The 288,358-nt window shown below is 41.1% G+C and overlaps 3 protein-coding genes across 4 annotated transcripts; 2 read left to right on the forward strand and 1 right to left on the reverse strand.

Moving 5' to 3' along the window:
* The first annotated feature begins 60,044 nt into the window (after window positions 1–60,044).
* Window positions 60,045–61,028, forward strand: mc4r (melanocortin 4 receptor). Its single transcript, XM_041065750.1, has one exon. It carries the CDS (start codon window positions 60,045–60,047, stop codon window positions 61,026–61,028), a length of 984 nt encoding a protein of 327 aa, XP_040921684.1.
* Window positions 61,029–84,192: 23,164 nt separating this feature from the next.
* drosha (drosha ribonuclease III) lies at window positions 84,193–160,519 on the forward strand. The gene is made up of 32 exons (XM_041065625.1): window positions 84,193–84,240; window positions 84,959–85,814; window positions 85,897–85,965; window positions 86,281–86,575; window positions 87,848–87,989; window positions 89,117–89,277; window positions 90,540–90,620; window positions 91,897–91,983; window positions 92,230–92,316; window positions 94,559–94,630; window positions 94,981–95,062; window positions 95,630–95,704; window positions 96,860–97,029; window positions 99,551–99,675; window positions 103,131–103,230; window positions 107,349–107,456; window positions 110,449–110,556; window positions 115,693–115,831; window positions 115,964–116,024; window positions 116,381–116,440; window positions 118,647–118,746; window positions 120,792–120,894; window positions 127,428–127,498; window positions 134,614–134,658; window positions 138,131–138,288; window positions 143,452–143,557; window positions 144,902–145,043; window positions 147,426–147,508; window positions 149,114–149,217; window positions 151,657–151,749; window positions 152,707–152,753; window positions 159,840–160,519. Exons 2-32 carry the CDS (start codon window positions 84,961–84,963, stop codon window positions 159,968–159,970), a joined length of 4,059 nt encoding a protein of 1,352 aa, XP_040921559.1. The 5' UTR covers window positions 84,193–84,240; window positions 84,959–84,960; the 3' UTR covers window positions 159,971–160,519.
* Window positions 160,520–161,079: 560 nt separating this feature from the next.
* LOC121200376 (cadherin-6-like) lies at window positions 161,080–240,284 on the reverse strand. Of its 2 annotated transcripts, XM_041065643.1 has the most exons (12): window positions 240,152–240,284; window positions 220,671–221,053; window positions 211,655–211,949; window positions 208,810–208,929; window positions 205,380–205,547; window positions 203,067–203,254; window positions 200,119–200,372; window positions 195,875–196,011; window positions 167,389–167,510; window positions 166,035–166,152; window positions 165,573–165,824; window positions 161,080–164,536 (listed from the first exon to the last, which is right to left on the reverse strand). In XM_041065643.1, the coding sequence occupies exons 2-12, from the start codon at window positions 220,905–220,907 to the stop codon at window positions 164,034–164,036; spliced, it is 2,394 nt and encodes a 797-aa protein (XP_040921577.1). In that variant the 5' UTR covers window positions 220,908–221,053; window positions 240,152–240,284; the 3' UTR covers window positions 161,080–164,033. The 2 variants fall into 2 exon arrangements, with proteins under 2 accessions (XP_040921577.1, XP_040921579.1); XM_041065645.1 differs by lacking the exons at window positions 200,119–200,372; window positions 203,067–203,254; window positions 205,380–205,547; ... (2 more) ...; window positions 220,671–221,053; window positions 240,152–240,284 and adding an exon at window positions 198,477–198,536.
* Between the last annotated feature and the right edge of the window lie 48,074 nt (window positions 240,285–288,358).

Genomic DNA, 288,358 nt, shown 5'->3' on the forward strand with positions numbered 1-288,358 from the left:
CCTCCTTGCCTTTTCCTAACCCCCCCCCGTTTCCCTTCCCACTCAAGTGTTTGCCCAACATCCTTTAATTCGAGGTGTTTTGTGACTGTCTCAGCTGTGGTGAGGGACAGCTCTGCCCCGCTTTAGAAAGCTCTCCAGGATCCCATGAATACCCATGTTTATGCTCTTTAAAAAGATCCACAAGCTGCAGCAGCTTCAGCACATCGTCTGCAGAGAGAGCAGTCCTCTCCTCTCGTCGGCGGGCAAAGTGTCTCAGAGAGCAAACACATCAAACAAAACATCACAGCATGCGGACTAACAGGCTTGGTTTTTGCCGTGTGCCTGCTGACATATTTTCATTATTCATCAGTCATGATTGGTAATTGGATTTGAAATGATTTTTATTGTTCGATCTGAGGGAAAAAAAAAAAAAAAGTGTTGTTTGAATTTACAGCCACCCATCTAAATCTGATTTGCATTCACCAAATGATGACACTCAGTGATAAAAAAAAAAAAATACAAAAGAATAGACGCTGATTGTGACCAAACAGCAAACACAGAATCATCCAGTGTCTTCTTGTTAGCCTTTATTTATCTGAGAAATAGAAGCTGCTGATTCCAGAAGTGTTCCTGAAGTAGATATCTTTAAAATGACACCCTTAGGTTTCTTCACCATAGAATCAGAAAAAGTTACCTTGCTCCTCAAGTTTTTCTATCTATCTATCTATCTATCTATCTATCTATCTATCTATCTATCTATCTATCTATCTATGTATCTATCTATCTATCTATCTATCTATCTATCTATCTATCTATCAGTACACAGTTTACCGCTAGACCCAGCAGTAGACTGTCCATTCACTTTGCATTGTGTTTTTGACGCTGTGCTGCAATAAGAGCTGCAACAAGGCGTCTCCAGGGATGGTGAAAGCATTTCACGTAAACTTTGAACCGACAACGTCGCGCTCACACCTCTCAGCAGGCGTCTGTAATCTGCTGTCCCCCCCTGCAGTGTTGTGTCGATTGTGGTCGACACAGAAAAGTAATTGCAGGGCATCATCTCACACAATAGCTGGGCAGTCTGCTGAGACTGCGTCCTGAGTCTCAGAGAGGTTTATTGCCTCTCTCTCAGTTCACTGAGGTCTTATGTGAAGCCGCAAAACAAAGTCCTCTTGATAATTACAGTCACTGTCATTTGTTTGTTGGTCCTCTTGTGATTTATCTCCTCTGAATGCTTTTGATTCATCATTGCTCCAAAACATTAGATTAATTCCCTGCTTTGGCAAGCAGCCTGCCAATTACTTTTAGGGTCAACCGTAATCAGCACAACACTCTTGTGCTATTGTGGAGATTAGATGCGAAGCGTATCATTAAACAGGACAATAGAGAGGCTGGCTGAATGACCAAATCAGGGCGACTCTCCTGGAGGATCGGTTTTAATAAACTGAAGTCAAGGTCATGCAGAAAGTTTCTGTAAGTCTGGCCTGGAGGTTTTCCTGCGGCACTAACGGCTTCATAACTGGAGGTTGGGTTATTATGAGTCCAGAGCAGCTGAAATCCGACAATAACTTTGTTTGATTTTGACAAGCCCAGTCTGTCCGGGCTCACGCAGAGTGAAGCGGTCCAAGGGCTCAGCAACTTATGAGAGTTCTGATGCTGGCAAATGCTAATGGGAGATTTGGAGGAGAACTGAGAAAATGAACTGGAAGTCACTTTTACCATCAACTTCCATGAATTCATTCTTAACTCGGTTAAAGCTCACCAATTAACTTTTCTTTTTTTTAAATTTTGCTGTTTTATTGGGGTTTATGAGCCAGTAACTTCCTCCAATCTTCACCAGTTTCCTGGCAAGAAAGCAAATAAACGTATTTCCCAAATGATTAAGCTATTCTTTTAAGTCCATTAAATCATTAGGTTCAAGGTTCAGAGTGAATGAATGAGACCAGGTGGTGAGTAACCACTTGCCTTCATGTGTGTGACAGCCATCGTTGCCCTATCACGTACTGTGGGCAGCTTAGGCTGCGTTGTCCTTTGCAGTCAAGATTTGAGAACTCCTGTTGTTTGGTCCCAGGTTCAGTCCACAGCTCAGAGGTTTTCCTGCTGTTGAAGAGCAGAAGGAGGATCACTGCTCAATCTGAAGGATTTTATTTTGTATTGCTCGTCGGTGGAAAGTCTTAATGTCACATGATTCATGTTTGAACTGGACGTTATGACTGATGAACACAAGGCTGACCTGAGTCCAGTTCACTGTTGTCAGTCAAGAGATAAAATCATAGACGTTTGTTGGACCAAAATCAGTCATTACATGAGTGTGCATGACATAAATAATCACAATAATAAAACCTACTGGAAATAGAGAGCGAACATAAAATATTTCACTGTGCTATAAGTTAGAAAGTAGGATTTTATAATGCAGCTCACCCTGGTTTCAGTGCAGAGGAGAAGTTCATCTCAGGTTTACAAAGTTCACTCACTGCCAGCTCTCTGCCGAGTTTCCACGTCTCGTTATCCGAGTCTCTCCATTCACCGTTTCACCCTAAAGCTCATGTGTCTGACAGGATGCACTACACACGCATCCACCAGCCCGACCTCCACATCTTACTGTGAATGGGCACACTACAGTACACCTCCGCACTGAACACTGGCATCATCCATTAAATCAGTTAATATGTTCTATGAAAAAAGATGGGTTTTCATTTTGCTAATTAAAAAAAATCAATTAATAAAACCTAAATTTAATTTGTTTGAATGTCAGTGTTTTAGTTCTTTAAAATGAGGGAACTGAAGAGGATTTTCATTCAAGAAGTAATTTCAGTGTTGCATCCATCCATCCATCCATCCATCCATCCATCCATCCATCCATCCATCCATCCATCCAGCCATCCATCCATCCATCCATCCAGCCATGTGTGGGCCCCTGACTCCCTGTGCCCAGTTCACTAAACCATCCATGAATACAGTGCTTGAGTAATTGTCCTTAGTTATTTTTTTTACCACTGGTATTGTAAACTGAGCCATAGCTGCAGTACTGGGCATTGACCTGGTTAGTATATATATGTGCTCCCAGGCTTAGCAAACAGAAATTATAAAGTAAAGAGCACTATCAGTACAAAACATAATGTGGAATGTAAATGAAATGCCTCACATATTCTGTTCCCCGAGGAAAAACTTCCTCAACCCAGGACTTTATCTGAGTATATTTCTTACCCTGCCACCTCATCAGACTCAACCAAATTTATTATTTTTTCTATCAGTGAAGCCTTTTTTTCATTCAGTGGGGGGGAAAAAAAGAAAATCAATGCAGGCCTCAGCAGCGAAACTCTGTTAGGATTGGCTGGACATTCACCTCTCATCAGTATTCCATAATCATTCACCGAGTCGGACCAAGCATGGGCTTCTTTAATTGTCCCTCTGCAGGCAAGAGAGTTTAAAAAGAAGAAGAAAAACACTACATTCACAGAGCTGTCAAGAAGAGCAGAGAGTAAATACAGCCAGCCATCACCCTGGCTCCGAACACACCCCATTATTTATGGCCTTGCAGATGCCCTTGCCTGGGATTGCTTCTTTTGCAGCCCTCTCTCGCCTACTCTCGATCACTGAGTAAAGTCATGATCCAGCTGGGGTTTTTACTGGAGCCGCTGGCCTCAAAACATGCTAACCCAGGGCGTAGTATTTCAAGCTGACATGTCGCCCCCGGTGCCGTAATAAGGGGCTCTGTAGTGCCAGGCAGCTGGTGCCAGAGCTGGTCCTTCATCTCGACACACTCAGCATTTGAATACGTGCTTTAAGCAAACATCTATCCAGCACAATTTTGAAATTCAAATGCATGAAAACACCTGGTCTTTGGCAGTCGTCAATTATAATTCAGCCAGAGGCTCATTAGTAAAATTACTTCTCTTAAAAGAGATGAAAGGACATTTTCATAATAAAACCATCATGTTTCAAACACAGGAGCTCATTGAGCCGCAGAGCAGATCGAGTTCACACCAGGTGAAAATGTTTCTGTGCAAAAAAACACAGATTTGAACTTATATATAGAATCAGAATTAGTTCAGAGAGATCGTCTGAAAACAGCAGAACCTTTTGGTTTGTCTCAGCTCTGTTCATTGACCTCCTGTCATACTCCACCTGTCCACCAGATGTCCCCAGACTTTCTCCCTGTTTCCACCTGCTCACCTGTTTTCCATTTCCTATCACTGGAGCCCCACCCCTTGCCTAGCTACACACCTGTTCCTCATTTCCCTCATGTGCTCCCCGGTGGACTCCTGCTCCTGCTACCTGTATGTACTTACCTGTTGTCTGTATCTATCTGCATTTTTGCCTGTCTGTCCATCTGTCTCCTACCAGCAGTTGTGCCATTTTTCACAAATATTAACAGGAAGAACTCAAAGAAACTGCCAACAAAAAAAAAAAAAAAAAAAAAAAAAAAAATTAAAGTCAACTAATCTTTTCACTATGAAATCAAAATGTTTTTATTCACCAGAGGGGAATAGGGTAAGCTCAAGGTAACTTTGCAAGTCAGTCTCTACAGTCAGAAGTTGTTATAACTTTTTCTCAGTCTTTGTCTTTGTAAATACCCAAAAAATCATTAATAAGGTGGCAAGTGAAAGGTGATGATAGCAATTTTGCATGTTTTAAAGGTCTGCTGGACCTTTTTTCAGCTTCTACCTTTTACAAGAGAGCACGCAAAGATACTTAAAGTTTTTTTTGGTAATTTTTTGGCAAGAAAATCTTTTATTCCTCAGAGTAATAAAAGCCTTCGCTGTGTTTTTAGCTGACATTTGCCTCATGCGATAACTGAGTTTTTTAGAGTGTTCCAGCAAAGACGTGAATCTTTGTGTATTCACTGTTCAGGCATCGAATCCTTTTGGGAGACTCAATTAATAGATTATAAAAGGCAGGTGCACTAGAAATGTCAGCCAGTTAAGGCTGCAGAAAATACGGTAAAAATACACAGACGGTGTTAAAATCGGTAAACAAGTGCCTGAATCAAGAACTATGAGGCAAAAAAACTGTGAACATAAGAGAATTTACAAGAGAGGTTTGGTTTCTAGTAGATGAAGTTGTGCAACAACCTTTAACTTATGCTGCAAGATCATTTCCAGAAAAGAATTTAAACCAGAGCAGAGCTTTAAAGAGCTGTAGGGGAATCGTTTGCCATTTAGTTCAAGGTTGATACCACTATCCTGTGTGTGAAGTATGAAGCTATAGCCAGAGTAGTGCCCTGCCCTTTCCAATAGGCAGTTGCTGTGAATAGATGGACATATGAAGCTGTGGTCAGAAAGAAACACTTGTCACATTTGATATTTCACTGGGGAATAAGATTAGGTTCAGTGTTTGTGTGCAAAAACCATAAAAGTGCATTTAAGCACTACGCTTAAGGCAAATAGTACTTTCAAGCACACAGCAGTGCTGATTATTGATCGTATTGGTGTTGATGTTAATCCTTACACTTTTTCTTTTTTGCCTTTAATGTTCTGTTAAAGCTCAGATGTTACTGGCGTCAGCAGCGTGAGCATTTGTAGAGTACTTTTGCACATTGGGGATATTGTTTTTGTCAGTGTCAATGAATCGTGTTGTTGTGGGATCTGCTCTGATTTCACTGATGTAATTAAAATTTAGTTTAACATGATTTTTAACCAAATGTCACAAAAACTGGCAAAGAAAAATCTGAATTTTTATTTATTTATTTATTTATCACAGCTGGTGGCGCTATTTTACAGTTAGGTGCCATTAAATTGGGGTGCAACAAGACGACGTTATTAAAAGACATAAAGGAAATACATAATCTGTATTAATTTGAGGATCATTGCTCCACACAGATCGGAAGTTTTTGTCGGCCACTGTTTTTAATCTCGGAAGCAGAAACTTAAGCAAGTTTAAATCACATGCTTCATGCATGTCAAGATTTATTTGCCAAGTCTGTTTCCATTGCACTTTATTGCATTTAGTTTTTATTGCTACACCAGCAAAGACGCATTTAGATCTTGTCTGTCCCATTATTCTTTTCTTTCGAGTCTTTACTGAGTGCAAAACCAATACAGATAAAACAAACAACTTTACTGTATCAGTTTAGTTGAGTTGAAGTTCACTCTTTTTTTCTTCCTGAGATGACTGCAATTGAAACTTGAACAATGTGAGGAATAATTGCCCACTTCAAGGTGCACACTCTTCCCTCCTCGTCTTGAGGAGATAGGAGCCTTCTCAAATGTAGAAGGAAGACAAGGGGTAATTAACAAAGATGGTGGAGGCTGGGGACAAACACCTCTTGCATAGCCAATGAACATCAAGCCTGACATCTTCGGTGAGCTGGGTGTGATTCTCAGAAAGGGGCTCTGCATGTAATTGGAGTTGAGAGGGTCACATGGTGGCACTGCAGCGTTGGACAGTACTTATCAAGATCCGATTTTAGTAAAGATAAAGATGTTAGAGCACTATCATGCATGGCTTTCAGTCTCCCAGGTTTATTAACTGTGCAGACTGCATGTGTGGAAGGATCACACGTTAATCGTGTAAAATTGACCGTCGTTAGAAATTGTCGGTGGTAGAAGAAGAAATCGGATCAGTTCATGTTCTTTCCATTTAAAATCCAAATCTTCAAAGTAACTATAGCTGTTAAATAAATGTAGTGGAGTAAATACACGTGAACGGTCATGTAAAATAATAATTTAAAAAAAAAAAAGGAAAGTTCACTGAGGTCGTGTGTAAGATTACAAACATCACTGAGATGGAGGAGGTATTCACAGCCTTTGAAGTACTTGAGGTAGAAGTAGAAATACTGCAGTGCAGTCAGGAAAACCATCGGGTGATACAGCGAGATCCTCACAGTAAAAAGCAAACATTAAATGTGTATGATGTCATACTGACACAGCCTGAAGCTACTGCAGCCTGTTTCTGAACTTCCCAACAGAACACAATTGAGCATGGCTCTACCGCTAACTCAGTTAAGAGCTCATGCTTCTGAACACTCATTGTTTGGGGAAAAAAAAAAAAGAAAAATAAATCTAAAAGCATATGTTTGACCTATCAGAGTCTGATGTAAAGCTAAAATTAATCCCAAACTAGTTAGTGTGAGGATCCCAAAAGCTTGTTGCATCCTGTCGTCATCTGATGCAAAGACAGAGTCTTATTCTCCTGTGAGATGAACAGCACTTGATATCAGAAAGCCTGTGATTTTGGGACAATTCAGAGCAATTTCCTACAAAGCAGAGAGACCTGGTTTTTGAAATGACATTGTGAATCTACTGAAGGCAGCAGGATATACTCCTAGGAGGGAATTTGCTGTGAGGTATTTATTTCCTGTACTTTTTTGGCTTGCAGACATACTTTTGTCTTTTGACTCATGTGGTCTTCTTCTCCATGTCCTGAATTTGCTGCTTTCTGTGGTAAATACGTTCATTTGTCGGAATATGACAAGTGTCTTTCATTAATTCTTTTTCATCTACTAATTCCCCTTGTTCCCTGGCTGATTTCCAGCAGGGTGAAATGGGTTGACAGAGTCATTTTGCTAAGTGAGAGTAATTTCAACGGACTTAAAAAAAAAAAAAAAAGACGTGTGCTCTTCATTCTCTCCTGCATCCTTCTTCTCTGGTGTTATTGAAAGGCAGAGTGGTTGGAGATGGATGTGACAACAGCTTAAATGAGTATCTTCAGTGTTTGGTGATCGCTGCAAGAAGTAACAGACTGGTATTTGGCGTTTTATCATTCTGTAATGATGTTAGTGAAATACAATAACATGAGAATGAATTTGAGAGTATACTCCAGACTACTTGAATGATTTATTTGCTGTGGTTCTATTTTTGTCTTCAGGACTTTGTGTTATTTAATGCACAAGTTATAGAGGCACTTGGACCTGTCTCATAGGAATATTAATTACACCCCTCGTAAAGCGTTATAAAAATAACTCAACGTCCTTAAAATAATGTGGACCGTACAGCCGAAGAGCCTTGCCAAGAAAGGTGCGTCTAAAATATAACTGTGCCTGAGACTCGGACTGTGCTGCTGAAGCGCTGTGGTCCTGAACCGTTTTCATGATCAGTTTCATTTTGTTTTGCTGCTGTTAGAAAGTTCCCTAAATCGATTTCTTCATCATCAGAGATGCGTACCACTTTGGAAAGTTAAAAACACACCAGAGACGTAATCTGCTGAAAATAAATACCGGTGGCACATCACATAAACACACAAAGTCACTCGTTTTAAAAGCAATACAGAGCCTCTGTGTGCTCCAGCCTCCCACTTTAACCTATTAAAGGTGAATACATGTGAATAGTCAAACAGTAAAACTCAGTCTATGTCAGATTTACTCCGACAGTTGGTTAAGGTGACTTCAAAAGGCATATTCCACTTAACATTTCTGCTTTAGAGGCAAAAAGTTTCCTGTCACAGATTCTTTTTAGAGCATTTCATAGAGCCTGTTATCGGATGTTGATCTGTGATGCAGTGCGCTCTGATCTGAGGGAAGTGGAGGTGTGCATGTATCGTGACAAAATGCATCCTCCACAGAAACTGTGCTGCACGTTGACCAGAGCATGCACGCGAGCAGCCCCTTTCATAGTGACTGCCGCACTAAAAGGCTTAATGGCATGACAGCTAAGACCACCAAGAGCGAGCTAAAAGTCATTTTGATGTCTGATTTTTTTTTTTTTTCTCTTTAGTGTGGTCATGTTCTGTGGCGGCCCACCACGGGAGAGAGGAGGAAACAGCCGCAGACCCAGTGATTTTACAGCGAGATCCTGAAAGCAGTCAGCTCATAACATCCATGAGGTAAACGTAACTCAGCCTTCAGCTTTTCTTTGCTCTTTATCCCAAAACTTTGCTTGGACGCCAGATTGATTCACCAATCTGTAGGTAGGAAGACTAACGTCCTTTAACCACCTGTGCATGCATCACACTCTACACTATGTGGCCATAAGTATGTGGAAAACCTTGTGCTGGGAGCCCTTTGGGGTTTAGTGTCACGCTCAACGATACTTTGACCCCACCATTAATGGCTGACCCCGGCTACCACCTGAGCTGCAGCCTTCCCTGCAGAATCCAGGTTCCAGAGTCTGGTGGAAAGCCTGAAACCAGAGGAGTGTAGTGCTGTTATAGCAGCAGATAGTGATTTTGGAATGAGACCGTAAACAGTCAGACACAAGTGTAATATCTGGAGATCCACATACTTTTGGCCAGGGTAACTAATTAGCATCCATCACCTCAGTATAAGTTACATAAGCTACAGCACAAGTTAAAAGTAGAAAAAAAAAAAAAGGAATATTCTGACAGAGATACAAACTCCTGCATAAGCGGAGCAGAGCAGGATGTTCACTGACGCGCTCTTTTGCCAGTGTTAACTTTTCATTTTGGACATAAATGGGGGAAAACTGGTCTCGATCCGCTGAATTGTTTTCTTTCTTTCTGTTCATCACACCGCTGATCCGATTTTGAGGAAACCAAAGGGAATAATGCAGCTCCTCAGGACATTAGACCATATTTAAAACTGCAGATTAGGGAGCCACTACAGTTAAACATTAAAACAAAGTTTATGTGTCTTCCTCAGAGCTCATATGGGAACTGAAAGATAAAGTGTTTACTGCTGTTTTGTTATCATTACCACAGTCTACAGTACTGCACAGTATGAATTAACCAACTTACGGTATGCTCGTACATCCAAAGCAGCTGCATTCCTATGCTGTTCAAAATTTATCAACAGCAGCAATAAAAAAGAGGAAGGAGAAAACAAAAATCAGCACAAACAATTAAACTCATACCAGATGACATCATGAAATATGTTTACAATTCATTTTCTTAATTCCCAGACTCCCTGATTTTAAGTGGTGTAACATTTAATCACGTGTGTAATCAATAATACTGATCCTCTCATCTGGCCACAAATAAATTCATGTGACTTTCTGCTTGAGTGCAGCTATAAAGGAATTAAAATAATGAAACTTCTATCCTGCTTGGCCCCATATTCTTATTATCAATTGATCACACTGTCTGAGCCACCTCTCTGCACACGTGGGGTGAAATTAAATTGGGCTTCTCCCTGGAAGGAGAAAAGAAAAAAAAAAAACAAAACAACTGAAACTGGTTGGCCAATTTTGTAGTTGGCTTGAATCAAGATTGCCCATTTGATCCATGGCAAGGTTTCAAAACAGCTTATCTCTCGAGCCATTGTAATTTACAGAGCTTTGATTACTGGAATTGAGAGGACACAGGCTGCCACTAAAGCCTGATTTCTGCCTCAAACTCACTTGAGACCGAGTTCGACTTTCACCTGCTCTGAATGCTCATTTTCCTCCTGGTTCTTCAGTGTGCAGTCTCATCTGAAGGTGACTGGCTCGTCAGGCAGCCTCGCAGTTTAGGGAGCAACTTTATTAGCATTAATTTTTAGTCACACTTCTGGTTTCTGTTATTCTTGCGGCGCTGTAGCAGAACACATGTGAGAGGTTGCCATAAATTCTCCATCTGAATACTGAGAGGCTTTTATTTCTGATTTTACATGTTTTATACATGTAACACAAGTCTTGGAGTAGTGGGTTCATTTACATGGCAAATTTAACAGTTAACTGTTCATCTAATTTACCATGTGAGCTGTAGTATTGGTAATTCATACCCCTGAACTCTGTTGTTTCTACTCATCCTTTGTTTGTTCATGTCGGTCACTAAAGCTTGAAACTCTGATAACGTAGAGAGTTGAACCTGATGCTTTTTCTGCTGTGAACTGTGGCGTTCCTCTCTCCCTCGCTCTGTGCCATGAAGTCATATCTCGTCTGAGTACCTTGATTCTCAGCGGGCCACAGGATTCATCTCTTTTTTTAACTCGCCAGTCCTTATCGCCACCTCGCTGCAGCCGCCTGCCTCCCGCTCGCCGCTTACCCACTGTTTCTTCTGTCATGTCCACGCTCCACTGGTCCGTTTGTTTCATTACATCCCTCAGCCATGTTGAGCCCCTCGGTTGCCCACTGCCAAATGATATCTGCCATAAGACACACAACACAGGTTTCAATCAGTTGCCTTTTTGGCAACCAGATGTCATTATTTTTGTGTTTCAGCGTCTTCTGTTGTATTCGTGGACCTACTTTGACACTTGTGTGAAATGGTGCGACAGGTGTTGAGTGATCCCTGTCACTCTGAAGCAGGGAAATATCACAGACATTGTGTAAGATAACAGCTGCTCTGCTGACTGAATCCAATGTTCCTAATTGCTCTCACAGAATAATGTATCTTAATGGCTTTAATGCAAGCTCGCTCTGCTTGTGACAGTGAGTTGGGGTGATTTATGCTCTCAGTGCAGGGTTTTTTCTTTAGCTCCTGTTGATTATGGTATATCTTGCACATGAAAAGAGAAAATGACAAGAAAGCCCTGTGTCTCATAATAGCATTTTCCTATCTGCTTGGTTAATGGACATCTCTTCCCAGCCTGAATAATTGATGAGCTTCAAAGGAGATGGATAATAGACTTGGTTGTGGTTGCTCTTGGAGACCTAGACCCATAAAGCAGTCTTTAAATTCAGAGATAATTCTGCAGTGTGGAGCTTTTTGTTGTTTAAAGGTGTGAAAGTTTATGAAGCAGCATTTAAGTCTCATCTCCAGGTATCAGCTCTGCTACACACTACCTTAAAAGGAAAAGCTGTCTACCTACAGTTTAAAAAAAAAAAGGAGTTCAGCTTCATATTTTGCCAAATTTCCTAAAAGCTTTTCCTTTAGACTGCCTCAGTTTGTCCCTCTCAGAAAATGCGATTACATTTGCGTCACAGAGCCAAACGTCCAGTTTTCCTAAAATAAATACCTGATGGTCTTTGAAAAACTCAGAAGGCCATTTAACAACACTTACTCTGTTCTGAAGCTATTCAAAACAGAGTCCTAGGTCCAGAGTCCTCAAAGACTCTTTTAACCCTCTGGGTGAAAAAAACACATATTCTGTCTGTTGCACAATAACAAAAGTTTTTAAACTGTTTCTCAAGCTGCTGCTCTGTTTCCTAATCCAGGTTTGCTCTCTTTATATTATACATCAAAATATTGATGTATTATGTTGTATGAAAATAAGAAGTACCAGAGAGAAACATCAGTATACATTTAGTTAATTAGAACATTATGATATAACATTTTTAGTTTGGTTCAAGTAAAATCTTTGCATTAGGAAAAAACTGGCTCATCTCAATAAAAGGGTTAAATATTTATTTCATGGTGCAGTGTGTGGAATTTGTTTTCATTAAGATGGTTGGAAGGGGTCTCAGGAAATAGCTTCAGAACAGTGGTATGAAAACAACTTCATTTTTCACTGAGTTTTTTGAGTTTTTTTGAAAATCAGATGCTCTGTGACTTGAGTGTGATCATAACACAAGAGAGGAACAAAGTGGGGCTGCCCTAAAACCAGAGCTTTTAATGTGACCACTTAAAGTACGAAACACAAAATGTTAGTTAGAAAGGTGAAGACTCTGTTGTGTATGTTTCTCTGAAAGGTGCTTAAAAACGCAGCCGTAAAAAAGCAGGAGTGTTCTCTGAGATTTGTCACCGTTACAAGCCCCCAGCTATTTCACCCACCAGAGCCACAGACAGCACCTGCAGCAGCATGATGTGTCTATAGGTACCTGTTGAAACCCAGGCCACGTAATGAGTGGTTACACAACACAGTGGGGCCAGAGAAGCATGGCAGCTTGAGATGCATGCTTTATTTCACACAGCAATTGTAAGTAATTGTAGTGGTAGGTTGATGCTATTGTCCTGTTCTCTGTGTTTGAGGGAACACGACCAGCTTTGTCTCTGTAGATGAAACAACTGTTTTCAGGAGAAACGCAGTTATTACTCAGAGTATTTTTAGATCTTTTCCAACCAGATTTCATTGATGAAATCCTGAAATAAGACATGATGAATTTATTTCATTTTCTTTTTTTTTTGTCCTTACAAAAAAAAAAAAGATCATTTTGGAATGAAAGCCAGATACAACACTGCAAAACCAATTTAATTAGAAGTAATACGTTGGAGGAAGCAAGAAGTAGCAACCATGAACTCTTATGAACAGGAGACAAAGTCAGGATGTAGAAATATGATCTGCAACAACTGAAAATTGCTCCTCAGCAGCGCAACAAGGGGAGATTTCTTTGCTGCGTTGCTAAAAGGTAATTTCTGTGAAATAAACTGGGAACTGTTATTGTTGAAAGAGGCACCATTAAATCCTTTCAATCATATCATCTTGCAGTTCTGTCAACTATGTAGAGAATAATGGTTTTTATAGGCTACATAAAATTGCTCCCTCCCCGATAAGCTTTGAAATCTCTTCTCTCACACGTAGGTTGAAAGAGGGTGAATTTTTAAAAAGTGCCATGCCAGCTGCCTTTATTCAGGTAATTAATGCTTTCACTTTTTGCTGATGAGCTCCCTCGGTCACATGCGGGAGGCCATTGTGAGGGAAAGCGCTCTGTGCACAAAAACAAAACACGCTGCCAGTTACATTCGTTTCTCGCCCGTTTCAGATCTGTGCCTTCGCTCCTCTCTCCCTGCTGTCTGAATGTGCAGCCCTGAAGTCTGTTTTTAAACCCTCTTCTCTTCAGAGATGCTCTGAATAAATAAATATATATATACAAATATTGTTTATCAAATGAACACCAGCTGAGTCCTATGCAGCTGACACAACACTGGAAAACACTGTCTTTAGATCAGTTACCAAATCAGATGGTGCATTTGAGAGTCTAACCTGATCCTGAAAGACAGGAGAAAGGCCTCAGATGTACAATGTTGGCATTACTGCAAGACAGTTTGGATAAATAGCCAGAAAAACGCTGTAGCATGTGTTTGACATCTTTGTGTGACACACGACACAAATTAGTCAACAAAGTTGAGTAAGTTTCCTCAAAGCCCCGTGAAAGAGACGAACAGTGGACCTGCGAGCACTGCTGTAGCTACCACTGCTGCTAAGGTCCAACAAGCTACTTTTCTTTGTTTGCTTTGGTGCATGACTTAACCGAGATCAATGAGACATTCTCATCATGCAACTTATATTTGTTTACATTTTGGCAATTTGGCACCATTAGCAGTATGCTGAATTTGTTATGAGCAGTTCCTGTTTGCAGTCTACCCATGGATGTACAGACAACTGTCACTGGATTACTCTGATCCTGAAGAAAACTTAAAAACATGATGATTCTCAGGCAAGTTCTGGACTGGTTGTGAGGGGCAATTTTTTTCCCAGTGATTTTTATGGTGTATTTATGGATGTATGTTCATGAAGGGCATCGGGGATAACGGCATCCTCAGAAAGTCACACTGAATCTAAAACTCCGTGTTTCATGTCTGTGTGGGCAGAACTGACTGAGGTACGGCTCAGAGAGGGGTTTCGATTGTTGACACAAATCGCTGAGGGATTTAAAAGTACCTTCGTTGCCTCCATGTGCCGCGAGTCACAGTCACTGCTGTGGCTTCAAATGCTGAACTTGCAGTTGTTTTTAGATGTACGTGTCTCTGTCAGCTCAGGCAGCAGCTTTGCCTCATGTCTGTAAAATCATAATAGAATAGGATTTATAGAATAGTTTTTTTATTTATTCGATATTTTAATAATACTTACACTCTGCTTATTGTTTTCAGCCTGAAACTATTATTGAAGCATGCTTAACATTTAAATCCAATTTCAATTCAAATATTCTGACAAGGTAACGGAATCATTATCACAGTTTACTGTGATATTATTAGCTAGCATTTGACTTTATGTGTTTTATTGCAGTAGCTGAATCAAAACACCTTCTCTGCCCATAGAGATTTAATGTCAGGGAGTTAGTTTCAACAGAGAAAATAAATCAAGAAGTTAAAAAGAATTAGATTAAATGTGCATTTAAGTATAGATAGAAACCACCTGCTCTGTAGCTGTAACATATTCCCGCGGTTTAAGATTCGCATTGGGTACAGCACTGCCTGAGAAGTTATGTCTGGCCGAGCGTGGCTGTCTGTTTAAAAAAATGATGGAAGAATGGGATGTGATCATACAAGCAAAGGAGGATGTCTGATTTAAAACAATGCGCCCCACAGCAGCCGCGGCATGATAAACTCTGAATCGATTGTGACACGATTATGCGTTTATTTGCATTTAGATAGTTTTATCTGCTCTGCAAAGTTGATTCCAATGCGTTCGGCTTGTCTCCCCAATAAGAACATTAAAGGACATTTCCACATCTCGTGAAAGAGTAAGATAAGGATTTTATGCAGAATTATGCAAAGATATAGCAGGTGCTGTAGGATTACCATACGAGTGCGTGGTGCATGATGCAAATTAAAACCCGACTCTGAGGCATCGGCAGCCATTAGAGGTGAGCTTTTAACAAGATGCCACGTTCTCTCAGGTCACTGCTGCAGAGATGCTGAAAGTGTCATTGCTTGCTGCTAACAATTAGCTTTGTCTGTTCCAAAACAGCTCAGCGACCGTTCCCACTGAGGCAGCCACCGAGGGCTAAGCGATACGATCACGCAAAAACATCAGCTATATGATCTGCCGGAAAAACAAGCCCATTTATCTGCCTCACTCTGCTCCTCCTCACCTCGGGGTTTGTCCCTCTCTTCCCTTCCTTCCGCCTCATTAATGGTGTCAGAGTATGGATAACAGTGTGATTATTCCTGCCTGGCCAGACTGCTCTTTAGCGCCTGGATGTGTCATATCTTAAATGACTCTTGATTGCGGGGATTTAGCCTGAAGGGAACTAAAAGCACATCGCCTGTGTGATTTTTTATTATCATGTCAGGGAAGAGGGAGGAAGAAAGGCCCCATGCTATTCATCAGGGGCATTCAGATAAAACGTATTTAACCACAAAAGAGGGGAGAGAGGAGCCAGGCAAATAAGGATGGGGGTAAAAATTTCTCCTGCCTTGTCAGACTTAAGTAGCCTATTACATGATGGTGAGGCTTTCATCTATTACTTCAAGGAGGTAGAGAAGATAATCACTACTGTTATTCCCCATCTGATGTGCCCCTAGCCACCTATTACCGGGTGGCCTGCAGCCCTCTCTCCTGAATACAGAGAGAGGAAGCTCTGTTTGTGGCAAAATCTTCACTCAACGAGGAGGGAGTGGACAAGTTTTAATCCAAAGAAAGGAAAAGGCAAATGTGTTTGTTCCCTGTGAGGATTTTGTCACGAGAGCTTCCTCCTGTGCAAAATGTAAAATTAAAAATGACAACAGGAGCGACCCAGCTGTCACCCGAATTCTCCCAAACACCTCCGGACTGCCTCATCATCTTCCATCATCGCTTATTCACCTGTATAGATGTTAATTAGGTTAACGAGAGCGGGGCTGTCCTCGCCGTCATCCAGCAACGCTGTTTGTCCCCTATCTCCGGCTCCAGTCTCGTTCCAAAGACATTGAGATATGAGAAAAGGATCATTTATTGGGTCATTAGTTCTAGTAATCAGCTCTCTAATTACAGGCCATTACAGTTGGGTGTCTGATGTATCTCCTCTCCCCAGGACCTTGGACATGATGCACTCTGACACTTTGTCTCCCGCAAACAAGCAGCTGCCCTGTGGCTGAACATCGGAGGCGTTGCCCTCTGGATGAGGTCTGTTTTCAGACAAATGATTCTCAGTGTGCATTCACGCCAACTGTGTTTGAAGTGCTTTTATTTATTTTTTTCCTTTTTATAGAAAGGGTCCATTCGATTGAGAGCTTTCAATTCAAGCTTTGAACTAAAATGACCACAGTAGATCTGAGAATGGAAGTCTCAGTCCCACTTCCAGCTGAACTGTGGACGCGGTTACTGGGAAAGAGAACACAGTGGCACACAGGTGGGCAAAGTGTTGAACTGCTTTTAAAGTGGCATGGCATGTTCCAGCCCATTTACTACATACAAAGTACTTACTGAGTGTGGAGTTTCATTCCTGGCCCTTGGATCAGTTTAACTCCAATCTCGAAAATCAAAATGCAAAGCCTGCGTGTGCAGTTTTAAACTTTATGATGCGATTTTTCTACTGTTCTAAGCATCCATTAATTTCTGCTCATCTCTGTAAGGTATGACTTCCCTGTACCATTTCTGTCCAGTTGTCAGACTGAAAGGGGCAACTGCTGCCGCTGTGGTTTGCCCTCAGGTGCCCCTGAAATACCCTCTGGTGATCTGCTTTCCTGTGGCCTTATAGAGCAGAAATGTGCCCCAACAATAACCACTGATTTTCACACCTTAGGAAGAATGTGCACAGTGCTATAAGAATGTAATATAAGGTGTTAAGAGTATAAGGAAGTGAGACTTGACATCTAAAGATGTCAGGGCTGTCAGGACTCTGAAGGCTCGTCAGACTATCATCTTTTAAATCTCTTCTTAAAGGAGACTTTTATCCAAAGGTTTTTTTTTTTAATCACCTTTAACGGAATTAAATTTTCTGCCATTTGATTTTTTTTCTTTACTGATATCCAGACTGTTTCCGGTGGTTACAAATTACGCCCATGCACATGTATTAGAATTATACTTTGATCAGTGAGGACTTTCTCATGGCAGCAGATCTGGAGATCTGGAGATGCCCCGAGTGGGAGATCAACACACCTATAACCGGTACGATTATCAAAGTTTGTGAGTTCTGTAAAGGAGTGCAGAGAAGTCCATCATACTTAACTGAAGTTCCAAGGAGTGGAATTTAATCGGATTCCTTTTGGCTACCCCCTGCTGACAAAATCTCTAACCTAGTGGAGGTGACAGGTGATCAAAACTCCAATGAGAGACTTTCTTGGGAGTCTGTTTCTAAACTTTTTTCAGAAGTCCTGATTCACCTATAACGGCAGCTTCAAGTTAAATGCACAATTTTGCATTGTAATTTAGGTGAAGGTAAACTATGAGTGTGGTGGAGCTTCCGTCTAAAATCAGATTTATTGGCAGAATTGGAATATACTATTCAAAATTCTGTTTTTATTAGTGTATAATCACCTGAAACTAAGAATCTTTGTGTTTTCGTTAGCTTGCAGTGAGTGGTCCTCTTCCTCAAAGCCTGCCATGTTTCTACAGCAGCGCAGATTGGACAAAGCGAACACTGGCCCCAGAGAGAGCCTTTTGCTTTTTTATGTTATCTGAAGGCCACCGTAGATTTTTCCTCATGCTTGGAAAGGGAGGGGCATTAATGAGGGCAGATTCTTCTTTTTATACAGAACGTTTCAAAAATGCTAATAAAACTGAATATTAGACGAAAAAAAAGACCTGGGGATCAAGATATTCAAGTAAAAGTGAGAAGTGTAAAGGTTAGAACTTCAACAAGACTGAAATTCATTAACAGATGAATTATATGTCATTGTTCCTTTGTTTGACATAGCTCACACAGTATCTGATGAAACTGAGGAAACAGTTGGTAGGTCATGTGCAGAGACAGATTGTCTGACTGTTGGTTTTGTTCACTTTTTTCCAGTACGGGTTTATACAGCAGATGGTGGTGCTTTCTATAAGGAATGGATTTTAGAAATGAAAAGTAGGATATTGTTGTTTATATACGCATTGGGCCATCAGACGCTCATACTGCAAACCTAAGTCCACAGCAGGAGTCTCTTTTCACACAATTCAATTTCATGTGACACTGCTGGACTCGTCCAGCGTCTCCGCCATGTTCATACATGCCAGAAAGAGACCAGATGGGTTCTAGGTGAGCCGCTCTGACTCAGAGGCTGACAGACGCTCTTATCGTCCCAGCGATCCTATTACAATTAGAGGAGGATACTCAACAATGTCAATATAATTAATTCAATTATTAAAAAGCCTGAGGCGCAGTCGGAAGGATATGAAAATGACAAAGACTTGCAGAATGAAGGGTGTGCTGCACAAGGCTCTGCATGAGCTCCGGGGTGTTTTCTTTTTAAATCCAGTGATATTTTGAAAGTTTCCCACAGGTTGATTGTTTTTTAAATGCCAAGAGAGAAGTCGTCTCGGGGGATCAGACGGCCAAGGAGGAGTTTTCACTTTGAATTCATAATTACACCAGTGTGCACTTGGGTTTGACGACATGGGTTTTTTTTTAAGGCCTGTACCCATATTATTTTTTATTAAAAACTCCATGTATTCACTGTCTTTCTTACATAACACAAAGCATTTCATGCAAAGACTCCCCTACATTAGAGATACATTTCCTTTGTCATCTCTCAGAGATTTTGCTGCACAGCTTAAAACAAGTAATCCTTTATTATCTCTGTTTATATTGTATTGTGGGCAATGTTGCATATCAATTAGCAAGGCTGCTTCGTGGCAATATATTGGATTTATACACTTTTGCGATGCAGTCTCGCATTTAATGGAGAACCTTGATTTGTCGTGTTTTCAGTGCATGTTAATGGATTACACCAAACACTCACATCTGCTTATTTTATCAACACATTGTCGCAGCAAAACCTGAACTGAACTCAACTTTTTATGTCAAGAAAAATGGACGATATCTTTCTTCAGGATTTTGTTGTTGTTTTGATAGAAGGATGTTCACAGAGGTCACAAAGGTCTGGTTCTGTCTTCAGGACACTGTGCTCTCGAGGTTGTGGCTCCTGGACTTTGGAGGTGTCTTTCTTTAAACTGGATTATTTTTCTCCCGCTCTGTGTTTGTGTTTGCAGTGTTTCACCTGTGTCACTCTGTGACGATGCCTCTTGAAAGATCTTATAAAAATAAACATGACTTGTCATTAGCAAAGGAAAGTGTTGATTAGTTCCGGAAAAGCAGTGAAAACTGTCTCAGTTTCATCATTGTCACAGAAGTTTGGGTTTCACTGTTCTCACTTTTCAAGCTGTGCTTGTTTAGATACGAACACATGCCATGAATGAAAAGAAATATCCCACTCCACTTACTTGTGGAGATGGGTAGTCAGTGATGTCATTTTCTTGCAAGAATCTCAACAAAAATAAGCTAGTGTAAAGAATGTGGCCGTGATGTGGGTGTTCAAATCTCAGCGTTTCTTACTGTAGCTCACGTCTCTTTTCCAAATCGAGTCATTTACGAAGAATACGGGACTGGTGCCAGGGCACGGCATCAAAAGTGTCATTCAACGAGGAAATAAAGAAGGAATCGATGCTGCCTGGGAGAACATTCACATACATATTCAACATGTTTAGTGCGGAAATCTGCGTATTGATCAGACTGCCTGACCTCCTCAGTTCCCCCGGGCTCTGTTTGCAGCTTATGCTTTGCAATAAGGGCAATCAAAACAGGGCTTCGCTCCCTGTGAAACGCTTCCTTTTTCTTCCCCATGGCAAATCAAACTCCCACCAGCTTAACAAAGAGACCCTCCGAAGCACGAGCATCACCACCTTTGTGTTCAGGGCCCTATTCGACAGGGGTGGTGCCAAATCAGGTCACAGAGGAGAGACTGTGCATTCAGGGGGAATAATGGAAATGATCGCACTTTCTACGTGCACAGCAACTGCTGACAAAAGCTGGAAAAAATATTCCACCCCCTCTGCATTCAGATAAAAAAGGATAAAATGCTCCAGAAATCACTGTAAACCAAGATGTTTACCCGTGAATTATTGTTTGCATTATCTGACGGTAAATATGTGCTTGAGCTAAGGAAAGATGACAAAGGTGGCAATCTCTGATTCATGCATAATCTGTGCCTCTGTGGCTGTGCATCGCATGCACCCTCATCTAAAGGAGAGCATGGAAAATATAATGTTCCAGGGTATTAACACAAACGCATTTATGCTGCTTAAATCTTCTCTCAGAAACTGCTTATTGTAAACAACCGCAGCCAGTGGGAAGGTAAACGCTCAGTGTGGCTGTCTTGCAGTTTTAACGTTTTTGAGATGATGCGTTTGCAGTTGAGGGCGAGACGCAAAACCCGTTCTCGCCACAGAGGCACTGAGTAATGTTTCGGCGGGTTTGTGGTATTGATCAGTTTGACTGTGTCTGATTTGGTGGTAGAGTAGCCGGGAGCAGCAGGAAGCATCATCAGGAGTCATTGTTTCGCTGAGAGATGTGCTTATTTCTCACCTGCCTTTGTTATGCATTTATTATTTACTGTGGCTAAATACTGTAATTGTATTACTTAGACAAGGTTGACAATATTTTGTTTTTTCCTTGTCAACAAATCCCATGAAAGGATCGACAGCACAAGCATTGTGTGTGTATCTAAAGCCTGATGTCTTCCATTATTGTCCAAAAACTCTGAAAAACACTGCATTTTATTTTGACTCAGTCCCACACACACCGTCCTACTGCCCCAAATGCTCAGTAAAGCACCAAATGTGGATTATTCCGCCATGAAAGATAGTCCCTGACAAATCTGCTTTCCACTCCTCCTCACTTTTCTTAAATATGTTATATAATAATATTTATGAGCTGTTTTTTTAAAACATCAGTAGGAACAAATCGACTTGAGGCTGCGTACCACAGACAGGAGCTGGACTTCTTCTCGTTAAAAAAAGATTTTAGAAAAGTTTAACATGAACAAGTCAAGTAAGCAAAAGAGGAAACAACAGAAAAACCAAAAGTCAGCGGTAAACATGTTACACGGTCTCCTCCTGGGCCAGCGTTTAAAACCAACGCTGGCTGGAACTCTCTTTGCGTGGGCCTGTGTTGTGTGCATACAGTTACACACTACTTGTACATTTGTATGTATAAATATAAACTTGCTGCCCAAATTAACATAATGGTTGAGTTCTTGAGGTCAGCAGCGTCTCAGGAGACACCAGGACCTCAGTGTGTTCTGCTGATGTCAAAGTTCACTTGTTTTTCCTTTATTTGCCCTCTTCTGCCACCCCTCTCACCACGCAAGTGGTCCACCAGTCCTCACTGAAAATTTATAGAAAATGTATTACTGCTCATCACACCCTGTTCAGCTTCAGCCTGAGAGTCTAGACTTGATTCAAAAGGAGAAGGAAATGAACAGAATTCAGCAAAAACCTGTCTTTATAGCGATTCCTCTGAAAAGGACGCTGAATCGCCTTTTCTGTGTTTTCTTTTAGATGCAATTTTAACTTTTTTTTTTTTTTCTATGTCTCTGCAAAGCACTTGGAATTGCCTTGTATCTGAATGCTGCCATGTACATAAACTTGCCTGGCCTTGCCTTATGCCTGACCTTCATTGGCGATCAGGGGTTGGTTTTCTGAGATTTCCCAGAAATTGATCAAGCAGACACAATCTGTGTTGACCGAGACCTGAGGATTTCATGTGCACTGACTGAAAAAGAGGGAGGAAAGCTCACTGGTAAAGTGCTCACTCTTACGCAGAATGAGAAGACTGATTTAAACTGAACATAAAACTGTGAAGGTTTCAGAATCAATGACATATCATCCCTATCTAGTGTCAATAACTGACGGCAGAAGAAAAACTTGCTCTGCTTCTCTGGAAACGTTCTCTGTGACAGTGAGGATGAGAGATTATCGAGGCCTGAGCCAAGTACAGTGTGTAATAGCAAGAGTTGGATCTGTAGACCAAGTCTAGAATGGGTCCAATCTCTTTTATAGATAAAAAGCTTGAGAGAAAGTTAAACAGAAGTTAAACAGAAACGGTGTCAAAGGTTCATAAAATACTGTAAACATGTTCTTAAATAAATAAAATTACTCTTAAAGTTCAAAGTCAAATTCCATCACATCAAAGTCTGAAGTCTAGATGCTTTGCTTAAAAAAAAATTCAAGCTTTGTCACATTTCTCTTCTCATTTACAAAGCATTGTTCTACATTTTACCGCCCTGGGACTCTCCTGGAAAACAAGAGACTTTTCTAAATCTGGAGAGTGTCAGTAAACGCTCCGTGTGGAGTTCAGATATTTCATGGCCTTATTCACTAATTAAGTCAGGGGATTGTGAAATGAATCACTGGTGTCTTGTAGCTGCTGTCTCTGTACTAAAGAGCGAGCTGAGCTGTAAAATAATGCCGCTCTTCAGTAGCCGGTCTTCATCCTGACTCTCTCCGATGGTCACCAGCTCTGAGTACTGAATGATGGAAAAGGATCGAGGACACAATCAGCTGAGATGAGGTTTCTCTGCAGGGTGGCTACCCTCTCTCTCCACGACTCCTGGAGGAGCTCGGTGATCTGAAAGGACCTCAGGCTGAAGCTGCTGCTCCATGTCGAGAGGAGCATGTTGAAGTGGCTTAGGATCCTGGTAAGGATTGTGTTTGGGTGTCTGAGTCAGTGATCTGAGGGCAGAGTGCAGGACAGAGGGACGATATATCCCAGCTGGCATTGAAGCAAATAGAGATCCCCAGGAGGAAATACTTGGCTAAATGTATGTTCTTCATTAAATGTTTTTAAATAGCCATCAGAGACCATAGAGCAAGTGTGACCCCAGAATTAAAAACATTACTGCCACAAAAAGATTGATTTTTCCAACACCTGCTTCCTCAAGTCAAGATTCTTAGAACAAAACCAGCCACAGTCCAAAGACACTTGTCTCCTATGAACACAACAAGGTCACTTGAGCTTGGTAAGTCTCTGTGCAGCCCCTTCATTTGTTATTCTAAACAGGCTGTCATTTGGCTATTTAGCACTTGTGATGATGAATAATGGGTTTTTGGTGACTAACGTTTCTATTGGTCACAACTGGAAGGAAAGGAATAAAATTGTGTAATGCGATAAAAAAATGCATTAATACTAGTTTAAGTTTTCATTTCATTTGTTTATTTGGCTGAAGAGTTTCATCTCAGCTGTAAAAGCTTCAGAAGTGGTTCTCAGATCACCGCCACAGATCAAAGTTTCACGTCCCTGTGGGCTGCCGTGGCTTTGTTTCCTCTCCGTGTTTTCACCTATCAGACATGTTAAGAGATCTTCTTTTTTGGCAGATGCAGGAAAACTTGTCGGTCTTCGAAGCTGAAGCGAAACGAGCGGAGTCGCCGCACCTTGAGGGTTTTCACGTCATCAACTTGTATATATATCCGTGTAAAACCTCTTCTGGTTTTAGCTTGACTTGGGGCTTTGCATGATGTGTTTGGTCTAACACCCATCCCCTGTCTCTCCTTGATAGGGCCGGTCAGGGCGGTGGAGCCGTGGCTTACCTGGGTGGATTGCCTTGGATAGCAGCCTAATCATCTGGCCCCTAGTCAGACACCAGCTGGGCCAAAGCTACGACAGCACAACAGATGGGCCCTCAAAGGACCCACCAAATCTGCAATCCTACAGGAAGATGAAGAGGAGGATGGGTGGGGGGGTAAAAGAGACAGGAACTAATTTCTCTCATCTTCCGATTTCACGCAAATGAGTGCAAGGGATGTGCATAACGAGCTGGCATCCAGCTTTGGCGAGGTAAGCGGAGATCTGAGTCATGAACACCACTGAGGCATTCACAGAGGACTGAAACAAACATCGCTCCCTCTCATGTGGAAGCTCTCAATTAACGACAAGGAACTTTAAATGATTTAAGGGAATAGAGTGGACTTCAGCGTCTGGTAAACAGTCTTGATGTTGTTTGCTCGGTGAGTCTGGAAGTTACCTTTGTCCGTCAACAAAGTAGCCCATAAGAAAAGTTCCATTCACATCCTGGATAACGAGAGGGCTCCACACATTACAGTTAAAAGGAAACAGGTGGAGGCTGTGAGTGGTGGAGCTGCTGAGCTTTGTATTCCTGACAAACATTAGGGCTTTACGTGCTGATAATCACGTCAGTGGAAAATCTTTGGAAATACTTCTGCACCATCATTCGGAGTCAATAACCATTAAAATGGTAACACTCATTCAAGGCTGATCAAATGCCCTGTTGTAAATAATATATTATTTTGTTTGTATTTGTGCACTTTTTGATTTATCTCTCCCCTCGTGGCGATATCGTCTTGCCAGTTGCTATTTCCAGCTAGGTCAGGAGCAAACTTTCCCCCTCAACTTTTAAGTCCACATGAATGAGAACTCTTTGAAGTGTAGATAGACAGGTGGACAGACAGACAGACAGGTGGACAGACATGCACATACAGTCAATACTGCACACACACTCCTTCAGAGGGCACACAAAATGCACACTCTGACAAACAACAAACAGCACGCACACTGAGACGCTCACACACAAACGTGCACATGCAGCTATCATAATGACTCCCAGTGTGTGTCTGTTCTCTGTATTTATCAGCCTGCCGCCTGCTGACTAAGCCCGGCTCTGGACGGCCAACCTCTGTCTCTCCCCCGCAGACGGATGCAGCTGCCGGCTGCTCAGAGCCACAGTGGGAGTTTCCCCAGGAAGCTGCGCGACGGGGGCGCCGAGCCGGGCCGAGCGATTAACACCGCGGATACGCTGAGCCTCTCCGGCGTGTTGACCATCATTTGCCTCTCCTGGTAGTTGATGCTGATGTGGGCCTGGTGAGAGGAAGCCTTCTCTGAATGCCCGGCCCTGCTGCTAAAAGACGTCATTCTGCTGCTAAATTATAGGCTTGTTTTGCTCGTGGGCTGTGGATTTTTTTGTCACGAGAACCCAGGAGAGACGATCATGTCCCGATCACACACCAGAAATCACACACACACACACACACACACACACACACATTAAAAAAACAATGTGAAGAGAGCTCCTATTTTTCCTCCCACATTCAAATAATGAAGCCTAGCAATGATTTGCATATATCAACTTTTTTTTTTTTGCTAAGCATGCTTGTACATCTGCTCAGAATTAGTCATTATTTTCTTCCCATAATTTGGCAGGGGTTGTCCTAACATGCTGCAAACTGGCTGTAAACTCCACAAGGCTAATATCCACACAAACAGCTCAATAAAAAAAAACCAAGCCTCCAAATACTTTCATCAAAAACTGAGCACATGCATAAGCTCAGCTCTGGAGCTCTCTTTTGTTTGCAGCATTTATTTTCATAGCATGCTTATTTTTTAATATTATTATTTATCATTATCATTTTTTGCAGCAGTGACATTGATGATCTGAAGATAAAATTAGAAGTGGAGTCAGTCCATAGGGGAGCATCCAGCAGTGTGAATGGTAATGATGATGGTTATGAGAACCTGGTATACAGTGATGGGAGAGAGCAGATGACTCACCCAGATGGTAGAGAAACTATAATCGCTCTGTCTCAGAGTCAAAGCTGCCATCTTGGTTCGCTCATTGCTTTCATTTCCTCTGCAACGCCTTCCTCGTGGAGCAATAGCGGCGTAATGCTCAGTGCAGGACCCCCTCTGAGTTGTCCATGATTAGGCATGTTAGCCTGGCAACAACGTGCTTGATTGCGATTACCTTCTGTGTTTTCTAATTTAGTCTCAGCTTGTGGTGTTGCTAAGTTTGAGTGCGTAAAAAATCAAAAACACACTTTGAGAAGTTAGTGCTGAAAAGCAGATGAACTGCCAGAGTGCTGAGTTTAATCCCTCTCTGATAACAGGCCACAAAATCAGTCATTAGCCACCACGTGTGCATAGCTCCAACTCCTATTGTCTTTGTCTCATTTAATGCTTGTCACGTGTGAAATGAACTATCAGGCCACCAAGAGCACTTATGATAAAAAATGACGGGCAAAATCCTGAAATATGGCACTTTATGGGAGCCAGAGCCTACTTTTACAAGGTTAATGAACTCTCACTAACTTTAATAGTCTGTTTTCCGACTCATGCATCTTCATAAAGCGCCCTTCCCCAAAGTCTGCAGGCGAGGGGTGCCATTTCAAACAGCTGTGCCAGGCGTACTCCTGCAAAATGAAAGGAGCTTCATGATGAATCGCATTCCACCTTCCAGTTTCTTCATTTTTTCCATTGTTCACCTCTCCTGGCAAACCGTCAGTGGATTACCTTCATTTCCCCTGATGCCTTGAGGTAAGGGAATGAAGAGAAAGTGCACAGAGAACAAGGGACTTCTGTAAGTTCCTAATCACCTGGACCAGTGGAGGGGTAGGGGGGAGGGGGGGGGGGGGGGGGGGGGGGGGGGCAGGGGAGGTGGCATCCCAAGAGTGGTATTAACAAGCAAGCAGAGCGAGCAGCCAAGGTGAGAGCTCGAGGCCTGCTCGCAGCTCTGCAGGCACAGAAAGACTTCCTTACTTCACGTGCATGTGAGTGTGTTGCTTGTCTGGGATTTGAACTGAACTGACACACATCCTTTGCACACTGTTAAAACATGGACGGCTTGTCAGCGCTGTCTCTCGCTGTCTTTGCAATGTCTTCTTGTGTCTCTTTTTTGTCGTTTTTTGTCTCTGTGGTCGTTTTACGTCTATGGTTTTGTGTCTCTGTAGTAATATTGCTTCTTTTTGAAAGACAAAGTCTCTGTGGTCAATTTACAACTTGTTGTCATTGTGCTTCTCATTGGTAATTTGCTGCCTGTTTGTGGCCATTGTTAATCTCTTTGTGGCTATTTTGCATCCCTATTTTGCCATTTTCTGTCCTGTGTGGTAGTTTTGCGTTGCCTTGTCGTTGTTTGGCATCCCTCTGAGTCACCTTGCATCTCTTTGTAGCTGTTTCGTGCCTCTTTGCTGTAGTTTTATTGACTTTCCATCAAGAAATGTTAACAGTCACTTCAAACAGAAGCTACAGGCCTGCTCAGTAATCCTTCTATGTACAACACTCATGTCACAAACCTTTATGAGAAGTAGCATTCGCTCACAAACAAACACTCCGCTGTACACGAGAACTTTAGTCACACACACACAAGCACTAAAATAAAAGGTATTTCAAAACAATACATCTCTGGAGAGGTGAGGCAAAGATTAATCAGTTTATTTCGGGCTTCGCTGTAGAGCGATGTATATGGAAAAGGACTTGAGAGCTGGCAGGTTGCTCTGCTCTTACTGCTACTACCCTTTCTCTCCTGACACCCAACTAAGCAGTGACACCGGGTGACATTTAAAACACATGTGACAGCAACAACATTTCAAATGTTGCGACTCTGGAAGGAAAGAAGGGATCTGGGCTAGAGGAGCTGGAGGTGAGGGGGGAAACTGGTAGCTGCACGGTGGATCCATATTTTTTGGAAGGTCTTGTAAACAGTGTCTCAGGGGCTTCATGCATAAATGGAGCTGAAAGGAAATGAGACTATTTAAGGTGCCACTTTGTGTTAGAGGTGTTTTACTGTAGCGTGCAGAATTTGCTGTGAGCCCAGCAGACCTTTTCTTCACCCACACCTACACACAGGTAAGCCACCAACCGTGGCAACAATTAGCTGTGTCAGAAATGACAAATTTAATTGTAGCCCCTTATTTACTTTGTACCACCATGGTGAAGGAAAGGGGGTGTGATGTACTCAGCAAATCCGAACTTTGTGAATAAGAGCAGATCAGAAAATTCAGTCCTTTTAAACAGACATTTCGACAGGGCTTATTTCTTGTCACATGCTGCTCATTTCTGCCCTTTAATTACACCTGGAACGTGAAATGAGACTCTGACAGAGCAATGCAAAGGAGAAGATTTCCGTTTTTCCAGCAAAGTTTAAAAATTCCCCTCACATTCAGACACATTCAAAGCATAGTTCCGTCTGAACTATGTCACATTTATACATATATTTATTTATTTATTTACTAAAAATACTCCCACTCCTCACTCCTCAGTGTCAGCATGTCTTATAGCTGTATGTTTATAGCAGATCTGCCACATGGAATCTGGAGATATTTCCATGGCTTGTTTCAGCACATGCTGATGTCAGATTGCTGAAGGGCTGATGTGACAGTCAGAGGACGGCTGCAGGAATGTGACTGCGAGGCTTACTTTGGTGTGACTTTTGAGTGTGAACTGATAGTTTAGGCCAGTTGACCCTGAACTAATTCCATTTTAGGATCAGTATTACGTCCGGGGCTCATACTGAATCAAAGATACAACCATTTTTGTGACAGTTTACAAAGGTTTTTTTCTCTGCAGAACAATGCATCGAGTAAAGTCCTTCCTCCATGTGCTAAACTCACTTTACCATCTGTTCTACATTACGCTAAGTTAGTTAAAACCATAGCAATACAGTAGGTTTTATCTGTTTATGATATATTATTATTTAATTCAAATATAAATCTGTGAAGAAACAGCTGTTAAATAATTGTAGTGGAGTAAATAGCCCAATATTTCCCTACAAAATCAAGTAGGGTAGAAGAAGAAGGTCACTTAAATTGGAAACAAGTACCTCAAACTGGTATTTAAGAAAAGTACTTGTGCAAATGTATTATGAACATCCTATATCCTCCTAATTTTCATGAAATGGAAATATTTCCCAAAATAATTCTGTCACTCTCTGGGCAGACCGCTTTACATCAGAGAGGCCAGATGTTTAGGGTAAGCAGGCCTGGTTCATTCTGGAGAGTCAGCGACATGTGTGTGGTGTGTTGGTGTTAGGAGTCCTGGACCTGAGCTGGAATAACACTGGCTGGGTGGTCTCTAAGGTTTAGGCAGAGCCACGTATCGTTGAGACAAGACAGTGAAGCGCCTTCCTGTTCAGTCGCTGTACAAACTGTACCTTTGGTGAACCTCAGTGATGGTCCGTCTACAGCTGCAGCCTGTTTGTCCATCTCTGTGCATCTTTACATTAAAGACAAAGGGACACAAAATGAAACCGAAGCAAAAGGAAACACTGTTGAATCTGGTATCACGTACAAATCTGTGAATTCTCACTGAAGCTTTGTGCTGTTTGTTTATTTACTTTCCATGTCAGTAGGGGGTGTGTGAAGATCAGAGCTTTAACCGCAACATGGGGAAACCACGAGCAGTGGTGACAAAAAACTAAGAACAACAACAGAACAAACGAAGCAGTGAGACGGCTGAGGGAATACGAGGGTTTAGTAACAGAGGTGTAAACAAAGGCAATGAGCTGAAAAAAAAATAGAGACAATTTTAAATACACAGATATGACCAGTAAAAAGATCTTTGCCATCTACCTCGCAAAAATACAAAGGAGGGTTAAAGTCACGTTCAAGCAGGTCATGTCAAGTCGAGTCTTTTCAAAGCAAGTCTCAAGTCCGTGAGGATGAGTCCAAGTCATTGTCCTTTTTCAGTTAAGTCACCTCTTAAGTCAAATCTATTCTTCATTTGCAATTTGAATGAATTTCAGGTCTCTGAAGGCTTTTTGAACATTTTTAGCACAATTTGTTTGAATAACTTGTCAAAGTAATTTCAATGCAGAGGCTTAATACTTGCTTAATGCTTCTGCATTCAGCTCGTGTCTGGTTAAATCTCAGAGAAGTCAAATCCAAGTCAACTTTCAAGTCCTCATTTTTCTGAGTTAAGTCTGACTGGAGTTAAAGCCTTGGGTCAGCTCTGGCAGTTGTTTTCTCTGTGCATGACTATGTCAAGCTATATGTTCAAACCTGCCAAAATGTTGTATTTTTTTTTCCTTTGACATGCACAGACAGCAGCCTTAATAAAGGGGCTTTTTTTTTTTTTTTCCCAGATATGAGTGTGGCATGGGGGTGTCTGAGGTTAACTCAGCTGATCTGATCGACCGTGGTGAAAGCTGAGGCTGACCTCATTGATCATGAGCCTGACAGCACGTTGGTGTGGGATCATCCCTCCAGAACACCTACACTCCTTCAAATCGTTCTCCCTCCTCGTTGCCCGGTGCAGGAAAAACAACTGTGGGCGCACAAATGTGTGTAGAAACCTGAAGGTCACGCACACACTGAATATGATGAAGTGAGTTTCTCTGAGTCTCTCTATAGGTCTCCTACTTCTCAGTTTCATGTCGCTACCCGCCAGCCTTTCCCTAGTTACCTCTTTTAACTTCTATTTTGCACTGTCTCTCCGCTTCAGTGTTCTTTATTCTCACTCTCCCTCTCTCAGTCTCTCTCTCCCCCTCTCCTTTATTCCACTTCTGTCCATGGTTTAAGATGTCATTGAGAAACCTTGAGATAGATGAGGTCTTCACAGAGAGGCAGCCATCAGCTCAGCTCCACAATAGAGTTAAAAATGGTATAAATCAGAGAATATGATCAGGAATGACAGCGCTGTTTGCCTTGGAAAGACCATAAACCCTGATGCAATAATGTTTGCAGGGAGAATGGCAGAAGTTGTCATAAAATCAAACATATGCTCACTATGGGTGCTGCGAGTGTGTGAAATTGAATAACCTGCATCATGTGACAAAGCAGTCTTAAAAAACAAAATTGAATCTTTTTTTCCCTCGCTTCATGGGATCCATTTAAATGCAATCAGTGGAAAGTTAAAAAAAAAAAAAGGCATTTCTGTTTGGCTGAAATATGTTTCTCATTAAAGATGTCAGTGGGAAAAGCAGGGATGTTGACGCTTTAATCGCCTTGCTTTCAAATACACCGTAATGGGACTTGAAACAGCTGTGTCTCAGAGGGGAAAAAAAATCTGTTAGTGCGTCATGTGGTCAAGTATCATCGAGACCCTCTGGAAATGTTCAAGTTGTGGTGAAGGAAAAAGTGGATTATTTTAATTCAAGTGGGCGTAGGGGGATGGAGGGGAGGAGAATTTTCCCCTCTGAAGATTTAAAAATAAACGCCAGCCCTCCTCTCCCCCCCCCTCCCTTTTATCTTGTGAGACCACATGCAAGCCTGCAGTTCTTCCCTTTTTAAATTACAGCTGTGGGTTTGTGGCAGGTTAATTCAGAGCAGCAACTGAGGAAGCAGCAGAATAAGAGAAGCTAAAAACCACCAAGAACTCCACCTACACCCTCCAGCTTCACTGAGCCCACTGAAGGTGTACAACCTCACAAATCAAGTCCACGTTCTGGGGCTGTGGTGCCACATCCAACTCCCTACTCAGCTGTTTTTTTTTCTTCTCTGTCTGAGGATTCGGTTAAACATTTGGATAATTACACAATCTTTATTTGATCTGCACTGTAATCACTCAGTACATTAACCGCTTATTCTTTTCTTACTAACTTCATTTTAACTTTCTCTTCATTTCTCTCCCCACATTCTATTATCACAGGAATCTGAATGGTGTGTAAGGACCTTGTTTGCTGTAAACTGCGGTGATCACCGTCTTCTTTCAGAAAGAAACGAAACGTTTGCAATATGTGGCGACATAAAATCAATAAACTGATCAGCTTCTTTAAAAACAAGTGTCATTGCATGAAGTGTGTGATTACATTAATCTAAAATTGCCCAACCAGTCTAGCAACAGTCTTGCTTAAATAAACCCTGCACACAACCGGCCCAGCACCAACAGGCAGACAGATGCTGTGTTTCAGTGCTTTTACGCCTCTTAGTGTAACTTTGAGGTTAGTTTTTGATTGACATGCTGTGTCGTTTATCATATGCATGATTTTCATTTCTCATTATTATAACACATTAACTATAACAACTTTAGAAGGTGATAATATATCAGGGCTCTGTGTCTGTGAGATTGTTGTGGCGTTCTTCTGCCCTCTGGTGGCCATTTGAAGTAGCAGATGTTTGCTAACACGTTAGCCATTAGAACTTAAAAAGCTCATTAAAAAGTCTTTTTTTTTCTGTGTTCTAGTGTCCAAAAATGTGATTTTTAACCTTTGGGTTAAATTGGCTGTACTTTTCCCTGAGTTCACTGAATGATTTCAGTTTGTCGTATTAAACTCAGACACGGATAAAGTCCACCCCGGACTTTCACGTGGCCACTTGGACAGAAAAGCCACTGCAGGAACTAGAGGTAGGACATCCAAGCATATTATAACCTGTCAGACTGAAGAAAGGTGAGGCAGCGAGGGAGAGCGCTGGAGATGTCTTCCCATAATGCACTTCCTGGGAACCTGCCAGAGCTGCTAATTCGATACATACTGAGCGCTGAATACTTTGCTGTCTGTTTCTGATTAAAATAAAGCCACTGAGCAGGGAACAGTGATGGAGGCACTTTGCGCTGCAGGTTGGGTGAAAAGATTAACACTGTTCCTATTATTACCTGCATAAATATGAGCACGCATCAATAATTCATCCTAATGGCTCAATGTGTGCGATTAGATGTCGGCTTCTCATCCTTTCAAGGATTTGCATTTACTACTTTTTCTGCTGCTTCACATGAATTTGATTTGTACTGCGGCAGGTAAAAAGACAGATGTGTTTTGTGTGTGTGTGTGCATGTGTGTGTGTGTGTGTGTTTGCAGTGCACACATACTCCCTTGACCAGATCCCATTAGCCTCTAGCTATTTATTTACAGCAGCAGAAAGATACCGATACCAGGAGAAAACATCAAAACATCAAAATAGGGCAGAGAAGTCTTGTGTTTATGTGTGTTGCTTATTTTTGTGGTGATTTCAGGCCTCGCTATTGATCTCAGCACCAATGGCCGACTTCTGGAACTCTTTTGCACGTTTGAAAAGTTCTCGCTTGTCTTTCCAGGTTTTTCTTCTTTGTGTATTCATCTGGCGAGCAGCGCAGTCATGTTGCTTCTTGGGAAGTCATGGGATACCTCTGGAAAAAATAAATAACGCTGCAGGGGAAGGGAGTGAGATGAACTGTGAAGGAGAAGCCCACTTTGTGAAAAGTAGAACAGCACAGGCACTGTCTCTAACGCTTCCTTTTGACATCAGAACGGAGACCTTGTGACATTTTGGGTTGATGTTATTTACACTTGACAACTATGGTGCCATTGATGGTTTGCAACAAATAAACAGAAACTAGAACGACTTCTACTGTGTTTCGGAAAAAAATGAGTAAAGGCCATGCCTGATTTCTGATCTGAGACCAGTCAGTGAAAACATAAGCAGGAAGTGACTTAAACTGTTAAAAAAACTAAAATGAAAAATTGTTAAACTAGATAATAATGTAATGACCTAGATGTCTGACTCATTCTGCTGCCTTAAAGCTTTTCTTGCAACTAGAGGGCAGAAGAACTTTACAACAACCAGACAGACACACATCACTGATATACTATCACTTTAAGTCACTTTTATTTTTATTTTTTGGTCAATTTAAGATAAAAAAAAAAAACCCTGATAAACTGGTTTTAAGTATGAGGTCAATTTGAAATATGAAATATGGTTGAATTGTTCAAATTAAATTCAAATTCACTTTGCTCACTTGTTGTGTCTTCCCTGATTGTAAATAGAAGTAGTCACTATCAAGTCACATCCATCTTTCCCACAACTCCATTAATGGAGGATATCGCTCCTCTGCTTTACATTCTTCCCCCCGCTGGTGTCTGCACACTGTTGGAGATATGAGGCCTCATTTCCCTCTCTTCAGAAAAAGCCATTTGCCGCCATTCATCCCTCAGCCGTATGGAAAACCAACTTCAATAGATCAAGATAATCCATAACAGTGAATATGAATCACTAATTTGTTTGGAAGTTTCTATTTGATCGTTATTTCATTGTGCCCTAGTTGAGTGTTTTCGTGTGACTGCACATTACTTTACACTCGGCTCACTGTCAATCACCTGACGCCCGCAGGAAACAAAGAAAGTGTCTGCTGGGAAATATTCTGTCAATTAATCCACCAAGTGTAGTGCGCAGATATCCCAAAATATAAAAGTACACCTTCATGTCCACACAGAAAAAGAAAAAGTAAGTAAGGAAAAGCACTGTGGTGTTTTTTTGTTTTTTTTTTCAGAGAGAAATAAGATGCTGAGAGGTTTTGAGGGACATTGGCTTAAATATGTAATAACAGATTCTGGGGGTGAACCATCCTTTTAAAAACAGAAGGCAGAAAACTGGCAAAGCAGAAGCTCTGCAGAAAGTTTGTCGTGCAATGCCAAGAGAGCGAGGGCTTGGCTGAGGCCTTGGAGGAGCGCTTGGATGAGGGCAGCTGCAGCTGGTGGGGTCTGAGGTCGCGAGCAGATGTCCTTCACAACCTCCACCGCCGGGCTGTTACTCTTTTGTCGGAGTTCTCATTTCAAACTGCCAAATTTCTCTCAGACTCTCTCAAGCAACATGGGAACCCGCAAAATAAAAAAAATTTAAATAAAAAATGTAAGCATTTCCAAAAGGGAAATGCTTTTGGGGCTGACTTGATGGCTTCCCCACTCAAGCAACAAATGAAGAGTTCATTTTAGATGTGCTGTATGACACACAGTGGATGCACCACTCAAAAAGAAAAAAGCTGCATGGCTCACTGTACTTTTCCACCTCGGGGATTAACTTTACATCATCCATCTTTCTCCCTCTGTCCACAGACTCGTACACGTCAAAGCAGTCAGCGTTATTTGTTTAGGAGGCAATATTTTACCTCACAACGGGGTCCTGAAAATCTCTTTTCAGTCCCTGGATCACTGCAGAAAGGCAAAGATGCTGTTAAGAAGTTTTTAACTCATTTGGATTTTATTGCTTTTATCTATTATTAGCAGTTCTCTGACCTTGTGAAGTTAGTTTTAAGCACTCGTGAGCTCAAAGAAACCTAAACTCAAGCCCACAATTTGAAATTAAAACAGACATTTTTCTAAACTTCCTTTATATGTGAAGTTCTTCAAAGTTATTTTTTAATATTAATGGCATGTTTGAGAAATGGTTTCAGACGCCGCACATCTCGAAGGCCACACGTAACTCACCTTTCACATCTGTTACAGGAGCCGTGCCGGTTTAGTTCTTTGAAATTCCAAAGCAACCTTTGATATCATAGGAAATTTTGAGTCCTTTGAGAATTAAGCTTGTATCTTTTCCTGTCGTTTCCTGTAACATACATTTTCCTCGACGCTTCTACAGATTTCTTACGTCTCTCTTTTATATATTTATATTTATATCTATACTTATATATAGACATCAAGTCCACACAAGGGTCTGATGACTTCAGATTTACCTGCTTAAATCAATACAGGAGCAATGCAACTGTGGGACACCACAAAACTGTGCAACTGCTTTTGTGTTATTTAATTTAATTAACAGACAGACATATTTTTTTCAACATCTAATATTAATCTTTAATAACACGGCGTTAGTCACACTGTTTTAATTCTCATGTATTGTGAAGAGGGACATTGTATGTGAGCAGCAGCCAGGTGGAACTTTTGGCAGGGGAACTCTTTCGCCCAGGTTCGTCCAAGGGGGGAACTTCCGCCCACACCCCAGAATCAACCTGGACCACGCACAGGTAACTCCACCTTTTTCTTGCTGCTCACCTTTTTTCTGTATTCTACAGGTAAAATGTGCCAGTTTCTGTTGGTTAGAGCTTTGCTTCACGTGGTCAGTCGTTACAGGGACACCTGAATGTTATTTGAGCATTTTATCGAACTTTAAGAACTGAAGATTCCCGCCAGAGTCGAAGCCGCAGGTTCGAAGCCGTTCGGTTTGCAGACGCTGCGCTGCGGGTCTGTTTCACCCTCTGCCTTGTCTTGCAGGCAGGTCGCTGCGGTTTAAGAAGTTATTTGTTTTGCACACTGTTTTATTTGGTCTCCTGTACATGAAGAAAGCTATGACAGTTTAAAGGGAAATTAAAGTGTTTTATTGTTAAGCACTGACGCACTTTAGTGATTGCTGGTTATAGATACAGTTTGGTACTGTGGTGACTTGCATTATATTGTTGTAGTTGCTTTGATTCACTTATTTGTGGGTGATCATGTGTATGGGAATGTTGTTTGATTTACTCCAGAAATGTGAGATAGATATGGCTGTAAATGGATTCTGTGCAGTGCTATCAAAGTACTGATATTCTTGGATGTTTCATGCACTTGAGCTACAGTTATGGACTGAAACAGAAACTGCCTCTCAGGGGAATTGTGTTAATGTGTTTATTTGTTTTACTGTACAATGGAAATAAGAAGCAAACTGGACGACGCACAGATAACTCCGTCTCACTCTTGCTGCTCACCTTTCTTCTGTGTTCTACAGGATTCTATATTGTTACTGTGGGACCTGTCTTGGGACCCGTAACACAACTTTGTCTTCAATAACTTTGACTTGTAACCCAGACATGATCTGACTTTCACCTGAAAATCAGATCAAAGTTTAGTTTCCCCAGACGACAAGCAGTGAAATGCCTTTTTTTATTTTTATTTTTTTGTTTCAGGTTTACTTTGAGTCAAAATAATCAGCCACCAATCAGTACACAGCAACGGCAGGGAAATGTCTGGAAGCGGCTGCAGTGGGAGAAAGGGATTTGAAAGTTCCCACATGTTTTTATGAGTTTTGAGATGCTACCAAAAATAATAAGCTTTGGCTTCAAAGGTTATGTTATAATCAACAACAAAAGCTGCTTACGGATGGATCCCACAGCAGTGCTGGGCTCAAAACTGTACAGCTACAGAGGTAAAGCCAGTGGTTTGTGTGTTTATACTTGGTTCTCCTAGTTTTAGGGTGGAAGCATGTCGAGGGCACTGAAATGATTCAAAAATGTAACTTAAGAAAAAAAAACAGAAGTATTACCAATAAAATGAGAAGTAAAAGTACTCACTGGGCAGAATGGCTCCTTTTCTGGTGATATGATCATAGTTTAAACTATCACATTGCATCAAAGTTTAGAGGTTTTAGAAATCATAATTTGCAAAGTCAGAAGTAACTCTAGCTTTCAGATAAATTTGGTGGAGTGAAGTAAAAGATTATTCACAAACCGAGTATCAAATTCACCAAGACTGAAATAGGTCTTTAAATCCTTGTCAGTCAGTCAGCTTCCTGTCGATCCTCCAGTTGAAAAGATAATGCAACAGAAAACACGTCTGAGCTGTGGACGAAGTCTTGTAAACTCCTGTGCTGACTCCAGGAGGACAGCGTGTGTTTATGAAAAGAGGTCGTCCTGAAGCCTCCTCACTCACAGCTGTCATGTGGTCACACTTTCTTTTATTAATGTCCATGATCATGCATTTGTTATTTTAATTGTCCCTGCGTCTATATCCTGCCTGTTGATGATGACCATTATGACCTGCCCAGCCAAACTAATAACACATAAAAGTGGCTGCACCTCTGTTCCTGAAGCCCGTAATCAAGCAGCGAGGCCAAGCATTGACCTCATGATATAACCCTTTTTCTTAATTGGTCTTTTCCATGATGATGTTTTGAAATTAATTACTTTTATGAGAGCTCCTGCTTCCTTACATGGCACAGTGCCGCTGCCTCTTACAAGCATCCGGCAACCCGAGCGGTGTTCTTGGCATAACTGTCAACCTGATTGATTACCTCTGTAAATGTCTAAAGGTTGAGCCTCTCACCTCTCGACATTTCACTACAGTTTCCTTTTGGTTAACTTTGACTCCAAACTTGACAAAAGGATAACAAAAGCGGAAAAAATCTCAAACACTGAAAGTGGCCTTAGAAAAATAAATGTCAGGGAGAGAGCGGGCAAGAGAAAGGGAGCTTTAATGCTGAGGCTAAACAGAATGTGAAAGAAATGTAAACTGCTGTGTCACACAGGTTCAGGACGGCCGACGTTATAAAAGATCCTGCCAACAAAACAATCATTTTTAAGATAAGTGAGATAATTTGTTTTATTTCTGTTCCTTCATCTTCATCTTTCTTCATCCAGATTACTTCTCACTTCCAGTCCAGAAAAAAAAAAAACAACAACAACATGATTTTAAGACTCGAAAACCGTAAATTTAATTTCAAGATGGAGATTGTTCAGAAACCTTCAGGGAGCACGTCAATTAACAAATTCAAATCCCACAAAGCCTTGAATTAACTGTGCGGGAGGCTGAACTCACCTGCTGTCTCCAGATGGGATTTTCACGATACAAACTGGTGGCCGTCCAGTGAATCCACCACTGAATCCAAGCTTGGTAATATACACTAAACCCTCCGGGCTTCGATGAGATAATCTGTTATCTAATAAACTGTAGTATGAGCGTGAGACACCACGGTGGAGGGCGTTGATCCTTGCTCGCCCAGCCCACTCACCATGAACCCAGCATTTTCACCAGTAAATGTCATGCTCCGGTCACGAAACAATGGCTTTTCACGCTGCCTGCGTGAAAATTCAGGCTGGATTTCTGACTTGCCTTGTGGCTGTGTTAACCTGCACAGTATCCCCACTAGGTCTCTTCTTTGTGAGGGCTTTGACTCTACTTTCCTCGACACTGACTGATTTATCAACTGATTGGTGAGGAGGGGAAATATTTCATCAGCTGGAGGTTAAAGGAAAAGTGTTTATATTTGTCACTACACTCCATTTAAATTTCTTTAAGTTATAGTATTATTTCCTCAGGCAGTCTTCTGCTGCCTTTTTGCTGGTTTTGAGGCTCCATAAGCACAGAAGCGACTCATGAAAATTAAAGCAGTTCAAAAGCGTATAATCTTGACATAGTGTCTACCGGGTCTAAGAAGAGGAAATGGAGCAGGTCTTGAGGCAGTCAGCTGACAAAACCTTTAAAGGTTTTGGGGGCATGGAAAGAGAAAGGAGGGCTTTTAAAGATATTCTGTATTTCATGGCGTTGGGCACCCTGGTGTGCTGGTCTTTCATGGGGGACCGTGGCTTTCATTGCCCAGAGGTTGAAGTATATTTGAAGAAGGAAGGCAGAGGTTTGAATGTGAGTTGACTCTTTCCTTCAACTGTAAAAGTGATTTCAGCTAAACGTGTGGGGAAAAGAAATTTGTACAAAGACATTTTCCGTTTGTACTTTCTGACCGGCCGTTGATCTAATTAATTTATGTGGCTCAGCATGAGGAAAAATTGCTGCTTTCTCATGCGAGATGAAGGCTTTTCAGAAGACACCATTCCTTAATCCTGGCAGGTTTTAATTTCATTTGTCAGATAGAAGCTATGGTGAATGAAAATACCTATAGTCAGAGCCCTGAACTACTTAAAGATGGTGACAATGAAATATTAAAAGGAAATCCGTCATTTGGCTCGTTTTTAGTTGCCTTGTTTAATCACTGAAAAGGTGTTTTAAATATTAAAATAAGCATCTTTCTTTCATTTCACTCTTAAAATGATCAGAAGTCTGCAAACATCACAAAGTTACTGATTCAAAAAATGCCCTTTAACAAAACAGACAGTGTACCTCTTTATTAACCCAAGAAGGAGAGACAAACACAAGGCAGTCCATTTCCGAACACTGAGTGTGTGAACACAGAAGCAATTTCGCCTGGAGAAATTGGAGCCAGACAAATGATTGAGTTCCTACCAAAATGCCTGTTAGCTGAAAGCCCTTGTTCTTAGAATTAATGTATCAGTATTAGGAAATCTCACGCAGGACAAAGTCTGTTGAAACTCAATACTGGTCTCTTTTTCTGTTTGCAGCCAAAATTAGACTCTTCATTTCCAAAGCACTACCCACCTGATTTCATGATTCAGTTTTTCTAGGATCCAGGCTGCATTGTCTGATGTCGGAACCTTTCTCATTTGTGTCATTGCTGTTGAGACAACATCAGACTTCCTTTGCTTTTGAGTTGTCAGAGATACAGAAGATGGAGAACACATGGACGTTAAAGTTAAAAGGCAACATATAGAAAACAAACTCACTTAGTGTGGTCCACATCAGGATTTACCTTTGGCCGAGCAGAGCTGGATTACCAACTGCTCAAAGCCCCAGGTTCAGTCTATGTCAGTTGGTCTCACGTGATTTGATTAATCACAAACCTGTTAGAATTTGTTTTATTTATATTTGTTGAGTTGTGTTTTATCAGATTGCTTCCATTTTTTTCTGTCAGCTAGTTAACTGTCAGAAAACCTCAGGGCAAAACGACCAACTATTCATTCCTTGTTGCTGATAGATTTTCTCTTGAATGACCAATCAGTTGATCGACTCGATCAATCAGTGGTTTCACCTCTGTGTGTGCTAGTTGGTTTCTGGGCGACGGGGGACGTTATGAAACTGCCGCCACGTCCCACCATGTTCGTTGTGTTTCACAGATTAAAGGAACAATATGAAACACATCAAAACAACCACTGAGATTTGTAAATGCACACTTTGTGTTCCAAGCAGTGATATTTTAGCCAAATTATGGCTAAATACACCGCTTCTGTTTGTCGCCACCATGATTAGCTGTTTGCCAAATTATTCAGCCATGATCTGGCATGGTGTTGAGTTTAAGTGCTTCAGAGGATTCCTTTTTGTAGTAACTGGCAGCCACTGAAAACATAACAGGATAAATGTTTTTACTGTAGCTGAGTGTGGAGTCTGTAACTGTGCACAGTCAGTGAGTTTGAGCAGACTTTTTTCAGCTCGTGTCCAGCTTCTCTCCCTTTCGAGTCCAGAGAAGAAACAAACTGTCAGAACGATGTTGATTTCCTCCTCAGACGTCTGCCATCCTTTGAAAGGTGAGCAGATGACTTTGAAACAAGAGACCAGCATGATGCATGATGCATGGGAACATGAAGAGGCTTTGGTCCTGAAGCTGTTTTCAACTCGCCATCTTATTCACAGCCATGTGTTCCAAGTCCATTCAAAGAGTCGCCCCACCTTTACATACCTGGGAGCAGCAGGGACAGATCATTCAAATGAATCCGACAGTTTCCTTAAGTAAAAGAACTTTATTGAGAAATCAGATCATGCGTGAATGTTCTGACCTTGCTTGGGTGCAACACATTAGCTTTCAGTTTATTTATTTATTTTTTTTAATGGTTGTAAAGCTCAGATTCAAAACCCAGAAACAAATATGCACACCCTTTTCTTTCTTTTTTTCCACCAGAACAAAAGCAGTGATTTAGATTCTGCAGATGAATTTTTGTAAAGGTCTTCTCCCATCTCGTCGTCCCTTCACTCAGAGCTGACAGGAATCCGTTAGACACAAAGTTGTGCTGTGTCCAAAGGCTGTATGAAGTTCTTTTGTTTTCCTTTTTCTCTGCCGTGCGGTTTATCCGCAGCCGGTACTTTGGGAGAGGTACCAACAAGGGGCTGACCGTACGATAATCTCATTAATCAAGACTCAACCACGAGAAGGCTGCTGCTTTCAACAAGAAAGCTATTACAATAAGAAGTTGTTTTTTAATTAAAGCTGCCCTTAAGCTGTAACACACAAACACACACATTAAAGCACATGCTTACAAACAGGAGTGGGGCTGTGAGTGTGTTTGGGCGCACACAGGCAGACTCCATATATCACCCATGTGCCTGTGCATAAGCAAAGCAATTACAGCATGGAGAGCTGAAGAGAGACAGAATAGAGTGAAAAACAAGCACGATGAGCGTGTCCCCTTGAATTGATGGGTTTGAAATGGCAAAGTATTTATGTTGAACGCAGCTCCACCGGAGGGCCTCGGGAGCTCCGCCGTCCCATCTCCCCGCCTCTCTGCGCTGCTCATCATCCCATTCAAATGAAATGTAAATCCCTGCTCTCCTCAGTTCCTACCATGTCAATACCTCTTTGACTCCCGCTCAGCCTCCATCTATTCAGCATCTCTCCTCCCTCCCAGACTCTTTATTTCTAACACTCCGTCTCTCTCGCTCAGTCTCCCTTTTCTTCCATCAGCTCTGGCCCATCCCAGCTACCTGCTGTCGTTTCCCTATCTCTCCATTTTTCTACCTTGCCAGTGAGCATGGCTGATGGATACAGGCTGCAGCCAACTAAGGCAGGCGGGTTTCATCACGCCAAGCTAAACAAATCAATCTGGTTTCATAAATACATCTGCGGTTACTCTTTTTTTTTTTTTTTTTTTTTTGAGTGACTGTGGGCGAGATCTCATTAACTCCAGCCAAATTTAATTGCAATTACTAAGAATGCTCTTTGGGGCCTGCATATGTTTGTGTGTGCACGTGAAATGAGTGTGTGTGATGACATTTAGTGTATCACAAGTAAATTACAGAGACACAGCACTATAACTAATTAAAAATATGATAAATATGTTGTTTTTTTTTATTATGTATGTTGTTGTAGTGTTTTTTTTTTCCTAAAGTTCATCAGTGCTTATTATTGATCTCAAGAAACCAATTACAGTTGTATCTCACCGTTACATCTGTTGATTTCTTATTTATATTTACACATTAAGTTGATGCTCTGATCCCAAGTGATTGACAGCTGGTACAAGTTAGAGGAGCTATTCTTAAATAGGACAGGCTGCATTGTTGAGGGATTAAATCATGATTTTTTGGTAGCTTTGTATTGTTGTGCCTTGTCAAAATTGCTGGGTCTGTTTTTTGGAAGGTTATTAATGGATGGTTTTATCCTTAGTGGGTTGTGATGAGTAGGCAAGTTGCAGTTTGGCATCTCACTCAAGGACACTTTGACAGAAGCTAATGAGCACATGGTGTCAAACCTGTCCAATAAGAGAAGCCATAACCTTTGGGCCACCTTGACTTGGTAGTCTCGACTCAGTCCCAGATTTAGATAATGTTGTTTATTTCTGTTAAGAGATTAGTGACAGCCGTGTGGTGTGAGAAAGCAGGAGGGACATTGACATGAGGCAGATTCTGCAAATTGTTCTCAGCATAAAGAAAGTAAAAGTAAAAAAATAAAAAATAAATAAAAAACACTTTGGTTTTTATTTTTAAACAAAATGAGCAGTGGGACCTAAATTTCACTAATGCAATCACTTCATAATCTGAATAATTCATTTTCCTACATTAACTTCAGATACACTTAGCTTATCAAACTTAACTGCACATAACCCCATTTGTGGTTTTGAATTTTTCAGATACAAGGATAAGGATTCAGTGTTCCTGTATGGGTTGAAAGAATTCTCCTACTTCTTTAACTACATGAACAATACAAAAAAAAGAGAGATTCTGTTTTGGTGGCGTGTGGTGACACATGAGCTTCACTGGAGTTAACTGGAAATGAAAACTGACTTTGGGACAGGTTTTAGCTGCTGAGTGCAGTGTGCAAACTACATGGGCCTCCTCTCAAAAAGACATGTATGAAATGCATGTGTCTTCATCATCATGGATCATATGAAAAATTAGGCTGTTATTCATGTATGTTTCATGCATGAGGGCGATTCATCACTAATTCAGATACCAGAATGCACGCTATTCTCTTTCATTCACTTTGACTCAAAGATCAGAAAAAAACAAAAAAACAAAACAGAAGAAGAACAAACTTTCCCACTCAGCCTGCGTGGATTAGTACAGTGGTCTTATATATATATATATATATATATATATATATATATATATATATATATATATATATATATATATATATATATATATATATATATCCTCTATCAAGTCAAGCCAGTTTAATTTATAGAGCACCAAATCACATCATAAGTAATCTCAGGGGACTTTTCATATAAGCAGGTCTAGATTGTACTTTTTACGATATTCTGTCCCAGCTTACATTCTTGGCAGATTTGGGGTGGGGGGGGTTCAGCCGAAGACTTACTCAGGGATGTGGACAGCTGAGCTCATTCCGCTGGACGATGAGTTCCAGATACCAGGATGAGATTGTGGAACAGGACCAGAGTAATCCCAGGTCACCTTCACACAGCACCAGGTTCCCTCCATCTCTCCTCCTGCTTCCTTCCTTCACCTGTTCATTGTCTGTTCATCTGTCTGTCTTAGTTTTTTGCTTTCTGTTTCTCTTCTTAAATCCCTCATTTTCTTCTAACTGCTCCAAACACCCGCTCGGTACGTGTGTGTAAATACACAAACTAAAGCTGTGATAAAGGAAAACTGCTTGAGGTCAAACTGTATGGTAGAGAGCAGCGTCTGTCCAAAATTAGTTTTGGAAAAAGAGTTTGCAACTTATGTGTATTTGTAACAGATATAAAAATGATTTATGAGCCGACAACTTGGAAAAAACATGCAACTTTATGCCTTTTTTGGGCTGTTAATCATTATCACAGACATACATCACTCAATATTTTGACAGTTCAAAACGCTCAGGCAGCGAAACAGAGAATCTCAGTTGTTTAGTTGCTGGTTAAATAAATTTGTCTTTAATTAAATGCTGTTTTTGGCCCAAGTTCTGCAAATTTCTGTGACACTGTGTTCACACCATGGTCACTGCATTTTGTCTTTGTAGGGCAGAGCTGTCCTCTGAGCAGCAGCAGCAAACGTCTGCCCAGAAAAAAAAATCCACATCTCCTTTCAGATCTTTTTTTTTTTTGTTTGATCTGTCATCGTTTTTGGTTTCTCTCAGTTTCACAGACCGGCCAGACCGATCGTATTAGGCCGATCTGAATTTCACTTTCCGCACTTACAGCATGTGTGATTCGATTTTGAACGGGTGAGTTCTCTGCAGAGTGAGGGCCCTAATGCAAGACAGATTACACATGTGAACTCGAGGTTCACCAGGCAGACACAAAGCACATCCAAAGATAATGAATACTGTATGACCCAGAGGAGTTGACTACCCTCCCCCCTGCACAGAAATGTACTGAATCAAAACATGCTTTGTGAGCCTACAGTAATCAGCACGCTCCATTTAAAGATGGTAGCACAACAGAAAGTTGCATAAAATATTTGATTTATAGACCAACTGGCTGTGCAGTGCATGTTTATTCTTTAATTTCTTTCTTTCCTTTTTAACATACACTGGAATAAGAAGGTTGTGACTTAAGCAAATCCTTGTTTCCTCTCAGCAGAGTCTGTGTAGCACTCTATCAGTTCAAACTCATTGGCAGTTTTCTCTTTGCCAGGAATATCTTACTGCTCTTAACTACTGTCCATCAGTCCAAACCGCGAGGTGGAGGAAAGAAAGCATGCTACACTGCCCTCTGGTGTTCATTTGTGGCAAAATATTTATACCTCCACTCTGTCAGTGTTCTGCCAGTTGCTGTTTTCTTGTGGAGACAACATCTCGTATTGTGTGCAGACTTGCCATTTTCCGTGATTGCTTCACTTGTAGATGATCCTTGATTGATGTTTGTGCATATTGTCAGGGCGTCAACATGAAAAATAGATGCTGACGAGACACAGGACAAGAGAAGGCGATTCATCTCTCATGTCTACATGAGGCATAAATCCTACATGAGGCTGCTTATCCCAGCCGAAAAGGCGCAGAACTGACTTTTAGCAACAAGGTCGAACTGTGGTGAGAATGTGACGTACCGCTTCAAGAGTGCTTTAACCGCGTCGACTCTTAAAAAATGAATGTCGGCAGATTTCAGCTGATGGAATCCTGAATCTGTGAGCCGCTGACTCTGCAGAAAAAGATCACAGATGCAACTTTTGATCTTGGCAGGGGTTCGTCTGCCCCGTGTACTGTCTCGGGTCTGTGAGAAATGAGGTTGAGTCAAACTTGAGAGGGATAAATTAAAAAAATATGTGTACTCACACATATTTTCATCCTTGAGTTATTCATATTCTGCATTTCTGTTTGCTTTATTTGATTCAGTTATCATGTTTCCTCCTTTGGACTGTACACTTCATGGTATGTGTTCTCTGCAAACCTTTTTCCTCTGTTGCTCTGTACCGTCGCAAAAAAGAAGAAATCTAAAAAAAAAATGTATCACATCCTTTGGTTGCTGAGATGTGAACCTTCATGCATGACCTTAACACTGGCCAGAGAAGAAAGTGTGGATATTTTTTTTTACACTTTATAAAACCAAGTGTGAAGTTTCTTTCCTTCTACTTTTTCTCTGGTTTCTAATGTGACCTTCTTCCTTCTCCTCGTGTTTGTGCCAGAGTTTGCGAGTCAGCTGGGCCTATGAGCTCAAAGGCTGCTCTTCTCAAGCATCACTGGGAGTGTGCTGAGCCAGCCTTGGATGCTGCCGGATCCCACGGTGGACCTCTTGGAGTGTGCTCCCTTAAGTCGGCGGTAATTCAAAACTACCACATGCTCTCTCACTGGTTGTCAGCTCTTCTGTTCACACGATGAATCCAGCATAATCCAGAAATGAGAACATTTTCAAAACCAGAGAGGAGGTTTGGAGCGCCTCCTTTTGTGATTCACAAAGCTCATTTCCTGTGTTCTGGCAACTTCTGATTACTGTCATTGAGCTATCTTTTCCCTCTCCTTGCATCATGTCCATTCTTCTGTCACATTCACATGCAGTGTGACTAATAATGTCACTTTCTGACATGTTAAAAGTGTCAGGACAGAAGCGGTAATTACTGTACAAATGGGAACCTAAAAGCTCGAATATGTCTGACCTGGTGCTTAATAATGTCTGACAGCAAACACAGAATCCCAGTGTCAAACCCAGTCCATTATTCAAGCTAAGCAGATGATAATTCTCAAGCTGTTTTAATCATGCAAACTGTCTTTAACCCCAGCTTACCTGACCCCTTTTCATCTTTATGGTCATTTTAAGTCTCACTGTCCTAAATTTGCTTCCCTCTGAGGTCGTGTATCTCTTTGTAGTCATTTTGAGTCTCTTATTGTCGTTGTTCTGTCTCTTTGTGGTTGTTTGTCCTGTCTTTTGGATCCTTTTGCATCTGCTTGTGGTTGTTTTGTATCTTTCAGCTGAGCTCTATGACGTCAGGCGGCACTTGATTCTTACTTTTAGTCAGAAGATAATTTAAGAAAAGATCAAATGAGTTTTTTGAACATTTTTTTTTTTGGTTTCTTGTCCCGTGCAGGTGAACCTGATCACGCCTAATGTGCTTTGCTCAGCTGTTTCTCATTTGCCCATCAGCTCTGTGTGCATTTAAGGGAGGATGAGTGTTTGTGGCAAGAGTCAGTTCCTCAAAACTGTCTCAAAGTTTTCCTGACCACGAAGGCCTTTTAGTATTTTATTGTACCGTCTCTGTAGTTACTGCTCTCTCTCTCCCTTTTGTTAACAATAAATATAAAACAAAATTATTACTTATTATTATTACTTACCTGATGTTTCCCAAGAAAGAAAAATCTCCTCCTCCCGTCTTTGACCACTGTTAAGTTCAACAGCTGTGAACTGTGAGCGTCCACAGTGTGGAGTGGAGAGCTGTCGTGAGTGACTGCCTGATTACACAACGCTGCTAATCAGCGTTGAAACATCTGTTAACACAGGGACATATTGGATGCACACACTGCTCACAACAGACCAGTCAAACAAAGGCTGCGTTCCAGTTGGTTAAGCATGTTACCGACAGAAAAAGTCATATTTTCAGATTTAATAACTCTCAGTGATCAGAATCTCCAAACAGAGCGACCAGAGGATTTCACAGACTCAAGGTTAATTTATTCAAAACACAGGTCATACTTTCATTTTTGCATCAAATTACAGTTGCGGACTACTGACAGAATCCATAGCGACCAGACCCTGGTATTTACAGTACATGTCACACCCTGTAAATGTGCACTGTACTGTACAACCTGTGCAGTTTAGCATTGCAGTGAGGCTCCAGTGAGACCAGTTCTCAAGTAAACCAGCAGATGTTGCTCTCAGACAAGATTTCACCTCCATGGACCTCACAGCCAACATCGTGCTTTCTGCAGTGTATATTACACCAGCAACCCAGTTTTATTTGATTGATTACAACAATTAAGGGGGAAAAATATGACGTACTACAGTTATGTTTACAGTTCTGTTTACTGACTCTTTTCCTGGGAAATTGAAATTATTGAAATAACAGACTAAGAAAATCCCCCTTTGCTTAAATATATATTATTTATATAAACTGTAATGTGGGGTTCACATGGAGAAGTGAGTCAATTTTATTTTGTCAGGAAAGGGCTTCATTCATGAGCTAAACAATCGTTGTTTACTACGTCCATTTTTAAAAAGGGCTCAAACGTCAGCACAAGCTATTTCCTCGCTAAGATTCAAATATGTAATTCGTCCACTGTCCGTCTTGAGATTGAAAAGCTTACTCAGAATGAATGGCCACGAGGCAGAAAGCTCCTATGGTTTCCATTCAAGCCCATTTCTCCAGGCCCGATGGTTCCTGTGGGAAAGCGCTCATAGTCTTTTCTTAGAAACTCATCAAAATCTCTCCATTTTGCCCCCGTGATAGATGCACAGTGGCACGAGTATCTTTCACTATTATCCTGATGCCTTGACTGAATTCTCACATCAGGTTTCCATGACAACTCAGCTTTAAGGGCTGATGAAGACTGGGCAGTGGCAGGTGTTGTCACCACTCACCCATCGATTAAGCCAAACTTAGAAAATGTTCAGACTCAAGTTAAAAATCAGTGATAGAACTGCACATGAGGGTCTTTATGAATTAGACCAAGCTAAGTGATGCCCCTATTTAAATGTTAAGTAAACCTTTCCTCCTAAATCAGTTTGCTGTTCAGTCCTGACAGAAGTTCAATAATTGTTTATCACGCTTCACTTTCACTCGGGCATGTGTTGCTGGAGCAGGTACATCACACAACTCAACCCCTGCAGAGCAAGAAGGTGGAGTCGAGAAAAGCGGAACACATTTGCTTTTCAGGTCTTTAGAAATGATGGAGATTATTAAAACTATGAGTGCAACAAAACACGAGTAGCTTTTATGAGTAAAAAATCAAAGTATTGTTTGCTTAATTCCACCCACATCATTCGATGGCTGTTTAAAGATTGTCCAGAATATGATAAAAGCTCACAGTGCCTTCTGGGTAAGAAATAGCACATTGACAATACACTTTAGGCATTGACTGATCTGAGCTTCAGTGAAAGTCCTGAAGTTTTCTTAAAATACTTATTGCTGCTGAAAACTGTATATACTGTATATAATACCAGCTACCAGCAAGTATATTTCTTTTCTGCATTCTTAGAAAAATTAAAGGTATCCGAATGTTATTTTAACTGATTTTGAGGAAACCATCCCAGAGGTAATGGCCCAGCCACGACCTGGAAGACCTTGGAAGTTAAACTTTGGTCAAATTTTACATGTAAATTTGTGCCAACGGCGAGTCATCCTGGCGGCGCTGACCTTGAGTTATCGTTATGTAAATCTGCTCTGTGGGAGTACAAGCTGCTCCACAAAGGAGACACACAGTGTTCCCTTGAACTGTGTGTGCGCACAGTCATTACGCTGCTAAATATGAAGCCCTACGTGTTTCATATGGAGGCTCAAATGAATTTTCCTCCAACTTACTTTCTGGTCTGATCGGGCATAATTAAGGAAAAGAAGCTGCCTGCCTCGTTTACTAATTCCAGTTTATGCCATTGTGCTTGCTCACCACCACCACAGAATCAATACCACAGTACAACACTACTTTTGGTGCAGTGGGTTGTAACGCAGCACAACACTGGAGGGAAAGCTCCACGGTTTGTTTGAATGAAACCAGAAATTCATGCGTTCTCATCCTTTACGGCGTTCAGGATAAAAGCTTCCCTAAATATTGTTACACTTAATCAAAATCTGAATGTCAAGTGAATAAAGAAACCTTTTAACTGGCATTGTTCTCCAATAGACGTTGACATTTAAGGGTGTTCTGACTGCTTTTAAGCACTAAACCTTCTATCAAAACAAATCTAAGTGATCTTTAACACTTTGCCGTATGTAATAACAGAAAGCGTCGTCTTGCTATTTCCATTTAGATGAATAATTTTTGATGAACGAATGATTTTTCTTCTGGCTGGAACTTCTTACGTTAAAGTTCTTGAAACATACATCAATACTAAATCTTATCAAGCTGAAGAGTTCAACTCTTCCGGGGTTCACACTTGTAAACAGCTTTTCACTCCTGTCCCATTCAATGTTTTATCCATACACACGCACAGACACACATATATATATATGTAAATTTGTCCGGAGTTCTAATGCATTCAGCAGACCTTTTATCGGTGGCTCTCAAACAGCTGACTCAGAGGCAATTAATGGGGAAATTAAGAAGAATTTAACGGACTGGCACAGAGCCCTGACCTCAGCCCCATCCAGCACCTCTGGGATGAACTGGAGTCAGACCTTATTGCCTGATATCAGGGACCAGACCTCACTGTGGCTGAATGGGAACAAAACCCTGCAGCCAGGTTCTGAACTCTGGGGAACAGGTTGAAACCAGAAGCATAGAGGTGGAGTTGTGTCAGCTGATTGATACCCATCCTTTTGGAATGATATAGGTGTAATGTTGGGGTGTCCACATACATTTTGACACATGACTTTCTCCTCACATGTCCTAGGTTATGTCTCCATTTCTCTCCGTCTGTGGACAGATTTCTGTCACCAGAGTTCAAAGGTGGGTGTGGTCTGACCCATGAGTCCTGAGTGCTCATTGGTCGGAACCTCAGAATGCTGACGCGCGCTGTGGCTGGCGTGATCCAATCGCAAGATGGTCTCTAGTTTTCCTTGAATTTCCATTTCAAAGCCAACATTTCATCTGAAGAGGAAACGAGAAAATAAAAGGAAACACAGGAGCTTTGGATGTTCATCATGAGCTGATGGACAATTAGATTTGAGTATAGCTGCTGTGAGCTGGAGCTGTGTTTTGCATCCATGCTGCCCTCTCATTAGCACCAGCTCTTGTACGTGTCACTGTAATTTGTTGGATGAGCGACGCGTGCCCTACATGGTAATATGCCCATAGTCGTCTCTGCGGTTCGAGTTATTACCGAATATTACCAAATTACACCTAACCTCATTTAGCAAACATACAGAGCCGAAGATCCAAATAATAAAACGAAATGGGGACATTGGGTGAATCAGCCTTTTTCCCTTGCGTTTGATACTTACTCACACAATCTCATTTTCCCGGCTATGAACTCCACCTCGTGTTAAATTTTGTCTATCTGTCCTTCTCCTCTGCTCCTCCTTGGCTTGTCTTCTATTTCCCTCCTTGATTTCCCTGTTTAAACAAAGACATGACCTTTTTGTTTCCACGGTGCTGTTCTTCAGTCCTCAAGAGTTTTTCAAAGCCTGACAGATGAAGATCGATCACCAGACAAGTCCTACGAACCAATTTCCACCTCAGAGTGGTGTCATAGGTAATAAATGAAGCATGCACACACAGACGACGGAATTTAGCAGGAAAAACAGCCAAAGAGAATAAATACTCACTACAGCACCAAATGTGGGTTTGAACAAAGTTTGCTGAACCATATTTATGTACAATATACGTGAGCTGTTTCAAATATTTATGTACCTGTGGGTTTAGTGCTGATTGAACCAGAAACAGACACGTTGTTGGTTTTGTTGTTGATGACGTGAAAAACATAGAAGAACTTAAACCTTAAAAGCTTAAATCTTTTATTTATATCAATTGCAGAACAATTGAAATAGTTTACCTGCCCAGGTGTGAAAGCCTGGTTACGGAAAAACAGAGTTTCAGAAATGAAACAAGACCTTAATAACAGAGGAGGCAGTTCAGAAAACGTATAATAATTTCTGTAAAGCACTGAAAAATGTGTGTGTGTGTTTGTGTGTGTGTGTGTGTGTGTGTGTGTGTGTGCGTGTGCGTGTGCGTGTGCGTGTGTGTGTGTGTGCTGTACTGCCTGTGTGTGTGTGGGTGTTGATTTGAGCTGCTGGACGAACAGTTAAGAAACGAGGGGGTGGAAAAAGCCAGCGACTTCGCTGTAAGGTGAAATTCTTCTGGTGGGCTAATGGCTGCTAACTGCAAAGTGTGAATAACACTGTGGATGTGTTATGCTGAAACATATAGTATTGTTAGACTCACCACTGCTGAAGGATAGGGAAAAGAAAATTACCTCTGAAGTGTTAAAATTAAAAACTGCCAGTGGCACTTGAGTCTAATCAGCACTTGTTGAAATTACAGAAGTTGTTGTGTTGTTGTCTTGTGGGCAGACCTTGTGATTTATGTGATGATTTCTTTCCAATAGATTTTTTTTTTTTTTTTTAAGTCGAGGGGAGCAAGTGGATGATGGCACCGTGTAACCCTGGGAAAAAGAAAGAAATGAGAGTCGGTGTGGGCCTCTATCGAACCTAATTATACGGCTGCAGCAGTGGACTGTCAGCGCCATTTGCTGCTTTTATGAAACAGCCTTATCAGATGCCATTAACTCTTTTGTTGCTACGCAATAAGCAGAAAATGTACTTGGGAACCGTGTGTGTGCACAACATGTGTGCGCATAACAATATGAAAGTGGATTGAATCATACCAGAGCCGTAATCAGCCTCCAAACTGACACAAAGACCTTTCGGTTCACAGACCTTGTTCAGATTTTTGCTGTCGTGTCGATCTGTGCCTCCAAATCGTGTTTTTGTCACAGACTTTTCTTTGAGCGCAGATTTTTGCTCTGATTGCAGGAAATGTCCTTAATTTCTGTCTCCGTCATCTTTCAGCGAACCCTGAAGGCAACAAACTCTCATTCCTCTAAACCTAAATGTTGACTCTGAAACTGAAGTCTCATGTTGCTGGTCAGGGAGTTTAAACCAGCTGAAAGGTGACTGCGTCATTTGGCCTGAAATTCAGGACATTAGTCATCTCCAGAGGGATCAGATCCAAGAGAAAATCTCCAGTAATTACGTGTGGATCAGTTCAGTTAGAACATGTCGTGGCTCCATTTGGGCCATTTTCTTTCATGGCAGGGTTTGCTCATACTGCTGTGCTGTTAGGTGTAATTGCCTGAATAATTCAGCTCATTTGTGTGGTTGTAGGAACTTTAATGCACCAAGTTGAATTTCCTGTGGGTTGGCATACTTTTTTTTTACATTTTGCTGTTTTTTTTGTTTTTTTTTTTTTGTTTTTTTTTTTCATTTCAGAAAAACATGAACAGTGGAGTGTGGGTGTCACACACTGAGAAATAAACAGCGCTGGACCCAGATGCAGGGTTTAGGCAGGGGGGAGATGCTGTATGTGGCATCTGTGAATAGGCTTGAATGTTCAGCTCTGTCCAGAGACCAGCAGCTTATACAGGTGAAAACTGCTGCTTATATCTGCAAAGAAAAACAAGAATTTAATCAGACATATTCAGAGGAGTTAATACCAAACTCCAAAATGCAAAGTGAAACTTTCCCTTAATGTATTATTGTTTAATATTTTATTCCTTAGTGGCTACATTGGCAGCAACTACTGACATGAAACTACCGTTTCATGTATTTATTTTGCAGGCCTGTCATTTTCCCTGACCTGCAAACGTGTTTTCTCAACCAGCTGTTCACTATGAGCAACTGGGCCCGACAGGAGCACACATTTTTCTGCCTAGGTTAAAACATTTGTGGTTATGTCACACGAGACTCGGGAGATTGATTCACTCATTTGTCTTGAAGGAACTGAACCTTTGGAGTACACAATCGAGAAAATCCTTGCTGCGGCACACGGTGGTCGAGATAAAATCCAAAAGCTTCATTTTTCCTGAGAATCTCTGCTGACATTTTGACAGACATGGCAGCTTCTCATCTGCATTCTGTGGTGCAAAAGGAGATAGCTGGCTAGGTAATTCTGCTGCAAAGCCAGGAGTCATTCAGCCATTTGTTCAGTGTAATGGGTTCACCCCCTCAGTGAAGTAGCACTGTTAGCAGAAAGTAACCTGATAATGAGTCTAAATTAATTACTTTTGCATTGAATTATGGATATTTTGCTGTTGTAGGCCCCTTTGGTTGTAAGAGGCTGTAGACAGTGTCCGAATATTTAGATTTCATCTATTGTGTTCACTTTAAATACAGGATATCTTATGTTTCAAAGACATTAGATTCCATAAGGAATCTAGGAGAAATATTCAGGGTACAGACAGACTGTTGGACGGAGTGATGAGCACTGTAAAATCCAATTTGTGTAAGTAGCAAGTGAAGGTGACAGATGATCCCAAATCCCGACCAGGGCAATAAATTCCACTTACAATATGTAAATAATTGTTATGCAGTGCAGAATTTTGTCCACTCTGGGACAAGGTGATCTCATCTGAGAGGAAGTTACCCAACAACAAACCCGAGGCCAGTGTGACCCATCGCTGCTCATAAACATTAAAGAGCACATTTGCGTGCGTGCGCTTAAAAGGCTGAGGTGGTCTTTGGTTGTTGTTTACCTGTTTTCCTGTGCGTGTGTGTGCCCACTATTTCTACTTAGTGTGTCCACGCTATCTGTGATGGTGGTAGGTGCACAGGCAGGGAGGACCTGAGCACAGACACACAGAGAGGCTGATGCAATGAAGGAACTTTAATGGAGTAAGTGATGAGGACCAGGCGTACAGAACAAGTTAGGCAGGTACAGACAACAGGTAACAGGAACAAGGGTCCACAGTTCCAGTGATTAGAAATGGAAAAGAGATGAGCAGGGTGGAGCAGGAAACAGGAACAAAGTCTGGGGACATCTGGTGGGTGGGTGGAGTATGACAGGGGCCAATAAACTGAGCTGAGACAGAAATCATGACAATCTGTGCCGACATCTGTCTGTGTTTGTGTTTATCTGTGTATCTCTCTTTAGTGAAGACTGATTTCCTGCTGGCGAGTCAAAGCTGTGTGTAGCTGAAGATAACAAAGACAAAAACAGGTCTAATTTATTCCAGTACCAGCATATTGAGGACACATTTTGGAACCAGCACGTTGCAAAAAAGCAGAGTTCTCTAATGTTCAGCACCTGCTGTCTGCCTCTGTGGACTTTACGTAAAGTAAAACAAATGGAGGGCAGTGTGGTCTTTTGTTTTGTTTTGTAATCAGCACTACTGAATGGATAGCAGACGTGATTCACTTGCTGTTTTTTTTTTTTGAAGAAAAAAATAACCTCTTTGTGGACCTTTTGAGCTGCGATTATTTTCTCGCAGTGCAGTGAGGTGCAGTTGTGTTTATTTGTAATCATTAGGAGCCAATCTGAGTTTGTGGTGTCCGGGAGAACACTGCTGTCCCAGCTGCAAATTGACCGTAATACGTTCCCCTGTCCTTTGGGGGTTTGGAGTCCTGAGCTGAACTTGCAAAGTCAAACTCCCAAGTACAGAGTCCAATGTTTTCACAGTGTTTCACATCACTGAGAGAGACCTTTAGTCTGCCTCTCCATTCAGGTGCTTTCAGACTTGAAGTGGCCTCCATCTATGTTTTTTTTTTTCTCATATATAAACACAGGGCAGCGGCTATGAGAGCGAGAGTGACTGTCCCTCTTGTGAATGCCATCAAAGTTCAAGACGGATCAGCCTTTTCAACTTACCGCCGCGGCTCGCCGTGTGACCATGGTGACCACAGAAACTACAGGGAGGGAAACGATACAGAGGCTGATTTTATCGCCGGTGAGTTATCTGAATGACTCACCTACCTATGCTACTAAAACCGTACCTGTTCAGCTGCACGATGAGATAGTGGATAGTGGACAGCAGCATTTCTATGGCAGACGGGCGGGCTCTCTCCATGGTGCTATGACAATCAAACCCAGTCACTTACTGTGTCTCTCTCCATGGTGCTGAACCGTCAGGCACAGTCTCAGTGTCTCTGTTCATAAACTGACTACACACAGGCAGTAAGAAGTGGACGCATATCTGCCATTACCACTGCTAATAGCACTATTGTCTCTTTTACTACAACGTCTGTGAGGACAGCAGGCGCAGAACATCCAACAACAAGATTATACAACAATAATAAATACAAATTTTAAGTGCAAGTAAAGGTCTCAGGTGCATGGGGCGCTCACATGGACATGATTCCCATCACACTATTTTCTTAATCTGTATTTATTGTAAGTGACAGAAAGGTGTCCTGCATGGTGCTAAAACGTTTTTACATGTCAGAAATGAAGACGCAGGTTGTTTTCTTTTCCACTTACTTGCTTTACTTACCTTTACCATGGTAACAGCTTTTAAAAGGTATTTCATTAAAAAGAGAAAAATGGCCTTGACTGCGGTTTCCATTGGTGTTCACATAATCGCAGTATCTGATGCATTCGTTTAATTAGATTCTTGAGATGGGAATTAGGTGGAGTAGTTTTCTCTTTTCAAGATCTTACATGTTATGAAAATATTCCTATTATCTTGGTCACATCTATATTTCTATATTTGAAAATGTGACCAGTGGAGATGAGTCACAATGCTACTCTATTCAAGTTCTGGCACAAGAGACTTTTTTATATATGACGAATGACTGTTTAGGTCTGTAGTTATGAGGTTGCCTTTACTTTGAAAGTCTTTTATTTTATTCTGTTTAGTAAATTGCTGTCAACCTGAATCAGTCTTTCCCATTAAATTAGAGACAAATGGGTTTACAATTCAGCAGCACGCAGACAAAACCATGAGCCATGAGCAGAGCACTAAAAAAACAGAGAAGGGAAAACAAAATAAATAAGACCAGTCGATATTAAGATACAGTGAACCGCACGCTGTGCTATCGTTGTGGTGATGCTAAACTGAATGGAAAAGGTGAAGGTGACGAACACAGTCCTGGTGCGTGACTCAGATCAGCATGTAGGCTGCTGGTAATTCCCACGATTCAAGGTACATTCAGAGTGTGCAGTAAAAACAATCTTACAAGTCCATTACGTGACACACTGCGATAGAGGTCGACTAACAGTCTTGGTCATAACTTGTTTCAGACGGTCAACATGAGTCCTCAGTTTTTCAATCAGCGTCTAAATGCTCATAGAAGCTTTTCAAACATCTCCAGCAGCTTATTCTTCTCTCGTCCTCTTCGGTTTGAAGCTTAGTGAGCAAACTAATGGACAACCACATCATTTCACCTTTACACTGTAAGTAATAATTATATATCACAAATACTTTTCGTGGCTTTTGTGGAAACAAAGTTTAATATTTAATATTATTGTGCATCATTATTTGGGTGATACTTGTTAGCTACAGTACGTACGACTTTCCCATCCCCCGTAAAATAACATTTTGCAAACACTAAACACTGAAAATTACCACATGCATAGAGTGAATAATAATCACTGTGCCTATTCTTGTATTCATCCATGGCACACACTACGGGCAGTTACCTTTTGTAGCAGTATTACCTTATAATTATCATATATACAAAAAGATAATTGTTGTGCTGTTACGCTGAATGCTACTCTGCCTCATACAAATAAATTTAAGTCTGGTCTGTGTACTGAAATATTGAAATTCTTGGGAGAGAGACAGTCCTTTCACTGAAGGTTATCCATCTTTATCATCAGTGCCATCCGCTGTTAAATACACTCTCTCCAGGCAGCAGCTTGTGTTACAACACTCTGATTACAGCCAAACATCGATTTGTCATTAGAAACGTTGTCGTTGTGTGTAGCCGACGCAGGCTATTCAGCCTGTTTATTGCAAGAAGCTGATATTAATCAATATGATGAGAGATATACTGTAAGCAAGTTCGCTAAGCTGATTTACCAAGAAGGTTCTTAGAGAGCTGGAGATACATTATCATCAAATCCATCATCAGATACTTTAATGGTTTAATGGCAGTTTGGCACTTATTGAATTATCTAAGCACAGTGATGTGACAAATCTGCAAGAACTGAACGCGCTGAGAAGGAAAAAGATGCAGCGTTAAGAAAAAAAAAACTCAACAACTAAATTGTTATCATTTTTGTGACCCCTTAAATTTCCATCCAGCGCCATAATCAAGTCAAAATTTCAGTTAGTTGAATGCTTTGGGTTCTGGAGGCTGTCCTTCCGTGGAAAACGACCCCGTGGGACATTTGCACAAGCAGCTTATTACAAACCATGATTCTGCTTTATGGTTAAATGGCATCTATCTCCCCAGCAAATGCCTGAAAACACAGGACTCTCACAGAGGAGACTGCAGCGTGTTTCCTGTTTCAAACTGATGAACGTCAACGTTTCTTTTAACCACATGTTTATAATTGTAACTATGACAACAAAGCGAAGTACGTATTTTAACTCGTAAACCTAACCAAGTTGTTTTCCTGCCTAAACCGCCGCATTAACACATGGTAACAGGGTTAATTATTTATTTTTCAGGCACATCTCCTGCTGCCCGTGATTGTGTAAGAGCTGTGAAAACACAAATGGCCTACACTCAATATTGTGCTTGAACACAGCCAGTGAAGACAACAGATGGAGGACCGATGCTGCTGTTGGTGCTGCTTTCACTACACCTCCTGGGTAGGCATTGTAAGTTTTTTTGTTTGTTTGTTTTGTTTTGTTGCTATGCTGCTACACTTTGCAGCTACTTTGGACAGGGAAATAAATGAATTATAGCCTTTTACAATTATATAACACACAAAAAAATAAAAGTAAATGCCATTATCTACTCCTTGGTCACTGTTATTGAACAGGTGTTGACTGACACAGATGAATTAGCATCCTTTTTTAAAAAGGTTCACGGGATTTATCGACTCACTAAACACAGCTGTTCCTGGAGGGCTTCGAAAACTGTTGATTTGTTCCCAGCAGTACTTGCTCCATAATATGATTCTGACTTCAAAACAAACCTGCTTCGGAAAATTAATTCAAGCTGTTTTTCCGCTTTAGATAAAACTGACTGCAGGGATTTACTTTGTATTTGAGTCAACTGAGTTATTACAAGTGTGGAATATAAAACTATCAGGATATTACTGTATACGACAACACTGGATGAATACAGGAAATAATAAAGTAAAACAGAGGGATGTTGGATCTGGTCAGTGTTTTTGCCATAAAATGGGGAAACGTAACGTTTTTGGAATCTATGAAGTCTATTCAACTCTCTTATTGTTTAGTATTTCTTCTTTTTTTTTAAATCTATCAGTCTGCACGTACTTGGCTTTGCAGACATCAATGTCAGAGGAGAAAGAACGCTCTATTCATTAAACGTTCTTTTTCATGAGCGGTGTCAGTGCAATTTCGCTTGTGAACAGACCTGCTATTAACGATCATCAGTTATGAAAGAGCAGACCTTGAAACAAGGCAGATGGACTCACACCATCACGCAAAGTAAAGTTGATTCAAAGAAAACCTTGAAACAGGTTCACACTGAGACATGGTTGTTACGATTTATCCAGCCAGCTCAGTAACTTCCACAAGGCTGCTGTGAGAACACGTTTGTGTAGAGACGAACTGTTGGATGCAGCGTCCAGTATAATACCGCCACAACTAAATATTGCATTGTACGTGCGTTTAAATATGGTATATTAGATATATATTACCAGTAACTCACTTTTTGTTCATTCATTCGTTCATTTGGGGGGTGTTTATTATTCTTAAATGGGGTGAAAACCTGAACCATGTGATTTTATTTCACATCATTAGTATTGAAACCTTGTTATTTGCTGCAGCACGTTTCTGAAACTCATTCATGTTCGAATCTGTTCATTCATGTGCGTCAAGCCAAACTTTGCTCCTCCTCCCACCTCATCAGCCAGCCGATAGGACGGCTGACGGGAGTGTGTGTGCATGTGTGTGCATGTGTGTGTGTGTGTGTCTGGTATAATAGAAGCGAGAGAGGGAGAGAGGGAAGACCACAGTAGCTTGCAAAGTGATGATCTGCCTGCACTCGCACAGCGAGCTGCTGTGCTCTGCTCTCTCTGCCTCTCTGTTCCTGCTCACTGTTAATTAGTCTCACACATGCTCCTTCCTGCACGCTTTCTGCTTTCTTCTTCACTCCTTCCATTCATCTTTCCCCTCTCTTTTTAGAAAACATTTAGACCAAATTCTTACTACACTCTTTGAGAGATGAGAGGACAGTGGTGAGACTGTCTTTGCCTGAGAGTAACTGCAGCAGAAGGAAATTGCCTTTCTTGGTTAACCTGAAAGGTGCAAACGGGAACAGAGAATACTGGCAAAGATTTTTTTCATTCCCCTCTGAGGGCAAAGAGGTTGTTGTCCAGATAGTGAGGATGACTGAAAGCCTCACACGCTAAGACCAGGTGGACAAATAAGAACAGAAAAAAGAAGACTTCACCTACGAAGACAAGGAATTAAAAAGGAGACATCATGAACACCACAGAGCACCACGGACTGATCCAAGGCTACCACAACAGGAGCCAAACCTCAACTACTTTGCCACTTGACAAGGACTTATCAGCTGAGGAGAAGGACTCATCGACGGGATGTTATGAACAACTGCTGATTTCCACTGAGGTTTTCCTCACTCTGGGCATCGTCAGCCTGCTGGAGAACATCCTGGTTGTTGCTGCTATAGTCAAGAACAAGAACCTCCACTCGCCTATGTACTTCTTCATCTGTAGCCTCGCTGTTGCCGACATGCTCGTCAGCGTCTCCAACGCATCTGAGACTATTGTCATTGCGCTCATCAACGGAGGCAACCTCATCATCCCCGTCACGTTGATCAAAAGCATGGACAATGTGTTTGACTCCATGATCTGCAGCTCTCTGTTAGCGTCTATCTGCAGCTTGCTCGCCATCGCGGTCGACCGCTACATCACCATCTTTTACGCGCTGCGATACCACAACATCGTCACCCTGCGGAGGGCAATGTTGGTCATCAGCAGCATTTGGACGTGCTGCACCGTGTCTGGCGTACTGTTCATCATCTACTCAGAAAGCACCACGGTGCTCATCTGCCTTATCACCATGTTCTTCACCATGCTGGTGCTCATGGTGTCGCTGTACGTCCACATGTTCCTGCTGGCACGCTTGCACATGAAGCGAATCGCAGCGCTGCCGGGCAACGCGCCCATCCAGCAGCGGGCCAACATGAAGGGCGCCATCACCCTCACCATCCTGCTCGGGGTGTTCGTGGTGTGCTGGGCGCCCTTTTTCCTCCACCTCATTCTCATGATCACCTGCCCCAGGAACCCCTACTGCACCTGCTTCATGTCCCACTTCAACATGTACCTCATCCTCATCATGTGCAACTCCGTCATTGACCCCATCATCTATGCCTTTCGCAGCCAAGAGATGAGAAAAACCTTCAAAGAGATCTTCTGCTGCTCGCATGCCCTCTTGTGCGTGTGAGCTGCCTGTTAAATGTCAGCAGAGCTACAGCCTCGACAGCCACAATCTGCAATTTAAATGAAAGTTGGCCAGGAAGGACCTTGAGGCTTTGAGCTGTGATCACTGTGGACTGACGAGACCGACGTTTTGCCCCGTGCTCCCACTGTCGGCCGTAAATGATTGATGAGCAGGGCGCTTGCCTCTGGTGTCATGAGTCAGGTTGCTGCAGAGGTAGGTGCAAACACCTTGTAACATAGAGTATTGCTCTGTAGACAAAATGCTATCTCGTATTGTAGTGAATGCCGCTCTAAAGTTTACAATTTAGTAAATGTGACCAGCATGTATGTAAACCAATACACATGCTTAAACTGTGCTTCGCATACAAATCTTTGATCTTTCTCACTCTGAAATCTTTTCAATCTACCTTCACCTCTTTTCTTCTTGTTCGTTGTTAAAGCACCTTGGCAACCTTTTATTACTTTATGTATTTATAAGGATCATGGCACTTAAATGTCACAGCTACTGCAACAGAGAACCTAAAAGCCACAGTGCATGGATGAACAAAGAGATTAACGTAGTATGTGGCAGACTACCTCCATGTTTGAGAGTGTAATCCTCCTCGTAACAGAAACCATGAGGGTATTTTGCACTCTGCATGCAAAGATACGTTCATCCTTGATATACACTCACCAAGCACTTACTGGGGAGGGCCTCCCTTTGCTCTCTAACCAGTCTCGGTTCTTCGTGGACATTCCTCTGAGATTCTGGTCCATGTTGACTTGACTGCATCACTGCATATTTCTGCACTTTCACGCTGCCAATCCCAAAGGTGTTCTACTGGATTCAAATCTGGTGACTGGTGAAGGCCACTGAAGAACACTGAACTCTTTTGCTTTGTGACGTGGTGCATTATCATGCCTGGGCTGTTGACAGAAGGCAGGTTGGGTCCATGGATCCACGCGTTGCGATGCCAAATTCTGACCCCGCCATGTGCGTGCCTCAGCCTCGGCAGAGCTGCTGCTCCCTGGACGTTTTGTTGTTTTTGGTTCCATTCTGAGTTGAAGTCATGTGTGAGAATCCCAGGAGGTTTCACAAATCCCATTTTTTCCTCATCCTGGTGTTTGGTGTGAACCTTAACTGAAGCTCCTGACTTGTATCTGTGTGATTTTTTTTTTGACGTTGCACTGCTGCCACATGATTGGATAATTGCATGAATAAGCAGGTGTACAGGTGTTCTTAACAAAGGGCTTGGTGCAGTGTGTAGTCCTTTTTTTCTGTGAAATTCAATGAATGTAAAAAATGTGTAACATTTACTTTTCATGTGATAAACTTATGAGGTGAACGCTATTACACCCCACTTATTTCCCTCATGTATTATGTGCCAGTCATAAAGGGGGAGATGAAGGCAAGTGCAGGGAACATCCTGCTCAAATAAAGTGGAGTTCTGCCTTTTTGTCAAGATGGCATTTTACCAGGACAGGTGTGAAAGTATCAGTGTAGAAACCTAACATGGGGAGAACGTTCATTTCGATGGCTGTTTTGTAGAGAGGAGGTGTTGCATGTGATTTTCCAAGCTGTTCAAAAAGGACAAGAGCACAGACTAGATTTCAACTGGAAGTCATGAAAGTGTAAAAATAACAAGATCAAAAACCAAAAATACGACATTTCTCTTGTTTGCTTCTCTGCTGTTTTGTCTAAAATGCAGGGTAGTACAGCTGGAAAATATTCATATTATATTAATATATGAATACTGTCATTATATACACTGTGGATGTACAAAAAAGTGTTTTTAAAATGGGAAAATGATTTTGATTTGGTTTATTTGCACAAAGTGATTCACTGTGGCCTAGAACCTTTCTTTTAGTGTGTATTCCAAGTTTTGGACTCGATGATGGCAAATTTATACCCTACTCGGTCAGGCATGCGTTTTTTTTGCAGACCCTGACCTGTGAATTCTATTTGAAGCTGGACAACAGGAAAAAAAAATCTCCACAGAACAGAAAGTTACTTTAATATTCATAACTTTTTTTTTTGAGCAAACAGCAAAAACAGACCTGATGAAACTACTGCCAGTCCACTCTGACTCATGATATCTGCTGATTTCCAATCAATACTCTTGTGTATTCGTGGTTTGTATAGATACTTGTGTAAATTTGCACATGTGGGTCATTCACACTCTCACTCTCAGCATGTACATGTGACTGTATAGAGATCTATTTTTCATCATGTTCATGTAACAGGGCAGATTTTACTGGGTGTATTTTTATGTGTGTTGTGTAACTCGTTGTTTTTTATCCTTGCCTTAAATATGTTGCACTGTGGTGTAAAGAGCAACCGTATCCTCTGTGACAGTATTTCAGAAACTGATGTAATCAGTCTTTCTATGTGGGTAAATGCTACTTTCAATATTGCCTTATTTATTTATGCCTTTTCAGACTTGAAGCACATTTCTAAGCTCATGAAATGCACAAGGAAACCGATATTAACGGGTGTTCAATTTTTGTTAAAAGCTTTGCCTGGAATTTCATTCATGTGTGCTAAAACAAAGGTATTTGCTTGACCACTGCATCCTCTGTGAATCACTGCTGCAAAATAACTTCAATAAATCACGATGCTGTCGCAGCAACACCTCTGTTTGCCAGCGTTCCTCTGGGGTACAGACTTTGACCTTAACACTAAGGCTAGGTTGTTGACTTTTCACAAATTCGGATGTGAAAACAGACCCACGCTCAAAGACAAAAGCACTTTTATAAAAATAAATATACTCTAATATCACGGAGAAAAGTGCATTCATTAAAAGCACAACAGCAACTACAGATTTTTACATAAACTTAACTTAAAATATAAGAAGCAGAAATGTAGCACAGCTTCTTCCCTGAGGCGAGAAGCAGAAGATCGTGGGCAAGAAAATGTCCCCACAGAGTTTTCGATTGTTGTGAATAATTTACAGCGAAATAAACAAAACTCTGGTAAATAACTTCTGGGTGGTTCCGTTTCCAACCTCAGCCAGCATTCAAGGCATGCATTCAGTACTGCTTAGCTGTCAGCGTGACAAACGGATACTAAATCATTACAGATTTAATTAGATCTGAACAGACTTTCAGGTTGTTACGAGCCACAGATATTAAACTAAATCTGCTAAATATCAGGGATGTTTTCTGTTTAGTTATGAAACAGTCTGATGAAGGGACATGCTGTGTAATTAAGAAAAAAAAATGTGAATGTAGAGAAGCAGATGAATCAAAGGAAGAAATCAATCTATCAATCTACCTATCTATCTATCTATCTATCTATCTATCTATCTATCTATCTATCTATCTATCTATCTATCTATCTATCTATCTATCTATCTATCTATCTATCTATCTATCTATATATATATACATACGTGTGTGTGTGAGATGCAGTAATTGCCACTCTTTTCATTTATATCCATTTGGCCAGAACATCTACCTATCTTTCCCTCAGCGCAATGGAAGCAAATGTCAGCAGCACGGTGGGTGTGCTCGCCCCGGTCAGGTGCTGCATTTAGCTTTTTTTCAGCGGGTCACTAAGTCACAAAGCCTTCCCCTCAAATATCAGCAGACTCCTTTCTGGTTTCTAAAGCCTGAGATAAAAGGCAGAACAAGTGGGCATTTGGACACTCGGTGGTTATAGGTGTGTGTTTCACCGGATGGCATGATGTGAATGACAAATGGCTGCGACTGAGAGTTTCCGCAGCCTCTATTAAAAAAAATTGAAGCGTGTAAGAATTCTCCGCACGTTTTGGCTTAATGTTGTGAAAGATTTTTGTACAACTTTCCAAACAGCACAAGCAATGCGCAGATGTAAAGACAGCTCTGACATTCAGACATTTTTGTCTGAGCCCTCATGTTATATGTCATATATATTGTAGGTTAGGGTCTTCTCTGTACGTCCCTGACAAAGTAATGAGTATTTTGTGCTAGGACACAGAAATCACGATTGTGTATTCACTTTAAATAGTAACTATACAAGTGCGGCAATATGTGAAATGTTTTAAACTCTGTCAATCCAGGTTTTCAGCAGGACTATTCAGGCAGCCCACTCATGCAACCGACTCTCTGTGGGAGTCCCCTGGTTCTTATCTTTTTCTTCAGCAAGCTACAAAACGTACAAAAAGCTTCTTCCATGCTGCATTTGCCAAACAATGATTCAATTGTTTTGTTATTCACTTTCTGTTCTGCATATCAGTTTGGTAATGGGAGATTTAGCTGGACGTGCACAGTCAGGGATGATATAGAGGTTCAGATAAAATCCTGAATCCTAACACATTCACTAAATCTGTCATTTCCCATGAATTAAAAGAAAGTGTTATAGACGGTGGGTTGAGATGTGATGAATTTTGTGTTTGTTTTCAGAAGCCTTGTTAAATTATTCCAAAAACGTCCATATTGATAAATTTCACGTCAGCTGGACGGCTCTGAATGACAGATAATCTGTTGTTCCCATAGAGGGATGGAAAATAAAAAACATGTTAAATGTTGCATTAAATATGTTTCAAATAACCTTGATGTGAACGAGGAGCTGTAACTTGATCAGAACACAAAATGATTTACTGCCAGTTGTCACGGCCGACTGACCCTGACAGGAACAGACTCAGTCGGATCAGTCATGATGCCCAAATATTAATATTTATCTGTGTGCTTTGCGAGTTGATTTCTTACACACATCAAATTAATGGCAACATGTCAGATTTATAGTTATTGGGCTAAAATATGCCTCCTCCATGGCCCACTATTCCACCCTGGCTCCAGCATTCTCTTCAGGCTGTTGCAGCTTGGACTGTCCTTGTCATTTAATCCATAAATTCTCTCCTTATCCAGTGAGTAATTTTTCAAATTGAATTCCATCCTTTTCTTAAAGTTCCCAAAAACTCAACGAAATCCACTTTCCGGTGTGTGATAGTGGTGTAATGCTTCGTCTCTCTGCTCCTCAGATTGTGGTATATCATCTTTAAACCAGACTCCAGGGTGCAGCTGAATCCTAATGAGCTTGAGGGAAGCCGCTGTATCACCAGCTCCAGCAGTGCCTCGCCTGACTGCCTCCCATGTATCATCTACACACTCATTACTCCACACAGCCGCCCAGTCAGCAGATCCCTCCCAGAAATTATCAATTCAATCACTCTTTTTTAGGGTTGGAAAAGGTACTGTATCTTTATTTTTCTCCCGTATTTTCTCCTTGCATGTGGCCTTTAGCGCTGCTTTACCTCTGACTCTTGCTGGCTCAGTCCGTCCTTATCACGCTGTCCTTCTGGGGATTTGTGCACACAACTGCTTGCATCAAATTAGTCCGTGTTGACTCTACTCTTGTCATCCCTAGCCGCAGCAAATAATGGCGGAATTCACTTTCAAGTCAGGTTCTCCCTGTTAAGTTCAATTAACATGCTAAATTGGATTGTAAAAAAGCCATGCGGAGCGTCCCTTGTTTTAAAACAGTAATTTGGCACATTGTGACCAGGAAAAACTTGCCCTTAATTTTTAATCCTATGAGGGATTGTGATGGAATTAACATTTCCTATTATTTTTTAAAATTTTTTTGTATTTTTTTTTTTTTTGCTTTCAATCTGAAGCATTTGTAGACTCTTCAAAGCACCAGATAAGCTCAGAAAATATATAATGGTATTGTGTAGCTGAAAAACATCATCATGTTGTGATTTTACTCGCTTGAATGCTGCATCTGATTGTGTGTGTGTGTGTGTGTGTGTGTGTGTGTGTGTTGGGGAGACTGGGAAGCCAGTGGGTGCTATAGTCACCATAACAACGCATGCCCAATCCAAGATGTCATTTAAGAAAACCTGCAAGCAGCAAGAGTTCTTGTTTTTCTCCTTTGAAATGAATGACCAAGTACTTCACTCAGTACTAAGCACTCCCACAGCCTCACAGCCCTACACACAAAAAAAACAAAGAACAAAAAAAAGAAAAACGCTACAGAGGCTACAGCGAATGTCTGTGAGTAGACACCTACATCAGGAGGGAAGAGTCACTGTGTTAGTGTATCATTCGCATTCAGTCCTCCAGTCAAACTAACGCCAACAATCACAACATTTTTGGGAGACAGAACTTTCTTTGAGCGAGGGGCAAAGGTTGCTTCAAGCTGTTTGAATCAATGCAGCCATATCACAGACATTAAGCCTGGTGCATGAACTAAAAATGGACAAAATATATCTGCAGGATGTTAATATGACCGTTGATAAATACGACAGATTCAGTGATTACTTCACCGGGAGCTGATGTGTCTAGTTTTCAAAGTTCTCCGTTTTGGAATAATAGCTACGTGGCTCAACATACACTACCAAAGTCAGAAGGTGCTGCAGCTGAGTTACTGGAATTGTTTGATATTATTTACTGTGGTAATCAAAACCGCAGCGACACTAACCCGACAAAGGCACAGCCACAACAACAACATCTTATTCTTTGCATTTTTATGAAATGCTCATCATTCAGAACGTGTAGAAATGAGTGGACACAACCGGCTTAAAGTGTAGATTCTACCCTGTCAGTCTAATCAATATGATATTTAACTGCACAGAGACTAATTACCGCCTTAACAAGCAGCATCCCAGCGCTGGTCCTGTCAGTACGAGGCCATGCTGTGCAGCCTTCCACTGTTCAAACCAAAATAACTTCATTTCCAATTCTATTCGAGACACCAAATATGTCAGGCTGGATTTTAGGAGAAACGCGTGTCGTATGATAAACAAGACATAAAGAATAAAACTCTGGGTTTTAATTTAGAATCTTCTTCACACAGTGATATAGAAGCTGTGATACTGTCAGGCAGCGTGGACTTAGATGACAATCCTAAAGCCACTTCAGGTGATAAACAGGGGAAATGATGGATGTTTACAGCATAGTAATGTACGGTTCTGCAGAAAGCACATCATTAGACGTGTCCCTAAAATGTCAGTGATAAACCAGGACTGTGAATAAGATCTTGTTACTAAGGTAAAATGAACATTAAAGGAACCGCACAAACGGCTGAAATCCTTTCATCAAAATGAAGTGTTTAACAAAGTGTTTAATAAGAGATAAAAATAGGTTGAAAACATGGTTAAAAACATTTATCATACTTGTCATAATGGTGTTAATAAGGGTCATACATTACTCATCGCCCTTTGAAATTTACTTTGCTACTCTGCTTGGTTTTTCAGCTCATTAAGACATTCGTGTTGAACACATCTCCTCAGCTTTAAAGTTAATGTATTGAAGATTTTTTTTACATCACTGCTAGCAGAAGATTGAAAGTGTTTTTGACAAACTGTTGAAGTATATTTGATATGAAACAATAGACCTTTTCTGACTTGGATGGTCAAAAACACATGCAGGGAAATCATCAGTGGTCAGACCGTGGTCAAGTGGGATGAGACTGGCTGTTCAGGAGAAAATGTGAAAATGAAACAAGGCGTTACTGAGAAGCAGCGCACACTCAGTCAGACTGACAGAAGATAATACAGGTTAATAAAGGTACATGTTGCATGTGTAATGAAGCTTGTGACTGAATTCACAATAACCCATTTTTACTGCTTTGCAGCGCAGACTCCACGACTGTCCAAATTGCTATTAAATGAAAGCAAGAGGGAAATCCGTGTTATTTATCAGACTGTTTAAAGAGTCAGTTTATTCCCGGACCGTCTCATGAGATTCGTGGGCATGAACTGCCACTCAAGCTGCAAATGGTGGTTAATATCCACTGCCTCTGTTGCTGCCTGGGTGTGCATTCAGACTTCAGTATTGCCTATCACAAGTAGAACTGTGAGTCAGAGTCAGTCATGGGTTTTAATCTAAATGAAAATGTTATACTCTTTCTGAAAGGAACATAGAACAAAGTTAACCCTGTACTTTATCTAAGTTCAGTCAGCTGCTGCCTTTATTACACCCACAGAGTCTCAGGAGATCTGGAGCTGATGGGTTGTGGCTGCGCAAGTCGAGCGAGTCGTTCAGCAATTAACGGGTTCGATCTCCGGCTCCTCCTGTCCACATGTCCGCGTGTCCTACAACAAGACACCGAACCCTGATTGTTCCTGATGGTCGGAGCCAGCACTTCACATCGTAACTCACTGAACGTGAATGGGTGAATGAAAGGCAGAATTATGAAGCCCTCTGGGAAAAATTCTGCTATCTCTCTGAGTCTGGCTGATCGAAATAAAATCAGGTGAATAAATGACAACAAAATACAACAAGACTCCACAGGCGAGGCTGACAGCTACTGACAAAATAGAAAACAGCTTTTAAACGTCACGTCTGCTGGAAGACAGATCGTTCCTCCAGGAGCGAGGACAGATCCACAGAACATCGGGCCACATTCAGACCAACGACTCAGCCACTGACACGTTGTAATGAGATCATCTGCTACCAACTGCATTTTTTTTATCAGCACAATGAGGAAATACTGTTAATGAACACATTTGCCCAGTGGAAAAATGTTAGATTGCAAATGCTATCAGCAAAATATCCACTGACAATGCAATTTATTTGTTTTCCTACAGTATTCACTGACGGTTCCAGGGTTTGGAGAGCAGGTCAGAGCAGGTGTGATGTGACCAAATGTTGCAGCTACAGAATCAAGGACCATCTGACTTTCTGGGAGTCTGGTGGAAATGTGTGGCCCTACAGAGATACACTAAAAGGAAAAACTCCTTCACAAGCTTTCATCTGTCATCTAACATCTGTGCCATTAAAGTAAATGGAAGAGTAGAAACTGATATTAAGGCCTTTTAGATGAAACTCGGGTGTAAATGGAGTCCTAGCTGATAAAACAGTTTGTTCAGGAAGGAAGCTAAATTCCTTTTAAATGAGCGCAGAGGTACCCTCCACCTCGCACTACTCATTTAGTGAAAATATAATAACCTCCTCCAGTTTACTCTGCCAACAGGTAGTGCCTGCGAGGTTTGGTCAATATGTACTCCAAAATCATCAGCCACCCTGTTTGTCGGCTCTACTTTCTCTGTGAAAGCAGTGAAGAAGTAAAGTCAGTGACTGTGCTACTCTGAGCCTCCGAACAGCTGGATGATTGCACTGCTTGGGATTCACAGCAGTCCTGAGGAGAGACAAGTCTGTCCCAGAGGTCATCAGGCACATGAACCTCTCTCTCTTCTTCCTGACAGGAGCCGACGTGGACGTCTCCTCCATCCTCCGGCTGCTTTGTGTGTGCTTTTGGCATACTGAACACGACTGTCTCTGTTTTTTTATTCAGTATTCATGCTCTACTGCACAAACTGTTAATTACCCACTAGGCAACCATGCTTTGTGATATGAAATGTTTAGTAGGAAGCTACAAAAACACTCAAGTACTTTAGCAGAGTTTAATTTAGTAAATGCTCCAGAAGTCTGCCGTTGCATGAAGGTTATTTTTTAAATTTTGAAGCAGAGAACACAAAATACATGACAGCATCTTTTATCTCTGCTAATTAAGCACATCCATAAACTTATTCAAACAAATATCATCATTAACCCATTGAGACGATCAATGACATTTATCAAACCTTGTGGCAAATGACTGCAGATTCGAGTCTTTAAAAAGGGCAATAATTTTGTTATATATTAATGATGGAATCAGCAGCATGCTTATTACATATGACATGCTCTAGTTCATATAGGTGTGGCGACTCTGCCTGTTATGTTGCTTTGCACAAACACAATTTGCATAAGCTACTTTGCATGCATTAATGAACGGGGCATGGAAAGCGTATCTCATTATGAGCAACACTCATTTACATGATATCTTGTATTTATGTAATGCAAAATGAATGACTGCACTTTTAAACTTTGTCAAGTGCGAAGTGTTGCACTGGACTATGAAGCAGTAGTCTGTAAGTGATCCTGAAACACACTTACAGAGAACCAAAGATGGGAAAATTGTGGAGTTTTGTTCAGTTTTGAGGCATTCTTGTTACAAAAGCAGGACAGAAGCAGAGTCAGTATAAAATATAAAACTGAGTTTGAGAGATGATCTAAAAAGGATGCTGACCCAAATTAGGCAGGAAATGAAAAGATGAACTCCCTGTCCGTAATCAGGCTGCTGCTTGTCAGTGGGTTAAATTAGCAAATTACATCATATTCAGTCACAGCAACTTGCTAATTCAGCTTTTAGTGCCACAGTATCTCAGGCCTCATGTTACCTTACAAAAGAGGGCCTCAGATGGTGTGTCCCTTGTTGACACACTGGTAAAGGCAAATTCAGTCTGTACTTTTTGGTGTCTCTATTGAATACACAACCGATAAAATTATCACAAATAAGAGCCCCCTCTAAACTCTGAGCACACGCTATCTGAGCCTGAGCTAACAGATAAGATCTGAGCCTCGATATAATGGAGGGAAACAGAGGTGCTGTGAAGCCTCGGGGATCTGACTGCATAATGAATGGCAGGCAATAATTCAGGTGGGAGCATTTCCACATTTACTATTTATCTATTCCCCTCTGTGTTGGGCAAAGTGAAAGCTCTATTTCCCTGCAAAGGAACAACCTGGTCCCCTGAATATATTTAGCACATAAACTATGCGGAAGACTTCTCAAAAATCCAGAGTTTCTACACAGTGGAAGAGCTTTTAGGCAATGATAATAAGCTGAGCAGGAGACCGTTAGCAGTGACATTCATGTCATACAGCAGACCTGAACTATCACTGGATGAACTCTCATTATGTCAAACAAAGGGTTATAAATAAAACAAACACCATCATGTGTTTAAAAAAACAAAACAAATCCTTTTTACTGACCTTGTAAAGGTGAAAGATGTAAAAAGGAGGTGTTACCAAAACTATGTCTTTTCGTTTTTGGTTATATTTTTGGTTTTGGGTACAGTTGATGCTGTGAACAAACTGAAGCGTTAGTGTGTGAGTCAGTTTAAGATGTATCTAATGGCCCAGCCATCCTCAGTTAACCTGCATGGGTGACTCATCATTGGAAAGAGACTTTAGCACAACAGGTGGGGAAAAGCTGTAGGTCGCAATCAGTATCTGTAGACATCACCGTAACCTTAGAGTCACATTATATCATGACAGGACACAGATGCAGAGGCTCACTGTGGCAGCATCACCAAACCGAAGAAACTGGGATTTAAGATTAACTAAAATCCTTAATATTTAAAGACAAGGTCAATTTAAAGGCTGTTTGACAGAGGAGTGATTTTTTATTTTTGGTTGGAGGCTGGACCCTCCCCTCATTTCCACTCACCTCAGGATAAAATATGGACAAGTCTCTTCCCTAAACATACAGACATGAAATTAATATCACCCAGCCATCAAACTCCCAGTGTGACCTATTCGAGCCTGCCCAAAAAGTCTGACGGAGTGGCTGCAGAATCTAGTTTGTTTTCTATTCGTGATCTCTTCCTCCACACTTTGTTTTGCATTGGATTGCACAAAAACACACTCTACGCGAGGGATCACTGATTCATTGATTGATTTTTCCCAGCAGTGCACTGAGCTTATTCATTAAAGAGGCATTGTTGACCTATATAGGTGGAACCACAGAGTGCAAACTACTGCTCTTCACGGTCCAGTAGGAACTCTTCTTTGCTGCCTTTCCAGCTATTAACAGCACAGGTGACGAGTCCATGGATCATCCTGTCTCTCTATAATGGATTGAGGCACTTTGAATTGATTATTCAGACATTTTGAAAGGGAAGAAAGGAACACAGGAGATCGTTCTCTGGCTGCCCAGAAGGCGTCTGCTGATACTGCTTTTGTATTATTTTTGTATATGTTACATACAGTAAATGTACATGTATATCTGATAAAATGGGTTTGAAATGGAAAGTAAAAGTAATGGGGGTTTTTTCACTTCTGTATGATATTAAATGAGTACTGTAATATCATATGTGGTATAATGTTACCATTTCTGACACTTCTTTGTTCTGTCTCTCAGCTCTGGTTATTATTTTGTGAAAACTGCAGCCACGCGGCTCTCAGGAGATTACAGGATGAGCCATGATGTACAGACCTGTCGTCCTTCAGAAGCTTTGATGCAAGAGGCTTTATCCAGTCCTGCCGTGCCAGGTGTCCACACTGTGTCTTCGACGGTGGAAACCCTGCTGCTCATCAATAGCAAAGGTCAGTGTGTTTCTGTCTCTCGGGGCAACGCAGTTGGAAAACACTGACTTTGGTGGAGGTACTGAGGATTCTTGTCTGATGTTGACACAAACACTGACACTGAAGAAATTCCTCCACTTTGTTTGGGCTCTCACAAAAACATGTGCTTTACTTACAAGTGAAATGTGTCCAAAGACTGAATATGGTATGATAAAACTGTATCAAGGTGAGGCTGGTGAGACAGATATTCTTGCTTACTGGAAGTTGGACAAAGTTTTGGCTGCATGTTTTTGACACTTAAGAACTAAGAAAAAGTGAGAAAGGCATCAAAAGAAGTTTTCTTTTGGAATATCCAAAAGCTTCAGTGTCTGACAACAACACCCACCCTGAGACAAAATGCTGCATACTTACTTACTACTAAACAAACACAAATGCCACGAAGGTGAAAAGTAAACTCTCTTGAAAAGAAACTTTTGTTCCCTTTCATTTTGATCTTTCTATTTTCAGTTTTCATACTGAAAAAGTTTCAACAGAAAAAAACCTGCATCGCTCAGAGAATGAGCCGACTGTGCGATGGTAAATGTAGCGCAGCCTTTTAGAAGCTCTAATGAGCCATTTACACTTGCCCACAAGCATAATCTGACCCTTTTTGACAAATTGCCTTACTTATGCATTATAAAGTGGTGTGATGTTTTGTTTTTTGTTGTTTTTTTTTTTTTTGCGATATTAGGGTTCGGGTCCTTTTCCAGACCTTTCTGCCCCCCTTCTGATCCATTATCTAGAGACTCACTACTCTTTACTCTAATTTTATAAAGTGTTTGTGTGAGTGGCAAATTGAGGGTCCGCTAACTGATTGTGGGCCACACATGTAGTGTTTGATGTTGTGTGAACAATTAACCAGAAATGGTTGAACTCAAATGAATTTAGTGTTCCTGTTCCGGCTGCAGCGGAGTTCTCCACTGTGTTCACTGAGGGCAAAAGCTTTTATATATTACAAGTGCTACTTGGGCCTGTAGCCTTTTAGCATTAGTGACAACCCAGATTTACATAATCATATAATTAGTTAAGGTGGTGTCACAGTGCTAATTTACATTCAGTATATAATGCTGGAGAGGGCGCTCAGAAATTTCACTTTGTCTTTTAACTGTAACTGAGAAGTTTGTTTTCATGTGGTTCGACTGAGTTGAGGTCGGAAAGTTATTTCTTGACCGAATAATAGCAACACAAGGTCCACTTCCTACCACCTGCCATCGTGTGACTGATGCTCCATCATGTGATGAAAAACGAGGCATTTCTATCTACTGATGAACACGACGAGGTGCAGTTGTTAGCCCCGGAAAAACGTAGCAAGTGGACCTTGAGCTGAAATTACTATGTCAAGCTCCATCCATTGCTCCCTTTTCTGCCACTTATCTGGGTCCGGCACACCTTGGAAGCAGCCTGATCTGACTCTTATCATGGGGTCTAGAATTGGGCTGAATTTCAAAAGTCGGATTGCTCAACATTTTCAGTAATGCTTTCACTGAGGGCTAGCAATCAGGATGATGACACAGAGAAAATTCGTGCTTCAAACTACATTATGGCTCTTTGCATAATCTGTCAGGTGTGTGTATAATTTTCTGAAGCTCATTTTGTCTGTTGCAGCCCGTCAACCTGGCTGTCATTAACTTTTCTGACCCGATTCAGGTGATTGATTGAGGAGTTGGTGAGAGAGACAAAGTAAATGGGCCAATAAAGTGGATAAAAGACAGGTGCTGAATCCATAACAGATTCAAATCAGCTCCACGGGCCTCACCCAAAATTGCCGGTTTCTTCAGAAATACACTTCTGAAAATATTGCAAAAGCTGGTGAAAGAAAAAAGGAGTCTCCTTGAAAATTCAGAAACTCCCAGTGAACTTAAAACCAAAGGAGCAGCAGGCTTTGTGAAACAGCAGCGCTGTCATAGCCACTCACTCACTCAGGGAGAGGGGCAGTCACTGCTACTCCAGACATGTGTTTGCATTAAAATGAATTTGTTGAGAGGAGACAGCACCTCGTCTTCTCTTTTTCTTCCTGCATCCAACAGTATCACAAAGGAAAACTGCCTTAAGGAAATTTAAACTAAAAAAAAAAAAAACTGAAATGAACTGAAATGAAGTGAAAAAGCTGAGTTCCCTCTGAAACCATTAGATAATCAAAATATTAAAATGTGGGTGGAAGAGGAAATACTTCTCAACATAATGTAAATAAGAGCTTTTGTATTTGACTGAAGTGTATTACATTAACAGTTGCTATACAGGTGCTTTTACGGTGTCGACCCCTGTAAACCAAGGTTGGTACATGCCCCTCCTCACCATGCCTTCAATTTCAGAGGTAATTTCAGTACCTGTTGTTTGTTTTACAAGCGAGCACAGAAAATGAAAGGGTTTAATGGTTTAAACTCTCTCTTCTCTTTGCTGTTTCCAAACTGTTTCAAACTCCAACTCAAAGCTGTTCTGTTTCAGCCGATTTCATTCTACATCTTCAGGTAAATATCTGGTTTACTTCACCAGTTCCTATGAAAAGACTTTTAAAAGCATTTAGAAATGTTGTTGCACTCTGCTTAAGAAAGAAATCTGTCTTTTTCTATTTTGTTTTCTTTTCTTTTGTGTTTTCCGTTTTCCAGCATATTAGAAATCTGCCATTTCTATGAGAAGTTGGGCTTTTCAATTAGAATGATTGCTATTTGTTAAGCAGGCAATCCGGTTTGACCTTAAAATGAATGTTTTCTCTTCAGTGTGAGTTTTGTCCTTGTGTGATTCTGTTGGTCATTTCAAAGACGGGGGTGAATGATGCAATCTACTGTAATTCAGTTTGATTAAACATTTACAGGGTTGGACGGGAGGATGGTTTTCTCTCTTATGGCGAAAAGCAAAAAGTGCACACAAAATTTTACTTCTTATTTCTATGACCACACTAACAGTCAGTGTGGAGCTGGAGAGAATTGTGCTACTGACGAGCTGGTCGTGGAGGGAGTGCAAAGTGTTGTACATGATATCAGTTTGTCCAGCGTCTGCCTCTGCTCTGTCAGGTTCAGTGCACAAAGCCAGGATTTGATCTGGTCTTTTGCTGCTGCCTTAGCAAGGAGGATTGCACTCAAAACAACAGGCGAGACTGTGAAGTATTTGCAGCAGCTGGCTGGACGCATTAATTAAATTACAGACGAGTACAGTTGAACCTGTTGGCGACAAACAGAAAAAATGCGTTTGGCCTGTAACTGTTCAGAACACAGTGGCCAGGTTTCCAAATATACGCAAAGTAACAATGCGCTGGTCGAAGGAAATGCACTTACAGAGCATTCAGGTGGACAGAGGAGAGGTGGCATGTGCTGCAGGAGAGATTTGAAGAGTTTGTATCTTCATGAAACCGGGTCGCTGTTGGCATTCATGCCGCGAATCCAAGCCAACAACAGCTGTGACCTCCAGAAACGGGCAAGTTCCAAGCTTTTCAAAGCTGCCTTTCATGCCTACAGGTGGTGACTGTTTTCACTGGAGAATTATCCTCAAAGAACCTAAGATCTCTTAAAAGAATTCACTCAGTCCTCTCCTGTAGAAAGTCTCAGTACTGCCCTTTAAGTAAAATCTGTTGTCACGAAGCATAAACCTCCTCATCAACAATGGAGACTGGATTTGTCAGAGTCCTTATTTTCCTAAAATCTGCCAACATCCCCTTAATCTTGGCCACATTCAGAATCTAACGGGTCCCTCCCACCAAACCTACCACTTAGAAAAGCTTTCTATTGAGACGCCCAACAACTGCATTCATCTGCAGAATAATTTCTACAGATGACTCAGAGTTACAGGTGGAGTTTGAGATGCACAACAAGAGAAGAAAAGGGAACTTCATGGTCGCCTCCTGGGCTCCAGTGTCGTTCACATGTTCAGGTGCCTGTCAGGTGCTCAGCAATCTGACAAATTGTGGAGGTGCCTGCACACACATCTTTGTAGCTTCTCACTCAGGCAGCAGAGGAAGGGTCGTATGAAACTGACTGTGTTGCCCAACCTTTCCAGATCTGCCCTGATGTGATGTGATTGGTTTAACACTGAACTGTTGCAGCGAGCAATGGCGTCACTAAATATTTCACAGAATGGAAAAGCCTGGACCCTGAACTGCTTAAAAGGATGAATTGAGGAAATATGGTCAATAATGTCAGATGCTCAGATGGCCGGCTTCATGGACTGTCAATTTACAGAGTAATGCATCAGGCAAATATACCACTCATGTTCCTGATGAAAGACTTCTGATATCATTCTGATACCTCTGACAGTAAGAGATATTAATTTACCTCAAATGGCAATGAAATTCCTCAAAGAAAATGACGTCTGAAAAGCAGGAATCTCAAAAATATGGTATTACACTGCTATTTCTGTATGGCACATAGTGTACAGTACAACAGCAAATCATTTATTCACCAGAAAGCACAGGTGCACTACATTCAGCAAGTAAATGCACAAGTATCCATAACGAATACAGATAAAAACCCATCAGCTGAAATCTGACCCTTAAATAACATGATACAAGCAACTGAACAGAATGTGCATCTTACATTATTCAGAGGAGCTAAGAGATAGATCATGGGTCTGGTTTAAGCGACAAAAGAATGTTGCTTTTTATTTTAATTTCATTTAATTGTAATTAAATTAAATTATTTTTCAAGGAGATTTTTTCAAGGCGAAATAGTTGGTGTTTGTTGAGACAGCAAATAAAAAATATTTATTCTGTGTTCCTAAAATCGTGATGTTGATTATTTTGACCAGACTTATGTTCATTTGTTTGCATGAAACCACGTTGTGTTTTTCTCACCTGTTTCAAAAATGATTTTTATCTGTCTCTCCAGCACGAATGGATTCACCTTTTCTGCACTGGGCTATCATTGTTCCTGGGATTTGATTTTACATTTCAATCAGTCTTTAACACTGATGAAGACAAACAACCAGAGAGAAAAAAATCAGACTGAAGGACAAATCTGCAGAAGCTACGTTTTAAAGAATATTTGCGTACCTGTGAACTAGGCCTTCGAAATTCCTGACAAATTGTTTACTCCAATCTAGAAACAAGAAACATCTGTTTTCTTTACTTTTACATGCAAATAAAGTACAGTAGGTATGAAAAGGGGCAGGAAACAGCAACCAGATTCACATAATGAGGACATGTTTACTTATGTTTGTCAAGTTGCACAAACAAAAGTAAACAAAAGTAAAATGTAAAATGTTCAAAGTCAGCTTCTTTGGTTTCCTCTAAAACATCCAATCTCACAACACAATATTCATTTGCACTGACTGCAGCTTCAATAAACTTTTTAATGGTTATGTATAGAGACATAATTTGTAGGACACAGTGTTGTTGAGAATATGTTGCTATACTGCTCTTACTGGTGCTTCAGCAGCTTCCAGTGGATGTCTCCCCAGATGTCCAGTGAAGGTTTTCTCATTCAAATATTGTCCATGGTTCCCGTTTATGTTTGTCAGACAAACAACATGACAGAACAAATCACTTTAATTAAACCCACTAATCTCAGTCTATACTGTATGCTGGTAGCATTTAACCGCATGCTTTTTGGGCAACTAAACTAATCACATAAAATAACAGCATCAACAAGTGCCTCAGTACTTAAGCTTAGTACATCAAAGTAAACTCCCTGACCCTTATTTTTCAGTGAAATTCATTTCCTCCTCCCCGCACTTCAGTGAAAAGCATCAACTTTTGCCAGATGAAAAATGTGTTCCTGCCTCTGCATGTTACCTTTGTAATTATGTGTTTCCATGTACGTGCAGGCACTACACCGCAACGATGAAGGGCAGCTAATAAGGAGCATGCTCCTCAACAAAATGGCATTATCACTTACATCCATCGGGGAAGCAACATTTTCTGATTACAGTCATCAGAATCAGAACAATGCCTTTTTCTGTAGAAGAGAACAGGGCTTTTTAACAAAACAGAACGAAATTTAGAAGGCGGCACAACTACATTTAAAGACAAAGCAAAGGCACAAGTGAATGTAGATTTGCTCTGTGCAGCACAAATGGAGGTGAAGCCATGTCGGCTTGAGTGAAAAATTCATGCTCACTTAGCCCCACTTAATGAACCCACAGAGAAAAGAAGAGAAGGAGAGGGGTCTGGATGAAAGTAATAGACGGCTGAGTTCTTGGTAAATTTTGAGATTATTCAGAGGCTGAACACAGCACAGGCTCAGTCCGCACACCCAAATATCACACACTTAGACAGCATGGTACAGCTAACGTCCGTGCAATTGCTACAATGGCTTTTTGAGTGAATAAAAATGATCAAATTTGTGCAAGTAAAGCAAGGTGAAAATTCACTTTACGTTCGGTATGAACACACCTTAAAGGAGACACTACAAGTTCAGTTTGTTCAAGCAATTTTAGCTTGAACTGGTGGATACCCGAGTTCAATTTTACATCCAGAAAGCCAAAGAGACACAGATATTTTTCTTAGAGCTGAATACAAGTGAATATCAGACTTTGTTGGATTGTGCACTTTGTTTTCAGAGCATGTTAATCATGTTGCGAGTGTTAGAAAGGTTTTTTAAGGTTTGTCCTGTAAGTTTGTTTCAGAGTGTAGTTGCTGCCCTATAGTGTAAAAAAAACCTGAAATAACTATAGTGTTTATTTTTCAGAGCAACAGTTGTTGTATTATGAGGAGTCAGGACTGAACCCATATGGTCCATAAAGACAGCAAGGACACCACTACAAGTAAAACCTCTGACGCAAGTATGGATGACGTTCTCTCATTTTCACAAATCACATGTGATCTTGTTTTTTCCAAGTTAAATTATGGACATTTACAGAAGTCATACAAATCAGCTTGTATGCCTGTTTAGCACAGTAATGAATGTTTTTGGAAAGTCTGTGTTAGTTGAATTATCCCACCTGATTCGTGCAAGTGAAATACTGTGAAATAACTCTTCATCTATCCTCCAGGTTGATTTTCTGCCCCTCCTACTTTTTCAGCAACTGTAAATGTGAGTTTCATTGCCTGGTATAAAGAGCTGTTCTTGTCCAGGACAGATCATGTGGAACAGTATGACAGAACAGTCATGCAGCAGGGCATCATAGATAAAGATTTTTTTTTTTCTAAAGGAACACAGTCTCTCTTTTTTGGGGGGATGGGTATTGAAAAGCAGCCTTTATTTAATGATTTCATTCTGATGATGGTTTGAAATTTTCAGTGGGAGTTTCATACGATCAAGAATCCACATACAGCCTTGAAATACTGCAGTAAAAAGTGAAAATTAGGTTGTCACTTTTTCCATTGGAAAAATAACCAGTAATATCACATCTGATGCTGTGATGAGCAGAAAAAAAATAGGTCTGTCTCATTTTTTACCACAAATCGTCAATATTCCAAATGCTGAAAAATCTTTAGCTGTGCCCAGTTCTTGTATTTATCCCACCAGGTACTTTGGCAGACACTGCAATCATTGTCAGAGGCTCCATTTCCACTCCCATGTAAGCTACTCTTCTAAATTTTGAGCCCAGATAATTCATTGCTTTCCACCACGCTGTTCAAGCCTCTTTCACCCTCACATTCATTTGTTACCCTGCAGGCTTAATGCAAAGTGATGCAGACAGGACTTACCCAGAGAAAAGTTAAATAAAGAAACTGAGTCACTGTACTTGTTGGCCTTGTTGGGTCTTTGCTGTAAAATTTAAAATAATAAAATCTACCCTTTGCTGCAGGTCCCCAAACTTATAGAAGGTATCATTAATTCAGCTGAATCAGCATGAGTCACAATTGGGGTATAAAATGTTAATTCGTGAGCTTTAGAGACGCTATAAGGCAGATTTTGTAACCTGGTCAGGCTTGCTTTCACGCTTGCTCCCCCTTCTTTTAGTCTTAACGCTGAGCGAAGCAAACCAGATGCTGCTGTAGCCTTATATTTACAGTAAAGGCATGAGAGTGTCATCGATAGTCTTATCTAGCCCTGTGCAAGAGCATATTTCACTAAATATCAAACTATTCCTTTAATTCCAAAAGGATTTATACTGTCCACGTCAGGGTTTGCATACAAAAGAGGTCTTCTGGACCACTCTGCAAAAAGCTTCTGTGTGAGGACAGCAGAAAGCTACAGTGCCCAGAAAACACATTAAGCATTTTAGCTTTTCACTACATGTGAATACATTTATGTGGGTGTGTGTGTGTGTGTGTGTCTGTGTGTGAGAGACAAAATGTTTCTCTGTGCGCATTAACAAGGAAACACAGGCATCAAAGCTTGAGCAAGTTATCACAAACATCATGTAGGTTGAAAACATCATTCCACAGACGAGGAATTTAATTAAAAAAAAAAAAAAAAACTAATAAAAATAAGAATTGGCAGTAAATTGATCAGCATGATTCAGCATATTTCACAAACTTACTCACAAATCTGTGTTTAAAGGGTCGACTAAGGCGCTGCTATCTTCTCTCTTACTGCAGTGGTTCCAGTGTCTCATTTGCTCAGCATTCATGTTAATCTCTTTGAGGCTTCTATAGAAAATAGTTCTCCTGTACTACCCACAGAGGCCATGATGGGCTGTTGATAAGCTGATACTTTATCTTGTATTTGCATTTTGCATTTGGTTAATGCTTTATGGAGAAGATATGTATCCTCTGAAACTGCTGATGAAAGCTTTGCTTTGGAATAATTGCACCAATTATGAATTACATTTTTAAACACTAAATTAAATTAAAAACCTACTTGTAATGTGACATGTGAGGTTATTTTTCTCACTTACTGTCTACAGATGACCATGAATGAATTGTGCTTAATCAGATCTTAACATTTAAACCTATCAATTAAATCCTCCTGATTTCACTGTTAAATGTCACCTCAGATCTCGCCCCATCTGTTTGGCTGAACCTGTTGCATGTAAAAATTCACTGGCTCAACCTTCCCACGGGTACATTACTCTCACTGTGTCATTCAAACAACCAAATAACACAATTTTCACTTTGACCTTTTCAGCAAAAATAAATCATAATGATGGAAAGCTAATGTGTATTTCCATGCTGAATAGGTTCGACAAAGCCAGCTCAAGAGGAAAATGCAGTCTGCCTTGTGTTCTTACCTGTTGCCTCACTCCGCAGAGGTGTTGTTTCACTGCCGAGCGCTGATGCAGAATCAACACTCTGTTTATTGTTTGGGTTCTGCTTTTCTCATGAGGAGTGGCAGTAAATAAATGTGACATTTGGTAAATGTCACATTTATTATGAAACACTAAAGTGTTTAATAATTCCACAAATAATCTGTAAATTATTCAAATCAGAAAGGAGATTAGTCCGCTGATGGGGCAATCTAATAATGAAGAAGGTAAAGAAGTGACACCCTATTAGCCTATTCTTATGTTTCCATGATGTCATTTTTCTGTAATTAATTCAAATTAATCTTTGAAAACATGTCAAGTGCAGGAGATGCCTGCACTTGACATGATATTGCATTTCTTTTGAGAAAGAGAAAATCCTTTTTTTTATCTTTTTTGAAAGAGAGAGAGCATGACCAGCAGAGAATATTAATGCTGCTTGATTCGACCTGAAGTGAATCATAATGGAGCTCTGCTGACCATCAGACATGTCAGAGGAAAACCAAGCCAAAGCCAGTTGAAAATGTGCCTTTTCTCATCTTTAGCATGTGTGTGAATGACACACCACCAGAGGAAAAGCAGAACAAACCACTGGACAGTGGTGTCCACATACTTTTGGCCTCAAAGTTTAACTATCCCTCTAACAAGCAGACATGATAAATGTTTTTACACATGATCTCCCAAGTTAGGCGATTAGTGGTCAGAACAGAATGTAGGTGTTTCCTTCGAGCAAAATGGCTTGTGCACTTTAACCTTGCTCTTCCATAGTGATTCAACCAGTGTGAATGTGTGGTGCATAACATCACAGCAGAGAAGGCGGCAACGCTACCGCACACTGAGGTTAACAACTGGGCTGTGAGCCATGTATTCAGACCAACATCTCCTGAGACAGGTTCAGATCAATGCCGAGCAGAGGTCTAATAGGTTCCCCCACTCAGAACAATGGAGGAAAGGTTGCATGGATTGAGGCCAAAATGTTCCCCAGGTTCTTTAAAAATGCAGTAACAGAGTTTAGCCTTAAGAAATAAATGAACCTTGTGTGGTCTTGCTGATGCCTCATTCATTCTGAAAATGATTATGTGTTGTGTTTCCATGGTAATGTTGTGCGCAATATATAGCCATGCTTTTTCAAAAAGACTCTGCCACCCTCTAGTGGACATATGGCATAAATACATAGTAACAGTTTTTAGTCTTTCTTTTTTTATTTTAAATCGCTGTAAGACATAAAAAGACAAATAAGACAAGCTTGACATTATATGCACAGTTTCCAGACTAAGATTAAAAATACAACAATAATAATAACAACGTCAATGTCAATGTCAGTACAATTAAGTCAAATACAGACATGTATGTTGGACATTAACCATTAATCCAACCAAGCAACACAAGAATGCAAAGAGTTTCTATTGTCAAATTCATCTGTGCTTTGCAGTCTCTACTTCACAAATAGAAATTTTTGGACATTAGAGACTTTTATGTCTCTCCTATGTTTGCTCCTGCCACCCAAACTTTGCCATCTTTTTTCAGTCACTGATAAACAACGTGGGATTTCAGGACTGCCAAACAAAGTAAATGTGTTCACTTAAAAGACACAGCAATCTGGATGACAAATTTGTTTCTGTACTGTACTTTAATGAAATACAGTGAATCGTTATGCTTAATCTGCTCGCTCTAAATTTGTAAAATGAGTGAATGTCATATAAGTCAATATATTAAAATGCCTGAAAATAAGCAGGTCTGTCAGAGTGAGTAAAAGCCCTGAAGCTTTATTTTCGAAGATAAGTCCAGTTTTTGCTGCTCGACTGAAATCACACACCACTGGCTTTAATCGTAAGAAGAGAACACATGAACCACTGTTTGTAATGAAAACGTCAATTTCATATTTCGGCGATCATCCGTGAGAAAGTGATTTGTTTATGTTTCTACAGTGGGGGGTCAACCCGGCGAGAAACACTTCAAACCCGGACCGCTTTTTCATTGGCCAGCGACCAAATCGCTGAATGTGATTGGTCAATTCGTGTTCCCACTCCTGACCGTTCCGACCGGAAACACGACCACTGGGTAACCGTGGGACACAGAAACAGGTAACTCATTGTGCTGCACAGCTCAGTACAAATTAGTCACGTTTAAGACATTTTAAGCTGGTGTAATTGTGGGGTTTTTTCTATCAGTCGTGAAGACGCAACGATGCATGTCTGTTGCTAGTTCTGCTTATTTTCGAGGGTAATTTCTCCCACGCGCATCCTAGTATGATGTGCTAGCTAGCTTGCTAACATGTCACCGGGTAGCCGGTGAAGCTTTAAGCTATCTGTCGAAGTTATTCCAAAAATAACGTTAACACTGGCCCAGAGTGACTGCTTTGTTTCCTGACAGTAACATTAACTCAGTTGCTTTCAGTTATGCTCCTATTTTCTACACGTGTTTTCGACAAATGGCATCTGTTTTAACTAGTTAGCTAACGAAGCAGAGCAAACAATTCGTGTAACGATGTTCTGGTGTTTCTTGTGGTAAACGTAAACGCTGGACTTTGTCGCTCCTTTTAGGTTATTTACCTGGCACTGTCATGTGTGTTCTGCCTCTAGATGAAGGCTAGCATTGTGGCATTTTTATAGTATAGGAATAATGTCAATGCAGATCAAGCTCTCTTTCGCCAGAATGACATGAGAGCCAGTTATTTCACAACAAAAACGCAACTAGATGAGTTGGTCCCTCAGAATAATTGTCACACACACGCACTAACTACACAAATCAGAGTATTAAAAAGTAAAGCTTTGCATTTTGCTTTTTCTTTCATGCCCACAGTCATGTCTTTCCATCAGGATCGTGGGGGTCCCAGGGGAGGAATGGCCCCAGGTCAGCATGGCTCCCCTCAGAGCTACCGACCCACAAACCTAAGGCCACCCCCTCCCCAGCCTCCTGTACCCCCTTACCAGTACGATCCACAGACTCCTCCCAGTTCAGGCTACCATGGAAACAGCAGCTACATGCCACCACACTCTGACTTCATGCAGTATCCTCCTCCCGCGCCATCCCAGACTCCCAGTTCTCTTAACCAGTGTCCAGTACGCCCACCTTTCCCCAAGCCCCCAGTCCGGCAAGGCTTCCTAGAACCCCCACCTAACTTTCCACCTCCTCCCTTGCCCAGCTCCACAGGTGGTCCAGCACCAGGGTCCCAGGTTTCTGCACAGAATGCCTATCACCCTTATATGATGCCACCTGTGCCCCCACCACCATTACCACACCCGCCCATGCCTCACCCTTTGGCTTCTCAGTCTATAAGCTACCACCCTCCATACTCAATGAACTACCCCCATCCTCCCCACCCCCCCTTCCCTCCTCCCACCTTCAGCCCTGGCTATACCCAGAACCCCAGCTCATTTAAACCAGACCACAGCTTCAGGCATGGGGGGCAGTATAAGTATGAAAAACCCATGGACAACAGGAGATCTCCAGAAAGAGGGTATCGCCACGATGACCACAGGCAGAAGGGCTATGGCTACGGTAGCCATGGTGATAGGCACAAAATGGAATTTCTTGGAGAGAGGAAAGATCGTGGGAGGAGTCCAGACAGGCGTGTCAGGCCAGAGGGTGGAAGGTACAGGTCTGAGTATGACAGAGGCCGGACTCCCCCCAGACACAGGAGCAGGGATCGCAGCAGGTACACAGACGGCCCTCTTCTGAGTGAGATCAGTTTGTGAAATGATTTTCTTTCTTACTACTCTATTTGTGTTTGTTCACAGAGAGAGGTATCGTCACAGAGAAAATCGGAGATCCCAGTCACCTGACAGACACAGAAAGAGGCCTCGGAGGTACATGTGTAGTTGCTTTTTTTGCCTTATTAAAGTTGTAAAGTACTAATCCCCATTCAACACTTACAGACATGTACAGATAAAAATCCTTTTTTTTATGTCATTATGTCAGGATTTGTGGCTCCTCCATCGAGTAGTAAATTGTTTTTAACTGTAAAATTTGCAGAATTCCCCTCATGATCTTCATTTAGCAAATGGAGCTAACTCAAGTGTGGCCGTAACTTGGTCCTTGGAGACATGATATACCCCATATATGTGGTGCAGATTTTACCTCTCATCTCTGCTCATTGTGATTCTGTTTTGTGTCCCTTGTAGTCGATCTACAAGCAGAGACAGGAAACGTGGTCGGTGGGAAGAAGAGAGGGACAGGAGGTCGGAGGGCTCCTCAGGCCTGAGCAGAGAGCGCAGCTACTCCTCCATCAGGAGCAGAGACTCTGAGGAGGCCTTCAGTGACAGAGACCGAGAGCGAGAGAGGGAACGGGACAGAGACAGAGAGAAGGAAAAAGAGAAGGGGGATGATGAGAAAGAGGAGGAAGAGCTGCTCAAACCTGCCTGGATCCGCTGCACCCACGCTGAGAACTACTACTCCAGTGACCCCATGGACCAAGTGGTACTGTTGGCACTTTGGTATTAATTATGTGTGTCCCATGTTCAGTTGCTAATTGTTTGTTGTAATATGTAATTGCTATTATACACTTGATAGTCATAGTCATAAAAATATTGAGGTTAGACAAGAGAGTGGCTCGTTTTGGATTGAACATATGGTCCATTAACACTGAGGACAGCTCTCTTTGATATGTTTATCCAACTGACTACGAAGGGGAACTTTCCTAATCTTTGGTGTTGTTAAAGGACCAGTGTGTAGGATTTAGGGGGATTTGTCGGCAGAAATTGAAAATAATATTCATAATTATGTTTTCATTAGTGTATAATGAACTCAAACTAAGAATTTTTGTGTTTTCAGTAGCTTAGAAACAGCCCTTCATAGCTCCATGGGGAGCGGGTCCTCCTCCACGGAGCTCACCACACTGTACCACCGTGTTTCTACAGTTTGGAACCGATAAACCAAACACGGGCTTTACAGAGGGCCTTTCTTGTTTTTAAGTTACCTGAATAGTTTCTCCTATATGCTTGGAAAGGGAAGGCGAAGGTGGGTGGCATTCAGTTGGTTGTAAGCTGCAACCTCACCACTAGATGCCACTAAATCCTACACACTGGTTCTTTAAAGAGTTGTATTGGTTTCTCTCTAACACTTTATGCTTTCAGCCTTCCAGTTAATAGTGAGCACTCAAAAGACACCTCAGTCGCCCTTTTAAATCACCCCCTGCTCTCTCAAATGCTTTTCTGATGTCTTTCGGATGGTGCCAACTCCTTTTCTTTTCTAAAACTCTGACCTTTACCAGTAGTCTCTGAATGGTTGTTTCATGCTGTCCTCAGCTACTTTCTTCCCACAAATTACACATTCTGGCAGAGACCTGACCTGTCCTTCAGTAAAACTAACTTTAGCTTTCTGCCCGTCCATGAACAAATTTACTATTGTGATGTCTCTCTCACTTCTGCTGTGACAGTGAGGATGCTGCCTGCGGGAGCCAGTTACTGTAGTTGCCCCAAAAGGGTGTTGAATCACACTGATGGTCTGTGGCAGTGAGAGTGCAGGTCACAGTGGTGTAATCTTTGAGGACTGAAAGCACAATGCCCAAATATACTTTTCTAACCGACCAGATATTTTTCTCTTTTTGTGACATAATGTAGTTTTGAATTTAGTTTTTTTTTCTATCATATCTGAGTGCATTTGTGACATCCATATAATAGCCAAGGACACACTGCGCCATTATGAGCTGGACAAATTTTCATGTATTTTGTTTGAATTGATTTATTCCAGGGAGACTCCACAGTCGTGGGGACCAGTAAATTGCGGGACCTGTACGAGCGCTTTGAGGAGGAGTTGGGGAGGAGGCAGGAGAGAGCCAAGGCTGCTCGACCGAAATGGGAGCCACCCAAGACCAAACTGGATGAGGATCCAGGTGGGCAGTGCTGCCAAACTAAACTCATTTGTATGTTTATAAGGAAAACAAGTGCAGTCTGTGTGTGTTAAAGAGGTGCGGGTTCAACAGTGGCGCCTGCATGTTGACAGGTGTTTCTGTTATTTTGTCGACTCCATTCAAATCACAGAGGATAGGCTAAACAGACACTCCTCTTTGTATCATGCAGCACAATTCAATACACATACACATTTTTTTTAACCCTCAGCAGCCACTGATTGGTTTCTTCACTGAAACGTGTACCTGCTCATGCTTTGCTGCCTTGTTACTTTTGTAAGCATGTAAGTTGTTCTGGATAAGTGCAGCAGCTAAATAACAATTAACAGTTAATACATCTGTCGACAACCTTTTGTTATTGATGCACATAAAACCTTGCTGTCTTCTCAGCAGTGCATTAGGCTGAGGCAAAGATTAAGTTCAGTGTTTATGATGTTATCTGCAGGGCTGTCAGCTTGATTGTCTCTTTCAGCACCGCAATAGTATCAGTCTCGCTCAGGGAGATCTAATTTGCTAAATATGTTGCTCCGGGCACTGACTTCACAGTCAAGTACTCAAGTTAAAATGCTGATAAAAAATGAAGACTTTGCTTAGCTAAAAGCCACAAACTATTCAGCTGAATGGTAATTATAATCCTCATTTCAGTGTGAGGATTCTTTTTGGTAAGGGAGAGAGACAAGTGTGAGAGAAATAAAGAAACGAGATGTCAGTATTGGCAACTTTTAATCATACAACTCTATTTAAATTTGCAGATGGCTAGTAAAGTAGAAGATTGTAATGAACTAGAATATTTAAACAATTAACCCACCATATAGCGATTGGTAAATCATGCAACTCTATTTGTTTCATTGAAGTAATATCAAGAAATGAAAGTTTACTGTTTCATCGGCATTTTGTGGATAATTATCCCTCAACGAGAGCTGGCAAAGACAGGGTTCAGACAGTTTGAAAGCATTGTGACAGATTGCTTTACAGAGACTTTATGTTGTATAATACTTTGTGAGGGCACAGCTGAGCAAGCACTCGACCAGCTCCGGCTCAGCGAATTATGTTTCAGTTGTCAGCCCTATAACGTTCTAATGATTAAAGACCTTTTTGCTCTTTGGTTCCAGACGACAGCAGCAGTGACTCAGACTGTGAGTCAGATGGTGAAGGAAGCACCTGCTCCAGCAGCTCTGACTCGGAGGTTTTTGATGTCATTGCTGAGATCAAGAGAAAGAAAGCTCACCCCGACCGCCTGCATGAGGAGCTGTGGTACAACGACCCAGGACAGGTTGGTCTGTCTTAACAAAAGGATATTTGATTTTATAACATTTATTATGTTACAAAACTGAATTCTGCTTTTCTGTCTTCTGTATTTATCTTTTGAAACAGATCTGATTGGTATTGACATCATAATATAGGACAGATGTCGGCAAATAGCGGCCAAATCGGGCCATTCGGCAAAAATATTTGGCCCCCTGACATTAGGGGAAATTTTCTGTAGATAATCTGAAACACCTGATACTGCCCCTAGAGGTAAACCACAGCTACTGTGCCAGGATATTTAAACAGTGCACGGTGCTGAAATGAAAGTCCCAGTACATAATATAATCCACTTCATTTAAATCAAACCTGCATCCTTTCAGTTTAAACATCGTTTTAATTTCACAGCTTTATCACAAATTGTGCTGATAACGTTTTTCCTAAGGCAACAGCAAAAACTGTACTTTCATCCAACCATCACTGAAGCAGGCCACTGTTCATTGAGTGTGCAGTGCAAACAGAACATGTATTTGCATATATGAGTCATTTTTTTTTGCAAATGAGTATTAGTTAATGAGTATAAGCTGCTGTAACTCGGTCAACTGTAACTGACTAAAGGAAAAATAATATCAGCTGTTGGATACAATCCTAAAACAAACAGCTTTATGAATCATAACACATTGTAAGACAGTTATTTGCAGTAATGCTGGAGCTAAAAATGTCCAGGCTAAAGCATTGGTCAATATTAGCAGAGAAAAAGTGGAAAAAAAAAGACTAAAACATCTGAAATAATGGAAGGATGCGCCTCAGCCTCAGTATCGCTAGAGAATGCGCTGGAATATTTGATATAATACTTTATCAAATATTTAATTCATTTCCAACAGTATTTGATTGTCAGCACCAAGTTCAGGTTTCTGGGAGCTTTTGAAATCATTTTAGTAAATACGTCTTCAGTAGATGAGGCAGTTTGAGGTCTGATATCTAACTATACAGTTTGAAAAGTGTTCACAGACTATTGAAGAGTTTGTTTTTCCTGCAAAGATATTTCATTTCCAGCTTTCCAACAATTTTTCATTGTGTGTGATGTGTTTTATTAAAACGTTAAGACCGTTTTGTCAGAGTTTGCCTTCACATTGCCCTGACAATATCACAAAGGGCAACTTAAAACTCAAAACTCCAGTGAAGAAATAAAGGTCAGGAGTGTGCAGTTTTGAAATGTTCAGCAGCTCCTGCGTTATACGTGGCAAGTGGAGCAGTTGTGTCTGATTTACGTATTTTCTTTCTGTCCAGATGAATGATGGTCCCTTGTGTAAGTGCAGTGCCAAGGCCAGACGTACAGGGATCCGCCACAGCATCTACCCGGGGGAGGAGGTATGACACGCTGTGAATAAATCACCCCTTCATAACCTTGAAGTTGTGCCACACAGGAGCAAGGACATTATTCTAGTCAGCCTAAATGTATTCTCTATGCAGAGGCTATTTTGTATTGTGCTAAAGGGACAATATGTAAGATTTTATCATCCCAAAGAACCAAATGATGATATTACATTTGTAAAAATTTGGCAGGGGAGTTGGTCTATACCAGTTGTTCATCGATTATTTTGCCAGCTGCTGAGATTTCTGGTTTCCATGACTCATTTTCTTGTTTTTGTGTGTTTTGGAACAAAAACTCCCACATAGATGCCTTGTCAACAAGTCTCAAAGATGTTTTGTATATTGTATTAATCATAGGTGTGATATTATTCCTGAATTGCATTTACGTTTAAGGCATAAGGGAGTTTAGCAGGAAGTAAAGACAATTTTCCTTTTGCTTGCCAGTGATGACCAGTGAAGGTCATGGATTACTTAATGAGCGTTTTAACCTATGGCAAAGTATTTTACAAGGAGGTAAATTAACATCAGCCTCCAGACAAATGCGGGCAAATCTTGGCTGTAGTACTGTAGGTTTCAACTCACCAGCCATTTTTGCAAGGTCATGTTATGTCTTAAAAATCTATTTGGGTTGGGAAATGAACAGGGTTTGCTCCCTTGTAAGTCGAGTAGTTCACAAATTGCTCGTTACGGTCTTGGTTGACTTGTAAATTATAGGTCAATTAGTTGTTTTTTTTTTAGGTTTATACTGCACATGGTCAGTATGATTGTGCTCTTTAAAGGATGTCTACTAATTTTTTTTAGTCATAAGCCTCAGGTATTACTGGGAAATATTTTTTACATCTCTGTGTTCACAGTAATTGCACAGTAATTTCCACAAATATGTTTTGCTCTTCTTTTACTTCTACACTAAACAAAATCCCTCAGCATAACTGCATTCATCTGTGGAGGAAAAAAAAACCCTGTTTTTCAGTCTAATCAACCAACTGATTAGTGGTAGAAATCCTAAGATGAATTAATCAACAGAAAATGAATTGGCAACTATGTTGATGATAAATAATTAGAAGAATTTCTAAAGCAAAAATGCCAAATAATTCCAAGTTGCAGCTTCTTAGTTGTAAAGATAGAAATTGTCAGTAGTTGCAGCACTAAAACTGTTTGACACAAGACAAAAATTATCAATCATAATTTGTTTCTCTTAAATCATAATGTAAGGTCGGAGCGTACGTACATGATGTGCTAATTTCACATTGTCACTTGTGTGCGTTTCTTTCAGCCTGTGAAAGAGTGCCGTCCAATGAACAACAATGCGGGAAAACTATTTCACTACAGGATCACCGTGTCTCCTCCTACCAACTTCCTGGTATGAATTTGTCTTTTTTGTCCAGACCCTAAAATCATTCACAAAAAATGCTTATCTGAATAACAACACGCAGTAAAATGATGAAAAAATACGATTCCTTCTGTTTCCATATTATTTTGTTGCAGCATTTGAATATAGTATCACAATTTTCTTTTACATAATGTGTTTTATCCGTTGTCATGGCAGATCCATCTGCGGTGTGTCGTTGCGTTGTGTGTTTGTGTCACCTGTTGTTTTCTGTTTCAGACTGACAGGCCGACGGTGATCGAGTACGATGACCACGAGTACCTGTTCGAGGGCTTCTCACTTTTTTCCCACACACCTCTCACTAACGTAAGCCTGCTTTGAATTGTGAGCAGTATATGCGATAAACCATGAATTTTTACACCACAGTAGTTTCAGATTTTTGACAGTAAGTGGGTGTCACTATGCCACTATGTCATTTTTCTCAGTTATGCCTGTTTTTTTTTTAATATATTTTACGTCACTGTTATTTATTTAGTTACTTGGAGTTTGCAGCTCCTTTCACATTGAGTTTCTGGAGGCTGGTGTCACGCTGAGTTTAGTTGACTATTTTATTTCAAAGTGTCACCTCACAAAGATGAAACAAAGAAGTTTACAGGGTACAACTTCTCCACAAGCTTAAAAAAAAACACGTTTCAGCGTCAAGGTGTCATTTCATATACAAACACGTGCATGTTATGCACAAAACAAGCTGTGCATTGTACATAGTTAAGACCAAAAGCTCATGTGATGGGAATAGTAAGGACAAATCTAAATTTTCAACACTGACTTGCACTGTTGGAGGTTCTTATTTTAGTTCTATGGCTTGGTAATTTATAGATTATTGATTATCAACCTTCAGAAAAATCATATCACAATGATTTGATCATGTTTTATAAAATTCAGGGTCATATCATTAAAGAAAGTAAAAGGCTGTTTAAAAGTAAGAGGTAATAACTTTTACATAGCTCTTGTCCATCATTGATTCATACTGATGGCTGCATAGGGCTCAAAACTGTAAACTGAGAAGGAACCAGAAAGCCAGGACACTGTTGCTCAGTTGTGCTCTCTTTATTAAACTGGGACATGTTGGTTGGTAAACCTTCACTTTTTTGTCTTGTGTCATAAGCTAAGATTCTTTCATGACGAGTAAAAGTGACAGACAGGGTGCAGCTGATCCATTATTAATTCAAAACAAATTGCTGAGGTACATTTGTCACATGGATTTATATGTTATCATATCATAAAAAAAATGTTTGTCTATATATTTTTTTATTAGTTTCAGCTATATATCCGAGTCCTGGCATTCCACCCACATCTACTGTGAATTCTATTCTCTCTTCTGTTTGATGTGTGTGCCTGCCTGCGTGAAACTCTGCTGTGTAAAGCAGCCAGGTCCATGACTGGCTTTATTACTTCTCTCCATACACAGACCAACTGCTGCTCAGTCAGCTCTGCACTGGCCACATACGATACCATTTCTCCTTCCACATGTCTATTAAGGCAACACATATAATTTAGGTCAGCGTTTGAGTGAAAAATCCCCTCCTTTAACTCCACTCTCCTCAAAAATAACTTCAAATCGGCTTTTGGCTTTGGTTGGCTTCTTTGTTGCCTGGACAAAGTGCTCCTCTCTTGCTGTGCTGACCTTGTCGAAAAGTCCGCTCCCTCACTTTTGAAGGCCCATCAGTGACTGTCAAACATTAGAGAGGTCGTGACTTGAAAGGACCCTCTCTTTCTGTAGCCATTTCAGCTGTGTGCCTGACTTTTTTTCCCCCCTCTAAACTTCCCCCCCAAGGAGGAAGTTTAGAGGCAGGAGACAACCAAGCCTTGTTTGTTGAAAATGTGTTCAAAATGCGAATATTTGTGTGTTCATATATACGCGTGCGTGTGTCTGTCAGTGTCTGCGCGTGTGTGTTTTTCCTGCATGTTTGAATAATAAACTACTCAGTCAATATCCGTCCAGCTTGAAAAGAGCCCTGAGGATTAGGCATGATTTGAACTGGATAATTTAAGCAGCCCTTGTTAAAAGCTGGGGTAAACGCTTTGTGGCAGTGTGGGGATTAGGAACCTCAGAGCGTGGTGATATTAGCCTCCTGCTAGTTAGCCGCCGGGATGGGCAAGAATGAATGTGACTCCCAGGTTAATCTCTTAAAATGGACCCCTGCGCTCTGACAACAAAGACCGTGTAACTAGGGAGATTAAACACAGAAGAGCAGGCTTATCTATTTAGCAAGATTTGAGTTACTTAATTTTCAAGAGTCAGGTGCACATCTGTGTGTGTGGAGGAATGTGATTTGTGGGACTAAGTGTTTGTACATGTCTGGGTTTATAAACTGACCAAAGGTTGTGCGTGTTTATACACACTGCAGTGGGTTAGAGTGCGGTTTCTTGAACATACATACTTTTTCTTTACATACATGTGCTTGTGAGCGCCGTTTTGGGCAAGCTTCACGGCAGATATGAGGTTTTAATGAGTTTCCTTGAAAAGCTGTAACCTCTGCCTAACGCCATGGTAATGAGTCGGCCCATCCTTTCTTCTCCTCGTCCTCTGTTCCTTTCATCATCACAGATTCCATTGTGCCGTGTGATCCGCTTCAACATAGATTACACCATTCACTTCATAGAGGAGATGACACCGGAGGTCAGTAAAACCCCACTTTATCTCTCGGCTCTTTCTCTCCCCTTTCTCACCCCTTTTGTTTTTATCTCAAACGGCTGAGTCTGAGCACAGCTGAGCCACACGTAACCCTCACACTTCAGTGCCTGGGTGAGCAAAGGTGCTAATCCTTTTAGAAGAGGGAAAGGAGATTTTTTTTAACCTGCTGAAGTTGATTACATCGATAAGGTGGCTTATGTGATAAAGTTAGAGAACTGGATTTACTTATCAGTCATATCTACATTAAGGCATTCTTGCTTTTTTTAAGTCTCCCTGTACTGTATGCTCACAAAATGCTGCTGTCAAATCTGTCTCTGTCTCTCTCCTGTGTCCAGAACTACTGTGTACGAGGCCTGGAGCTTTTTGCCTCCTACTTGTTCCGGGACATTCTTGAGCTGTATGACTGGAACCTGACAGGTATGAATCCTGAAAGAAGGGCCAGTTTTACAGACTACAAATGGTGGAAGCTTCATGTTTTGCGAATGATTGTCTGCCCCTAAATTACAGATAAATTACAGATAAGTCCCTCCGGCCTTTCTCAAGCTCATGCATGAAATTGGTCAGTATGAGGGAAGAAATGATCTCATGTTTCAAACTGCAGGTTGTGTGTAGCACAAATGGTCCCTGGTTGACTACTGGATCCCTTTTCTCTGTTTTTATGGGGAAACATTACGAGTCCTGACCTGTAGACATTATTTTGATAAACATATATTTTCTAAATTCCTTATAGTGGTCAGTTAATTATGTACAGTGGCAAGAAAAAGAAGGTGAGCCCTTTGAAATTACCTGGTTTTCTGCATTAATTGGTCATAAGGTGATCTCATATTCATTTAAGCATAGATAAACACAATTTGTGACTGTCATTTCAGCCATAACTTCACACTCCTAATCTCTAACTTCTGAGAAATGCATGTTAGATTTCTTTGTGAAAAGATGTCGTCTGCCCGAATCAGCGACAAAAAAAAAATCTGCTCCTTTGTCCAGGTCCTGAGTCCGACAATGGGGCCTCTGGATGCCAGCGGTTCCATTTCATGCCCCGTTTTGTCCGATTCTTACCCGGTAAGACCCTTAACAACCTACACAGATCCTAAGCTGCTTTTCTTTTCTTTTTGTCTCCCTCTGGTGGTCAGGGGTAACACAGTTTTCCACTTGCTACTGGAATGAAAAAGGATGCATGTCTCCGGTAATGTCTGTTCCCAGCATTGCAGCATCTGATGTTGGTATTTGTGGTGTGTTCTGGAGGTTCGCTTACAGAGACTGAGCAGCTGTGTAGCTGCGTGGTATTCATCTTTGACACACATGATGGTGCTGGTGCACTGTGATATTGCCACAGAGTTTGTTATGACAGCCGTGCCACCTACCTTCTTTCCATCAAAAAACAATTTCTCTCCTAGCTCTCCCAATTTAGTCTGCAACAAACACTTATCTGTCTCTTTTACAAAAACAAAAATGTCCAATCTGATGTTTCTGATGTGATCTGTTGAGAGAATGAGAGCGAGGGGAGACGGGGAGTTACAGTGAGAGCATGATGATGGTGTATTTGAAAGTGAACAGTGAAGAGTGAGAGTGTATGTGCATTTGTTCTTGTCTTAATGCATTTCCAGGACTTTTTGAGTGTTTCTCCGTGTGAACACTTGTAGATGGAGGCCAATCAGTTCAATCATCATGAGTGTCTGTTAAACTCGTTTAAATTTGTTTGATTTGGTCGACTTTGACTTTATTTCACTGCACATGCATTCATATGTGACTGTCAGCCCACTCTTGGTTTTGTTATACAGATTTGAATATAATTCCATGTGCGTGCTACTATGTGCCTTCACGTATTGTATGGCATCCGACCTTTTATCAGCGCCTGTGCTCACCTGTGCGTTTCCTGAACAATGCAATTGTGATGCATAGGGACATTTTCACAGCATGTAATATTGGCTCAAAAACACAGCGTTGGCAGAGGTGAGGCGAGGTGAGATGCTTGCTTAAAAAGCTAGACTTACTCCAACATGAACATTGATTTTGGGCCAGGGATTTTGAACAGTGAAAGAATGCATTGAATGTAAGCTCAGTGAAATATTTTCCCTTGAACAAAAGTCATAGCTTGTTTAATTCCACAACTGCAGCTATGGAGACTGGGATTTTTTTTTTGCATTTCTTTCAATTAACAGTTTCTGTGTCTTTATTTTTGGTTTGTAGTTATTCTAATTAATATTTATATCTTAGATGGCGGGAAGGAGGTGCTGTCCATGCATCAGGTGCTGCTCTACCTGCTGCGCAGCAGCAAGCCCCTGGTCCCCGAGGAGGAGATTGCAGACATGCTGCAGTGGGAGGAGCTGGAGTGGCAGAAATACGCGGAGGAGTGCAAGGGCATGATCGTCACCAACCCGAGCATGGTGAGGCCTCAGCTTCTCTGCTATGACAGGAGGTGGCCTTGTCTGCTGTTTCAAGGGCGTTTGTCGCCCCCAACCCCGACACTGCAGGAATAAGGCTGTTCATGTTAGCCTGTGACATGAGCAGCCTCACCTATTATCCCCAAGGGCGTTTGCTGTCACCAGCACTATTCGGGGGCCGAAGCGTTTATGTCACGGTGAAGTCGGCTAACCTTCTTGTCTGGCCCATATTTTAAAGGATGTACAGTAATTGTGTTTGGGTAAAGGTGAAGATGTCATTGCTAGCTAAAAGGTTGCATATGAACAGTGAATATGATTGTGTAACCTTTGGCATGGGTGAGTTATTGAGTCAACTGTTCTTCTTGGCAGTACTGAATTGTTGCTGTCAGGTTTTCCAGATAGGTGGGAGTGTAATAGTCCTCCATCCCTACACTCAAGTTGAAGATTGGGCTGCCAGTCAAAGTCTATTCAGAGTTCTTCTATATAAAGACTATTCTGTTTGTCCAGAATAGAGCTACCTTTGGCATTGGTTACCTGCACTGTGACTCTCCTTTTGGTGGTTTGTTGGTTATTTGTTAAGTGGCTATTTTATTACCATCTGATTACATTTAAAAGTTTAGAAACAAGCAGAATTGTCCCGAATTCCTAGTAAATAATTGTCTCTTAATGTTTTATATCAAATTATTGTCATTCCAGGTTTGTCTGTATCACCCACAATTCATAGTAATTAACAGATTTTTGCTTTATGGATGGATCTGTCAGTTCTCGCATTTTGTCAGTCAGAAATACCAGAGAACAGTAAGAAAATGTTGAAAAATACCAATCACAAGTAGGACTGTCTCCAAAAAGCCACTGCATCAGTTGACAACGCAGCGAGTCGACTTCAGGTTTTGTGAGTCGACTCGCCGCACTGTTGTTGTTTTTTTTCTGCCACACAGTTCACAGAGCAACGCTGGAGTAACAGCGTGGCAGGCTGTAAACTTTACAAACCAAGTCTTGTCTTAAAATGGCCAAAGACGGGTGTTGGGAACAGAGAGCAGCACAATGCCAGACAGCGTGAGGCAGGGCCGCGCAACTTGTTTCTGTTGGCTGCTGCGATAGTCTCAGCTCCAGTGTCCGGCTGACAGCGCTGTCAGAAGCCCGGAGAGCTGAGAAGCAGGAGAGACACTCCCTGGTGTGGTAGGATTTCCTAACTGAGCTAACCAAGCAAGCCAGCTCTCACTGACTGTGTGGAAATGTGATGTTTTCACATCCCAGATGATGAACAAAGACATTAAAACATGAGTTTTTTTTTTTGGTAAATCATGAGAATCGTGTACAGGAGTATGGTGTGGAGTGGCTGCTCTGCAACTCAGCTGAACTGGCACTACCTGTGAAAGGGAGTGTGTTGGTTAGAAGTGTCAACTGAGTCGACTCTGAAAAATCCTGACTTGGGCACAGCGATAAGTACAAGGTCCTAAAACTCGAGGTGAAATTACTTTATCCAACCAAATGTACAAAATGATAGTGTGTCGAAAATGTTTTTAAACAGAGAGAAATAGCAAAGTCCCACAGCTGTAAAATGGGAAGCAGTCATTTAAACGATTAACTGTTTAATTATTAGTTATTAATTATTAGCTAACCCTCAAATCTGGTCAAGAAAGTATGTTCTTGGAGGCATAGTTTAAAAAAAAAAAAAAAAAAGTTGGTGCTCATTAATCACTAAAATGTCCTTTCAGAGGTAGGGTGCCCAGCTCTGTCCATACATTCTCTCATTTTGTTGAAATTTCACCTGCTGTGTCATGTCAAGGTCACATGGTGCTCCAAATCAAAGTGTCCGATGCCAGTCAAACACGCTCAAGTGATTATTTCACTCCGTGGCATGGCCCACAAGGGAGGGCACAAATGTCATCGACCTTCAATCAGCTATGTCGCGTTAAATCATTTGTAAAGAACCAGTATGCTATATGGCCTAGTACATATAAATTAGCGTTTACCTTGTATTTGTGTCGGGATTGTAAACAGGGCAATCACCAAGCCTTCCATCAAGCCAATCAGACCTGATTATGTCGCTTTAAAGGCAGAATCAAAGTTAGCCGGTGACCTCTTGCTCTCAAATCAACGTTTGTATGCAGGCTGTGCCGAGCGAGCGCGGCTCATGTCAAGGTGAGCCCGGGCCTTGAGCCATCTGCCGCACAGCTCATCACGCCTTATGCTACAGTCCCTTCCTCTGATCTCGTAAAACGCCTGACAGGCTAACTGTGATTTGGGAGTCAGCTGAGGACATGTTGCTTGTCAATCTCCTCTCTGATAAGAGCGTCAGAAGTTAGCTTTCCGTCCCTGACATCACTTTATCACTGTTGTGCGGTCGCTACAGTCCGGATCCGAGTTTGATCTCGTTACATCCCAGTGACAGACGACCCTCCTGGCGTGGATTATTTATTTCATATATTGGTAGCAGATGATTGAATGATGGTTGCCTTGTGGCTTTATGAATGTGTTTATACTGTAACGTGACTCAGTGTACTGACTTCCTTTCCCCTAGAAACCCAGCTCAGTGCGCATCGACCAATTGGACAGGGAGCAGTTCAACCCGGATGTCATCACCTTCCCCATCATCGTTCATTTTGGGATCCGTCCCGCTCAGCTCAGCTACGCCGGAGACCCTCAGTAAGATCACATACACACACACATAAATGTCGACCAGCCATCCGAGCACAGATCTTTCCCCTTTATAGCCCCCCCCCCTGCTGTGTACCGACTCCCTCGTTCCCTCTACTCCTTATTCACCACCACTCTCCCAGGACGCTGTGACGGCAGAATCCTGCGTGTCGCGCATCGAGGAGGGAGGACGATCGTGGCGTATGTCGAAGAGGGAGGGAGATAGACAGATAGATGGAAAGGGGAATAGAAGGATGAGAAAACGAGTGGCATGACATTTTCACATGCGTCGTCACAGGTCCCAGGTTTCCGCTGGGTGCCTCCGCCGTGGGATCTGCTGCGGTTTATGTCTCGTGAATAGTAATGCCACACACACACACACACACACACGCACCACAGGGCTGCAGTAGGGAATACTGTACTGTGCTGCTGCATAATTAACAAAAGCAGTGTATTAGATCATCTGAGCTTCGGTCTCTGAGGTGTTCATAGGAGATGCGACAACACGATGCCAAGCACCAATCAAAAGTCAGTACGAACTTGGTTTCTGCGCTCTCATTCTAAATTTAAACCTGTGGATTTCTTTTTAACTCAAATGTCTGGTCTCAGTCACAACAGTCAGGAGGAGGTGCAGGAGAAAAATGGTGTTGATGAAGACGCAAGCAAGAGGATGATCAGTTGGAAATCCATTTAGGCAGAACTAGTTTGCTTCCTCCCTCCGACTAATGTCCCCTCTCCCCTGCTGTTACATTTTAGCTGTCTGTCCGCTGAGCTCTTTCATCCCTGTGCACCCTGCTGCCATGTCAAACTTCTCAAAGCGCCAGACAACGACAAATTTATGGATGAACTGGGACATCATTAGCCGATGCAGACACGAGTAGTAAGAGACCAATGGAAAGGATTTCCTACCACTGCTAATGATGCGTGTAGTGAGGGCAGGAGTCGGTGTTGATTGCGGCGGCAGTGCCACAGAGAGGGAGCCTTGGACGCAGCAGCAGCAAATATTAACTCAGGAGACTGAAGAAGCTGTGTTGTCTTCTTCCCTTCACACTGCCCACTGGGCACAATTGTGTTCAGGGCCGCCACTCGAGCTTCTCCAGCGCCATGAATGACTGCTGAGGCAAGAATGATGACATGTCAGAGGTCAGGGATTGTAAAGAAAAGGGAGCACGGTGGAAGGATGGAACAGGGCAGAAAATGACAGCAACAGAGGGATGAAACGTGAGAGAAACTTAATGGAGGGATCGATGGAGGGAAAAGGAAATGAAAGGCATGTAAATATGTGAAAACAAAATAAAGAATTTAAGAGAAAGAGAGAGAAGAAGTTCACACTAGAAGAGCTTCCTTTCAGGTGTGCACGTGGATGTGCTGTCAGTTGTACATGTCGGTTTCACTGAATAAGCCACGGAGTCTCTTTTCTTTGAAAGTCGTGATTGCCGTCTCCTCTGGGTTGGATCTAGTAACGTTCCTGCAACACCTCCAACCTGGCTCAAGTTTGAATTGAATGCTGTCACATTTACGCCTCAGTGACACAGACTGCATGGATTCAAAGTGGCAAAGTCTCTCTTTTCTCTCACAAGCCTGAAGTTGAGCGCATAATTTACATACTCAGCTCTGATTGGGCTGTTTTTTTTTTTCCTGACATTGCCACTCTACTGGCGCACAGTGAAGTAGCTCATTTCCTGAGTGCTGTGTTCCATGCATCATTTTTCTTATCTCCGGCCTGGTAGCTTGTAAAAGTTGTATTTTAAAGAACTGGAACTTTTTGTCCTCTGTGTTTTTTTTTTTTGTTTTTTTTTTTGACAGACTTGAGAGACGTAGAAAACAACTATATGCTTTTGTTTCAGGAAAAAAGCAAAATGAATGCGATTGGCTGTTGTCAGGTTGTCTCTCCTGGAGTGGCATTTTATCACATCTCCATTGTTTGAGTGTGTGTGTGTAAGTTAGCTGGTGATGTCAAGGCTACAGCAGCACAAAGGTAAATGATGGCAGAGATATATTAAGTGCAAGGCTTGTTCTATCTTCCGTTAACACTGTAATGAATTAATCACAACCTAACGTCTTGTCATTTTCACCTATCCTCTGCCACTCTCAGATTACAGATTATATAATTATATATGATGTATTCTTTGGTATATTCAATTCCTGGTGATAATGAGAGTAACTTTAATAACTTTTAAAATCCGTCACTTGGTACTTTGACCTTTCAGCTGGCCTTGTGAGCTCTGGTCCTATTTGAACACAGCTTTTACTGAACAGAGACCTATGTCTGAATGCCAGGAAGCCATTACTTTAGCAGATAGATGAAGCCAGCAATGTTACAGATGCGTGTCTGAAAATGCCAGAGATAGGAAACAGGAGAGGGGGTCTGAAGAGAAAGGAAGAGGCAGCATATGCTAATGAAAGCATGTGCAGGGAGTGGCGAGAGCCACGGCAGTGCTACCCCGAGAGCACACAGCGGATCTGTGGAAAGGTCATTGGAGCGGATTGGGTACGAGGGGGCCTCCCAGGCTGGATAGACTTTCTCTCTCTCTCCCTCTGTCTCGCTTTCTCTTTCTTCCTCTCTCTGTCTCTCGTCCGCTCAGGCTGCCTCAGTGCGGAGGTGGTGGTGAGCTGATAATCGGGGCGGTAAAGCCGTCTCATTCCCTCGTCTCAGTCTCTAATGAAGTCCCCACTATTAAAGCTCTATAATTCTTCTATTCCACAGTACACCCCCACCTCCCTCTTCATCCTGCCTTCCTCATCTCTCTCTCTCTCTTTCTCTCTCTTTATACCTCTCTCTCTTTCTCTCTTTCAGTGCACCATCCTAGCCCCCAAACCCCACCACCTTACCCCTCCATCCCACCAATCATAATTGAATAACTCTGGGTAAATGAGGAGAAAGTCTCCTGAATGGGAGCAGAACGGTCACACTCGGCCCTCAGTGCATCAATCAGGAGGTCTGATTGAAAAGGGAGAGGGGGGGGGAGAGGGGGAGAGAGGGGGGAAGAAGGGGGAAGAAGGGGGAGGTGGTTAGTACGGTGGCTACATGTCACCTTGCCGATAACTCCCTGCCTCTTTTCAGATGCAAATGAGAGCAAAGACAATGAGGTTTTACAGAAAGTGAGAATGAGGAGGTTGTGAGATTGCTCTTGAGCCATGTGTCAGGGCTGCGCAAATGTTTCGTGGCTTACAGCTTTTTTACCAGAAAAGAAAATAAGGTGAACTGCAAATTGTCAGTCAGTGTGTGCGTGAACCTCTGCTCACAGTTCAAACGGTAGACATCTAAAACACACAGAATCTTCTGTGTCCACTGCCCTCACACACAAACAGCTAATGCAATAACGGCCGCAGGCAACTGTTAAATTATGTTTAATATCAGCCAAGCCGAAGATGAAATATTGATGTGTTGTTGCAAAGCAGGAGACTGAGGGGGGGGAGATAGACGCCTGTCAGCCTGACACCTCCTTATTTACTGTTGGCAGGTACCAGAAGCTGTGGAAGAGCTATGTGAAACTACGCCACCTGCTGGCCAACAGCCCCAAGGTCAAGCAAATTGACAAGCAGAAGCTGACACAGAGAGAGGTGGGTTGAAAGCAAACAGTCACACTTTGATAGTGTTTGTTTCCTTTGACACAGCCATACTTTAACACTGCCAGGTGGCCTGTATTTGTTTTGTGTGTACGTGCTTTCAGTTGAAACCTTTTGGAAGTTCGTTTCCTGCAGATATGAAAGGTTATGCTGGAACACTGGAGCACTTGCACACTCTGCAGACATGAGAGATTCACAGCCGCTAATTTCAAAAACAAAACTATTACCATTACTATTATTCCTACTGTGCGCACTGATTCAAACGCAGCTTATCTGGAACCTGCCGCTGGTATTTAGAGTTATTGCATGTATGCTTGTTAAGTAACAGGGATGCTGTTTCACTAAACTTAAAAAGGCAGCATTTCATTTTTACCACAGCAGAGGAATTTTTAAGTGTTGTGTTGTTTTTAGAGATTTACCCTAAAAATACTGATTAGCACATTAGTGCCATGTAAAGCTAGATATGTTATAGATCTGCTGTTACTATTTTACTTCAGATATGAAGGAAATGGTTTTACTTTTAACTGTTAGATCGTCCTGTCTCTTTACGTGTATGAGCGGCCTTCTCTGCATAATTCACCAAACCTTCACCGAGGAGTCCAGAGGAAGCCGAAGAATTTTGTTTTTCAGTTGGTTTTTTTTTTTTTTTTGCAGTCGGTATAAATGCTTAATTTCCTTTCCTCCAGCACTGCTTCATTATTTCTGGTTAAGATTTGGCTCACAAATATGTCATTAGCTTTCTTTCCCTTTGTCTTTATACTCAGGATATAAATACTGAGCTCTTATTTGGTGTGGAGGGATGGGCAGCAACTTTCTTAGACTGGTTAAGAATTCATATTTTTCCAAGTCTGTTTTTAAACACTAGTCAGGTGCCCACATGTTCCTCCTGTTCCTCCTGCTCATAATGGTCATTAAAATATATATATAAAAAATTAAAGTTTATCTGAAGGTAATATGAGGCTTCAAAAGTCTAAGTTAGACAAATCATGGGGTCATCTGGGCACCTGACTATTGTTTTAAAGACAACTTGAAAAATGTGAGCCTGTCCTGTAATGCATAATTCAGATGAATTTACAGCCCAGAATGAGATGGCAGTAAATGCTCCTGAGTTGAGTGTGAAGGTCAAATCACCGCTAGGGACTGAGAATGGAAAAGGTTTAGGCTTAGCAAAGTAATGACCATGTAGCCACAGGGAATCACAGGGTGCAGGTGCTGTGTGTGGCCTAAAGTAGCCGAGCACGAGTGCTTTGTAACACCCTATCTCTCCTGGAGGGACTGCTATAACTTCTCTGCAGTAGATAAAACATTTCTTCTCTCTAAGGCTTTGAGTGTGCCACAGATCCAGTCTCTGCCTTTGGTGTGTTTGATACACTCTGAACCAATAATGAGCGAGAACTCAGAGCTCAATTAGCTTGTTTCCCAGGTAGCTCGGCAAAGCTCTCCGGCTAACAGGCCCTGACAATCCTACTGTCAACCCGCACTGGAGCAATTACTGATCCCAAACACATGCACACTCACACACTGGGTCCATCAGGCTCCACCACAAGCATTAGCCATGTCACTGTCTCTTCACTGCAGTGGCAGTGTGGCATCACTACTTATTTAATGCCCGAGGGAACACTGAAGCTTCCTGTGTAAATGGTCTTTCACTGAAATACTAAACATCTGTTCCTCTGATAGGCATTTGCTACCATTAAGACTCACCCTGTCAGAGGTGTTCACAGCAATGTTGTGCTTCTCCAGCTGGCTGTTGGATACTTCTGTGCTTGGTCTGAAGTCCATGGAGCTCCAGGGAGACCAGAGGTGTGTGCTTTGGTGAGAACTGGCCTTCACACCGGGGTGTACACCTCTGCACCCATTTCCAGATCTCATGCTAAGAGCATGGAGGGTTGTGTGTGGGTGTGTGTGTGTGTGTGTGTGGGTGGAGATGGTGTGGCATTGAGGGACATGCTGGCTGCCTGTGTGTGTTGCCCAGATGGATTGTGTGTGAGTCCCTCAGCCAAATACTTGACTGGGCCTCAAACACACACACAGGCTGATATTGTGAACAGAAAATACTCAACTCCTCTTTTTCTGAAGGTTTTTTGAGTGATTTACATTCCAAATTTAAAAAAAATCAATTTTGAGATTTTACTGGTTTTGCTTAACAGTATGCACAGTACAATCCATAATGACAAGGTGAGAATGTGTCAGGAGACATTTTTTATAAGCGTATTGAAAATGAAATACAGAAGTATGTTACTTTATTATCTCTAATCTCTAATTTGAATAAGTATTCAGCCCAGAGTCAGTGCTTTGGCAGTGAATTCAGCTTCGAGTCCTCTGTATCAGCTCGGCATATGTGGATTTCGGGATTTGCTCTGATTCTTCCTCGCAGATTTGGCTAGGCTCGGTCGAGCTGTACGAGGAGCGTCTCTGAAAATCTGTCTTCAACTCATTCCACAGATTTTCCTTTGGTTTGGAGTCTGGGCTTCAGCAAGGCCACACAAGAATTTAGGAGTGTTTTTCTGTCTATTCCAGTGTTGATTGGGATGTGTTCATATAGATCATTGTTCCACTGCAGCTTACATTGGACCAGTGTTTACATTTTTTGGCAGTTTTAACAGACAGTTTATAAAAGCTTCCTACCAGCAAAGATATAGAGATATAGTATATTACATTCACTGGGAAGGAGCTTTTGGGATTTAAGTGCATTCAGCCTCCACAGATGATGGAGCTAGATGTTGCCAAGAAACTATAAGTGCATCCCTCCTAAACAGACAAGACAACATTTGGCCTAAGAGGAAAAGTCAGGGAGGTCACCAGAAATATTATTTGTCCTCTGGAAATCATGAATATCTACTGCAGATTTTATGGAAATGTAGCTGTTAGTCTTGCGAGACCTTATCCTGAACTACCTCCAAGTGCAGCAGCTTGAATCTTCTAGCTTTGCGTTGTTCAGACAGTGTGAAAAATGTGATTGTAATAAACTAAAGCCCCTAAATGAACCTGCCAAAGCGCAGGTCCTCAAAGGGAGTGCGTATGCAACAGATGTTCACTTGCTGTCCACGGGCATCGAATTTCAGACAGTGTCTTTGGTGTTTGACCTCAACACAAACTCTCCTCTCGGCAGAGGGTGAGGATATAAGTCAAATGTGCTGTGACTTGCCTGTTTGACTGGCAGAAAGTTAGCTTCTCTACCTCCCATTCCCTGTTAATTATTTACTTTTTTACTACTGTCCATTCCCTGACCCTGTCGAAAGCCCTGCATAACAAAGTATTTACATATCATTCACAGCTTTCTGTGATTCCTGCTTTCCATATACAGTGGCTGGCTGTCCATGGAAAGAATTGTTGTGTGTGGTTGCGCATGCATGTGTTGCGCGTGGGCGAGCGTGTTCACTTTGATGCGCAGTTCAAAGTAGGATGGCATTATTTATTCATGCCTTTGTTGTTCTTATTTCCTCTGCGAGTCAAAAATTTCTGGCGTTCCATTTTAGGCAGATCACGGCCAACTCCGACGGAGTCGGTAGTGTCTCAGCTGAATGAAACACACGCGTGCACACAGACATTTAGGAGGTGCAGTCTGTCAATACATCTTCCATCTTGGTTGTTATTAGTAGGACCCTTTTGTCTCAAGCTCAGCCGCCTTTACTGAATTTCCAGTTATTTGCTGTAGGGCTGACATGATGCTGTGTTTGTGTAGGTGTGTGTGTTTGTGTAATGATTCCTGCTGCTGCTGATGGAGCTTCTTCTAGGCTCTCGTGTGGTGGTCTTAATGGGCGGGCAGGTGCCTCAGCTCTTGGTGGCTGGGACTGAAGCCTCAGCATCAGCCTTCCTACACCCCGTGCCGCCACCGCCACCGCTGCCCACAGCCGTGTTGACCCATTGCAGTGCCTCAATTAGCCAGGACCAGCAGAGCTGTCACATCCCCTACTGCTCCTGTCCACTGCTGTACTGTATGTGTGTCTTGCCATGGCGGTTTCAGTTTATTGCATGTGCCAGCCTATCTGTTGGGAGAGGAGAAGTGAAGAAGGGAGGGGTGAGGGCGGGGTGGGGTTTTTGAGGATGGGAGCTGTCCCTGTAGGCTGTGCTCCAGCGGATCAATAATTGACTGCCTGGTTGTTTGGCAGGAAGCTCTTCAGAAGATCCGTCAGAAGAACACTATGCGCCGTGAGGTGACAGTGGAGCTCAGCAGTCAGGGCTTCTGGAAGACCGGCATCCGCTCCGACGTCTGTCAGGTATCACCCATCAACTGTATGCACGCACAAACACTGGGGCACGTATACACACTCGTGGATCTGACACAGAAATATGTGTGTGCATTCAGACGGTCATAGCTGTGCACTCACTCACACAAATGCACGCACTGCGCATACATAAAATTCAAAATCAAACATATTATATGTCTTAACCGTGATTTAAGTAATTTAAATGTTTAAATTTAAACTGTCTGTCTACATCCTGTCTGTTGACACAGTGAATGCCAGTAACACATGTAGATATGATGGCAGAACTGCAAAAACGTGCCATATACCGCAGTTATCCTTTAAATGCACACAGAAGTACTTCCATTCAGACAGACCAGTGCTCAATGCACAGCCACAGCCAGAAACGTGGTTTCTGATCTTTCCACGCATTGCGTCACTTCTCCATTCAAGTGTCAAAATCTGTGTAAGGAAAGTGGACTCCCACAGAGCCTCGGCAGCCATACCCTTCATTAAGTAATGTCTCAGACCAGAGACACCATCACTCACTATGGCAAGAGCACATGTACCATTATCTCCTTCAAGCACTAGAATCAAAATAACCCAGGATGAAATTTTAGCTCCACATGGTATTTACTGCATGTTATCTCAATCTCAGGGAAGTGGGACAACACATGCAGCTTACTGTTCCATGTGTGCGTACAGTTTAGCATGAGCGGCTCTAATGAGACTTGAACCATAAACCTGAACGTGTTAGTGCCACGTCGTGCCCACTGAAACATACAGAGCTGCATTTGTTCATGGATTTGTGAATGTAATGAAATGCATTGGCATTCTTTAATTTATGATCCTTTTAATTTATTGTTTATTCTGCTGTTTTCTTGCCTTGTTACTTAGAAAATAATTGGTATCAGCGTTGCACATCTTGTTCTCTGAACACATCCCCTATCCCTGTGTGCAGCGAGGATCGCCTACAGCTGATACTCATGCTCACACTTGGAGAGGAACGACAGAAAGTTCTAGCCTCGCAAAACCAGACCTCTCTTGACCAGCAGACCAGCAAGGTCTAGCAAAGAAGGATCCAATCCATAATTGCTGCCCAATTATATTTGCTTCAAGCTGTACTGCTACGACTAATTGGTTCATGAATAATTTCACTTCGAACTGCCGCGGTACACTCTGCACAACATGTGACACAGACAAGAGATAACACCAAAACTGACCTATAGTTTCTTGATTCTAAAAGCAGGCGCTCTATTTGGAACAACATCAGCCCCCTCGTTACTGAGATCGCTCTGCTACACCAAGGTTATTTTACTTGAAAGGCTCTGTCAAGGACCGGGCTACACATTGGAGGCAGGGATAGGATTTATTTATTCGTCAGTGTTTTCTTTTTTAAATTTGTGTTTGCATGTTTGCTTTTTGATTCGCTGCTGTCTTCCTCTCTTTTTGTGTCCCTGATCACATCCATGTGAGGGCTATCAGTCGGTTCAGCTTCTTTTCTCCGATATCACAAAGAAAACAAGTGTGGGTGGGTCTTTATTCACTGCAACAACATGGCGCATTCATTTATTTGTCATCATGTACTATATACTTTAATCCACCTACTTTTATATTACATACATAACTAAACCAGAAAATGGAGGAATGCAACTATCTAAATATTAACTGATGGCAGGTACGTAGGAAATAGATTAAATCTCTTCTGCAGATTTGAGTTGTTTTAAAAGTTGAGCACTGTAAGCATTCAGCCTTTCAATGACATCGCTATTGCCCAAGATATAGCACACATCAGAATAAATGAGCAACATAAATTAAACAAAAAAATGGATGTGATTAAACCCTGAAAACAAGTAAGGATAACCATTTTATGGCATTCCAGTTAATGAAATGACGATATAGTGAGTTAAAGTGCAATTTAAAATTCATGCTTGTAATATTTCAGCCAGGGGAGAAGAAAATTCAGGTCACTGGTCCGGTTGGACGGTGTCCAAACTGTCCAAACGTCATCCGTGACAGTAAATTAGAAATTTCACACCTTTTAATTACTGGTGTATCAACTCTAACAAGCCCCCGCCCCTCCTCTCTACACACACATACTCAGTCACTCAGGCAGTCATCAGAACAGGTCAGGAGCTGTAGACATGACCAGGGCCTGGCTTTGTTAATTGGCTGCTTAACAAGGCCTGGGGAGTGTGTCACCACGGCCCCTGTGATGGCCCAAGGGCTATGTGGCAGCACTGCTTGTAGCCGCCGGGCCTCGGTCTCACCCTCCCCAGTAGCACTAATTAAAACATGCATGGCTCCCTTCTCTCTCATGTGGTGGCACAGGGTTAATGTGTGTACACCAGCCTTTGCTACAGTTTCTCAGCCACTCTGACTGGCCGACTTGATAAGCCACCACTAATGATTCTGTAGATTGGCTCTCTGACTGTCAGACTCATTTGCTGACCACTGGCTGTTTTCTCTTTCGCTTTCATCCTCACTTTCCGGGTCACATTCCCTGGCTGACATGCACACTCACTTCGCTCACAACTCATCCACCAGCTCCTCCTCTCCCTCCCTTTTTCACTTTTCTTTAACTTTGTTGCTCTCAAACTTTCTCTTTAAATGTCACATATGAGGGTCACAGGGGGGCTGTCAGTGTTTGTCCAAATGTAAGTGTGTCAACATGTCGAAATGAGCTTTGATTTGACTGTCCTGTCCAAATGTGGATTTCCCTCCTCTCTGCCATTCCCTCTCACAGTGCAGCGATTGGGTTTTTGATTATTTCATCTCTCTGTTGCAGAGCACCACTTAATAAATAATGACTAGCTGATTGATTCCTCCCTCCCTGTTCCCTCTATCAACCCTCTGCCTTTCTTTCTCACAATCTCTTCATCACACTTTCTCTCATAACATGTTCCCCTCACTCTTCTTTCATATAAGGCACGATTCTCTTCCTGTTTCTTTCCGTTTCCAGTTTTTTTCTCCCTATACTGTCTTCACTCGTGCCCTTTTTGCCAATTCTTTCTGTCCTCCACAGCACGCCATGATGCTGCCTGTTCTCACACACCATATCCGGTACCACCAGTGTCTGATGCACCTGGATAAGCTCATTGGCTACGTCTTCAAGGAGCGCTGCCTCCTTCAGGTAAGGCACAGTCATGACAACCTCTTACTTACAAAGTGATGCGACTCTATTCCCCAATCCAAGCTGCATTATTTAAAGGCTGGCATAGCTGATAACTAACAGGATAGATAACGGTAAGCAAATCCCAGTGGTTCTCCTAGGCAGGGCACAGTCTACAGCTGGTTAGATGGCCAGATAAAAAAAAAGGTAAACATTCTGGGCTTCTTGTCCGCAGAGATTCAGGGAGGCAGCGTTTGCCTCATTATTGTGCCCATTCCACCTCTGCTGGGATAGTTCAGGTGGCGACGGGGCCTCAGAAGTCAGCTAAGGTAACCCACACACCGACCTGAGTCATATCTCTGCAGCGAGCAGCCCAGGTCTGCTGTGAGTTGCAGTGACAGTAGTCAGGACAACAACAGCCTCCTCCGTAATGCCAGCTCTCCCTTGTCAGGTCTGCAGCCTCGAGCTGTGTGCTCTCGGAGTAAGCCCCACGGCTGCCTCCAGCAATATTGAAGAGCTGTCATAACCTGATACATTAGAAATCAATGTGTTGTAGCCTATACATAGTTAAAAAGGGAAAGGATACATTAAGATTCGCTCAAGGCTCTGTGTGTGACTGTGTGCAAGACTGCTCAGCGCTCTGGGTGTGTTTATGTGTGGGGATTTTGCAGATATCGATTAATGATTGGCTTTTTTGTCATTTGTATAATGACGACCCGTCATTATGAATTCTAAAAAGGAAACACTGACCCGCTGCCGGCGGCCGACAAGCCGCGGCCCTTTCACTGAGGAGACGCCCATTTGAGCTTGACGTCTCGGTCTCTTGAGGAAAAGTTAATGGATTTATCCCTCCCTCTTTCTCATTCGATTCCTTCATCCAACAAAAAAAAAGACAAACAAACAAAAGAATACAATCAGTTTGATCATGGCAGCTCACATACAAGCCTCTGCAGTGTGTGTTGCCTGCTTGCATCACAGTTCTGTCCACTGAAATGTTAATGCCGTGGCATTGCTCTTTGTGTGTGTGTGTGTTTGTGTGTGTGTGTGGGAAAAGCCAGGGCTGTCACCAGTTCACCACTACTGGGACTGAAATGGCCAAGGTAGGGAGCCATCAATGCTGGGCTTATAGCACCTTCCTCATCTCCTGCACACACACATCAGTGGCTAATGTCCCACAGTACACACACTTTCTGCCCAGATGGGTTTGGACAGGACGGCTGCAGGAGTGCAATGGTGCTTGTTCAAACAGCCTTCTCCGAGTCAGAACTCATTTCAGATCCGCCATCACTTCCCATTTGCCTCCACTCTGATGGGATGATCACATTTAATGAGCTGAATGTTTTCCAGTATGGGATGAATATCATGTCATAGTTTGAAACTGAAAAAAAGAAAGGTGTTTGAGAGCTTGAAATCTAATAAAAAAGGTTTTGCAAGGTGCAAAAACCCTTGCACTCTGAAACAAATGGGATTCTGGAGGGAAGGGCATTTGCTCTTAACCTGTTGTTTGCTCTCTGCTGAAGTGCTGCCCAATCACATGTCGAATTTACCGGGTTAGGTGGGATTGACAGGCTACTCTGCCAATGGCACAGGATCCTTGGTTCTTTGCGCTGTCTTACCGCACTTAGTTAACTAACTAAATTATCTTAACAGCGTTACTTTAACTTCAAACATCCATTGAACCCCACATTGCTTTTGATGGTTATCCTGAACAGGGGCTGTATTTTGCGCTCCTTTTGAGGCCCATGATGGTTGATGTTGGGAGTTTTTCTTCTATGCCACATGTTGCAGACAGGAAGCCTCTGACAGCATATTTACTAGTTTTATAGTTGTTTTAACATTGACGTTTTGAACACCCCCAGTCCCAGTGAAAGCTGCTTCGAAAGGAGCAGGACTTGGGTGGTCATTCTTGGTTTGGGACAGTTGAACTCGTATTTCAGAATGGGGAATTTTTGTTATCGCTATGAAGTGTAATGAGCTGTACTCTCATTAAAAGAATGAGAATTTATTTCCCTTTTTTTTCCTATTTTCATTAGAAGAGATGAAAGGAGCTGATCATCTGGGAAACCAGAGAGTTGGGTGGGTCTGCACAGATTCAGTGCTTGTTTCCAGCTTGTTCTCTGTAATGTTTTAATGAAAGCATATCTGCGAATCAAAACTGCAAGAGACCATATGTCATAAGTGTATAATCACAGTACTGTACTCTGTTGTCATTAAAGCTGTGAGGACATCATTTGACGCTCGGTGCAGCCATTCACCTGTTATTGCACTACCTTATAGCAATATGACCATCGCATGAGGCAACTGACAAAAACCCAGCCTGAGAGCGGGGGCCTCTGCACTCGGCACTTCCCCCGCCTGGCACCAGTGGAGCAACAGCTCTTTGAAGCTCCTCTTCTGAGAGCCTCCCTGTTAAACATTTAACATTTAAAACTTAGGGGGTTGGGGTGGGTTTGGAGAGACATGTGTTCATGGTCGCCACACGCTCCCTCGTCCCCACATCCACCAGAACCTCTTAATCCTACCCACCCCCTATTGTTTCATCCCCGTTCCTCAGTTTTGCCCCACGCTGGCAGAACGAGAGGCATCACAGAGGATCTCAATAATTTAACTGTACAAGTTCTCGACCCCATCTCTGATATTGCATGCTTTTGTTTATTTGCCCCCACAAATTCAGCTCCGTCTCTGTACACAGCGTACCAGGGTATTTTATTTATGTTTTGTTATTTACGGCAGTGCACGCCTGGCCGTGTAGGAGGGCTGGCCTGGAAAACAAAAACACACAACCATGCAGTTAGGTCGTTTTGGTTGTCGTAATCCTGTTTTACCTGTGTCCTTTATTTCCCGTCTCTCAAGCAGAAGGAAGTATGAAGTAAAAACCTTTTATTATACATTATTGCCTTTGCCCTAATGTTCATCATCACGTTTTAAAAAACAATCGATAACCAAAAAGATATTGAAAAGACCTGCAAATCATTATCATACAAAACACGCTTACGTCGCATCCAGCTCCAAAGGAAGAAGCACGCGAATGTCGCACCCAGTCTTAAAGGGATATACACGCATATGTCACATCCGGTCTTAACAGGTTAAATGATGCAGTGCACAGCGATGACAGAGTTCTGTTTGCAAGGCAGGCAGTTTGCCCATCAGTTTCCCTGCATACGAGTGCAAGAGCCACACTCTTTCCAGTCAAGCCTGTCACTCTATACTGAGCGATGATGTTTATTCCTGTTTAGCCAAAGGCAATTGAGCAGCAGCTGAGGCAGTGATCACTAAATCCAAATCCCTGCGATACTTTACGCAGTCATTATGTTGACAGGAACAGTTGCAGACGTCAATCCTCTTCACAGATTCAGCTTAAAAGCCAATTCTGTTGTTGGATGTTGTCCTTAACTGTGAAGGACCTGCAGTGTTTACAGAACAACTGATGTATTTTGCTTGATACGTTTCCTTTGGAGTTCCGAACTCAGTAGTTCAGGCTGTGTAGTAGGCAGTCATTGACTTGTATCTGACATCGCACAATGGGGGAGTTGAAATTGGAAGCAGACGTAGTTGTTGTTGTTGTTTTTATTTATATTTTTATCAAACTGTCAACACGGTGCTGAGAATTGCTAGATTTCTGCTTGTGTCATGTCAAATAACTAGCTCTTTCCTCCCTCAAAAATTGCTGTTCCTCTTAACCACAAAAAAAAAAAAGACAACTGCTGTTGAATTTGTCGTTTCTGTGTTCAAGGCTACAAAGCTGAAGGCCTCTTGAGCAACTATAAATATTGAAACCTCTCTGTTAACGTTTTACATATATATCTCATTGGAGCTTGAAATTGATTTGAAGTTGGCTGAAAGGAGACAAGCATTTTGAAAAGCAAGCCCAGGGGGGAGAGTAGATGGAATTTTTTTTTTTTTTTTTTTGGCTGAGATTAACATTCTCATAATGTAAGATTGATAAAGGCTTGACATATCCTACTGAGCACTATCTTTTTCCTTTTTCTTCCCTCAGCGAGTTTGAGTTCAGCCGCGGCAGTCTGTCTAGGCACAGCAGTTTTTGTCCTCTTTTCAAACAAAGCTGAATGTCGACTAATACGTTTGCTCCGGGGTTATTTTACCTTAAATCCCCACTTTTGGCTCTCTGCACGGGTTTGAAAGTTTAAGTCATTAATTTTCATACAAACAACTTTCACCGTGACAAAAAGGCAAAAGGGACACTCTGTTTTAGTGGCTCACCTAAGTGCACCTCCTTTTCCTCTTTTCCCTTGAGCGATTGCTGATCCAACATTATTAGACTGATTTGCTTTGACAAGTATTACTTTTTGTAATTAGTCATTAGCCAACAGAGGAAATGGATCAGGCAGAAGTGCAGTATTGTTCAAATATGGTGATAACAGTCCACATTTTCAGACAGTGTTTCCTGGAAGGCATTTTTAGTCTTTGACAGAGAGTGGTAATGTTGGACTGTCGGATGTTACCTCCCTTATCTGATGTGAGAAAGGTATGAGGGGGATGGGGTTTGTGGATCAACCATCCTAGAAGCAGTTCAGAGGAAGCGTACTGGCTGCGTAACACGTCACTTCGGACGCCCTAATTTTTATCCAGCATTTCACCATCTGTGTGGCAGAATCCAAAATGCTTTCACAAGATGGTTTGGTGTTCAGTGCAGTTCACTAGTTTCTTCAATTTTGCTAAACAAAGAGACCGACAATGGCCCAGAAAAGTGACAGGGCAACAGGGCATACAGTAAGTGCCTTCTGGTGGTGTATTTATAAACCCTGTGAACTTTGAATTCCAACAGATCATTACAGATGACATATTTTTCCCGTGCTACAAGGATAGTCAGAATTTTATATAAAAGTTGGATAAAAAGTGACAGCCCAAATACAGAGATTTTTTTCTGCATTTTTTTTAGTCTACTTTAGAAAGTAGCTGCTCTTATTCATCTGGTCTTTAACTCACTTTTTGCAGCCCCGGTAGCACTGGAGACTTTTTGGGGAATAGGAAATACAACACAGGAAGTACAAAACATTTAGACTCTATTTCCTTTGACTTAAACACATGCAAAGTTCCTTAGTGCCCCAGGAAGCTTCCTTGACTCCTAAAAATGGTCCTGTAGTTGAAAAGTGTTAAATAACTCTTGTTTGCTTATCCCCTTTACCTCACCTCCAGCTGGCCATGACTCACCCCAGTCACCACCTTAACTTCGGCATGAATCCTGATCATGCCCGCAATTCCCTCTCCAACTGCGGCATCCGCCAGCCGAAGTACGGGGACAGGAAGGTCCACCACATGTACATGAGGAAGAAGGGTGGGTAACTTTTGTCTGTGTGTCCAGTTTTCTCCGTGTCTTGTTTCTTTTCTCTCTGACCACTCTGTCTGTAATGTAACTGTCCATAATAAGCCTTCCGCCCTGCGGATTTTTTTTTTTTTTTTTTTCCAGGAATCAACACGTTGATTAACATCATGTCTCGTCTGGGGCAGGATGACCCCTCCCCCTCCAGGTAGGCTGCCTGCGGGCACATATCTGTTCATGCTATCACTGACCACGGGAGCAATCAAAGGGACGATTCTTGTGATTAATATACCCGGCAGGCCTGCTGACAAGAAAATTAACTTTAACTGTGAAAGGAAGGGATATCTCAGGGGAAATGAAATGAGCTAATTTTAAGGGCAGCGACTACTTATTATTGAATGTGTGCTGCTGTTATTCTCAGAGCGCTGATGAGGTGAGCAGCTGTGTGTGTGAGTGTGTATGTATGTATGTATGTGTGTGTGTTTGCCTAAAGTCCGTCTTTCCTGCTACTTCTTCAACTGCCCTCACATTCCCACCTTTCCACCTCTGCTCCCCCACCCCCAGGATCAATCACAACGAGAGACTGGAGTTCCTGGGTGATGCTGTTGTCGAGTTCCTCACCAGGTGAGAAAGCACTTGCGCATCCTTGATAGACGCAACCACTAATTGAAGCCGACTACAAAACTATCAGCCTTTTTTACCCCCCCTCCCCCCACCAATTCCTTACTCACCCTCTCACTCTGTCTCTCCCACTCGCTCATTGTCTACATCTATCCATGTCTGTCACAACCACGCTCCTCTCCATACTTTGGACTCATTCAAGACAGTGATTTACTGGTAATTGGAACTGGGATGTAATTTTTCCCCCTCCACCCCTCTTTTATCGGCCTGAAATTCTCCATGACAACTTGCAATTAGCTGTCTGGAATTGCTGTCTGGAATGCTGACTGTGTTATTGACTCCCAGGTGAGCGCGGACGTTGCTACCCGGCACTTACCTAAGCGCAGTGCTAATTATATGTAGCTATTATTAATCTCACACATTACCTAGCAAGGGGCTAGGTAGTGTGTGAGCAAGCTGTCCACCAACCTACTGTACCCCTGCCTCCTCCTCTGAGTAGGTATTAGTCCTAGAAAACATATGAAAGGGGCTTTCTCTCTCACCACAGGGTGGAGAACTCACTAACGCCCACAGGTTGCAAAAAGGAGGAACAGATTCTTATCTGACTTTCATTTGCCCAACAGCATAACTTCTACTACCAAAATCTAATTTGTAACCCTCAATGCTAACACTTCCACAACAGTGAACACTCTCGAGCAGGATTAAACCTTAATAGGAACTGACACTGGGGTACACAGGACACTGCTTCTGCTCCTTACGCAGCGAGAACAGTGTTACAGAGAAGGTGGTTAGCCTCTGTTTCTCTGGGTATCTCTGGGCATGTTTTGCCCCTTCTTCCCCCCCCTCTCCCTCTCCCTCTGCCTTCCTTCTTTGATTGTTAGCGTCTGACGAGACATGCTTGGCCTACGATCTGGCCCTCTGAATTATTTATCAGCCTCTTGTCCAGTTAAATGGGTACAGCAGATCCAGCCAACTGCCTTGTGCACCTCCAGTGTGCGCTGCCCTTAGAGGCTATCTGTGCTTCTGCCGTCCAGCCAACAGAATATTTTGCACATTTGAATAGCCCCCAACACAGGGAATTAGCGTTGAACGGGGAGGGGGCGGGGGGGTCACAGGGTGATTGTTTTTTTTTTTTTTAAAGGGTCAGCAGATGATGTAAAAAGTCCACTTCCTGTGATATTTCTTCTGAATATTTAGTATTTTATCAGGGGTTCTAAAAGTTTTATTACTAATAATAATTAAAAATAAAGGCCTGAAAAGGTAAACTGGAGATGGTCTTTGGAATGGCATTAGGAACAGAGCAAGTCTACATCACTGCTCATCACTGAGAGTCACAGCTGCAGAACATGTCATGAAAAGCACATGAGAGATTGATTACAGATGAACTTCAGACTTACTGTCTGGAAGGATCCACAGTTTTTATGCTCATTTAGTGACCCTTTGATGTACTGCATCATCAGTGGGGTCGGTAGTTCACTGCATCATACAAAGCACTTTTTTCTTTGTCCAGTCTGCTTCTGATTAATAAACTCAGGTACAAACACAGTGTTTTCTGTACCTGGAGAATGCGACGCAGCCCAGTCATCCAGTTTGTGTGACTGACACTTTTGCCAGCAAACTAAGTGTCTCTGGTCTAATTATTTTTCATTACACTAAGTGGTTTTTATTAATTCCAAGTGCTTTGTTTCCACACTAAGATCACAATACCCTGACAAATAGACCTCTCGTGAATTTGGAAAACAGAACGCCACCTGCTTTCCTCTCTTTGCATTGATTAGAAATGACTGAATTAAATGGCCTGTTTTAATTCAAATGAAATCAAATGACACGCTGTGGTTAGGGAGATGCTGGACCGTAATGAAAATGGAACCTGCTCTCCCGGAACCCAGCTGTGGAACTACTGAAGCGTCTGCGGCCATTTCTGGGTTCCAACGCTGTCCTGGAAAGGCTGGAAATCTCTGGAAAATTAATCAAGTGGTCTTTAAAAATTGGTTAAATGCAGAATAAGGAAGAATGACAACTATATCTAATTTATGTTAACATGAAGAATAACTTTAAGTAGGTTTTGTCATTGTCATTGTCGTTGCTTTTCTGAAAACTTATTGTTCAGACAAGGAACTAGTAAAGAGTGTCTTCAAACCAGGAGAGCTGAGATCCAGTGATTCGTTCTTCAGCTGCTCTGATTTCTATTTCATTTCTCTGTCCACAGTGTCCACTTGTACTACCTTTTTCCCAGTTTAGAGGAGGGCGGCTTGGCCACATACAGAACGGCCATCGTGCAGAACCAGCACCTAGCCATGCTAGCCAAGGTAACTTCAGCTCCTCCGCCCTCATAACAAGTCCTCCCTCTGCAGGTCATAACAGTGAAAGGTCTGCGAACTGACAGGTGAACATGTTTGAGACAGTCTTATTGTTTTCTGTCTTGCTGTTATGACTTGGCTTCTTTCTAAGGGGGCACTGGGGAAAAGAGTAATTTTGTCTTGCTGCCATTCCTACCCCTTTCTTTTTGCCCCCTCAGGTTTGTAATTGGAGATAAAAGGTTGTTGTTTTGGAGGACTAGACTAGTGCGGCTGGGGTCCCAGAGGGCCCCTAGAGGTCTTCCTGAAACACTCTCCAGTTCCTGTTATCGCTAGGCCCCCTTGCTTCTCTCCCTCTCTCTCGCTGGCAGCGTTGTAGAGCCAAGCCGCACTCACTGGCACGTTTGTAAAGAACACAACAATAATCGTCCCGTGATGTGAAGAAAGCAATTAAAAACTTCAATCTTTCATGTTGCTCCCTGCTGAATACAAAGATGCAGCCGCCCGAATCTGCATTAGTGCTGTGTAGCAGTTTGGCTTGTTTCAATTTGCCGCTCGCGGTAAAGTGAGTGTGATACAGTGTTCGACGTTGCCAAGTTGTTTACCAGGCTCCTCTAAAGCCGTCTGCTCAAGAACGCTTGCAATTATCTTTCAAAAAATATCTTCAGCGAGCAACAGTACAATCCACCACTTCACTTGGAAGGCTTAAAAGTCAGAACGGGTTCCCTCTGAGTTGGAGTACTTATGAATTGTGATTTAATTTGTGTGTGCAATCACGGGGGGTGGGATACCACCAACAGTTCGCAGCCATAATTAAATAGCACCCTGACTGTTTTTTGTTGGGTATTCATCTGTGGTGCACTGCCAGTGAAGTCAAGTTGGGCTACTTTTGACTTGGCTCAGAGAAACAGTTGGAGAAAGTTTGACTGACCCACCCATCAGACAGCTGAATTTACATGAAATGCAAACGTTATTATTATTATTATTATTATTATTATTATTATTATTATTATTATGCATGTATACTTCTTTATATAACGTCTTCCTTTATTCTCTAACAATTTTATCAAACCAGTACAAAAAAAAAAAGTTCAGTGTAAGAGTTGGTTTTTAGTTCGTATTTTCCACGCGTCTTTTGTTTGTAGTGTCACCACCGACGCTGTGACCACAAATAAGGCTTATTTGTACAGACCAGGTATGACACAAACTGTGTCAGCGAGCTTTACTCTTTAATTAATTCCAGTGGGAAATTATCATACTACCTGACTCTGAAGAAGTTAATCCAGGTACTAAGCTAAATTCAATAAAAATCTACATATAATAAACAACTAGAATAAAACATTTGTTGTACAAGAAGATCGTACTGTGTGTAGTACAATAGTTTTATGTGTTGTACAGTAGTATATAGCTGTACATTGAATATATGTGTACATGTTAAATACAGGTATGAAATAAAACAGGGATATGAGGTAGCATTGTACTATAAAGATAAATAGGACATTGGACATTGTCCTGCTAATATTGCATAAGACCAGTACTACGTTTAGAGTAAATATAATGTTTTCAGTATCAGTTCGATGTCATTGGTTTGGAAGGTCGGAATATTTTTAGTACTAATTTAAAATATTGTAGAAATATTGTAGAAAGAACTGACTAGTTTTCAGACAAAATGAAGGTCAACCACTGTGCTATTTCACCATTTATCTTGGGATTATCCAGTGTGTGTGTGTGTGTGTGTTTAAGTGTGCCAGTGTAATTTTGTGCGCGCATGTATGCACACGTGTGAACATTTTCCTCCTGTGCCGGCTTAGTGCATCATGCCACAGCTGGACAACACATGGGCACATCTGTCAGTGCCATGAAGTAGAACCTTTTCCAGCAAGGGCAGGCAATCTTTCTCATTTCCCTTGAGTTTTTTGGCCCCTTTTTTCCCTTCTTTTCCGCAGAGAGCCTATGAAAATGTGCAATACCAAAAGAAAATGCTATTACTTTTTCAAGAGGCTATTACTGAGGTGTCGGTGGCGGCACACTGATATGAATGTGTTTGTCTTTTACAGAAACTGGAGTTAGATCGCTTCATGCTCTACGCTCACGGACCGGATCTGTGCCGGGAGTCAGACCTGCGACACGCCATGGCCAACTGCTTCGAGGCTCTTATCGGTGAGATTCCCGTGAGACAGAAGGTAGAAGCCGGGGCGATGGTTGTGCAGGAGAACAAAAAAGAGGAATGCTAAATATGTCAATCCATTCCTAATCAGACAGATTTACATACACTGAAAACAAATATGGTCTCTCTGCTCTAGTCTTTAGTACCACTAGTTTCAATGGAGTGCTGCTTTGCTGGACTTTGCAGCAGTATGATGCATAAATGTGTTAAATTTACCTTCTAACTTCACTTGATTTGAGTAAAATTGAATCCTTTAATAGTTTAATTCAGATTGGTGTGTTAAACTGTATAAATAGCTGCAGTGGATCTCCCATCAGGCCCTGGAAACATTACACAGCCCTATTGATCTCTGGAGATGTGGTTTGACCTCTGGCTGGAAAGGCAATCCCCAGAGCCCTGCTCTTCTTTGCCCACACCAAACACATACACAAGCTTGCTATTCATCCTGCTAGCAGTTCAGTGATGGAGTTTGTGCAGTGATTAGGACCCCGTGCTGGAAACCACACACACAAAACACTCACACACACACACACACACACACACACACATAAAAACCTCTCGGTGGGGACGATCTCCCTCTCTCCATCCAACCCCATGGGCAGCGCTAAGCTAAGCCTCGCTCCTGGAGAGCTGCAGACTCGGCAGCTTTCCTCATCTTATCACCATCTTGATTGAACCAGTTCAGCCATTTCTTCGCTCCCCTGATGATAGATACAGAAAGTGGGTGGCTTTAAAGAGATCTTCCTCGCCTCCCTCCCCCTGCACCAAAAACAGCAGTGCGCGAAGAGAGCGGCGGGGAAAGTGCTGACTGGCGCCATGGCCCCCTGTTGGGCCCGGGGCCCTGTACTTGTTACGGGTTCATTATCGGCAGAGACGAAGTCATAATCTATTCTGTCCCGTGGCTGTCGCCGCCTCATTTCTGCACACATCCGAGCAAGGTGGCAGGGCCGTGACACTGGATGCCGCTCTTTATTTCCCTACCTCTTTCTCTCCTCTGTCTCCGCTTCTATCTGAAATTTCAACTTAATAAAAGTGATGAATAAACAGGGCTGCTGTTTTAGAGGAACCTGGGAGAAAACCGCTGTCAGAGAGCACCCTGTGGTGATGAGTTTTGGATCACTAACTCAAAAATATCACCTCCCCCACAGCCCCACTCACCACAGACACACATGCTGAGGGGCAAAACATGCACGCATACACACAGATTCAAGACATTCAAAGTCACTTGTACTGAGAGTGCCGTCTGATGTTGCCTCTCTTCTTTTACTGAGACTTTTGTCATCTTCATTTCAGTTTTTTTAGCTCAAACGCCTCGTTTAAGACCTTGTTGTTGAGCAGTCTATCTGTCTCCACCCTCCCCATTCTCTGACTTACTCTTTATGTTCCTTTGCATTCCTCCATCTCTCGCTGCCCCCCCCCCCCCCCCCACCTCCTGTGATCTAGAGTTTGGGTGTTATTAGGTGAAAGATGTGCCACTCAGATGATGAGTCATCCTGTCACTCTGTCATCTCCACCCCACCCCCCCACCCGCCAGCCCTCCGACTCTCACTGAACAGAGCATTTTCTCCTTACAAGACAAACTCAGATCGCTCACACGTGCAGTCGGATGGTACAAGGGGCACACAAACGCTGTCATTTCATCCTCACGCGCGCCTTTCTGTCTGACAGAGACGTCAAAAACAACCGCTTTCCCAAAAGCAGCAGACACCACATTGCCGACGTGTCTCTGCCTTTTTGTCTAAAGGTACCTTTTTTTTTACTTTTTATTTCCTCTTTAACACATTTTTTTCCTCCATCACGCACATACATAGAATTCTATTGGTCCTCTTTCCATAGAGAAAGCTGTGATGGAATGTGACATGCTCATAATATTTCCAAAACCCTGGCAGATAGCTTTAACGGCTTTACTATACATGTTTTCTGACCTTTGTTTTATTTGTTTCTCAGCCACAGTGACCGCTGAACCTGGGCTGTGTTGGAAATGGCAGATAATCTCCTGCTTTGCATGGGCAAGGCTTTCCCTCCATAGAGCCGCGAATGTGTCTATCTCCTCACCCCGAGGCAGGGCCATTCTCTTGCGCGAGACAGAGATAGAAAGAAAGAAAGGGAGAGAGCTGGAGAGAGGGGAAGAATGGAGGGAGAGCAGTAGAGGAATGGAAAGCAAAGGCATCTGCAATGCAAATGGGTGCCCTGCAACCCTGAATAATTCAAAGTGTTGAATGGAAATCTTGCTTTTCTGATCCCCTGTCATTAACTTCTGCCGGAGTGGGCCATTCTCATTTGGGCTCTTTTGGCCTGCGCACCTCCCATTCTGTACCACTCCCTCCCACCCCCCTCTCTCACCCTCTCCCTCTGTACTTTTGCTCTTGCCCACTTTACCTCTTCGTCTTCAGAAACCACCTTCTCCTTCTGCTTATTCATAGAAACTCTGCACGCCTGTTGCCCTCCCGTTTCCCTCTCAGGTCCTCTTCACTGATAAGCCCACGTCGCTTCCTTCCTACCGAACTGTTTGAAAAGAATTGAGAGAAGAAGAAAAGAGGCCCCACTCTGTTTTTATGGCCCTAATTTCCTTGTACAGTTGATCGGTGGATTATACGCTGCCAGCAGCCATGGGGGATACAGATGGTGAACCTTTGTGAGGGCCCTCTCTAAGCTCTCCCTATTAAAAGAACGGAGAGAAAGGATTATCTCTCACTTGCTGAATATCAGATTCATACACAATACAGCCGCTGTATTCATTGAACAAGTACTGCTCCCTTTGTTAATTGTCGCAATGGTAGCAGTACTGGAGTTGGTTTCTTGCGCGCCCTCTTTTTTTTTTTTTTTTTTTTTGTGTTTCTCTGTCTCAGCCTCTGCTCTAAGCCCTCATATTTAGAAAGTAAGATGTTTGATGTGACAATGCACTCAGCCTGCCTTTGTTGCTGTTGTGGTGAAAATTCTATTTTCATGTTTTGGTTTCGTTTATTTTTTTATTTTTTTGCCTTTTAATGTGTTGCTTTCTGTGTCCGTCTGCTGCTTCAGCCCCCATTGAGCCGAGAGGGAGCGGCTTAATATATTATTTGATGGATTAGAGCCTGAGCGTTTTTGAATAATTCATTCTAGGTTATTAATGTGACTGTCAGCCGCTGGTGTTTCATATGCCCCTGACTCTGGGTTTTTATTGGTCACTGAAAGCCCACAGACATTGGAATTCTATTCCTAAACATAACACTGTACAGTCGGCATGGCTGTCTGAATTAGACTTGTGACAGATGTGGAGATTCATTAGTGGCTGGCCTTCTCTGGCCATGACTGATATTCTCTGCACAGTACTGGATGCAAACTTGGTTAGAGTTTGTTACTGGTTTTCTCTGACCTGTATCAAATTTGCACTGGGAAGTTTTTAATTATCTATTCAGGGTTGGGCTGCATTAGGCCCTGGGTCCATTTTTAAGTCTGGATCCAAGGCAGTATTTAATGAATCTTCAAATTAAAGATTGTAAAGGGCAATGTACAAAACATTTAAGGTGAATAGTTACCAAACGTTATCTACCCTGAAAAAATGGAGTTTCAGTGTTGTTTCTAACATTGGTTCATCTGAATTGAAAGGTAAAAAAGCACATTTGATAAAGGATTTAAAAAAAAAAAAAAAGGATTCTGTTCTGGAATCAGATTCAATAAACCGCTGTTGAGCTCTAGTCCTACATTCGTTTAATTGGGTTTTGTAGGAGCTGGTTGATGAACTCACGATTTCTTCAGGTGTCAAAAGGGCAAACAGTGAACACTCGAATCCAGTATGATTTCTCATATGCATATTCTGGGCAGGTTTATCTCAATTGTAGGCTTTCTCTATTTTGTGCTGGCTTCTCTGCCAGGGTCAACAACTCAGTGGATTGAATGCCGGAGCTCTGAAACTGCAGAGTGATTTGGCTAAGGCATGATGTTACTGCAAGATGAGCTGCAGAGAGATGCTAGCATGTGATTGCCAGTTGAGTTGGCTGCGCGTCTTTATGGGCTCTGTGTATTCAGGGCGTCAGCTGCAACTTTGCAAGCTGATGTGGTGGACTGTGAAGCACAGATCTCCGTTTAATGATTGCGGCAAGTTGTGCGATTGATTGAATCGCTTTGGGGCACACTTTCTGCACGGACAGCCTCCTTGTCAAGAGTGTTCTCGCTAGAATTAAGTGCATATCTTGGTTTTTTCATCCACAGGCCCTTTGATTGACACCAAAGGTGTTGCTTTGAGATTTTTAATACCGTTTTAAATCCCTTTAGGCTCTCCTGGTTTCTCGCTCCCTCCCTGCCTACTCCCCACCTTCTCCTTCCTCTTGGAAAAAGTTTTGAAAATCTAACAAGAAGCAAAAACTTTGCGTTTCAACGACTTTGAGGCCTCCATTTGGGGAACTTTCCAAACATGCTGCGTCATCGAAACACAAAGAAAACTGCCTCGCGGCTCCACCCACACCCCACTAGCCTCGGTGTTCACACACATGAATGCATTATGAGTGGTAGTTGAAAGACATTCAAAACTTGGTCCTGTGAGGGAGTTCTTATCCTCCCACAGCTGGTCTCCAGAGGAAACATCTGCTGCGTAGCAGTGTCTAGAACAGAGGTCCACATTATGGTAAAACCACAAATCTCAGTGCTGATGCTTAGTGGAAAACATCCTGTGGAGAACCGCTCCCCTCTCTAGAGCCTCCTGCGGTCAGCCTCAGTGAGACACTCGCCCCATCACGCCAAGATTAGAGGCCTTGCTTACTGTTACACATCTGCAGTGGCATGCTGTGTTTGTGGACTTCAAGAACAGTTAAGATTTATGGGCCCTGATTTATGGTCTTTTTGTGTTTGGATTTTGAATTGTCATATGCATTGCACAAAGTGGCTTTACAAAGTGACTGACAGAAAACCACAATGGCTAGCGCCTTCCAAAATTCACAGACAATTTTCATTATTTTACCCCTCAACTAGATTTTTATATTAGTAAAGGACCTCCAAATGAATGAGAGTATGCTACTTGCCAAAGCGGCTGCTGGGTGAGACAAAGTTGTCAGGCTTAATCAAGTTTTACGAACATTTGGGCAATGGCTGGTAATAATTTGCCACTCTGTTTAGAAGTAAAGGGCATGCAAGGCAGATAGAGTGGCTATGTGTTTGTGTTTGTCTTTGTGCTAGGTGGTTTGTTTGTATTTCTTTATGGTTTTGGTTATGTAGGCTGCATCTTCACTGTTTGTGTGTGTGTGTGCAAATGGCCTGTTAGCCATCTGAAAGCAGTTTCCCTCCCCAGATGATGAATCCCTCATATGTTTTTGATGTCGTCCATGAAAGCAGTTTGCGCATTTAGACTTGCAACCGCACCGCGCCCCATTTCCACTGGCTCATTTATGCACATAATAAAAACCGCTGCACGATTGTATACCCAATTTGCCAGGTGGTTATTGCTTTCTAAATTGAATGAGCCACCCTAAGTGTGATGGTTTGAACATGTACGCAGCTTAAAGGCGCCATGATAGTTCCACTGATTTTAGTAGAAACAATAGAAGAGCAAAAAAACAACAGAACACACAAAGGAGAGTCGACTTGTGCAGACGAGCTGACTATTGCAGCAGCTGGAGAGGCTGCATATCTTTCCCATAGATAGAGAAATTTGGGATACTTGTCTTGTTCTTTGCTCACAGTGACAGCAGCTCTCTGCAGCAATTTGGGACCAATCCTCTATCGAATTTCTTTCTTTGTCCTTTGTCTTTTGTGTGTTTGTGTGTGTACTGGTGTATGCACAAGTCGTATAAAATGTGTTTTTTTTTTTCTGTCACAGTTCAAGTTAAATTCAGCACAGTCTTCGCGTTGCGTGGACATCTGCACAAATAAGTCCTGCTTGAGTGTGTAGGCGAGTGACAAAGAGGGCATTGTAGTTTAGTTCACACTTTCCGTGAATGGGTTTGAGCATGAAGTGCGTCAGTCTGTAGGTGAGCGTCCGTGTGTTTGTCCGGCCTATTCACATCTATGCATGTGACACAGGCTCAGACCACTGATGTTCATTCAAGTTTGATGTTTATGTGACCTTGGCCAGTTCCATCTCGGTGTGGTGATGCAGCCGTTCCTTCCCCTCCTTCTCCTCTTCCTCCGCTGACGAGGGGGAGGTGGATCTGCACGGGAACCCCGAGGTCATTTCACCGTCAAAAAGCAATAAAAATGCACTCCTACTTTTAATAAAGCAATTATAACTCATTGCCGAGTTCAATTAATTTTAAGTTTTCCATTAGGAGAGGGGTCTGAAATTGCTTCAGAATTGCTAGAAATTTTTTTACACCAGCAATACACAACCGTGTCATGCTTTTCACAGTTGCTTTAAATTTGTGTGGGTGGGGGCTGGGTACTAGTTTACCGTTTGACGTGTTATTGAAAGTATCATGCACAATTTCCAGCAAATACTGCACACACTTTGCACACACTTCCTGACTTTGCTGTATTGATTTTATCTTCATTCATCCATAGTTCCTTGTTTCTTTCCTTGCTTCATCTGTTTTTTGTTTTTTTTTTTGTCTTCCAGGTGCTGTGTATTTGGAAGGAGGATTGGACGAGGCTCGGCAGCTCTTTGGTAGACTTCTTTTCAACAGTGAGGTAACTGGCAAAATTTATATGAAGTCTAATTTGATTTCTTCCTTTTGCCGTTCTGTATCTTTATGCAGTAGATGAGTATTTACACGGATGAGTGTGCATCTCTTACTCTGCTGACACTCATGTATGTATACATCCTTCACAGAGTTGAGCCGCCGACTTATTTTGATCTGTGGAAGACCTAACTGTAATAATGCACCAGTCTGGTTTCTTTTATTTGTTCCAGCCCACACACTTCATGTTTTGGCAAAGGACCACGCATAGCACAATACTGAGGCCTCCCCAGCCTCCGAACCTGAGATCTCACATAATCTCGCTTTATCCTGCAATAGTTTTGATGAGCTGCGTATCGTGTGTACGCTGATGCGCGCAAAGATTTAACAGTAAGAACGAGAAAAAAAAGAAGATTTGTACAAAGTCATAGCAGGGAAAACAAGCTGAACATGGCTTGTATATCTTGCAAACTGAACTGGAGGTGCGGAACATTGCAGTTTGCCCGTCTTGAGCAGGACACCTGCTATTGTTTACGAGTGTGCGTGTGATCAGCAGGCCTGAATAATTGATGAATGAATCAGTATTTGAATTTGTCTTTGCGAGAATGTTATGAATCAATTAAATAATAACAGCAGGTCTAGTATGTAGCAGCAGGCTCGGTTCTAACTGGCTATTGAGGGTGTTTGTCTCCGATTCAGTTGGCGACTCCCACACAGCACAGGACACATGGCGAACTATCGAACTTGTTTGTTCAGAATCGGTAGTCCTTGAGAGACCAGATCAGAGGCTACAGGACTGAATCTTTGAAAGCATCACATCACAAAACAGCTGGGGAAAATGATCATTAATTAATTTGAGATTACCCCTCCCAAAAGAAATTAGCTGAAAGGATAAAAAACACAAAAGTGTTTTGACTGAAAAACTTTTTTAATAAATAATATTTTTGCTGCATTCATTTTTTTTATGGTTGGAGGTTGAAGATTAAGGATTTCTTTTTTCTTTTTTTTTTTTTTTACTTGAGGAAACATTTGGGCTTGGTTTGTCAGCACACCTGGCCACATTCACTTTGAGTCTCTTACACTGTGAGGCCAGCAATTGTGTTTGAGTGCTGCGTATGGGGTATTCGTTTCTGAGTGGAAAGCTGAAACGTCCTTGGTTCTGTTTTACTGTCATCCTCTGGCCATGAAAGTTGACAGCAGTTATCAAGTTATTGAGTTGTAATGATGTAGAGGTCTTTTTTTTGTATGATGAGAGGTTCCCTTATAAGGACAGATTTTTGAACAGACGTGGATTAAAACATTTAAAAATTTCAAGGATTCTAATGATTTTATTCTAAAGAGCAGAGCAGCATCTATTGAAGCAGAGGGTAGGGTACACCATGATCAAAACTGTGATCAAAAATTGCAGCCAACAAATAGACAACTAGAAACATGCATACACAACTTTGTCTTCTAATGGAATAAAGACTCCATCATGTCATACCGTGTCTCTGTGATAGTCTCACTGATGATAGGACATGGAGTGTAGGTGTTTGTTTCATCCCTCAGAGACACAACAGATGAGAGCAAAGTTAGTCGTGCTTATGATAAAATTTCCAGATGGAGTGTCGCTGAACAATGAGCAACAAAAAGACAAGAACAGGGTGTATTGGCAGCGTGTTGTATGGAAAAAGGAACTCGAGTGGACGGTAGCTTGTTGAAAAGAGAATATCCCCTTCAACCTGACAGCCAGCCGTATAGGTGTGTTTACCTCTGACAATATTCAAGGTGCACTACCAAAACACTTTACAGTGCATAACAATGAATAATAAGTACTGTGAAGTAGTAACATCATACAAAACACAGTACAATCATGGATGCTGATGGAGCATACTGGCGAAGTTGCATGTGACTGACAGAGAAGTCGTGCAAACCAAAGTTGATTCATTTTCAACTTTGGTTTGTGAGTTTTTAGACATGCAGACTGAGGATTGAAATAGTATGGCTTGTCACACCCCCCCCTGCTGAATCCTCCTGATGGCTGCTCTGTCATACAAACTGAGAGGAGACAGATGGACACAGACCAGAAAGCCAAACACCAGCCAGGTGGCATGATGGGTATGCATACGGGGGCGGGGAGCTGTGGGGCAGACCGGACAGAGGGTGAGGTCACTTTCTGTGGTCTGCGGGACCACTTGAATCCTTCTGTATTTCTAGCGTAACGCATCAGAATGGGTCTTCACACAGCACATTACCAAACTAATGAGATGCGGTGCAAAACTGAAGGACAATACATTTTTCTCCATCACACCCTGGAAGGTTTCGCTGCTCCCATTTGTCGGTATGGTATTCCATTCACACATGGGTGATCAGTCCCATACCCTCCTTTCCTCGCTGTAACAACAGGACGCTGCCTGGTGTCTCTCTTGCTCCCTCCTGTTTTCTCCATCTTTCCATTCTCTCCTCTCTGTAACACTCCAGGATGCCATTACCCCCACAGATGTTTCACTCCAGTCCTCTTATGACAAGTCAAAAGCTTCACAACTCCGGAAGTGAAATTCAAAATTGACTACCTAAGGCAAAGCATGCATGTAATTTCCACCTCAGGACCTTGCCAGACAAACAGTGTCCTCAATTTTTCTTTCCTTCCTCCCTCTCTGTTTCTGTTATTCCCTAATTGGTATGGCATTCATGAGTGGAGCGCAACAGTTATTTCCATCCCCTTGTTTTTCTCTCAACACATCACCTTTGCTGGCACTGGTTCCCAAACAACAGGGCTCTTGCCGAGGATGGAATCTAGCTTCATTGCACACAGAGGCCCGGAGGAAACAATAGATTCTAATTTGCTAATGACATTACTGTGGAGGTTATTAAAGCATCAGCAGAGAGGCAGGAAGCATCTTCTTCAGGGGGAGCTGCTCGATTGCTCCCAACCTGGACTCAACAGCAGTGCAATGTTGCTGGGGAAAGATGTTGTTGCCGCTGTGACGTCCTGAGGGAAGTGCCTCTTATGAGGAGCAATCACGATAATGATGATCTCACTAGTTGCCCACGGGCTAATCTGTTGGCTTTTATTAACACCACCACACACGCGTACACACTCCAACACCAAATGTAACAAAGGTTGCTGTGACAACTGAGATGGGTCACCATGGCACTGCCGTGGTCCCTTCTGGTAGTGCGGCAGCGCAGCCTCCTTCCTCCCTCCCTCACTTCTGGGTGTGGTGCCAAAAAGGGTTTTAGGGCAGCTTGTTTTCGACTGACTCAAGTCGAGATCGCATGAATTTTTCAGACCTTTCATTTCAGACCATTTTGACGTTGCTAACAGTGCTGCTATGTATTCTGAATTGAGTGTGGGAGATTGTCTGTAAATCAGGTTTTGACTGTATTTGATAATCATGACTTTTTATTTTTGTCTCTTGGTGGACCAGTAGAGTGTGCTAGGCTTACATGCTCATCCAGGTGAAAGGCTCGCTGATAACTCCCTCCGTATGAAGGCCACATTTCTTGAGGTGGATTCAAGCTAGTTCTTTCTGCATTGACACTTATTCATTTGTGTTCTTTTTAAAAGAACATCCACTGCACATGGATCTTTCTGATAATGAATAAGTGTTTCTATTTTCTGGTGCATGAACCACAAACATACGGTCCACTCTTCTTTTCACGCAGCCACTCTTTATCCCCTCAGCACCCCAGTGTCCCTCCCCATTCTCTGTTGAGATCTGTGCAATTTGTACCCTTTGTCCCGTGACAACTATGGCGAATATTTTCCAGTGTTTGAATGAGAGTGCGTATTCCTTCTCCACTGTGTCCTTGGTTTGGTAATAGCCTGGAGAACGAATGCATGTGCACATTCACAGGCCATTTTTTTCCATTCACCTGCACTTTTCTGCCCACACTCACAGGAACTGTAAAAGATATTCTCTTCAAATCAACCATAAATTGCATGACGGTCTTCACCAAAGTGTCGACATTAGTTTTCCCATATTTGGAAGAGCACCTTGACCACTCACTGATAGAAGCCTCTGTTTTGGCTAGGGCTGCTTTTATGTTGGTATTGATCAGCAGTGCTATCTCTTATCGATTTCTCTGCTGCACTACTGCGTTTGATGGATTGATTGGCAGCCTGTAGCTAGAGACCAATTTGTCAGGGAGCATTGGACCTTGTCAGAGAAGAGCACCATTATGTCCCAATCATGGACGGCCAACAGTCCCAGGGGTGTGTGCGGCTAGAGAGTGTGTGCGTGTGTGTGTATATGTGTGTTGATGGTAAAGTTGCCTATTCATGGGTGGCTTGTGAGTCCTGAGTATGTGCCTGTGTCTCGATTCCCCCACGGGTTGGAGCAGCTCTGATTGAAGCCCACCTTAAAATGGAGATCATAGACGGTTTCACCGAGTTGCCTTTCATTTTGCTTTTAATTTCTACTCTCATTATGGGTAGGCCGTTGACACTCAAATAAACATGTTTGCATATGTTTCCCCCCCCCCCCCCCTTTTTTTTTTCCCCTGTTGTAGCACAAGAGCTCCATTCTCCAAATGGCTGTGGTTCAGCTGCTGCACATGATGATTTGTGCCCCCAGTAATTATACCTTCCTCGTGCTGAGCGAGCGAGAGAGAGAGAGTAGGGAGAAAAAAACCTGTTGTTATTCTTAAATCCCCACTCGACGCTGGCTTAATCATTGTCTGCCTTGTCTTTGGAATGGCTGTAATTGAAACATTAGCTGTTCGGGTCTATATACAGCATGTGGGCGGATCGCGTGCGCCCTGTGGATGGATTTTAATCATAAGCCGCGATCACAAGCCGACGCAACTTGTGTGTACTTCACTTCCTCCGTGTTTGTGTTTTTTTTTCTTCTTGGTGTTGTCTTACGCTCTGTCTTTTCTTCCTCCTTTTTCCTCGTGCTTGTGTGAAAGTGTCCTCTATGCTTTAGATGCATGACTTTCATGTGTATTTTATGGCAATTTTGTGTGGCTATAAAATCACCGTTGAAAGCAAGTGATCCATTAGCCAGCGCTATTGACTTTCCCTTAAGCGATGCCATCCTCCACAGCCAAGAACCTGTGTTGCATTCACAAGCAGGCTCCGTGTTGACTTGATACCTGCTATGAACTTAATGCTTTTCAATTCCTGTCCCAGTCTAGGAGACAAGCAACCAAAAGGCAGCATTTGCTTCGTATTGACCGCTTTCATGAATTTTTCATTGGCTGCTCAAGGCACTGGGGTTGCCAGCTGGGTGGGTTGAGAAGATGAGGTGCCCATTCCATGCCGCTGACCACACACAACTCCCCAATGGGCTAGTGCTGCATTTTAAAGGTTTATCTCCTTGCACCTTTTGAACACTGCATTTTAGAGACCCTCGCCACATCTGTATCGCCGCTATGACTCACCCACCATTAGATCCCAGGGCCAAAACTGCCTCTGACTGGAGCTGTTCCTGGCAACAGCTTGAGAGCCACAGCTTACACTCCCTCTCTGTCTCTCTCTCTGTTCTGTCTTCTTTACTGCCTCTGTCTCTCTACCATTCAGTCTTAAGTGGTTACCCCAGACCAGGGTTGAAGAAACATGTTGATCTTGCACATATTTCTCTCTACAAGCAGGGTAGGCAAAAGGAGTCAGACTCTGTCTGTCTGTGTGTGTCTCCAGAGACAACACATCTCTCAAAACCAGATCCCACAAACCTCCGCCTGCACCACCCCTCGCCTTTCGCTCAAATCCACATCCCCACCCCCCACATCACTCCCCAGCGGGTGGTCGATATACAGACCTCTGGGTTTGAAAATGAGATGCTGACTCATTTGATGTTATTTCACCGCCTCCCACTGGGGCTGCTGATGGCACCTTAAAGCACTGGGACGAAGGAATCCGGAGCGTCACCGGCACATCGCCTTTTGTCTGCCACGGAGCCATAAATAACAAAACTTCATCTTTAAGTGTTAAATTGACTGTTAATGTTGAGAAACAGAGTTGCTGTCCCTGGTTTTGGTGAAGAGCAGGGTAAAGTCTCAGAGGCGTTTTAAAGTCATGTCCTTTTTTTTTTTTTTGAGCTGCACTAATCAATATTTTTATGTGACAATAGATCAAATAATGATGTGTAATGTGAAAGGGGTCACTCAGGGCACTGACCCACATAGAGTTATGCACTGACTCTTTAGTTCTCCTCGGCATTACAAAGCATTTGTGTGTTTTTCAGCCCATTGTTTTAGTTTTATGACAGTAACTTTGTCTTGATTCATCCTCACTCCTCTCGGTAACCTGTTTCAAGCAGCAACAGGCAGCGAAAAAGCTCTGATAAATACGCTCCCAGCTCCAAATGAAAGACAGACAAAGTTAGCAACAAGCTGGTGGAGTATTTACCTCCTAAAGAGCCAGATATTTCCTCTAGGGGTTGGTGGAAAGCTAAACAGTGCTATTTTGAACATATATTCCTTTCTCTGTTCAAAAACATCCAAATAAATACTAATGCTACTGCATATCTGCTGAATATTTTGCTAAATATTGTGTTTACAACTTGTTCCACTGCTCACATGTGGTCAAAATAAACTGCAGTTTTAATAAACATGGTTAGCCATGACGAGCTTAGCTAACAGGGGCTGAGAAAGAGAAGCGCCTCGTTATCATTTCTGGACTATATCATACCCAACAAACTCTCTGACCTCTACATCTGCACAAATCAGTTCTATGAGGGCAGTCTGCAGAGGTATGTACAGGTCTCTTCACATGAACAGGTTGGAATTAGAGCGGTCAGTTATAGTTACAGTAGTCCAAAAATATTTCACCTCAACTGTTACATTCCTAGAAAGCGCACACGGCTGATGAAATCCAGCAGAAGAAATGTTTACATTCTTGGAAATCCACCATGTAATACAAGGCGTTTGCTGTGAAGCTGGAGCTGTAATTGCTTCCTCGGGAGGGAGGGGAATTGCTTTGTCTATTATCAGTATTATTTATTGTTTTTAATATTTGTTTTATTATTTTATTTATATTATTATTATTATTTTTAAGTCATTACCAGTTATTTTTACTGTTAATGAATTATTGTAACCGTATATATTAACACTGATGACCCTAATGTCAAGGGAAACAAGGTAATTTCTTCCCTCTGACTCCCTCTCATCTCTCTTCTCCCTCCTTTTCTGTCTTCACAGGACCTGCGGGAGGTCTGGCTCAACTACCCACCACACCCCCTGCAGGTTGGTTGAGATATGTTTTATTATTGATGTTTATTTTGGCGAGGTGCCCCTCATTAAAACTCACCTCACCCCCAAGACACAAAAGCGTCCTGCCATCTTTGAAGTTTTCCAGCTTGAATGTATGTTTTTCTTGTGTATGTTTGTGTGTGTGTGTGTGTGTGTGTGTGTGTGTGTGTGTGTGTGTGTGTGTGTGTGTGTGTGTGTGTGTGTGTGTGTGTGTGTGTGTGTGAGAGGTGACAGCAGTGTTAGTTATTTTGCCTGAGGCTGACTGAGTGCTTTATAGCTGTCACAAGGCCCCCAGTAGCCTTCCACTAGTCTCCATTGTTCTGCTCCCATGTCTCGCTGCTCTCCATTTTTGGTCGAGACCCTAATCCGCTTTTTCATTTGCTCCGTCTCTCTTCCTCTTCGCCATTGCTCCTTTCTCTCCTCTTTCTCTGCTGTGCCATTCTCCCCTTCTCCTTCATCATGGTTTTGCTCTCACACTGCCTTCCTCTTCACTCTCTCTCTCTGTTCTGCCGTTCTTTGCTTTACATGATCTGCCCAGAAACATTGAACATGTCAACAGTGTTTGTTTGAAATTAGGATTTGGAGGAAGAGATCAAAGATGCCATAACAGGATTACAGTCCCGAATCACATGGGGCCTCCAGGGACCGTCAGGCATCCTTCTCTCTGATGTGTTTGAGAGGAGAAAGTGTTTCTTTGTGCGTATGCCGAGTCTCGTCTTTAAGCAGTTCATTCTCTTCATCTTCCTGCGTGTGTCGCTGCGTTTTCTTATGTGCGTTTTTGCATATCCACGTTTGGCCCAAAATAACATTGTGCTGCTGTTTACGTACATATCTCTGTGTATATATTTGTTTTTTCCACATCTTTGCCTCCTCACCGCCGGATTTTTCATACCCAAACGCTGAGCATCTGGGTGTTGTTGTTGAGCTTGTCAGTGCTCAGAATAAACCCACTCTATCCAGCAGTCTGTTTTCCTGGTGTGCTGCACAGCGGACGCCCCAGCGGCGGGCACCGTGGTCGGGGTCACGGTGGTCGGGGTCAGCCCTACAACTGCTCTGTGGTGCGAGGAGAACCTCCACAGTGTGCTGCATGAGTAGTCATTAGCCGCTTCAGAGCCGCAGCCTCATTACCACACACTGCGCGGGGCTGAGGGTTCCTCTGGGTGGTCCCCTGCCAGTGGGGTAACGCCTGTTAAATTGTGCCAGCCTCTTGGTAGCTTGATAGCATGCTGACCTTTTGGCCTGAGATGATATAATCTAAGCAGTTTCACACAAGGAAAAAAAAAAAATCATCTTTCCCTTCATTATTTATTTATTTATTTGTTCTATAATTGATGAGGGCCCCTCGTTCAGTTTAGGCGGGGATCTTAGGCTCCAAACTGTTGCTGCGACGTAACAAGGTGTCACCCCCTTCCCTCTGCTCACCAAGATGAGGATGACAAAACGGAGGTGAGAGAGGAGCTGCCTTAATGAGGTTTGAGCGGATGGCAATGGCAGCTCGCCATGGCGTGGGTAATTATGCGTACACCCGTCTTTGGCATACGCGCATACATTAGCCGTGCCACCGACGTGCCCTACAGAGCGCGGTGGTTTGCTCCGTGGTTGACAGGCACATCTTTATGTCTTTCGTGTTCGCTCGATTTGCACCAGTGCATCATCACCCCCAGCTCTCCAGAATAATTTACCAGAACGTCATTTACGTTGAGTCTGGATTTCAAAATTTCTCCTTTGGTTTATCGGGGAGATACATGAGTGTCAGGCTTTCTGGGCCTCAAAAGTCCTCAGCTCTGATTCTGCTTTCTGTCTGGACTGAGCTGAAAGTGATGCTTTGAAGCCATTTCAAAAGTGTGTTTTTTTATTTTTTCATAACTGCTGTTGATTTTTTTCCCCCCCCTCTCCTCACTTCGTTTGAAGCCTTGCTGCTGGCCATTCCCCCTGAAGGATAGCTTGCGCCTGTGAGTGCTGAACTCGTCAGATGTCGTTAGTTGTGATGCATGACATTTAAACGCCTTTCGTTAATTAACAGAGGGAAAAAACGGCAGGAATGAAATGTTTCTTAGGACATATTGGAAGATGGAACCATGACATTACCGGCAGCACTCCAATTAAAACACTGAGTTTAAAAATACATCTCTGCTTTGCGCACTGGCTTGACATGGCAGTCTCTGAGAAAGCTGTTTACTTGTCATTTCTTCATGAAAACACAGACAAAGAGGATGCTGGAAAATTGAAGAAAGTGGCCATCTTCCCCCGGAGATCCTTGAAAGTAGCTTTCTTTTATTCTTATTTTTGGGATACTTTACAGTGTACAGCTAAATGGAGCACGCAAACAAGATGAACTGAATGTGCTTTAGTTCCCTTTAAATGTCCACGTGAAATTATGTGGCTCAATTTTTCTGTTTTCTTTGGAATAGATATCTTGGTCAAACTTACAGTTGTACCACGCAGAGACCAATTAGATGTTTCTAGCTGCCTAATTAATGCATCCATAAGGATATCTCTTGATTCAACAAACATTCATGCACATATTTTCTTAGCATATCATTTCTTTTTCTAATGAGCACAAATAAAGTAGTTAAAACGAGCAGCACGCTCTTTGCTGAACCCGTCTACCTCTGAACTCACCAAACCCTAAAGCTAATGTTAAAAGTATAATCTACAGCAGTTTTCACCAAAAACCAAAAACTGTTCTTTCAAGACTCATCAATGTTACAGGGTCAAGAGTCTTGAATATAGCCTGCTTTAAAACAAGCAAGAAAACTTAGTGTCACTGAGTCACCAGGGATATTAATTGACCGTTTGAATCACCAGATTTGGAGCGAGAGAGAAAAAAAAACGAGCTGTTTGACTTAAAACTTAATGACTAAGAGATTCCATCTGCTGCAGATCATCAGAGTTTGTTTTGAGGCGGAGTAAAAACACACACTCTAAACAGGCCCTCAAGCAGCACATACTGCAGAGGTTCATCTCAGTTAAGGAATTTATCTGACGCTCTTATACAGAACGACATCACTGAGCAAGAACAGGTTTTTTTTTGCGTCTGGTTCAAGGATCCTAGAAGTGGTCACACTTATGTATGGGATGTGTATGGGAAGTATGGGATATAAACAAGCGAAGACCAAAATAATCACAAAAACTGACCAAGATATATATAATTATAAAAGAATAGCACTGAATACAGATAAGATGTCTACATAAAATTATACAAAAGTAAGTTATTTTCTTCCCTAATCATTAAAGACTTATGACGTGTAACATGAAGATTTCCCTTCACTGGCACTAAGGACCCAGCCCAAACCATGAAAGCAGACTTAAACCACATTAGACAAAAGTGTGGTGACGCCGGTGTCAAAAATGTCAAGTTCTATTGATTTTAACTGGATTTTGGCTGCGCCTTGAAACTAGACCTCATACCGACCCAGATTTTTCTCACCGAACCACCTCTGTTCTATTGTTCGCCCTTGGCCAGGTCCAGGAGCCTCAGACAGACAGGCAGCTAATTGAGACGTCTCCAGTCCTTCAGAAACTGACCAGCTTCGAGGAGTCCATCGGAGTTTTGTTCACACACGTGCGTCTGCTGGCCAGAGCTTTCACCTTGAGGACTGTGGGCTTCAACCACCTCACCCTGTAAGTAAAGTCTCAGTCTGTTTGTTGGTAATAGAGTTACAGCCAATAAAAATGCAAAGTGAGCCACTAGTTGGCCTGATGTAATTTGCAAGGATGCTGCAGAAATAGCCAGACTTTGTCTGTTTCTCCCTTTAGAGGTGATGATGCATTATAATATATAATGTGATCTGAGAAGCTGGGAATTTTATCATATGTCGAGCATTTTAAATTGTTGTACCTGTTGTGAATGTGGCAGCCGCCTCCTCCCACATCATCATTATGTCTGGCCTCTGCAGCTTATACATTTTCTTGCAGTCACTAAGACGGCCTGTCTGACAACTTATGTTTTTAATGCCATGTTAAAGTACCTTAGTAAGAGATGGTCTCGTTCACTGTTTTTTTTTTTTGGCCATGTGCTTAATCCAAGGGTTTCACAGCTGCAAGAGGGAGAGGGAGAGGGAGGGGGAGGGGGAGGCCCGAGGGACTCTGAAGTCCCCATATCTGTAGTCTACTTGTATCTGTGAGGCCATAACCCCACTGCCCCATGGGAAATGGGGTTTTGATTCACTGGGTTGTCCAGGGCAGGAGGTTTAAGATTTCTCACATCTCTTATTTGACAGATTTTTCCTCTCATTGTCATTCTTCACTCCAGTCGGTGAATTCCAGTGTTGCCACTGATTCGATCCATATTTAATTTAGACTGCATATGTTACACTTATAATACCACAATGTATTCTGTTTGGAGATGAATGAATTCTACTTCTGGTCTGTTTTTCTCAGTTAATTGCAGTGTAGCACAGAGATGCTGTGGTGATTTAGCACTGATGCCGGAAATGTTTCCCCCTCTCAGCCTCGGCTGTGGCACTTGTTCGATAGCCAGTAAAGTTACAAACTTCTACAGAGATGACTTAGCATTGATCGGAGAGAGAACGGCTCGGTCCGTTTGTAACAAACATGTCATCGTTCTGTAGCTCCAGCGTAACCTCGCTCGTGCACTGATGAATGGAAAAATGCAAGTTTGAGGAGATTGCTGTTTTCACATGAAAACATTTCCACTAATGAGACTGTTCACTCCAATTTGAGATTATGGGTTATTTGCAATGGAGGCTTAACTCACTTTTGAGCTATACAGCACAACACAATAGTGAGTTTGACAGCCAAAGCAAATTAGCCTTGGCAGCACACCTCTGATATCTTATTGGCAGGCTGCAGTCTGTAATTGCTTGCTTAGGTTTGCCACAAGGACATTATTCTGTGTGTCAGTGTGTGTCTGTGGCTGTGTGCGTCATGTACACACATTCACACATGCAGTACACTGCTGTGCATGTTCTAATCCATCACTTAAATGTCAAACCTCTCCCCACTCACGGTCAGTGAAGTCGATTAGAGGTCCAGAGGTTTGTCTCCCACTGAGCTTCGCTTTGAGGACTTTCCAACTCAAGGTTGATACCAGTGGTGGCATCGCGTCCGATAGCTTAAACCAGTATATGTGCAGTGAGCTGGAAGTTTAACCGAATGTATTTTTTATTTCACTGAATTTAGTTATTAATCTTCCCGGAGCAAAACGGGAAGAATTTATATTTTTTCAGGGTAATTTATGTTCATTAGCTCATTTGTGGCCAAAGGCACGTTGACCTAAATAGAGCCGACTGACTTGAAAGCTGGCGCAGAGCAACGGCTGCCCATGAGGCCCAAAGGTTATACCTAACTAGGTCACGCTGTCATGATGGAGAGAAGAACGAGGTCAGATAATGGAGAGTAAGGTCAGACAATAAGGTAGACAGCAGATGAGAAGACAGGACCCAGGTTGGCCTTCGGCCTATCACTTTATGCAGAAGCTAGAGGACAAACTGACCTAGAAGGAGACAGCACAAGAAGCACGGATGGGAGTTGACCCTGTCGAGAGGCGGTGGAGACCAGAGGCTTCCATCAGACAGCCGAAATGGAGAGCTGCGGCCCCCAGGCACCGGGCTTCCTATCTCCTCTCACAGCAGAAAGGCTGGGTTCTGCAAGAATTTCACTGTTGAGTGAAAAAGGATCCATCTCTCGCCACGTTCAGCACTGTTTGTTGAATCAGAGTACATTTCACTGTGCAACTATGACAGTATTTATTTGAAACGTTTACACACACAATTACATTTTATTAAATGGGTTTAGCTAGCACAAAAAAAAACTGATTCACTTGCAAAAATGAGTATGTAAATCAGTAAATGCAGCAGTTTTTTTTTTTTTCTGAAAACAAATACTTGGTAAGTGAAGAAGCCTATTTCAGGTGGAAAATAATGTTTAATGATGAGGAGTCCTCAACTAGAGAAATTGCCGTTGGGTTATTTCAGCATTTTTAATTATACTTATATCTATTTCAGGAATTTTCAGAAAATAAGTTTCAGTATTTAAACAAGACCGAAGAAAGGAGACAGCTCAGATCACTGTTTCACTGTTTGAAGAAAATTCAGACTTTTAAGATTAGGCAGTTGATTAAACAGCTTGTCTATAAAGATTTGATTTGATTCGTACTAAAACTTTAAATCCATGGCGATGTTTTTCCTCTGCAGCAACAACTCACTTAATTCATTTTTGGTTTAGTGCAATTTTGCAAGAAGAGACCCTGAGATTTCATTATATTGAAGTACCATTTAGAATTTATATTGATCTTTTCATGTGGCAAAGTTTATACTCATACCATATGTTACCTGGAGATTATTTCCCTTATTGCCAAAATTACCTAGTCACTGAGCCTCTGAGTATAACATCACTCCTCCACTTGCCCTCCCAGTAACATTTCATCCAAAGTAGCCGCTGTTTACACATTTGAACCATACATAAGCGTGCACATATGAAACAAGAAGATAATTTCCCTAAGAGCTGAGAGGAAAAAAATGGCCTTACAAAATGGAGTGCTCCCCTCTTTCGGAGCGGGCAGCCTGTCGCCGCCTCTTCAGAGGGGCTGTTAAAGGTATTTTAGATCAAAGTCAAAGGCGAATAAAGACCTCGGCTCCACACTTTACTTCAATTTCCCTCACCTTACTGGAGCATTGTGCCCGTGCTGTTGAAGTGAATAAGGGATGGCTCTTTGTACCGCTTCACACGGCAACGCATTCCTCTTTGACCCGCTCTATCTCTCCTTTTTCCCCTCTATCTCGTCTGTTTTTTCCTTTCGTCTCTCACTGTCACTCCACTGTTCCCTCTCTCGCTCTTCCTCCTATTGGACGTGAAATTAGCTCACACTACACCTTCTCGGTCTGTTTCCACCCAGCGTATGCTCCCTGACATCCCCAGCCCACATACAGCATCAACGGTAGATTTTGAGAAAATCCGCAGCGAACCTGTTGACTCACGTGCTCGCATGTGCAACGCTGAAGTGGATGAACAGGGAGCTCTCTGAGCCTCTTACTGGCCTCCATTTCCCTCCTCTATCACTCTCTCTCTCTCCCCTCGTCATCCCAGCTTCAGCCCTTCACGCTCTCATGTGTTGTGGCAGAGGCTTTTCATTAAGAAGCTCTGTGATTATTTTTAATGTACGACTATGTGTCAGGCTGTGGCCCTTCCCTCCTAACGAAGCTCAGTCCTGGGTCTCACAGTGCAGGAGTGAAATGGAAAGGTGGGATTTATGCTGCGTCCCTGCATCACCTGTAGTCGCTAAATTGATTATTTGATATGAACTAACAACGGTGATAACTGGTTGTCATTTATTAGGAAAAACGCCAAACATTAGCTCTGCTGTGTTCTCAGATATGAAGATTTGCTTCAGAGACTCCAATTCTCTCTGAGATTTGTATCATCAAATCGAATTCCTGAATGATTTGATCAAATCCTCACGTCACTGTGGAATCCAAAGATTAAATCTCACATCTTTAACCGATTAGTTGACTGAAAGAAAAAATTTACTTTTGATATTTGATTTGATGTGAAAGAGTTTCTTCATGGGAGCATCGTCTGGTTCTGGCTCATCAAATGTGAGACTTTGCCGTTTTTCTCAGTTTTACATCGTTATGCATTGAATGCCTTTGGGTTTTGGACTGTTGGTCGGGTAAAACAAGCAGCTGGGAATGTGATTTCAGTGTTTTACACACTAGACATTTAGTCAACAGAAAATATAATCATGAGTAACCAAAATAATTGACAGTCCCAGCCCTGCTGAAGACGCTCGAGCTGCTGTTTGACTGGGTCTGTAACTCAGATCTCTTTGGCTCAGATTCGCCGCAGATCATAAAAGGCAGAGGCGCCGGGAATCGGACAGTCAACTTTGACCTTTTCCTCTCTTTGATGTCAGCCTCCTCCTCGTCTCCTTCCTCCGCATATTTCTCTCTCATCTTCAGACTTTGTCCTCCTGCGAGAAGCTCGTATCTATAGATGGATCTGTGCCCTGCTGTATATACCTATCTACTTGTGCGGCGCTCACTTACGCCCCCCCACCCAGCACTTCCTGCCTGCCTGGCACAGCACCAGCCCACATCTGCAATGCTAATCTATAATTCTGTTTAATTAATGACCATTACAGCAGCACAGTAGCACACCCCCCCCTCCTGCTGCCCCGTCTAGCACTGTGCAGGGAGTTACAGTTTGCTCCCTGCCTTTCAGTGATGGGGAGAGAGGCAGGAAGCTGATGTACAGTATCACAGTGATGCCATTATTATTAGGTTTTTTTTTTCGAGGAATTTTTCGAAGGTTGAAAGTTGTTCTCCAAACCTGTGTTCACACTCACTGCTTTTATGGGCTTAGGATTTTGACAGGCACTCCTGCAGGTGTACCAGAGGTTTTTAAAGCATGTATTTTTTCCATTTATATTTGAATTGCAATCAAAGCCTGGCGTTCTCTTCAGAAGGGCTGCTACTTCAGGCAGCCTCCGAGTTGTCACACAGCCTGTCAGTGCAGCTGTTCCCAGAGGCCACCCATGAAATGTACATCAGCCGACTTCACTTTCTGTTAAAAGACTAAAAGCCTGGTAGATTTGTCGAGAGAGCATGATGCCTTTCATGCGCCGCTGATGTGTGGCTGAATAACCTCATGTGCAACCCCCCCAGTCCCCTCTTTTTTAACCCCATTTCCCCCTGCCCTCCCACCTCACCCCTACCATTTCATTTCCCCCCTGTATCCATCTGTAACCTTGTGTTTTATTTTTCTTCTTACTCGTCCTTTTACCTGTTTAGCTTTATCCATCCATCTTTTCTTGCTCTTGTCTAGGGGCCACAATCAGAGGATGGAGTTCCTGGGAGACTCTATCATGCAGCTGGTGGCCACAGAGTACCTTTTCATCCACTTCCCTGACCACCATGAAGGACATTTAACAGTAAGATCAAATCACTTGAATCATATGTCATCACACACACGCACACACTCCTAAAAAGCTTTGCTGCTGCCCGCAGGCATTTAGTTTTTACATCTACATCTGCATCTTTGCACCTGTGTCTTCAGTCTGTGTTCGTGCCTCTGCTGTCTGAAGTTGCCTGAAACGGCTGCTCGCTGCTTCTTACACAAGTTTACATGAAATGAAGTTACAGCTGAGCTTTTGTGTTTTGTGTGTGAGGATGATTTTCCCCCTTCCTTCTTTCCCATCAATCTTTGAATCTCCAAGTGCCAGCCAGGTACTCACCCCCTTCTTCTTTTTCTTGTTTGCACAAAATAACTCTCTTCCACAGCTCACCCCACACCGCGCCTGTATGTTTACTGTACTCCTTGTGATGGGCATTGTCATGAGACAAAATTGTTCAGTGGTTTTCTATAACACATCTTTGTTGGCGCATTTTTACCCGGAGCTGTCAAGTGTCTGAAAAATAAAGTTGCACGCGCGTGCGTGTGTGTGTTTGTGCTAACTTTCACGTAACACAGGTACAAAGCAAATGATCACGCTTTGAACATGCAAGTCAATTTTCTGACAGCGTCAAACGGCGTTACAGTTCCTTCTTTTCATTCGAGCATCAGCATTTCTCCTTAGAAGACGGACTGCGCAAGACTTGAGGGATTGAACTGGTCTAAAACTGAATAGGAACCTCTGCAGTCAGATGCTTATTCGTGGATATTCCTTATAGATGGAAACTATGATGCTAGTTGTATAAAAGCTTCCACCCAGCCTTTGTTGAGAGACTGAAAGCTTCGGCAGTGCCTATGCCCAAGAGTCAAAATGGGGTACATCTGAAATGGATTTCAAATCGGGGGGAAAAAGTGCTCATTCAACTAGTGTGCGTTTGTGTTCCAGTGTGGCTCTGATTGTGATTGCGTGTGTGTACTGTTAAGGAGGGCACATCACAGCAAGACAGAGTCAGACAGTCATATTGCATTCCATTTGCTCTTTTCCACATCTTGTAGCTATATTTAACATGTTTGTGTTTTTTCCTTTTAGAGTCGTAAATGTACCTCACCCATTCTAACATGTTGTCATCCGCTCAGCTCCAAGTCTCAATGTAATATTTAACAGAGCAACGTGCAATCTCCCTAAAACATTTACTCTGCATTACCATTTCTGTCTTTGATGAATTATTCCATGTGGGGTTTATTTTGATGTTTTTGTGTACTTCTGTGTGTTTCCATGTAAGCGTGCTTCTGCGTGAAGTTCTTTGTGTGGCTGCACGTTCAAGCCTTGGGTGCATTTCTGACAGATGGACATAAAAATGGGATTCTCTGTGTTTGTCCATAGTTGCTCCGCAGTTCGCTGGTCAACAACCGCACACAGGCCAAAGTGGCGGAGGAGCTGGGCATGCAGGAGTTCGCCATCACCAACGACAAAACCAAACGACCGGTCGCGCTGAGGACCAAGACTCTGGCTGACTTGTTGGAATGTATGTTCACAGTTCTTTTTTTTTATCTATAAAACCCTTATAGGCCCCTACTCAACCTTTTTTTGGTATGTCTCTCCAGAATGTACAGTTTACGATGCCATCATGAAGTACTCTTATTGATTTCTTTGTTCCCTTTGTGTTAGATGTCAAACACAGTCCACTTCTCTGCTGAAAACACTGGAAGGTTCTCCCAATGTGCTTAGTCTGAGTGGAGTTAGTGGTGATTTTTCTTTTCTTTTCTTTTCTTTTTTTTTTTTTTTTTTTTTTTTTTTAGACCAGGTACAGCTTCCACAGTATCGCACAGCTAACAATCTTACTTACTTAATAGAGTTTTTTTTTTTTTTTTACCAGAATAAGACATTCAAAGTATGCTTTGTAAAATAAATGGATGGTGGAAGAGTCACATTTGGCAGCTAAAGAGAAAATCATCTGCACTGTTCACTGGCTGCTTTTGCCCACCCTGCATTAGATAGACCTAAAGGCTTTGTTGCTTTCTGGATGTTATACCAATAAGAGTGGGCAGTTGTCCTGGAAGTTAGTGCCTGATCAGTAAGATCATCAGAAAATTCCAGCTGAAAACACATCCACTGTATGTTCAGTAAGATGGTTAACTAAGTTAATGGTTAACTAAGTGGAAATAAAGAAAATGAATAAGAGTATAGTCCGTTTAACATCTGGTCCAACCGATTCAGACGTTTTCGTCCTCACGTACAGCTCCTCCAGGTAGTTTCGAGATAAGCTCTGGTGCTACTCTTACTGGTTTGTCAGTTGGTCCTGGTGAATCTCTTCCACCGACACGCGGAAAAAGAAATTCATGGCCTTTCACTGCAAACTGTGGAACTCTCCAGCTTAACCAGGGAACAGCCAGTGCCATGGATACGATAACTAGACAGATAAATCAGCCAGGCCTTTGGCGTCGTTGGCGTTGTTTATCGTGGTCACAGTTCCAATGCTTTTGTAATTTGACAGTTACAAAGGAAAGTCCAACATACTGACCAGTTGTCTCCATGTTCATGAGCACGTATCATACATTTTTCTCAGGGAATATCTTGATATCAGTATCAGCTTCAATAAACATTGGGTGGGCTAAGTGACAGACAACTTTCTTGTTCACATTTTGAGTTTTATTACATAGCCTACTGTTTCAATATGAATACATAATGTACCCAAATCCCCAAATCCCCAAATGTAGAATAGATGGTAAGTTCCTGCTTTATTAATTCATGCATATGGGCGTGAGATACATCAAATAAATGCATGGTTCTTTGGATTTAAACTTTACTGCACATTTTCCTGGTTCCAAAGCCAGGCAGTCTGGGGAAAGTATAGCAAAGGTTTAGGGTATGTGCATGTCCAAATTAATACCAGCAGAGAATGTGGTGACCCCTCTAAATGAACGGAGGAACACACGGGGGAGTCAGGTTTGGAGAGAGCAAGGGTGTTTGGGCCTAATTGGAATGAGCTCATGCGTCAGAGGAGGCCAGCTGCAGTCCACGTTAGGCCAAAAGAGGGAGCTAGCAGCGACCACGACTGTAATACGAAGGGAACTGAGCTTCTCTAGATTGTAAAAAAAAAAGAAAAGAAGGTGGAAAAAATGGGAAAGACAAAGGAAGAAAAAAGCGTTTATGTGTTCCAGGTCAGCATTCAATAGGAGTCCTTAATGTATGAATCACACATGCATTCGCAAACGCACACACACACACAAGGATAAAAGACAACACAGAGCTTCATATCATTTGCCTTTCAAATTATCCCTCGAAGTTCAGGCCAGAGCACAGTTGATGACACAGGAAGGGGACGACGGTCAGCACTGGAAATGAGCGCAGCGCTTCCGCATATGAACAGTCTTGCCCTGCAGCTACAGCGGGCCCTCACTGGCCTCCTGAAATATTACCTATTATTCCTCTCTCATGTCCCGCTGTCTTATTCAGGGAGATGAGTGAACGCAGTGGCAGCTAATGGAGGAGGAAAACAAAAGGAAATCCATGAGATGAAGATGACACCGAGCACCTACCGCTTACATTTCCAATCTTTTTCAGTCCACTTAGGTCCAGTTACTCTCAGTTCAGCTTCACATGCAGTTTTATCTTATATAGATGTTTCTGTGAACTCTGTGTGGCCCTTGCTATACCAATTTCCTGTTTGATGGGAAAAAAAAGCAGGCAACTACAGAGCCATCTTTTCCAATTGTTTACATTAACAGTCACATCACTCGCTGTGGAGGGCCACAGCTGAGGTTTGTCCTCTGGTCTTTGTTAATGTTTTGTTTGCTTCAGCAGGAATGGAACCAACTGTTTAGCAGAGCAGAAAAAGAAGCCACACATCAGCTACCATTTTTCACTGGTTTATTTATTTTTTCTTTCTTTCTTTTTCTCTCTGCAGCTTTCATCGCAGCGCTCTACATTGACAAAGATCTGGAATATGTGCACACCTTCATGAACGTCTGCTTCTTCCCCCGGCTCAAGGTGAGTTCCTATTGATAACTGTTCACCGCTTGCACCTGATCAATGAGCCGCTGAGCCGGGCAACTCAGAGGGAGAACCGGGGACGTGATGAGAAGGGAGCTAATGGCTGTATCCTAATGTGGCTAGCATCGACACAAGGCCTGAAGTGGTGCTTAGCTCTTGAATGCCTCTCACAATGGCGGCTCGAACTGCTATTTTAGTCATCTTTAATGGGAATCGCAACAGTGCCGGGACGCATTTATTGGGTTGTTGACTTTAGTCGTCAGTGTTTTTCGATTGATCCGGGAAGTGCATGGGCTGTTGATGGCCTCCACTTCTGGAGTGCTCCAGGAGTTGGATAGATTGAGCAAGCTTCTATCAAGACGTCCATGGCCAGATGTGAGTGAGGAAGGACGGGCATTTTACTCTCAAGCACCATTGGATTGTTCAGATTTATACAGAAGAGCCTTAAAGCTGCTATTTTCCCATTAATACAGCTGCTGTGGTAGAAGACACAAACTGCCGCATACACTCTCGTACCTAAATGGGCATGCACACACACATGCTCATGTACGAGTATCCACATAGCGTGGACCTCTCCTTGTGAAGCTGCTGCAGTGGTCTGATATGCCATGCTAATTGCTGTCTTGGTGTGCCTCTCCAGGGAGAATCCCCAGCTCTGGAGGAGCTGAGCTTTGCGTCATGGTCGCTGCAAGAGAGCACCTCATTTCCACTTCCAAGAGAAAAGTTGTGAAACAGCCAGCACGTCTCCTTACATAGCCTTCTGGAAACCACAGCGTTGCACACTGTGCTGCTTCATCCAATTTGGATGGAAATAGAGAGGCAAAACCAGGGACATAAACGCTCCACTCCTTATGTTCGCATTTTTTGCTGCACTGTGATTACGCATATAGAGGGGTTTACTTGAGTGTCAGTGCATCTGTGCACTTGAAATGGCTTGTACTGGGGCTGGGCTATATATGCTGCGCTCTTTTCAAAACAGCCAAATTTCTCTGCTTTAGGCAAAAGGAGTGTGGATGCCCCCCAGAGAGAGGAAAAGTGGGAAGGAGAAAAAGGGAAGTAAAGCGCGGAAGCAAGAACAGCAGAGATGGAGGGGTTGGGGGGGCAGTAAAGCGAGAGAGTAGGGGAGCGCGAGCAACAGAAGCAGAAGCACTCTTTGTAGAAAATTAATAGGAGCAGACAGTTCTGGATTCAAAGTCTGCCTTTTTATGACAAGGCTGCTTCCCTGTTAATGGAAGGGCTTTTAGAAGTCCCCCTTGGATAAGAGAAATGTATCAGGGCTGCACACCTGGGAGACTCCCAGACGCTCTTTATTTCTGGCCGGGGATTGGCTTTTGTCTTAAGTAGCCTGTGATTTGTACTCACCGTGAAGGCACAGATGGAGAGCCAGTCAAAGAGAGAGCAAATAAGTGAGTGCAAAAGGGAGGGGGGGTGGAGATGGTCATGGCAAGAATGAAATAAAAGCACGAGTGACGAAGGGAGAGAGAGAGAATTTGTAACTGCAGCGGATTTTTATTTCTCGTGTTTCTGGTTCTGTGAGCGAAGTTTAAGAAATAAGTATTTTGATCACATGTGTGCTGTGTTCGGTGTGTGTGTGTGTTGCAGGAGTTCATTCTGAACCAGGACTGGAATGACCCAAAGTCTCAGCTGCAGCAGTGCTGTCTGACCCTGAGGACCGAGGGCAAGGAGCCTGATATCCCGCTGTACAAGTAAGACCCCAGAAAGCACTGAGAGGCAGACTGACACTAGCTGCTACCCTGTGATGTGGATGATTCTTTCTTTTTTTTTTTTTTTTTTTTTTACTAGTTTTATCTCGAAAAATCTGAGACTGGTATCCTGATGGGATCTAAATATGTACATACACTCGTGCATGTGTAGACTGTAAACACAAGCAAAAAATGTTCTTCAGCATGACTCAAAAGTCCACCGCTGAGACGGGTTCAGTCAGGTGTCACATGGGCCGTGGTGCACATTCAGAGAACTGAAATGGCACAAACATCATTCACAGGACTTTTCTCCTTGTTATTGGTCCCTGGACATTGTGAATAGCTGTGTAAAGGTCTCTGTTGTTTTGATAAATAAACACGCCCAAAGAGACCTCTTATTTGACAAAAGGTCAAGGAGCAAGTGTCATTTGACAGAATGCTTTTGAGAGCCGCCACGAAGCAGCGTTTGTCACCATGGAAACTGACAAACTGTGTTTTCTCTGATAGAAAAAAGGGGGATCGGCTCAACGCGCAAGGGCGATTGGAGACGGAGCAGTTTTATGTACAGCTCCACAATTCAGCATATAATCAGTTCCCTCTTCACCCCTCTCTCTCTTTCTTTCTCTCTCTCTTCCTCGCGTTTATTTGAATGTCTTTTCAGCTCTCCTCTGTTTATTATTCCGTCTATCACCCAGACGGATGGTGATTTTTGACACAGCACAACTCTGACACTACAATCAACACTTCCCTCCAACTCTGTTGCCCACAAGAACGTGAACAAGAAGCCAATAGAGCTCCTGGGTGACTTGAATTTCAACATTACAGCGCAGACACAAACGTACACAAGAATAGACCCAGGCTGGCGTAGAGCTAGCCGCAGATAAATCTGAGGCTTTTGCCACACCCTCGAGTATAATTACCGCTCGCTGAGAATGCACAGGAGCAGCCGATAATCTTGAAGACTTCTTTAACCTCCTCATCAGATGACCTGACCCCTGCTGGTCGATAAGCCAGAATCAGAGACCTTTTATAGAATTTCATACAGCAGTTGCTGGTGTCAGGTGTCAGCCTGTCTTTAAGGGGTTGTCTGAATTTGTTTACAAGTGTGAAGCATTGGGGAAAAAAAAAAAAACCACACAGGGTGAGACGAGAGTGTGAGTCAGACGGAAAGAGACTGAATGACCGAGGGAGGGCAGGAAAGGACACGGAAAGGGGGGAAAGGAAAGGAGTTAATGCACCAAGCCCCCTGCTAAAGGTTCCCTGGTGAATGTGTCTGGCTGATGACAGATCCACACCTCAACCCCAGCGCCATCACTTTACTGTACATCTCGTCTGGGCGGGACACACCGGGGAGCAGACACATACGCGCTTTAACATTGTGCAGAGAAAGGCCTGAGTCAGTGAGTAGCTGCTTTTAGCGTGAGCTGAAGCCCCCGACAGACCCTCTGTGGTGCTCTTCTTCTTCTCCCTCGCACACTTCCATCTGTGTTCGGCCTTGAAGTTGACAACTTCCCAACAGCCTCACAGATTTCCTTTTTTTTTCCGTCTCGTTTTGTGTTATTTTAGCAGCGTGATAATTCCAAGTGACACTCTCTCCCTGTTGAGATTTGGCTAGAACGTCGCGCACAGGAGTCTTATTTGCTCCGCACATGCTATGTGCTTATTCATTTGTAAGTGAGAAAGGGGGCTGAATTATTGATAAAGTGTCATAAGTGACCACATTGCATTAAAAATGGATTGCTCTCCTGAAATAAGTAAATTGTCCGTGAATAATTTAGGTGACTCACAGCTTGGGTCTGAGATGTTTATGCTAATGTTAACATTTCAAACATCTCCCAAGTTTTGTCTGCTGTCTTGTACATATGTCCCTGCAGAAATGTGACAAAATTGACAGCTTGATTTTTTTTTTCCCCCCTTTTAAATGAGGCACATCTGTAAATTAGCTGAGTGATATTCTCTTATCATCCTTCTCATAGATTTCTTGGTGCCTCTTTAGCTTTTTTCATTGTTTACCCTTTTAGCGCACCGAAAGCTCGGGGGTCTTTCAAAGACTATTGTCATTCTTTTATTTCAGTGCCTCTCTCAACATGTAATTTTTTTTATTTTTTTTTTTATAAACCAAACACAGATCTCGGGTATCTGAAGATGATGGGTGTGGGGAGTTGGGGAGGCTTTAAAAGTTGTTTATATGTCCCTCAGATTGCTTCTGCGCGCTCTCAGAGCACACTAGTGAATCAAAGCGCTATTCCCCTCCTCTCAACCCGCTGCTTGAAATGAATTATATTTGTTCCAATTGAAAGCTTTTTTTTTTAACCTCCCTTTTTAATGTTATTTCTCTGAAGAACAATGTCCCTGAGTGTCCTTGCGCCTTTCTCCTGGGTACTATTATTATTATTTCTCAACTCTACCCTCCTCTCTCTCGTTGTGTGTTTGAATTTGCAGGACCCTGCAGACAGTGGGGCCCTCGCACGCCCGCACCTACACCGTCGCTGTGTATTTCAAAGGGGAGCGAATCGGCTGTGGCAAAGGCCCAAGGTGAGTAAGACACTGCAATATAATAAGACACAACAGGACAAGGCGCTCTCCCTCTCAATGCACCGCTAATGGGCTCGAGAAATAATGGCTGCGCTTTATTGATGGTGTTTATTATAGCAATTAAGCTCTTGTTGGCCTATTCTATCGGGAGAGACATTATGCAGAATGAAAATGAATCGATTCATTATTGATTTGACGTAAATTGTGTTATGGAAATATCACTTTGTGCAGAAGAAGAGTCTGTGATGAGGCGACACTGCATCTGGGGCTGCATTTAGTCTACCTGGGATACTGTGTTCACAGCAGGACGGGGATGTGTGTGTGTTTTTTGTGTTAAACTGTGCACCTTTGTGTGCGCTCGCACATTGACGCTTTTGTAAAGTAAAGAAAGTGAATCTCCGCACGAAGGCCTTTTCAGGGTTGGAGGGGTTGACGATAAAGCTGCAGCTGAGCCTGCGAGAAATGAAACCTAAATCCATCAAACATCTCTCGCCGCCCCCCTTCCACATGTGGAAATCCCCTCCACGGCCCCCTACTTGAAAGCGCTCTCTCTTGCTCTAAGCTGGCGATAAGTTTGTCCCTCCCATAGGATCTTTGACAGCTTACTGTTTTTGTATTTACATGACTTAAGCTCCCAGCCACCTCCGCTGCTGGGCTATGATCACACAGCACATAATGTATACGGAGGGACTGTGAATTGCAACCGTAAACAGTGCCCGGCACAGAGCCGCCAATAGGCTTACCTTTTTGAAATGTGTGCACTGTGTTACCTGGGATTGTTTGGCAAAAGGGCTCTTTCAAAACAAATAAAAAGCACTTTTGATAATCCTCTCAATATTGGGTCTGGTTTTTTTTGACAGAATTTCAGAAAAGGGACATTTTGAATATGCTAAAGACCTTTTCTCCCTCTTTCTCTCTCCCTCTCTGTCTCCTTTTTAAAAAATATTTCTAATCTAGCATCCAACAGGCGGAAATGGGAGCTGCGATGGATGCACTCGAAAAATGTGAGTTGTTTGGCAACACGTACCCCCCCCCCCCTCCCCCTTCACACACACACACACATTTTCACACTTTAAGCCTTTCACACGCTTTGCCTCAGTGTTGAATATTAGCCTTGGCTGTACAGTATGCAAGATGGCTGGCGGAGAGCTGTGGCCTGACCAGCCGGTTGGCTGGGACATATAGGACATTAGGCTGTTTGAAGTGCTAGCCCAGAGCACAGGCATGGGGCCTAGCCAGAGATGGAGAACCAATAAAACATGGACGGGGGAAGCTAAGCATCCTCGACCATGTCGATCATCCCGGAGGACCGCAGGAAGTTTATGTTGAGGGCCATGCAAAGTTTGTTGTTTTTTTTTTTTTGTGTTGTGTTTTCGAGCCGTTTTGTAGACAACGAGCGTGAGGCTTCGCACTCCGAGCAACTCTCTCGTGCTCCGCGCTCCTCTTCAGATTTGAAGGAGTGCAGCTGATGCGTCCCCTATGTGCTGCTTCACTCCTTGGCTGTTTTTCATCTTGTCATCAACCACCACTTAAGGAAAATAGATAGTGATTTTTAGGCATTTACAACGTCTCATTCACTGCCAAGTAAAAATACAGTTACAGGGCTCTCAGAGACACATCCGCGAGACGTTTCCATCAACACCCATTTGCCTCTTATACTCTGCATATGTATGTGGATGCATAATATCATACATTACCGTGAGTGTGTGAAGAGTTTTGGTATGTGCTCAAGAGTAATTCTTGGACTGAACTCAGCCGCTGTCCCTGTGACGACCGCATTAATCAAATGTACAGTTTGTTCATTACTCAACTAATTAGCTGGAGGTGAACACAAATGGCTTTGTTGGAACAGACCTGTGGAACTTGCAGAGGGCAGGAAGGTCAGACTTTGATTTCATTTGGCTCCTAAATTAGGCCTCCGGCTACTTGTGATTGATACTGTTTGTGTGGCCAAACTTTAGCTTTTGTATGAAACATTAATGTTTGGGCCTTTCTGTTTGAAACTGATCTGAGTCCCTCTGTCTGTCTGCTTCTGGCTCCCCCTCTCCCTCGCCTCCCTCCCTCCTTATCAGGGGGAGTAGTTCAGTGCACACACTCTCCCTTAATTCCTCCCATTTCCTCTCCCCAGTGTACACCTCTGTCACCATGATTGATAGATGCTCATTGCTAGTAAATGAACATTTCCCCCCTCATAAATTGCTGTTTCATGTGACTAGATTAGCAATGCCTTTTAAAAGGTCAGTTAATTTAAAATCATCTCTTCAAGTCTTCCTGCCTTTGGTGCGAAACACTTCCAGTTCGAGGGCTTCATGTGACTTTGTCTTGTCACTTAACTTAAACCCTCCAATTTACAACTCACCCCTCAGCTTGATGAACTCTCATCTTTCACCCTGTGCTCCGGAAGTGAGTTTTTACATTGTTCTAATTAATTTACAGACAGGCTGCTCAGTTTAAATGGTCACCAGTGCTACGATCAAACTAATGTTGATAACTGATTTAAAAACTGTCTTTATTTTTTGGACTGTTGATCAGACAAAAACATGCAATTGAAAGACCTCAGCTCGGTTTCTGCCAATGATTGTGGATCAATCGATAAATAATCTTATCAACAAATACGAATCAGTATTGAAAATAATCCCTAGTTGTTGCCCTAATGTGGTTGCACCTGGCTGAAAAATGCCCACCTGTGAATTTTTTGGTTGTGCTTGGTTAGATCTGTTCCACTGTTCATCATTTACAGCTTGTGCTCATTATTTAGAGACCATGTGTGTTTTTTTTTTTTACGAGGTATAGCCGGCGGATCATTTTTTAATTTTCAGAATTCACGAGTCGAGTCTAAATGAATGGCTTTGGTGTGGGAAGTCTCACCGTAACACTCGTGTTCTGTTATTCTATTGTTGGAACATCTTCTTGTTGAGATGAATATGCAAGGTCAGTCAGCGCAGTTCAAACGCGCCTTTGAAGGATGTGCGTGTCTCCTGACCGTGAGCTTTTATAATGAGACTCGAGCTCATCTGCTGCAGAACCGCCTGATGCATCAACTCCTATTGGAGCCGCATTGTCTCTGATGTGATTGTCAAGGGCCTCGCTTCATTTGTTCGCATAGCAAGACTAATCAAGGACATTAGCCCCGGTGTCATGTAATTCGTCATCGATTGTCTTGTTGGCCCCTCACTGCAGCATTGGCTACACCATTACTCCTCTTGTACAACAGCCCTACCTTGTGTTTCTCTTGGATCGAAAACACCTCCCCGCAACGTGTCAGGATTCATTTCCATGTTTTATTTAAGGCCTCCTCCAGCATCAGGATCACTTTGAGCAGGACTGAACTTTTTGTTTCTGCTACAGAGCTTTTCCTGGCTGACAGAATCCACGGCTCCAGCGGTGTCAGAGAGGTGAGAGACATGGCTGTGTTCAGTCAGACAGCTCAGAGCTCATTAAAGAAACCGGGGCCCAATATTTGGTGTGTGTGCTGTCTGTAGCCGATCCGCTGGTGGCTCAGCTGATTCACATTTCATTATTTGATGGCCCACGTTTTGACAGTCTCCTGCCTGTATCTGTCAAGGCAGAATTAAATGTTAACCAAGGCCCAGACTGGGAGAAACATGAGTGCAAACAAATCGAGCTGAGAGCAGCCAGGTAGGCGAACAGAATCGACGGAAGGAAGGAGTCGGCAGGGCAGAGTTTCTCAGGCCCTGAGGCTCCGTGCAACATGCGCCGTTGGGTCTGAGGCGACATCAAATATACATGGAAATGGCTTAACCATTTCTCATTCATCCTTACAGATAGAACTGTCTCTGTTTAAAGTCTCCGGTCTCTCTCCAAGACTCGGCCCCCTCCCCATCCTGGTTTTTTTTTTTTATTCAGCTTCCTCGAAGCTGCTTGTTTCTCAAACAATGCAATATCTGTTGAATAAGAGAAGGAGCCCCGATCTGGCTAGTAGCTGGAAGGGAACTACATTCTTTCCTCAGCTTTCTTTAAACCCCTTAATCTCTGGATAAAAGCATTGGATGGATAGAAGCAAAGCAAAGTACAGTATGCAGGATCTCTATTCACTGACTTGAGTCTTTTGTTTGCCCTTTGGCATGGCAGGGAAATCCCTTCATCAGTGCTGCTGTACAGGCGCACTATTGGCTTGTTGACTGATGTGGTGCGCGCGAGCTCTAGGTGATAGACTCAGCCGGCGCAGTCTATTGTGGAGTCTTCTCACAGCCCGAGCTTAGGCTGAATAGTGAAAGGACACTGTATGTTCTCGTGCCCTTAAAAGAGGAGCTGATCCCTCATCACAGATTCCGCATCCAGCCGCCGGGCGAGCGCGCATCTCAGCGCTGCTGTCGGCGGGCGGACACAACAGGCTGCGTTGTTGCAGAGGCCCCAGCTACCAGCGCCGCTCCAGAAGCAGCTGCACGGCGAATCTCAAGACTGGAATCTCTGACCTTGAGAGGAATTACTGCATTGTCGATAAACAAAAGACCTGAGCTGAGCTAAGTGCGTTAACACCTTAAACAAAGGTGATCGGTATGCAGAGTGCACCGCTGCTCAGAGGTGCTTTTCTCCAGAACGCCGGACGGCTGAGAATTCTCAATATGTCTTAGCGATGCCCAACGCAGACTGAAATGAAAAGCCTTGTGTATTCTTTAGCAACCCCATTCTTTGGCGCCTGCTCTTTTTTTTTTTTTTCCTCTCGAGTGGGTTATTCTCAAGTCATCTCCCAGGGAAAAATGCTGGTGATTTCCATATTTTAACTGCAATATGTAGTTTTCTCTCCGAGGCTCACCAAGTGTTGCTTACTCACTGAAAGCATATTGAAATTGATTGTGTGTTTCTGTGCGTGTCCATGCGTGAGTGTGTGCGTCTCAAATTTCCCTCTGAATGATTTTTTTTTTTTCTCAGCGTATTTTTTTTCCTCGGGATTTTTTTTTATTTTTTTTATTTGATCCGTCTCCTTTTTAATAGGATATTGCCGTTATCGTGCGCTTTTCCTCTCTGTTGCCATAATGACGAATTAAAGTGTTGCAAGAGAAAGAATGCATTCTCCCCTTCTATTCACAAGTCAAACACGTATGTTATGTGAATTGCAGTCTCTGCCAGTGTTTCATTCATGGCGGGAGCTCCTTGAATTCTGATTACAAGAACTGGTTGCAGAAAACCAAAGCACCGCATGGCCTTTAGATGCTCATGGCCAATTCCTCCTGACGGTCAGGTGAAGAATGTATTGTTCTTTGGCCCAGGCGGAGGCCAAATGCTGTTGACCTGATAAAATGGCAGAACATAGTGAAAAATACCTCACAGCCTCCTGGAGCTCATGGTGACATCTTTAAAATGCGTCTTTTGTCTGACCAACAGTCTAAACAATAAAGGCATTTATTTGAAATGATCAAAAGTGAAATCTTCACCTTTAAGAAGCTGGAAATAGAGAATTTCTCACATGTTTAACTCGCTAAATGATTTAAATTCTAAATTAATTCTTAAACATTCTGTCAGTCAGTTAATCAAGTAATTGTTTAAGCGCTACATTTAACAGGAAAAAAAACAAACAAATGTTTATGACTGTGCTTTTTACTGCACATTAGATGAGGCCTTCTTTAAATAAACCGTTGGAGTGATGTGTTTTCAAACGACTGATTTGCTAACTAAGTGCTTATCGGCACCAGAGAGGGGGTTAAACAAAATCCAGATGGGTAATGTGTCGATCCAACATGTGAGAGCCGTGTTAATATTTCAGCTCCCGCGGTGTGTTTCTCCGACCATGGATATGGGTCTGCAGCAGTTTCCAGAAAACACAATATCTACGCCAGATAGTTAAGTAGTTGGCTCAAACCCTAAGGCGCAATATTATCAGCTGCGAGTCCACTGTCTGGACAATAGTAATAATTAAATTTTCCCATTTATCGGAGGATAATATACACTATCTGCCCATGATACAGCAAAGGCCCTAAGTATTGAGACAGCGACATGTTTTCTGTTGTTTTGGCTCCGTACTGCGGCACACTGGATTTGAAATAAGACAAACAATGTGAGATGATAAAGTGCTGACTCGGCTTTAAGCTTACTGGGCGAACAGCGTAGAGGTTGTCGACCTTTTCACGCACAGCTGGGACAATGCAGCAGGAAAGTGATCTCTAAAGTACAGCCCAAAAGAAAAGAAGGATTTTTTTTATGACCTTGTAGTTGCAGCATGTTCTTCACTGTTAAAGTTGGAGTATTACTCATTTCAGACGAGTCTGAAGACTAAAAGTCTACGAAACAACAGCAACAACTGGCACAGCTTTACCAGGGAAGACTCAGGTGTCTGCTGAGGTCTGTGGGCTTTCAGCAGACGTTTACAACCAATTACATGTATAAATATGACGAGCATGTGTGAGTTTATGTTTAAACTCAACTTCTTTTGATCCTTTTAATCTGAGGACTGAGTATAAAAAGGTCTACAATCCCTCTGCTGTCAGAGTGAAGCTGAAAGTCAGAGTTTTTATCTCTTATTTCAAACCCAACGTGCTGAAGTACGGAGCCAACATAATAAAAGATGAGTAACTGTTCAAACACTTCCAAAGTGCACTGTAATAAACCCCTAACAGAGAGGCCTGAATGAGAACTGTTAGAAGCTGAATGTTTTTTTATTCAGGTTCCTCCGTGTTCTCTGTCAAAGATTGACTTTAAAACTTGTGTTTTAAAAAGTATTTAAAGGCTAATTGGTGGGAGCTGGCATGGTAATGGTCAGTGACTGGGAAAAATGCACAGTCAGATCTGTGTCTCGGCGAGCTGACACAAACCACTGGGCAGCTGTCATGCATGCTGTTTTAAATTGAAGTGTGCAGTGGGTAGACCCAGTGATGTAAACACTTAATGGAAAATTGCCTAAGCTATGAATATCCAAATTACAAAGAGTGTTTCCTGATGGGTCACTTGGTTGAACTGAGCTCCCACTGTCATAAAGGGCTCCTCTGTGATTTGGACGTTCTCAAATGTTTTAACTAGATCTGAAACTATCATCCGATTATTTGATCAGCAGTAGCTGCTTTTAGAGTCAGTTAATTGCTCTGATGCCAGAAATGTACGTGTTCTGCCACCAGGTTCTAAGAGGAAAGGATTTTCTGCTTTATTCTCTTTGTCATTGTGAATTAAATATCTCCGGGTTGCAGCTCTGGTTGTCGATAGTTGCAGTTAACACCAGCTGATTAATTGATTTACAGAAGTAAGCAGAAAAAAATGGTGATCAAATAAACTAATTTGAGATTTTCAAATACACTTTAAAAAGTTTAGGTGTGTTTCAGAGTCTTGTTTCCTTGATTGACAGGAGTCTTAACCTATTAGGTTCAGTGGCTCTGGTTGCGACTTTCTCAACCCTCATCATATCCACCCAGGCTCCGTCCATATTTGCCAAAGTTTGGGTTGTGTCGCTGCAGCCAAGTTGGCAGTGAGTACCGAAGCCAAACTGGGGCTTGAAAACTCCTGTTTAGAAACTGATGGCTGATGTAGCCAATGCTACATTCATGTTTTTCTACGGTTCACTGGTTGAAAGCCAAGTAGTAGAATTTGTCAGCTATAAAAGAGGTCTGGCACTCAGCAACATGGTTGCCTGGTTTTCACAGCAACTTTTAAAGCTCATCTGTGCTCCAACTGCAGCAGAAACAGCTTCCTGTGTAATTCAGCCTGCTCCCTGTACGTCGCCGTCCTATCAGCTCGTATCTGTTTTTGTTTTCTTTTTTCCTGCTGTCACGCTGCACCATCTTATTACAGATCTCATTTCGAAATGTTCACTTGCAATCGTGTTATCAGATCTCAGAGTCGTCGTGCTGAAACCAAACAGGGCCTGTCTAATTTCTTGTTACTTCATCATTATTAATGAAGTAACAACATGAGGGCAATTTAACCTCAATGCCTGCAACATTTTCGCCGCTCATTTGACCAAAGTGACAGCCTGACACTTGCTATGAAAACTATAGTTGGTGCAATTTGAGCCTTAAATTGCTGTCCTCACCCAGTTGGAAACTGACCTTGTCTCTTCACACCCCTGCCTCTGTGTCTCTTTCTTTATCTGTTCTCCTTGGTTGACTTCTCTCTGTTTCCCGCTCTGCCTCTCCCTGTACCAGATAACTTCCCACAGATGGCTCATCAGAAGCGCTTCATCGAGCGGAAATACAGACAGGAGCTGAAGGAGATGAGACGAGAGCGGGAGCGGCAGGAGAAGGAGACTGACGAGGTGGAGGAATGCAGGAAGTGACCTTTTTTTCTGTTGGAGGGGCCAATCAGGGCCCCCGTCAGCAACAAGGAACCCTTGCTGCAAATGTGGCAGCCGTCCTGGCGAAATGGAGGTGCCACTGGTTGATCATGGACTTGTGTAGTTTAGAGAGGATGACTGACTGTTCCCCAAGTTCTACTTAAACCTCAGTGGGACACAGGTGAGGATTTATTCTCCATGATTTAGAGTGAAATCCATTTTTATTGCCACTGTTTTCAAAGTTAAAGTGGGATAGAAGGCAAACAGAATTAGAAATGAAGCAAGATGTTATGTTTTATGCTGTTTAGTACTGTAGCACTGCCAGAGGTGGCCTCAGGTTGCCTTATGTTTGTGTTTGTTGCCCAGACTTTAAATATTGATCTGATGACTAACTTTCAAATCCAAAAAACCCCACAGCAGGAGCTCACGATGTTACTGATAGATGCCAAACGAAAAAAAAAAAAAAAAAGACAGAACATGATATTAAATGGAAAATGAAATGTTAAACTATCCAATACTGTAAATAAAGTTTGAGATTCTGTTTTAATCAGTCGAAAATCAGATTTCTTTCATTTACTGCAGTGCTTAGCCGCCCCGCGCTCATCTGAGAGGCTTAAACCACAGAGAGGGTTGAGTCGATTATATTCAGTCACTACAATGTCACCATCTGTCTCACATCTGCCACTCATCCTCTAATAATCAAAATGTGATTTCCCCCCCCCCCAACTCCCTTTCTCCAAATCTGATTGGCTGCCGAACAGATCTTAATTATAGATTGTCTAATTAACAATTTCCTCAGCCGAGTAGCCTCTGAATCCAGCTATTTAACAACAGCCGTCATATTAATAACTATCTGACATGTAGAGTCTTTTATCCTGAGATTTATTCTAGATAATATATACACACCTGTGAGGATGGTAAATTTCTTGCCTGCTAGCCTGTGGCTGCTTCCACATCCTTCAGATAAAAGTTAAATTTCCTGCATAACTAGAGGAGAAAGGAGGAGGAGGAGTCCACAGGAGTGAGCACGCAAGAACATAAACCTGTCAAATGACGAACCGTTCGGCGTTAATTCGGAAGAAAACCTCACGGAGAAAACAGAGAGGCTGATTTTAAAGATATTTAATTGTGTCATATAAATATTCAGTACAAAATATCACGTTTTACAAAGCAGATCGATGAACGGCCAATGGTGTAGGGCCCCTTACACTACCACAACCTCTCAAATTGTTTCTACAATGACAAAACTCGACTGCTCAATCACATTGTCACCAACATAATATACCGTAGCAGAGGTGAGCCCCGAGGCCGACCGCGTCTACACATCAACAACCACAGATCTATTGTATCTGGAGAAAGAAGAGGACATCAGTGTCACCATCTACTTGTCTCAACTTAAAAAAAAAAAAAAACAAACCCAGAGAGGTGGCGTGGCGGTACGTTACGATGTGGAACATTCCTCTGTTATCTGAGCTGAGCATGGAGCCAATGCTCAGAGGCAATTATACTCTTCACAGGAAAACACAAGCACGTCTTCGTAATGACAATATGCCGACATCCTGTATGAAGACAGAAAATAGTGAAGACTGAAGGAAAAATGCTTTTGGTGAGTGCTGCTGTCATGCTGATTTCCATTTGAGACCTCACATTGTACCTTGAGGCAGAAAAGCAGTTTTCTTAGAGTGAAGGGTTTTTAAACCCATTAAATGCTTATCATAGCAACATTGCCGCAGTCTGAAATGGCCACTTACACAATGGGAGCTCCAGCAACAAGCTAATAAACAAAACAAGAGGGCAAAAAAGAGAACATGTGTATACAATAACCGAGCATAAAGAATTTTCCACCCACTGTGTTATCAATTGGGGTTGTTTAATGTGCTGCAGTGTTGTCGATGTCAGGCCTGATTCAGAGGACAGAAAGGAAAAAAGTAGCACTATAGCAATTATGCCATTGTGTTTTGTTATTACTGTTTCAAATGTCTGATAAATGTCAGCCTCTTCACAGGTTGGCCTTTTGCTAAAGTGAGGGCAGAGCTTGTTTTAGCTGGCCTGTTTTTTCTTGTTGATATCGCTCTGCCCTCCCAGTTCAGCCGGCCCGCTTTATTTCAGAGCTGTTTATCCATAGTTAGGATCATTTTCACTTTTCTGCCACCTGTTTTTCCAAATCACAGTTAAAACTAAAGCGTGTTGTGTTTTCTTGCTGCAGGATAATGTCTTGACCTTCTCTCTGAGCCGAGGACACACCTCTGGGTTTAAGAGCCTTATTCCACACAGCTCAAAGGTCGGGCGCCCCTTGGTAAGCATCTTTATGGAAAAGGCCGTTCGTCCCACAGGAAATCAGTTGAGTAAAGCCTGAACACTTGGACCGGCTTCATGTTCAACACTACATACAGTACATGTAATGAAGGGCAGGGACCAGAGTACAGTAATAGTACTCCTTTATCAAAGGAAAATACTGGTGTTCTTTGCTTTTTGGCACATTTCTATTACTGTAGTGTTACGTTACATTATTATACATTCGACTGCGCAGGACAGAGCCCTTTTCAGTGCATAACTTGATAAAACAAATACAGATTTTATCTTAAAAGCAAGAAAAACTTTTAGTTTAGTTTTATTGTTAATTCTGTAAGTCATGATACATTTAGATGAAATTCTTTACCTTGTGAAATCAAAGAATCTGGGCTGTAGTATGTTTTTATAATTTAAGGCAACTCTTCTGATTCATATCATGGATTTTGAAACTTCGTCACATGAAGTTTAAAAGCTTTACAAATGCACGGAGTCCATGTTTAAACACACGTAGAATTTTTTAAAAATATTCCAATCAGCAAACGCATTGTTCTCGCTCAGTACTTTAATTCAAACACTCACATGTTTGTTAATCACCTGAAGAAATAAAAAAAAAAAAAAACATTTAGGGCAAGAAAATAATATAAATTTTAATGGTAACTGTCCATGAGATGTTTCTGTTGTTGAGATGAGCAAAAAGTCCAACGAGACCAGTATTTTCCTCTTTTCTGGGCCTGGCACAGGTTAAGATGGGTGGATTTTTTATCAGCGTAGCATAGAAAATAACACTGTTCCGTGTTGTACTTCATTTTTCAGCCAAAGAGTCGGCTGCACAGAGAAAATGGTTGTGACGACATTCAGCTCAGTGAGGAAATATTTGGTATTTCGGCTCGCCGCACAGCAAAATGCTAAACGCTGTGTGGAGGTGAAAATCAGATACTGCAAAAATGACAAACTAGTGTGTCTGCGGGTGTTTGTTGTGGCCCTAAATCTCACAGTTCCTTTACCACAGCCTCATGTAAGCTCTGAAGAACATTAGCCACTTGTCAACAGCAGTGTGCCACAACTAACACAAATTCTGATGTTGTATACCTCTCCAGACCAGTGTGTATTCAGATTTCTCATTCTATCATTAGAAATGACAGTAACAGTATTGTCTGGCACTTGTGGCTCAAGCACAGCTGTAGATAAGCGGCTAATGTCAGGCAGCCGTCACTGAAAGGGGCACGGGTTAATTGGACAATAGAAATCCCTAGAAAAGAAAACAAAAAAAGAAAAACAACTGTACAGCGTATTGTATCATTATTACCGTACGTACACAAGCTAAGATAGAACTCACAATATGCAGCATGTTTTTGTCCCAGAAACACTGAAAAATACATAGGCATATCTGTTGGTTTACAAAACTGCTTGTTGAACGTGTCCATCACAGGCAGCTTTGGAAAAACAAACGAAAAAGAAAATTATCGGTATAGATATATTTGGGCCTCATGTACACCCCATATACACACAAAAAAAAGTCTTGACACAAAGTCTCTTTTCACTGTGCCCTCGCAAAGACGCAACTAACACTGACTGGACACACAAAGCCTACGTCTGGTCACCGGAGGGACAGCTGAATGGTGATCGATGGCGGTGAAAGAGCACTTGGACGGACGGTGCTCGTTTCTCGGTCCTTGCGCCATTTCTCTCGCCACACATGCACCAGAATGGGCTCAAAGTTTTCAACATGTGTTTCGCCTCACATTTCTCTCCCCTTCTGTGTGCCAGGCTCTCGTTAGGAATCCCTGTCGCTGTCGTCGCCCCCGTACATGTCCGCCAGTTTCTTAAACCGGGGTCCCCACTCGCTCAGGTAGTTGTAGTCCTGGTCGCCCTCGGTGGTCGCCGACTCGAGTGAGCTGAGGGACTCAGCTACGGAGCCGTTCCCCTCGTAGGCGTAGGTGGCCAGGGAGTCGTAAGGCGGCGCCGTCGGATCGCTGTCGTTGTCCTGGAGCCTCTGGTTGATGAAGTCTCTCACGTCCCCGTTATTGTCCCGGGTTGGTGGCAGCACAGGCCGTCGGACCGGAGGGTAGAAGGTCTCCGGGACGATGTCCCGCCGCTGCTTGCTCTCCTCGATGGCCTCTGGGTTGCGCAGCGTGCCGATATCAAACGCCTGAGTGTCCTCCTCTCCGCCCCCTTCATCGTTGTAGCTGACAACGTTGTCTCTGACATCCTCTTTGGAGATGATCAGAGGCTCCTTCTTCCTCTGTCTCCTCAGGGCAGCAAACAGCACCACGATCACTACAAGAAACAAAGAGAACAAATAAAAGACTTGGTGACTTTTGCTGTTGTTTCTTTGCTCCCTCTCCTTAGTCTGAAGGCCAGTGACTGTCCAGAGGGAATTGTTGTTGTTGCATGAGTGTTCACTGATGTTCAGGGACTTTGTCTGACTTTGTAGAACAGGCTTAGCTACCACAAGGATGCATTATGTATTTTTCCCTCCTCAGGGCCGCTGCTGCTTAAGATCACAAAGGAATGTGGTTTAAGAACACAGTCGAGTACCTTGTGTGCTAGAAACGCAGCTCATGTACCATTATGTATCTTTATGACATATGGGTGATGCACATGAAGCTGACTTGGCCTCTTTGGATTACATCAAACATGGACTCAAATCCAGAATCTCTGTGTTTATCAGGGAGATAAACACAGAGATTCTTGCATCTTACACCAGGCAGTGAAAATACTGTTATTTGTACAAATTTGAATTTGCTTTGGAAACGGCCTTAAAGCTGGTTTTGTAACATATTTGACCTTGATGCTTTGCTTTTTTATTTTTTTTATTTTTTTTTTTTTTTTGAGTTGTCAGAAACTGAACTTTCACAAAGCAAACATACAATTCCCTGAACCTTCACTGATGTTATGTCTTGTAGAGGACAGATTCTTAATATTCTTAAAATCCTCTTTGTATTTAAAAGAAATCAACTGTATGTGATATGTAAAATTACCATCCACCACCAATGAATGTATCACTGCTTAAAATGCACCTGTCCTTGCCTCCTACAGCTGAGATGCTGTAGATATTAGCTCTTCAAATCAAATTAACACATCAGCTGTGGCCACTGTCAGACTTACCCACCCACAGGAAGTGATGAATCAAATTACGGAGCGAACTACTGAACTGTCTCTTTAACACCTGTGAGAGGTGGTTTGCTGTAGCTCTTAAGAAACGCTCAAATCTAATTTTCAGCAGTTAAATTAGGCTCAAACTGAAAAGCAAACGTTTGCAGAATTGAGCTGCAGGTGCATTTCGGGCAGTTTTCTTGCAGCCAGTACTCACTGAGCAGAATGATGACACAAAGCAGGATGGCCACCAGGGCTCCCGTGCTGAGTCCCGCCCTCGCTGTGAGCGCCTCAGCGTTGCACAGCTTCATGTTGCCCTCGCGGTCACAGGTGCACACTCGGATGGTCAGCGTGTTGGTGCTGCTCTGCATCGGGAACTCTCCGTCAGAAATGACCACAGGTACGTGGTAGACGCTCTTCTGGAGACTGCTGTAGCTGTTCCTCCGTGTAAGAATCCAGGCTGTGTTGTCTGAAAACAACAGGATATAAAGTTACTGTGCAGCGAATCTATGACCTGAATAAAGATTTCAGTAAACTTCATTAGAAATTTCATTTGGTCTGTGAATGTGCTTTTAGTTTTTTTTTGTTTTGTTTTTTTAACAGCAGGTAAACTGTAAGTGCCTTATGGGAACATTACACAGAAGATGGAAGATAATCTGATGAGCTCAGAGTGTGTTACCTTTGTTATCACGGACAGAGAAGTTAGCCTTCCCAGCAGCCTCCTGTGCAAGGCTGAAGAAGAACCGGTGTCCTCCGAGTGGCTCGTCAGGATCTGTGGCACTCACAGTTTGTATCCTCTGAAAAAGAACACGACAACAACAAAAGAACAGACAGGTAAGGAACACAACTCAACATCAGCTACTATGAAATGCAATTCAACTATATAATCAGACGTCAGATGATTAGATGTATGTAAACGTATCCAAACTGTTTCTGACACAAAATCTTAGAAAATAAGCTGATGATTTAATGTCAGCAGAGCAGTGATGGTAAGTACATTTACATATGCGAGTATTTCCATCCTATGCAAATTTACACATCCACTCTGCTTCTTTCTGGAGGTAAATACTGTGCTTTCTATTCCACTACATTTGTCTGACGGCTATTTTATTTTTAAAATTATTAATAAAATACAGTCAAATTCTTTAGTATTGTTATAGATCAAACTAAGCAGCAGTGTATAGACTTTGGACTCAGCCACAGCAATATAAAAGTGATACTTACACATTAATTCATCACTTGTTATAATCCGTTATAATTATGAGTCATTCATGATGAATGTTTAAAGAATATTCTGATGCTAAAACAGTCTTGCTCCACCGCTGGACTGCTCTCTTTACGAAAGCAAACAATCCCAGTTTGTTTCCACCACTGCAACTCAGGCCCAGTATCTACACGATAACACTGTGAATAGACTTCTCTCTTTGAATACTGCAGAGTACAAGCCAGCAAATAACAAGTCAAGGCTTGGGTCGTCACACCTCCTGCAAGCACCGATAAACTCCAGACAGAAACACTTGGTTCAGATCAGAGTGTGAACACAAAATACGTGGTGGAATTTGCAAGTGATACAGAAACTGAAGACAGAGTTTACGTCTGATGTGTCACAGCATTTTGGGTTTTCAGCTCAGGAGAACTGGCAGGACTACAACTGAAAAGCAAACTGTAAGATTGTGATGTTGTGTTTTGAGTGTTACAGTAAATAGTCCATAATCAAGCAGATTCTTGTTAAACCTCTTGGCATCTCTTTGACTGTGGATGTGTTCTTGACTTCTTTCATCTCAGGCGTATGTGGAGGTCGAAACTGTTCTGGAAAACTGTATTTCTCCACTTAAGATGTGAGCTTATGCACAAAAAAAGGTAGGTCCCCAGATGCATTAATTATCCTACACATCTCGTACTTCTAGCTTAAAACACGTGACAGATTCACAAATTCTCTCTGAGGATCGCTAATACCATGATTAACTAGGGCGCATATTCCTAACAGAGACATTAAGATGAAACCATGACTACAACTATGTTATCATACCAACCTGGTTAGCCTTAGCGTTCTCGCACACAAATGTCTCATAATTGGTGGCAAATGTTGGAGCATTGTCGTTGACATCCAGCACTCTGATGTAAACAGGTACACGGCTGATCTGTCGTGGGTTGTCTAGGAAACACAAAGGTGGACACAGTGAATCTACACTAATAATTTTTTTCCCTAATAACTACCATAGTACGTGTAGTGTGTGTGTAGCTTTCACCGATATTTCAAAGCAAACTAATTATATGTGACATGAAAAACAGATTTTACCATATATACAGTCAATAACTCACATAAAGAAGTACAATCAAGGCGTTATGTTTCCTTATTTGATTATACATCTTGCTTTTCATTACCTAAAAATTTGTATGATATTTGATTATTCAAATTAAAAAAACAAAAACATTGCTGATACTAGGATGTTTTTTTCACAATTTTATGTCATAAAAGTAATAGTATAAGTCTTCAAAATGGAACAAAAAAAGTCAATTTTTTTGCCTCAAAATGTCATAAAAAACGTCATAGTATAGTAAGGCGTCAAAATCGGCCAAAAAAAGTCAAAATTTTTTTGACCTCAAAACATCATAAAAAACCTTTTAGTAACGTCCAATTTTGACACCTTACATTTTGAGGTCAAAATTTTTTTTTTTTACTTTTTTTGCCCGAAAAAAACGCCATACTATACTATGACGTTTTTTATGACATTTTGAGGTCGAAAAAATTTTTGACTTTTTTTGCCCGAAAAAAAACGTCATACTATACTATGACGTTTTTTATGACATTTTGAGGTCGAAAAGAATTTTGACTTTTTTTGTCCGATTTTAACGCCTTACTATACTATGACGTTTTTTATGACATTTTGAGGTCGAAAAAATTTTTGACTTTTTTTGTCCAATTTTGACGCCTTACTATACTATGACGTTTTTTATGACATTTTGAGGTCGAAAAATTTTTTGACTTTTTTTGCCCGAAAAAAACGGCATACTATACTATGACGTTTTTTATGACATTTTGAGGTCGAAAAAAATTTTGACTTTTTTTGCCCGAAAAAAACGGCATACTATACTATGACGTTTTTTATGACATTTTGAGGTCGAAAAATTTTTTGACTTTTTTTGCCCGAAAAAAACGGCATACTATACTATGACGTTTTTTATGACATTTTGAGGTCGAAAAAAATTTTGACTTTTTTTGTCCAATTTTGACGCCTTACTATACTATGACGTTTTTTATGACATTTTGAGGTCGAAAAAATTTTTGACTTTTTTTGCCCGAAAAAAACGCCATACTATACTATGACGTTTTTTATGACATTTTGAGGTCGAAAAAATTTTTGACTTTTTTTGGCCGAAAAAAACGGCATACTATACTATGACGTTTTTTATGACATTTTGAGGTCGAAAAAAATTTTGACTTTTTTTGTCCGATTTTGACGCTTTACTATACTATGACGTTTTTTATGACATTTTGAGGTCGAAAAATTTTTTGACTTTTTTTGCCCGAAAAAAACGGCATACTATACTATGACGTTTTTTATGACATTTTGAGGTCGAAAAATTTTTTGACTTTTTTTGCCCGAAAAAAACGGCATACTATACTATGACGTTTTTTATGACATTTTGAGGTCGAAAAAAATTTTGACTTTTTTTGTCCAATTTTGACGCCTTACTATACTATGACGTTTTTATGACATTTTGAGGTCGAAAAAAATTTTGACTTTTTTTGCCCGAAAAAAACGGCATACTATACTATGACGTTTTTTATGACATTTTGAGGTCGAAAAAAATTTTGACTTTTTTTGCCCGAAAAAAACGGCATACTATACTATGATGTTTTTTATGACATTTTGAGGTCGAAAAATTTTTTGACTTTTTTTGCCCGAAAAAAAACGGCATACTATACTATGACGTTTTTTATGACATTTTGAGGTCGAAAAAAATTTTGACTTTTTTTGTCCGAAAAAAACGGCATACTATACTATGACGTTTTTTATGACATTTTGAGGTCGAAAAATTTTTTGACTTTTTTTGCCCGAAAAAAACGGCATACTATACTATGACGTTTTTTATGACATTTTGAGGTCGAAAAAAATTTTGACTTTTTTTGCCCGAAAAAAACGGCATACTATACTATGACGTTTTTTATGACATTTTGAGGTCGAAAAATTTTTTGACTTTTTTTGCCCGAAAAAAACGGCATACTATACTATGACGTTTTTTATGACATTTTGAGGTCGAAAATTTTTTTGACTTTTTTTGCCCGAAAAAAACGGCATACTATACTATGACGTTTTTTATGACATTTTGAGGTCGAAAAAAATTTTGACTTTTTTTGTCCAATTTTGACGCCATACTATACTATGACGTTTTTTATGACATTTTGAGGTCGAAAAAAATTTTGACTTTTTTTGCCCGAAAAAAACGGCATACTATACTATGACGTTTTTTATGACATTTTGAGGTCGAAAAATTTTTTGACTTTTTTTGCCCGAAAAAAACGGCATACTATACTATGACGTTTTTTATGACATTTTGAGGTCGAAAAAAATTTTGACTTTTTTTGCCCGAAAAAAATGCCATACTATACTATGACGTATTTTATGACATTTTGAGGTCGAAAAAATTTTGACTTTTTTTGTCCAATTTTGACGCCTTACTATACTATGACGTTTTTTATGACATTTTGAGGTCGAAAAAAATGTTGACTTTTTTTGTCCAATTTTGACGCCATACTATACTATGACATTTTTTATGACATTTTGAGGTCGAAAAAATTTTGACTTTTTTTGCCCGAAAAAAACGGCATACTATACTATGACGTTTTTTATGACATTTTGAGGTCGAAAAAATTTTTGACTTTTTTTGTCTGATTTTGACGCCTTACTATACTATGACATTTTTTATGACATTTTGAGGTCGAAAAATTTTTGACTTTTTTTGTCCGATTTTAACGCCTTACTATACTATGACGTTTTTTATGACATTTTGAGGTCGAAAAAAATTTTGACTTTTTTTGTCCAATTTTGACGCCTTACTATACTATGACGTTTTTTATGACATTTTGAGGTCGAAAAAATTTTTGACTTTTTTTGGCCGAAAAAAACTGCATACTATACTATGACGTTTTTTATGACATTTTGAGGTCGAAAAAATTTTTGACTTTTTTTGTCCAATTTTGACGCCTTACTATACTATGACGTTTTTTATGACATTTTGAGGTCGAAAAATTTTTTGACTTTTTTTGCCCGAAAAAAACGGCATACTATACTATGACGTTTTTTATGACATTTTGAGGTCGAAAAAAATTTGGACTTTTTTTGCCCGAAAAAAACGGCATACTATACTATGACGTTTTTTATGACATTTTGAGGTCGAAAAATTTTTTGACTTTTTTTGCCCGAAAAAAACGCCATACTATACTATGACGTTTTTTATGACATTTTGAGGTCGAAAAAAATTTTGACTTTTTTTGTCCAATTTTGACGCCTTACTATACTATGACGTTTTTTATGACATTTTGAGGTCGAAAAAATTTTTGACTTTTTTTGCCCAAAAAAAACGCCATACTATACTATGACGTTTTTTATGACATTTTGAGGTCGAAAAAATTTTTGACTTTTTTTGGCCGAAAAAAACGGCATACTATACTATGACGTTTTTTATGACATTTTGAGGTCGAAAAAAATTTTGACTTTTTTTGTCCGATTTTGACGCTTTACTATACTATGACGTTTTTTATGACATTTTGAGGTCGAAAAATTTTTTGACTTTTTTTGCCCGAAAAAAACGGCATACTATACTATGACGTTTTTTATGACATTTTGAGGTCGAAAAAAATTTTGACTTTTTTTGCCCGAAAAAAACGCCATACTATACTATGACGTTTTTTATGACATTTTGAGGTCGAAAAATTTTTTGACTTTTTTTGCCCGAAAAAAACGGCATACTATACTATGACGTTTTTTATGACATTTTGAGGTCGAAAAATTTTTTGACTTTTTTTGTCCAATTTTGACGCCTTACTATACTATGACGTTTTTTATGACATTTTGAGGTCGAAAAATTTTTTGACTTTTTTTGTCCGAAAAAAACGGCATACTATACTATGACGTTTTTTATGACATTTTGAGGTCGAAAAATTTTTTGACTTTTTTTGCCCGAAAAAAACGGCATACTATACTATGACGTTTTTTATGACATTTTGAGGTCGAAAAAAATTTTGACTTTTTTTGGCCGAAAAAAACGGCATACTATACTATGACGTTTTTTATGACATTTTGAGGTCGAAAAATTTTTTGACTTTTTTTGTCCAATTTTGACGCCTTACTATACTATGACGTTTTTTATGACATTTTGAGGTCGAAAAAATTTTTGACTTTTTTTGCCCGAAAAAAACGGCATACTATACTATGACGTTTTTTATGACATTTTGAGGTCGAAAAAAATTTTGACTTTTTTTGTCCGATTTTGACGCCATACTATACTATGACGTTTTTTATGACATTTTGAGGTCGAAAAAATTTTTGACTTTTTTTGGCCGAAAAAAACGGCATACTATACTATGACGTTTTTTATGACATTTTGAGGTCGAAAAAAATTTGGACTTTTTTTGCCCGAAAAAAACGGCATACTATACTATGACGTTTTTTATGACATTTTGAGGTCGAAAAAAATTTTGACTTTTTTTGTCCGAAAAAAACGGCATACTATACTATGACGTTTTTTATGACATTTTGAGGTCGAAAAATTTTTTGACTTTTTTTGCCCGAAAAAAACGGCATACTATACTATGACGTTTTTTATGACATTTTGAGGTCGAAAAAAATTTTGACTTTTTTTGCCCGAAAAAAACGCCATACTATACTATGACGTTTTTTATGACATTTTGAGGTCGAAAAAAATTTTGACTTTTTTTGCCCGAAAAAAACGGCATACTATACTATGACGTTTTTTATGACATTTTGAGGTCGAAAAAATTTTTGACTTTTTTTGCCCGAAAAAAACGGCATACTATACTATGACGTTTTTTATGACATTTTGAGGTCGAAAAAATTTTTGACTTTTTTTGTCCAATTTTGACGCCATACTATACTATGACGTTTTTTATGACATTTTGAGGTCGAAAAAATTTTTGACTTTTTTTGCCCGAAAAAAACGGCATACTATACTATGACGTTTTTTATGACATTTTGAGGTCGAAAAATTTTTTGACTTTTTTTGTCCAATTTTGACGCCTTACTATACTATGACGTTTTTTATGACATTTTGAGGTCGAAAAATTTTTTGACTTTTTTTGTCCAATTTTGACGCCATACTATACTATGACGTTTTTTATGACATGTTGAGGTCGAAAAAATTTTTGACTTTTTTTGCCCGAAAAAAACGCCATACTATACTATGACGTTTTTTATGACATTTTGAGGTCGAAAAAAATTTTGACTTTTTTTGCCCGAAAAAAACGGCATACTATACTATGACGTTTTTTATGACATTTTGAGGTCGAAAAAAATGTTGACTTTTTTTGTCCAATTTTGACGCCATACTATACTATGACGTTTTTTATGACAGTTTGAGGTCGAAAAAATTTTTGACTTTTTTTGCCCGAAAAAAACGGCATACTATACTATGACGTTTTTTATGACATTTTGAGGTCGAAAAAAATTTTGACTTTTTTTGCCCGAAAAAAATGCCATACTATACTATGACGTTTTTTATGACATTTTGAGGTCGAAAAAAATTTTGACTTTTTTTGTCCGATTTTGACGCCTTACTATACTATGACGTTTTTTATGACATTTTGAGGTCGAAAAATTTTTTGACTTTTTTTGCCCGAAAAAAACGGCATACTATACTATGACGTTTTTTATGACATTTTGAGGTCGAAAAAATTTTTGACTTTTTTTGGCCGAAAAAAACGGCATACTATACTATGACGTTTTTTATGACATTTTGAGGTCGAAAAAAATTTTGACTTTTTTTGCCCGAAAAAAACGCCATACTATACTATGACGTTTTTTATGACATTTTGAGGTCGAAAAATTTTTTGACTTTTTTTGTCCAATTTTGACGCCTTACTATACTATGACGTTTTTTATGACATTTTGAGGTCGAAAAATTTTTTGACTTTTTTTGTCCGAAAAAAACGGCATACTATACTATGACGTTTTTTATGACATTTTGAGGTCGAAAAATTTTTTGACTTTTTTTGCCCGAAAAAAAACGGCATACTATACTATGACGTTTTTTATGACATTTTGAGGTCGAAAAATTTTTTGACTTTTTTTGTCCAATTTTGATGCCATACTATACTATGACGTTTTTTATGACATGTTGAGGTCGAAAAAATTTTTGACTTTTTTTGCCCGAAAAAAACGCCATACTATACTATGACGTTTTTTATGACATTTTGAGGTCGAAAAAAATTTTGACTTTTTTTGTCCGATTTTGACGCCTTACTATACTATGACGTTTTTTATGACATTTTGAGGTCGAAAAATTTTTTGACTTTTTTTGCCCGAAAAAAACTGCATACTATACTATGACGTTTTTTATGACATTTTGAGGTCGAAAAAATTTTTGACTTTTTTTGCCCGAAAAAAACGGCATACTATACTATGACGTTTTTTATGACATTTTGAGGTCGAAAAAATTTTTGACTTTTTTTGCCCGAAAAAAACGCCATACTATACTATGATGTTTTTTATGACATTTTGAGGTCGAAAAAAATTTTGACTTTTTTTGTCCAATTTTGATGCCATACTATACTATGACGTTTTTTATGACATGTTGAGGTCGAAAAAATTTTTGACTTTTTTTGCCCGAAAAAAACGCCATACTATACTATGACGTTTTTTATGACATTTTGAGGTCGAAAAAAATTTTGACTTTTTTTGCCCGAAAAAAACGCCATACTATACTATGACGTTTTTTATGACATTTTGAGGTCGAAAAAAATGTTGACTTTTTTTGTCCAATTTTGACGCCATACTATACTATGACGTTTTTTATGACATTTTGAGGTCGAAAAAAATGTTGACTTTTTTTGTCCAATTTTGACGCCATACTATACTATGACGTTTTTTATGACAGTTTGAGGTCGAAAAAATTTTTGACTTTTTTTGCCCGAAAAAAACGGCATACTATACTATGACGTTTTTTATGACATTTTGAGGTCGAAAAAATTTTTGACTTTTTTTGCCCGAAAAAAACGGCATACTATACTATGATGTTTTTTATGACATTTTGAGGTCGAAAAAAATTTTGACTTTTTTTGTCCAATTTTGATGCCATACTATACTATGACGTTTTTTATGACATGTTGAGGTCGAAAAAATTTTTGACTTTTTTTGCCCGAAAAAAACGCCATACTATACTATGACGTTTTTTATGACATTTTGAGGTCGAAAAAAATTTTGACTTTTTTTGCCCGAAAAAAACGCCATACTATACTATGACGTTTTTTATGACATTTTGAGGTCGAAAAAAATGTTGACTTTTTTTGTCCAATTTTGACGCCATACTATACTATGACGTTTTTTATGACAGTTTGAGGTCGAAAAAATTTTTGACTTTTTTTGCCCGAAAAAAACGGCATACTATACTATGACGTTTTTTATGACATTTTGAGGTCGAAAAAAATTTTGACTTTTTTTGTCCGATTTTGACGCCTTACTATACTATGACGTTTTTTATGACATTTTGAGGTCGAAAAAAATTTTGACTTTTTTTGCCCGAAAAAAACGCCATACTATACTATGACGTTTTTTATGACATTTTGAGGTCGAAAAAAATTTTGACTTTTTTTGTCCAATTTTGACGCCTTACTATACTATGACGTTTTTTATGACATTTTGAGGTCGAAAAAATTTTTGACTTTTTTTGGCCGAAAAAAACGGCATACTATACTATGACGTTTTTTATGACATTTTTAGGTCGAAAAAAATTTTGACTTTTTTTGCCCGAAAAAAACGCCATACTATACTATGACGTTTTTTATGACATTTTGAGGTCGAAAAAAATTTTGACTTTTTTTGCCCGAAAAAAACGCCATACTATACTATGACGTTTTTTATGACATTTTGAGGTCGAAAAAAATTTTGACTTTTTTTGTCCGAAAAAAACGGCATACTATACTATGACGTTTTTTATGACATTTTGAGGTCGAAAAATTTTTTGACTTTTTTTGCCCGAAAAAAACGGCATACTATACTATGACGTTTTTTATGACATTTTGAGGTCGAAAAAAAAATTGGGACTTTTTTTGCCCGAAAAAAACGCCATACTATACTATGACGTTTTTTGACATTTTGAGGTCGAAAAAAATTTTGACTTTTTTTGCCCGAAAAAAACGGCATACTATACTATGACGTTTTTTATGACATTTTGAGGTCGAAAAAATTTTTGACTTTTTTTGCCCGAAAAAAACGCCATGCTATACTATGACGTTTTTTATGACATTTTGAGGTCGAAAAAATTTTTGACTTTTTTTGTCCAATTTTGACGCCATACTATACTATGACGTTTTTTATGACATTTTGAGGTCGAAAAAATTTTTGACTTTTTTTGCCCGAAAAAAACGCCATACTATACTATGACGTTTTTTATGACATTTTGAGGTCGAAAAATTTTTTGACTTTTTTTGCCCAATTTTGACGCCTTACTATACTATGACGTTTTTTATGACATTTTGAGGTCGAAAAAATTTTTGACTTTTTTTGTCCAATTTTGACGCCATACTATACTATGACGTTTTTTATGACATTTTGAGGTCGAAAAATTTTTTGACTTTTTTTGTCCAATTTTGACGCCTTACTATACTATGACGTTTTTTATGACATTTTGAGGTCGAAAAAATTTTTGACTTTTTTTGGCCGAAAAAAACGGCATACTATACTATGACATTTTTTATGACATTTTGAGGTCGAAAAAAATTTTGACTTTTTTTGTCCGATTTTGACGCCATACTATACTATGACGTTTTTTATGACATTTTGAGGTCGAAAAAATTTTTGACTTTTTTTGGCCGAAAAAACGGCATACTATACTATGACGTTTTTTATGACATTTTGAGGTCGAAAAAAATTTGGACTTTTTTTGCACGAAAAAAACGGCATACTATACTATGACGTTTTTTATGACATTTTGAGGTCGAAAAAAATTTTGACTTTTTTTGTCCGAAAAAAACGGCATACTATACTATGACGTTTTTTATGACATTTTGAGGTCGAAAAATTTTTTGACTTTTTTTGCCCGAAAAAAACGGCATACTATACTATGACGTTTTTTATGACATTTTGAGGTCGAAAAAAATTTTGACTTTTTTTGCCCGAAAAAAACGGCATACTATACTATGACGTTTTTTATGACATTTTGAGGTCGAAAAAAATTTTGACTTTTTTTGCCCGAAAAAAACGGCATACTATACTATGACGTTTTTTATGACATTTTGAGGTCGAAAAAATTTTTGACTTTTTTTGCCCGAAAAAAACGGCATACTATACTATGACGTTTTTTATGACATTTTGAGGTCGAAAAAAATTTTGACTTTTTTTGCCCGAAAAAAACGGCATACTATACTATGACGTTTTTTATGACATTTTGAGGTCGAAAAAATTTTTGACTTTTTTTGGCCGAAAAAAACGGCATACTATACTATGACGTTTTTTATGACATTTTGAGGTCGAAAAATTTTTTGACTTTTTTTGTCCAATTTTGACACCTTACTATACTATGACGTTTTTTATGACATTTTGAGGTCGAAAAAATTTTTGACTTTTTTTGGCCGAAAAAAACGGCATACTATACTATGACGTTTTTTATGACATTTTGAGGTCGAAAAAAATTTGGACTTTTTTTGCCCGAAAAAAACGGCATACTATACTATGACGTTTTTTATGACATTTTGAGGTCGAAAAAAATTTTGACTTTTTTTGTCCGAAAAAAACGGCATACTATACTATGACGTTTTTTATGACATTTTGAGGTCGAAAAAAATTTTGACTTTTTTTGCCCGAAAAAAACGGCATACTATACTATGACGTTTTTTATGACATTTTGAGGTCGAAAAAAATTTTGACTTTTTTTGCCCGAAAAAAACGGCATACTATACTATGACGTTTTTTATGACATTTTGAGGTCGAAAAAATTTTTGACTTTTTTTGCCCGAAAAAAACGGCATACTATACTATGACGTTTTTTATGACATTTTGAGGTCGAAAAAATTTTTGACTTTTTTTGTCCAATTTTGACGCCATACTATACTATGACGTTTTTTATGACATTTTGAGGTCGAAAAAATTTTTGACTTTTTTTGCCCGAAAAAAACGGCATACTATACTATGACGTTTTTTATGACATTTTGAGGTCGAAAAATTTTTTGACTTTTTTTGTCCAATTTTGACGCCTTACTATACTATGACGTTTTTTATGACATTTTGAGGTCGAAAAAATTTTTGACTTTTTTTGTCCAATTTTGACGCCATACTATACTATGACGTTTTTTATGACATTTTGAGGTCGAAAAAATTTTTGACTTTTTTTGCCCGAAAAAAACGCCATACTATACTATGATGTTTTTTATGACATTTTGAGGTCGAAAAATTTTTTGACTTTTTTTGTCCAATTTTGACGCCTTACTATACTATGACGTTTTTTATGACATTTTGAGGTCGAAAAAATTTTTGACTTTTTTTGGCCGAAAAAAACGGCATACTATACTATGACGTTTTTTATGACATTTTGAGGTCGAAAAAAATTTGGACTTTTTTTGCCCGAAAAAAACGGCATACTATACTATGACGTTTTTTATGACATTTTGAGGTCGAAAAAATTTTTGACTTTTTTTGCCCGAAAAAAACGGCATACTATACTATGACGTTTTTTATGACATTTTGAGGTCGAAAAAAATTTTGACTTTTTTTGCCCGAAAAAAACGGCATACTATACTATGACGTTTTTTATGACATTTTGAGGTCGAAAAAAATTTTGACTTTTTTTGCCCGAAAAAAACGCCATACTATACTATGACGTTTTTTATGACATTTTGAGGTCGAAAAAATTTTTGACTTTTTTTGGCCGAAAAAAACGGCATACTATACTATGACGTTTTTTATGACATTTTGAGGTCGAAAAATTTTTTGACTTTTTTTGTCCAATTTTGACGCCTTACTATACTATGACGTTTTTTATGACATTTTGAGGTCGAAAAAATTTTTGACTTTTTTTGGCCGAAAAAAACGGCATACTATACTATGACGTTTTTTATGACATTTTGAGGTCGAAAAAAATTTTGACTTTTTTTGTCCGATTTTGACGCCATACTATACTATGACGTTTTTTATGACATTTTGAGGTCGAAAAAATTTTTGACTTTTTTTGGCCGAAAAAAACGGCATACTATACTATGACGTTTTTTATGACATTTTGAGGTCGAAAAAAATTTGGACTTTTTTTGCCCGAAAAAAACGGCATACTATACTATGACGTTTTTTATGACATTTTGAGGTCGAAAAAAATTTTGACTTTTTTTGTCCGAAAAAAACGGCATACTATACTATGACGTTTTTTATGACATTTTGAGGTCGAAAAATTTTTTGACTTTTTTTGCCCGAAAAAAACGGCATACTATACTATGACGTTTTTTATGACATTTTGAGGTCGAAAAAAATTTTGACTTTTTTTGCCCGAAAAAAACGGCATACTATACTATGACGTTTTTTATGACATTTTGAGGTCGAAAAAAATTTTGACTTTTTTTGCCCGAAAAAAACGGCATACTATACTATGACGTTTTTTATGACATTTTGAGGTCGAAAAAAATTTTGACTTTTTTTGCCCGAAAAAAACGCCATACTATACTATGACGTTTTTTATGACATTTTGAGGTCGAAAAAATTTTTGACTTTTTTTGGCCGAAAAAAACGGCATACTATACTATGACGTTTTTTATGACATTTTGAGGTCGAAAAATTTTTTGACTTTTTTTGTCCAATTTTGACGCCTTACTATACTATGACGTTTTTTATGACATTTTGAGGTCGAAAAAATTTTTGACTTTTTTTGGCCGAAAAAAACGGCATACTATACTATGACGTTTTTTATGACATTTTGAGGTCGAAAAAAATTTTGACTTTTTTTGTCCGATTTTGACGCCATACTATACTATGACGTTTTTTATGACATTTTGAGGTCGAAAAAATTTTTGACTTTTTTTGGCCGAAAAAAACGGCATACTATACTATGACGTTTTTTATGACATTTTGAGGTCGAAAAAAATTTTGACTTTTTTTGTCCGATTTTGACGCCTTACTATACTATGACGTTTTTTATGACATTTTGAGGTCGAAAAATTTTTTGACTTTTTTTGCCCGAAAAAAACGGCATACTATACTATGACGTTTTTTATGACATTTTGAGGTCGAAAAAATTTTTGACTTTTTTTGCCCGAAAAAAACGGCATACTATACTATGACGTTTTTTATGACATTTTGAGGTCGAAAAAAATTTTGACTTTTTTTGCCCGAAAAAAACGCCATACTATACTATGACGTTTTTTATGACATTTTGAGGTCGAAAAAATTTTTGACTTTTTTTGCCCGAAAAAAACGGCATACTATACTATGACGTTTTTTATGACATTTTGAGGTCGAAAAATTTTTTGACTTTTTTTGTCCAATTTTGACGCCTTACTATACTATGACGTTTTTTATGACATTTTGAGGTCGAAAAAATTTTTGACTTTTTTTGGCCGAAAAAAACGGCATACTATACTATGACGTTTTTTATGACATTTTGAGGTCGAAAAAAATTTTGACTTTTTTTGTCCGATTTTGACGCCATACTATACTATGACGTTTTTTATGACATTTTGAGGTCGAAAAAATTTTTGACTTTTTTTGTCCGAAAAAAACGGCATACTATACTATGACGTTTTTTATGACATTTTGAGGTCGAAAAATTTTTTGACTTTTTTTGGCCGAAAAAAACGGCATACTATACTATGACGTTTTTTATGACATTTTGAGGTCGAAAAAAATTTTGACTTTTTTTGCCCGAAAAAAACGGCATACTATACTATGACGTTTTTTATGACATTTTGAGGTCGAAAAAAATTTTGACTTTTTTTGCCCGAAAAAAACGGCATACTATACTATGACGTTTTTTATGACATTTTGAGGTCGAAAAAATTTTTGACTTTTTTTGCCCGAAAAAAACGGCATACTATACTATGACGTTTTTTATGACATTTTGAGGTCGAAAAAATTTTTGACTTTTTTTGTCCAATTTTGACGCCATACTATACTATGACGTTTTTTATGACATTTTGAGGTCGAAAAAAATTTTGACTTTTTTTGCCCGAAAAAAACGGCATACTATACTATGACGTTTTTTATGACATTTTGAGGTCGAAAAATTTTTTGACTTTTTTTGTCCAATTTTGACGCCTTACTATACTATGACGTTTTTTATGACATTTTGAGGTCGAAAAAATTTTTGACTTTTTTTGTCCAATTTTGACGCCATACTATACTATGACGTTTTTTATGACATTTTGAGGTCGAAAAAATTTTTGACTTTTTTTGCCCGAAAAAAACGGCATACTATACTATGACGTTTTTTACGACATTTTGAGGTCGAAAAAATTTTTGACTTTTTTTGGCCGAAAAAAACGGCATACTATACTATGACGTTTTTTATGACATTTTGAGGTCGAAAAAAATTTTGACTTTTTTTGCCCGAAAAAAACGCCATACTATACTATGACGTTTTTTATGACATTTTGAGGTCGAAAAATTTTTTGACTTTTTTTGTCCAATTTTGACGCCTTACTATACTATGACGTTTTTTATGACATTTTGAGGTCGAAAATTTCTTTGACTTTTTTTGTCCGAAAAAAACGGCATACTATACTATGACGTTTTTTATGACATTTTGAGGTCGAAAAATTTTTTGACTTTTTTTGTCCAATTTTGACGCCTTACTATACTATGACGTTTTTTATGACATTTTGAGGTCGAAAAAAATTTTGACTTTTTTTGTCCAATTTTGACGCCTTACTATACTATGACGTTTTTTATGACATTTTGAGGTCGAAAAAATTTTTGACTTTTTTTGCCCGAAAAAAACGGCATACTATACTATGACGTTTTTTATGACATTTTGAGGTCGAAAAAAATTTTGACTTTTTTTGTCCGATTTTGACGCCTTACTATACTATGACGTTTTTTATGACATTTTGAGGTCGAAAAATTTTTTGACTTTTTTTGCCCGAAAAAAACGGCATACTATACTATGACGTTTTTTACGACATTTTGAGGTCGAAAAAATTTTTGACTTTTTTTGGCCGAAAAAAACGGCATACTATACTATGACGTTTTTTATGACATTTTGAGGTCGAAAAAAATTTTGACTTTTTTTGCCCGAAAAAAACGGCATACTATACTATGACGTTTTTTATGACATTTTGAGGTCGAAAAAAATTTTGACTTTTTTTGCCCGAAAAAAACGCCATACTATACTATGACGTTTTTTATGACATTTTGAGGTCGAAAAATTTTTTGACTTTTTTTGTCCAATTTTGACGCCTTACTATACTATGACGTTTTTTATGACATTTTGAGGTCGAAAAATTTTTTGACTTTTTTTGTCCGAAAAAAACGGCATACTATACTATGACGTTTTTTATGACATTTTGAGGTCGAAAAATTTTTTGACTTTTTTTGCCCGAAAAAAAACGGCATACTATACTATGACGTTTTTTATGACATTTTGAGGTCGAAAAAAATTTTGACTTTTTTTGCCCGAAAAAAACGCCATACTATACTATGACGTTTTTTATGACATTTTGAGGTCGAAAAAATTTTTGACTTTTTTTGCCCGAAAAAAATGCCATACTATACTATGACGTTTTTTATGACATTTTGAGGTCGAAAAAAATTTTGACTTTTTTTGTCCGATTTTGACGCCTTACTATACTATGACGTTTTTTATGACATTTTGAGGTCGAAAAATTTTTTGACTTTTTTTGCCCGAAAAAAACGGCATACTATACTATGACGTTTTTTATGACATTTTGAGGTCGAAAAAAATTTTGACTTTTTTTGCCCGAAAAAAACGCCATACTATACTATGACGTTTTTTATGACATTTTGAGGTCGAAAAAAATTTTGACTTTTTTTGTCCGATTTTGACGCCATACTATACTATGACGTTTTTTATGACATTTTGAGGTCGAAAAATTTTTTGACTTTTTTTGCCCGAAAAAAACGGCATACTATACTATGACGTTTTTTATGACATTTTGAGGTCGAAAAAAATTTTGACTTTTTTTGTCCAATTTTGACGCCATACTATACTATGACGTTTTTTATGACATTTTGAGGTCGAAAAAATTTTTGACTTTTTTTGCCCGAAAAAAACGCCATACTATACTATGACGTTTTTTATGACATTTTGAGGTCGAAAAAAATGTTGACTTTTTTTGTCCAATTTTGACGCCATACTATACTATGACGTTTTTTATGACATTTTGAGGTCGAAAAAATTTTTGACTTTTTTTGCCCGAAAAAAACGGCATACTATACTATGACGTTTTTTATGACATTTTGAGGTCGAAAAAATTTTTGACTTTTTTTGCCCGAAAAAAATGCCATACTATACTATGACGTTTTTTATGACATTTTGAGGTCGAAAAAAATGTTGACTTTTTTTGTCCGATTTTGACGCCTTACTATACTATGACGTTTTTTATGACATTTTGAGGTCGAAAAATTTTTTGACTTTTTTTGGCCGAAAAAAACGGCATACTATACTATGACGTTTTTTACGACATTTTGAGGTCGAAAAAATTTTTGACTTTTTTTGCCCGAAAAAAACGGCATACTATACTATGACGTTTTTTATGACATTTTGAGGTCGAAAAAAATTTTGACTTTTTTTGCCCGAAAAAAACGGCATACTATACTATGACGTTTTTTATGACATTTTGAGGTCGAAAAAAATTTTGACTTTTTTTGCCCGAAAAAAACGGCATACTATACTATGACGTTTTTTATGACATTTTGAGGTCGAAAAAATTTTTGACTTTTTTTGCCCGAAAAAAACGGCATACTATACTATGACGTTTTTTATGACATTTTGAGGTCGAAAAATTTTTTGACTTTTTTTGTCCAATTTTGACGCCTTACTATACTATGACGTTTTTTATGACATTTTGAGGTCGAAAAATTTTTTGACTTTTTTTGTCCGAAAAAAACGGCATACTATACTATGACGTTTTTTATGACATTTTGAGGTCGAAAAATTTTTTGACTTTTTTTGCCCGAAAAAAAACGGCATACTATACTATGACGTTTTTTATGACATTTTGAGGTCGAAAAAAATTTTGACTTTTTTTGCCCGAAAAAAACGCCATACTATACTATGACGTTTTTTATGACATTTTGAGGTCGAAAAAATTTTTGACTTTTTTTGCCCGAAAAAAACGGCATACTATACTATGACGTTTTTTATGACATTTTGAGGTCGAAAAATTTTTTGACTTTTTTTGTCCAATTTTGACGCCTTACTATACTATGACGTTTTTTATGACATTTTGAGGTCGAAAAAATTTTTGACTTTTTTTGCCCGAAAAAAACGCCATACTATACTATGACGTTTTTTATGACATTTTGAGGTCGAAAAAAATTTTGACTTTTTTTTCCCGAAAAAAACGCCATACTATACTATGAAGTTTTTTATGACATTTTGAGGTCGAAAAAAATTTTTACTTTTTTTGTCCGATTTTGACGCCTTACTATACTATGACGTTTTTTATGACATTTTGAGGTCGAAAAATTTTTTGACTTTTTTTGCCCGAAAAAAACGGCATACTATACTATGACGTTTTTTATGACATTTTGAGGTCGAAAAAATTTTTGACTTTTTTTGGCCGAAAAAAACGGCATACTATACTATGACGTTTTTTATGACATTTTGAGGTCGAAAAAATTTTTGACTTTTTTTGGCCGAAAAAAACGGCATACTATACTATGACGTTTTTTATGACATTTTGAGGTCGAAAAATTTTTTGACTTTTTTTGTCCAATTTTGACGCCTTACTATACTATGACGTTTTTTATGACATTTTGAGGTCGAAAAAATTTTTGACTTTTTTTGCCCGAAAAAAACGGCATACTATACTATGACGTTTTTTATGACATTTTGAGGTCGAAAAAAATTTTTACTTTTTTTGCCCGAAAAAAACGCCATACTATACTATGACGTTTTTTATGACATTTTGAGGTCGAAAAAAATTTAGACTTTTTTTGCCCGAACAAAACGGCATACTATACTATGACGTTTTTTATGACATTTTGAGGTCGAAAAAAATTTTGACTTTTTTTGTCCAATTTTGACGCCTTACTATACTATGACGTTTTTTATGACATTTTGAGGTCGAAAAAATTTTTGACTTTTTTTGCCCGAAAAAAACGGCATACTATACTATGACGTTTTTTATGACATTTTGAGGTCGAAAAAAATTTTGACTTTTTTTGTCCGAAAAAAACGGCATACTATACTATGACGTTTTTTATGACATTTTGAGGTCGAAAAAAATTTTGACTTTTTTTGGCCGAAAAAAACGGCATACTATACTATGACGTTTTTTATGACATTTTGAGGTCGAAAAATTTTTTGACTTTTTTTGCCCGAAAAAAACGCCATACTATACTATGACGTTTTTTATGACATTTTGAGGTCGAAAAAATTTTTGACTTTTTTTGTCCAATTTTGACGCCATACTATACTATGACGCTTTTTATGACATTTTGAGGTCGAAAAAATTTTTGACTTTTTTTGCCCGAAAAAAACGGCATACTATACTATGACGTTTTTTATGACATTTTGAGGTCGAAAAAAATTTTGACTTTTTTTGTCCAATTTTGACGCCATACTATACTATGACGTTTTTTATGACATTTTGAGGTCGAAAAATTTTTTGACTTTTTTTGCCCGAAAAAAACGCCATACTATACTATGACGTTTTTTATGACATTTTGAGGTCGAAAAAAATTTTGACTTTTTTTGTCCAATTTTGACGCCATACTATACTATGACGTTTTTTATGACATTTTGAGGTCGAAAAAAATTTGGACTTTTTTTGCCCGAAAAAAACGGCATACTATACTATGACGTTTTTTATGACATTTTGAGGTCGAAAAAAATTTGGACTTTTTTTGTCCGATTTTGACGCCATACTATACTATGACGTTTTTTATGACATTTTGAGGTCGAAAATTTTTTTGACTTTTTTTGGCCGAAAAAAACGGCATACTATACTATGACGTTTTTTATGACATTTTGAGGTCGAAAAAAATTTTGACTTTTTTTGCCCGAAAAAAACGCCATACTATACTATGACGTTTTTTATGACATTTTGAGGTCGAAAAATTTTTTGACTTTTTTTGTCCGAAAAAAACGGCATACTATACTATGACGTTTTTTATGACATTTTGAGGTCGAAAAATTTTTTGACTTTTTTTGCCCGAAAAAAAACGGCATACTATACTATGACGTTTTTTATGACATTTTGAGGTCGAAAAAAATTTTGACTTTTTTTGCCCGAAAAAAACGCCATACTATACTATGACGTTTTTTATGACATTTTGAGGTCGAAAAAAATTTTGACTTTTTTTGTCCGAAAAAAACGGCATACTATACTATGACGTTTTTTATGACATTTTGAGGTCGAAAAATTTTTTGACTTTTTTTGCCCGAAAAAAACCGCATACTATACTATGACGTTTTTTATGACATTTTGAGGTCGAAAAAAATTTTGACTTTTTTTGCCCAAAAAAAACGGCATACTATACTATGACGTTTTTTATGACATTTTGAGGTCGAAAAAATTTTTGACTTTTTTTGCCCGAAAAAAACGGCATACTATACTATGACGTTTTTTATGACATTTTGAGGTTGAAAAAATTTTTGACTTTTTTTGTCCGATTTTGACGCCATACTATACTATGACGTTTTTTATGACATTTTGAGGTCGAAAAAATTTTTGACTTTTTTTGCCCGAAAAAAACGCCATACTATACTATGACGTTTTTTATGACATTTTGAGGTCGAAAAAAATTTTGACTTTTTTTGTCCAATTTTGACGCCATACTATACTATGACGTTTTTTATGACATTTTGAGGTCGAAAAATTTTTTGACTTTTTTTGCCCGAAAAAAACGCCATACTATACTATGACGTTTTTTATGACATTTTGAGGTCGAAAAAAATTTTGACTTTTTTTGTCCAATTTTGACGCCATACTATACTATGACGTTTTTTATGACATTTTGAGGTCGAAAAATTTTTTGACTTTTTTTGCCCGAAAAAAACGCCATACTATACTATGACGTTTTTTATGACATTTTGAGGTCGAAAAAAATTTTGACTTTTTTTGTCCAATTTTGACGCCATACTATACTATGACGTTTTTTATGACATTTTGAGGTCGAAAAAAATTTGGACTTTTTTTGCCCGAAAAAAACGGCATACTATACTATGACGTTTTTTATGACATTTTGAGGTCGAAAAAAATTTTGACTTTTTTTGTCCGATTTTGACGCCATACTATACTATGACGTTTTTTTATGACATTTTGAGGTCGAAAATTTTTTTGACTTTTTTTGGCCGAAAAAAACGGCATACTATACTATGACGTTTTTTATGACATTTTGAGGTCGAAAAAAATTTTGACTTTTTTTGCCCGAAAAAAACGCCATACTATACTATGACGTTTTTTATGACATTTTGAGGTCGAAAAATTTTTTGACTTTTTTTGTCCGAAAAAAACGGCATACTATACTATGACGTTTTTTATGACATTTTGAGGTCGAAAAATTTTTTGACTTTTTTTGCCCGAAAAAAAACGGCATACTATACTATGACGTTTTTTATGACATTTTGAGGTCGAAAAAAATTTTGACTTTTTTTGCCCGAAAAAAACGCCATACTATACTATGACGTTTTTTATGACATTTTGAGGTCGAAAAAAATTTTGACTTTTTTTGTCCGAAAAAAACGGCATACTATACTATGACGTTTTTTATGACATTTTGAGGTCGAAAAATTTTTTGACTTTTTTTGCCCGAAAAAAACCGCATACTATACTATGACGTTTTTTATGACATTTTGAGGTCGAAAAAAATTTTGACTTTTTTTGCCCAAAAAAAACGGCATACTATACTATGACGTTTTTTATGACATTTTGAGGTCGAAAAAATTTTTGACTTTTTTTGCCCGAAAAAAACGGCATACTATACTATGACGTTTTTTATGACATTTTGAGGTCGAAAAAAATTTTGACTTTTTTTGTCCAATTTTGACGCCATACTATACTATGACGTTTTTTATGACATTTTGAGGTCGAAAAATTTTTTGACTTTTTTTGCCCGAAAAAAACGCCATACTATACTATGACGTTTTTTATGACATTTTGAGGTCGAAAAAAATTTTGACTTTTTTTGCCCGAAAAAAACGCCATACTATACTATGACGTTTTTTATGACATTTTGAGGTCGAAAAATTTTTTGACTTTTTTTGCCCGAAAAAAACGGCATACTATACTATGACGTTTTTTATGACATTTTGAGGTCGAAAAAAATTTTGACTTTTTTTGCCCAAAAAAAACGGCATACTATACTATGACATTTTTTATGACATTTTGAGGTCGAAAAAATTTTTGACTTTTTTTGCCCGAAAAAACGCCATACTATACTATGACGTTTTTTATGACATTTTGAGGTCGAAAAATTTTTTGACTTTTTTTGCCCGAAAAAAACGGCATACTATACTATGACGTTTTTTATGACATTTTGAGGTCGAAAAAAATGTTGACTTTTTTTGTCCGATTTTGACGCCATACTATACTATGACGCTTTTTATGACATTTTGAGGTCGAAAAAAATTTTGACTTTTTTTGTCCGAAAAAAACGGCATACTATACTATGACGTTTTTTATGACATTTTGAGGTCGAAAAAAATTTTGACTTTTTTTGCCCAAAAAAAAACGGCATACTATACTATGACGTTTTTTATGACATTTTGAGGTCGAAAAAAATTTTGACTTTTTTTGCCCGAAAAAAACGCCATACTATACTATGACGTTTTTTATGACATTTTGAGGTCGAAAAAAATTTTGACTTTTTTTGCCCGAAAAAAACGCCATGCTATACTATGACGTTTTTTATGACATTTTGAGGTCGAAAAAATTTTTGACTTTTTTTGCCCGAAAAAAACGCCATACTATACTATGACGTTTTTTATGACATTTTGAGGTCGAAAAAAATTTTGACTTTTTTTGTCCGATTTTGACGCCATACTATACTATGACGTTTTTTATGACATTTTGAGGTCGAAAAAAATTTGGACTTTTTTTGCCCGAAAAAAACGGCATACTATACTATGACGTTTTTTATGACATTTTGAGGTCGAAAAAAATTTTGACTTTTTTTGTCCGAAAAAAACGGCATACTATACTATGACGTTTTTTATGACATTTTGAGGTCGAAAAATTTTTTGACTTTTTTTGCCCGAAAAAAACGGCATACTATACTATGACGTTTTTTATGACATTTTGAGGTCGAAAAAAATTTTGACTTTTTTTGCCCAAAAAAAACGGCATACTATACTATGACGTTTTTTATGACATTTTGAGGTCGAAAAAATTTTTGACTTTTTTTGCCCGAAAAAAACGGCATACTATACTATGACGTTTTTTATGACATTTTGAGGTTGAAAAAATTTTTGACTTTTTTTGTCCAATTTTGACGCCATACTATACTATGACGTTTTTTATGACATTTTGAGGTCGAAAAAATTTTTGACTTTTTTTGCCCGAAAAAACGCCATACTATACTATGACGTTTTTTATGACATTTTGAGGTCGAAAAATTTTTTGACTTTTTTTGCCCGAAAAAAACGGCATACTATACTATGACGTTTTTTATGACATTTTGAGGTCGAAAAAAATGTTGACTTTTTTTGTCCGATTTTGACGCCATACTATACTATGACGCTTTTTATGACATTTTGAGGTCGAAAAAAATTTTGACTTTTTTTGTCCGAAAAAAACGGCATACTATACTATGACGTTTTTTATGACATTTTGAGGTCGAAAAATTTTTTGACTTTTTTTGCCCGAAAAAAACGGCATACTATACTATGACGTTTTTTATGACATTTTGAGGTCGAAAAAAATTTTGACTTTTTTTGCCCAAAAAAAACGGCATACTATACTATGACGTTTTTTATGACATTTTGAGGTCGAAAAAATTTTTGACTTTTTTTGCCCGAAAAAAACGGCATACTATACTATGACGTTTTTTTTGACATTTTGAGGTCGAAAAAATTTTTGACTTTTTTTGTCCAATTTTGACGCCATACTATACTATGACGTTTTTTATGACATTTTGAGGTCGAAAAAATTTTTGACTTTTTTTGCCCGAAAAAAACGGCATACTATACTATGACGTTTTTTATGACATTTTGAGGTCGAAAAATTTTTTGACTTTTTTTGCCTGAAAAAAACGCCATACTATACTATGACGTTTTTTATGACATTTTGAGGTCGAAAAAAATTTTGACTTTTTTTGTCCAATTTTGACGCCATACTATACTATGACGTTTTTTATGACATTTTGAGGTCGAAAAAATTTTTGACTTTTTTTGCCCGAAAAAAACGGCATACTATACTATGACGTTTTTTATGACATTTTGAGGTCGAAAAAAATTTTGACTTTTTTTGTCCGAAAAAAACGGCATACTATACTATGACGTTTTTTATGACATTTTGAGGTCGAAAAATTTTTTGACTTTTTTTGCCCGAAAAAAACGGCATACTATACTATGACGTTTTTTATGACATTTTGAGGTCGAAAAAAATTTTGACTTTTTTTGCCCAAAAAAAACGGCATACTATACTATGACGTTTTTTATGACATTTTGAGGTCGAAAAAATTTTTGACTTTTTTTGCCCGAAAAAAACGGCATACTATACTATGACGTTTTTTTTGACATTTTGAGGTCGAAAAAATTTTTGACTTTTTTTGTCCGATTTTGACGCCATACTATACTATGACGTTTTTTATGACATTTTGAGGTCGAAAAAATTTTTGACTTTTTTTGCCCGAAAAAAACGGCATACTATACTATGACGTTTTTTATGACATTTTGAGGTCGAAAAATTTTTTGACTTTTTTTGCCTGAAAAAAACGCCATACTATACTATGACGTTTTTTATGACATTTTGAGGTCGAAAAAAATTTTGACTTTTTTTGTCCAATTTTGACGCCATACTATACTATGACGTTTTTTATGACATTTTGAGGTCGAAAAAATTTTTGACTTTTTTTGCCCGAAAAAAACGGCATACTATACTATGACGTTTTTTTTGACATTTTGAGGTCGAAAAAATTTTTGACTTTTTTTGTCCAATTTTGACGCCATACTATACTATGACGTTTTTTATGACATTTTGAGGTCGAAAAAATTTTTGACTTTTTTTGCCCGAAAAAAACGGCATACTATACTATGACGTTTTTTATGACATTTTGAGGTCGAAAAATTTTTTGACTTTTTTTGCCTGAAAAAAACGCCATACTATACTATGACGTTTTTTATGACATTTTGAGGTCGAAAAAAATTTTGACTTTTTTTGTCCAATTTTGACGCCATACTATACTATGACGTTTTTTATGACATTTTGAGGTCGAAAAAATTTTTGACTTTTTTTGCCCGAAAAAAACGGCATACTATACTATGACGTTTTTTATGACATTTTGAGGTCGAAAAAAATTTGGACTTTTTTTGTCCGAAAAAAACGGCATACTATACTATGACGTTTTTTATGACATTTTGAGGTCGAAAAATTTTTTGACTTTTTTTGCCCGAAAAAAACGGCATACTATACTATGACGTTTTTTATGACATTTTGAGGTCGAAAAAAATTTTGACTTTTTTTGCCCAAAAAAAACGGCATACTATACTATGACGTTTTTTATGACATTTTGAGGTCGAAAAAATTTTTGACTTTTTTTGCCCGAAAAAAACGGCATACTATACTATGACGTTTTTTTTGACATTTTGAGGTCGAAAAAATTTTTGACTTTTTTTGTCCAATTTTGACGCCATACTATACTATGACGTTTTTTATGACATTTTGAGGTCGAAAAAATTTTTGACTTTTTTTGCCCGAAAAAACGGCATACTATACTATGATGTTTTTTATGACATTTTGAGGTCGAAAAATTTTTTGACTTTTTTTGCCTGAAAAAAACACCATACTATACTATGACGTTTTTTATGACATTTTGAGGTCGAAAAAATTTTTGACTTTTTTTGCCCGAAAAAAACGCCATACTATACTATGACGTTTTTTATGACATTTTGAGGTCGAAAAAAATTTTGACTTTTTTTGTCCAATTTTGACGCCATACTATACTATGACGTTTTTTATGACATTTTGAGGTCGAAAAATTTTTTGACTTTTTTTGCCCGAAAAAAACGCCATACTATACTATGACGTTTTTTATGACATTTTGAGGTCGAAAAAAATTTTGACTTTTTTTGCCCGAAAAAAAACGCCATACTATACTATGACGTTTTTTATGACATTTTGAGGTCGAAAAATTTTTTGACTTTTTTTGCCCGAAAAAAACGGCATACTATACTATGACGTTTTTTATGACATTTTGAGGTCGAAAAAAATTTTGACTTTTTTTGCCCAAAAAAAACGGCATACTATACTATGACGTTTTTTATGACATTTTGAGGTCGAAAAAATTTTTGACTTTTTTTGCCCGAAAAAACGCCATACTATACTATGACGTTTTTTATGACATTTTGAGGTCGAAAAATTTTTGACTTTTTTTGCCCGAAAAAAACGGCATACTATACTATGACGTTTTTTATGACATTTTGAGGTCGAAAAAAATGTTGACTTTTTTTGTCCGATTTTGACGCCATACTATACTATGACGCTTTTTATGACATTTTGAGGTCGAAAAAAATTTTGACTTTTTTTGTCCGAAAAAAACGGCATACTATACTATGACGTTTTTTATGACATTTTGAGGTCGAAAAAAATTTTGACTTTTTTTGCCCAAAAAAAACGGCATACTATACTATGACGTTTTTTATGACATTTTGAGGTCGAAAAAATTTTTGACTTTTTTTGCCCGAAAAAAACGCCATACTATACTATGACGTTTTTTATGACATTTTGAGGTCGAAAAAAATTTTGACTTTTTTTGCCCGAAAAAAACGCCATACTATACTATGACGTTTTTTATGACATTTTGAGGTCGAAAAAATTTTTGACTTTTTTTGTCCGATTTTGACGCCATACTATACTATGACGTTTTTTATGACATTTTGAGGTCGAAAAAAATTTGGACTTTTTTTGCCCGAAAAAAACGCCATACTATACTATGACGTTTTTTATGACATTTTGAGGTCGAAAAAAATTTTGACTTTTTTTGTCCGAAAAAAACGGCATACTATACTATGACGTTTTTTATGACATTTTGAGGTCGAAAAATTTTTTGACTTTTTTTGCCCGAAAAAAACGGCATACTATACTATGACGTTTTTTATGACATTTTGAGGTCGAAAAAAATTTTGACTTTTTTTGCCCAAAAAAAACGGCATACTATACTATGACGTTTTTTATGACATTTTGAGGTCGAAAAAATTTTTGACTTTTTTTGCCCGAAAAAAACGGCATACTATACTATGACGTTTTTTTTGACATTTTGAGGTCGAAAAATTTTTTGACTTTTTTTGTCCAATTTTGACGCCATACTATACTATGACGTTTTTTATGACATTTTGAGGTCGAAAAAATTTTTGACTTTTTTTGCCCGAAAAAAACGGCATACTATACTATGACGTTTTTTATGACATTTTGAGGTCGAAAAATTTTTTGACTTTTTTTGCCTGAAAAAAACGCCATACTATACTATGACGTTTTTTATGACATTTTGAGGTCGAAAAAAATTTTGACTTTTTTTGTCCAATTTTGACGCCATACTATACTATGACGTTTTTTATGACATTTTGAGGTCGAAAAAATTTTTGACTTTTTTTGCCCGAAAAAAACGGCATACTATACTATGACGTTTTTTATGACATTTTGAGGTCGAAAAAAATTTGGACTTTTTTTGCCCGAAAAAAACGGCATACTATACTATGACGTTTTTTATGACATTTTGAGGTCGAAAAAAATTTTGACTTTTTTTGTCCGAAAAAAACGGCATACTATACTATGACGTTTTTTATGACATTTTGAGGTCAAAAAATTTTTTGACTTTTTTTGCCCGAAAAAAAACGGCATACTATACTATGACGTTTTTTATGACATTTTGAGGTCGAAAAAAATTTTGACTTTTTTTGCCCAAAAAAAACGGCATACTATACTATGACGTTTTTTATGACATTTTGAGGTCGAAAAAATTTTTGACTTTTTTTGCCCGAAAAAAACGGCATACTATACTATGACGTTTTTTATGACATTTTGAGGTCGAAAAAATTTTTGACTTTTTTTGTCCAATTTTGACGCCATACTATACTATGACGTTTTTTATGACATTTTGAGGTCGAAAAAATTTTTGACTTTTTTTGCCCGAAAAAAACGCCATACTATACTATGACGTTTTTTATGACATTTTGAGGTCGAAAAAATTTTTGACTTTTTTTGCCTGAAAAAAACGCCATACTATACTATGACGTTTTTTATGACATTTTGAGGTCGAAAAAAATTTTGACTTTTTTTGTCCAATTTTGACGCCATACTATACTATGACGTTTTTTATGACATTTTGAGGTCGAAAAAATTTTTGACTTTTTTTGCCCGAAAAAAACGCCATACTATACTATGACGTTTTTTATGACATTTTGAGGTCGAAAAAAATTTTGACTTTTTTTGCCCGAAAAAAACGCCATACTATACTATGACGTTTTTTATGACATTTTGAGGTCGAAAAAAATTTTGACTTTTTTTGTCCGATTTTGACGCCTTACTATACTATGACGTTTTTTATGACATTTTGAGGTCGAAAAATTTTTTGACTTTTTTTGCCCGAAAAAACGGCATACTATACTATGATGTTTTTTATGACATTTTGAGGTCGAAAAATTTTTTGACTTTTTTTGCCCGAAAAAAACACCATACTATACTATGACGTTTTTTATGACATTTTGAGGTCGAAAAAATTTTTGACTTTTTTTGCCCGAAAAAAACGCCATACTATACTATGACGTTTTTTATGACATTTTGAGGTCGAAAAAATTTTTGACTTTTTTTGCCCGAAAAAAACGGCATACTATACTATGACGTTTTTTATGACATTTTGAGGTCGAAAAAAATTTTTACTTTTTTTGCCCGAAAAAAACGGCATACTATACTATGACGTTTTTTATGACATTTTGAGGTCGAAAAAAATTTTGACTTTTTTTGCCCGAAAAAAACGCCATACTATACTATGACGTTTTTTATGACATTTTGAGGTCGAAAAAAATTTTGACTTTTTTTGCCCGAAAAAAACGCCATACTATACTATGACGTTTTTTATGACATTTTGAGGTCGAAAAAATTTGGACTTTTTTTGTCCAATTTTGACGCCTTACTATACTATGACGTTTTTTATGACATTTTGAGGTCGAAAAAATTTTTGACTTTTTTTGCCCGAAAAAAACGGCATACTATACTATGACGTTTTTTATGACATTTTGAGGTAAAAAAAAATTTGGACTTTTTTTGGCCGATTTTGACGCCTTACTATACTATGACGTTTTTTATGACAAAAAAGTCTAAAAAAAATTTTTGGACTTTTTTTGGACGATTTTGACGCCTTACTATACTATGACTATTTTTGGTCATAGTATAGAAGTCTGGCTTATAAATGTGAAACCTCTGAAGGAAGTGTGGAGTTTCACTCATGGGAACTTTACACCAAACAAAAAAGTGCGGCACGAGGATGCTTGATGAAAGGGAAAAGTATTTCTGATTAGAAATTTATCCAAACAACCAACAGAAATGGAGGATGGTTTGATTCAGCAAACTTTACCAACACCACATTAAAACAAGGGCAATTGTTTGATGTAGAATGAAAGAAATATACTTTTAAAACAGGGAAAATTAGGAATACATGCAAATTTCTAATATAAGCTTACACTCAAAAAGGCCTGGTTCTTTCTACACTTTAAGATAAAAGAAGGCCTCTTCCACTTTTCGAGATTTCATAGTGTACAAGTGCTGTTCAGGGTTGGGAACAAACACCAGCTACCAGCCAATGGGGAACAGGATGTGTCTGGTTCTTGGGCTCTACAAAACCAAATTTTTTCAGTTAAGCACACAACATTCAGAGGTTAGTATCTATTCCAAAAATCCAATTTGGCTGGCAAAATAAGAGGACGTGGGTGAACAGAAATGTCTGCTTCCTGTCCTGTTGCACTTACTGAACTCTGTGGCGATGACGGAGATGTTGTGCCAGGCGTTCTCTTCTCTGTCCAGCTCCCTGAGGATAAACACTGACCCGTTGCCTGCATGGATGTTGAACACCCTGTCCATGTCTGTGCGCCGATCAATAGAGTACCTGCACAAAAGAACACACAGGAATCGGCTTTTAAACTTGTGCACTCAGGCTGTGTGCAAGTGTTTTGTGTTCCCTGGGCGAGGCCTACAGGGTACAGTCACATTCACTGAGTTTCTCAGGTGTAAACCATAATAGAAATGGTCACATTTACTGGTGAGTCCTGATTAAATTTGTTTCAGGAGGTACTTAAGAAAAAACAAACAAGAGATCAACTTGTCTGCAAACCAAACCATGGAGATAGTTTCAGGTGTACAAGCTGAGGTCTCTGAAACATCTGCTGCCATGAATTACATGTGCTGCTCAACATTTAAAATTCACATTTCACAAATTAAAGAGGAATATTCTATTACAGAAACAATGTTCTTTTAACACAGAGATTACTGTCAACAGGTTTTATCAGGTTTAATCTTTGGATTATCTATATTTAACAGGACACTGTAGGACAAGTTGCTTTTGAGCTTTGCAAATGTCATCCCACAAAATTCAGTTTGCCTCCACTGCATTTAAAGATTTGATCAGTGATTGAATGTAAAGCCTTGTCCACCACCAACATCCAAACCAGGATGAGACTGGATGCTGTCACTCTTACAGATTTTCTCATTTGCTTTGGCACAGCCATCGAGTGAAAATCACAATTTTCAAAACACTGTAAAATTTTCAAAATTAACAGTCTATTGTCTCACACATAATTTAAATGTATAAGTACTGATGTCTTGAGCTGAGCCAGTGATGCACTGCGTTAGATCAGATCTGATCAAAATGGTTTACGCTGCTTTTCTGTTTCATTTTAAGCATATTAAGGCCACATTTCTGCCAACTGTGACTTTTCAACCTTTCAAACATAAATCTTTAGTATTAAATGCCACAAGAATAATACACAAGTGAATCTTTAAGTTCATGTTCATCCTTAACTTTAAACCTGGCCACACAAACCAGACTTTGTGATTTGGGAGGACTGACACTTTAACATATTTGACATACAGTCCTCTTTGGCACTAACAATCGGTTCTGTGGTGATGACGGATTTATGTAAGTGTTTGCAGTCCCACACACACACACAAAGACACACACAAAGGAACCAACAGGTTATCCAGTTGTGTTGTTTTTCTCTGCTTCCCAGACTACTGTGATACATCAGTGTGATTAATGGAGTGGCAGGCATCAGGAGGGCCAGCGTAAGAGGAAGGAGACCCCCGAGGGGAGACTATGAACCACGGCTCTCAATGCACCGTCGCACCGCTCTCCTCACTCCACAGATCCTCCCCCCTTCCCCCAGCCATCCCCAACCCCTTCTCCTCAGCCCCTCCCTGCTGCTTCTCCTGCATCAACCATTTTAGTGTCTTTATCTAAACACTCCCTCCTTGTCTCTGCCTGCCTCTCCTCCACTCCTACCACCTAGCCCAGACCGAGAGTAACTCTAACCTTGTTAAATCTGCGTCGGCCGTGGGCTTTACTAATTGCTTTTCTAATATTCCCAATAATTCAGCTGGCTGCGCCCTAACCCTTCCCCTGATTAATGACTGAGAGATAACAGCGCGCCTTGTCCTGACCGGGCATCCAAAGTGCTGCTCTCAGCAAGCAGGCAGCTGGCTGGATGGGAGGCCAGGCAGAAGGACACGGAGGGTTACAGAAATGTTAGTGATCAGCGGGTTGGGACATATTTTCTCTTTCCATTCTACAGAAGTTACATGACCGACTGGCTTACCCACAGTATTTTCAGAAGACACTCTTTGAGAGCAAGAGTCAGTGGAAGTATTTATGTCAGGATTTGTAGGTCAGAAGGTATCTAATTTGACCTCGGGTAAGTTTGGAGATTTTTAAGATCGATGATACATGTAATAGCTGGTTCAACATCAGTTAAATTACTGTATTTTAGTTAGTTAATGTTTATTTTGAGTATCAATATATCTGCTGATCTGAACAAATTCAACACCTAAAATTACTGAATTACTTAATACTTAATTGATGGAGAAAAGCAGTGAACTCTCACAACTAAGAAGATGAAATTTTAAAAAAGTTTGTTTTTTTCCAAGCAAAAATAAAATAATTCAACAGTATCAAAATATGAGCTGTGTTTTCTGTCCACTGACTGACCAGTCGACAACTGCTGCAGCTGCACTATATATCAATGCAAAGCAGGTCCTAACTACACGATCATATACAGTCTGCTGTTATATGGAACGTAGTTGACTATAAAATAAACTTCTTTTAGCTCAGTTTACAAAATAATTCTCAAGATCCATTTAGCGCCTGTCCTGAAACTTTTGACCTTAATAGAGAATGATCTTCATCAAGAGAATTTGCCATTGTCACTGAATTGCTAATTGTTCAGATTCATTCTTTCATTCATTCATTCATTCTATGAAAACTATAAATAATGCATTAGCATAAAACTTTTGCTGTATAAAGAACGTAAATCTAAGACACTTAAACGTGCTTTTAACAACCAAAGAACCGAAACTTACAGGAATTGCTTTCGAAGGCGTCTAGGAAAAGTGTAAGACACGGAACTTCCTCCATGTTCGTCAGAGATTCACCTGTGTACAACCATGTTTACAACCGGTCTTCTCAATCCCATAATGCACAGCGCATCTCTTACAGTCCGTCAAAATAAAAGTCACCGTGAATTAATGCAAAATAACGCAGTGCTGTCTGTTTTTAGCTGTAAATAATATTTTTAACATTTAATTCATTTAACAATAAATGAATTACGAACTTTCTTCTTTTTTAAAGAACTAAAGGGTAAATCTCATCATTTAACCAGAGGGCAGAACACCATGCTACTCAGATATTTTTAAACCTCAGTCTATAACTTGTTCAGTTTCATGCCAAACTATTAAAAGGTTTTTAGTGTTTATTTCCAAAGTTTGCCCTTGGTAAACTAAATACTGGAAACAGCATTTAGAAAATCACCACATTAAAATGCTTCATTGAAACAGGACTAATAAAAATCTAATGAAACAGCTTTTTAAGGCAGAGTAGCTCATCACGCCTACAGCAACAAACAATTTCAGATTTCACCACCTTCAAATTCAGGGGTTAACTTTCATCATTGTGAACATCTGATGTGAAACTGTCCTGATTTATCAGCCGAACCTTTATGTTAAGGTGCGTCTTCTTCTTTGCCTACGTAATGTAAATGTGTGCACGTTCACCCGTGCTTACAAAGGGACTTGTGTGTATGCATCAATGCCTAAATGTGCACATGTCTGCATATGTGATGGGCAGCCGTGCGAGCTAATGAAGATAACCGTCTCAGTGACTTCCTCATGCCAGGCAGCCCTCAGGCTTCCCGGTTCTCCTCCTCCACTGCGCAGCTTTAAATGCCACGGGGTAGCTACCTCCTTGATGATGGGCGATAAAAGAGAATGATATCATATTTGACACCTGCAATAAAGTGGTGGAACTTCAACCTTGAGAGCCAACTCCCTTAGTGCATCATAAAAATGAAAAAGTCTTTGAGATTCAGTCGAAGGCGCAGCCTCATACCCCACTGCCACTACTCCTATTTAATAGAAGACTTGCATAATTTTGTATCTCCATGAACTGAATGGACTGACTCCATGAGTTGTGTAAGTGAACGTTTGAACATTTCAGTATTTAGCTGTATTTTCTATGTCTCATAGAACGATGTGTCTTTCTACCAACTACTTAATTTCATCACAGTATGTGAACATCTACACGCAAGTCATTAAAGTGGAGTTTCCTGATAGTTAAAGCATCAAAATTTGAACAACTTGTCTCAAAAACTTAAATGACCATTCACAGTTTTACACATTTTAGATCTTTTGCTAACATCTGTGTGTGCGCCAGACATTTTTACTGATCATGTTCAAATGCATACCATACAAGTGCTGGTTTGTAAATGTTTTTTTTTTTTTGTTTGTTTTTTTTGTTTGTTTGTTTGTTGTTTTTAATGAACTGTCACGCTCAGTCTTTTTAATTGTTTTTTTGTACAGATAATTCATGGAATTCTGAATTCTAAAACACAGCAGCACAGGTAGTTAAATGGTTAGCTGTACAGTCAAATATTTTTGACTTTTAGTAATGGGACTAAAACATGGGAAACACTGGTATGGTCCTTTAAGATATGATGTGGTTCAGTACCTGACGAGACTGTTTTTGTCATCGGGATCAGACGCGCTGACGGAGCCGATGACGGTGTTCTTGGCTGCATCTTCTTTGACTTCCATCACGTAGCTGGCTCGCTCGAACACCGGCGGCTCGTCCACGTCCTCCACGATGATCTTGATGGTGGCCTCGTCCCTGAATGGGCCCATGGAGAAGAAGCGAGGGTTGATGTGGACGTTTTCCACCTGAACGCGGAGACTGTACTGACGCTTTCTCTCAAAGTCCAGAGGCTGCAGAACAGAGTGAGAAAACATACAAGGAAGCTATTTAACATACTGTAACTCCACACATTTCCTTTGTTTTCTTGAATTAAAAAGAAAATTCTTCTGTGATGTTTTTTTTTTTTTTTTGCTTTAATCATAGCCTGTGTCCCTTAATATTTACTTTTAAACATTCATTTGTATGCAGCAGCACGCTCAGCTGTTGATTTTCAGGAAAACTAATCTCCATTCAGAGCATCCTGCCACATTTAACTTCAGGTCAAATTGGGATTTTATTCATTAAACTGACAGAGCATCATCTAATAAGTGCCTGTGAAGGGGCTCAGTGTTTTGTTCAAGGTGGACACACACACACATGGGCTGCTGCACAGATCAGACCTGTGCTCTTTTGGACATGGAACGGCCTTTTTCTTGCTGCTGCCACAGCCTGAATAATGTGACTGGTGTGTCATTTTACAAGAACAATTTCAGCGATATATAAATTTCACATAAACTTTATGCTTCAGATGCAGTTTGAATGCAAAATAATGTACAAACGCTATACATTTCCATGTTCTTTTGTTTTGTTGTTGTTTCTTCTTCTCCAGTCAGACAAAGACATGCCACATTTTCAATCAACTCATCTGATGTTTGTGCTTTTCAACTTGATTTCCTGATCCCCTCCACACAATCAATCAAAGCTGTCTCTCGATGTCTGCTGGGTGACATCTGTTCATTTTGGTGTTGTTGTTTTACTTTTTATTTTTTGTTGTTAAATGAAGAGATCAGATACGCCAGATTACTCTAAACACAACAGGGAAAATACTGATGTTTGGTGTGTCAGACTTTGGTGTGGTGTTTCATTTGACTAAACTTCCATCAATTAATGAGGATGATTAGAATTGTAAAGATTTAATAAGGCTTCATTTTGTGGAAGTTTTCCTACACCATATTTATGCTAGACTGTTTCTGTTGGCATACAGGCTTTTATTTTACCCATTTGTTTGCTTAAAAGGAAGCAGCTTTTTATGAATGATCCGGTGTAATCCTGCATCTACTGTACACTGCTCTTACATCCTATAATTTACAGTCAGTGCAGGGTGATTAGTAGCCTGATTCCTGCATGACTGGTAAAGTTATTCATTTTAACGGTATGTTTTTGCTTTTATGTTCCTTTTCTAAACTTTTTTTTTGAAGGTATCCCCCTATTGATGGAAATAATTGGGGAGCGGTGCATTTTAATGACTGTGCGCCCAGTGCTGAGCAGGAGCAGCTGGATCAGAGTGAGCTTCCTCACGGGCTGCCTACTGTACATATGAAAGGATTCCGGGTCCGTGATTGTTGGAAACAGCCCATGAAAGCTTGAAAAATCCAGATGGAACAAACCGTTTTCTGAAGCCATGAATAATAACATAATATGAGCCACTGATTTCTGGTGTTTCGTGTTAAGGCAAGAGGGGGACCACACGTCAACGGGTGGAATATGTTGCTTTGAAGGACCGGTACAAGCAGAGATGGGACGCACTACCACTTGACAAGCCCATTTAATTAGTAGGTTCAGAATTAGGGCATGCTCACTCCTCACACGCACACTCTGCCTGCACACCACATCCACTACAGCACCGCCGCGGCTACAAAAGGCAATTATGTCATCTTCCACTTAATGATGGCATGATGGAAGCGATCGATCGAAGGCTGTAGAGAGGGCGCTTGATAAGGCAACTGCCAGATTCTGTTGAATACATCAGAAACACGGCACAGCACAGTGCTGAATGCTGCGATCCATACTGAGCATCAATATTTCTGCTTTGGTCTCAGCTGAGAGGAAGAATGAATCTCACTCAAAACACATGTAGTGGAAGTGTGGGCAAGTGTAAGCTGAAATCTAATAACTCTACTGTCCATCTTCTGGCTGTCAGAGCGTATGGAAATAAAAAGTTTCTATCGCTTTGCTCTTTTATTGAGCTCATGCAGTTATTGCAGTTCATTGTGTTGCTTCCCCTTTTTTGTCAGTATGAGAGGTGGGATGGTTACATGCAGGGGAGCAGGTCTGGTTTGAGAGAGCACAGTGAAGTCGAGGATCCTTGAAGAACAAAAAAACCAAAACCAAAACTGAAGCTAGGAGAATAAATGCAATAAATTTTCATTGCATTTATTTTTATCTAGCAAATAATACTTTATGGCCTGACTTAAAATCCCTAATACTTTTATTAATAGAGAATAATTTAATGATAGATCATATTCTTTTTATACATTCAGATTATCATGAAATCACACCCATGTCACATCTGAATGTCTCCTGTGTGGACGTGCTGTTATTGTAAATAAAAATGTAGATATTTTTTTTTTCTTGGTAAACACGCAGTGGACGTTAGTCTCATTTAGCTGGTTTGTGTCTGCAGGGCTTCCTCTGAGGCAGCGTGACGCCCAAATAAGCAACTGCAAACAGAGGGTTAGGGTAGCCTGGCAGGCAAAGCCCAGGGCGAAGAAAGACAACAAAGTATATCAACTCAGAGCTTCTCTCATCTGGATTTTGGCAGCACTACTGTAACAGGACACTGTTTTTTAAGTGAGATGTTAGTGAGTAAATTAAGTCGTAACAATTAAAGTTTGGGGGAGAACACGCCCATGCACATCCCCACAGGAAACTACACCACCTTTACTAATTTGGGCACATAACCCCCCCTCGCCCATATATTGTAACAGTAACTGAGAGTCCCTGACCTTCCTCAGCACGATGACGCCCTCTTGCGTGCTCCTATTGGTGGTGATATCGAACATGCCGGGGCCGTCGCTCCCGATGATCCTGTAGTCCATCTCCGCGTTCTCACCGATGTCGGCGTCCATGGCTCGGATCACTCCCAGTGTTGCCCCAAGCTCGATGGACTCGGGCACTCTGAACTCGTAGAGGGCTGCAGAGAAAGAATTTTACCTTTGTGATTTGGTTGTCACATGAAAAGAAGAATTGTAGGACAACATTGTCAAAATGCTCAGGGGAAAAAAGGAAGAGATGGAGAAAAAAAGGATCAGGACAGAAAGAGAGTCAGGCATTGAGTGTGTGTGAGCACGGCCATGACAACCCAAATCATGTCCTTGGTATTTCTTTTCACGTGCTTTTCCATTTTTTCACACAAAGGTCCAATTCATGTAAGAGGTGAATCGATGCTTCAATTACAATTTTATGAAAATTAAAAGCCTTATTAAGAAGAATTAATGCTCCAAAAGATTAATTTACAAAAATACAAAGAATACACCAGCCAAAACAAAAACACCACCACCCCTGATCCCCAAACGTCATATCCTGAGCATTTTCATGACCCTGTTAGTGAATAAAGAAAGGCTGTGAGTGGGTGAGTCAGAGAGCACGAATACAGGAGAGTAGGTCAGGAAGAGAGTGAGTCAGAGCCAATCAGAGAGCAGCAATATAAGAGCCCGCTGTAGATCAGCTGTGGAGCAGACATTTCATATGCGGTAAAACATATTTCATCTCCAAAACAGACATTTGGCCTTTTAACATAAGTTGCTGCAAGCACTATTGACTCACTACTCGAAGTTTAGGATGTAACATAAATTCAGGGCCAATTTGCTCGACATAAATTAATTGCTGCTTCTTCTTCTTCTTCTTCTTCTTTTTTTCTTTTTATTTTGTAAGATGATTTCCTGGTTTGAGGTGGATAAATTGATGGCTGCCTGTCGGCCGCGGCGGCCCCGGCTGCATCTCGTATGCTTAAATAAATAGCTGGACTGCAGGAGGGAGCGGGTGTGATATACACACAGCCTGCGGAGACAAACAGCACTGACACACTAATAAAACATGCTGACAGTGTTTTGGCAACGCCTGAGTCGGCAGGTCGCCGTGACGCTGACACTTGCCTCCACACACACACATACACACACACGCTGAAAGTGACGCACCAGAAGAAGGTTTCCCTAGGCTAACAGGTATTTAGCATTGGGTGGAAAAGAAGAGGCATCACTCCGGCAGACAACAATGATATCGCTTCCTGACACTCTACCTCCTCTGGGTGTCCCATTACAATATTTCTTTCTCTTTCTCCCTCTTTCAATCTTCCTCCCTGTCTGCCTCCCCCCCTCCCTCCATCACAGGCTGTCTTTCTGTCGTCTGCCTCACTCTTCCTCTTTCTTCCCCTATCTTCCCCTCCTGTCACCTCCTCCATCCCTGTCGTATCCATCTCCTCCCTCCCTGCTCTCACTGTTCATTCACTGGCGTTGGAGCTGAGATGACAGCGTCTGTCTCCCCCCTCCCTCCGTCCCCCACAAGCTGGCGGGAGGGGGGAGTGATAAATGGGGGGGTGGCGGGAGTTCTGCGGTCGCGTGCTTGCCTTGCGTTCGCGGCTGTGCGCACGCGTCGCCCACTGTACAGTTGGCGCTTGCTGTTACTGAGGGGGAAACATGACGACACCAGTAATCTGTCAATCTGATCTGGCTGCTGTCGCCGTTTGCCAAATGCATGAGAGGAAGTGAGACAGGCAGGAGGAGGGGGATCAGAGAGGGAAGGGAGACAATGTGTGAGACTGAAAGAGAGTAGGAAGGGAGTAGAAAAGAGGGATTGATGATTGATGAGTGAGAGGGTAACAAAAAAGGGAAAAAAATGCAGCAAGGACAGTTGGAGCACTAAATTGAGAACATTGGTTTTATGGAGTAAAAGGCAGCAGAGGAAAGACTTAATAGCAGGAGATAGACAAAGAGAGAGGAAGAGTAGGGGAGATAAAACCCAGTGAATGTACTCTCTTCATTTAATAGGGATTACAGGGCTGATCTGATGCACTTTGCAGGACCCTTCGCTCTGTCATATGGCTCTATATTTAATTATTCACTGCCTTTAAGAGGCCTGCCTTAGTCACACAAAACCCAGAGCTCCCTGCAATAATCCAAATTCATTCTGAAACTGACACCAGATGGGGGCTGCCTGCCTGGCACCGACTCACACTGACAAGTGGTTTTCATGGGCTGAGGATTGGTCACTGTGTGTGTGTGCGCGCGCTTGTGTGTGTGTTTCCAGAAGGCTATACTCACTCTTGGTGAAGCGTGGCGGGTTGTCGTTCACGTCGGAGAGGGTGATGCTGACCGTAGTGGTTCCTGAGAGGCCGCCCATCTGTCCGGCCATGTCCTTAGCCTGGATCACAACCTGGTAGTTTTCTTTGACTTCCCTGTCCATGCCAGGCAGAGCTGTCTTGATCAGGCCTGAGGAAAAACACACAGATTTACAGAGAGAATTCGTTGTAAAAGACCATCCTTCAAATCAAGTCGAGTTTACTTAGATAAAGGGCTAGACTTAAAGGAGTTTCACTTATTTTTTTTTTATATTTTATTATGTGTCGTTTTATTACATTAAAAAATGAATATAAATGAGAAAATCCCATTTGCTGCCCAAACTCTGAAGTTTAACTACTTATTTTTATGTATTTTTAAGGACTCGTGCATAATCAGCAGCTCATTTGCCCATTTTACTCTTCACTTTCTATAACTGAAAGCATTTTCTGAGGAGAGCTCTGCACAAGAGGGCCTCGTGACCTCGTTGATCCTTCAACTGCGGTCACCAGTGTCGCTGTGGAGCAGCAAACATAACTTTGGATGTGTGGGAACATAAAATCTGAGTGAATGTCAGTTTAAACCTGCTCATTTTTCAAAAATCAAGGTATTTTTCTATTAAAATTGATAAAAAAAAAAAACAACAAACTGATGATTTTTAGTTATGCAGTATCTATTCTAATAATATTGGGTAAAGCATCTCTACATTACATTTGATTACATTAGATTAATATTTCTTGCTACCAATTAAACAAAATACATTTCATAATTTAAGCAATTTAAGCATACATAAACTGTAAATGAAGATGAATGTATGTAAAATAAACCAATAAACAGTATGTACAAGTGTAAGCTGACTGCAGCTGACTCAATGAGCACAATAAACTAAAATGAAAAGAGACAGCATCGTATTATGATAATCAACGAATGATTTAAGTTACTTTTCAAGAAAAAAATTCTTAAAATCTCTAGTTACAGCATCTTCACTGTGACTATTTGCTGCTTTTCTCGGTTTAGTATGACCTTAAACTGATTACCTTGTTACAAAATAAGACAGTTACATTGGACTCTGGAAAGCTGGGGTGGATATTTCTTTTATAATTTTCTGATATTTTTAACCTGATTTTAACTAATTCATCCAGACGATAATTAGATGATTCATAGACAATGAAAATAATTATTGCCTGCAGCACAAATACAGTTTGTACAATATGCCACTATGAAATGTCAGTCGTGTAACTCAAGTATGAACTGAACCAGTTAATAGTATCTACACCTCTTTAGCTCGGTGGTAGGTCATTTTTAAACTATGGCAGATTGGCAGGTTTGTGTACAAACTTCATAACATCAACCGAACACATGACATGGAAATAATGAAGTGTTTCCACAGGTGGGCTGATTATATATCTGAAAATCACTGTGCTCACCTGAAAGATTTCGAAAAATTAGCCTGTCTGCATCAGCTGTATTGAATTAATGATATTTCATTTTTTTAGATTTATGCATCTACAGGCCAGATAATTAAACCACTAAGAACATTTTATTACTGAAAGGTCAGTGCTCTTGCTCAGTATGCGCAGCAGCACGGAGCTCAGTGGCCACCCAGGAGCACATTTTGGTGTCTGTGTTCTCATGATTTAACTGGTAAGTGGACCAAAGGGCCAATCCACCAAAACCACCTCGCCTCCAAATGCATTCGGCATCATTTATCTTCTCTTTGGAATTAAGACTCTGTTAATGTTCAGCCTTTCAAGTGCCGTGCAGTTGCTTACTTCTCCGCTCTGACACGTTAGATCTCTAGTTTGGAGTCAGGACAGAGACCGAGTGAAGCAGTAATTGGCAGCATATTCAAAAGGTGTGCTCCATCTCCCATCAGAGCCGGTCTTAAATCCTTTCTGCTATTACACGTTTGAATTTGAAGCTTCATAAAAGAGAAGCATGTGGAGGGGTGGGGGGGGGCGAAATAAAAATTCACCCTAAATAAACTGCTCTGACAAACTTCACCACTTTCAGTCTAAATAGCTGATTCATTGCATATCAAACAACGAGGAAGAGGGAGAGGCTGACGTGGCACATCACTCAGGCTCAGATCTCACTGGCCCACACTGTCACAGAAGGCCCTCCAACTCGTTCTTTTCTTCCATACATTACATGGCAAAAAGGAAAAACAGACACAATGCAACTTCCTTTTATTTTTTTTATCCTCATCCTAACGATGCAATTCATCTCATGGACAACACACTGTTAAGAGAACAGCGATCGTTCAGGCGGTGTTGCAGCAAAGGAAGCAAACGTATAGCAGCTTTAGAAAACAGCATCACGCTCGCTCTATATCTCTGTCTACCTTTGTTATTGCTTAATGACTACAACACATACACACACAGAGGAGGAGAGGAGAAACAAATCCTGCTTATAATGTGATGTCCAGGCATGTCTTTGTGTAAGAGGGGATGTCAGCTTACATACCACATGTGGGATAAACCATATTACTGTTAATCCCTCCGCTAATCTGCAAATGGCTTTTTTTGTCGTTTCCCTTTTGTTTAAGCAAAAAAGACACGAGCGGGATGTGTTCCAAAGCGCACATTAATGATTAAAACTAGCAAGCGGCTAGATTTTGGGGTTGGTGATTTGCCACTCTCTCAACTACAAATCCCCCTCGCCCGTCAGCCTGCGAGAGGAGTCAGGCGCGTTGGTATTTTTGGTTCGGTTAAAGGGAAATTTCCTGCATTCCAGGAGTTATTTCATGATAAATTGCTTTAATTTACTGTCCTGGTAAAGCTCAGCTCGCCTTCTCTATTACTGCTTCAGTTAGTGATTTGTTATGTTTCCCAGAATGGCCACCTCCAGACAAACAGTGTGAACTTGTTGCTTTCAGCTGCAGGTTACATATGTAGGTGGGGAATGCAATTGCAACAGCATTGTTAAAGCAGGAGCAGGAAGAAGGACTGAGGAGTTGGGCACATTAGTCAGAAAACAGCAGTCGTAACGGCTGCAGTGCATGCTGGGCCTTTCTGTGTTGTTTTGTTGTTGTTGTTTCTTCAAAATACAGTCAATCAGTTCCAGAAACGTTTTGAAACAAGCCAGTTTTTGTTGGACACAGGTTTAAATATTCCTACTGTACCATCAGATTGTTCCACTTCCAATAAGAAAATAGGTTTTTGGGACTCGACAACACACAGAACAGACTTCAAATGGAAACTTTTGCTTTTCATTTAGGGAAACAGGTTGAAATTTTTCCACTTGCTTTGAAGATTCATCTATGACAGAGGCGAACTTGATGTCACGTTGTCAACATTAGAAAGGAAACACAACAAAATGGAGGCAGGAATAAAAAGCACACCACTGATAGTTGTATATGGTTACTGCATAAAGAGTATCTCCAGCTGTCCTTCACATTTAACTCGACACTGACCGGTGTCTGGGTCCACAGAGAAGTACGGCTGGCCCTCCAGGATGCTGTACACCACCTTGGCGCTGTTCCCGTACGTGGCATCGTCTGCGTCTGTGGCTGTCACCTGAATTACTGAGGTGCCTGGGGGAAGAAGATTCATGACAATGATTTAGATCAACTCTTCAATACTGCTGAAAATTGCCTGCTGGATAATTGGTTAAGCTGATGCACCTTCTGATGAGGTGTCGGATCCTCTTCTAATCAAGCTCATGCAGAATGTGACTGATCATTTCTGTCCCTTTGCATTACCCAAACCAATCTTTACTCCTCCACCACTTATACCCTTATACATGATTGATTTTCGCGGGTAATCGATAAGTCCTAATGTATTTTTCTAAGTATATCTCTCTAAGCATACAAGCGCCACCGATACCAGCTCTTTGCAAACCCCAAGAAGCCTATTACGGTATCCACGTATCTGGAGTGTCTAAGAAGCCAAATATCTGATAGCAGGCGAACGACTGTGATCCATTTTCTCTTCCAGAGAGGCTGAGGCCTTATTTCAGTGGAACAAAGGGAAGCGGTTAGCCAAGTGCTACCTCCCAAATGGCGCCTTGCAGGGCCAAGTGTTGCCTCATTACATGCAGAAGAAAATTAATTGAGTAGAAATATTTAATGGCAAAGTGGTATAAATATAGAATTGTGCAATACAATGGGATAACGACCTCATGAAACTTCTCTAATTTGATGTCAGTCGAGATCTGTGAGGGTGAGAGGAGAGTTTTCTTCCTTTAAAATCAATGTCATTTGTATGGATGAAGGATGCTGGAGAAAAAAAAACAAACAAAAAACAAAGGACCAAAGGCAGAGAGAGAGAGAAAGACCACCGCTGTCTGATTTGGTGTAAGTGACAGTTCGGGAGGATTCCTGAGCAAGTTCATCGAACCTTGATCACTAATACCTTTAACTAGGGAATTAGACTCAAAGAGGCTTTTCTGACATGGCAGCTTTTAGAAAATATCACTGATCCACATCAGCCATCTCATCGCTGACTTTAAGCTTTAGAGAAAAGAATTTTCTGACAAACAAGTCAGGAATAATCACAGTTTTTGTGCAGGCGGAGTAAATTACCTTGACTGTAATCATTCAGTTGTCAAAGGTGGAGCGCATCAAAGTCGTACCTGACTGAGAGTCCGACAGGAGAATGTCAGAGCCGCGAGACTATAATAAACTCAAAGTGTATGTCACATTTAAAGGGGCAGTGTCTCGACGCAGTCACTCGTGAACACATGCTCTGCCAAGCGGTGACATCACACCTCGGTTGTTGCCATGGGCACCCGTGCTGCCCTTAGATAAGTGCCGGCCTCTCTCTTGGGGTTGCTGAACCAAGTGACAACTCTGTCACATGTCGGGGCTGCAAGACCGATGTCCCTCAGTCCCCGAAGCTACACGGCAGCGGCAGCCGCCACAGCAGCAGCAGCAGCAGCAGAACAGAACAGAGAGTTCACTCCATGTTTTCATGCAAGTATTGATTAGGAGCCTTTTTATATTGTTTATCTATATTCATGAGGCCGGTATGTACTTTTAGACTCAGCTGGAGCCAGAGTGCACGCTGAATTAAAGTTTAATTTGGTGCTGAACGACAAGAACAAACGATAATGTGAAAACAGCAAATGGTGCTGTCTCAGAAACTGACACTCCAGAAATAGAATCTGCAATTATTCACTGTGATGACACAGCTGACAATGCTGGTAATTAAATTAAATACTGTTTTAATAAGATACAATACTGTATTTAAAAGATTATCTGCATCAGTGCTGTAACCATCACAGAGACGCTTTACCTTGGTCATAAAACAGCTCCCAGTCTTTCTCATTTAATTAGCCGGGTCCTCTTTGTTGAGTCGGCATCATTATTATGATTGATAAAGTCCCATTGATCCAGTAAGACTGGCATCTCTATCCTATTTAAATTATAAGCCTTTTAATCCAGCTCCTCGCACACACATGCACACACCTTAATTTGTGTAAACAGTTATTGTCTGTTTTATGATCAATAAATATGGTTTTACATGATGAACACATTTTTCTTTGCCAGCTGTACACACTCCAAAAACTAGTAACGACGATTACTTAGTTATTCCTTATTTCTGTCTTTGTTATTTATCTTTAGTCTATTAACTCATTCATTTCCCGCTGAGGCACAAACATCTCAGGGACGGGAGGCAACAGTATGATAAATTGTCTGGCATCTCAATTTAGCTAATCTTTTGGGAAACTGATGCAGATGTAAAATAAAGTAAAACTGCATCACTGATGCTAACTTTTTCCACTGTATTAAAAGTTACCATGAAAAAGTAAAAGCAGCACTCATTCCCTAAACACTGGGGCTGAGTAATATGATTGAAATTACTACTAACATATTTTCAGTATCTGGAAAATGTATGTAAAATCATAAAAATGTAATTAATTTGACAAAAGAAATCTTAGCTCAAGGTCCACTTTTTAACTTTTTCCAGATCTTTGAATCACATCTCCTCCTAAGCAGATGAAGACTATGAGAAGTCAACAAGTAAGTCGACCTTGAAAGAGACTGAACTTTTATACTTAATCAAATCGATGTTCAGTGCAATTACAATAACCACTGTTCCACTGGTAAGCATAACATCAGCCAGCTCTGAAAACAAGTCAAACTAAAACTTGAGGAACTCACTTCTCACTTGCAGTGTGCTAAGAATCACAGATTTGGACGACAACAACACAACACAATCACATCATCACTATATGACTCCGTGACAAGTCAGTGAATGATAACACTGAAGTATATCACAGGTACATACATACATAGATCTATAGCAGGAACTTACCAATGTCAGCCATTTCAGGGACTCTGGCCATGTACGGGTCCTTGGTGAATCGTGGCTCATTGTCGTTGATGTCATGGATCTTGATAATGAACTCAGACTCGCCCTCCAGCGCCTCGTTGGTGAAGCGATTGACAGCTTTGGCGTGGAGGATGTAGTAGGCCTTCTCCTCCCTGTCCAGCCTCTTGGTGGCGTGAATGTCCCCTGACTTCTCGTCTATCTTGAAGAGGGTCCCCGCTCCCTCCCCGTTGAGGACGTACCTCACACTTCCATCTCCTCGGTCCGAATCTGAATGAAGCTGTGGGGGGGAAAAAAATAATAATAATATGGATCCCTGCAGCACCCAAACAACATTTTCAAGCAACGGTTTGTGGTGTTTTCATTTTAATAAATTCCCACTTTGCTGCTCTCTATTGCTAATTGTTATAGCACAACAGTGATTCAAATTCCTATTTATGAAAGCTTTCACATTTGCTTAATTTGCTCTTATGAACACTGAGTGTCAGCTAGCTCTTTCCAGGGAAAAATCTCCTGCAGTATTTAGCATGAGCAGAAATAGCCACAGTGAACTGAAAATTAATCTACATTTAAAAAAAAAAAGCCTCACATTGCTGGCTGCGTGATCGATTGGTGATACCTGAGAAGTGGAATGCAAAAACACATCGTAGAAATGAGCACTTTGTACCAAAGATGTTAACAAAATCAAATTTCAAAGCAGGATCACAGTTTTCCTCTCCAGTGTTCCTGATGCACTGTGCACATATCCGTGATCTGACCAATCTGGGCCTTGGCAGAGAAACACTTGACAGCTTTGATAAGTGCGTTTGGTGTCATTTAACAGATTCATATCATCTTTAGTAAACTGTCACTGACGATACACTTTCGTGGCTTCACCTCATCTCTGTGATATCCGCATCCTGCCAAGAAGAAAACACACAGCCGCAGTGTTTAAAACCTTGCATGTACTCGTATTGTTACATGCAGGTTGTCATCGCGCTCCTTACCGCAGGGCCACTGTGGCATTTTCACAGCGCTGTAAAACAGAATGCCAGTGGGTCGAAGTCTGTGAAGTACCAGCATGAGTGCGCGCACGTCTGCCGCCTGCCAATCCCTGATGGATCAGTAACATGACCAACATGCCAGAGGACCACGAGAGTCCACTTGTCTGCGGAGCTTCTCATTATTATTCGCTCTCTCCATCTCTATCTCCTGTTTAATTTTTTTCTGCATGAACAGCAGCTTAGCATGCTCTGACATTTTAATTCCACCACCAAATCCCCCCAACATATTTATCTCCGAGAACTCATCAAAAGCTTGTCCAGTCGTTTCCCCTCCCACTGCTTCCCTGCCTACTTCCTTTTCCTTGCTTTAATAACCAAGGACATGGTAATAATTGCAGGGGGAGGTAAAGGGCAAAAGGAGGGCACATGTTTGCAGACATGGGCAAACATGTCAAGTACAAAGTGAAGCAAATGCCATCTGAATGTTTTCCCTGGTAAGTGGGTGCTAAGACGTAATTCTGAGGTCTGTTATTGACACCTCGTTAACTCAAGTGAGCCGACACGTTTGCTTTTGACGGTCTGAACGCATATTTTCCTATGAGCACGAGTTGTTGTTGTGTCTACAAGCGTTCTTGGCTCCGCCGGTGGACAGACTGAGGGGGGATATTGTGCGTTGCAGCTGGGTCACGTGGGAGCACATTGCAAAATCTCCCTTCTCATCATATATTAAAAAGCTTTTCATCCCAGGTGCTCGGAAGCTTTACTAATTCATGCTGTTTTATCAGGGCAAAGCTGGCACATGTGAGATGAACAGCTTTGTGGATTAGCATCTTTAACACTATTTTGTTTGCCTGCTTGAATGCTGGTAAAAATGACTGTTTTCATTCCTTTCTCCGTCTAACAGAGCCAGTGGAGTGTGTTGCAGAATTTTTGCATCTTCGGATTAGGATCTAGAGTGGAGCACTGTTTCATTCACCCACTTGAATTCTGGTCAAAACAGCTCTTGTGTTTTTTTTATTCTTATTCTCCCTGTCTAACAAAGCCAGTAGAATATCCTGCAGAATTTTATTTGTTTTCTGTTCTGCTTTACAGTACATGCTTCCAAACAGAGACTCAGTTGGCTGAAAACAATCCACTTCAAAATTATTATCTTTCTCCCGCTGTTATAGCTGCAATGTCCTTTTCTATGATTGTCTATCAAGTTGCCTATCTCTGCCGGCACGACAATTCAGTTAATAACTGTTGAGTCCTCTCCTTTCGGGGAGAGATGTGAGATAGACAGTGTGACATACGCTGTGTCGACTGTCATTTCTATGGAAACAGAGAGATCTTGTGGTTCTGAAGAGTTCCTCCTCGCTCCCCTGAAGGATATTACAAGGCAGCCCAGAGTATCGAACTCCAGCGGCTGCTGCAGTGACCCCGTCCCTCCCAGTTGCCTACCTTGGTGGTGAGGAGAATTTACTGCTGCCCTTCTACTCAAATTAAGAGGGGGGGAAAAAAAAAAAAAAAAACCTCTCCCGGAAATCAATGTGGCAGCCCAACGTGCATTCACAATGGCCCTTTGATCAATTTATATCGAAAATACAATTAAACTGTCACAGGGTGAGAAAAGAAAGCCACATGTGCATTCAGTATGGTCACCAAGAAGCACGGGCACATCGATAGCTAGCCTTTTCTCCTCCGCCCTCCTACGGTACCAAATCGTAAAAAAGGCAGAGAGCATGACGCTATATCCATTAACACTGGGACTTTTGGTCTTTTCCAGAAAGAGAAGGACACTAGAAAAAAAAATCTCCATATTATCAAGTCATTCTGTCGAAAATAGGGGCCACATTTTCTTAAAGGAGTACACTGACATAATTTCTTTCTTTGGCGAGATTATTAAGATTAATATCAGTCTCATGTTTGGAAAATATAAGGCTGCAGTGAGCAACAAGTTAGATCGGCTTAGCTCAAAAGTTGTTTTTGTACAGATCAAACTGGTTAATCAGTGAGCTTTAGAGGTGCTGGTAGGTCTACTTATAGAACAGACACACGAGAGAGGGATCAATCAATTCATCTAACTCTTAGAAAACCCCAGAAAGCAAAATAGTGCTTTTTCCCAGAAGGTCAAAATATTCCTTTATTTTCAACCTGAGACTTGTTTCAATCATTTTCCAAAAATAAGAGTCTTTCTCCTGAGAGGAAAAAAGAACGAGAGGAAAGTTGCTGTACTCAAATCAAGAAAAATGAAACTTCATTTCAGAGAACACTTGAAACGGGTTGATTTGCATTGGAAACAGGTTGAAATATTCTCACACGCTTTGAGAAAACAAGACTTTAAGAAACTCAATTACAGACATAAATGACTTGACACTGATTCCTTTGCTGTGAATCAGCTGTGAAGCAAACTATTAAGCATTTACGTGAAGCATTATACCATCAATGACAAGCTATATATTTCAAAACCTTCCACTCAATTAGCCGTCTCTGCTAAGTGATATCATAATATTTCCAATGGCTGATATTTTTTCACAGTAGACGATATTTATTTCTATTTCTATGTGCTTCATCTTCCATTCTGAAGTGGGCTGAGAAGTGAAGTGGTACTCATCAGACATCTGTGCGTGAGAACTTATAAGCGAGCTTTCTTTGTTTGTGAAATTAACCAGCTTCAAGTGCAGCAAATGTTAGTGCAGACTCGATCTGGCCGCCATTTGCGCTTCACTCAAGTTAGGCCAAAAAGATGGCACTGGAAATGGGCTGCTTAGGGCAATTAGCCAGTTAGCCTTTAAGGCCTTGTGTCCTGGCCTGTCGAGAACTGGCTGCCTTCTACGTTGCCAGATGGTAGCCTCAGACTGTGCACAAAAATAGCCTATCAAATGTCTGTTGATGTGTAAAGTTGCGATATGCAGTCAGAGCTGCAGAGACTTAAAGGTGAAATGTCACGTAACATACATTTGTCTCTTGTGGACATCTGACATCTTCTGTTTTTGTGTCCCAGGCAGAATTTCCAGCATGCTATCTTTTAATCACAGACAATTGTCAACAGTTTGTATTTACTTTGCTACAGGGCCATGGCTACAAACCAGGACACTGAGGTCATGTCCTCAGTGTAGTGTCAGTGAATTTAGGGCTTTTTAACAACCTGAGGTCTGAAATTACATATGCCTTATATATGGTGTCTTTTTAGGGTTGATTTTATATGTTTTTACACTCAATATCTGTCAGTGTTCTCAAAAAAATAACACGTTTACAGTATCTTCTAAACCGCAGTTAATTTTTTTCTTGACTCTAGTGCAGCAAACTGTATTATCTTCTCTTTTCTTTAAAACACAAACAAAAAATTTTCAAAAAACATTTATTTCTACTGAAAACGAGCTGAAATATTGTGCATTTTTGCAAGATTTTTGCTCGACAGTGCTCGATTTTTAGAGAAATTACTTAGAAAGGTTTTGAAACACCACTTAAACCAAAACGCAGGCTGATAAAAAAAAGCACAGCTGATACTGTCATATCCGTTCCCCCCTCATCTGAAAACAACTTGGCCAATTAAATACTGAAATGCAGAGAAAAGGCCTGAATGTTTGATGAAAGAAAATCAATTAATCTCACCCTGACAAAACCAACGTGTGTCTGAAATAGTAGCAGGCAGGTGATAGCACTGAGACAACTGCAAGATGCTGTGGCAATGTTGGCGTATCTCGCCCAGACATCGTTTCACCGCTGCAACGTTGTCAGACAGATGTTTGCTGGGCCTCGTCGCCACATGACCTCATCACACCCTTTCCTCCACCGCTCAAGCTGCGAAGGAGAGGAGCATAATTGAAGTCGCCCCCTCCCAGTGCACAAGCGGGAACTTATCGCCTAATCAACAAACACTGCCAATGTGTGCTCCAGGTCGCCGCTGGAGACCTCAGGGGTTGCCATGGCGAGGGTACAGCCAAGTCTGCGCCATATTGCAAACTCCTTGCCTCTCTGCCAAGGTGAGCAGCTGGTAATGGGGGAGCATGAACAGAGACCAAAAATCACCCCCCCCCCCCCCACCACAAAGAAACACACAGAACCCTGCACCTTTCCACTCTGTTGCCATAGGACGCTCGAGTCTTTCCCCCAGGATGCCTCAACCGCTGAGTCGTACAGAACAGGGACGCACATTATGTCTATGTTCATCTGCCCTTCTTTTTCTCTTCCTTCTGATTTCCAGCCCATTACTAGAGGCTAGTGTTTGCAGGCATGTGTGTTTGTTCACATACAGAGAACACTGCTCACTTGCTAGGGACTATGTTGAGGAGTCTACCCACCAGGCCCAGAACCACTGGGGCCTATCAGGGGCTGTAAATACTTTATGAGATATGATAGTGCAGCACAAACACTCCTCAACCACAGGCCATTAACCATTTTCAGTGGATATGTGCCCTTTGGTAAAGTAAGAAATAATGAAATAAACAAACATTCTCTTCCCCCAGTGACAGCCCAGGCCCTCTGAGGCCTGTATGCAGCATGCCTGCTAATGAGAGGCAGTGTACGATTCCCCTCCTGCAGGAGAAAAAAAAATCATTGGCCAATACAGCAAGATTAGCAAGATTAGCAGCCAACCAGCTCCCCAACAAGGCACTGCTGAAGTCTCCTTTTCCCTCTCCTCTCAATCGCTTCTCTTAATTCCTTCCTGTTCCAACTGCCTTTGTTAAGCTTGTTCGGAAAAGATTGCAATTTCATTTGTTAGCTCTTCACAACTCAATAAAGTGGTTGTAAAAAAAAAAAAAAAAAAAAAAGAAAGAAAGAAAGAAAAACAAAAGCAACTGGGAGAGATTGAGTTTACCAAATAACTGGAGACAGGATGTTGTAATTCAAGTGCAGTTTCATCGTTCTATCTTTTACTGAGTGTCAAGAGCTGCTCCCTTGTTTATAATAACACGCCATTGTGTTATTTCCAATTCATTTTTTCAGCACAAACAAAAGTGGCTTTGTTCCATGCTGTGTTCTCTGGTTGCCATGATGTCACTTGCAATGACAAAAACCCTCTCTTTTGTGTTTCTTGTAGTTTTTTCTTTTCTTTTTTTTTTTTTTTTCCTTTTAGACCCACTACAGTGTGAAAGTATGGCCTCCACCTGAGGATACAGATGCAGATGGTTGCTCTCTATGTTGAGCCATGTGTTCAACTCAAAAGCTATTCATTCCCTTTAGGGCCTCATTCATCAGTTGTACTTTATCTAGCAATTAACAAACAGTAATTGCAATCAGATAAAATCTACGTACTGCAATCCTATGTGACAACTGGCTAGTGAGCTGACAATGAGGAAAAGCACCCAGCTGCATGTACTTTGGGGAAACAACAAGCGCTCAGAGTCATGATTAAGTGTGGTACTCGAAGGTTGATGCCTTAATGGTGTCTTCAGGAGATGGGCTCTTAGGCTGTGGCCTCTGGCTCTCTCAGTGTATACCACACTCAGATAATCCATTCTTCTTTTACTATTAGTCCTTTTACAAGCTGAAAGGACGAGTGCCACATCAATCACCACTCTCTAAAGACAAAGTGGTTTGATCATGCGTGGTACTTACTTTTGATATTCATTCGCTCTGTTTTTTTTTTTTTGTTCTTTTGAGCTTTTTTGTTCTTTCTCGTATTTGCTCGTTTCATACCGTAGCGAGCTATGTAATCCTTTTAGACCAGGGCTGAAAGTCAACCCTCACTCGGGGAGGACGTATGTTGCAGAATCTCATTTGGTTGGATGACTCTATCCTCCGTGGACACACGATAGGAATGCAAAGCACTAGCCCCATTCAACTCCGTGCACAAAACAGCCTTTCTTCCTCCTCAGTCATCCTGACCTTGCCACGACGCCTCACAATCTCCTCAATTACAGTAGGTTGGGAGAGGAGACTGATATCTTGACTTCCGCTCCGCTGCATGTAAAGCAAGCATTATTTGGCCCGTCTTCTTGTACATCCCCCAATGTTATCTGGGTCGACAGTGTTTTCATTTTGTTGAACAAATAATACCTTCGGAGGATGTCATATTTTACTGTAGGGCAAGACAGCTGCTTTAGGATGGCTTGATGTGAGTGGAATGGACATTGTGCAGGCAGCCACAGAGCTGACAGTAAGCACAAAATATATTGGACAGCCAACAGCAAACAAAGCCCGAGGACGGATGGATAGAAGTCTGATATATGAGCATTAGCTGATCGGAGTATCATGCCATGTCTACTATCAGATGATGGGATGATTCTCGTGTTCTCAAAGACAAAATGATACACTCTTATTCAGTAAGTTATTTACTTTAAAGCATCTCATTAAGAGCAGATCTTTTCCTTTGAGCGTGCTGTTCGTAGAGGACGATTACGTTTTCTGGAAATCCATTTTGCTGCCAAGAAAAGGCACCACAGGTAATTAGATTCTTCCCCCTACCACAGAAACTTAACTTTCCAAAATTGTTGTATCACAACTGATTTTTTTGTGTGACTGTAATGAACTGAAGCAATATCAGCTGAAATTTGCATTTTGTTTTGATGGATGGGAAGGATTTAAAAAAAAAAAAAAAAAACGCAGCAGAACTCTGCCTTCATAAATATGTATTGACAAGACAGTACATAATGAGACATTTTTCAATGAACAGAAAAATAGCAACTTTTCAAATGTCGGCATATAAAAAGTTCAAGTTGTGTTGTGTTGACAGTGGCTTCGTGGAGACAAAAAAAAAATCCCAGAAGAATAAACAAACAATAGAAATCGAGGAAAAGACACAGAACAGAGAGAGAGACAGCAGGAAGCTGTGGACTGGAGGAACAGACGCTGAAGACGATTTCAAGTTCTAATTTCAAGTTATAATTTGTGAGATGGAAGTTGTTGCTTCATCTTTTGTTGCCAAAGAGATCTCTTCTGTGATGTCTTCACTTCTTAGAGGCCACTTATCAGCTTAACAGTGTAGCCAGTCACCCCTAGCTGTCTAATGATGAAGTTTTTGAGTGTGGTGCTCTTTTCTTTCTCTGTTCGGCCTTAGTGGGTGATTATGTCTGCTCACACCAACTGCGGGGTACTTCCCTCTTTCATCCTGAACAAACTGCTGTTGAAATTGAAAAGGGGAAGAGTTTAAATTCTGCGGGAGCTGGTAGCTGGAGGTAAGCCCCTCTGAAAACTGCAAGTTTGGATGGGTCAGAAAAAGTGACAATTCACCGTCCAGAATATAAGCAGAAACATTTCTAATTGCGCAACGAATTTGTTTGAATTTAAAAGCAAATTCAAGTTTGTTGTAATAAACGTAATAAAGAGACAGTGACCACTGTCAACGAGCAAAGATAAGAACATTTTGACTGCATGTGATCGTTTTAGGTTCAGGGCTGAGTACTGTTTGAACACTCTTTTTAAAGAAGCCAAAGTTAAACAATGCAAAAGAATTAGCAGCTATGTGAGAACTCTGCTTAAATAAAACAGTGTAACACTAGCATTTTGATTCAAATCAGGAGCTATCTGATCAAAGAGCCAGTAAACAAGATTATAAATCTGACCAGGCATTTCATTCCAACTTTTGGTGCAGTTTTTATACTTAATTTGCTCTTAATATGCTTTTTAATTAGCACAAGAAGTGTCAAGGTTCAATATCCTGCCCCAGCTAAAACACTATAATGTGGCTCACTGTCACTGAATTTTAATCTATGTTCAAAATGGGTGTGTGAGGCTCTGCAAACTCGTCTGTGTGGCTTCTACACAGAGAGAGAAATTAAACTGTTGCCTGTACATTCAGTTGGCTAACTGACCCAGATATTTAGATAGATAGATAGTTTGCTGTATTGTTTTATGGGTTGTATTGTTTAGCCTGTGTGTAATAATCATGTGCGAGCCTGGTTTTGGATCAAGTGATCTGCTCTGAGGTGGACTCTGGGATCCATGATCGTCACATGAATGCTGTGATTTGTCAGCAGCAGGTTCTGCTGTGAAAGAGCAGCTGTAGCCTCCAGCAGCCTGTGGTGCAGATGTGGCAGTGTGGGCCTCATGTGTCTGAAAAAGGAGAAACAAAAAAAAGTAGATTGTTAAACTACCTTTCCGACATACTGCAGGTCCGTCCCGGTGTACTCCTCCAGCAAAAAGAACTGGTTCCACATCCAACCTCGTTTGGAGCGCCTAAGTGGCACTCCGTTGGCGTCCTGCCCTGTCAGTCCTGCGGAACCCCTCCGCCCCCCTGTAGTCCTTCGCAGGGCCCTGAGCCCGTACCCTGGAGAGCTGAGGTGGGCCATGGCCCACAGCATCATCAATAGGCAAACTTTCCTTCTATCCATGGCCGCACCACCACAACCTTCTGTCTTCTCCCCCCTCTGCGGTCTGTGTCCAGTAGTCTTTGGTCAGAGTATCGGATCGGTCCTCATGCTGTAATCTACCGAAGCAGGAACAACTCCTCAGACCCACATAGGGTGGCAACCAGCACCTGGAACATTTACACAGAAAAACAGAGAGTCAATACTGGGAGGGGAGGCAGCAATTTGTTACCGCACAAGCTTTCGTCTTGTATCACAACCTCTGGTCAAGATAAACTTGGCTGAGTTTTTTGAAGATGCAGTACAGCTGAAACTCAGTCAAGAGCAGAAGGCGAGCGAAAAGACGAAAGTAAAAAGCAGGTGCCTCCAGATGTGTGTGTCAAGTGTTTCTTTAAAATCAGTAAAAGTAAAAATGTATGACGGTAATTTGTGGCCGAAAGGTCTGAAATCATAAAAAAAAAAAAAAAGTTTTTGCTTCCTTTAAAGTGAAAGTGAACTAAAAGTGCTCAAATAGTAGATCTGATGTGACCTTTGACATATGGGTAAATGCAAACGTGACTTAACAAATACACACTTGGGGACATACATGTTTTGGCCCCAAACTGAGTTCCCACAAAGTGATGAAATAATTAAAGTTTTCAGGTTTTCTCTGTTTGAATTTAAACACATCACCTTGAGATTCTTTTAACAGCCAAACAGTTAACAGTTAACCAAAAACAATATCAGGAGAGAAAATCTAAAAATGTTTAAAAAAAAAATCATTAGGTGCAGTCCTACTCCCATACATATCCATCTTCAAGAAATCTGTGCTATACTCATTAACAAGGCATTATCAAGGCAGAAGCTTTAGAGTTCAGGTCAAACACAGACACGAAACCAAAATGATAAAAGCAACGTGGATAGCAGACCTGAAACCTGCAACACAGCTCTGCGTGTGATTGACTTCTCTGTTCTCACATACACACACACACACACACACACATTCCCATCCACACAAGCCCTGATATGCATTCATGTGCACACACCTGCTGTATGCTGAACGTCAGTCATCTGATTGATGGGCAGGCTGAGTGCTGCCTACCCTGATAAATATCAGATTAGAAATTTTACACATCAATGTATAGACTTACATCTTGTACAGCGCATGTAGAACTATTTTATCTGAATTAAGCCCCTGAATCAACATCTAATAGAGTGCAGGCCTCTATGTGGAGCGGTCCGTTCTATCTTTTTAAACAATCTGTTTCGGCACACTTTGTTATCAGACCCAGCAGAATGCCAATGGAGACCCTGGGCAATGTCAACCCCAGTTTATTACCTTAAGATCAGTGTAAAGATACTGAGCAAAATGACTGTTTGCAAACCACAGAGAAGCGCCCTGACGTGGGCAGCGGAATATCTCCACTCTCCGTCTCTCAATCATTTCTCCCACCCTTCCCTTTTCGTCTGTCTCTGTCCACCGTCCTCCGAAGGCCAACGCAGAACGCGCTGGCGAATGTGAGAAAGAAACGGAACAAGAGGAACAGCACAGGACAGAGGTGGAGGAGGAGGAGGGGTAGGTAGCAAGAGAAAGAAGGCCATGTATTCTGCTTTTGTTCTCATTATTCCTCACAGGCTGGGCGATATCCAGGCCGCCAGTGCTCCTCGGCTGGGGTCTGGTAGGAGGGTTATCAGTGAGTCCGCTGGGGAGCGTATGCAACGTTCCTCCATATCGCACGTTCTCACAAGGCACGTGGAGGGGGCGGGGGCATGGTGCAGTCTGGTCCCGATGTATGGCAGGTCTGGTCGGCTTCCCTCACACAGTATGTTGGGGAATGAGGAAACCATGTCTCTGGACATGAATTAAGTACCCTGACCTGCATGCAGAAGTGGAGCCAGACAGACTGAAGGGAGCGAGGGAAATGGAGCGAGAGAAGAGGAGTGAGAGGAAAGGTGCCGGCTGAGGGGAGTGGAGGCAGCAGTGGAAGCTGTCACAATACCGCAGCTTTGCCTCGGATGCCAGCGCTAAGTTTAGTATCTGAAAATGTGATACAACAGAAATAAAGAAGAACCATCAAGCAATTTCACAGAACAACCGCTGAGCTTTATACAAACAGATGTCTCACCACATCGACTGGCACAGCTTTGTAGCAACTTTTGTACAGAGGTCTTGATGTCGACTGGGTGTCTTTGTTGGCTCGATAAACAAAATACAGTAGCTGCATGTTTCACTCCTGTGCCCGTCTGTCAAGCCTTTTGCGGTAAAGAAGGATTCAGTTCAAAAACATAATGGAGAGCTTGATAGCGAGTGTGTTTTCAGCTATTTGGTTCTGTTTGTTCCACTGGTTCATAAGCACAGCCTGACTGTCTTGTTTACTTTCACTCCTACAAACCCATCCCAGAGTGCACCAAAGGGCACAGTCGCTGGTCGACTGCGAACTGCTTTTTATCAACAGCGCTGTGGTGTACCTTATTCTGCCACAGTTTACGCGCATCGTAGTCCTCTCAAATTCTTGTATTCGTGAAAATAAGTTGCTATCAAAACAGTTGCTGATTAGTTTTTTACCTACAACTAATCAAGTTATCAACGGATTGTTATTCAGTATAACACTATTCACTTTTTGCAGAAGATCCTGGTTGAATACAGGTCATCCTGGCCTTTCAAAAAAAAAACTCTTTACTTCTATTTTCTTGTATTTTTGTCAAGAAACATCAGCATAGATGCTGCTATCGGTTTTGCACTGATAAGAGAAGAAGACGACAGGTCTGCGCGCCACACTGCAGGATGACTTTGAGAGATTCTGAGCAAACACGATGACGTCAAACTGCCTTTATAAACTTCTGCTATTCTTTAAACAAATTCCAGCCGCGGTGTTTGTTTACACCCTCTAGATGTGAGGGTGAAGTGGAATTTCAGCATGCAGAAACACTCGCTGAAAGTTTTTTGATATCAGATGTCGTTGCCGTGACACACTTGGGGGCAAAGAGGGGGAAACAGGGAGTGAAGGAGAGGCAGAAAACGTCCTGTCAGAGCAGTGTCAGCAGTCAGGCTGGGAGACTGGCCCATCCATTACGCTACCTGTCTTCCAGAGGCAACCAAGGCATGCCCTGCTTTCCCCTTATGAGGCAAATTGCGAGCGGTTGAAGCTGGGGGTTAGGTCCCCTCTTTCTCTTTTCCCTTGTGCGTTGCAGTTTATAGCTCTCCCCCACCCTCCACCTCGCTCCCACCCTCCCCCTCCTGCCTCCACATCCCATCCCCATCCCCCTGTCTCTGTCTACTTTGCTTGCATAGGCCCGAGCTGATATGCATTATCGCTGGGCTTTTCGCTGAAAGCCAGTCACTTTGCATGTGTCCTCTGCCTGGCTCAGCACGGGGAGGGGGGGGGGGGGGGGGGGGGGAGACTCCCGGGTCAACAGTGCGTGTGCTGATGGAGGCAGGTGGAAGTGAGATGGACTGTCAGCCTTCTTAATAACACCCGTAGAGAAATAGTCTCTCTACTTTCTCTAAGCTGCAACTCTCATGGTTTCCTATCCAAATTTGCGAGATGACTAGATGATTTTTCACTCCTTTCTCTCCCCTCTCTCTAGTATTTCCCTTTTTATTTCCCTCCCCCAACTCCCAGCACACTCGACTTTATGAATTTACTTAATTGACGCTGGTGAGGAGCATGTGGGACTTTGAGCTATTGATTTGCTCTAGGCTTCAGCGTGGTTGGAAATACCAGTCAGTCTCTTGGGTAGACTCATGAAGCTTTCTACCTCGAGTCCCTCAGCACTGGGAAGCCGGCCTTTTCAATGGATTTCTTCATAATGTCACTGTGGAAAGCTAATGCTTTCACTGTATGGAGGGCTCCGTCGTCCCCAGGGAGCGTTCGCCCCTTGACCACATTTGTCATACCCTGGAAGCCATATTGTACAGCTTCCTGCCCTGATAATTCTCTTGACAAGGGACCAGGAGTAAGTCAGCTAAAGCTTTATTTTTGCTACGTCAAAAAATGTCAAGGCGGGTTAAGAATGCCATGGTGCCACATGTAGCCCAGTGGCTACGACACAATGCCTCTTTACATTTGTACAGTACAAGAGAGGCTTAAAAGAGAATGTGTGGCCCGTTTCTTTCAGCTTCAGTCTTTAATGACACTGATCATGTGGAAACACTGCTATGAATAAATCAGTCAGACAGTGAGACAAGTTTTACATTAACGCTACACTGAAGCCAGTTTAGCTGCACCAAAACTACTATGGCCCGAAATTACAAACCCAAGTTGTATTAATTTGTAATTTTCCTTTAAAGAAACAGAAACTGGAGCAAAACTGCGTAACAGTGACAGATGCCACGCCACAGACAGAGTGAGTGGGCTCTGGTTCGCGGCCATCTTCCAAAAACGCCCGTCGCCGGAGGTGATTTTTGAAAAAGAGCCACAGGTCTCATCTTTCCCTGTTCGCTTTCTCAGGGAGCACCATCGTCATAATGAAGGTGTGTAATAGAACATGACACCATAATTATATTCTCCCAGTTAAGAGGCAGTGTTTACAACAAGCACAAGGCTGCCTTTATTTTCTCCCTCCCTACACACACTCACTCTCTCTTTGTCTCGCTCTCGCCTGCCCCGTCTACGCTTCATATCATGTGCCATTTAATTGCATTAAAAAAAAAGTGCTTGATGAAAAAATGAAAAAAGTAAATTGCTTTAAATTGCCTGTCACAGATTGTGTGGAGTCGCCATACAGCAATAAGACTTGTGCATTGTGTCGGGTGCTGGGTAAGCAAGATTAATGTGTCTGCTGCCAATTTTCGAATGCCCCGTGATTCTGCGCTCAAAGAATTGCCTGGGATAACAGTTTGAATCAGAACAATTAGCTATTAAATGTATCTATTGGTTTTATCGAACACAGGACTGCGAGGATAGAGACAGGGACACAGAGAATCACACAAATGCATTTGTCAATACATATTGGATCTGGCCAGCTAATGGCCTTTCCAGTGCACATGTGCTTTTACACACAACAGGCCTGGGTGGCATTTTAGGCTAATCTAGACTTGTGAGTGACCTCTTAGAGCAGGCCAACTCCTCTATGCTTCTTTCTCACCTTCGTCTACCTCTCCCACCTTCTGTTTCTGTTTTTTCCCCCTTTTTTATTTTTTTTATTTTTCCCTAACGAGGGATATGAGCGACATGGCAAAGCACCCTATCGTGCCCGTTGAGCTGAAGACTTCCACAGCAACCCAGAAAGAGCCCCAGGGGTGCAATTAAAAGTGAGAGAGGAGAATGTCAGCCAGGGGGGCGAGCAAGGGAGAGGAGAGGGGGTGAGGGAGGGAGAGGCATGGGGGAGAGCGGAGGAGGGTTGGGCACTGGTGCCACAGGTAACGTGGTCATGTTACAATCCACAGAGGAGGCCCTTAAAGGCTGCTAATGTGTGGAGGTGTCAGCAGTAAGTTGTTCCACCATCTTTGCTCTCTTTGGCCTTCTCGCTTCCTCCTCATGACCCCCTCCTCCTCGCCTCGTCTCAGACTGAGTTTGTTAAAAGGACTGTGGCTCGGAGTAGGTGCCATTCACAATACATGCTATGCTGCTCGCTGGAGAAATCTACAGCTAAATCCCAAGTGCGAATTGGGGAACCGTACGCTCGACCCAAATCCGGGGCTCTCCATTTGTCTTATTGCCCATGTGGGTTAGTGGTTCACAACCGAGTTCCCAGTGGCAAATTACCAAAACACGTATAAAAAAAACAAGGCTTGTGTGTCCCTCATCCTTGCAGAAAAATAAATACAGATGCGACCAAACAGAAAAAAAAAATTCCCTGAGAATCCTGTCAATATATATTGATCTTTTGTTTAGCTGAGAAACACCGTCTAGACACACTGCCGCATTGTCTTGAAAATAACTTCACCCCACTCCAATATGACGTAGAGAAGCACACGCCTCACAGATTAAGGCGAGGAAATTGATCACTAAAAGGAGATTTCAGACAGATGGGGGATATTACCACAAAGGAAAATAAAAAAATGTCTACGGATTGAGGAGGGCAAAATCATCATCATAAAATGCTGGCGAATAAACAGCTGAAAATCCCCAGTCAAATTGGAATGCAAAGCTGAACTGAAATTCCTGACTGAATGTCAGCACTGTAGTGCAAAACACCAGAGTCCTCTAGTCGAAATTAGGATTCAACCTACGACACTGGAATAGCACCAAGATTTAGTTAACGGTTCTCTAAGCCCCCTCTCTGCTTCTAAATAGCACATTAAGTTTCACTCCAAGATGTGTTACCAACATCTCAACTTACTTTCACCAATATCATTTGAGTTAGAGGATGTTATTTGATATCTATCCACGAACTACAGTCATACCTGAGGAAATACTGAGAAATAACCTTCAGGCAACAGCTTCTTTTTTTCATAACAGATGCACACAAGTCTTTGATATGAAACCTTCAAATTATGGACTCGTGTGGTTAATCAATTTCCTGATCAGACATGACAGAGAGGTGACACTGTGCCTTTGACTAAATGACAGTAATCCAAACAAATTAGCTTATACTATCCCTGTCAAAGGCAAGGGTGTGCCCACACCATTCATCCCAGTGCACCGCTCCAGAGCTCACCGCAAACACATTACCTTGCCTCGCTGCCCAAATGCATACCAAATAACCCATATAAATCATACAATCTGGGCCAAGTCAATGAGAGCCCCCTATTTTCCCTGTTTTCTAGTTATTTCCACAGTGCCATCATTCAGCAGAGCTTGCATCACTCAGTCCAAAGCTTTCACAACCATCGCCGGAGTGGCCCAGTTTAGAACCCACAGAGGGCTCCTGAAGTAACCCTTCCTCTAGTGCACTTGATTTTATGTCTCCGCAGCCTGGACTAAATTGTGGGTTGCCAGCTCTCCACACACCGCTCTCCCCTTCAGCTCACTCCCTTTTCCTTCTCCCTGTTGTCACTCTGACAAAAACAAAGATGGGCCTCTATGAACTTGCACCAGTGGTTTATGGCAGTGTTTGCAATCGAGCACAACAGCAGTTGAAGAGGAACCTCTCAGCACATTATTTTAAATTATTTTATTTCTCCGAAGTCGCTTCTGATTCTCTGAGTGTATTAGGGTTGCATCGTTTTGTTCCAACTCTAGTGCCAAATAATGACTTTCAGCCCTGAAATATGGTTTTGAACTGCGTCATCATAAACAACAGGGACTCTCACTTTTTAGCGAGCAGTTTCTGATTCCACTTCTCAGAATTAATTGACTAAATGGGAGCTTAAAGTCATTATCTCCCCTCGCCAGTTCTCCAGTCCTGCGCTAGGGGCTAATAAATGGAGGTTTGATTTCGCTAAATGTCCTCTCAGAAAGATTAATAACGCCTAGTACCCTGGTGGCAAACAGATGTGGTCATCCCTGCTCGATGGCAGAACAAATGGGAACGAGACATCCTCGCAAATAAAGAGCAAAGTAATAATAGCTTAATGGCATTCATCCGGTGACACGTTAGCAGATGAGACATCCTCAGTTGTTTGCTTTCCTGTGTGTTCACCAGAGCACATGTTTTGTCACCAGCAGCCGTGTGGTCTAACACAGCTCTCTTCTGAGGGACTGACAATGACTGGGGGGGAGGGTGGGGATGGGAGGATGGGGAGGCTCAATGGACGGGTCTGCCGGCTTCCTGCTTTCCCCACTGTGGCCTTTGTGGTAATACACTGGTGGTTATGGGAGCCTCCGTCTCCATGCAAATCAGTGTTTGCTTCCCAAGTGTTTGTGTGTGGTGCCATGTGCAGTCAAGCGGAAGAGTCTGTACATTCAGCCCTGCACAGTCTGGAGCAAAAGGCCAGCGCCGCATCACTGTAGGAATAATACTCACAATAAATCTGGTAATTAAAAGCTATTATTTCTATCAATAATATTGTTTACCTCCTAATAATATTGCCCTGCTAGGATATTAGATCACGCTGCAGCCTTTGCTTTTAAATGAATAGTGCGTCTCTGGAAGCAGATGCATTGATTGGACTACACAAAGGTCAAACTTCGCACAGTGAATTGAAAATCAGTGAGGGAGTTGTGTTCCCACGTTTGTCTCAGCCGCCCCGTTGTGACAATTACATGAGAGGGAAAGACGTGGAAGCACATTTCCATTCAGGCGTATATCGACTGTAACAGCGGGTCAGCAGCAAGACAGCTACAAACACAATTGTCACACAACACTAAATAATACATGGAGCTAAAACAAAGACATCACACACCTAAAATATGGCCCTAATAAAAGGCTGCGTGGAGAAAATGTGTTTCCCCCTCGACTAAGAGTAATGACCTTTCCTAGGAGCCCACCATAAAATAACACAGCGACAGTTAGGAGCACCTGTTTTTACATTATTAATAGTGGAGGCTTCACACACACTCAGAAGCTACAGACGGGCACCGATACTCTGGCTTTTGATGGTTCTTGAATTGGACAAAAAAAAAAAAAAAAAAAAAGTCTAAAACTGCACCCAACTACAACCACTGAGGCATTCAAGTGTTAAGAAAGCCATTTGTCACGGACAGGACTTCTGCCAGGGTATCAGCCCAGCCCTGGGATAAAAAAACAAAAAAAACAAATGAAAATAATATAAATTGTATGAATACCGTTCAAGAATAAGCCACACAATTCGTAATGGCATCTGAATTCAAATGCCTCGTATAAATACATATTTCGTTAGCTATGCTCCTCAAGAATGAAAGGGGGGATATTTGCTGGCTTTTCATTTCATGTGGTACATTTTGAATGGATCCTGCAGTGCCGCTGCTAAAATAAGGGTCTCTCTGCTCAGTTCACAATCTAATCACGTGAAAAAGGGACTCAGGCGTCCTCTGAGATGAACAACAGTCGGCCTTGATCTCCGCTGACCTTAACTGTGACTCATGTTTATTTACCTCAGCTAGTTATCCCTGAGGGACAGCTGCCTCATCACTGAAATGAGCGCTGTGATGGGTAGTTTTTTTTATTGCCACTCCTGGGAACGGACGACCCTAATGAACAAAGAAGCCTGATTGATCCAAGTTAGCATTTGATTCCAGAGCAGTGCACAGACACACGATTCAATATGCCGACATGCCAGTGGAGCACCCCTTGAACTTTGCTGTACACACGTCTTTAATCACACTCACCTTTTCTCATGGCTGGTGTGACTTCCAGCTTATTTGTAATTACCAAGCTCCTCGGGAGGGTTGGCTCAACAACAAGCCCGGCCATAGGTCACAGAGAGACACTGTAGCTGGCCATATGGGCTCCAGGCCCAGGGGCAGAGACTGTGTGGACACCGGCACTGGCATCAGGAAGTTACCAGAATGGTCAGAGCAGGAGATTGAATTATTCGAAGACAGGAGACAGCCTTATCGAGCAGTGGCCACATTGCACTGACGTTTTCACCCCAGTTTCTATTTCCCATTTCACACCTGGACTATTGCCAGATAGGATACGTTCAGCAACCTCGTTTTACCCCCAGATTCACAATCGCAGGCTACCAGTCAAAAGAGGGTACAGTGTGTTATCTATCACCACCTTACCACCCGCGGCACCCTCCCCTCTATCCCCAAACCCTCTCCTGCCCCCCCCCCCCCTCCCTCCCCTGTTGTCAGCAGCGCAGCAACAGCATGGTGTTATTACAGATAAACAATCAATACTGCATTAACGTGTCCACGGAGGCTACCTGGAGTTAAACAGGCAGACGAGGAAAATAATTCAACCCAATGTCATGGGCGGACTTCAAGCAACCAATCTTGCTCATGAACTGATGAACTGGCAACCCAATGGATATATATACACACACACACATACACACACACACCATGGAAATTCTGGCCACTTTCTTTCATTATCCTCAGCCATCATTTCTTTGTGTTTGAGGTCACCAGATACACTTCTTTTCCTTCCTCTCCTCACTGGTCACAGAATGAAACCCCACTGCATTATTGAAGTAATACCCTACTTTATAGCAAAGGTGACCATGGATATTGGAGAGCAGGGACCCATACGATCGATTTGGAGCGAGGAATGGAAATTTTAACATGATTCCCAGCCAGGCATTTTAACTCAGAAGTATTGGACCCTCTCTTTTGATGACTGCTTCCAATCCAACTTACTACTCCATTTCAAAATTCTGATGACGTCTTTATTTAAGGAAAGGGCAGTGAGTGAGGCAAGTCCCGGTGCCCTGCTGACGGCTGCGCGGTCCTATTCCCCTCTGCAAAGCTTGTGTGCAGCACATTTGCATCTACATTCCCAGCGCTGCTATTGAAAAAAGAAGGCTTTTTGTTCAGAACCTCTGTGAAAAAATGAAAACAAAGGCGTTCTTATGAGGAGACTCAACAAATAGTCCCTGCCTCTCCCTCTCCCAGACTGGAATTAAATACTCCTCATTCCATCCTCATTCATTAGCCCCCACGCCCACAACCCTAACACCGTATGGGGGTATGAAATACTTTGCACATGCACACACACACAAAATAAAGGAGTTGGACTTGGCTGAATGATTGCGGAGACTGTTTACTAATACTGCTGCTCACTCTGCTTTATTACAGAGTGCCAGGCTTTCCATTACTGCAAAGGGAAAGAGAAAAGGGAGGAAGAAGCAGAGGAGGTGGGAGCAGACAGAACAGAAAGGGAGAGAGGGAGAGAGACTGCCAACGTCAGATTAAAAGAAGGAAAAAAAAAGAATGGCTCAGTTGATTTACACCTTCATTACTCTCCCCTAACTCTGCTTATTGCAAATCATGATGCTGCTTTATGAGCTGAATCCTCTATTACGACAAGGCCGGGAAGACAGTGCTTTAGTCCATAAAGCAGCCGTACAGTAACCGCCACCCGGCAGCACCCGACCCACTCATCCTACCACCCAGCTGCCAGAGGGGGAAGGGAAGCAAGACAGAGACCAAGCCGCTACCGAAACTTGTTCCAGTGCACAAACCCAGAGTTGCTCGTTTGCTTGCTCGCTGTCCCTTTACTGGCCCTGTGCCCGTGGACAACACACCCAGACTCCTCTGAGCCAGATGCCAAGGAAGTATGACTTAGTGAGTGCAAAGTTCTGTGGCTACACTGGGAAGGAACACACAGCGAGTGTTTAATGTTAAGTGAGCTGTGCCATTTTTAAGTCAACAAACATGTAGGGCACTGGAGGTGTGTGTTTACCGCCTCCCCACCGCCAAGTGAGGAGGTACTACTGATGCGTTTACTCAAAGAGCTTTTGGGGAATATGTGTGTATTTAGATAGAGAACAGAGTGTATCGTTTCACTTTTATTTATTGAACGAAGGGGAGGTCTTCGGAGCACGCTTGCTCTTTTTCTTGCAATGATTGAATTTGTTTTTGTGTGCGTGTGTGTGGCGAGCAAGTCCAAGAAGAAACGCTCAAAGAAGGCGGGTGCAGGACCTAATAAATCAGCAGATAGGTTGAGGCGTGTAGGTGAGCGCGGGTGTCAGTGTGCTGATGTAAACAGGGCGCGGGTGCATGAGACACACTGGATGGAGGTTTGTTATGTGTATGTAACACGCTGCTCCGGCCTGGCCTGTCTGACTCCCATCTGGAACAGGGTTGACAGAAAAGTTGACAGATGCTTCACCAACGTCCATTATTTATGAGACTGAGGAGATCCACACTGCATTTCACAAGTGTCTGCTTCTGCTACTGTAGGTCGAGTTCTGACATTGTAGTCTGTGTGTGTGTGTGTGCGTGCATGCACGGACACACACACATGCATCCTGATGTTTGTGTGGGAAGCTGATGAGTGGGTAGCTGAATGTACAGGTCCATTTTTTTTTTCTTTGCACATTTACTCATCAGCACGTGTGTGTGTGTGTGTGTGCTTACGTATATTTGTGTTTGCACATTAACTCCAGTCTATGCCAGGCCCCAAGTAACCACTCCACCTGCCTCTGCGAGTCTAACCCTTGACCTCTGGAGTGTTATTAAATCCCTGCTAGGCAGGCAGCCCTTCAGCTCCAGCATGGAGGACCATACACCAGCAGACTCCAGCTCTCTTAAAACCCACTTAGAGGCTTACAGCTGGGAGGCCCGACCATCGGATTGAATTAAGGCTATGATTAATTGAATCTAGTGGTGAGTAACTTGAGTGACTGATGTCTCGTAGGACCAAAGGTCTAGACACAATGCTTCAGAATAAAGCTATATTCATTCATTCAGTGACATCACAGGCAGTTTCAGTGTGCCTCGGGCATGGATGGTTGCCTCTAATATTACTGCTTGGAGTGCCGCTTTAAGCCTAATACCACCAGCAGCACTGCTGCCGCTGCTAAGAGCGCCAGTGTTAATGAGAGGCACAATATAATTAATACAAATGGAATGTTTAATGCAATTTTTCCATTTCAAAGAAATTCCCTTGGCATTTTTCCCGACAACGAATTCAACTGTCTCGCGTTGTCCTCAGGCAAACAATAACCCAAGTTTGGCATCGCCTTCATTAGATCAAACTCAATTATTGCAAAGCACTTGCAGCTCCTTTAGCGCAGGGGTAGACTCTGAGGCTGCCTGCTCTCGCAACTTGAAGGTCCTCTGGCAGGTCCTGCCCCATTTGTCTCTGACGGACAGCGGCGTCAAACAGTAATTGGAGGCCTTTGAGACCTGTACACATCCGTTGTCAGTTATTCATGTCAAAGCACAGTGTTCAGCTGTTGGGGGTCTCTAAGAATGACCTTTTCTCAAAGGGAACGGGTTTCCCTTACTGCCTGAGAGACGCCCTGGGTATTTCAGCCCGATACAGCGGCGCACAGTTATTACTGCATGTCCCATGTTGCTGCAGAAAGCTTGTATTGTGTCCGTCCCTGAGGAATATACGGTCCCTGAATGGGACGCACGCTTTGGTTAGGCAGGTAGTTTGTGCAGAGGTCTTTCTATTTCTCTCATTCACAATGAACCATCCTAATGTTTTGAGAGGTAGCAGAACAATGGCAGAAACCTCTCTTTTTCACTCCGGGGATAGAAAGTAAATAGGACCTTTGCTGATGTCTTTGCCTGTTCATTTACAGCATCTCAGAATACAGCTTGCACATTGTACCTGTATAAAAAAAAAAAAAAGAGGAAAAGAAAAAACTCACAAAGGCATTCTGCAGGACAATAGCGCAGCGGAGGAAACGAGCGCACAATAGAGTCCAGATATCATTCACAACATAGACAGGAGACCATTATCCACAGAAGGAGGGGCCCATCTGAAGGTGACAGGTTTGGGAGACAGAGGAATTATGCGCACGGCGCTGCCACCAGGACAACGGTCTCCCTGAAGCCTAACCCATAAGGACAGGTTTTTGCAGCGCCACTGCCCGCTGGGTTGAGGTGTTACACGTCATCTGCAATAACCTGGATCATTACTCCTGGAGGCTGTTAGAGGGGAAAATCACATCACTCCGCTTCCACCGCTGCCAAGAAAAATTGACACGCTAAAAGTCACACAAAGGCACACACCTCAGTATGCACACACACGCACAAAGGCCCACAAACAGCCCCACTGTCACCGTCTCTCTCACACTTGCAAACAAATACACACGTAATTACACACCCGCAATCTATCACGCACTGTCAGTGGTGTCTGGGGGGTTAACATACCAAGTGGCATCCCAACAGCGTCCCACCAGCCAGCGTTGCCTGCAGCTGACAGCTCTCACTGCGGCTGCCTTGCAGGAGTAAAGTAAGCATCATTATCGCCTTCTCTCGCCATACCTCTCTCTACTTGGAACAAGTGTAACACTATTTCAAAGTCTCCCTTCTTTTATCCACCACCCGACCCCTTTCCCTTCACTGCCTTCTGTCTTCATCGTACTCCAGTCAGGCACTAATGCTCCTTGTCCTGTGGCTGGACTTTCTGATCTTCTATTACCCTCTCGTCATCCAACGGTCAATATTACCCCCCCCTTCCTGACCAATCCTCCCCTCTCCTTCCCCTTGCTTTCACAAAAGTCTCAAAAGTCAGACAGACAATGCACTTGCTCGTCTTCCATACACTTATTAACTGGCTGTCATGTTCAGCAGCCTTCCCCCAGACAGTGTTTAGCGTTCCTCAGTCCACTTACTGCAGCCAGAGTTAAGCCTCTGGGCTTTGCACAGACAGGAATCCAACTAGAGGGGAAAGGCAGGACCTGCGGACATGATCTGTCTGCTGCACTCATTCACACTCTTCCTCCTGAACCAGCTACCTCAAGGCAGGGCTGAAACACACGCATCATACAAGACCAGGGTTTCCCACAGGTAGAGAATTTACTCGTGGTGGTGGTTGGAGGGGGCACGGTGTTTGACCGACGTGTATGCAGAGACCTATGCAGTCTGAAGAGGGAAAGTGTAACCCAGATCATTTTCTGTAGCTACGATTTACAGATGTCCCCTTAATGCCTCACACGCATACTCACGGTAGAACGGCACAGAGAGACGCCTCTAGTCCTCACTGAGCTACTGCAGCAAACACAGCTCAGACAGGTGTGCAGCCAAGGATTACTTAGTTTGGAAGGAGTGAAATAAGCTGTTAGGTCAAAACTGTTTTATCTACCTGGGCGGGCTGCCCAAGTCGAACTCATGTATGGGAAACACTGAAGACGTTACCCCCAGCAGGTTTTTCTTTTCCTATCCTGAAAGACAGTGCACAGTAGCAGAGTATCAGATGATCAGATTAGGAAAGTTTAAAGAATCTACTTCTTCTTCAGGACACAATTCCGTACGTATATATCTCAAAGTCTTGACACTCCCCCCACATGGCATAAAACATACGTAAGCAAGATGCTCTCAAGATGTCATTTTGACAAAACCATCTCATTTTTGATGATGTTTCTTTTATTTTGAAATGTAAATCAGTGGATATATTTTTAACTCTGCCAAGTAAATTGCATTGTCTCGTCTTGTGTCTGAGAAACTCATGAACAAATTTCCGTGAAATTTGGTGGCGACATCAGCCTCAAGCCAAGGAACAGTTGATTAGATTTTGATAGTCATCTGGATCTGTGATTTCAACCATTAGATGATTATTGTTTTTTTCCCCCACATATTGGATATAGAGATTTAATTCCAAATCCAATCCAAAGCCTACCAGCACACTCGCAGGGTCAAGAAATCGATTTCACCTCAAATTTAAGAAAGAAGGAACTTTCTGCGTCGCTGAAGGTGGGTTCCTTCCTTCTTTTTGCTCGTGTTTTAGTTGACACCCAAACAGATTTTAACTCGCAGGCTCAACGGGGTATTGTGTGGTAGCGACAATACAGGATTTGTCATCTGCCCCCTCCCTCTTCACCTTCCCCTTCCTAGGGCAAATGGTGTAAGAAATGAGACGTGGCTGGTGGATAGACTTTCATGCCCCTGCTTTACCAGTGTCATTTCCGCAACTCTGAAATTGTGCCATGGTCTACAGGGCTTTGTTGTAAATCACTATCTCCCACTGTCAGACTGCAGTCTGCTGCACACTGTGGATGCCTGGCTTTCTGCTGCCTCCTGGGTGACTAATATATCTTGTTAAATTGTGCTGAGAAGCGTGCGGAGAACTGTACACCTTCCCTCTTTGTACTGTGTTTGTTTGCTTGCATTTGTGCCTGTGTGTGTTTGCGTGCGCCTCCTTCAAGATGTGTGTTAGCCCGTGTCTGTGCGTCTGTGTCTACATTTCGTGACTGAATAGGTAGGTGGGGATGTTACTTTTGCAAATATGTTCACTAAACTCCAAAAGTCTGTCAGGCTTTGTTGGTAATTCAGTTAGATTGCTATTCGGCCAGCTTCCGCTCACCGCCACTACAGTATCGGAGTTGTGAAGCTATCTCTCAGCCACTTCATAATTAGAAAAGCTGTGGAGCCAAGCCACAGTTTGAAGGGGAAGAGGGAGGAAAAAAAAAAGCTGTTGGCAGAAAGCATTATTCAACATTGGCAGCAATTTACTCTGTTTCCCGCCCCAAAGACATGAATCTAAGTGATTTCAAAGTCACATCCGTCCTCGTGCGCCATACTGTACGAAGCTGGACTCTTCTCTTATCACCAGCTCTTAAGCCATGCACTGCATACAATCAGCTTCATCCAGCACTGTACATAGAACACAGCACACGCACCGTATCTCTGTCCAACCACTTTGAAAATAGAATTATGAGTATATTTCTGTGTAATTGGTGTTCTCCTGCACAAAGCAGGGAGAGATAATTACCCATTGTTAAGTGAGGTGTAAATTGTCAGATCCATGTGTATTTATCTTCTCAGCACATAGAGAGCAAAATAGGCCTTTTTGTGGGATTTAGGCAGACTCTACAGTGACGTTCTACTCTCCTGGCCACCGTCCAAGCTCTTAAATCCCTTTTGCTGAAACCTGTCGAGAAACAGCCTTGCCGTGGCTTAACTGCATCCCGCCTAATTCTAACGTCTTTTTTTAGTCATAGCAAATTCAATCTGGGACTCAGGTTGACCTTCAGAGGGAAGGTGATGGCGGCCCCTGCCAATAGTAGATTTAACAAGAAACAGACATCACAATTCCTGCCTCTGTGTGGTGGTGGGTGAGGAATTATGTCTCCCCTTGTTTTGATTTCTGTGCAGTTATGGGTCTGACTGCTCTGTAAATAGGCGCCTCTGAAGGGAATCTGTCTCATTAGCACGGAGCAGTTATGAAGTTGCCATTGTGCCTGCAGGAAATTTGCTCTAATGGTCACAAGAAGCCTGAAGAAATAAAAGAAAACGTTACATTAGGGGGACAGAAATCAAATCTGCCATTCTTCATGAAGTGGCTACACAAGTCTGTCCTGTACAGCAGGGGGCATTGTTATGGAAAAGAAAAGGAAAGGAAAGAAAAGAAAAGAAAAGAAAAGAAAAGAAAAGAAAAAGAGAAGCCCAGTTGGCTGGCACTGAAAGGAGCATTTCCAGATAAATATTTGGCAGAAGAAAATCTTAGGAGGAATCCCGGAGCACTCGCAGTACAAACAACGTCATGATTTATTATCGCATCATACAGACCGTGACTAATGCACTCAAACAATCAAGGTGCATCTAGTGAACTACGATGCCCAGGGGTGCTCTCTGCCACTGACTTCAAACATTCGTAAGCGAAGCACACACACATTAGAGCCACACGCTACGCCTGCAAGCTCAACAAATGTCCGCGAGTATCCAAACACGCGGAGAAGAGGAACGAAGGCCGTGGACATTCCCATAGGGGATCAGAGTCTGCTTTAGCACAGACAGCAGCCACTGGCACCTGATTTTATTAGCTCCAGATGCCGCTGTACAGAGGACTCCAAACATTCAATATTATGAGCAGGACACATCAAAATGATGCTGCCCATCTGGAGCACAAATAATGTAATCAACTCGGGTCACCGGTCATCGTCGTCTGGCCGTCGGGTAAACCCACCATCCTGTGACGTCACCGCTCACAGGGACGGGCTGGAGCCGGCCGGCAGATTGAGACTCAAGCTTTTTGGAATATCCCCTAAGCTGCTGCACATGACCCACAGGGTGAAGATATTTGGGAGAAGAGAAAGATGAAATGTGAGGGACTGTCCATTGTAATCTGAGCTCTGCTTTAAAAAAAAAAAAAAAAAAAAGCAGATGGCTCTGATGTGTCTATTCCCCTGTCTGTCAAATCAGTTCTGCAATATTACTTTTAACATCTTCATCCTAAGCACTCACACACCGCGAACCATAAACATGTATACACTTTGTACTGTATGTTCACTACACACATGCACACACACAGGAACTCTATTTGCAGCGCCTTTAAATATTCAGTACCTGCCTTGTTTTCTGTATGACTTTGATCAGTCACGGATTCTACTCTGTCCCTTTCATCTCTGAACTTCAAACCAGCATATGAAAAACCTGGACCACAAAACCTGTCCTGGTTCAGGCAATCTCCTTTCACCAAGCTGCTCTCTGCCATATAAAAACACGCTGGAAGTTCTCTCAGTAAAAAAAAAAGAAAAGCGAGAGAGAGGAAGACAAACGGTGAAGTTAACCTAATCTTTACAAAAGCAACGCTCCTTTTTTGCCCAATCTCCACTCATTAGCACGAGTCCTTGTTTGTAATTTAAAAAGTATGTGTGCAGAGGAGTGCTTATTGCAGAATATTCCCCGAGCAGTTTGACAACTCCCCCAAACAACTTCTTGGCCGCCTTCAAGGCATATTACCTCAGGCTTACATTGAGCAAGCACAATAACTAACATGGAGCAATCTGCAGGCAACAGGAAGGACAGTGAAACTTTGCCAAGCACTAAATTCAGTTTTCAGGATTACATGGGCCCTTCAGTACACTCACTACACCTCTTCCCTTTACTCTGCCAATACCTGCAACTTTTGAGCAAAGAAGCCAAGTTAACTCTTCTATAGCGCTGCCTGCATTATTCAGCAAGTTCATTAAATATTCACAGCCACATCACTGATATCACGTTGTTGTCAATAACGCTGGAGGACATGTTGTTTCAGAAAACTTGAGTCAACTCCAGGAGTGCTATCCCAAAAAAAAAAACAGGCCCTTCCAGCTGATCCCTAACACCACGTACAAAAAAAAGGCAGCAGAGCATCACTGTGCGACTGCAGGCAGCCACAGATAGACAGCCATCCGCCTTTATCTGAGCATGCTGTCCCACCTGCATCGATTCGCATCCCGTGGATCTGCCACTGGCTGCAGTAAGATCATCGGTGGAGAGGGAGTGGGGAGTCAGTGTGTGTGTGTGTGTGTGTGTGTGGTGGGGCTCAGCTTAAAGCTTCACAGATAGATTCAAGCAACCGTCGGAAAGGCCCGAAGTTTCAAACGTGACAAAATAAGGCAAAGGTGCGTTCAGTGCCCGGGCCTGCATGCTCGCATTACTTCAGCGCGGCGGGGCAGAAACGCTCTGCGTCGAGCAGGACCTCTGCACCGGAGGGGCGCGTTTCGTCTCGACAAATGAATGAGAATCACGCACAGAGACGTGTAAAGAAAAACACAAAAGTTGATGAACCAGCTGGCCACGGACTGAGCCACGATACAAGCGGAATGAATAAGCTGTAAATATGAACACAACTTCCGATTCAAACTCATTTCCCATTCAAAGCCCGAAGTTATTCCACTAATTAGTCTGCAACATATGGATTTTGCTCCACAAGCGATTTCAGTGGAATATAACCTATATAAGACCTTATATCAGCGACACAAGTGTTTCCCATTAGTCATTAATGTGTGAGCAGCGCAGAATAACCCGACTCGGACAAATCAAGAGCGGCTGCAAACGCTGCAGGAGAAGTAACTGGTTTGTGTTCGAGCGGCGAATGTGTCACAAATGAGACAATTTCCACAGCGGATAGAAGTTATAAGCAAAAGCCCCGCTCACCTGATAACGAAGTTTATTATGAGAGGAAATTTTTCCCGGGGTTGCGAAGGCGCACGCCGGAGCCAAGTGTATCCGTTCACCGCAGATTGTGTTGCCCGTTGTTCCACCTCAACTGCGCGTCTCAGTCGCGCTGCATCACTTCTCGCTGTGGATGTCAGGGAGGCTGAGAGGCTGAGGGGACTCAACCCTCCCATTGGCTGCCATTCACAAGTCCCCAGCACACAACACGGCAAAAAAGGAGAAGGGGAGGTAAAAAAAAAAAAGAAAAGAAAAGAAAAAAAGAAAAAAGACACCACCGACATAAACAAAAGGAAGATGGAAGGATGGATTAGAGCTCTGGGTTTTAACTGCGATGTTCAAGTTTAATAAAAATAAGAGCTAAATGTTTTTGTGCATTGGGTTTATGTTTTTTTTGTTTTTTGTTTTTACATTTGCATAATCCCCGATTAATAGTTGCAAAGTCAGAGGTTGAGTGTGGGTTTGAATCAATCAATAAATGGTTATTTTTGTAAAAGCCTCCAGTTAGACTCGCTGCTTCCTATAAAACCTTGTAAGCCATAGATCATGTATGATTACAATAGCTAATTAAATTTGGGCGGCTCTGTATGAAGTAGATGGGTAAATGCACCACCAGCAGCAGCAGCAGGACACATTAGCATGTGTTTAATATGATCATGACACTACTGCAGCCTGCAGTTTGTTTTTCGTCTGTGAATCAAACAAAGAGGTTAAAATCTTAAAAACAGACAATTTTATGAACTAAATAAATCACACTGCTGCTGCAGTTTCTATGACTGTACTCTACTGTTGGGAACAACCTGACATTGCTGCATCGATTATGCTACTGCAGCCAATAAACCCTGCTGTTTTCACTGCTAATACCTTATGACAAGTACAACTAATGCCACTCTATTATTATTAGCAGTAGCTCAAACTAATGCAATCTAATACAGCAGTCCAAAAAAAAAAGGAAGAATTCCACCAGTGAAACGTAAGCTGCTCTTTGTTAGCCTACTTTGGGTCCATCATTGGGTTCAAGTTTACTAAACCATGTCACATCAAAAACCTCCAGTTATTCTGTTATTTAGACAGAAAAACTATTTGCCTGTGGATGACTAAACTGTCTTAGAGGCATTGTTTTGTGGGCGGGTGCTAAAGGTTGTGATTTGCAAGTGAAAGCTGAATCTGTTCGACATGGTCCATGGATGTTTGGGGCTGCTAATGATGTCAGATTCCTTTTTTTTTTTTTTCGAGAAGGTTAGAGGGAAATCTGATTACCGACCAAGCCTGTAAACTGTGGGGGTTTAAAGTAATCAAACTAATGCAGCTCATAAACGCTTTATCCAGTGCCCCGCCTTGACCAGATTACTCACTGTAATCTGTTATATTTTGTGTGTGTGTGTAATAAACTCTTGTACTTACATACTGTTACCATTACTGTGCCTGGGTTCAGCATGTGCTCTTAAGATTTTAAGATCAAGCTACACATGAGGAGGAAGCTCATGTTCATCAAAGTTTGGATGCAATAAGACAAAAGTGCCACATAAATAAAACAGACTTGACTAAATGTAACTATGCTAGCTTTCTGCACAGCAGGGTTTTCCTAAAAACCTGACCTAAGGACCTAATATCTTTGTTCAGAATGAAAACAATGTATGTTACTATAACGCTAATCTAATCATCTCAGTGATAAGCAGTTAATCATGTGTCACAACCTTTGAGCCAGTGTTGACCTTTAAGAGAAAACCAGTCCAGCCAGAGCGTCACCGTTAACCGTGCTGAGTAGAGATACAACATTTCGTCCAACAACACAGGCAGACATCGCGACCATAATCACACAGTTGCACAATTAAGATGTGATGTCGCGAAAGCAGTTCACTGTTATCTTATGATGACGGGATACTGAAACTATAATCACAAGTAAACAAAGTAAGATGATGGGATAATTAAGCTGTGATGTTAAGATAAGAGAAGTAAAATAAAAAATAGACTTTAGCTGCTCTCTGTATCCCTACTACTTTGGAAACACTGTAAAATGATTTCATATTTGTATACAAGACTTTACAAAAGAATTTTTCTTTAAGACTGAAATACACTGCTCGATCTTTCCTCATTCATCTCTCATAATATTCAAAACACAGCTTTAGCGAGGACATGAGCCGCAAAACATATGTCACGTCCAATAAAAATGTAGTGCGCATAAAATGTGCAATATGAAGATGGAAGGAAAGTCTGCAGGCGTTTTATGGTTTCAGCTCTTTCTCTTTTTTTTTTTTTTCCAAGCCAAAGACCCCACGCTGTGCATGCGTTACCACCCATGCAGTGTTTGTGTCATGATGACCACTGGCTGCTGTTAGATTCATGAGTTTAATCCCTGGAAGCGCTCCAAGCATCCACTTTGCTGCTGTCCTGTCCTCTCAACCAAACATCACACTCTTGCCTATAGCGCAAAATGCAGTGAGCCAAAGGGATGTCTGCATTTGGCATCATGTTCTATCAGGAGATCAGCCTGAGATGAGTAACCGCTGCCCTTGACTGCATCATTGCAACTGAGTGAGCTTACACTGCCTCCGTATTTTGTGCAGTTTATTTAACAGCCTGCCTCTGTAAACACATCACAACTGTAAAAGCAGTCCGCAAACACCAATTTTGTCCCGATGACATATCTACTACTTAAAATCAAAAAAATAATAATAATGATATAAAATAAAATGCAGAAATGTGGCGCCTTACTTTGTAATCAGTGCTTGTTGTATCACTTAACAGATTATATGAAATGAATATTAAATTATGAGCCAGTGCTTTTTATTTTATCCAGAAACATCTGTGATACTTGCTTTGTCAAAGACTTTTTCATATTAAAATAGAAAGCCTCATCCTCATGCACCAAGGGTAACTTTACAGGGAAATGACATTTATGGGGCATGGAGTTAGACAGGGGATGTAGAGGGCAACCTCAGTACAAATTTGTACTCCTATTATGCCTGACAGCTGAGATACTTCAGAGAAAGGAATCGTCAGAGCAGCAGATCTGAAGATCCAACCTTATTTGTTACCAACACTCCACGCGTCTGTGTTTATAGACACCCATATTTCATTAATCCGTGTCTCACCTTGCCAGAGTCTGTGTGAAAATGACTATAAAGATGGAGGACACAATGAGCTATGTTCACAGTGCCTGGTAAAAGTGAATCCATCAGCCTCAGAGCCAGTCCACCAAGCCGTCACCCCAATCCCAGCTCACCCTCCAGCATCGGTTATTATTTCTGTCTTGTTTGAACTCATTAGAGAGAGCGATTTGACCGCGTTTGTTAGACTTAAGTCTCCAGTCTCTTTCCGTACACGTGGGTTTTTCTGAGTGTAAACACATTAACGCGACATTAAAATTGCAAATTATATGTAAAGATAAGTGTAATCAGGTGCGGAAAAAATCTAAAGTTCAAAACCAGCAGTTCTACAATTAACCACAAATAGCGTTTTGTTCTGTAACACTTGATTTTCAATTAGAAGCTAAAGCATTCAGTAATAACCTGTGACATTAACAAAAATACAGCAGCTGTCCCAGTTCTGGAGCGATGGGGTTTACGTGCCACGGGCAGCGATCGGCTCTTTGTTTGGATTAAAAGAACACGACCCGGGTAGTTCGAATGAGCAGCAACAGAAAAGCATCACCCATGCTGTGTCATCCAAAACTCATTCCTAGAAAGTTTACTGCAAAATCATCGCATCGAAGACGGCATGAAACTAAAACAAAGGAAAATTACAGTTTAAAGAGTATTTTTTCACCATAGAGGCTTATTATGTGTGATTAAGTCGACTTATTTTACTATGTGTTTAATTTTATGGGTGAGACCTGGAGCTCTGCTGTGGCAGAACCCCAAAAAAGGAAATCAATAGGTCCCCTTTTAGACACACAGAGTCCTATAAACAATCCCAGAAAAAGATCAATACGCTACAGGAAAGTGAACAAGGGAGCACAGAGGAGTCAGGCGCCCAAGCACCCCATATCACAGATATCATGGTCTTTTTCAGAGAATATCAGATACACTGTTGTTCTGCGAGGCAAAGATAAGTTTTTATCAACATAGTTTCCCAACTCCCAAGAGAAATAAAAGCACAACAAAATGTTTGGATCTTTCGACTTGGAGGATTCTGTGGCATAAATATTCACTGTGTCACAAATAATGCGCCTCCTGCATAACCTGGAACGTCGCCTAAAATCGGCCGTATTTCTTCTGTCATTTTGCGAGCGGGATAAAGCAGCATTTAACACAAGGAGGCAATTCAATCTCAGGCTTGTTTACGGCACACATACAGTACATTAATTATCTTTGGAGGCATATCTTGAATCAGTGCACTGTTTTAGAGTAACTCACACTTAAAACAGCTGATGGTCACAAGTTTTCCACTGCATGGTACATTGTTCTCCCCAGTGCTTAGGGGTTTGACCTTAATTTTGGTTTGACGTGGCCATATGATATACATTTCCTCTGACTGCTGACCAAGCTGCCTTTCTGAGAAACACAGAAAAAAGACTTTGTCCTCCTGAGTGCAAAAAACACGAGGTAATAAGACAATGATGAAAATATTGTATTATATATATATACTGTAATACTGACAGGGGTGATAGTTGCAGCAGATGGTTGATTAAGGTAAGATAAACTAAAGCAGATCAAAAACTGAGTTATGAAATCTCTCCTTCTCTCTCTCTCTCTCTCAAACACCACTGAAAGAGAGTTTGAAACACTCATTCCACCTTTTCCAACCAATGCGGAGCTGAAAATAAGGCCCGAGCTAACTGTCAGAGGGCTATTCACACTAAAGATGTCTCTGTGCTCCTCTAATGACTGTGGAACATGTGACATTACCTTTGGTACATGTGAAGGACTAAGGAAACTGCTGTGAGGAGCTCTGCATAGCTCTCTGTAGAGTGCAATTAAAGGCTCACATATACACACTCTTTCATTTATAATTCTGTTCTAGAGCTGATCTGGCAGAGCACAATTTGTACCAGAGCAATAATGGCACTGTGCAGATAGTGTTTGGTTGCAGGGCGATAGTCCGTGTTAAAGGTTTCTCTAGATAAACCGATGAGTCCAGCTTCCAAGTGATAAAGTTATGTTCAGGGCTTTTGACTTGCTGAATGCTGCGTAAAGCAAGTCAATGCAACTTCTGAAAGACGGAATAGCACATGATTCCCCTTGCAAATAAATAGTGGAATTCATTAGCAATAAAATGCACCTTTGTTCAGTTCAGTCCATGAAGGAATTTTATCACAGCTGCCTTCCTTGATCTAATATGACCAGCAGCATATGGTGTCTAATTTTAGCTAATGTTATCAAACAGTTCGCTTGAAACATACGTTTTGAGTATCCAACCCCAACTGCCCACCGAAAAACTGTTTGCAGCTCGCTTCTTTGGAGGAGGATGGCAGCTGTAGTCAAGTAGCCAAAAATGGATTCAAATGGCAAGCCAGCACAACCACAACCACAACAACCACAACAAATATGATCAAAATATCCACACAAAAACTTCTCATTTCATTACTAAAGCATAAACTCATTTCCCCCCGTTGATCTGAGTGATTACTGTGTTCTAAACTTTCGCATTTTTACAAAATTATGCCATAACAGTGTTAATTATACAGCTCTCTTTTGTCACTTGCATGGTTACAGGGGTTGTCGGCCACATTCAAGCCATACTGTATGCTTTCAACCCACCACTTTACTCCTGTACCCCTTTACAGAATGCAGCAACACTGTTTTTGCATTTTCTGGCTGTACATAAAATTTTAAGAGCCAGTGAAAGATAAATAGATAAACTGTCCCGACGCAAACTTTGATTATGGTATTCTGTTCAGCAACTTACAGCTGATGAACATTTTATAATGACCAAGGAGTTACAGAATGGTACGGTGCCTCCATATATATATAGTGGTTAACATGTTTTAATAGGACACTGGCATGGGCAACTAAGCATACACTGAAGCCAATTAAACTGTGGATCGGCATGCTAACACTGAGAAAGACTTAGCGCTGTTTCTTCTATGCACATATTACTAATTTGGAAAACTGATAAGGTCTTTGCACTTGTGTTTGGCCTCTGTGTATACATACTGAACATGAAGACATGGCTTCCTCTGGTAATTCCCAATAATGAGATGACCTTTTCCAGCTTCCAAAATACCCTTTTCAGCTTCTGCAGGAAGTTATTAGTGAACAGTGTTGCGATTCTTTCCTATTTAATACACTAAAAAAAATAAAAAAACACAAGACAGGAATTATGATCTGTTTTTTTTTGCCACCTCTGTTCAGTTCTGTCTTTTGCCATCTCTGTTCAGTTCCCACACTGAAAAATTGTGATTACTTTCCACTGGATGGAGAGTAATCCCACCCCCAAACTCAGTGCAGATTTTCAGACATTGTGCAATAATCAACATAATTCTCTGCTGACAGAATGGCAGCCACACCTCATGCTGATCAGCAGATTAGTCAATAGGAATATTTTAAAGGATTCTCAGCAGCTCAGAGGGGCCAAGAGACTAATTTATCCCAGATCATGAATGCTTTACTGGCAAACATTCATATTCCTAACAAAGAAATATCGCAAAGATGTGACCTTTCTTTTCAGATGAGTCATACACTGAGGCACATCATCTGGTCTCAATTGTCGTGTTTACTGAAAAGCTAGTAGAATAGCATAAAAATGTTTCGACTGCTCTCCTCATAGGTTCTCACAGAGTCTCTGCTGCTGAAGCACACCAGGAGAGCCAGTTTTGTCGGGGGGGCAGTTCAGTTATGCCATTCAATAAATCACAGCGAAGCATTTGAAAAGGATTTTAAATGGCGTTTAGACCCGGATTTGAGGACCTCATGCTGTACAGAAACTAAAAAGCACAAGTCGAAACCATACTTCAGGCCACCTTAACAATAGTGAGGGAAAGTGGCACGCAGGGACTGTATCAAACATGCAGTGAAATTGCCAAGGGGAGTTTATATTTGCATGACACTGTGACACCCTGTGTTTATTAGCATGCAACCTCAGCTTTTGCGCTCTGCGTTGGCGAAAACCTCTCCCCTCCACCCTTTACCCCCACCCCTCCCCTCCCGGAGCCGAATCCATTCCACCTCTTTAACGGCGGGCCTAGACGCCCGGGCATGCTCAGTGAGCGTAGCTAATCAGCCAAGCTGAGCCGTGTCCTTTGACGGAGAGAAATCCCTCCCCCTATTGGAGCGCCGCTGCAGATGAACTGGTGGTGCTCTGGCTCCGGCGGGGGTAGGAGGTGTGGATGAGCATGTGGAAGGGTTGTGGGGGGGGTAAATGAATTTGCCACACATCTAAACAGTTTGTCATATTGCATTCACTCTTCCAGATTTGGCAGGAAATGCACAAAGTGTCCCGTTAAATGATGATAATTCCACTTATTCCAGAATTTTTGCAAGGTGTGTGGGAGATTTTTTTCAGCATGTCTTCAGAGATTTGAATAGCACAACTTCATGCATATGTAGAAGCAGCAGTTCACCATTTAAGGTGATATTCAAAGCCTAATAGTCCCTTCTATATAGATACACAGCTCTGCAGGTTTCTCTGGTAATTGGTGCTAACATCTGAAGACTATGTAGGCATATAGAATCTAAGATACTGCACCTTTCCAGCAACAAAGGCAGAGAATGGATACTATCATGGCATCAAGGAAGGAGAAAGCATATTAAAAATGCAGGATTAGCATTTTAACATCATACTCAGGCGTAGCAGATAAATGGACACTGACTGCTGGAGTTTAGTTGTTCTTTTTTAGATGTGAGAGCATCGCAGCACTCCGGGAGATAGAGGCATCTAAGACAACACAGTGACCCTTGGTGAAGCAACAGAAAAAACAGTGTACATTTTGACGGCATCATAAATCATGGGGCTCATGGCAGGCAGCCCATTTGTGCTGCGAGGGCAGGTTGAAGCTACCATCATCCCTCCTCCTGTGTCCCCTGGCTGTGTCTGAAGAAAGAAGTGGAACGGCAAAAAACATGTCTGCTTTCTCTGTCTCTTTCTCTATCAGCATTGATCTCTCGTGGGCGGGGTGAGCGGCTATAGTAAAGGTATGGTCACAATGCTGTGCCTTTGTGGCTTGTTGATATAGAATTGACAAAGTATGGACACAAACAGCACATGACCCCTGTGTGCACGAGGTTTAGCATGATTGAGATGGACTGAAATGCACTCTGGGAGGAAGTCTTTTCAGGCTGCTAACGCGCAGAGAGACAGAGATAGAACATGAAAGAACTGTAAGAGTGAGAAAGAGGAAGAGAAAAGAAAAGGCAGACAGTGAAAGGTTGCCAAAAAAAAGAATCTAAGTCAGACTTGGTGTGTGGGTTTGGAGGAGGGCCGGTGGAGATCATCTTTATCCTGAAAGTGGAAGTCTCCAGGCTTAGTGATCACAACAAACATGGTCAGCCTGGGTTTCGGCTTTGGTTAAGATGACTCCAGGGAGTATGGACAGTGGGAGGGTGCCTTGGATGCCTTCCTTTCCTTTCCCTTTGCTTCTCATCCTCCCCACCCACTCAAGCAGCTGTTGACGTGGGCCATCATGGGGAATTTGTACAGTCTCATTCAGTCGGAGGGAAGGATTAGGCCTGAGCTCAACCACAGATGGACTGAGACTGCCCCCTATTAATAAATCCTCCTGTGGTGTTGTATATTCATCTGGACATTTTTTTTTCCCTCTTCTGGTTCAGAGCAGCTAGTGGACATGAACACAGCGGCATGCTAATCTGCCCGTTATAAAAGTTACAGAGAGAGAGGGAGAAAGTGACATGACGAATTGAAAGAGGCTGGGGGGGTGTGGGGGCGTGGATGGCCTGCTTCTTCTTTTGCATAATTTGGTTCCTATTAGCGACATCATTCAGTGGGTTTTTTCAGATGATAATTTGGAAATCTGGGGTTGCGGCGCTAATCCAGCGGCATTACACTTTACCGAGGGATTACTGAGTGACAACTTCAAGTGAAACGAAAGATGTAAGGGCCTCTTAAGCCGTGTTCCTATTAAAAGCCACAGTGCGACGTGACACTGTGGCAGGCTTCATTGCACACTTGCCAACTAGTTGGGGATATATATCCCCTGATAAACGCTCCAACGCTCATAGGGATTTCTTCATATTTTTTTTATTTTATTTTTTATTTCTTCTCCCCGCATTCAGCCATTTTTAAATTATTTTTTCAGGCTGGCTTTTTTTTTTTTTGTAGATTACTATTTGTTCGGGGTGTTTTTGCAGCCTTGTATTGTGTTTAGCGTCTGACATTCTAAAGGGTGAAGGCTAAAAGTCTTTTCGAGTCTTCTCTGATGCTACTTTGCTATCTGAGGAAGCAGCAAAGTCATTTAATGCTTTATCCAGGTGACTCCTGAACAAAGTTTAATGAGTTTTTCTTTCCTTCAATCATCTTAAATCCTCTCAGGTGTCCATAGAAAATACTACACCTTTAAAATATAAATCTGTTTTATTGAAATTTGTTTTTTAAACTGTATTTTTTCTTTTTCTTTTCTTTTTTTTTTATCTGCAGCATTGCTAGAACAAAGTCCAGGACACGAAAAATGAGCTGTCGGGCAGGCTGTAAACAAGCCAGCAGTCTAACACTGTTAAATAAACTGCTGTAATTGTGGGTAAAACTGAAAGTGAAGATCAGTGAAATGTCAGCACTAATAGCCAAATGCACAGGAAAACTGTGCATGATCTTAAATTTAACATTTCACCAGGATACACTGCAGGACAAGAACAATGCTGTTTCTTTACTTCTTTGCCTGTGACATGTTAGCTTTCGCCTCAGTATTCCAGCAAAATATCATGCACGAGAATATAAAGCTCAAAAGGGATATCAATGTTGAGTAAGACAGGGTTTATTATTTATGAAAATCTTAAGTATGTACAGTCCGTGGTGGTTTGGAATGTAAAGTAATTAATTTGGAAATAGCTCAGACATGTTTTTTCTCTCCTTCACAGAGTAAACAAAGAAGCCAAAGAAGAAGACGAAGCCATTACTTTCCCAGTATCTCCTCATGGGGAGATATTGGTGTCCTATGGCTCTGAAGAAATGAGTCTGGCTCTTAAGCCATATGCACAGATCACAGAGACACACAGGAGGGTTAAAGCCGGGGTTGAAAAAAAAAGAATAGAATAAAGGTGTTGTTTTTTCCACTGTGACCTGGATATACAGCCAGTTCAAGACGCATCGCTTTCCCTTCCTGTCTGCTGACTGGATCCCCAGAGAGGGACAAAGTAACTGTTCAATCCCAGGTAATTAACTTCACCACGACCCAGGGAACACTCGCACCAGACACCACAATCCTTTAAGCACAACACTCCATTAGTCACATCCCACAAGGCCTTGCAAATGGCAGGACAAAAACAGGGGCATGCTGGGGGCTCATCCTGCCCATATAATCACCAACACACAGAAGCAAAATATGTCTATTAGCCAGGATCATAATAAGAGGGCGTGTGCGACAGATACAGAGCGAGTTGGGATAATTTTGCTTTATCAGTATCAGATTTTTTTTTCTTCTCCCCATGAGGTCAGCTCAGGCCTACATACAGTACAAAACTAACTTTAATCCGTGCAAAGCATCAAAACATAATGCAGATGTAGTCAAAAAAACAGAAGGGAGGCAGCGCTGAATCAGGTCCTTAGTGTAAAACAGACAGGTGCTGTTTGGATGGAGGAAACAGGGAGGCCAGTGCATGAGAAACCTCCCTACATGTCTGTCAACAGATGCTTATTAGCTGTGGTTTCTTGCAAGATTTCAATATTATATCCTATAGATGTCGCTACAGAGACTCACCAAAATGTACGTGAGGAACTTCAGCCTGACCAGATTTCGATTGACAGCACTGGGAACACTGGTAAACAGATAGTGTTGATCAAAGTTTTATTTAAATATTGCTAAACTTTGACTGGTGCATGGATATACACGTATAGAGATCTCTGGTGAAATAACCAAAACAGATTTGCAGGTGTTACAGTTACTTAAAAAGAAAATAAATCTTTAAATGTCAGACTTTAAGTTGTCCTGGAGCATGTTATAATGCAGTATTGTTACGTTTACTTAAGTAAAGAATGTGAACACTTCTTCCACCTCTGCCTTGGATTAACTATTTTTTGCTGAAAGCTGTTTATTTTTGTTTGACAATCTTAATTTATATTACCCTGTTATGATTGTGCTATGCTGATAGTGAAGCTTGGCGTTCCTCAAAACACTAGGACACAAAACCTTTCAGCGTTACAACAAACATAACATTTAGCTGCCACACTGTCAGTCCCAGTGTAAAAAAAGTCTTGTGACTCTCTGTATTAACGTACAAACAACTGGCAAAGTGCAAAGAAAGTGTGGACGGTACAATGCCTTACGGACTCATTTACAGACATTTCGTTCAAGCCCGGTTGGCAAAAACAAGGCGTAGGTTGATAAAAGAGTTTCGTTCAATACAGTTAGCACAATCAAAGCGTCGGCAAAAAACAAACCAAAAAAAATCCCATAAAAAACAGCTCTATGTATCTAACATACATAACATTCAGCTCATACTCTATAGCAGTTACTTTGATGCAGACGTTTCGTTTTACATGAACAAAACATTATCAACACGCTTGATCTTTCCTTTCAGATGAGTGTCTCGGCTCATTGTCATATGAGAAAGGCAAATGAAATATAAATACAGTCCACGTCCCTGGGTATAGAATAGAATGTATTCAGTCAATAGAATATCTGCAAATGTCAAAGTGGCTGGAATCAAAAAGCTTATTGAAATTTCAATGCGGCTGTATGGGTGTCTCTAATGAGGTAAGAAAAGAACAGTGTTTCTCTGACTGTGCAGCAGTCTAACCAATTATCAGACTTCCCTGCTGCTGAACCATGGGAGAAAGTCCATAGGTGATGGTGGGGAGGACGAGGGGAAGCCACGTTGTTTAAGTGAGAGGGAACAGATAATGGACTTGGAGCTGCTCTCCCCGCTCCCTCTCCCTCAATTCCTCCCTGACACTCTCAACAAAGACAGGGCTGGCGTTTCTAGCCGACAGCCATCAGAGAACCAGGCGTGTGATTTGACTGTATATGTCAAAGAGAGTTTGATTGTCTTTGGAAATGTTTTATTCATCAGATGGGGTTTGGATGCTGCTTACCTCTGTTTCTGATTTGCTGGAAAAACAAGTCTGTCAGACAACATAATACAGAGTGTGTAGCAAGTGTTACACTTGCACAAGTGCTCATTTCAACTTTGATCCCATCATTTCAGCTTTAAAAACAGGAAGAATGTGGCTGCATTTACTGCTAACCATATTCAAACAAACATTTGTTCAATTATCAGAGTCAATTTTGATGCATTTGGAGAAATAGGGTATTTTAAATCACCTAATCCCAATCTGAATCACATGGACGTTGCTATGGATTGGAGTTTCATGAAAGGCTACAAATGTACAGTGCAGTATAATGTGATGTATTTAATCTGACAAGCCATCGATACTGTAAGTACTGGATCCCAGCAGTTTGTTTACTTTTCTGTCAACCACAGCTGAAGTTTACTTTGGTGCATTTTTGCATTTGGCTCATTTAGGTCAGCACTGCCCAATTATAAGCCAACCAGGGCTTGTAAACAAAAGTCACATGGACTCACATGTAGCTTGTTAATTGGACAAAGTTTTGGTAACCTGTCATCCTGCCAGGTTAGAGATTTGGCGGATGCTGCGGGAGGTAGAGGTGGGTGGTCGGGCAAATAACTCTGATTTGACTCCCAGTAGCATCGCTGTCGCTAATCATTATTGAATTCTCTGCTGTGACTTATCTACTAAATGCGTCCATTTGGGAACGCATGGAGAAGTAGCTGAATATGAGTTTTGCCCTCACTTCATCTTTTTTTGCTGGACTTTGTGGGTATAACGAGCTGCTGGCCATCAGATGCCAATATCTGCCTCTTCATACTCATAAACTCTTATGTTTGAGATTGTTTACATGGTCTGGATACCATCTTTCCTCCAAACAAGGCGCCCTGCAGTTCTCTCAAAAGAAGACGGGAACCTGCACATGCAGTTATTTCACACCACCTGAGCTTAAACAGCATTGTCCTCACCTGCCCAAGTAAACTGAGCGAGAATGCACCTAAAAAAAACCCTGCATGCCGACTGGTCAGGCCAGGCAGCGACACTGCCGGGCAGGGAAGCGGACCTGGAGCCTGAATTACGCCTCTGGGTCAAGCACGAATCAAAGAGCGGCTATTCCTAACAGTTTCCTGCAGAACCGAGCTGTGGCCGGCTGGCCCGATGCTTTTGTCAGTCAGGCAACGAATGGCGGTGAGTGGAGGTTGGGGAAGAGCAGGAGATGACTGATTCATGGGCTGGCTAGCAGGCTGTGCATGGACTTGCGCGCCTATGTGTGTGTGTGTGTGTGTGTGCCCTGCAGTGGATGACAGATTGGCAAGGCCACGGATGGGCCAGGCTCCATCAGCACCGCGGGCTGCTGTGATGTGTCCATTCTCCCTTCACTCACCACAGCCGGCCAGACCAGAGCTGTCCGTGTGATTGCCCGTGCGTGCGGGTGTGTTTTGTTGTCTCTTTCCCAGTTATGAGTGTGCTGTTTCAAAATCAGAGTCACAATCACTTTATTTGCCAAATACAATAAAGGTAAAAGTTTGTCTTGGCGCTACTGTTGCGGAACCATGTCGACAGCTAACAACGTAAACAGGAACGCAGGGACACAGCTGCTGGTTGTGCCAGTGCTTCTCACTGTGCTCTTTTTGTGTGTGTGTGTTGGTAGATGTTCTTGGGTCTTTCAGCCCACATTTGTGCATGTCTCTGTGTGCGTATTGTTTGTGTTTACAAATCCTTACACATTCAGGGGCTGGACAAGATAATAGAGGAGCCTAGCAATTAGTCACAATGAGAGTTGCTGGATTGTGGAACAATTTGCTCAAAGAAAGCAGAATAACTACATCTGTATCATTTCAAAACCTTCTATAATGAATTTTCTCAGAATTAGCTGTATGATTATGGATTTATCTTGTATTATTTTCATCCACTTGATACTCTCGTGTATTGAAAAATCATCAAGAATCACTTCATGCTGTAAAATGTACAATTTGTATGCTTTGTATATAGGCATATACTAATATGACCATGTTGTGATTAGTTCTGCAAATGTTTTGTACATGACATGTATGATATATAACACATGTATCAAAATGGCCATTATCGTACAAGGAATATATAAAAACATTGCATATTTCAGAATGCAAACAGATTGGTTAATTTTTTTTTTTCCAATAGACTTTAGATCTCTTTTTTATGCATTCATTTAATATTTTGTACCTCTGCTTTGTAAACCTTTTCTTATTTTCTCCTCTCATTGTTTCATTGTTATTGCAGCTCACACGCTCCAGTGCTAATAAGAGTTGACTTTTCCATGACTTTTATTTTTTAAGTGTTGATTGGAGTTGTCCTCTCACAGTGTAAAAACGGCTCAAGAGAAGCTTTTAAAAAACGATCAAAGTATGAAACTAACTTTGATGAGTGTGGGCTTACCTTCCGTAAACACTTGCTCAACGCTGAGCTGAATTAGCACAGACTACTCCGCAGTGTATTGTTTGACTGAAGATGAGCTGTTTATGAATTATGAATTTGCTCTAATCCCTTTCAAAGTGGAGAAACAAGAGTTCAGTCCAAGTTGAGGTGAACGTTTTAACCTCCCGTTCATCGCCCTTTGACAGATTATGACGGATGAAGCAAAGAAGGTAACAAGCCTGGCGCCTCACTGACAGCGCCCTCCATCCTCCACTTGTCAGTGTCAGGTAACCATTTCCCAAGTGCCACCTTCAATTACTTAGGATATTGCTAATGATTATACATTGTGTGAAAATGCAAATGTGTGCTAGGAAGTTTCATGATATAAAGCTTGAGTCAGTTGTAGCATGACTAATGATGTTCCAAATGAAGGGTGGACTTCAATGAGTGTCTTAAAGAGCAGAAGAGATTTTAATTACTCATCTGTCTGGCTGCTTGCGTGACCTTCAGTCAAGACCTGGACAGAAGTCAATTACAGCGATGATGTGCTATCTCCATATCTGGCCGTATACCTTGCGACTGGGCTGGCCCTGGAAATGGCAGATAGTCAAAGGTCATTATAATATTAATCTGAAGGTCAGGGGAAAAAAGGGAAAGTTTGAAATCAACTGTGCAAGAGTGGATTCACCGGTGATATTGTCCGATTGCAGAGTACAGCAGTGGGCGAGTACGCTCGGTGCTGAAGGTTTTTGATTTATTACCCTCACTTATGCTGTGAGCAATTTGTGTTCAGTAAAAATAAAGAAAGCTGATCAAGTAACACTGTAACCTGTATAATTATTCCCTCATTCATTCATTTTTTAATCAGCCACCTTTTGGCTATTTATTTCAGCGTTTTGAGTGGTTAGCAACACCAATAAACACACCAACTCTTGGCGGCATCACCACCCACAGCTGCACTGGGAGAGAGCTGTTTTACTCAGGAAGTCAGTTGCTTGGAGTCTATTTGTCTTTTGTAATTACCATTCAATAAAGGAAAACCCTTGGTAATTATCCTTGGCGCTCAGTGAAACCAATCATTGTGAGTTAACATAAACACAGACCCGTTTTTTAAAGAGGCTGACTCAGAAGCAGCGCTGCCTCACCAGGACTGCGACTCAGCACTGAGATCAAACACAGCGGCGAGCGCGGGAGCGGCCGGGGCCCCATCTGTGGCCGTGGCCCCCTTAGAGAGCAAGGTTGTGACCTCATCTTAGAGTTCAGAGTAAAAGGGAATCCTGCCAGGGTGGCGGCCCCCGCTGAGGACCACATCATGTGCATCATTGGTTAAAGGATTGTCTGGGTCAAGGGAGACAGGAAGACTTGGTGGAGCTCAGTGGCCTCCACACTGATGGTGCTGAGGCAGCACGTGGCTTTAATTTGATGGAGTGGGGGGGGTTGTTGGAGAGGAAAACACAAAACAGACATTTTCTCTTTGCAAAGCAAGTTTGTGTAATCTTATTTTCTTTATTTATTTTGATGGCGTAGGGCAGTGGCCTAGATACTGCTACTATTCCTTCACGAGCCATACGGTAACTCTCGAAGGATGAGAGGCTGGAAATTAATTTGCTTCACGAATTTTCACGAATAAAAGATGCTTAAGGAAACGGTATGGATGCGGGAGTCACTCACTTCGGGAGTCTTATCAAAACTCCCCGGTTCATCTTGAACTAAAGACAGCCGCAACTAGGAGAGATAAACTTTGAATCGTGGGTGAAAAAGGCACTGAAATCCTGCACGAGAGACTATAGCACCCAGTGTGCAGCATCCGTCAATACCTTGCACTGACACGTATACAATCCCTTGCTCTCTACCTCTACACCTGCATTGTTGAATGCGCCTTGACGCCGGCCTACTATCTGGGCTTTTATCTCCCTGACATGCCTTTGCCACTGACATTTACATGAAAGCTATAGGCCTGGCTGGGAATAATCTGCACTGATAGGAGACGTCTTGCAGCTGCAGCAGAAAGAGGAGTTGGAGTGCAGGCGTCTCTCGAGTCTGTATTCTGCTGCATCACAGGACTGCTTTTGGACGCAGCACACTCTGCGTATAGAAATGCCTGCATACAGCATAGAGATACAATCACAGATATAGCTACTGGGCTGCACACAGCAGAGGAAAAGATGCACAAGATACAGCGTACCTCTGTACAAAAATATTTGTGTACACAAGATGCATGGAAGTTGTCCTTGTTATCCTTATCATTTCGTTTATGTAATTTTCATGTCCACAAAGCATAGTATATAGTGTATATACAATATGTGCAGCCACTCTAAAATTCCAACACCCCACGTTTTGCCACTTTTGGTTAAATCTCACGCAGTGTGCCTGGCGTAAACACCCTAAACTTAGAAAATATAAAAGAAGAGTAAGTAAAAGTGAATTGAGAAATGTGACTTTTAGAGATCCATTAAGATCTGAGAGGTTGACAATTATTAGGTTCTTAAATACAACGATTGACGTTGCTGGTAGAAATCTCTGAGGCACTCAGCAGCCATCATGGGAGCAATATGACAGCTCACGACAGGAAAGGCAAGCTGTTATTACTTAAAGTATCTTTGAAGGCTGTGGCTTTCGCTATCAAAAGGCGTCAAAAAACTCTGAGAAGGACTGTGATCAAAAAAAAAAAGAAAAAAAAAGAGAGGGCCTGGCAGACCTAGATCGACAACAAAATCAAACAACAAGTTCATAAGTTGATCTAGCTGGCGTAACACAAGGCTGGCTGCAGCTGACATCAAGGCACAGCTGAATGAGAGTCAACATGAGAAATTCAACTGTGCGGAGAAGACTTAAGAAGTAGGGCTGATGGGTCGTGTAGCAGCTCGGAAACCTTTATTAAGCCATCACAACAGGGTTAAGAGGCTTGCTTGGGCTGAGAAACGTAAACACTGGACTGCTGCAGGGCGAAAAAAAACATATTGTGGACTGATAAATCCGAGTCTGACATTTTGAGTTCATTAGGCAGTTTCCATTTAAAACGATCACATTTCCAATAAAACCTTTCTTACTTCATATACAAACATTTCTCGTGTATACGTTCTGATTTAAGCCATTTACAGCTGCACAGTGTTTGAGATTTTCCCAAAAACACTAAAATATAGGGTGTTGAAAACAACGTTTGACTGGCAGCATACCAATGCATAAAAACATGAGGATAACAGCAAGGGGAAAACAAGACACGTTGCTAATTAGCTTTGTGGTTAACACAAGAGTTGGTATGGCAACCAATAAAGCTGCAGAAGCCATGCTTAATGGGAAATATCAGCATAGATGGAACGCTTCTTTGACAAATTAGATTGTATGGTTGTCATATAGCCTTGTGCGTGTGGCCCTGTGTGTGGTATGTAAATGTGTATACAGCATAAAGAGAGATGGGGAGTCTGATTCTTTGTGACTGCCTAGCACATCCAGGGGCATTAGTACCAGAACATATCTTTTTGAATGCATTTTAAACACCCTTAAAGAGTCCTAGGGGAGGGAAACGGCTCTCCACTTACAATGGACATATTTTCCTGTGTGAAAACAAGCCTTGGGCATGAAACAGCAAAGCCCGAAAAAACAAATAAAATAACTACACAAAACAAATGTTTATGAATGATGAATGAGAGTGCTTTTAGAATTAGAAGTGGTGCTTAATAAGGAAGCTCTGTCTGTGTATTCATCAGCACTGAGGCCAACAAAACTTTTCTTCACCTCATTTATCTTGAATAAAATCCCCCCCCAATAATGATAATTGTTCAAAATTGGTGGAAAATTAATCTGGCAACATGTCTGTATGAATAAATTGTGTCATTATTACCTCATAAGGGAGCTGAATGAATTTACACTGCATCATAATCCAATCATCCCATTAATTCTCACAAATGTCTTTTATTCTGCCGTTGCAAGGAACACGTGTGACTGAATCAATATTACACTCATGCTTCCAATATGTGGTGTTATTCACATCAAATTATCAGAGCACACATGGCTTTTAACATGTGTATCAAATGAACAGAACATTTTAAACCAACAAAAATTAATCTCAGCAAGTCATTTGTCTCATATTAAAGGCCCAATCTGTAATTTTCAAAGTATTTGAAATGCAGGTGCACTGATCAATACTTTTACAGTAACGGTTTAAAACACTTTAGCTCTGAAACCGTTTCAGAGACATGTTGACGTCTTTTTGTTGGATTGCATTACATTATACTGTGAGGAGTTTTCTAACATTTAGTCTTCATTATTGTTATAGTGGACGAAATAATAATATTGCAACTACATTCAGTACAAACACTTTGGTAACCTGAGCAGCATTTTATTTACTACAAAACATATTTTAAACTACATATCAGTCGTATGTAATCGTATCGCAGTCGTATTTTTCAGAGACAGGGCTGGTGACGAGCATCACAATGACTAATCGTGACTTAAAGTCCAAAAAAAGCTCTGCAGGTGAACAATTTACATGAAAGGATGAGAGTTTTTCTTCACTGTAATGTTGCCATGGTTTCCGAAAATCCTTCAAACAAACTAAATTGTACTAAAACAAGTACAATTATGTTGACTTAATTATATTTGGAGACATATTTACTTATTTGGGGGAAAAAAATAAAGCTGTCATGACGGAAAAGATTTTGCAATGTGGCATCAACGGCAGTAAAACCCAGAGACGTGTCACAAAGAAGCCTCCTTTGTGGTTTTGTGATAAAGCCGGGAAAAAAGGAGGACAGAATCTGTCATTTTCAGGTAGAGGGGTGTTGAGGCAGAACCCATTCATTTTGACCTACATAGGATGGGTCGTCTGGAGCGAGGTTAACGCTCCAGCACCCCTTTCCAAGCGTCATGGGATCATTAGTATCCTTTGCTGTAGCAGCGCAGAGCTCTTTTGATGCCCCCGTCTCCAATAAAACTACACTGGGGGACGGCCCATTTTCTAGGGCCTCTTTCAAAGTGGCCATTTCCATTCGGAGGATGACTCCCCTCTTCTTCTTCCTGTTCTCGTCCTCCCTCTCTCTCTGGTTGAGTGCAGCTGTGTGGAAATGTGACGAGGAGGAAATTGGAGCGGGGTCAGCGCCGAGCGTCGACGGCGTTGCTGTCCTCACCTGGGAACGTTCGCCTCGACAATAAATGAGCCACACACCGCGGGAAGATTAGAATAAATTTGAACAATGCAGAGACTCTGTTGGCAGATAAGATAACTGAGGAAATGACAGGAAACCACTGGTTCGGTTCGGCGAGGAATCGCTGACAGCTGCAGGGAAGATGGCGCTATGTCACTTGATTCACATCATCCAGCCCAAAATACAGCAGTTAAGTGGATCTATTCCACTTAACATGCTGCCGGTCAACACTGTATTCATACAGTGTTATTCCCATTGGATGTGTAATGGCTGTACAATGAAAATCTGCCTTTTTGTTCATGGCGACACGAAATATTGATTTATAGATGATGATAAACCCACAGCGGTGTCTACATTTCCCCGCTGTGTTTACTTGAGACTCTCCCGCTCCATATAGAAACATATTTCACCACAGACTACCTGAGAGTTCAAATTTATTCTGATACAAGTTTGAAATTTCTCTCAGGCTTTAGATTGACTGCGACATTTGAGAATGTAGGGCAAAACAAGGCCTTGAAATTTAATAAGCTGCAGCACTTTTCATTTGCATGAATACCACTGGAACTGACTGGCCTGGCCTGTCCTTGCAACATTGTAAAGGCTTTTTTGAAAGCAGGGGTGCCTCGCTCGATCCATTTCTAAACATATTATCCATTTATTTTCATTGAGACCAAATGTTAATTTGATTACACATAATCTCACAATAACCTTTTCTAATTTGTCTCCCTGCTCTCTTTGGCCTTATACTTTCTGTTCCTCTGCTACCGAGCACCACGCTTGTATCACTCCATCTCCCCCCTGCCTCGGAGTGCCAGTATCAATGCCTCGAAATGCTGTCTTCAGCTCTCTCTTCACAACAAGCCTCTCAGCTTCTCTCCAGTCCTGTCTTTCTCTTTCCTCTGCCATTTCTCAGGCTTATTCAGGGCTCTTTACAGTTGTTCTATGTTCCTCGCAGTCTGTCATTAGGAACTGAGTTGAAAAAAAAGCAACATCTCGCCCTCTATTTGCTCATGCTCCACTTGCTTGAACAGAACAATCGAACCACTCCACCTCTTCTGTCTCTTGTGAAGCTACTGCTACCATGTCCGATTACGGTTTGCTCTAACCGCACATAGTCCTGAACATTTTCATACAAATAAATATGGGAAATATTTTTTCCATTCACTGCTGCTTGTTGATGTAAACAGCCAATTCTTCCAAGGTTCATAGTGGGTGATTCTGCAGGACCTTTATGCCCAGTGCCAATATCCAGTGGCAGTTCAGGGAGTAGTGACCTTTAGGCAGCATGACAAAAAGCAAAGGCACAACATTCAACTTTGGCACTGGAGACTGGATGTCACATTCTGTCTTAGACCAACAGGTAATCCTGCCTTCAATAAAAAAGCCAGTGTATGAAGGATTTGAGTGTTAAATAATTGCCTTAACTTACACTGCATGTGTATGTTTTTCAGAACTCGACTACTTACAGTGGTGGTACTGATAAAAACACACTGCCACAGACAAGGATTAAAGTCCAAGAAACGACACATAAACTGCACCATTCTTCAATGGGCTTGTCAAAATCTACTATGAAAAACGAACTATCAGAAGAATGTGAAAGACGTTTGAATCCCATAGTCAGGTAATTAAAATGAATTGTCATTTTGTTATTTTGCTCTAACCAATTAGTTGTGTCTGATGTGTCTGTCCCATCGGCATATTTTTTAGTCTACACAGAATGCAGAAATATGTTTATTTACTAGTTGTTACTATTTGGGAATTTGTAAAAAACATGTTTTATCATCGCTCTGTTTGGTGAGTGGGTTGAATACAACAACAGTTTAGTTTTTTTTTATTGCCGCTGCTTTAAACAAGTTGCTAGCTACAGTAAGAGAGCTTCTAGTGAACAAGTGGATGTTTTTTTGTTTTTTTTGTTTGTTTTTCCATAAGCAGCAACAACGGTGATTTTAAAATGGATTGAAACTGCTTAAATGAGCGTAGCTGGACTAACACACACAATACTAACACTCACAAAATCCAAATTTATGAGCTAAAAAAAATCAAAGGAAAAAGTGTCACAGCACCAGAGGCATTGTGTGACTGACAGGTGATCTGAGCAAAGTGCAGTGCAGAAACATCACAGCAATGAGCACTCAGCACCTAAGATAAAAATAACAACGGAAGCTTGCAGACTACCGCTCTTCCCTTTCACATACTGTAATGTGAAAATCACCCAGCTCAGAAAGTAAATAAATGCATTTTGAACAATTCTAATCCCAGTCTAAATTGGCACTTGTTGCGCTTGTTGTTTTCATGGCTGATCACTCACTAACACAGGTTCTGTGACCAACTGCTGCATTAAAAACAAACAATGGCTTCCTGATAATCCTGGTCAGTGATACGCCACTGGAAATCAGGGGAATAAAACAACAACAACAACAACAACAGCAACAACAACATTCTGTCTTCATCCCAAACAGCTCATGAAGACTCCCCCTCATTCTCACTCTCAGCTCAGCCCTTTTGGCCTCGGTCTCTGTCGTGCTCCACTTCCATCTCCTTGCAGTCCTGCCAATGTTGTTGTGACACTCGGCTTCCATTACACCCCCATCACAGCCTCTGTCCACCATCTCACTGAGGAGGAGGAGGAGGACGACAAATTTACTGCTGCTCCCTTCACCCCTGTCCTCTGCCCATCACAAGCTCCATCACATAGATAGATAGATAGATTGATAGATAGATAGATAGATAGATGGATGGATATTTCCTGTCATTGTTTGTTTCTTCTTTCAAACCTACAACTGAATGATTAAATCCAGGTTAAACTTGGGTTTTCTGAACAAAACCCTCTGTGTTTGTGCGACCATGTGGATCTAATGAAACAATGTTATCCAGAGGGGTGTGCCTCTCTGAGGTACACACTTGGTGTGTTACTGGCAGGGAGCCATGGGTCCTCTCTTAACATTGTTTTAGTACTACAGTCTAACATTTCTGATTTTACCAGACTCCACAGAGACTCTGTGGCTGGCAAACTTGGATTGCCTTCTATTTTTGGAGCTCACCAAAATGACCTTTAATTTCACTGTTTTATCAGAGTACCAGAATATACTGTAGGCGGGAGGAGTGAGTGAGGAAAAGAGAGATGGAGAGGGAGGAGGCAGGGAGAGAAAATGAGATGGGAGAACAAACCAAAAACGGTATAGCTGGATTACTGTACTGTTTAAAAAAAAAAAAAAAATCTGTCGCCACCACCATAAGTAATGCAACACCAATGGCTTCCGCAACAGATGTCAAATAGCATTCCCGTGGCTGTGTGCAGATGCAGTTAAAACAAGCTTGTCAATTATAGCTGAGATGATGAAAGTCTTTCTGCAATCCACAGAACTGAGTGGTGGACCACAGAGAGGTGGAAACTTCTCCATATGGAGCCCATGTGCATGTGGGTTATGCAAGTTGAAAACTTGACAAACAGTTTCATTAGAAAGAATCATTGTTTTATACTTGTAATTAAGCTATACATATGCACAGATTGTTTAGCTTGAACACAATGGCCCCAAGAACAAAAAATGGATTTTCAATATACGATAGAAAATCTAGATAATGCCTTGCAACTGCATGGCAGATTGAGTTATTATCAGCCAATATTGAAACACTCCCTTCTCCTCCAGCTGCAGCAGACTGTGCAAGGCCCTTGTCATTGTCCAGGAGTCAGGTGCAAGAAAAAGAAAAATAGTGAAATTAAACATAAATCAAATTCCGTTCACTGGGCCTGGAGAGCTCAGCTGCTCTGCAGGAAGTTTTAGAAATACTTCTTTCATTCTGCATCATGGTGCCCATAATTCAGTGCTCCTCCTTGAGTCTCTCCATGGTAGGAATTCACACAGCTCGCTCCTTTATTATTTCTGAAGAGGGGTTGAAAAAGAACAGAGCCATGCGGAGGAGGGATGGTACTGATCACTTTATCAGAATACCAAAGACAGATGTTTTCATCTTTCAGCGTTCCACCTTTACCCAAAGTATTCAGTATGTTCCTGCCACAGTCTTACCACAACACTCCTGCTGCTGTGCACTGACTGGTACCATGCAGACATCTGAGACCAAACAGCAAACCCTGCCTCCCTCTCCCACCACACACACACAAAACTCTACTCGCCTGCTACTTCTTTCCAGTCAGAACTTGTTAGATACTGTTAATTATATGCTATGGGTAGTTAGATGATGTTTATGTAATTATCCTCATTTGTATTCAGAAATCAAATCCGATCGGGGTTTGGAGAAGTTCATCAGAAGGACCTATTTAAACAGTTGCATTTGTTTTCAAAATAGTGCTTGGCCTAGTGGGTGTGCTGCTGGCTGGCTTCATGGGATGTTTTTTGGCTGTGCATATAGTCTTAGGGAATATTGTCTATGGGTTTTTAAGTGGGGGCGCAGCTGTTTTTGAAAGTTATAAAGGAATGAAAATTAACCGGCAGAGTGGCCTGGGAATCTATTGTCTATTTTTTTTTTTTTCCCAGCAACAATAAACTGTATTGAGTTTCCATGTGATGGAAAACATCATTTGATCTATCTGGTGTAGGAATGAGCTATGACAAGCTATGTTGCCATATCAGTTTTAGTCTTCCAAAAGAATTGCTGCCCATGATGGGAAAGGTTCAAAACACAGCCCAAAATCCCACCTAGCGGGTCATCTGCCCCGTTATCTAATATGATCTAATCTCCAGGTTTTTCACCTCTGGCAGGGGACACATGGGCAGACGGCTAAACATGTCAGGGATATTGGATGTGTTATGGTGGTGTTTGCTAGAGGTGTCTTCCTCAACTTTGCCGTGGACTCTGATGAGCTAAGGGACCGTTATTCCCCAGTTGATCCTGCCTGAGATTAACTCTGCTGATTCCCAGCGTGTCATTTCCTTGCGTGTGTGTTTAGCACTAGTAATCTCTGTTTTTGTGTGTGTGTGTGTGTGTGTGTGTGTGTGTGTGTATTGCCTTGTTAAGTTGGAGATATCATTTTTTGCTTTATTCCTAAAATAAATAAAAATTACTTTTACATTATTTTTTCGAATCTTAAGATTTTCTGTTTCTCCTTCTTTTCAAAGTAGATATGAAAAGTTTAAGAAGAGATGAGAGGTTTCACTGGCAATTGTACTAAAACAAGGATGCAACAGCATAATATTCTATCAGAAGAACAGAGATAGAAATGCTGCCTTGAATCTCCAGTCTCAATTATCTGTTGAATAGAGTTGGCACTTTCATGTTTTTTGTTGAGGGATGTCTGCAAATTGCGGAGGGTACGAGCAATTCATTTAACACTTCCATTTTTTGACAAAGCCTCCTCATACTGTAGGCACCTGAAATTAATCTGCAGTGGAAGTAGATCTGATCTACACAGGCTAACACCAACAATCCTTCAACTGAAGCATCATTCTAACTAAATTGGGATTTTGTGTGATTTATTTATTTATTAATTTAAACAAAAGAGATCCTGAGAGGAAATCCACGAGGGGACAGTTCGAAAGTTTTGATCATACAATTCAAAAATCCAAACATTTAAATTAAAAAAGGAGTCTGACCTTTGAAATGTAAACAAAACAAAGGCTGAGTCATGGGGCAACTACAAAGAATGGTGAACTGCAGCATAAACAAAAGATAATTAATTTCCCTTGCTTCTTGCTTGTGTGATTAATTATTCAAATAAACCTGCAGGCTGAATAACATAATAACATGATGATACATGTTTCTATATAAGAAACATGATATTTCACATAAATTATCTCTCAGTCCCATCAGAACCTTGTAAGAATCACTTATATTGTGCTTTATTTTTTTTTAATTTGGCCTGTTTTCGCTCACACGCAGGGCTTCTTAACAACAGCAGCATCCTGCCGGGTGGTGATCGGAACAGATCCGACTCTCGTTCCCAGAACTTCAGCGAACCATGGTGGATCTGTCTGAGCTTTTTTTTTTTTGCTGTAATTCATCTCCTTTGAGAGTGAACTCGTCAGAGTTTGAATGCACGCTCGGTGTGATTGCTTTGCTGTGATTCACCCACAAAGATAAAATCGCTCCACCCTCCCATTCCCCTGCAGCCTCAGAGCGACAGACTTTTTCTACGAGTGTCTGATGGATGGCTGGCATTATATTTACCACTGTAACATAATCAGCCCGCGCGGCCTCTCTCTGTGCAGTGTGTAAGCTCTGTTAACATAACTAAAAATACAACAATGTAATATTTCATACTATACATGTGCAATCTATCAGGTGAAATCGTAGGTGAAAGATCATTTACTGTATTAAATATGTATGACTTATTGGAGATCTACTGCACACAGGCATCAATCATGCCTCACACAGGCAGGAGAGTGCAGTTTATGTTGCATACAGTGAGTCAGTTACCTCACAGTGACTCTCACAGTATAATTTATTTCAATAAAGGAGCGTTGTGAATGCAGAAGATTAAACTCCTATATTGTGTTTTGGAACTTTTCTTAGATTTTATCTCGTAGACTTTATTGTTTATGAAAGTGCTTTTCTTCTTTTGTTCTTTTTTTTTTTTTTTTTAAAAGCCCAGTTTTGATAAGCCATTCAAGATGCGTGAAAATACATGTAGGTCATAAAACTCAAAAATTAGGCTAATTTAGGATTCCTTCCCCTGTCCCCCTAAAGCTTAGAAGGTATAACTAGAGGGCTCTAACAAATAAATTATGAAATGCCTGTAGTTTTTTTTTTTTTTTGATAGAGATAAAGCAGATACAATATTAAATCCTTCCCAAATTAGTGGCGGATGTATAATTCAGTAGGTGGTGAACATCAGCTGGGCTGAAAGCAGGCACTAATGAGATGTGGGCAAACTGCATCTGAGGTAACTGCCCTCCTCTGTCTCTCTTTTCCCTCTCTCTGTCTTGCTCTGTCTTTCTCTCTCTCTCTCTCTCTCTCTTTAATGTCTGCTTCTCTCTCTGTTTTTTTTTTTTTTTTTTGGCTCAATCAACCGCCCCACAACACCCATAAACACAAATTTGCTGTAGGCCTTGCGCGCAGAACAGAATGGGATGCTGAACACATGGCATAGCACAACAAAGACAGGCAGTTTCATCAGAAACACAGCCAAGCCTAGTGCAGCAGGCATTTTTTATGGACCCTTGTGTTGTTTGCCGTTTCCAAAGTTGTTGCGATATCACCAGATTAACCATCTGAAAAGGACACTCAGAGCGACTGTGTGAACGCTGGTTTAGCACATATAAGTGGAAATTTCTCTGTTAAGCTTTCTGTGCTTTCCACACCACTGAAGGAACCTTGCTTGAATATTTTCTGTGTCCTGATGGATTTCGGGTGGTGCAAGAGGCTCCACTGCATGTGCAGTGAACGGCAGCTGCAGAGATCTGAACTGTTTTAGTTTTTCTCTATGCTGAATGGCCATGACTACCTACATTAATTATGTAGAGTGAATCGAAAACAAAGAGCTTCCTCATCTACTCCAACAACAGATGCAACCTTTCTCCATTCTGAGATTCATTAACCATCATCTGAAGATGATGAAAATGAATGTGCATTATATTCTGGTTCAGCACGTATGACTAGGCAGTTTTCTGTACTCTTTACACCATCTGATGGGTTTGGTGGGGTGTGTGTGACGCACACTTCATGAACCTTGGCTGAACGGCTTCCGTGTCCTGATGGATTACACGACGGTACAGACAAAGACGGACTGACCAGGACACCGGCAAACAACGAGACTTAAATACACAAGGCAATGGGCAACAGGTGACACCAAAAAGGCGGGAAACTAGACAAAGACAGGAAGTAGAACAAGACACAAGATACACAAGGGCTATAACTTCAAAATAAAACAGGAACTACTAACAAAACTTAGCAGACTAAACATTTTGGATTCCAAAAAGTTCCAAATGTCCACAAAAGAGTTCAAAACAAAACTAAATGCTTCAGAAAGCAGTCCCCTTAGGGCTGGTCATGACAAAACCCAATGGAAACCTCTTCAGAAAGGTGTGTGATTTCACTTTGAGCACATCCATCTTTTTATTTCAGTTTTCATGTATCTGTTATTTTAGCTCACGGACACTGAGTATCTTGCTGTTAAACCTCAGTTACTGCATCGCCATTGTCAAGCAGAGCTGATACACCGAGGCTTTCTCAACATAATGGTGATTTAGTTCATGATCATAAAAAAAGAAATGTGTTTCATATTGTTACCTACCCATACAAAGGCTAGTGGGTAATAATATACGTATTGTGAAGGTCAGGGCTTTCATTTTTTAACACAAGTGCCATTCATTGCCCACTGCGCTGCTGTAGGTCAACATCTACATCGTCCTTTAAACACGAAGAATAGGCAACCTTAATTATGTTTTAATTAATAAATTATATTTTCCAGAAATCTGAGCCGATCCTGACCCCACAGACCCAGAGGATTCAGTTTGCCACAACTTGAGTGTTCATTTTGTAATTGTGGCCATTATTTCTAACAATTTTAATGATAATGTACTCACAAAAAGAATTACTGAGATCTGCCGACACGATGACATTGATACACAAATCCAATGTGGTAAGAAACACAAGCAGTGAGACAATCAGACAGATTGGAAAAAGGCCAAGAGTTCAGCCAGAGCATCCAAACCACTTTATCAAGAAGCAAAACTGAAAGTGGGAGCATCCAAAGTGCTGCCAGAAACTTAATTCATGAAAAGATGACGTATGTGTGCAACTACGGCAAGTAGAGTGGGTCAAATTAATGATGATGACTGGGTAATAATGGGACTGTTTTTGTTTGTTCTTAGGAATTGAAGTGCAGAAATTCAGATTTTAAATCATCATCAGTCATTCTTGCTGGTCACACACTGGGGGCTTGTACAGCTTGTGCTCTTGTTAAAACAAAAGTTGTAGGGAACTGGGTGGCTCTTAAAGCTGTTATCAACTTCTCATCCACTTTCCTCTTGCCAAGCGGAGCTATGTTCACCAAATAAAATTGCCTCGGTACAGAAAAGGAAACAGACATTTTGCTGCTTGTTGACGTCTGCTGAGTGAGAAAAGTTCATCTGCGGCCAGCTCTTCTCGGCCAACAAGCTTGTTGAATGTCCACATGTCAGCCAGGGGTCCCCAGGCTCTCGGCTCTGTACGACATGTTGACTTGTTGTTCACAGCGCTCTCGGCGCAGAGTCACAGCGGCTGTGCTGAAGAAGTGCCACTTCAGGATTTGGAATTGTCAAAAATTTAATTAAAACCACGATCAACATCAATCATTTCCTCAGTCAGTCACTGAAAGAATGTGACACCAGGAAGTGTGCCTTAAGCTTAAAATAGTGTTTGTGGAGAATAAAATCTGTGAAAAATAGGCCCTGGAAAAAAAAACACCAAAAAACAAAAACCGTGCAGGAATGCCCACTAATAGAGGCTGCCCATGCACCACAGGGAGGCATATTAACAATTAACTTTAGCAACTGCTGCAGAAATTATCACCTTAGGGGACCATATGGGTCTACAAGGCAGAAGCAGCTGTGGAGCTTAACTGAGTACGTTTACTCAAGTACTGTACTTGGATTAATATTTAAGTACCTCTACTTTGCTCAAGAATTTCCATATTCAGCAATTTTGGGATTTCACTCCTGCAGTTACTGCAGTTTGATGTAACCATCCACATGTTTTACTTCACTTTGAGAGTCTGGCACCTCGTGCTGTTAATGGTTACATAAAAAAAAGTGTGCGTTCAAAACAGATGCTTTTATTCTAAAAGTTTCACTGACCGCCCATCTCACAGGGGGGCCTGAATGGAGTTGGTAAATCTACACCTGAACCACTTACGGTCATTCAATGGAACATTTAGAGAGCAGTTTAGTCATTTAGTAAGTTCACAAGAACTAAAAATTAAAGCATTTGAATCCTGTACTGTTATTTGTTTTTAAGTATTGTAAATAGCTTCCAAATCAAGTCTTTATTGGCAGAGAAACCTTGTTTAATTAACAGTTCCTTGGAAATGATTTAAGTTCGCTCTCCATCTCTGTACTAATGTGAGTTAGACAGTAAAAGTCCAAACTAAATGGCAATCACAGCATAATTGCTGAATTAGCTACAAAGTGCTGTCAGGCAAAACAGACGGCACAGTGTGGTTGTCTGTGGCTCAGATCAGATCAGCACGCTGCAGAGGATCTTGAGCCACGTCCAGGTCTAGCACGATGCAGAAAAACGGACAAACATCAGTCTCATTTCTCTACTGAGACTTGTCTGTTTATTTTTCCTGCATTGAAGCAAATAGTCATTTAGTGAATTTCTGACAAAAAGTGCGTCGTCAAATACAAGCAGATGTATTTACTGCCACACGGTACTCAGAGTTGTCTCGCATGAATATGCAGTATTCGGTAAAGATGTCTTCCTATAGCCAACTGGCACTGTCATCAGTGACCTTTGAAGGTAAACACGTGGCCACTTGACAGCATCTAACAGCTTTAACGGCAAGAAAAAAAAAATAATGTGAACATTTACAGTTCCATTTAGTGCTATTAAGAGTTCAGTATAGTATATGCAGTGAGAGCGGTGGTGGAAAGTGGCATATGATGAGCTAAAAAATACCATTTTTGAAGTAAAGACACATCCTTTCCAACATCTTATGGATTTACTGGATTTAATTCTTTAATATCTAAATAATCATAAATAATCTAATATTAAAACATTGCCTGTTTCAAAGCATGTAGTCTTAAGTATGATTATAAATAAAACATGCAGTATAAATACTATATAAATAATTTGGGATGTAATGATTAAATGAATAAACATAGTGAAGTTACAAGCAACATCGTCTCACTAGACACGGTCCAAGCAGAAGCAACACAAACCCTGCTATCATTAGATACTTCCCTTCTGGCAAACTTTAAAAATTTAACAGACACTTTGATACTAGTGTCAGTGTTGGATCTGCACTTCAGCTACAACTGTGCAATACAGCAATGTACCAAAAAAACCAAACAAATAAACAAAAAACAACCTGTTAAATCACTGTCACTCTTAACTCTTAAACTGATTTTCCCTTTTGTTCATCGCTCATCTTGAGAAAACTGTCCTCACAGTGGAAGGTCACAGGTTTCCATCATTCCAGCGGACAATATTCTCACCAAACAGTCGTGCATTCTGCCAAAGTGTCCTTGAACAAGACTCCGAACCCCCGCCTGCTCACTCACTGCAAGCTACTCTGAATATGAGCGTCAGCTAAATGCCTTAAATGCAAATGCATATCATTTTTCACTCCAATCACATTCAGCAAAAAATGATGAAGCTGTACCTTGTGGTGGCAATATTTTTTTGAGGCTATTATTTTGTGTTTAGGACCCAAATAAATGCTGCAGAAACAGATTCTTCTCTACTCAGAAACACTGGCATTTACATGATACTCATATTCTGAAAACAGCAACAATTAGGGTTTCGTTAATTGGTGAGATCTTCATTATCTGTCCCACTAAACTGTAATTTTTTTTTTTTTTTTTCCACACGCAGATGTTTTACAATTAGAACACTCGGTAAGACATCTAATTGCTCTGTGTTTTGATTTGAAATGAGTCAGATATATCACAAATTTAGAGTGCCTCGTTGAGTGGTTCAGCTTATCAGAGGACTGCCTGCTTGGTTTATTGCAATGCATTCCCTCACCATCCATCACCTTTTAGCACCACTGATTATCCTGGCAAAAGATAATTACACAGCGCAGCGCTGCACTGCAGAGAGGAACACTAACAGTTATCTGACCACCTGAACAACAACTCTGGGAGGAGAGGGTGAAACAAGCGTGCAGCTCTGACCTCAACATTACCGCCGGGCGCACATTCATGTGTATGTGTGTGACTACGTGCTGCGAAGATCGTGCAACTCGTGTACCTGAGTTAATATTCAGGTGAGCAGCTCACAACCCAAATTTTTTTTACACATTCTACTCTGTTGGATGGTTGTATCGTCGAGTCGGAACAGTTGGGAAAAAACACTCACTGAGCTTTTTTCCTAACCAACGTAAATATCATCCAAATTTAGGCTACAGTTCTTTATTTTTATTTTATTTAGTTTGTTTTGTTTTTTGGCTACTCGGGGGCAGAAAGCTACAACAATCTGACAAACAGATCAACTAAAATATTATCATTTTATAACATTTCACAATATAAACACATAAGGCAGCTGTTCACACATCCAGCAGACAGTCATTGGGAGTTGTGTTTCTGTTTCCCTAATAAATGTTAATCCAATATTCGCTCTTATTTTTTAGTTCTGCCAACTCCTGAGAAAAATATTTGTCTCGTCAGCTGGCAGATGTTCGCATTTCTTCACCAACTAGTTGTGATATCAATTGTTTGACATTTTGGGAAATGCATTTATTTCCTTTCTTGTCGAGAGTTAGATGAGAAGACCGATACCATTCTCACATCTGCCCGTTAAATGCGAGGCTGCAGTCAGCGGTCACTTAGTTTAGGGTTAGGGCTGGCTCTGTCCACAGGTTGCTAAATCCATCTATCACCACCTCCAAAGGTCATTAATTACAACATCATATCTCGTTTCTTTAAAAGGCAGGAGTTATGTGCTGAACTATTTCTTGGCCAGGAGCAGTCACTTCCTGGTTTTACGGATTAAACAAGCATGGTATAACATGTTGATTAGTGAGCTTTAGAGGTGCTGGTAGGCGGATTACGAAGTGAGAGTGGTATGGATCTTCTCATCTAACTCTGGGCAAGAAAGCGTAGCATATTTCCCAGAATGCTGAATATCCCTTTAGGTGTTTGGTGCTTGGCAGATAGAGTGGGTTTATCAGAGCTTTTTCACTGCTAACGGCTGCTGGCTGCTGCAGGAGATGGGGGGGATGCGAGTGAAATTAGCGAACAACCAAAACAATAAACTAAAACAGGCTAAGAAGCTCCATAGAGCTGCAGAGTTGACTGTTAATTACTCGGAGGACAGTGAATGTCCTCCGAGTTTTTAACTCCCGTCTTAAAAATGAACTGTGAATACCGCAAAAACCACCTTTACTTCACCTTTACTCAGTGACTGAGGTACAGCAGTGTTTCACTTTTTAGGTTCAGCTGAAAATAAATAGGTACTGTGTGCTAGAGGGAGGCAGTTTTGTGTGTTTGGGTGTGTGCGGGTGTATGTGTGTGTAATTATCGCCTCTGTCTCAGTGGTGGTGGTCTTGTCTCATTACCATCGTGGCGGGGTGTCCGTGCTTTCGGTGAACAGCATGATGTCTCCTGCCTCCCAGCCCCTTGAGCTGAGGACACGGACACAGAGGTGTCCAGTCGTCTCCTGCACACCCCCTCCTAAGCTGCTGCCACAACTGTACCTGAAAACCTGCTGCTAACCTGCTGCTAATGGGCAGCCCCTATCTGCAAATAAGGCCCCATTTTACCTCAGATACAGAGAGTGATGCATTCACTTGGCCAGACCCATTATTCCCATCGCCTATAATTCTCTCTCTCTCTCCGAGCATTGTTTTCACCACCTCTCCCTCTCTCCTCTTCCCTTGCTGTGTATGACGTGGTCCTCCTCTCCTTGTACAGAGGGAGTCGTTATCTCCACTAGATAATAATAACACCAATCTAAAGGAGATTTTTTGTGCCAGATAAAAAAAAAAAGTGTCTCTGGAATACGCCTGCCTGTCTGCCACAGCTTAGTACGGCACTGCAGTCAAGTCAGAGCTGTTTGGGAAGATATGCTTCAAACTACTGATGCTGCATCAGGGATCTGGAACTGTGCCCTCGAGTGTGTTTCGGAGACCCCATTCTCACCTTTGGATCACATCTGGCACCTCCAGCAAGTGCTACGGAGGTGTCTGTACTTGCTCTGTGGTAATTGCTAATGGTAATTACCAACCTTTTCTGTGATTCAGGAGGCTTATATAAATAAATGACTGGTGAGGTGGGCATGGCAATTTCCCAGCAGCGCCCCATATCTCTAACGCCGTCCTTCACCCTAATTCCACCACTGGGACCTTGACTGGTTCTCAGGTTCTCTGGCCCACAGACTGCACCTATTATCTTCAACGGCTGAGGCTATTAACCAATGCACTCATGTGCTGTATGTTGGCTCTCTTATTAGTTTGGCCAGGTAAGTCGGTTCTCCTCAGTTCCCAGGCCTCTCTCCCCATCATTTACTCCAAAGCCTCATGCGGGCTGCTACCTTCTGACCCTTTTGAAACTCTTTCAGAAGCCGTGCCTCTCAAGTTGGTTCTTTGAGCCTCAATACTACACTCCCACTACCGATAGTCCATCTGCTGAGATCGAGGACTCCTCTCTGCATGACTACCTTTCCCCCCGGCACTCTCACCAAGGCCACCTGCATTGCACAGACAGAAAATGGCTGAAATGGCTGCAGTGAGATTTGCCTCCAGTGCAATCCCCTCAACATCTAAGTTGGAGGCGAGTTGACTTCTTAAGACTGGAGGGATTCAGCACTGCCTCCTACTGTGGAGAGAGTTGCTGTGAGAGCAGTGGAGAGATAGAGAGAGAGAGAGACAGAGGGAGAGGTAATGTAAGGTAGGAGAAAACAGTATGCGATAGTGAGTGAACTGAAGTCTTCCCTAATTAGGCACTGGGCCTTCATTCTGCACATTTATAGTCTAATAAAGCATGGAGGGTATGTGGTGCACTGTGATTAAACAGACGTTTGCTTTAATACATGGTGGCTGGAACAGTACGTGGGGGCTAGTTCTGGATATGTGCCACAGACATGAACAGCCCCTGCTCATCCTCTGGACTAATTATCCCAATGTTCTCGTCTTCATGATTTTAGCGCTCAGTAGACAGCAGGATGGGGCCTGAGCAAGCCAAGGCAGCCACAGAAATTGTCAAAATCATTTAATCCATCTCCCGAGCATGCTAATGTAATTGCTTTTTGATTAATTGCGCCGGTGGAAAAAAAAAAAAAAGAACGAAAAAAAGGGAGCGTGCTGTTGTTGTTGTTGTTGTTGTCAGATTATAGTTCAATGAGATTTCTCAAAGTGATTGGTTGTAAACATATCCCTTCATTTCAGCTCTTAATGAAAGACTGCACTTGAAATCTTCATGAAATGTCATTTTCAATAATTATGCTCTGAAGTTCATCCAAATGTTGCTGCAAAGGCTTTGACCTTCTTTTGGGCCCCTTCGCCAGAAAAACTCAACACTTCAGAAAACTATCCATTTTAGGTTAAAGCCATATACAGTATTTCACTTGTATTAGTATACACCAAAAAAAAAAAAAAAAAAAAAAAAATGCTGCCAGAAGAACCAAGCCAAAGGGCCTTTTGCTCAGAAGACATTTGGACATGTCGAAAAAGCACAGGTGTAAATTACAAACTTAATATAGTTTTAATTCCATTTAGCTGCTTCAGTTTGAAGGTCCTGGTATTGTGCATGTTGGCTCACTGTCACAGTGTCATGACTTATTGGGACACTTGAATAGATCAGAGCCTTTGTTAATGTAATTAGTAACACCTGTGTTTTTTCCTCAGTGTGACAAGTTGAAACGTCGTCTGTGGAAAAGGCTTTTTGTTTGACTGCATTGAATCCATTTGCTGGAAATCACATACACTTTGCATCACAGTCGGTCATGTTAAATCCATGCTGCTGTGTTTTAGAAATCTGCATTTTTTTTCTATTTCAGAGCCTTTTTTCAAATAACAATATGTGATTTTATCTTCTATGTAATATGGATTATAAAATATAAATGAAAATGTTGCCTGTACATTAAGTCATAGAGTGATTTGAGTGTTTTAGATAGTTTTCCCTAAACTGGTGTGTCGTTTACAACCTGTTCCACAGACAGACATGCTGATCAAAATGTATAATTAACTACCCTTTATACTCCCATTAAGGCATATGACAAATATGAAATCCAGATATATCTAAAACTGCACTGGAAAAATGTGAAACTTTCTCACTACACTGGCAGAATCCCACTTCAGACCAAACTGTGAACACTTTCTGTGTTGCAGCAAAGAGGCTCTGCACCACAGTTACTTGACCACAGCTTCTTTTACATTCAAACTCAACGACAGTTCTGCACTCTTCTGAGGTTTAGAAGTGGAGATGTCGCCAGTATCTGCAAGCGTTTATGCACAAGGAAGAGGGAGAGGCAGGAGGGAGGGACTGCTCACGGAATAACTGTGCCTCTGACAGACAGAGCTGAGGCTCGTCTCCGGTTCTCAAAGGGAGCCTGCCTATCTTTTGTAGAGACAGAGACTGCAGGCTACCGTAGTCAGATGCAGAGCTCGACTACTAAAGGAGAGTTAATAGCTTGGCCTCCCTCAGACACACACAGCAGAAAGAAAAAAGAGCACAGAGAAAGAGAAAGGAAGGGAGAGGAGGAGAGATCCAATGTGGTAAGGGTCCATTAGCATTCCTGCTCTCAACCTGACACTGACAGCTGACACTGACCCAGTGTCCAAGGTGAGCAGGAGACATGGCACAGGAAGCAGAAACCCCCCAGAGACAAACCGCCGTGTGTTTTTATGCTGTTCTCTGTTTCCTTTGTGGTCGCAGTTGAGTGGATTCTAAATGTCACAGTTCTGTGACACATGTAGATGACTTTGACCCTGCTACACCCCAGCCATACCTTTCCTTTGTCACTTAAAGCTGCACAAAGCAAGAATTTATTAAAAGAATACACTTCTTCCTATCAGTTTAAATCGTAGAGGGGTTCAGTTTAACGGTGTGTCCACAGCCCACAGAAGTTGATACAGCTAAACTCAAGAACAGCCTCAGTGATTTATCAAGACAAAGCTGGACTCTGGTCCTTTGTGGTATTGTACATAAAGCAAACACAAACCGATGTGGCGGCTGTCTGGTTTTTTAGATTTGCATACGTTTTACTTCTCTTAACCGCGGCAGCTCCAAGCAAACAAAGTGAATTTCCTACACATTAAAATACGAAAGCGCAGCATGAAGGTAAGATGTTATACAAATCAAAAAAGACAAAAGTGGTTTTGTGTGCTGTACATCTGGTGTTCGGGTTTGACTATGCTTCAGATACAGGCAGCATGTCTGCTTTCGCAGTTTTTCCAATGGAGATGAGATTCACTGTAATGCATTCAAAGACTTTGGCAGCGAATGACGGACATCTGGACTAGAACAGCAGGCAACCTCTACCTAAACAAAAAGCATGCAAATAATTGTGTTAGTACACAGATTCATATGCTTCCCACTGCACACATATTGTCATTATCGCGCCCTCTCCCTGTGCAACTTTCAAATTTGATTTGAATTAGTGACTCCACCAGTCACACAGCAGGGTGAGGGGGGAAAACAGGGAGAGTGGGAAAAGCGACAAGTTTTAATTGGTCTTGTCTTGCAGTGCTGAGCTGAGCTAGCTTCGGGTGGCAAGGATTCCCTCTGAACTTTGGGCGGGGGGGGGGGGCAAACATCCCAAAATGTTGAGGTCACAGGCTCAAAGGTTTTTGTTTTTTTTTGACGAGACACTGACCCTTTCCTGCTCCTTCTAGTTTCATCATCGACATGATTTCACCCCGTGTGCAAAACCCATGAGGAAGTACTGATTTAACCTGTTAATGAGGTGATAAACAGTGCTGTGTGGTGTATTAACAAACCATCTGCAAAATCATTCCACCAGCGCGTGCTCATAACTTTGGCGACCTGGCAACACATCTAGCAACTTTTTGCACAGACTTTCTCTTCGTACCCGTATGGAGAATTGCTACTATTTCTCAGTGAATGTGCACGATAGAAGTTTGAAGAAGAATAGCTAAAGATAAAGCTAGTTAGAGTCAGTTTGACTTGGATATATGCAAATAGTGTAGCTGCATGGCTAATGACTTCCGGTTATGAAGTGCTGCAGAAAAGACTTTACATCGGATAATAAACCCTTCAAAATTCATGATTGATATATGAGGCTGTGTAATTTATGCTGCAGAACAAAATGTTTCAGAATCACTTGAGCCACAAGCGTTATTTTCTGCATAAACTGAGGACTCTGTGGGAAGAAAAGCACTGGAATGCTGGCGTGAGAAACCACAGCTCGAATATTTCCAAGTGCATGACGACTATAATGCTCATTGTTTGACAGTATAGCACAATGTTGATTCAATGTATAGCCACTAGCTTGTACAGTTACTGTCGTGGAAAAATGCTGTGACACACAGTCAGCAGTGAGCCAAAAGAGTGGCGCCTACACAGAACTCAAATGTCAACAGCTGAAAGTTACAACTTCCCACGCTGTCTGATTGCCAGCGGATTTATTCATTATGTTTACTTCGTCACAGACCATGTAAAAAGGAAAATACAACCATAGGAGAAGAGACTAGATTTACAGTACAGTCAATTTCCAGCATTGCCCAGGCAGGCAGGCAGGCAGACACCACAACAGACCTTAGCACAAAATATGTTTTTAAAAAAGAGGAAAAAGAGCTTTTTGCATCTTCTGATTGAACATACTCCTAAGGAAACTCCAATTAACTTCTCTCAGCTGTTACAAATACAGCAGTGATAGGTGTGTGTGTGTGTGTTTGTCTGTGTGCATGTGGATGGGAGGGTGGGTGAGCGAGTGTTTTAGAAAGTTGAACTATCTGACGACTGCATAGCAACAAAACAGTTGGCAGATGTTTTGAGGTCGATCATAAGTCTCAGAGAGCTCTCCCCTCAGTAATTTTCGAACACTCCCGAGAAGTCTGCTATGTTGAAATCAAGGTTCTTTCTGCAATTCTGAGCAGCAATCAATCGTATTTGAGATGCCATATGTGTCAGAGATGCAATTAAGTGTGTGTTTTGAGTGACTGTAATTTGTGGTATCAACAGACGATTTCCAAATGTCTCATAAGTTCAGGTTTTTTAGAGCCAGAGCTTTCACATTCGGCGTTTGGTTGCCTTGTTAAAATGTTGAAGGTCAAATTATGGAATACTAGAAAACATTGGTGGGATATACCAGTTTTTTTGGGGGTTTTTTTTTTTCAGTTAACTGGGACTTTGGAGGGTTAACAGTGTAAATTACACCGTGACTAACATTTCTGATTAAGAACGTCTTTGCCCTTGATCTCGTATGCGAAGTTGCTTTAGTGTGAAATGAAAGGTACAGCAACCTTGCACAGAGAATGATGTTTAATGGAAAGTAACATCTGCCCTCAAGGTTCTGCTAGGCTACTATTTCCCAAACTAGACAGACTTTCTTAGCTTTTATCTTTGCTATTATTCCCTTCTCTTCCACTATCTTCCAATAACTGCTGGTGCCATATATGTATAGGAGAGTAAAAGAGTGATAGTGGGCAATGTAATAAGGTTATAAAAGAAGAGTGCTCTTTGACAAGGGCTACTGCAGCCTCTCCAGTATGTCTCTGTGACTCCATCATCACCCATGTCTCACCTTTTGAAAAGTATGAGACTTGTTCTTCACTCTATTATCAGAGAACATCCTGTGTTTCAGGCGACAAGTACACCTGAACTACCATATATGTCCTTTGTCCCTGCCTTCTGATATGACCCATAGGTCCCTCATGACCTTCACTGTCACTGTTAAAATGATAAACTTTGCAGAAGGTGCTGCTGGTGGCGTGCCTGAACTTTGTCGTCACGGTTACAATAATAAACACACAGTGAAGGTGGAACAATTATAGTTAAAAGAAATGACAACTATTGGTTCCAAATGGGAGACAAACAGCTGTGTCCTCTGTTGACCCATCCATCCATCCCAACCTCGTCCTCTGCAACTGGATTTTGTCGCCCTTTCTACTATGTCACTTGACTTCCTTCGTTGCTCCCATCATAATCACAATGGCCACTAGAGGTCACCTAACAGTGAAACATAACTGTGATGACCTATGGGCTCAGTTTTTCCAGGAGGATAGTCTCGTATCAGGTGGTCGGATAATGTAAAATTCACTGACAGGACTGAAATAAAGTGGTTCGGTGGAAGAATGTGCAGAGCTCCTCATTAGACCACTTAGCACTGCATGCATCATCTTTCATCCCTCCTGATGCATGAAATTTATGTATACAGAACAAGTCCAGCATTGACCGTGACTCCCGTGTGCATCTACTAGTCCTAATTTCAAAGTACCATATCGCTGTGTTTCAGACATTAGCATAATATTCTTCTAAGTCTACATGTACAGCACCAAAGATTATTTGATAGAACATGCTCAGTATATGATGTCTTGTCTGTCCACATCAAATCACACATTACTCCTGTACACCCTGCAGCATGTACATTACAATCTTTTATGTGTGTTTTTCTCTTTTGATCAAATGCCGTTGCCAAAGGACTGGACAGGTGACCCCTGGGCATCGTGAGTGGAAATCTCTTCTGGGGTTGCATGATTTTAACTGGCAAGGTGTTGTCTCTCTCCATTAGTCTTGCAACCAATCACGAGTAATTCGAACGTATTACTGCGAGGTCTGTGCATTTTCAGCTCTAAGAGCTTTTGTGATAGAGATGACTATTACCAAGAAAAAAAAACATGTTTGTTGCTTGTTCCTTTACATAAAGTTAAAATAAAAATAATATATCTCCACTCAAGATATTAAGTATGATCGGGAGTAGTGTGTGGTTGCAGTAGGAGTGTGCACATAAAGGTTGAGTGCTTGGACAGAGAAGGGATGATGGGCAGGTTTGAGTTGTCATTTCAAAAAACAGCAAAAGCAGCATACATTATCCAAAAAGGAATAAAAATAATAATAAAAAAAAAGGAATTTACCTCTTTAAATTTAAGAGCGAGTTTAAATTTTAATTTGACAGGATGTTAGAGTGAAGTCTTCACTTGTAACCTGTGCCTCTCCTGAATTTATACAAGAAGGCAGAGCTGTTTTTAATTAATCTACTGAGTTTACGGCTCCATCTGTTTGTTCTGCCAGTGGATGTGAGTTTTTCTCACTTTATTTATCTTTTCACTAAGTGTGACCTCCCTCTGTTCACCTGTTCCTCTTCATTTCCTTCACCCTGCATATCCAGTTACTTGCTTTGTTATAGCTCATTGCACATTTTCTTAAACTTAAATTGACAACAGTGAGGTGCTGTACCATCAGATTACTTTGTGGCTCATGCTGGGAGTGCAACTCACTCAGTTTGTAAACAACACGGATCTCATTGCTGGGGTTAGGTGGTTATTACAACAAAAGCCGTCTATTAAAACTGACAACTTCCATATTGGTTGCACTTTTTTTTTTTTTTTTAGGGTTACGGTTTTAGGGTTTTTTAACCAACACTCTAATTTACAGATGTTCTGCACATAAAAGGTAGTTACTAAATGTAAATGTAGTGAGGTTATAAAAATCATTATTGAATACATTTATAAACCCCTGTATATTCTCATTGGCAGAGGACTAAATTGGCCAACAGCAACAGCTCCTCTAATCTCCTTCAAATGCTGCAAATTTGCCTGATTGGCAGGATTTCTGTAATTGTTTAGTAACTTCAGCAAATCAACACTGAAAGCAGTTGTGACTGTTGACTGGAGTTAATCTAGAACTGCCTGTAAACAAGCACATAATTCATGATAAACTGCAACCAGTCTGGTGTTAAAACGACTCACTCAGGATTTAAACTGCAGTCTCTGGTGTTGCAAACTTCTAACTTTGCCAGCTGAGCTAATGCAAAGAAATGTGAGAATGAGACTCATAAAATCATTATAGCTGCATCCCGAAACAGCACATGCATAGTAATGGATTTTCAAACTTCTGGGATAAAGACTGAGTGACTATAGCTGGTAATCACAACAAAGAGGCTGGAGTTTTGACCGTGGATTAACCTTCATTTTAAGCACTAAAATCACATTTTATTCAGAAGAATTTGTGATGTTATATAATGGGTAAGATTAAATTCCTGTTCTGACACTCACCAACAATCATTTTAAGCCATGATAACACTCCTATAAATAGTCACATCTGAAAAGCAGAACATAATATTACTGCAAATTGAATTTTTACTCCAAAGGTAAGAAACTTCTGGAAGTAATGCACCTGACAGAGCTGTCACAACTTTATAAATTTGGAACTACTAATTCACTTGGAGCTCTGTTTCCAAACACAATGACTGTGAGCTGCTTTCATGTCCATTAGCATGTCCAAATTGTTTCATCAGAATGTCAGCCACAGTGTTGGTTAAGACAATTAGCACAACAACAGGACCATCATGCATTTGCACATCACTGATAAAGTTCTTAGGAATATTAAGCAACTGGAGTTAGCAGAGCAAATTAAATATGAAACAAAGCAGTGTGCATAGTTAGATCGGCTCATAATAAACCAATGAGGTTTTAAAAATGCAACCTTTATAAACCAAGGTCAGACACCTTTGGATTGAACAGATGGCTTCTGCCACAAACACCCTACATGATACAGTCTAATTGGCAGTAACACATTATTTATTGACCATTTACTGAATTGGTCAATTAGGTTAATAGGTTACTTCACTGTTTACTCTGATTTACAAACCTGCAACTCGTGAGCACCTGCCTAATTCCAGGCCATAACAGTCACCCATCATACGGATGGTTAAAGAGCATATACATGCTTTAACTAAAAAAACTCTATGGACTCTTGCATTTCAGGCTTGTTCCAGCTTGGACTTACTATCTGTGAATGTTTAACAAAACTATCATGTTTCACTTAAAAGGCTAACTTGTCTCAATGCACATTTTATATGACAGATGTCACACTAGCCCAGAGAATCTGTCTAAGAACTGGACCTACACTCATTTACACCAATTTTTTTTAATGTCTGACCTCATGGAAAGAGCTTTGGCAACCCTGACAGCTCAAGGCTAGTTATCTTTGAACCTGGATCCATATGCTGCCTCACTTTCCCTTGACAAGACCTCTGCCTGTCTTAGCGGTGAGCTCTGGATCTCCCGGCATAACAGGTAGACAGCAGGTTGCAAGTTTGGGTAACGTGGAGGAGGGGTCCTCGGCGGCACCGCCGAAGCCCTGGCTGCCACCCGGTGTCGTACGCAGCACGATACCCGGCACATTGTCTTAATGAACACCCTGAGCTGTCACGATGCTCCTCACGTCCCAGAACCCACTTCACTTTGTTTATTTATTCATTATCTCTTATGTTCCTCTAATAAGGTGGGGCTTGTGCGAGACACACTGAGGGGTGAGGTGTCTGCAGAGGATCTGAATGGAGGCACTGTCTCGGGCAACAAAAGTGCCAGCGATGAAGGGTAATGGGCCCACCCACAGGCTGACAGATCTAAAAGGGTGATTAACGAACACCCTAGGGAGAAAGGCAACAGGGGGGCGAGCGTGTACGTGTGTGTTCGTGGATGCTTTCAGATACTTTGTCTTTGTTTCTACTTCTAGTTCACCCTTTCTATTTTTTCTGCTTTTCACCTATGAGAATCTGTACACAAAGGTATTCACTCACTTGTTTCTCCTCCAGATGTGCATAAAAAAACACAAACAACTGTACATGAGCAAACACATCTTTCTTTTGCTCACTCGTATCGCTTCACATTGGGCTCCCTGGGTAATCTGGATCATTTTGCTCACAAACATGCGCATGTTGAGACGCTGACAAGCTGAGCAGCTTCTATCAATCTAAATAAGATTCAGTGATGTAGCCCATACATTTTTTCTGCCTGAACGTCCTCCCCCTGAGAGTGAGTGTTCGCAAAAGCAGCTAGTCCTCAGATGGTGGGATAAGTCGAGCTCAATCTTCAACGAAACATGGAGGCCTATTTTATCGAGCTATATAAAGGCCAGGTTGATGGGGTTCTAAAAATATGGTGGTCTTAAATTTCTAGACATTCTTGGCTCTAATAAAAGGATGCAGCGGCTCATCGCTCTACTTTTTTCCTCCTCTGATGTGTTCTGTATGCCTGTCCTGAATTCCAGTGGGGGAACATCCTTTCTTCTATCACTTTCTGCAACACTTTCTCTCTGCTAATCTCTTAACCTCCCTTTTATTGCCACGTTTCCACCAAAGTCTTCAACTCCGCAACTCCTCCCATGTGTCACATCTTGTTCTACTATTCCCAGCAGGCAGTGTGACGCTGCAGACCTCTGGCTTTCCCAATTACAATCACAATCTGAGCATAATTTATCTTGCTTGTGATCGAAATCACGCTCGGGCCATAACTCTTGTCTGGCAGAATGTTTATGTGTTTAACACCAGATTGCCAACGTGGTCTGTATACACCAGATGCGTAGAACTATAAAGGATGGTGATGATGATGATGGATGATAATGACAGTGTCAAGGCTGGCAGAAAATTTCATACCAACAAGGATATTGGGGTTAAAGCCCAGATGGAAGGGGTTAAATGATTGCTAGCCACCTCCCTTTTCCTGCCCACTTTGGAAAATGATAAACAAGCATACTCAAGGCAGTAAAAAAATGAATGCCCCCCTCTGATAGCAGCAGTGCTTCTGCAGTAAGTCTGGCTGGTTTAATTTATACTCCTCATCTTCCCTCAATTTTCTCTCTTTCTGTCATATCCATCTGCTGGTCATTAGCTATATTCTGTCATTGCAGGATTAAGGGAAAAGTGAAGAGCTTGAGTGGCTCCAGCAGCCGCCACAGTAGCAATAACGGCGACAGCCGAGGTGCCTTGTTTTCAAATCACTGACCTTCATCAGACATATGCTCCTATGTGTGTGGTGCTAAGAGCGCCGCTGAAAAGCATATGCAGATATGTGACACTTAATGCTCTGCGTCCCAGGCATCTGTCACGGCCACTGGCTTGTGTATTCGCTGGGGAGTTGCCATGCGGGTGCTTTGAGCTGAACACAAGCGCTTTGCATTGCTATTCTGCTAATGGTGCGCTGCCGTGACGTGGCGCCTCCGTTTTCATTTTGCATGTTTACAGCCATCAGTGTGCTGTCATGCTGACACGGGGTCGGCCGTTCGATCACTTCCTATGTGGTGAACGCGAGCAGGATTGGAAGAAAGGGATTTTTAAAAAGACAGGCCCATTACTGAGGCCAGAGATGGAGAGAGGGTGCGACAGACACCCAACTTAGTTTTCTATTCAGTTAGCTGTGGGAGAAAAATGAAATGCAATTTGTACACTGAAAATTGGCCATTGTCTACGGGAAGATTGTTCTATTCAAATTATGACATTGAAACGACATTGGCCTGAGTCTGCAGACGGCACAAGGACACAGCAGAAAAGACATAGCTCACATGAATAGGGTCTTTTTTTCATGATTATGGCATAATCTGGCAATGAGCATGAGCATGAAATTGAAAATGAATTGATTGTGAGCTGAATGAATGGCACTTACTTTGTTTTTCATCTTTTAAAACAATACATATCTCTGATCAACTCAAGTCTTGTTTTCATGCTGATAAACAGCAGTCTTTCTTTTGGGCCATGGGCTCTCTGGGTGGCCCTTGTCAGCCTCTATGTGTGACAGTCTGTTATGATGGCTGCCTTAACGTTCTGCTCCTAAACTGTTTTTTTTTTTCTTTTTTTTTTGTTCTAATATTTGCACATTTCCAATATGTGCTCATTGACATTTGGATTTCCCAGAGAGTGTAGAGGCAGGATGCCAGTCCCCCTTTTTTTCAGTTCCCTCTGAGCATGAATTTATAAATTGAAAAACCAGGCAAAAATGACCTTAATCCGCTCTCCGTCATTCTGCAGGAAATGTTCGTGCTCTGCAGGGACTGGGTTTACAGCCACCATCTGTTGCATTTTTCATTAACAAAATCTATTTCTTCATTTAACCATGCATGCTCAGACAATGCTATGGCTCCCATAACACCCCTAAATCCTGGATTGGAAAAGAATGAAAACACCAACTTGCCATAGAGAACATGTTTTCAGATTAGTGCTGTAATTGCAAGTATAATGCAAGTATATTCATCAAGGATTATGGCTATGACATTTTGTATGTATTCAGGTAACGGGGGACAGCAAATTCATCTAATAGAGCTGAGTCAGAATGGACCTGAGAATAACTTCAGGGGATGACTATTGCTGACTCTCTTACCCTGAGAAGCTTATAATCCCCAAACACATAGGGGTGTTCCGTGCATGTTGCTAAAGGACGCTTGGAAAACGACACACAGCCGATTTTGGGGCTTGAACTTGTGTCTGCTTGGTGATGGGAGAACTTCTCTTGCCACAAAAACAGTTTATGCCTCTGATTTAAAGGTCTCAACAATACTAAATCTTACTTTTTGTGATAAATGACAGGCTAAAACAACTACCGATAAAGTTTTGTTTTTACTGTGCACAGTTTATGATATTTTAAGTAGTGTATATTCATCTTTTCATGGCTGTGCCAAGTCCTCCTGCTCTTGCGGACTGGCTGCCCAGCCAGCATATATCATGTCACCATTCTCTGATAGGTTTATTGATTTTGTACTCCCCTCAGCACCATCTCTCAAACTTTTCAACACCAGAACTAACTGAGACAGATATTTTCCAACTGCTCAAAATAGATCATTAGCCAATTGGAAAAGATGGACTTTAAGCCCTACAGATCTATACAAAAGATTAGGAGAGATGGAAAAAGGAAAAATCCTGACACTCTGCAGCATGAGTCTGTGTGGAACAGAACAAGTTTTGTTTTGTGCCCTGATGATAAATGCAACTGAGTAGGAGGGACAACAGCTGGGCAATGAAATGTTTATGGTAAATATATGAGAATAATATCTTGTCGGGGGTGATAATAATATGCAGCTGTGCCTGCATCTTCCCTCCAAGCACGGGAACCTTCAGGACCACAGACAGAGAGATGATGGACAGCGCAGAAACGAAGCCCATCGCTGCTTTAAATCCTCTCCCTACTGATATGACTATAGGTCTCTATCAATGTGTCTGAGCACATCCATATCGCAGGGGACAATCTACCCTCTGGGATGGACTGTTGTCTGAATGGTTTCTGCCAGCTTCCTCTTTCTCAGGACAAATAGGGTAATAATTCCATCAAGGAGAGAGGATGAGGCAATAAAACATGCGAGAAAGGGAGGGGATTTTTTAATGTGCTTCGTTGTCTCGGATGCAATTACAGTGCCCATCATGTGATGCTTTATCTTTCAGTCTCCATGGATTCACACATACATAGACACGAGAAACAAACAGAAGCATAGAGCACGTGCTGCAAAAAGCAAATAAAAACAAGCAGAAGCCAAAGTGTCATGTTCAATTTTAATTTGTTTGTTGTTATAGTACAAACCTGTTCAACAATGTTCTGTAAGTTGGGAAAAAAAACAACACCTTGAGCCAAATAAATTATGATAGCACATTCCCAGATCACTTCCCCGAGAGTAATCTGTGAGGATTTAAAATTAGGCTGCTCTCTATGCATATTAATTGCAGACAGCTTGGGATAAACATATGATTTCAGAATTTTTAATGTAGTTAGTCATTGCCATGACATTTTTTTCTGACTCTACTCAGACTTCAGGCAAGGTCTTTTCTGATCAAGTTAATTACTTTGAGGGGAGCAGTCAGTGAGGCTAATTAAGAAATATGTCTAACTGAACTATGGTCAATGACAGCCCTACTCCTACCACTGGGTTCTGACCTAGATCACTAATGCCTCCTATTTAGGAATTACCACATGACAAATATCCAATCAAACCTCCAGAAACTGCCTTCCATCATAGCAGGGTGAACTGTCATTGCAGGCAGGTTTCCTGGGTGGCTTATGAAGTCACCAGTAATCAGAGGAGGTCATGCCAAGCTGTTGATTACCTCAAATTAAGTGTCTGGAGGCCACTGCGACCCAACTGTGTCACCCAGGGTTCAAAAAAGTTGCACAATAAGACAGTGAAAATTATAATCAGTGATGTTGGTGGACAGCAAGACCTTGGCCAGCTGCTAATCAGACGCGTAGCTTTAAAAGATGTTACACGTTTAAATTAAAAAAGTTGCTCATAATGACTTGAACTTCAGTATCAGAAAAAAAGTGTTTCCCTTGGACTCCCTCGTGAGAGCAAAAGTCAATACAAACTGTGATCTCCGACCAGAGAAATCTAAAATGTTGTGTAAAATCTGACTAGTAGCAGAAAGTGCTACAGTCTGATGCAACCATGCTTCTGACTTCCATGGACCTTCCATGACATAAGAGTTTGAGAAAGCACCAGCTTCACTTCAGAGCTTCTGGGAACATTTGATCTCAGTTGAAGGGACTATGTTTCCAGAAAACACCAGCTGCATTTAACAGATTTTTGTTCCAGAACACACAGTTTCCATTTAACAGATTCTACTTCAGGAATTGAATAGATGAAGAACTTTGACAGATTTATATTCTGCCACCAGAATACATTCATGTAACAGGACCTTATTTAAATAGTTTGACATTTTGGGAAATTATTACCTTATCCCCTCTTTTGCTGAGAGTTAGACGAGAGGATTGAAACTGCTCTTATATCTTTATGGTTAAAAAACAAAGCTGCTGCCTGCAGCTGGTTAGCCTAGCCTAGCACAAAAATTGGAAATGACATTTAAAGGTTCTGGTAGGTGGGATTTGTTACCTTTACATAGAACCAGACTAGAAGTTAAACAGCTGGTTGCTGTAGCTTTATATTTACAGACATGAGACATTACAGACATGGTATCAGTTCTTTCATCTACCAAATGATGAGAAAATGAAAAAGTAGTTTATCTATAATGTCAAACTGTGTGTTTAAAAAAAAAT

This window comes from Toxotes jaculatrix, chromosome 20 (genome assembly GCF_017976425.1).
Source record: "Toxotes jaculatrix isolate fToxJac2 chromosome 20, fToxJac2.pri, whole genome shotgun sequence".
Classification (NCBI taxonomy): Eukaryota; Metazoa; Chordata; class Actinopteri; family Toxotidae; genus Toxotes; species Toxotes jaculatrix.

Coding starts and splice junctions, on each gene's coding strand:
- mc4r (XM_041065750.1), top strand. CDS start 60,045: ATGAACACCACAGAGCACCACGGACTGATCCAAGGCTACCACAACAGG.
- drosha (XM_041065625.1), top strand. CDS start 84,961: ATGTCTTTCCATCAGGATCGTGGGGGTCCCAGGGGAGGAATGGCCCCA. Junction 127,499..134,613: donor GACTTCTTTTCAACAGTGAG/GTAACTGGCAAA, acceptor CTGTCTTCACAG/GACCTGCGGGAGGTCTGGCT. Junction 134,659..138,130: donor ACCCACCACACCCCCTGCAG/GTTGGTTGAGAT, acceptor GCCCTTGGCCAG/GTCCAGGAGCCTCAGACAGA.
- LOC121200376 (XM_041065643.1), bottom strand. CDS start 220,907: ATGGATAGAAGGAAAGTTTGCCTATTGATGATGCTGTGGGCCATGGCC. Junction 166,153..167,388: donor AGAACGCTAAGGCTAACCAG/GTTGGTATGATA, acceptor GTTCTTTTTCAG/AGGATACAAACTGTGAGTGC. Junction 165,825..166,034: donor CTCTGTCCGTGATAACAAAG/GTAACACACTCT, acceptor TGTTGTTTTCAG/ACAACACAGCCTGGATTCTT.